The 288,358-nt window shown below is 34.6% G+C and overlaps 15 protein-coding genes, 1 long non-coding RNA gene and 1 pseudogene across 23 annotated transcripts; 8 read left to right on the top strand and 9 right to left on the bottom strand.

The window, feature by feature from the left end:
- Positions 1–3,175: 3,175 nt before the first annotated feature.
- LOC121239749 (RING-H2 finger protein ATL57-like) lies at positions 3,176–3,967 on the bottom strand. Its single transcript, XM_041137054.1, has one exon. It carries the CDS (start codon positions 3,965–3,967, stop codon positions 3,422–3,424), a length of 546 nt encoding a protein of 181 aa, XP_040992988.1. The 3' UTR covers positions 3,176–3,421.
- Positions 3,968–28,891: 24,924 nt separating this feature from the next.
- Positions 28,892–29,943, bottom strand: LOC121239579 (RING-H2 finger protein ATL57-like). The gene has a single exon (XM_041136847.1). The coding sequence runs from the start codon at positions 29,683–29,685 to the stop codon at positions 29,065–29,067; it is 621 nt and encodes a 206-aa protein (XP_040992781.1). The 5' UTR covers positions 29,686–29,943; the 3' UTR covers positions 28,892–29,064.
- A 2,876-nt stretch (positions 29,944–32,819) lies between these two features.
- LOC121238059 (histone H2B.2-like) lies at positions 32,820–34,213 on the bottom strand. Its single transcript, XM_041134917.1, has 2 exons — positions 33,156–34,213; positions 32,820–32,930 (listed from the first exon to the last, which is right to left on the bottom strand). Exon 1 carries the CDS (start codon positions 34,112–34,114, stop codon positions 33,215–33,217), a length of 900 nt encoding a protein of 299 aa, XP_040990851.1. The 5' UTR covers positions 34,115–34,213; the 3' UTR covers positions 32,820–32,930; positions 33,156–33,214.
- A 44,778-nt stretch (positions 34,214–78,991) lies between these two features.
- Positions 78,992–80,689, bottom strand: LOC121238069 (protein RGF1 INDUCIBLE TRANSCRIPTION FACTOR 1-like). Of its 2 annotated transcripts, none has more exons than XM_041134926.1 (4): positions 80,326–80,689; positions 80,019–80,201; positions 79,682–79,900; positions 78,992–79,488 (listed from the first exon to the last, which is right to left on the bottom strand). In XM_041134926.1, exons 2-4 carry the CDS (start codon positions 80,196–80,198, stop codon positions 79,174–79,176), a joined length of 714 nt encoding a protein of 237 aa, XP_040990860.1. In that variant the 5' UTR covers positions 80,199–80,201; positions 80,326–80,689; the 3' UTR covers positions 78,992–79,173. The 2 variants fall into 2 exon arrangements, with proteins under 2 accessions (XP_040990860.1, XP_040990861.1); XM_041134927.1 differs by having other exon boundaries at positions 79,682–79,895.
- Positions 80,690–90,483: 9,794 nt separating this feature from the next.
- LOC121238195 lies at positions 90,484–91,286 on the top strand. Its single transcript, XM_041135034.1, has 3 exons — positions 90,484–90,488; positions 90,594–90,687; positions 90,771–91,286. The coding sequence occupies exons 1-3, from the start codon at positions 90,484–90,486 to the stop codon at positions 91,284–91,286; spliced, it is 615 nt and encodes a 204-aa protein (XP_040990968.1).
- Positions 91,287–103,740: 12,454 nt separating this feature from the next.
- LOC121239724 (serine carboxypeptidase-like 51) lies at positions 103,741–108,812 on the top strand. The gene is given in 14 exon segments (XM_041137029.1): positions 103,741–104,208; positions 104,329–104,423; positions 104,579–104,686; positions 104,788–105,028; positions 105,127–105,170; positions 105,264–105,331; positions 105,430–105,535; positions 105,712–105,724; positions 105,727–105,913; positions 106,022–106,091; positions 106,486–106,536; positions 106,799–106,851; positions 106,994–107,126; positions 108,241–108,812. Coding segments are annotated over 14 exon segments (1,377 nt in total). The 5' UTR covers positions 103,741–104,075; the 3' UTR covers positions 108,316–108,812.
- A 20,130-nt stretch (positions 108,813–128,942) lies between these two features.
- Positions 128,943–144,550, top strand: LOC121239196 (vacuolar protein sorting-associated protein 41 homolog). Its single transcript, XM_041136355.1, has 19 exons — positions 128,943–129,353; positions 133,908–134,177; positions 134,269–134,448; positions 134,663–134,923; positions 135,431–135,563; positions 135,649–135,739; positions 139,496–139,598; positions 140,107–140,210; positions 140,281–140,374; positions 140,481–140,636; positions 140,748–140,810; positions 140,986–141,051; positions 141,468–141,668; positions 142,511–142,588; positions 142,668–142,787; positions 142,879–142,959; positions 143,069–143,154; positions 143,847–143,928; positions 144,015–144,550. Exons 1-19 carry the CDS (start codon positions 129,087–129,089, stop codon positions 144,456–144,458), a joined length of 2,880 nt encoding a protein of 959 aa, XP_040992289.1. The 5' UTR covers positions 128,943–129,086; the 3' UTR covers positions 144,459–144,550.
- Positions 144,551–154,845: 10,295 nt separating this feature from the next.
- Positions 154,846–157,451, top strand: LOC121238194 (lysosomal Pro-X carboxypeptidase-like). The gene is made up of 9 exons (XM_041135032.1): positions 154,846–155,265; positions 155,527–155,713; positions 155,818–155,951; positions 156,053–156,165; positions 156,279–156,522; positions 156,663–156,818; positions 156,930–157,009; positions 157,164–157,213; positions 157,312–157,451. The coding sequence occupies exons 1-9, from the start codon at positions 154,846–154,848 to the stop codon at positions 157,449–157,451; spliced, it is 1,524 nt and encodes a 507-aa protein (XP_040990966.1).
- Positions 157,452–160,950: 3,499 nt separating this feature from the next.
- On the bottom strand, positions 160,951–162,559 carry LOC121238193 (annotated as a pseudogene).
- A 15,312-nt stretch (positions 162,560–177,871) lies between these two features.
- LOC121239625 lies at positions 177,872–178,422 on the bottom strand. The gene is made up of 2 exons (XR_005935327.1): positions 178,307–178,422; positions 177,872–178,218 (listed from the first exon to the last, which is right to left on the bottom strand). It is a non-coding gene; the product is annotated as an uncharacterized LOC121239625 (long non-coding RNA).
- A 2,343-nt stretch (positions 178,423–180,765) lies between these two features.
- Positions 180,766–183,906, top strand: LOC121239623 (lysosomal Pro-X carboxypeptidase-like). Of its 2 annotated transcripts, XM_041136903.1 has the most exons (9): positions 180,768–181,273; positions 181,409–181,598; positions 181,703–181,836; positions 181,917–182,029; positions 182,347–182,593; positions 182,742–182,894; positions 183,115–183,194; positions 183,349–183,398; positions 183,647–183,906. In XM_041136903.1, the coding sequence occupies exons 1-9, from the start codon at positions 180,860–180,862 to the stop codon at positions 183,784–183,786; spliced, it is 1,521 nt and encodes a 506-aa protein (XP_040992837.1). In that variant the 5' UTR covers positions 180,768–180,859; the 3' UTR covers positions 183,787–183,906. The 2 variants fall into 2 exon arrangements, with proteins under 2 accessions (XP_040992838.1, XP_040992837.1); XM_041136904.1 differs by lacking the exons at positions 183,349–183,398; positions 183,647–183,906 and having other exon boundaries at positions 180,766–181,273; positions 182,742–182,900; positions 183,024–183,157.
- A 12,651-nt stretch (positions 183,907–196,557) lies between these two features.
- On the top strand, positions 196,558–202,245 carry LOC121239622 (lysosomal Pro-X carboxypeptidase-like). Its single transcript, XM_041136902.1, has 9 exons — positions 196,558–197,039; positions 197,641–197,815; positions 197,917–198,050; positions 198,155–198,267; positions 198,979–199,228; positions 199,967–200,119; positions 200,253–200,332; positions 200,727–200,776; positions 202,016–202,245. The coding sequence occupies exons 1-9, from the start codon at positions 196,578–196,580 to the stop codon at positions 202,159–202,161; spliced, it is 1,563 nt and encodes a 520-aa protein (XP_040992836.1). The 5' UTR covers positions 196,558–196,577; the 3' UTR covers positions 202,162–202,245.
- A 24,733-nt stretch (positions 202,246–226,978) lies between these two features.
- LOC121240064 lies at positions 226,979–230,867 on the top strand. 2 transcript variants are annotated; one of them, XM_041137517.1, is made up of 7 exons: positions 226,979–227,248; positions 227,374–227,414; positions 227,503–227,566; positions 227,989–228,177; positions 228,941–229,012; positions 230,112–230,287; positions 230,384–230,867. In XM_041137517.1, exons 1-7 carry the CDS (start codon positions 227,096–227,098, stop codon positions 230,499–230,501), a joined length of 813 nt encoding a protein of 270 aa, XP_040993451.1. In that variant the 5' UTR covers positions 226,979–227,095; the 3' UTR covers positions 230,502–230,867. The 2 variants fall into 2 exon arrangements, 1 of the variants encoding a protein (XP_040993451.1); XR_005935434.1 differs by lacking the exon at positions 227,989–228,177 and having other exon boundaries at positions 227,148–227,248; positions 227,498–227,566; positions 228,975–229,012.
- An 11,905-nt stretch (positions 230,868–242,772) lies between these two features.
- Positions 242,773–250,282, top strand: LOC121240091 (protein argonaute 5-like). 5 transcript variants are annotated; one of them, XR_005935442.1, is made up of 23 exons: positions 242,773–243,433; positions 244,038–244,255; positions 244,373–244,522; positions 244,654–244,787; positions 244,900–245,006; positions 245,393–245,496; positions 246,483–246,621; positions 246,704–246,820; positions 246,915–247,025; positions 247,107–247,178; positions 247,526–247,648; positions 247,735–247,879; positions 247,958–248,079; positions 248,158–248,295; positions 248,364–248,506; positions 248,592–248,654; positions 248,739–248,802; positions 249,100–249,235; positions 249,311–249,384; positions 249,512–249,606; positions 249,707–249,715; positions 249,824–249,991; positions 250,070–250,282. XR_005935442.1 is itself a non-coding variant. In XM_041137564.1 (23 exons), the coding sequence occupies exons 1-22, from the start codon at positions 242,906–242,908 to the stop codon at positions 249,985–249,987; spliced, it is 2,979 nt and encodes a 992-aa protein (XP_040993498.1). In that variant the 5' UTR covers positions 242,774–242,905; the 3' UTR covers positions 249,988–249,991; positions 250,070–250,282. The 5 variants fall into 5 exon arrangements, 4 of the variants coding, with proteins under 4 accessions (XP_040993500.1, XP_040993498.1, XP_040993499.1 ...); XM_041137564.1 differs by having other exon boundaries at positions 242,774–243,433; positions 249,707–249,738; XM_041137565.1 differs by having other exon boundaries at positions 242,774–243,433; positions 249,707–249,738; positions 250,044–250,282.
- Positions 250,283–251,752: 1,470 nt separating this feature from the next.
- LOC121239832 (aspartic proteinase 36-like) lies at positions 251,753–257,895 on the bottom strand. The gene is made up of 10 exons (XM_041137163.1): positions 257,438–257,895; positions 256,808–256,937; positions 256,451–256,701; positions 256,127–256,354; positions 254,178–254,340; positions 253,902–253,975; positions 253,708–253,804; positions 252,993–253,059; positions 252,401–252,472; positions 251,753–252,179 (listed from the first exon to the last, which is right to left on the bottom strand). Exons 1-10 carry the CDS (start codon positions 257,674–257,676, stop codon positions 252,004–252,006), a joined length of 1,497 nt encoding a protein of 498 aa, XP_040993097.1. The 5' UTR covers positions 257,677–257,895; the 3' UTR covers positions 251,753–252,003.
- Positions 257,896–269,438: 11,543 nt separating this feature from the next.
- Positions 269,439–272,090, bottom strand: LOC121238313 (GDSL esterase/lipase At5g22810-like). Its single transcript, XM_041135150.1, has 5 exons — positions 271,538–272,090; positions 271,293–271,420; positions 270,950–271,183; positions 270,096–270,351; positions 269,439–269,924 (listed from the first exon to the last, which is right to left on the bottom strand). Exons 1-5 carry the CDS (start codon positions 271,785–271,787, stop codon positions 269,719–269,721), a joined length of 1,074 nt encoding a protein of 357 aa, XP_040991084.1. The 5' UTR covers positions 271,788–272,090; the 3' UTR covers positions 269,439–269,718.
- A 5,110-nt stretch (positions 272,091–277,200) lies between these two features.
- Positions 277,201–279,011, bottom strand: LOC121238349 (GDSL esterase/lipase At5g22810-like). Its single transcript, XM_041135188.1, has 5 exons — positions 278,647–279,011; positions 278,408–278,538; positions 278,048–278,281; positions 277,722–277,977; positions 277,201–277,593 (listed from the first exon to the last, which is right to left on the bottom strand). Exons 1-5 carry the CDS (start codon positions 278,888–278,890, stop codon positions 277,400–277,402), a joined length of 1,059 nt encoding a protein of 352 aa, XP_040991122.1. The 5' UTR covers positions 278,891–279,011; the 3' UTR covers positions 277,201–277,399.
- Positions 279,012–288,358: the final 9,347 nt, after the last annotated feature.

Genomic DNA, 288,358 nt, shown 5'->3' with positions numbered 1-288,358 from the left:
AAATCAGTTTTCCAATCACCAGATCTAAAATGGAACCCCTAAATCCAAACTGAAGCAACAATACCCATATATTAGAGCACATAAAGGATTTTAAGATTTAAAGATAAATAGAAAATAAAATGCAAATTATGAGATCAAATCTAAGAGTAGATCTAGAACAATAAAACAAAAACAGCTCAAAGCCACATCTTTCGGTGGCCATGGTGGTTCTTGAAGGCAGCCCATAGAGGATCTCACGAAGAGATGGACAGCCAAGGATTCTAGATCTACAAATAAATATAAAATAAAATACGAATTATGGGATCAGATCTAAGAGTAGATCTAGAACAAAAAAGCAAAAACAACTCAAAGCCACGTCTTGCTACGACCATGGTGGTTCTTGAAGGCCACCCATCGAGGATCTCATAAAGGGACGAACGACCAAACCATGGCAGTGGAACACAGGAACCCAGTGATAGGCTTGCGAGAAGAAAGCTAGAAAGATGTGAGAAGGAGGAAGAAGAGAACAAGAAGAAGAAGAGAAGGAGGAGGGTTTCGACTGGAGCAAAGGGCAGTGTTTAGATGAGAGAGAACGAGAGAGGTCTTCCATCTTTGTGAATCCTTGAGTTGCAATTTTTTTTTTAAATGGAAACTGTACTCGTAATCGGAACCCGGATAACTGGGTTCCAGACCGGGCCGGATAAAAATTCGGCCTGGATGAATAGTCTTACTTTTGAGAGCACATTAGTGGGTGCCTGAGAATTTTCCCTGTTATAAGTATTAACTTGTTTGAAGATTGACTATAACATGTGTAGGTTCATGTAACACTAAGATGTAATAAAAAAATACTAAGAATGTTTTGGAATCGCTCTATCAATAATTCGATAGCATATTTGGAAAAGATGATAAAATGTTTACAAATTGTATTTGTCTTCTAATAGGATATTTTACTCGTAACATGAAGATTTGTACTTGTAACACTTCAAACTTTGATAGACATTAAAGATAAATGCTTTAGTAATAAAGAGATATTATAAAAGGAAATTTACAAACAGACGAAACTTGATATAATATATTAGATTATAAAACTACTTTTATTATAAAGTAGATTTAACGTATCATATGAACTTATGTCAATTTGTAAATTTACTTTTATGTAATTTCTTTGTGAAAGTAACACTTCTCAACATTAATTAGTTTTTCTAGCAATGATATCCAAGTATTCAATGAATCATTTCAACTTAATTATTTTAAAGAAAAAGTCTAAACACAAGCATAACGGTGTAGGCCTCGCGCATGACATCCCCTTGTTTAATGAAACACAACGTTGTGTGCGTCTTTGAAATTGTGCATTTAACAGAAAAGAAAATCCTACTAAGAGAGAAAACTGCCACTTTTCCATCCCTAACCTTAAGCCCCTTCCTTCTTCGACGCCGAACCCTAACCCACAACAGTCGCACAAATCCTTCTTGGTTGTTTGCTTCTACAACGTTATACCTGTGTTTAGACTTTTTCTTCACCCAAATTCTAGCCAACAATGAGAAGAAAACATAGAGGAAAACATCGGATATAGGCTGAAATCAAATGTCTCAAGCATAAAGTTAGATTCTTAGCTTGAGTTTGGATAGTAAGATGAGATGAGATGGTTTTAGATGAAAGTTGAATAAAATATTGTTAAAATATTTTTTTTAATATTATTATTGTTTTGGGATTTGAAAAAGTTGAATTGTTTATTATATTTTATGTGAAAATTTGTAAAATTTATAATGATGAGATGAGATGAGATTGGTTGAGATGGTTTTAGTTGTAGTATCCAAGCTTTGTTTTTCTTTATAAGTTTTAAGTATACTATGTCCTGAACGAAAGTCTCTATCAACTAAGGCTTGATTTAGTTTCACAAATCTTTGAAACCCATTTTATCTTATCTCAACATTCAAACACTAATTTTAAATTTTCAAATTTTCAAATTTTTCATCTATTCTTTACCTAAGTAGTACAACTTTTTCAAACTTTCAGATAAAATACAAAAAAATTCAACTTTTTTAAATTTTAAAATAAAAATTATATTAAAAAATTATATTCTAATCCTCTTTTAAATTTACAATTTTTTTATTTAAATTTTTCTCTCTCATTTCTTAAAGAATTCTTCTAGGTACAAGCAGAACTACGTACCAATTGCGTACCGAAAGGTGACATGGCAGGCTTTGGGGGCATTTGTGTAATTATCGAAAGTAAGAAGACAAAAGCAATTAAAAAAAAAGAAATCCTGTGTCTCCCTCCCTAGCTTCCTTTCCTCCCCAAATTGAGCAGCTGCTTCCCTCCGTCTCTCCAAATTTATTCATCTGCGCGTGACAGCGAGGTTGATGTGAAGTAAGAGTACAAAAACATATTTATTTATTTATTCTGTTTTTGCAACTAATACTTCTAAGAGCGAAAAATGTGAACCATCTGAATGTACAAAAAGAAGCATACTTTAGTGTTAAAACTCTCGTAAGAAGGGGTTAAATATCAGCCATGAGGAGTGAAAAAGAGAGGAGCTTTTGCTCTAAAAGAGTCACCCACTTTCTAGGATTAATTAGGATTTATGCGTTTATTTTTTCTCTTTTTCTGATGAAGGCAGTGGGCACTACTTTACTCTCTGTTCTTGCTTTTGAGGGAAAATTAGTTTTAAGTTCAGCTTTGGTCCTCTTCATAATCTGTGTCAAATCTGTGTTTTATGTCGAGCACTTATTTTTTGTTTTATAAGTATTTATGCCCAACACTTATGAAGACAACATGTGCGTCTATATTTTAACAATCTTAAAGAAAAAAAAAATGAAATTTGATGGAGGAGAGACCGAGAATTGACATTGCTTTTTAAAAAAGAAATAGAGAATGAAAAGAGAGAAAAGAGAGAGCCTTATTATTTTGGCGAGAATGGAGGAGAAAGTGTGAAACAGTGCATTGCGTTTTGTATTTTTTTCCTTCATTTTGCAATTCGATCCAAATTTATTTCTCGCCCCAAACGACTAAAATGAAACACACCGTTTCATTAAATTCATTCCATGTCAGCACTTCAGTGCGCATAATCGCTTGTTTTTAGACTTTTCCTTTCTTAAAATCTCATAAAAATTTTAATTCAAATTATTTTATTACTATTCATAAATTTCTTATCTCTTTTTACGTAGGTAATCAAATGAGTCCTAAATGAATGCGTTGAACTAAACATGTATCGTAACTAGTTGGGAACTATATATGTAGAAGAAGTACCAAAAAAACAAACTTATGTGCAAGGCTACAAACTGGCCGGATGTTCTTTGTAACACCGCTCGATCGATCTCCTAAACTGGAGCAGCTACTGTTCCACCTAATACCCAATACCATCTCCCTCGTCACTTCTATACATGTCTCGTTACTCCCCACTCGACATATTTTCTCCGATTCCCTCACACCCAACTTCGGATCACTGGATGGACCGGCAAACTGGGCACGTCACGTGCGAAGATAGCCACGTGTCAATGCAGCCTGGAGGAAACACGTGCTTGCAAAACGGTATCGTCTTCACGGCCTCTTTCTGCTGGAACTCGCTCAGACAAATCGCGCAGTCCGTGATCTCGTAGCATTTGTCGTCTGAATTCCCACCGTAAGAGTACACCGGCAGAGCCCCAATCTTCTTCAGGTCGATTCCTTTACGCAGGTTGGTGTCCGACCCAGGAGACAAACTCGATGTCGCTGCTTCCTGGCCAGGTTCTCGTCGGCGGGGATGTGACTCGTTGTCTGGGAGTTGGTGCATGCAGTACTTGGAGATGCAGCCGAAGAGGAAAAGAGCGAGGAGGATGACGGGCAGGACTACGAGCACCACGGGGGACTGCATGAAGGTATAAGTTCTGCTAGGTGACTGCAATGTGCCGGAAGCTGGTGACCTGGGCGGTGGCGTTGGAGTATTGGTGATGGGTTGGAGTGAAAAGAGTGATTGGGTAAGTAGTAGTTTACGGCCATGGAGCTTCATTCTTATAACAGACAGAAGAGATTATTGAATTAATGGTTGTTTGTATGCAGAGCTGGGAAACAGGAGTTACAGGACAGTAGTATATTCAATATTATTGGAGTAAGGATTTATAACATATCAATATCCCTAGCCAAAGGTACTGCTCTTGCTCTTTTCTTCCAACTTTTTCCTTTATTAACAATTTCCTCAATCTCAGATGAGCTGGAAGCCCCATTCCTCAAAAGTATGCTAGATTCCTCCTGTAGACCACCCTTGATGTTTAACTCAGAATGCAACTGGTTTGCTGATATTGACTTGTCTTCTTCAATGTTACCAATATTCTTCTGTACAATATCCTCCCATGGTTTGTCAGCCAGATTAACTAAGCCTCCCCTTGTTTCATTACCTTCATCAAATAAAGGAAAGTGATCAAGCTGAGTTTTGCTTCTAGCCCCAAATCTTTTTTCTCCAGATCCAATAGAAATTGCTAGTGAAGCCCTCAACTATTGGCCATATTGAGCCTTGCCTATTCCTATTGTGTTCCTTCTAGCCTTTTCCAAGCCACAGACCCTGTCTATATGCTTGATGGTACCACACAGAAAACAGAACAGAGGTAACCTTTCATATTTAAATTCAATCAATCTTTGATTCCCTCCAATATTGATCATCCGTCCTCTAGCAAGGGTTTAGTAATATCCATTTTAACTCTTGAGATCTATACAAAACGTCATGAGTAAAATTCATATAACTAGGAGAAGTATTACTGTCAAACTTTTGTATACAGATTAAAAATTTGTCAAAAGACCAAGGTCTTCCATTAAGAACTCTATCCATATCCATACCTTTCTGAAATTCAATATAAAATCTATTATGTCCCACCTCGTTAAAAATAAGCCAACCTTCTGGGTTCCAGAGTTTAGTCATAGTAGCTTTGAAGGCTTCTTTGTTGATGTTTTTTTCCAGCAGAACTAGTATTAGTAACCAGTTTTGACCACGCATATTAGATCTTCTTGTCTCTTCTTCTGTAAATTTTACTACTTCTTGCTCTTCCTCTGTTAGTGAAAATCCTTCCCACAATTGTTCCAGTTCTTCAGCCATACTTACAGTTTACACACTATCTCACCCAAGATGAAGTACAGAAAACCTAACCACCGCCTTACCTTTCTTCAAGAAAGAAAGGACATCCACCTTACCCTTAAAGGAAGGAAAGGACCTCAGTGAAAAATTCAACATTTTCATTCTATTGAAAGTGAAGAGATAAGACAATTAGGAGATAAAATCAATCGAGGTTGAATAGTATATAAAAAGGTCAAAGTGATATAAGGTAAAGCATGACTAAACTACTTTAAAGAATGAAATAGATCTCTATAAAAGAAATGAATCTCTACAAATCAAGGTAGATTTATTAGCTCTCTCCTCTAGATTTCTATGGCAAAATCATATTTTTCAACCACTCAAAAACCTTATTTCATTCATTATATCGGTAGTTACGAGAGGTTATATGAGATTGTAAAATCATCCAACATATTAGATTTCACCTCCAAACAATCTGTAGAAATAGACTTTTATGTCAAATCACATAAATCTTGTTCTCTCTTTACTTACATCTTATAAGCTTTATTTATTATTTATTTTATGGATGAGCATCTGAGCATCGTATCAATACCTAAGCCATCATCGTAAGCCATTCAATCATATATATTGTTGGGGTCCGGTCATGCCAAAAAAATGCATCAAAATAACGTATCTAAGTTTAGGGATTATTTAGACACATATACTCAAAACTTCACATAATTTCGTTCTCAAACATCACAAAAAAAAAAAAAAAAAAAAAAAAAATTCAATTTCAAATCTTCGACTTTTTTATTTAATCTTTACCTAATCATTATCCAAACAAAAAATCCAATGAAAATTCCCAACCTACCAAACAAAACACAAAAAATAATACAACTTTTTAAATTTTAAAACAATAATTATATTAAAAAATTATATTCAAATAACTTTTTAACTTTATAACATTTTTACTCAATATTTTTTCTTAAATTTTTCAAAATCCAATAAAACATTTTAACTCAAACTATTTCACTATTATTCACAAACTATTTTATTACTATTCATAAAATTTTGAGATATTATAATTATTCATACGAGCCCTTAGTAAGGGTGCTACCCGCATGGTGTGGGGCAGGGTGCGCCCGCCTCCGCACCCAGCCCTACACCATGCGGGGGAGGGTTTCCAACCCGCCCTGGTACCGGAGAGTGGGGTTGAAACCAATGTTTTGAACACCGTATCGGTGACCGTTTCGGTCCTAATATTGAAACGAGATATTTCGATACTGGTACCGTTCGGAATAGTTTATATATGAATAAATTATATATATATATATATATATATATATACAACTCTAATGAGTTTATATATAAATAATTTGGTCTGAATTGAGGGTCTAAGAATGAGGAAGAAATGAAAAAAGAAGAAGCAAAGGCCGAAATCTGAAATATCGGCCTGTACGATCGAAATTCTGACCGGTACGAAACTCGGCCCTTCTCTGTACCGGCTACGCCCCTCGCCCTGCCCCCCGCTCTGGTTGAAACCATACCTCGCCCTGCCCCCCGCTCAACCCAATGACTCAATGGGTCTATAAATTTTTTTTGAGTCTAAAGTTCTTTTTAGACCCAAATTATAATATAATTTAAATTATAAATTAAAATTTATACATTCAAAAAAAAAAATATAAACTCATTAGAGTTGTATTTTAGATTCCCTTGACGTCCTAGGTCAACCTTTATATAGGAAACTAAGGCAATTCACTAACTTCAATTCAACTTCAAATTTTTAACAAATTGTATATATATATATATACAATATATTTATATAAATTATTTATATAAATATTAAAAATTTAATTTTTTTTATATTAAATAGGGGAGGGGTGTAGAGTGGGGGGTAGGGCGGGACTCCGCTGGGGTTAGCTCGGCTTCCGCCCCCACTAGGAGCCTTTCATGCTAGGCGGGGCAGACGGGGGCAGGGTAATGGGGCACGGCCCCTGCTGCCCACCCCTAGCCCTTAGTCATATTAATATGTAAAGTTTACTTTTGTGAGCGTAGCACTTTTCAATGGTTTAAGTTAATTGAAGATAGGCCTACTATTTTTAACCTATTTCAAATTAGTAATACGAAATCCCATGATAACGATACCTACCGGCAGCATTTAAAATCTTGGGAAAGTTGTTTTTATAAAAAAACAATGCGTAGAAAATCTTGATTCAATAAGATGAGTCCTATGCCTATGGGTGAAAAAAAAAAAATAAGTGAACCAATAAATCAGACTGAACCTGACCAAACCAGTGAGTTTGGTTCGGTCTAGTATCGGTTTTATTTTTCTTAAAATCAGACAAAATCGGTTTGGCTCTAATTTTTCTTTTTCTAACACCAGACCGGACCGGTTTATATATGTATATTTTAATTTTTTATATTCTATAAAATATTTTTTATATGATTTTTTATCGGCCGAACCAGTGAGTTTGGTTCGGTCTAGTACCGGTTTTATTTTTCTCAAAACCAATCAAAATCGGCTTGGTTCTGATTTTCTTTTTTCTAACACCGGACCGGATTAGTTCATATATGTATATTTTAATTTTAATTTTTATATTATATAAAATTTTATATATAATACATAATTAGATATAAAATATTTTTTTATTATATGATAATTTACTAATTAATATAATATCAAATTTTCAAATCCTATATCACTATAGTCTATAATACAATTAAAATATATATATATATATTATAATATACTACAATATATTCTATAATATTATATACTATAATATACTATAATATACTATATAAATTATATATATAATATACTGGAAAAATTGGATTGAATCGGACCGGAACCAGTAAAACTGGAAGTATCGGTTTAGGAGTGTAATTGGTACGGTATCGATTCTTCAAATCTCAAAATCGGTATATATCAATTCGATTTTAAAATATATCGAAAGTCAGACTGAACTAGATTGATTACAGTACCCCTACCTACACCTCCATATTTTTAAAACTATTTAACAATTACTATATGTCATGTGGCGAGTTTGAGTTATCGATATTAATTTATAATTAACATCCCTATAATTTGAAACCTTTCCTACTTTTTTAGGCTTAAATTAATTATATCTCTCGTTTGGGTTATTCTCAACAGCTTGTTTTAGTGGGAAAAATATGATCGACGTTGTTTTCAACCTTATAAAACTTCGGATATAAAGTGTCAGAATTGGTAATTATAAAGAAAACAGAAAAAGAGTAGCCTTCTTCGAGAGAAGAAAAGAAAACCCAACTCACGAGACTCACGAAGAATAATTATATATGTAAGGCGGCGACGCAATTTAATTAGAGCAATATATATATATATATATATATATATATATATATATATATACACATGAAAATTCTAAAGTTATGTCACATACAATTATTTTTGTGTACTTTTTATGTACTTTAATGATGTGATTGGCTAAAATAATTATTTTATATTAAAAAAAAGGACGTAACCAATCACATTAATAGAGTACACAAAAAAATATACAAAAGTGACTGTACATAGAATTTTTGAAAATTCTATTCACCACACTAACTACCATCTCACTGCATATAAGACGTGATATATTCTTATCATCTAATAGTAATAAATATACCATATTTTTTATAATGAGATAAAAGTGAGATGAAAGTATAGTATATAAGATTACTTTTATATTATATATATATATATATATATAGTTACCTGACCCACGATTTTGCAATGAAAATGATGGTGATTGTGGTGCTCCTCCATATAAAAAAATGGAGAAATAAATCCAAAATTAAATAAGAGAAAACACGCGAATTTACGTGGTTTGAGATTAAGACTTATGTTTACTAATCTTGTAGAGATGAAATTCAATATGTATGAAGTTTGTACAACTAAAAGCTGCTTTCATGTCCATTGTCCATCCTCTACTTGCTTGCACCTTGTTACCGTCATGAGCATTTGAGAAAATTAAGGGGGAAAGTAGGAAGGAGATCAAGAAGAATGTATCGGTGCTCGGGTCCCAAAGAAGTCTCTTCTCTTTTCTGTGTTGGAAGATACAAGTCAAGTTACAAGTCGTTATACAGAGGCTTCATTAGTTTCTCATATTACAGCTACAAGTCATTGTAGATAGTGGTTGTTGTTTGGTTATGATATTCTTTCATTTATTGCATTCTTTTATATTCTCCAGCTAGCAATAGGATAGAGGGGAATTCTGTTAGTTAGTTAGTCTCATTTTCTGTATATATCAGCTTTTGGTATCTTGTCGAGAGGAATACGAAGATTTCCTTCTCCATCGACTCTGCTCTCTCTATTCCTGCAACACTGTTTTTCTTTTTTCTTGTTTTCTTACATGGTATTACAGCTTTTGAGAGCCATTTTTCATGGAGAACCCAAACACGGATACCCCACCGAATTTTCCCAATTCCCATTCACATTAACACAAACATCTTGTCCAGTTACTTGATTCTCAGTGACCCAGCAAATTCTTTTTGCTTAGATCATGGCGATAGCCCTCCATTACTCTTGTTTCTGATCTTCTCACTATAGAAAACTACGCAACTTGGTCTCGTGCTATGCGTTGTGCCCTTCATGCGAGAAATAAGCTGGGTTTCATCACTGGTTCACTTTTGAAGCTGACTGATCCAATGGATCCCTTACTTGAACTCTGGGAGTGTTGTAATGAAATGATTGTCTCCTAGATTCATAACTCCATTGTCTCTTCTATTAAATCGAGCGTCGTTTTTGTGGATGATGCCAGGGAGATAAGGATGGACCTTCACGACCGCTTCTCTAAATAGAATGGTCCAAGGATTTTTCGACTCAAGAAGGCATTGGTTGGATTTCTATAGGAACATGATTCAATGTGTGGCGCCCCCGACCCCCACGTATGGAAACTCAGGAATCGAGATGCCCAGATGATGACAACACGTATCACGCATCCCAACAATAAGTGCTCAAGTATGTGCAACATGCAAAACGTGTACAAAAAAAGTCGCAGTGGTTAATTAAAAGTTAGTTAACTAAGTACTAGAATTTTTAAATACAGATATCCAAAATAAATTGACTTTAAAAAAGTTATACAATTATCCAATATAAATATAATACAAACCAAATACATAGCCAAAATGTGGGAGACAAATCTCGATACACAAGCAAGTGATCCCAAATCACTCATCTGGCGTTGTCCTCATCTGTATCAAAATCTGCAATACCATAAAATGATATCACATGTAAGTAATAATCCAAACAACCCATGTGATAAAAATGCATTAATGCATCCAACAAATATGTGTGCATATGACGAAATATGAATGTGACCCAAAACCCTCATTTTTTTCGAAAATGATTATTTTCCAACGCATGCCAAAAACCCCATTTGGCCCAAAACATGCGATGAATAATAGCCACCATTTTTCCAGAAAACGGCCCAAATATAAACCAACCATTTTCTAGGAAAATGGTGCTCGTAACCATCAAATCATAAACCGACAACATAATCATTTATCGGACACTGTAGGTGGGAGTCACAGGTGGTACTCTACCACCATCTCTGCTTACCCTCATCCCTACCACATGCACTGTAGGTGGGAATCACAGACGAGACTATACCACTATCCCTACTTACCACCATCCCTACTGCGTGCAATGTAAGCGAGAATCACAAGCGGGACTATACCACCATCCCTGCTTACCACCATCCCTACAGTTCCTGTTCACACAAGAGGTACCTATCAGAGCACTGTAGGCGGGAATTACAGGTGAGACTCTACCACCATCCCTGCTTACCACCTTCCCTATCGCATGCACCGTAGGCAAGAATCACATGCGGGACTATACCACCATCCATGCTTACCACCATCCTTACCATGTGCATCATAGTCGGGAATCACAGGCAGGACTATACGACCATCTCTGCTCATCACCATCCCTACAGTCTCTTTTCCTTTCTCTCAAACCGATCAATCCAATCATTTCAAACATACTCAAAATCATCTCTCACATGGAAACTCAATTTTTCAAATATACACATGAACATGTTGCAATTATGCAAAAACTCAGTTCTCAATTATAAACATGAACATGCGTGCAAATATGCAATGTACATAACACGACACAAATATCCAACAACCAACAAGTCCCCACATAAACCCAATCACACAACAATTCCATCCTCCAATCCAACTAATCCCCTTACTCCTCAGGCTCAGTCCGGCACAACCAACCATTTTATAATAAATATGAGTTAGTGCAAAAATATATTTAAATCTCAAAAGTTCTTTAGAAACATACTTACAGTGTTATCATATACTTTTCGAAGGATCATGGAGATGCTAGAAGTGGTAGCACAGTAACGAAACAGTGTATTTTGGACAATGGTCGTAGATCTCAAAATGCTAGATTTTGAACGGAGATAAATGAAGACTTGAGATTACTAGGGAAGGGCTTAGAAGTGTTGGTAAAACTAATGGTGGCGATAGTTGGCTGTGGGTGGCGGCGTGGGTGGCGGTTGGAAGCCAAAATACCCAAATCGGAAAATGAATTAGAGGGGCTTCAAGGGTGGCAGATCAGGGCTGAGGATGGGTGGGTTAAGTAGCTGGGAGGCCACCATTGTTGTGGTGAAAATATGGTGGCCAATGGTGGCATAACGGTGGTGCTAGAGACAAAGGGTGTCGCGGCTTGGAGCTGCGCGTAGGGGCTAACGACGTCGAGGGAGGAGCTAAAAACAGAGGGGGGTGGTCGCCGGCCGATGGGGAAGAGGTTGGGAGGGGCGGTGACCGCAATGGACCGTGCACAACGGTGTTGTGGGCTAAAGGGAAAACGAACAGAAAGAGAGGGGAGGGGTGTTGCGCGTGGGAGGAAAAAGCAGGGGAAAAAGAAAGAGAAAAAGAAAGAGATGAAGGAAAGAAAAGAGGGAAAAAGAAAAAATGAGGGAAAGAAATGAGATCCAATTCTCATAACTTAGGTCACAAAATTGATCCAACGAAAATAATTTTAAAACAACAAGTTAAATAAAATAATTTAAACGTAGTGACTAAATAAAACTAAAATAATTAAATCCAACAATAAATTAATTTAAAATAAAGAGCAATTTAAATAATGAACAATCATTAATAACAAGAAAACACATTGAATTAACAATAAAAAAATCTTAAAATAATACAATGTAAATCATCTAAAAATTTAAAACAAGAAAGCTCATAATCTTAATAATTACTTAGTCAAAATACACGTAAATACGAGGTATCACACAGTGAGTGTTTATTATGGTAAGTTGAAGACCCTTTGGGATGAACTTTTTATATACGATCCTATACCTATTTGCAATTGTGGCACTATGAAAATATTATTGGACCGATACCAGCGGGATTGTGTACTCTAGTTTTTGATGGGTCCGCATGATTCTTCCATTTTCGTGATCAAATTATGTTGCTGGATCCTTTACCCCCTGTTACAAAGGTTTTCTCCCTTGTCCAACAACAAGAACGACACCATCAAATGACCTCCATTGTTCCTTCTTCTGAATCCATGGCACTGGCCATTAAAAAGCCTTAACCCTGCTTTAAAATTTTCTCCTAAGCCTAACTGTCCCTTAAAAAAAGACAGCCCATATTGCAGTCATTGCAAGATTTAAGGCCATTTTTTGGAGAATTGTTTTAGACTCAGCAATGTTGAAGCCCCTGTTTTCTCCCATTGTCACTTCACTGGCCATAGAATAGAGAGGTGCTATAAGTTGCATGGTTACCCGGCAGACCACAAGTTTCACTCCAAGCCATAGAATTCTGGAGTTCTTGCTAATCAGGCTAGTCTCTCTATTGCTTTTGAATCAGAGGGTGTTAGCTATGATGAAAGGGTTGGTTTGACCAAGCTTTAGTACCAGCAACTTATGACTTTGCTTCAACCTAAGGATCCTTCCATCGCAACTACTGTTCTTCACTCGAGCATCCAACCTCAAGCTTCTATCCTTCCAACTTCTTGTTCTAATATGTCTGGTATATCTATTTGCTTATCCACACACACACACATAGCTCACTTGATAACTCACTTTCAAATTGGATACTAGACATGGGTGCCACAGACCATATGGTCTGCACTTCACTTTTTACTTCAATCACCTCTCCTGTTTCTAATTCAGTCAAACTTCCAAATGGAGGCTTAGCTTCTGTCACTCATATTGGTACCATTCATTTAACTAGTACTATTATTTTGAAATATGTTCTTTGCGTTCCTTCCTTCTCTTTTAAGTTGATTTCAACAAAGAAATTGGCTACATCTCTCATTTGTTGATTGCTTTTCTTCTCCAATTGTTGTTTTATTCAGGACCTACATTCTTGGATAACGATTGGGAAGAGTGAGCTAAGGAATGGTCTGTACCATCTGATATGCACATACGTCTCTCCTTCAGCGCTAGCCAATTCTCTCTCAGCTTACTCTCACAAAGACATTACAAATTTTACTATTTCTCCTTCTGTTACAAATAATGTTGTTGTTTCTGACCTTTGGCATGTCGCCTTGGTCATTTATCTTTTCCTAGGTTGAAATTGATTTTTGATCCTATTGGAAAGAACCATATTTCATCAATTAATGACTAGCCTTGCAGTATTTGTCTATTGGCAAAATTCCATCGCCTTCCTTTCCCTAATAGATGTCATGTTTCTTCTAGAATTTTTGAAATCATACAATGTGATCTTTTGGGCCCTTGTTCCACAGTTGCACATGATGGTTCCGAGTATTTTTTTTTTACTATAGTTAATGATTTTTCACGCACTACTTGGCTATATTTACTTGAGAACAAAGTTGAAACCAAAAAATGCATTGAGTCATTTTATAACCTAGTTGAAACACAATTTGGAGTCAAAGTTCAAATCTTAAGAAGTGACCTGTACTCAGCTGCGTTGAAACCCCTCAACAAATTGGTATTGTTGAGAGAAAACACCAGCATTTGCTTAATGTGGCTTGTGCCCTTAGATTTCAAGATGGTTTGTCTTTGGAATGCTGGAATGAAAGTGTTTTGACAGCAACCTACATTATTAACAGAATTCCAACTCCAATCTTAGACAATAAAACTCCATATGAGCTTCTTTTTAACACAAAACTTGCTTATGCTCATATGCTCGTTTTTGGTTTTTTGTGTTTTGCAACAACACTTTTAAATTGTAGGAAGAAATTTGATTCTAGACGTCACAGGTGTGTCTTTCTTGGTTATCCTTTTGGAACCAAGGGCTATAAACTTAAACTTTTAGATGTTCACAGCAACACCATTTTTGTTTGCAAGAGGTGTTGTGTTTTACGAGTCCATTTTCCTTTTCAAGCAACTACCAATGTTTTGAATACCGTACCGGATGTCGTACTGGTCAAGGCACTGGAATGAAATATTTCAGTACCGGTACCATTTCGTATACCGTTTCGAGATAGTCGATATATGAATAAATTATATATATAAATATATGTATATAAATTATATTTCAAAATAATAGTCTATATATGAATAAATTATATATAAATATATATATATAAATTATAAATAGCCTAGTCTGAATTGGGGATAAAAAATGAGCTTGTAGTGTGAAAAAAAAATTAAGACCGAAATATCGGCCGGTACAGGCCGAAATATTGGCCGGTACGGCCGAAATTTGGGCCAGTACGAAATATATATAGTACCTGTACTGACTGGTACGGTACGATATTAATAACAGTGGCAACTACTCTTCCTCCATCCTCCATTTCAATGGACTCATCCTCACCTATTTTCTCTCATTCTCTACTTGATAATTGTGATTTTCAACTGATTTCTACTACTCATTTGATTTCTCCTTCTCATTCCACCCCTGCCAGTTCAGTACCTTCACCTGACAGCACATCATCTTCTTCATTTTCACCTGAGACTTAACCTGATACTGCTGCTAACCAAACTCCCATCGCCCCTCTTTGAAGACCTACTACGATTAGAACAACCCTATAGTACTTACAAGACTTCCATTGTAAACAGGCCTTGCTTACAGCGCTTGACCAATCGATGTCCAAGGCTCCTCCTACTTCCACTGGTAAGGTTTTCTACTTGACTGATTGCTTATCTTATCAGAAATTTAATCCATCTTTTCAATTTTTTTCTTCTTCAATCTCTATTCAATCTGAGCCTAGCTTTTATCAGAAAGCAGGATTCTATTTGGTGCAAAGCTATGGAAGCTGAAATTACAGCATTGGAACAAAACCATACCTAGATAGTAACTAATTTACCTGAAGGGAAAGAAGCGATCGATTGTAAGTATGTTTATAAGGTGAAATTCAGATATGATCGTATTGTGGAAATGTTAAAAGCTTGGTTAGTGGCTAAGGGCTATACACAACAAGAGGGCATTGATTACATCGAGACTTTCTCTCCATTTGCAAAGGTTGTAACTGTGAGATGTTTACTTGTTGTTGCAGCAGTTAAAGTCTTTATATGAAGAAGCCACCCGGGTATAACAAGGGCAAAGCACATCAGGTCTGTAAGTTGCTTAAAAGTCTTTATGGGCTTAAACGAGCCTCCAGATAGTGGTACTCAAAATTTGCCTCCTCTCTCATTGAATTTGGCTTCATTCAATCCAAAGCTGACTATAGTTTATTTACTAAAGAAGAAGGGGAATCTTACATTGCCTTATTGGTCTATGTGGATGATATCTTAATTTCTAGCAATTCTCAAAAGTCCATTGATTCTCTTCGAACTTTTATGAATCACAAGTTCAAAATCAAAGATCTTGGATGCTTACATTATTTTCTGGACTTAGAAATTGCTAGATCTTCTAAAGGCATTCATATCTGTCAACAGAAGTATGACTTGGATATATTGGCAAATTCCAACATGCTTGGCTGCAAACCACTCAAGCTTCCTATGGATCAAAACTTCGAACTCAGCAAAGACGAAGGCACACTCCTTTCTGATCCAAGTGTATACCAAAGACTGATTGGTAGATTGTTGTATCTCACAATCACTCGATCAGACATTTGCTTTGCTGTTCAACAATTGAATCAATTCATGGATAACCCCACTTCCACTCACCTGGCAGCAGCATATAAAATTCTAAGGTACATCAAAACAGCCCTTGGTCAAGGAATTCTACGCTCATCTTCATCTTAATTGTAGCTTAAGGCGTATTGTGATTTAGATTGGGCATTTTGCCCAGATTCTCGTCGCTCCACTATAGGTTATTGTGTTTTTTTAGGCCATTCTCTGGTTTATTGGAAATCCAAGAAACAAACTGTTGTCTCACATTCCTCAACTGAAGTTGAGTACAGGTCCTTGACAGCCACCTGTTCAGAATTAACTTGTTATTCATCATCCACAAGCTACTCTTCTCTTTTGTGACAATCAGGCCACCCTTCACATTGCTGGTAACCCAATGTTTCATGAGAGAAAAAAATACATTGAACTCGATTGTCACTTAATTCGAGATAAAATCCAAGAAGGCAACACCACCATAACTCATGTTTCCTCTCAAACATAGTTGGCAGACACCTTTACTAAAGCTCTCCCTTCTTATCTTTTGTAGTCACACTTGTCCAATATGGGAATAGTCAACCTCTATTCTCCATCTTTCGGGGGGATGTTAGAAGCTACAGGCCAAGCTACAAGTCGTACTACAAAGGCTTCATCAGTTTCTCATATTACAAATACAAGTCGGTGTAGATAATGGTTGTTGTTTGGTTTTGATATTCTTTGATTTATTTCATTCTTTTATATTCTCCTACTGGTAATAGGATAGAGGGGAATTATGTTAGTTAGTTAGCCTCCTTTTCTGTATATATAAGCTTTTGGTATCTTGTAGAATTTCTTCATTCAAGAGGAATACGAAGATTTCCTTCTCCTTTGACTATGCTCTCTTTGTTCTTGCAACTAGGGATGTTAGCTGGTTGGTTCGGACCGGAGAAACCGATCGAACTAACCGGTTTGGTAAGGAATGGATCGGACCGAAATTGGTCTGGTTTGGTCTCGGTCCAAGAAATAGAGGACTGAAGTTGATCCGGTTCAGTGTCGGTTTAGGGGTTTCTCACTCGAGACCGGACCGAGTTAAAAAAAATATTATTTTATATATATCATTTATATAATAATCGTATAATTTATTACGTAATTTTTATCTAATTTATTATCATTGACTATATAAGATATTTTTTTATTAAGTTAGTTACATAATCTACATTAATAATTTACTTAATTTTAAGTTAGTATTTTAAATAATTTTTTTTATTATTTTATTTAAAAACAAAAGAATAAAAAAATAATTGGGCCGGACTGAACAAACTGACCGAACCGATAGCTGCCGGTCCGGTCCAGTCTAGTCCCTAGGGATGTTCGATCCGGTTTGGTCTGGAGAAAATGATGGACCAAAAATTTCGGTCATCACCCCCTGGATCGGACCGGACCGAATTGCACTCCTACTTGCAACACAGTTTTTCCTTTTTCTTGTTTTTAACATTTTGTTGTAGTCCCTCTCTTTCTTCTGTTGCCTTGAACTTAATTAGATTACAGATTGTCCAATTTATTTCCAGTGAAACCAAAATTATCGCAAAAGCAATTAATTTGTGACAAAAAATGCTCCATTGCAAAACGGTTCGATCGGCATAACATGGCCATGCAAGTTGCGACAAACTATTATTTATAAGTTCTTCCATTCAGCAGTCCTACACCACACACATGTTGAGGAAAAAAAAATAAAAAAAAATTAAAACAAGTATGTGGTGCAAGCTGATTGATGAATATAATTTTTCATTTTTATTCTTGATCATTTTGACTGTCGTATGTAATAACTTTTTTTTCTCTTCCAATGAGTTTAAATTGTTGTAAAATATATAAAAACTTTGTGTGTTACTTATCTACATTGGGTAAAACACGTAAATAAATAACGCACTTCAATGAAGAACTTGTGAGTTCTGCTAGCTAAATGAGAGATCTGTGTAAACGGATCTCAATATAGATATGAGTAATGCTACATATAAATCTCAAATAAATAAGTCTTGCATATGCTCTTTATTAAGAAGTAGATCCCATTAAAAAAGAATGATTTTTTTTTTTAAAAATGTGATTCACATTTTTACAAAGATTCGCACATAATTTATTTATTTTAAGATTTATACAAATCATTTTTATGTAAATATATATATGAGCCCATGATGGGCTTTATCCCCCGACAACGTGTATTCAATACGAGTTACGAGATATAAATCTGACATTTTGGACAAAAACTTTTAGAAATTACAAAAAAATAAAAACCTGAACGAACGAGAAACGTATATTAGAAAAAAGGCGACTATATATTGGACGGTGAATGTAAGGTTTTTTTTCCCTTTAGAGATTGCCTCAAGAAAGATGATAATTATACAGCTTTAAAAGATCTTTGTTGCATATTGTCAAGACAAAAAATGGCATTAGTGTGACAATCGATATACTTGTTTAGTTAACATTGCTCATCAACTTTTAGATTTTCCTTATAAAAAAAAAAAAAAGATAATCCAATGATGATAAAAATATCACATTTTAAATAGTGTAATGAAAGTGAGAGCAAAGTATGATATGTATTGCCTTTCTCAATTCATAAGCAATCACACATTTTTACTTACTTTCAATAAAGTTTATAGAAATAGAATGTGTAACAACCTAATCCTAAAATTAGGTCATAAAATAAGTTTTATGTATGTTCATATTATTATAAACATTCTATTATTGCTATTATTACACTATATTTATCATTTTATCAAATTTTATGTAATTAATATTTTGTTAATTTTAATTGGGATTATTAATATTACTGTTATTATTATTATTATTATTACTATTATTATTATTATTATTATTATTATTATTACTCCTACTTATTGGAAGTAGTGAAATACTTAACTTCCACGTTCTCGATTCCTCTCCTCTCATACTTACTTAATACTTATTATGTAATCGACAGAATTAAAATGAACATTTTTGTTTAAAACTCTCCCTCTTCTTTAGAAATCCTTCCAAAACTGCATCAGTTATTCTCATAGGCAAAATCTCCTCAAACCGCACCGAACTACAATCCCGTCACACCTAGACCACCATCAAGCCATAATACGCAGTAGCCATCACGGCAAACACAGTTCCTGCATCCATCTTTCCTCCACCTCAGGTTTCTCTTCCACTGCCATAGCACAACAACGACACAAAAAAATCGAGATCCTCACTATCACGTAGCACTTCCCCCATGCAAGTTGGTGTCTACACCAATCATGGAGGCCAACCCAAAACTGCTGCAACGTCCAATGGATGTAAAAGGAGCGCAGCAACAAAACTGTCACACATCTGCCATAGCCATTCTTAACAACACCTCTCTCAGCCACAAAAAGCACCAATCACCACCCTTACGACAACAACATAGTGCAAAACCAAGGCAGCACATCAATCGACAATCACGCAACCTACAGCCACAGTTACGTGAACTGCTCCCCACAGATGTGAAGCACGAAGCCGAGTTTAGCAAGCCCCACGTCGCACTTGGTCTAGCCTATGGACAGTTTAGGGCAAGAAGATGCCGTTCAACCACTATGAGCCTATAATTCTAAGGGGTGTGATCACCAAACAGTGTACCCTTTAGAATAACACCCTCCCCATGATGATGGGGGTGATGGTTGATAAAGTGTCAAGCGATACAACTTTTTGATTTAGTCAAAAGATTGTGTCACTTGTTAATAGTTGTGTCCTTTGTCAACCTTTGTATTACCAATGATTGTGCCATTTGCCAACCAGAATCTCATGGCCTAAAAATAGGGGTCATTGGTGCACAATGAAGGCACTTACTTTCTTTTTTCCATCACTAACTTGTGAAACAAATATCCTCATGAGAGTGTCACCATATTGTTGAGTTTCCATTCGATTTTTGTCCCTTTTTGTTCTTCATTTTTCTATAGTGGTATTAGAGTCTCGTCATGACAGAGGGGATATTTTCAAGCATTGAGAAGACGATCAATAGGCAAGTGTTTAGTTTGACAACCACACTTGAATATTATAATCATCCTCGGAGGCTTTCAAATCCAAGACAAAAAATCTCCCAAATTATAGTTGGTGGCCTGAAAATATTTAAAATCTTATAAGTTGTTATTATTTCGAAGAGACTTATTGGCACATTTTTAGACAAAGAAATAGTGCAATGTGCAACTTTTCTACACTCATTGTTACTGTTCTGGCTGGTCTCCTGAGCCCATCATCACTGCCGAAGTTCTTGGATGTCGGAAGCACGTTAGAATTTTCGACCCCAAGCATCATCTCACTTGACAAAAGTGAAGATAAAACTTTTACAGTGATTGGTTCCAGTCTGCTCAAGGAAGAAGAAAACTCTTCCTTTGGTCTAAAATTTTCAAACCAATCTTGGCTAAACGACCACCGTTTCGATCAACGGTCAAGAATTTTCAAACTAATCTTGGCTAAACGACATTGTCTTTCGACCAAGTGAGGAGGCAAACGAAATTGTCGTTTTGGACATTACTGAGAAAACAATTCCCATAGAGAATAATGCCGTTCGAGCAAGAAGCGAAATGACACCATTCCAAGAACGTTGGAAGTGGCCCGTAAGAAACAACACGATGTTGTTTCGGCCAAACTTAATGATATTGTTTCATCTGGAACGGGCTCACTCCAAATGGCTCGGATATGGGCCAGGCCTCCAATCCATTTTGCAAAAGCCCGTGGGCGCATAGAGAATTGGACTCAAGCCCAAGCTGTCAGCCCATAAGCCAACCTATTACTGCAAGCCGCGTGCCGAGCCAAACACACACCAAGCCGAAGACAGAATCGCTCATCAAGCCGTTGACCGAGGCACTGAAGACTGGTTTTCTTCTCCTAGAACCGATTTGACAATTTTTTCCGGTTCAGGCTAGATTTGGTGTTTTGGGCCGTTCTAGGTAATTTTAAGCCCGATTTGGTCCATACAAAAGCCGTCGTGATCCGAATTTCGTGTCAAGTCATTATAGAGCACCCAATGGTTGATATTACTCTAGAAATTCTTTGAAAAAGGAGAAACATCCATGAAAGTTTGTTGGAATATTCGATCAGGGTGTTACTTCCATTATTCTTCTTATTTAAAATATAATGGGAGAATTTTGAGGTTGTCACCTTGTATTTACTATTGAGCTTACAATAATTTTAATTTTTCACAGTTGAACTATTGTATTTAATTTATTTACAATAGAACACATTTATTATTTTGACATTCTTTTTGTTGTTAATTTTTAAGGTTTAATATTTATGGTATCGAAGAAAAGTATTGATCCCTTGGAGATAAAAAAACTGAATGGAAGAAATTTCTAGGCCTGTAAAAAGCATATAACGTTTTGTCTAACCCATGAAAAGACCTTATATATATTGACAACACCAAATTAGTCATCAGAAAGTGTAGAAAATAGGCTGAATGGAAGTAGCGTACGAAGCAAAGATAAATGGGAAGATCACAATGCCTGGGCAATAGTTTTAATTTTTCATTATATTAGTGATCATATCATTCCTCTCTTTGAAGACTATGAAACTGCTAAAAAGATAATGGATACAATTGAGACAAAGTATGGAAAGTCAGATATTTATATACAGTTATTATTGGATAAATATAACCGAACTTGTATGAAAGATAATGATGACATTGACGATCATGTACTTCAAATGGTGTTGATTGCAAAAGAATTATATGATTCTGGTTATCCTCTCACTAATAAAATGTAAGTTACAACTATACTAAATAGTTTTCCTTCATCTTAGGATCACATTGTTACTTTTTTAACACATAGTGGAAATGAAATAACAATGACATCACTTTCAGTACTTGAAGGAGAAATGTTGAAGATGAGGAATAGAGATAATGAATCATCAAATTTATTGATGGCCCAGGACAAGTGTTCTATACGGAACAAGATGAAGTCAAAACAATTTAAGAAAAAGAAATTGTTGAAAAAGAAATAAAGTAAACTATTTACTGAAAATTGTTTTAAGTGTGGGAAGAAGGGGCATTACAAATCGCAATGTTCTGATAAGGGAAAAACACAAGAAAACAAGACAATTGTGCTAACAATCTCAGAAGTAATGCTCGTGGAATCAGCATTAGATTCATGGTGGATTGATTCTGAAACAACAAGACATATATGCAGGAACATAGATTTGTTTCTCAAACTTGAAGAAAAACAAATAAGAGAGCACATATTATATATGGGCAGCAACACATATTGTGGGGCAAGGTACATGTAAATTTACAGTAAGTGGCTTCGTTATTTTACTTGGTGATGTACTATATGTATCTAGTATTCGTAAGAATTTAGTATCAGTGCCTGCACTAGATCAGAAAGGTTACACAGTTGAGTTTAAATCTGAAACTCTTGTAATAAGTAAGGGTAATGTATCAGTAAAAAGCATGAAAGATCCCGATATGTATGTACTGAATATTGATATTAATAAAGTATTTATGTTTTATTATTTGAATGTGTTCACTAATTTTGCATATTTATGGCATTTAAGATTAGGCATTTTAAATAAAAATAAAATTATTAAGATATATAAAAATGGATTAATACCACAAATAACTCAGATAATTTTAATATATGTGAACCATGTATCAAAGGAAAAATAAGTAGTAAATCTTTTTCCAACAGTTAGAATTCCATAGATTTGTTTGAAATTATACATTCTGATATTTGTAGACCTTTTAAAACTAAAACCCATATATGAATGGAGTACTCTATTACTTTCACTGACGACTATTCAAGATATGGGCATATCTACTTACTCAAACATAAATATGAGGCAATTGAAGAATTTTAAAAATATAAAGTAGAAATAGAAACCTAGTTGGGTAGGCCTATAAAAGGTTTAAATAGTGATAGATGATGTGAATTTGGAGTTTTGAATGATTTTTGTAAATTGAATAGTATAAGATACATTTATAATATGCCATATAAGCCTCAACAACATGACATTGCAGAAAGAAGAAATATAACTCTTTGGATATGACGAGATTGATGATGGCATATGCTGATCTACCAATACATTTTTGGGGTGAATCATTATCGAATGCGGCATATATACTAAATAGAGTTGAAACCAAAAGAAAACCTCTTACACCTTACGAGATATGGACGAGACATGAATCAGACGTAAGTAAACTCAAGGTGTGGGGTTGTAAGGTATAAATGCTTATCCTAAGGCCACTAAGGGATAAATTGAAAAGTAAAATCTGTGAATATAGGTTTATTGGTATGTAGAAAACAGAAGTGGTTAAAGATTTTAGAGAATACCTGCAGACGGGCCCATCTGCTCCTTTTTAATAAACAGCCCTCCTATAGTTGGTCGCCATGTATGCATTTTATTTTACTTAATCTGCATTTACCTACACTCGATGAGATCCCATATAGCCCTCCCATGCCTCACTTCTTCGTCTTCCACTCCATCCCATTCTCAAACGATCTCAAACCCCACACTCATCTTGGAGGTAACTCTAGCCCTCGACAGAACTCAAATCTTAACCCCACACTCATTCTGTCGACAACTTGACCCCCCAACGGAGCTCGACCCAGACGGTGGCATGGAGGGAGCTCGATTCCCAGAGAAAACTACAAGATCTCCACCCCTAAACCAAACTGATTTTCACTATTTTTCAAATTTACAAGTATTTTTTTGGTTTTTTTGATTTTGTAACACAACTTTCTTGTTTTCTCTGATCTTTCAAATTTATGCATACAACCTATAAATTGTTTGTTATGGAAAACTCCCCTTTCATAGTTTAAATAGAAAATTCTCAATACAAAATTCTTAATAAATGGTTGGGCGATGATGTGTTTGATAGCTTCTTTAGGTGTTAATATGCTGATTAGTTGTAAGTGTTAATGTAAACTGGTGAAAAAGAGAGAGGAGAAACTGCTTGGAAGCTTCAGAAAATGTGATGCACAAAAAGGGGTGGATGCTGGCAGCGGATGCTAGTGGTGGTGGTTTGCTTGGCTTTGGTTCTGGACGCATGCGGGCTTAAGATATAGTTCGAACATGAACTGAAGTGTTAAGGAGTGAAGTGTTTTGCAATTCTATCCCGTGCGCATGAGTCTTGCCTGATTATGGTGTGATTTCTGAGGTGGCACCCAACTATTGGAGGGTTGTTATTCCTTCTAAAACGGACGGACCACTTAGAAGCAGCTCTGAAGATTTTATCATTCCGATAAAGGATTGATAGGAAGTAGAGATGTTGTTTTCTTGAAAAATACAAACCTTATTACTCCAGTTAATAAGATAGATTTATTAAATGATCTAGAAAATCAACAGATCTCTACAAGGTCTGGCAATGAAAATTCTGATATTATTTAGATACAAAATAATAAAAATAAAAGAAAGCCAGATGAAAATCAATCTTCAGATATTGATGTTGGAGACAGTGGGAGTAAAAGAGCCAGATGACCATCGATATTATTTCAAGATTATTATGCTATAAATGCAAGTTTGGAAAATTTAGAAACTGATCGTGAAAATTTTTCTGAGGCAATCAATAGTATTATCATTTTGATAAAGGATTGATAGGAAGTAGATGTGTCGTTTTCTTGAAAAATACAAACCTTATTACTCCAGTTGATCAGATAGATTTATTAAATGATTTAGAGAATCAACAGATCTCCACAGGGTCTGGCAATGAAAATCCTGATATTTTTTAGATACAAAATAATAAAAATAAAAGAAAGTCAGATGAAAATCAATCTTCAGGTATTGATGTTGAAGATAATGGGAGTAAAAGAGCTAAATGATCATCGATATTATTTCAAGATCATTATACTCTAAATGCAAGTTTGGAAAATTTAGAAAATGATTGTGAAAATTTTTTTGAGGCAATTAATAGTATTAATTTAGATAAATGGCTTGAGGCCATGAAAAATGAAATATAATCGATAAATAAAAATAATTTTTGGGAGTTAACATATTTTTCAAAAGATAGAAAAGCTATTTGTTGTAGTCTGGAAATCTATACAACAAAGTTAGTGGCCAAAGTATATACCCAACAACCAGGTGTAGACTCTATAGATACATATTCGCCTGTAATGAAGTTCACATCTGTAAGATTATCATGTCTTTTGTTGGCAAGATGAATTTAGAATTACATCTGTTAGATGTAAAATCAAATTTTCTTAATGGTGAATTAAAAGATGATATTTTTATGATTCAATCAGAAAGATTACAAATTAAAGGACATGGAGAAAAAGTCTAGGAGTTGAAGAAGTCTTTGTATGGACTTAAACAATCTTCAAGACAGTGGCACTTGAAGTTTCACCAAGCAAATTTTAAAGATGGGATATGAAATGAGTCAATTAGATCATTGTGTATAAATACGGAAAAATGATAATAAATTAATATTAATATTATTATTATTATTATATGTTGATGATATATTACTAGCAAATAATTGTCTAGATATGATTAATGAAACAAAAGAATTCTTGAAATCTAAATTTGAAATTATAGACATGGGTGAAGCCGCCTATCTGAAATGACAAAAGCGTGTGCACGTAGAGGCTTGTCATGCTCTAACATCGATCTGCAAGAGTATGCAGATGAGAGTTGAGTAGTGAAAAGTTTATATTGGTACCAAGGTAAAATACTCAATTGGATCATCACCGTTTTATGTGATCAAGTGAGAGATGTAATTCTAAGGGGTGTGATCACCAAATAGTGTACCCCTTAGAATGACACCCTCTCCATAGTGATGGTTCCATAAAGGTGATAGTTGAGGAAGTGTTAAGAGGCACAACCTTTTGATTTAGTCAAAAGGTTGTGTCACTTGTTAAAAATTGTGTCCTTTGTCAACCATTGTATTACCAATAGTTGTACCCCTTGCCAACCAGTGTCTCATGAGCTATAAATAGGGGTCATTGGTGCACAATGAAGACACTTAACTCCCTTTGTCCATCACCAACTTTTGGGACAAATTCTCTCTTGGGAGTGTCACCATATTGTCAAGTTTCCATTCGATTTTCGTCCATTTTCGTTATTCATTTGTCTACAGAGCCAACCGACAACGACCTCTCTTCAGCGCCATGCCAACTCACACGCCGAGAACCAATGAAGGAGAGCCCATACATGTGAACCAGAGATACCCACCAACCACCTCGTAGGAAATCATTGGGACAGCTACAAAAACTGTCGCCGAAGGACTTTTGTCAACCCTGTGCTGCTCCGGTAAGCACATGACCGCCCTTCACTCCCTCTGTTCCTTTGCTTCTCGATAAATCACCACCGAACCAACCATCTCTTATTTAGTGCTCTTCTGTCGCACTCACTGTTGTAGATCATCTTGGTTCGGCCACCCAAATTTGTCATTACGAGTTGCTCTCATGGTGAGTCTAAGACTTTTATCGCACGACATTCCTTTGAATTGGAATTCTATTATTGTGGGTAAAGTTTGTTTTGCCTTCCAGAAGTGCACCCACATATTATACATTTTGAGATATGCTATACGTCAGCTACAATTCATCGCTCACCCCACACATGCTGTAGCTTTTTTTTTTTTTTTTTTTTTTTTTTTTTAATTTTTTAATGTCAAACACATCACTCTAATTTCAGTCTCTCTCTCCTCAAGCTCTTTCACTCTTTTTGACCTCTCTCTCTCTCTCATTCATTAAGCTCTATCTCTTCGACCTTTCTCTCTCCTCAATGTCTCTCTCTCATCCTCTTTCTCTCTCTCTCTCTCTCTTCTCAAGTTCTTTCTCACCGAACCCCACCCCTCTCTCTCCTCAAGTTCTCTCTCTCATTGAGTTCTCTCTCACCAAGTTCTCTCTCTCCTAAAGGGAGGGGAGATGAAGCACGGGGAAATACTGAGAAGGGAAATACAAAGATGAAGTACGAGGAGATGAGCCAGAATGGAGATGAACCCAGTTCACAAGTAGGGTATGGGGTATGGGGTTTGGCACAGTGACTGATGAGAAGATGCCCTTAAAATCCTTTGTCGGGTAGCATTTGTAAAGCATCTTGAAGAAATTATTTTTAAGTATAATAACATTACTACCCCAAGTTTATATTTATAAGTCAATAAGCTTTTTCACGTTTATTTGAAATTGAGCTTGGTTTTATTTGAGTTGTTTTACGGGAGTCACGTTTAGTCAGGAACTTGTAATGATTTTATATAGAGAGTATTTAAAAGATCTAAAATTTTGTTATTAAGTATTAATTTTTACAACTAGATTTTAGTAGTAAATAATAAGAACTTAATTATATTTTTTAACATTTTAAATCGGATTAAGTCTATTTTCAAAAAGGGGTTTTTGCTATTGTTTAATAGATTTAAATAAAACACGATTTCCTACTAAATTATAATACGTTATTAGTATTAAATTTTTTTTAGATTATAACAATACTTTAACCAAGATTTCAATTTTAATATGAGTAAATTTAATTATCGAAATGAATTTATGCTGTTTATTTTGTCATATTTGATAAAATTATTCTATTATATTTATAATTAAAAAAATAAGAAATATCTTAAGAATATAAAAAATATATTAATATTTATTATATTTCTTGTAATATTGAATAAGTATATTAATCATAAGAAAATTTAAAACTATTTTATGAATTAAGATTTTCGCAAATTATTTTAACAGATTTTATAAAGCTTAATTACTTTTACTAAGTTATAATTTGAAAGTGAAGATATGTTAAGGAATAATTATATGATATTAGTATATAATAGAATAATTATTAAATCATTTTTCTTATTATTTACTTAATTATTAAATAGAAGGTCACGACAATTTTTTTGTTTTTCGAAAAGTTTTAATTTTTAGCAATTTGTATAGGTAACGAGTTATAGAGTAAGATTCAGGAAGTAATGCAACGAGGTAAGTAACTTGATTATAAATTAGGATTAGCACATGTTAGTTAGTATAGATAGCTTATTATTAAATCCGTTCATTGATAGCCACTTTTTATGTACAATGTATGTCATGATTTATGCAAACATGTCATTCATAATAATCCATGATCATATTATTTCCGCATCAAGTTTAATTCAACACTTATAATTATGTACGTATTATGTATGTCATGCATCTCACATTGCATAAAACATGTAATTAGCTTTTTTTTTATGTTCAAGTGTAAGACAAGATCAGATTAATTAATAAGATGATCATTCAGATGCATGGTACCAATGTGATTCATGGGTGGATGTGCAAGTTACGGACTCAAGCATAATCAACCTTAGTATGCTAGAATACTACTCAGTGACTTCCCTTCCGACTGCGGGATGTGGGATTGGTGCACAATCTTGCACACAAAATTAAGTGTGTTAGCTAATCAGATAAATCATATCAGTAAGATAATTTAGATAAGTCAAAACAAATCATGCATAACATCAGCATGAATATGAATATTCATGTTTTTAAGTTCTAAGCATGAGAAACTTTATGAAAAATTGTATGTATATTATGTTTACGTTATGACAAGTTTCTTACTGAGTTTTCGACTCATTTTAGTTTTATTTCATATTTGGTGAGAATGATTATGAGTACGAGCAGTCGGGTTAGACTTAGATGGAGCAATTGATTTAGTTCCAGGTTTCTTGGAATCAATTATCTTTTTTACAAACAATTTATTTAGTTTTTTATTTAATAGTATTGGAAACATGTTTTATTAAGTAATTTCTTTTTTGAAATAATTTTTTATTTTATTAAATTATGCAAGTCTCTTACCTGTTTATTTTTATGAAAATGCGTGATTTTCCCAGCCTGGAATAGATGTTATAGAATGATTTCTTGCTATATATTTGTCTTGTGTTCATATAATAATAGCATTGAAAAACCTAATATATGTCTATATAATATATTCTACTACAAGTTAATCTATCAGGCTATGAGCGTGTCAATTTGCTAATAAAAAAGCATGTAATTTCTTTTACAATCTACACGTACAAAAATGTTAAAAAGATAATTACAAATTTTACTATAAATATACACGTGTTAATTTGTAATTCCCTCTCCTGTACCATTCAAGCAGCGCCTCATGTATGTTATCCTCCTCAAACAATAACCTATGTGATTAAGCCACCGCCCCAACCTCTATACACGTGTCTTGATTCCCTACCGTATATCTTCCACCGTTCTCTTCATCAAATAGACGGGTGGCACGGCAGACCGGGCACGTCACGTGGGAATACAGCCACGTGTCAATGCAGTGGGGATGAAACACGTGCTTACAAAACGGTATCACCTTGACGGTCTCCTCCCCTTGGAATTCGCCGAGGCAAATCGCGCAGTCCATGGTCTCGTAGTACTTCTCAATAATCCCGCCGTGAGGGTACACCGGCAGAGCCTGAAGCTTCGCCGGGTCCAATCCCGAACGCCGGTATGACCAACTTCGAAGTTCCAACGTCGGAAAAGACGACGTTCTATACGGGCTCCGTCGGCCTCGGCGACGGGAAAACTCGGCGGCAGGATTGTCAGAGAAGCAGCGAATGCAGATTGACAAGAAGCCGAGGAAGAAAACTGAAATGGTAAGGACGGCGAGCACTGCGAGAACAATAGAGGACTTGTACGGTCCGCTGCTAGCAGCCTCCACCAACGGCCAGGGTGGCCTGGGCGGAGGTGATGGAGTCGTTGCAGTATCGGGTTCGACTGAAGTGAGCGACAAGCTGAGTAGTTTGCGGATGTGGGGTTTCATTTCTCTTCTAATTAATAAAGTAATATACTTCACGATCGAGAAAGTCGAGTACTACAGTACTACTGTTTTCGGAACGGTTTATTGTATGCAAGCTGGGAGAGATCATGAGACTGTACGTGAACAAGGTTTTAAAATGAAAGGTTGTGTATGGGGTTTTGGAATTATCTATATGCAGGGTTTTTGGAAAAGGTGAGAGGAAAAGAGGTGGGGGCTTATCCAGTTGAGTGAATATAGAGTTACGTTGTTTACGCGTCTTTTTTGTCTCGGAGAAGGATCAATGGTGGTTAGGATTTAGAAATGAAATGAGATATTCAGGAATATTTTGTTTTTAAAGATGAGATGAGATGAGATAAGATTAAAATTAAAAAATTAAATAAAATATTATTAAAATATATTTTTTAATATTATTTTTATTTTGAGATTTGAAAAAATTGAATTGTTTATTTTATTTTGTGTAGAGATTTGAAAAAATTTTAATAATGAAATAAGATGAGATGAAATGTTTCTTGAAAACAAACGAGGCCTTAGATAAAAGATAAAGATTTTTTTAATATTATTATTATTTAGCGATTTAAAAATGTTAAATTATTTATTATATTTTATATAAAAATTTTAAAAAAATTAAAATAATAAGATGATATGAGATGACATATTTTTTGAATTCAAGCGTACGAAAACTAAGCGTCAACAATCAACCTTGTTTGAATAAATTTTTAGCAAGTATTTTATAAAAAAAAAAAAGAGTTCCCATACTTTTTGTAATAGAGTCTATTTATTTTTTATAAAGAGTTTGCGGGAATTAATTCCAACAATTATAATATCATACTTGTAGATAATATAATTTCTCTTGAACTATATAGAATTAATTCCAACAATTATATATGTGGAAATTTCTTTGATGCAATTATTCCCTTATTTTTCAGAAAAATACATAATAATTACAACCCTTTTTTGGTGTTGTCATACTTTCTTTGCGAATTAATTGTGATCTTAATTAGATTCATTGTAATTTATTTAATTTTTCAACAAAGCCATTCAAGTATTGAAACATTTTAAGTAATTTTTTTTAGGAGCTTTATAAATATATACTTGTGTGGCTATATATTAATTTTTTTTTTTGTAAGTAATGAATTTTACTATTATTTTTTCTTATCAAATTTTATCTCATGCTTAATCAAAATCATTGTGTGCGTATGAGAAATATTGGTAAATTATTTGAGCACATATATAAGTTACTACCATTTAATTGTCAAATTAACTATCATTTAATTAAGTAATTAACATACAAAATCATCTAGAATGTACTTACCACATCGTTAAGAAATATGATTATAGGTGATAATAATTAGAACAAAAATAACATTATTTGTTAGCATAACATCCTAATCATGATTAGGGCTGAGCCCCGCCATTATGGTCATACGTACTCTGCTTAAGCCATAATTTGCTGTGTAGCCGAGCAACATTATTCCAGAAGGTGGTGCATGTAATTGTACGCATTGCATGGAATTTTATAAATTTCTAAAATATATATTATAAAATTTTAAAAACAATATTTACTGTTGCACCCTCTATTGAGTAGTGCTATTTCATACTCATTTTATCAGTTTTCTTTTGAAACTCAAAACTTGAATTTCAAATTTCATAATCTTCAACATATCTAATACGTGAATAATTAATTTTTTTTTATAATTTTTTCTTAAGTACAATTAGAATTTCTCTAATTAAAATCCCTTTTAAAAAATTTAATAATAAAAAATTATATCCTTAGATAGAGAATATTTAGGTGCAATTTAGATAGTGAGATGAAATGAGATGGTTTTAAATGAAAGTTGAAAGTTGAATAAAATATTATTAGAATATTTATTTTTAATATTATTATTGTTTTGAAATCGTTGTTTATTATATTTTATGTGAGAATTTGAAAAAAGTTGTAATATGAGGTAAGATGAGATGAGATAAAATACTTTTACTATCCAAACGATGCCTTAATTATTTAAATAATCACCCTTCAAAATTGTTTTTAACCCAATCGTTTTTTTCGATTTAGTTTTAAAATACCTTATATCCAACAGTCTTGTGCAATTTTGGAAGAGCAAAACATAGAGATATTTTAAAACATATAAATAATCTTTTTTTTTTGACAAAAAAATAATATAAATAATCTTAGTAAGTAATAAACCAAATGGTGAAATCATAATATATTTCTTAAGAATCTTATCAAACTTTTCGTTTGGAAAGTAAATTTAACCAAGTTCTCAAAAAAAAAAAAAAAAAATCAGATATATATTTTGAAGCATATTTTGGAAAATTAGGCTTTTGAAACGAAGGCCTCGATAATATATAAGTTCAATGTTCTATTGTTTTCAAACCACAAATTAATAAATCAATAAATTAATGAAAAATAGATAATTTATACAAGTCTAAAATAGACAAGTCTCATATAAATTTTATAAAAATATAAACTCTACCTAAACAAAATGTAAAAGAAATTATTTTTTATTAATAAAACCCACTTTTTTTTACAAATTTGTTTTTTTTTATAAAACTTGTATATTTAAAATTTTTACCTAACATAATTCAATTCAAATAGACCTTTTGCATTCCCACAAAAGGCATAAATTCTTGCCTATTTGTAATGGTTTTGTCATGATTAACACGAATCAAATCCCCTCCCACCGAAGTTTGCCTTAAAGCCCAGCTATCCTTCATTTGAATAAGAATTCTCTGCCAACTTTTCCTTTATCCAGGCAGGAATATATACCGAATTCTCTGCAATGCATCAGATTCACAATTGGGTCCAAAATACAAATTAAATTCATGGTAATAAAACCTTTTCTTTTTCACTTTCCTCTGTGCTAAATCGATTGGAATAATTGGAATAATATTAAAAAGAGAGGAAGATATTTACAATCTTAAATTATGTAAATAAAATATAAGATTCATCTGAAAAATTAATTTTTTAATAATAAATCTTATTTTTTTTTAAATAATTACGTAGAATTACTTGAAAGAGGGAAGAAAAACCACAAAACCCAAAAGATAGCAGTAATTTCTAAAAACCACAAAACCCAAAAGATAGCAGTAACTTCTCGGTCGGGGGTCCTTCCAGTACACCACCCTTTTCTCGAACACAATATTACAACATGAAAAAAGAAAGAGCCAACAAGATCACGTCCAACCTTGCCACAGGAAAATAGAAGAAAGCAAGCAATGCAAACAGAGAAAGCTTACGTACAAGCTAGTTCTAAAACAGTACCAAAATATATACTAGATAACTCAAAAAACCACAAAACCCAAAAGATAGCAGTAACTTCTCGGTCGGGGGTCCTTCCAGTACACCACCCTTTTCTCGAACACAATATTACAACATGAAAAAAGAAAGGGCCAACAAGATCACGTCCAACCTTGCCACAGGAAAATAGAAGAAAGCAAGCAATGCAAACAGAGAAAGCTTACGTACAAGCTAGTTCTAAAACAGTACCAAAATATATACTAGATAACTCAAAGCACGACGCATAAGAGAGGGCTACGATGATCTCTTGGTCTCTCGAGCAATGTAGGACATAAAGGAAGTCACAGCCTTAGACCCCTCAGCAATGGCATGCTTTCCAAGCTCTCCGGGTAATACCAGCCGCACTGCCCCTTGAATCTCCCTTGAAGATAGCGTCTTTCGGCTTGTGTACTTGGACAGCACCGCTGCCTCCTCCGTCAGCCTCTCGAACATGTCCTTCATCATATTATTCAAAACTGTCATTGCCTTTGACGATACCCTCAACTCTGGGTGCACCTGCTTCAACACCCTATACACATACCTCCTGTACTCATCTCCCCCGCCCTCTTTTCTCCTCCTCTTCCTCCTCCTCTTCCCTTCCCCTTCTTGGGTGCTCTTCGTTTTCTTTTTTCCCCCCTCTATTTTTGATGGCCCTTCTTGCTTTCCGGAAGTCATATTGGTGGGCTGTTTCTCTTTCTCTTCCTCTGGAACTTCAACTTCTGCTTGGTTCTCCTCTGGTGATTTGTCCTGGTTTTCTTCTTCTTGTTTTTCCTCCACCGGAGGTTGAACTGGCTGGTTTTCTTCTTCTGATTTTTTCTCTACCGGAGGTTGAACTGGCTGGTTTTCTTCTTTCGATTTTCCCTCAACTTGAACAGGCCGAAATGACTGGTTTTCTTGTTCCGATGATTTGTCCTCCACTAGTACTGGAATTTGAGCTGACTCATGGTTTCTTTGTTCTGACTTGTCTTCGACAGCAATGGTTCTGAATGGCTTTCTGCCTGAAGGAATAAACGTGTCTTCCTTTTCCTCATCTATTTCTCCAATCGTTGGCTTCTGAGCGCTTTCAACAACAGTGACTTGCACAATTTCTCGCACAAGTTTTGATCTGGTCGTCATCAAAGTGCCCATCACCTTAGGTGAACGCTTTGGAGCCATTATGCTTTCCCACAGTTATCCTTCTTCCTAAACTGATCTCCAGCTTCTCTCTCAGCAGAGGTGGGTAAGATCATTATGGCTAACAATATACTGTAATTGCATGTGCATTAATGGATATAAAAAGTGTTTTGGAGGGTTATAGTAGACGGACACGTGGAGGACAGGCGTCGATCACATTGTTTTACAACGCTGTGTGCATGGGGGTAGAAGTAAATGGAAATCGAGAGGTTTCTGGAGTCAGCATTCAAAAGATTCTGCAGCTCTCGAGACAATAAAAAACAAAAGAAAAGAATGAAAACATAATTGGATGTCGAGGAAGCACCATAAATCGGCCCACCCGATTCTTTTACATTACTGGGCTTCTGGGCTGGAGGTATTTAAAAGTTGAATTGCTCAAATTGTTCGGCCCAACAAAACTATGGGTGGGAGTAAATTATGGTTTTGAATTAGAATTATTCTGCACTCACTTTAACGTATTTTTTATACATTTTATCGAAATGATTGGTTAAAATAATTATTTTATATTAAAAAATTAAAATAGCCAATCATATTAATAAAATAAAAAAATCTAGTTTATTTAATTAATGCTGTATTCCACCGAAGCATGTTTATTTAATTAAAAAAAAAAAAAAACATGCTTCTAGTGCGTCTTAATTATGGTTTTTTTATTTTCTGCTTAATCTGGTTTATTGGGAAAAAAAATTATTCACTGGTAGAAAAAAGCAACCGCGCTAACAATATGAATTATGTAAAAGCGACCGCAGTTCTGTAATAAAAAATTGGGCAAAAATCCTTGTGTAAAGACATGAGTACCTGCCTCGATAAACAGTACCAAACCGGATACCATATATGCAGCTAGCTAGCATATAACAACAGTACTGCTCAGTACTACTCATGAGGAAGTAGTACTAATTGACGTACAGCATGCTAACATATATAGAAAAGGAAGTTGCTTAGAAATTAGCTAAGGCGAGGGCATTAAAAAAAAAAAAATTATTTGTGATGAGTTATTTTTATAAAAATAATAAATTTTTATTAAAATAAATATATCTTCTCTGTAAATAATCATTACTATCGCAAGTAATTAGTTACGTTTTTCTTATAAGGACAAGGGAAGCTTTTTGCCATGCCAACATTAATAATGTCGCATCTTACACGGAAAAGGTAGAGGATGATAGCTCTCATTTTCCCAATTCCCAACTACTCCAGCCACTTCTCTCTCATGACCGCTTCACTTGTATGTATGTTCTCCTCTACCCCCAATAAACCCCAAGGCTCCGCACTAATGTTTTGAATATTGTAGATGTCGTATTCATCAAAGTATTGAAATAAAATATTTTAATTCCAATATCGTTTTATCTATCGTTTCGTAATAGTCGATATATAAATAAATTATAAATAGTTTAGTCTGAATTGAAGGTCAAAACATGAACTTGTAATATGAAAAAAAAAAATTAAGACCGAAATATCGGCCGGTACACAGGCCGGTACAAGCCGAAATATTAGCCAGTACAGCCGGTACCGGCAAATATTTAGGCCGGTACAAAATATATATAGTACTTGTATCAGTCTAGTGGCCAGTATGATAAATACTGGCCGTATCGACCAGTATAGTACGGTATTAATAACAGTCCTCCGCACACCTTTGCACAGTCAGAGCTGGCAGTGGCACGTGACTCCAGGCATCACTGAAAATAAGTGAATGACTAGTCCACGTGCATTTTAGAATAACATATTTCCAAGGGAGGGATAGATAATTAACAACTACTGCTGCTCAAATGAAGAACTAAATCCCAATGCTTTTGGGGACATAATATGAGATATTTCCATTTTTTTTAATATATAAGAAATCCTAGCAAAATGCGCGCGGCATCAGATCGTTTTTGGGGGCAGCTCCCTTTTATTTTTCCTGTACTGGATGTACATTTAACTTGTGAATATCATTACATTAACAACATATACCAGTATAAGGTTTTTCTTCATAAAAGAAAAAGCTTCGTTTGGATTCAGAGATGAGATCTATGAGATGAGATAAGATGAATTGAGATATTTTATGAATAATAGTGAAATTTATAAGTTAAAATTTATGAATAGTAAGAAATAATAGTGAGATGAATTGAGATGATCTCTAATTCAAATCAGCTCTAGGGGCATCTCGTCTTAACGTGGTTCCGTCATTGCTTGATTGGAAATCTTATATATTTATATTTATATGTGTGTGTATATATATATATATATATATATATATATATATATATATATCGATCCTGCTAGCTGTGCAAATCAACCATGCATATATCGGCAAATTAAAGCTACTATATATGCATGGTTTTGATTCGATCCTATGGAACACATGATATCATGTTCCAGCTTCTATATATAACTTCCCGGCCAGGATTTTACCTCACAAAACTCTGTAGCACTACTAGATGCGGAAAGCAATGAATTAAAGTTGGCACGTGGTTGATTCATGAAAATGAAAGAAATTAATTAAATTCGTAGAAAAATGGAATATTGCAGCAAAGAACTACAAGATCGAGCATGCAGTAGTACCATACATGATCATGATCTGGCTGTTGATCATCGCAGTTATTGTAGCTAGCTAGTACTTATATAAGCTCTTAACCTCGATCAGATCGATTGAACATATATACACATGACGATCATATTATAGAAGATCAAGATCATCCAAATTAACATGATCAACTAATTAATAGTACAGAATATTATAATAAGCATAATATATAATTATTTCATACACTGGTACATCTCCTCTTAGCAGCAGCATGCAGGGACACAACCCTGGGAAATCCAAAACTTGATCGAAAGAAGGACTCCAACTCTTCACGCCTTGTGGTTTCAAAGAAGTGCAACGTCTCTGTCCATTTCCTCTTTTGCAGAAATGCTCGTGGCTGTTTTCGCGGTGTGGGTGGGCAGCTCTTTATGGTCGGAATTTGGTGATCCCGGGAAGTTGGTGTTCGACAACTGATTTCTTCATCGTCATCTTGTTGTTGTGGACCTTCAAGTTCTTGATCAAGTTTCGGTAGATGATCAATTTGCTCGGATACATGGTCCTTAGACATGATATTGGAAGTGCATTAAGCATGAACACGGAGCCAGGGATTGAGAGATCAGATAAGAGAGAGATAGATAGATAGATAGATAGATAGATAGCTAGAGAGAGAGAGAGAGAGAGAGAGAGATTAAATGATAATTGGTATATATCTCGAACTGATCTCCTAGCAGATATATATGAACATCTATATATATATGTATGCATTTATGTATTATATATTATATATTTGTGTGTGTGTGTGAAGATATGGTTGTATCTTCTAAAAATTCTTTACAATGTTGTTTGCAGTACTTTCTTCACTTGTATTATATTCCTTTTTTATAGGATCCGTTCCAAGAATATCAGCTTCTACTTTTCAGTCTTTCCTTCGTTTGGAAGATACCATCATGTCAAATGAATTAAACAGTCATTCTAACAAGTGATATGCAGTAGTACTGGTACCGAGTTCTGCTACGAACAATTATTTTTACATATTCTTTGTACACTTCATTGATGTGATTGACCAAAACAATTATTTTATATTAAAAAAAAGTGACACAACCAATTACATTAGTAAAGTACACAAAAAATATGTAAAAGTGACTGTAGAGAGAATTTTTAATATAAATATATATATATATATATTTATTTGAAGTGGGGGTTGTCTAATTTCTTGATTAAAATATAAGAAAAGTGGATTGTTTTGAACGATAAAGTCCAAGAAACCTAAAAATAAAAGAGTAGGTCTTGCTATGTTTGTGATCATAGGAAACATAAACGTAAGCTCATGTTGTTTGGCCTTATCGGATATTACTATAATTAGGTGACTTCAAAAATAGTGGCAGCTGTCGCCAGGTTCTTTATATATAGATATATAGATACATAAAACTCCAGAGCATCCCATGCATGGATAAATAAATACAATGGTCCCTCTTCTTCATCTGTCATTTCAGAACTCTCTGTTTCTTGCTTGTCTGTATGTATGAAACGGACGTAGCCGCATTGGATACCGTTTTGGACACTGCAAAAATAATTGAAGAAAACTTGACGGAGAGATCATCGACAGAGAGATAGACATGAGCTTTTTTATATATAGAATAGTGTCTTTTATTAATTCCTCACCTTCCTTGAGTTCCTTGGAAACCAAAAACACAGTTTAGGCAGCATGGACGGATATATATATATATATATATATATATATGGAGTTTTAGCGTGCGTAATTGTTGGTTGTTGTTTACGATCGAGTACTAAATGAAGCGTCGAAGAGTATCGTTGATGGGTGGTGCAAAGCTGCTTCTTCTGAAACGTAAAAAAGTAATTTGGACGATTACGATAAATCAAAAAGGAATTCACACATGCATGAAGCTGCTAGGTGAAACAAGACGAGGGAAATTATGTACGTACGCGCCATTAGTACAGCAGAGGCATATATAGGGGATACTCTTCGGCAGTTTCCTTTTTCATTTTCACTTCACGTGTTTTTTAACTTTGCCTTTACTTCCCGAATCTACAGCCTACAGGACGCAATTATATACAGAGACTCGGATTATATATATATATATATATATATATATATATATATCTAAAAGGAAAAGCCGAACCGACTGAAGAAGAACAGAAGAAAGGGAATGGAAGAATCAGAGTATGACCTTTTGATGCAACTGCTTTCGCATATGGATTAAAAGGTATAGAAACCGTAGACGCAAAGGTCGCCGGTTGCATAATTTTACCAAGATGTGTGAACCTATTGGCAATATCCAGTACTGTTGAGGAGACACTGGGCACAATGGAAGATCCAGACTCATTCTTGATGAGTTTTATACTGGGTATTGGATGTGGGGGGTTCGCTCGCTGTTTTTCTTTTCCTTTCTTCTTGCTTACGCTTATGGTTAGGTGTCTGCAAGAACTCTCTGGTAAGAAAATTAGGGATAGAATTATTAGTGCCTTTGATATATTCAATATCAAAATCGAAAACACTTAAAAAACATTGTCATCGTGCAAAAATATGTTTTGATGTAATGTTTTCAACATCTTGTTCTAAAACAAATTTGGCACTCATGCAATCAATACGAAGTAAAAACTTCTTATTTAACAAATCAGATTGAAATTTAGAAATACATAGTACTATAGATAAAATCTCTTATTTAATAGTACTATATTTTTCTTGTGCAGGATTCCAGGTTCCAGAATAAAAATGAACAACTTGTTCAGAAGAACCTGATGAAACAGATTGTTTCAGAATGCTACCATAACCAATGTTTGAGGCATTTGTTTCAACAATTTTAAATGAATTAGAAGTGGGGATACCAAGGCACGGAAGAGTTTTGACATGTGCTTTGATTTTTCTCACTATTTTAGTATGGATTTCTGTCCAAGGAGGAGGATTAGAAAGAAGTCGTTTGAACAAAAGAGGACATTGTTTCCTCATATCCTTGTAGAAATCAGCAACATAATTAAGAGATCTTAAGAACCTCTGTAATTGTTTTTTGTCAAGAATAACATCAGGGAATTTGTCGGCAAAATCAATGACTCTTTGGATGGGCCTGATTTTCCCTTCATATATATCATAACCAAGGAATCTGATCTTGGTTTGAAACAATTTGATCTTCTTCGCAAAAATGACAAGACCATTGAGTCTAATGATGTCTAGAAACGAGTTTAAATGTTTCCAATGTTCATCAATAGATTTGGAAAAACAAGGACATCATCTATATAGACGATGGTAAAAGCAGAGAACGAGTTGAAAACATCGTTCATAATATATTGAAACTCGCTAGGGGCATTTTTGAGACCGAATGACATCACATTCCATTCGAAATGACCAAAGGGGGTTACAAAGGCTGTCTTATACCGATTTGACTCAGCTATCTGGATTTGCTAAAATCCAGATTTGAGGTCAAATTTGAAAAAGACTACAGCATCACTTAACCTATGAATTAAGTCATTTTTGTTGGGAATAGGGTACCTAATCCACTGCAAGACTTTGTTCAGGAGTTTGTAATTAATGACTAGACGAGGGGTACCTCTTTCTAGTTCAGCATTTTTTCTGACATAAAAAGCTGGATAAGACCAAGGGGACTTGCTATCTCTAATTATGCATTTTTTCATAAGATCTGCAATTTCCTTTTTGCAGAATTTTAAAGTCTGACTATTCATCTGAATTGGTCTGGCTTTAGTGGGGATAGTGTTTTCATCAAAATTTTTGATATAGGGAAGAGAGACGATGTGTTTTTTCCTATGCCAAAAAGCATTTGGTAAATCAGAACAAATATAAAAAACCAAACGCTTGTTAAAATCATCAATTTTTGAAATTAAAATTGACGAAGATAGTTGTTCAGAAATCTTTTTGTACCTGATTTCCTGTTGGAGGAAATTCAGATGTTTTTTTTTGCAAAAAACAAAAATTTCAAACCTTTATCTTGATCGATCTCTTGACGAGATGCAAATTTAAATTTGACATTTTGACCAAAAGGGTCGGTAGTAATACCATCTTTTTCAATCAGAAAAAGATATAAAGCGGAAATAAATGGGATGCCTAAAATCACTTTGTTAGACATGTTTCTGACTAAAACAGAAGAGATTTTAAAGCAAACATTGTTTTGACAAACATGAGCGTTGTTAAGCTCATAAGTAATTTTCATCCGAGATTCATTTGCAGAAAATAATCTCTCAGAAGATTTTTCAAAATATTTACTAGGAATGAGTCCTTCCTGAATATAATTCAGGTCTGATCCGGAATCAATCATAGCAACAACAGAAAATTGAAAATCATGGGCGACCGATGGTAACCCTTGAAAACCATTTTGGAGGAACGGTATGATGGATCAGGCAAATCTGGTTATCAACAACTAACTCATGTTGGCTTGAACCAGAATCGTTTGTTTGCTCATTGTCAGAAGGAATATCCTGATCAAGTTGTTTATCGATTTTAAACACTAAAAATTCTTGTTTTAAAATCTCATTTTCAGACTTAAGGTTGTTAACCTCAGATCTGAGTTCAATGATTTCTTTTTTAACAAGATTTATTTCGTGTTGTAAGTCATTTGTAGAAATTTCCTTGGATTTTTTCTCTTGGAATCTCTCCAAGGTTTCTTGAAAACTAATCCTTTGTTTAGAGGACTCTGGTTCTTGGCGAACCATAGTCTTTCTTAACTTAAGAATATATTCTTCCTTAAGCTCAGGATTCGTTATTTGAGAAATCAAGGTTAGCAATAGGTTTTCTTGTTCTTCAGATTTAGACAAGACATGGATTGTCTTACCTTTTGTCTGGCAACAAGTATTATTACAATTGCAATCTAGCTTAGGACCAGTAGAATCTGGAGATTCAGTTTCTGAGTGATATTCTGAATCACTATAACTGAACTCAAGGATATCAGATGATGAAGACGAAGCTATTTCTAGGGTTTGAAATAGTTCTTCTTTATCATTGTTATCAATATTTAACTGATTAAGCTTCTTTTCTAATTTTTTATCCTTTTTGGTTTTCTGAGGGTATTTGTTAGCAAAATGTCTTGGATTGCCACAAATAAAACATTTTCCTTGAGAAGAATCTTTAGATTTCTTTTTCTTGGAAAATGGCTTAGAAAATAGTTTTTTATAAGTTTTCTTATAAAATTCATCACGGGGTTTTCTCCTAATACCACCATTGTGCTTCCTTTTAGAGGGAGCTATAGCAGGAAGTCCAAATTGTTCACAAAATGTTTCCATTTCGTATTTGACTTTCTTGCTATTTCTCATCTGCTCTCGAAGCATTCTTTGATCATTACACATACTAATACCAAATTTCTTGATTACTGCGCAAATATCACCATAGGTGTATGTGTCGTAATTAAGAGACCCAGCAATAGTAAGTTCATCCTTCACCTTGTAAGCGAACAAGCGAGGTAATCCATCAATAAATTTTTCCTTCTAGTAAGGCTTCTGGCTATCATCACGAAGCATTACTTTAGAAATAAAAACATCTTGGTACCATCTATAATCAAACATCTGATGACATCTAAGATTGTTCAACTGGTCGCTGATGCGGCTAGTTATGTCAGATGGTGTGCCCATAAAATGCTTTAAAATTGTATAAATCAAAGTATTAATTCCATCAGATTAGGCAGATATAATGGATTCATCAAAAATAGGTAACCCTTCATCATTACACTTGACAGCATTCTGAATGGTTTCCTTAGCATCTCTGGTTAGGTGTTTATCCCACCAGTTTTTCAAAATACCGGAAAAACCTTGTGTTAAAATCTTAACAATATCAGGTTGTCTAATATTCTTATTTACATAAGCATTTGCTACAAGAGACATTTTATTCATGGTATTCATGATTTCTTGTACAAAGAAACCATCAATATTCTACTTGTAGACCTTGTCGGCAGAGTAAGAAGATTGACTTTGAAAAACTTTTTCTTCAAATTGTAAATTAGGAGGAGTAGGCCTGGAATACCAGTTTTTCGTTAGACTCATTGGTTTGGGTTCTTTTGAAGAAAATCTGGCTATTTCAGGTTTTAAAACAATATCTTGAAAATTATTTTCAAGTAAATCAAGATCATTTTCTTCAGAAGAGTGATCGTTAGAAGACTCTTCTGTAGTTTCAACAAGAACTTCTTCTTCTATTTCTTTGTTAGACAAAGCACTAGTAGAAGAATGTTCTCTTTTCAGATCATTAAGCATTTGATCAATCTTATCTAAAGTCTTTGCCTGTGAGTTTTTAAAATCAATTTTGGCTCGACTTTCAGGTAAGATAATCAAAGGTTTTTCAATTGTTTTCTTTGGTTGATCTGTAGTCAGAACCAAAGAAATAGAATCAGGTTTTTCAACCTTTTCTTCAATCCGATCTAACTATTGTTCGATCGTATGAAGAGCAAGATTCACAAAGTTATTTTGAGAAATAACCTTTTTTGTTTTTTTTAGAATCTTATCCTTCTCCGGATCTCTGAAAACAGTTTCCGAGATTTTGAAAGGTGAAGCAGATATCTCAACCCCTTTATGGGTGATGAGAACAGTCTTCAAAGGTGGATGGCTATACTGAACTACCATTTTACCTTCTTCCTTGACAAAATCAGTTTTAACAACATTTAAAGTATTATTAGAAACATAAATATTTTCAACAAAATCAAAGAAAAGAATATGCTTTTGCTGCTTATTCATTTCTTCTTTCTATTTCCGTTTAACACGTTGTTTTTCTTTTTCAGAATACTTTGCATGGTAGGCTTTTCGCCTAACACTATTTTTTGAAAGTTTGTATTCTTCAAAAAGATAAACAAGATCAAACGCAAATGGTTTATTCAACACAGTTAAACTGTGATGAACTTGTGGTGCAACAGGAGCTACCATGTCTGAAGTAGTAGGTGATAAAGATGAGTCATCTTCTTTATCAGCTTCATTATGAATAGGCTGGTCTTTAGAGAACCCAGCATCCTGTGCAAAATAAAAAACAGAAGTAACTTGAGAGGACGTAGAAAGTCCTTCCAATTTTAAAACAGGATTAATAGGTTGGGCTATTTTAACAGAATCTTCCAGAAATTGTTTGAGATTTTGGTATCTTCTTACTGGAATTTCTGACCCTACAAAAGAAGAACTAGATCCAGCATAAGAGTTTCTTCTTAGCCCTGGAGATCTAGTTTGATCAAAACTAATTTTAATGGTTCCATCCAAATACTGTTGAATGTTACTTGGGTAACTGTCAACAGGGTTTCGAAGAATAGGAGGAGCCTCTTCTTCCAAAATCCATTCTTTGGGAAGAATTATATCTTTCCAAAAAATCATTTTTGGAATTGAAACATCCGCATCTGGGGTTAAATTCTGGATCAGAAGAGTTTTTCTCTGAATGAGTTTTGCAATAGTTTTTGGATTTAAACTCTTTTTTAAAAGAAGGTAATAAATCCTGTAGATCAAAGTAAGGGGTTTGCTACCCTTGAGCATATCATATCCAGAAGTTAAAATGTTTAGAGTCAAACATTTTGAAATATGTTCATCATCAAGAGCAAGTGTTAAATCTGGATAATAATTAAAATGGACTGGTCCATCAGTAAGGGAGGATTGGATCATTCCAAGAATACTTGTTTCAAAATTATTGAATCTGACATCCCTTAAACAAAATAATACGGATGCATTGATACCTCTCCTTGTTAAAGATTTGGTAGCAATTTGGACAGATCCAATATGGATATATCTAAATCTTGCTGCAAGAATTTTATCATCTGTTCTTTTGGGAAGAGATAACATTTTTCTTGAGTTTTGGAAATAGTATAAGTTTGTTCAACAGTACGCACGCAAAATTGTATGTGTAAAGATCTTTCAAACCAGTTGTTCGATAGATTGTGCTAACATCAAGTTTTGGAATCTTCCAAGATCTCAGCACAGGCGACTCAGTTGCTTCAAAAGTACAGTCTTCCTCATTAACTATGTTAGGCGGCATAGCCGACCTGGAACTAATTGTTGAATTGGATCTATTTATCCAACTCATTTCGTACTAGGACAACACCGACCGTCGCATCTCAGGAGTCTACGAACTTACCACTCTCGGCCCTCGGGTTTGAACCTATAGTGTGTATATATATATATATATATATATTCTACTCACCATCTTCATACCACATTTAATTTTTTTTTTCTCTTACCAATTGTGTGATGTATGAATGATAAGTAGAATAAATCAATTAGTTTAGGAAGAATAAAATCAAAAGAAATTAAAAAATAAAAATAAAAATAAATAAAAATAAGTGTGGTGTGTGATGTATAAGGCTAATGAGTAACAAAGTTCATACATACATATATATATATATATATATATATGAAGAGTGCTACATCCACAAAAAAAATTATACAAAAGTAATTCCACAAACTGACTTGGATTTATTTGATCAATTAGATCTATTTTACAATAAGAATAACTTTATAATTTGACGAAATACATCAAGTGCATCAGTTTGTGATATGATTTTGTATAATCTCCTTCTAGCTAGAATATTTTCCTATATATATATATATGAGTTATTTTCTTATCAAGTCAGTGTGTAGGACACATTATCTACATCATTTAAATGATAAGATTTAATTTATAAGTATTTTAAAACTTATTTTTCAAATCAAATTATGTCATATAAATATTTTAATAAATGTACTGCTCTACACATTGGCTTGAGAACATAACTTTTCTATATATATATATATATATATATAAATAAAAATAAAAGGTTGATGTTTCGAAAGCTTGGTGAAGAAAATTAATTTATGACACCACAAACTTAATAAGAACTTATGATATCAAATTCATATATAGAAAGGTTTAAAATTTTAATGATTGATTTATGATTAACTCATGTTGAGTTATTGTTACAAAAGTATTTGACAAAAACGTACATACTTTGTATATATGATATTATTTGTGTCAAAAAATTATCATAAAACGAAAAGCTAGCATATATGGAAAATGATTAATTAATTTTAAGTCTCAAGTTCAAATGATTAATTAATGAATACAAGTTATCAGTCTCATCAAATATAGCTCAATGAGTGATCGATGTCCAAAACTAATATAACTAGCAAGTGCACAAAAAAAAAAAAAAAAAGAAACACACGTTTAGAATTAAAATAAATAAATCTTAAGAAAAACAAATGAGACATTTTATAAAATTTACGGTCTACAAGTCGCAACATATATATGGTTCTCAATTTGAATCCGAGAAAATAAAAATCGATTTTTTTTTTTTATTTTTTTTATAGTACTTTGTCATGATTATTTTATCAAGTCACTGTTTACGAATGTGAAGCCTAGGCCCATAAACGAAAAATTCAGCCCACCTTGGAGAATCAAACGATGTCATTTAGCAGGTATTTCATCTACCTTCAATTCTTCTCCCACCCCCTGATGTTTACCCCCTTTTCTCTCCTCTGTTTTGCCGAAAATTTCTCCCCAATACCACTATCCCTTCTCAACAGTTCCTTGGCCTTTGTGGTTGGTTTTTCTTCTCAAATCTAAATTTCTCTCAACAGACTCATCTTCTCTTACTCTCTCGTACGGTGCTCATCTTCTTACAGGTCTCTCTCTCTCTCTCTCTCTCTCTCTCTCTCTCTCTTGTTCTACCATCTGACTGTGAACCCCACGGCCTTCACAGTAGACCCTCTCTCTCTCTTTCCACTGCAGATTTCTTGTGGGTTTGGTGTTGCTCACATATGTGTTTGTTCTTGGAGTTCTGAGTTGCTGAACGGTGGTAAAGCTTTTCTCCTTCTATGCTTCTCACGAACACACCCACATTCACTCCCATGAATTTCAATTGTGCACTCTGTGGGTTTTGGGGATTTTTCCTATATTTTGTGGGATTGTGGGTTGCTATTGAGAATCTCTCACAGCGGCAAGCCCCCTCCCATTTCTTCTCTGCTCACACAACACTCACTTCAGATTTTTACTCACAAATTCACTCATCACAGTTCATAATTGCTCTCTATTTTGCTCATCACGTTGTGCACTTCTAGATTCAAGAAATTGTAGACTCAGTTCACACTGGTAACACCCTCACTCAGTTCACATTCTTTTTCTCATTAATTAGCCATTGTGTTTTTTATGGTTTTACTTATTTAAAAATATTACAGACTCTATTGAGTATTGAGAGTGGTGGGATTGTAATTTCTTGGTTGGATGGAAACATGGATAGCCGGTGGTTTGGATAAATCGATACACGGGGTTTGAGTAGTGGTTGTTTTTGTACTGTTTGGATTGTATACTGACCGTTGGGGTGGAGGGTGGAGGGTGGAGGGTGGAGGTTAAATTATTTAGAGGTATATTATTGTTGTTTTGGTTGAGTTGTTGGTGGTTACTTTAAGCTATGGGCTACTGAAGTGGGGTGGATATATTGATTATTTGAGTTTGATGTTGGTTTTGGTGGATGTATAGGTCAATATTGAAATTGGTATATGGTATTCTGAGTTGGAGTGTGGGCCGTCTAGGTTTTTATGTGGCTGTTTGAGTTGCGTTAATTTGTTGAAATATGGTTTGAAATTATGGGTTTTAATTATTTAGAACGAAGTTGTGTTGTTGGTCATTAACACTTAGTGTATATTTCTTTTTTATAAATAGGTGACAAGTCTAATAAAGGTTGAATTCAAGGCATAGATAATACGTTGCAGAAGTTAGGTAAGCGATGTTCGTATGCTAGACTTTACACGAATTGTTTAGACTGAGGTTGACTTTCTGAAAATTTTGCATATTTTGTTATGAAAAGAGAACTTGAAAAAAAAACATCGGTCGTTTATTTGCATTACTCATGAAATCTATATGAAAAAAAAAATGTTTTCTAACATGCATTGTCTATAAATGAACTTTATTTTGTCATGATGTCTCTAAAATGTGAAAAAAAGAGCAATATTGAAAATATGAAAATTTGTGCATTGATTAGAAAGATGTTCTGACTTTTGTTTTCAGTATGTGAGAATGATCTGAATATATTTCAATACTTTGTTTTGTTTTGATATGGCATCTGAAAACTTTTGGCATGCTGTACTGATTTTGTATCTAGCTCTGTATCTATTCTACTCTGTTTGGGTTGGTACCAACTTCTCTATCTCTGAGTGCACCCACTTTGGAAACAAAGTGGTTTTATGTGGTCTTTTATGTGTGCACACTCGGGGCTCCGAGAATAATAAGGGAAGATTCACCTCTGTCCCTGCCTAGTTTGGCCACCGGGGATAGCACAACCCTACTACGGGGTTTATACATGGTCTCTACTTTATGAGATGTTCTGTTTTGATATGATGACAATACTCAGTTTCGTTATGCCAAAGTACTCTGGATTTTATGTGTATTAAAACCATCACTCTGTTACGTTTGAAAATATATTTTGTTCTGCATGATAACTCTAGAAAATATTTTGTTCGACACACTGTACTCTGTAAATGCTCATGTTTGCACGCTAGTATATGTCATCTACTTACTAAGTTGTTTATAACTCACCTCTTATCATCATAATATTTTTCAGATGATTTAGACGATACCTTGGTGATCAGAAATAGAAGTTTGGGCAAGATTGGCTGGTTGTGGTAAGTTGAGAACCTAAGAGTACTTTCATTATTAGAGTCATCTTATGAATAGTTAAATTTTAGTGTGTAATTTGATATATGGAGACTTACGAATTTCTGGTTTTTATGTTATGATTAATTAAGGAAGACCTTGTAGAGGAATTTATGTGGTTGAGCTCAATGAATAAGTTTATGTTTTGTGTGGGAAATGGTAGAGATGTGATTTGCATTATAAGAGATGGATTGAATTTCATGTTTATGGAGTATTTAGATATATCATTTGTATTGTGAAAATATGATTTTAAGTGATAAGAAGTAACTTTCCGACCCATCCAGGACCGGAGCGTTACAGTGGGTATCAAAGCCAAGTTTGAGGTTCTGCAGACTATAAAATATGAGGCAGAGAAGATGGCTTGAGTTGATCAAGGATTATAATTGCACCATCAATTATCACCTAGGTAAAGCTAATGTTGTAACTGACGCCTTAAGTTGGAAGTCAATGGGACCGACAGTTGTAGCTATTACCACTCAACACTAGTTGTTAATGGACTTAGAAAGAGCAGGTATTGAGGTTATCACTAGCGACCAATAGGTTTTCATGGCCAGTATAATGGTTCAACCATAGACCGAGTTAAGGCCGCCCAGAAAGTGGATTCGAGGTTAATGAGTTTGGTAGAAGAAGTCAGGAAAGTGACTAAATTTGAGTTCAACGTTTCTGATGATGGTGTGTTAAGGTTCAAAGGCAGATTGTGTGTGCCGGCTAATGATGAACTAAATAGGGTAATTCTAAAAGAAGCACATTGATCTTTCTACATAGTCTACTCAGGGAGTACCGAAATGTATCAGAACTTGAGAGAATCTTTTTGGTAGAATGGTATGAAAAGAGAAATTACCAAATTTGTAGTATAATGTCTAACTTGCCAACAGGTGAAGATGGAACATCAGAGACCAATAGGACTGTTAGAACCACTTCAGATTCTAGATTGAAAGTGAGTGCATATCTCCATGAACTTTGTGACAGGCCTACCAAGGACATTGAGCGGACAAGATGCTATATGGGTGATTGTGGACTGCTTAACAAAGACTGCTCGCTTTGTGCCCATTAAAGTTTCTTATAAGCTGGAGAAATTAGTTGAGCTGTATGTGCAGAAGATAGTGAGGTTGCATGGGATACTGGTATCCATTGTGTCGGATAGAGATCCTCATTTCACTTCAAAGTTTTGGCGAAGCCTATAGGGGGCCATAGGTACTAAGTTAAATTTCAGTATTGATTTTCACCCTCAAACTGACGGACAGTCAGAAAGGACTTTCAGATATTAGACGACATGCTAAGGGAATGTGTGATAAACTTTAATAGGTCTTGGATATGATTTCTACCTATAGTCAAGTCTGCTTATAATAATAGTTATTAGGCTAGTATTGGAATGGCACACCCTATGAAGCTTTGTATGGCAGAAGGTGTAGATCTCCATTGTATTGGGATGAAGTGGGTGAAAGGAAACTTTTGGGGCTGGAGATTATTCACAAGACACGAAGAATATATATCATTCTAGCTAGAATGAAAGCTACTCAGAGCCGACAAAAGAGTTATGCAGACAATCGTCGCCACCAGTTAGAGTTTGAGGTTGAAAATAACGTATTTTTTAAGATAGCACCGATGAAAGGAGTTATGAGATTTGGAAAGAAGGGCAAGCTGAGCCTTAGATTTATCGGGCCCTTTGAGATTATTGATTGTATTGGACTATTGGCTTATAGGGTAGCACATCTACTGGCACTTGCGAGGGTGCACAATGTATTTCATGCTTCTACGTTGAGGAAGTATGTCCCTGAACCCACCCACATTATTGACTATGAGCCACTTCAAATTCAGGAAGATATGAATTATGCAGAAGAACTAGTACATATATTAGAAAAGAAAGAATAGGTGTTACGGACTCGAACTATCCATTTGGTTAAAGTGTTGTGGAACAATCATGCTACTAACGAAGCTTCATGGGAATTGAATGAAGATATGCGAGATAAACACCCACGACTTTTCGATGGAGGTTTTCATAACTTGTAGCAAATTTCAAGGACGGAGTTTTTATACGGGGGAGGATGTGAAGCCGAGGCCCATCAACGAGAAATTCAGCCCAACTTGGACACTCAAACGACGTCGTTTAGCAGGTATGTCATCTCCCTTCAATTTTTCCCCCACCCCCCGTTGGTTACCCCCCATTTTCTCTCCTCTGTTTTGCCCAAAATTTCTCCCCATTCCCACTATCCCTTCTCGGCAGTTCCGTCCCCCTTGTGGTTGGTTTTTCTTCTCAAATCTAAATTTCTCTCAACAGACTCATCTTCCTCTAAGTCTCTCTCTCTCTCTCTCGCTCTACCATCTAACTGGGAACCCCATGACCTTCACAATAGACCCTCTCCCTCTCTCTCCACTACAGATTTCTTATGGATTTGGTGCTGCGCGTGTATGTGTTCATTCTTGGAGTTTTGAGTTGTCGAACGGTGGTAAGGCTCTTCTCCTTCTCTGTTTCTCACGAACACACCCACATTCACTCCAAGTTAATTTCTACACCCATAAAATTTATGTGAAATGAATTTCAATTGTGCAGTTTGTGGGTTTTGGGGATTTTTCCTACGATTTGTGTGATTTTGGGTTGCTGCTATGAATCTCTCATAGCAGTAAGCCACCTCCCATTTCTCCTCTGCTCACACAACACTCACTTCAGATTTTTCATTCACAAATTCACTCATCACAGATCATAACAACTCTTTATTTTGCTCATCACGTTATGCACTTCCAGATTCAAGAAATCGTAGACTCAGTTCGCACTGTTAAGACTCATACTCAGTTCACATTATTTTTCTTATTAATTAGTCATTGTGTTTTGTATGGTTTTACTTAATTGAAAATATCGCAAACTCTGTTGGGTATTGAGAGTGGTGGGATTGTAATTTCTTGGTAGGATGGAAACGTGGATAGTGGGTGGTTGATGTGGTGGTTGCATGGAATTTTTATAAGCAAATACCTTGTGTTGGACTGGTCTTGAGTTTAGATTTTTGGTTTGGATAATCGGGGTTTGACTAGTGGCTGTTTTTGTACTGTTTGGGTTTTATACCGACCGTTGGAGTGGAGGTTAAATTATTTGAAGGTATATTATTGTTGTTTTGGTTGAGTTGTTGGTGGTTGCTTTTAGTTATAGGTTGCTGAAGTGGGGTTGATATATTGATTATTTGAGTTTGACGTTGGTTTCGGTGGATGTATAGGTCAATATTAAAATTGGTATATGGTATTCTGGGTTGAAGTGTGGGTCGTTCGGGTTATTATGTGGCTATTTGAGTTGCATTAATTTGCTGAAATATGGTTGGAAATCATGGATTATAATTATTTAGATTGAAGTTGTGTTGTTGGTCATTAACACTTAGTGTATTTTTTTTTTTATTATGAATAGGTGATGAGATTAATAGAGGTCGCATTCAAGGCATAGATAATACGTTGCAGGAGTCAAGTAGGCGGGATTCGTATGTTAGGTTTTACACAAATTGTTTAGACTGAGGTTGACTTTCTGAAAATTTTGCATGTTTTGTTATGAAATGAGAATTTGGGAAAAACAACTTCGGTCGTTTATTTGTATTACTCATGAAATCTATATGAAAAAAGGGAAATATTTTCTGACATGCATTGTGTGGACATGAGTTTTATTTTGTCATGCTCTCTCTGAAATGTGAAAAAGAGAGCGATATTGAAAATCTGAAAATTTTTGCATTGATTAGAAAGATGCTCTTGCTTTTGTTTTCAATATGTGAGAATGATCTGAATATGCTTCGATACTCTGTTTTGTTTTGCTATGGCATCTGAAAACTTTTGGCATGGTGTATTGATTTTGTATCTGATTTTGTCTCTGCTCTGTTTGGGTTGGTACCAAATTCTCTATCTCTGAGTACACCCACTTTGAAAACAAAGTAGTTTTATGTGGTTTTTCCTGTGTGCACACTCGAGGCTCCAAGAATAATAAGGAGAATATTCACCTCTGTCTTTGCCCGGTTTGGCCACCAGGGATAGTACAACCTTGCCACAGGGGTTAAACATAGTCTTTGCTTTGTGTGATGCTCTGTTTTGATGTGATGATGATGCTCAGTTTTGTTATACCAAAGTATTCTGGATTTTATGTGTATTAAAACCATCGCTCTGTTACGTTTGAAAACATGTTTTGTTCTGCATGATAACTCTAGAAAATATTTTGTTCTGCATACTGTATTCTGTAAATGTTCATGTTTGCACGCTAGTATATGTCCTCTGCTTATTGAGTTGTTAATAACTTATCCTTTATCTTCATAATATTTTTCAGATGATTTAGATGATACGCTTGGTGATAAGAAATAGAAGTTTGGGCAAGATTGGCTGGTTGTGGGAAGTTGAGTACCTAAGGGTATTTTCATTATTAGAGAGTCATCTTATGAATAGTTGGATTTTAGTGTATGTAATTTAATGTATAGAGACTTACAAATTTCTGGTCTTTATGTTATGATTAATTAAGGAAGACCTTGTAGAGAAATTTATGTGGTTGAACTCAATGGATAAGTTTATGTTTTGTGTGGGAATCGGTAGAGATGTGATTTGCATTATAAGAGATTGATTGAATTTTATGTTTATGGAGTATTTAGATATATCATCTGTATTGTGAAGATATAATTAGTGATAAGAAGTAACTCTTCGACCCATTCGGGACCGGGCGTTGCAATGAATCATTAATCTAAACGTTGTTTTCCTTACTTTAACAGCTCGTTTGGTTCGTGAAATATAATTTTCCTCATGATGCAAAGGCCATGAATTTAGTTGCAACGCTCTCAAATTAATATTGTTCAGGGGTCGCACGGCATGGCCACCCAGCTTGTAGCCACAAGGATGGCGTGGGCCATATTCAGAATGGGATTGCAGTGTGGTCCAACCACTTTTGGCCCGTTACTTTGTGTGGTCAGTGGGCCGGCGCGCATGCAACCACTATTCTTTAATTTATTTTTTAGAACTAGTTTGGATATTGGTTTTTCTAGAGAAAAAAATAATTAATAGGAGCACTGGGTATTTTAGAAGCTTTAATTTAATCCCAATCAAGATATATATATATATATATATATATATATAGAGAGAGAGAGAGAGAGAGAGAGAGAGCAGGTCCCCTTAGTCTTGCCCAGCTTTTTATGTCCGAAAAAAGGCCGAACTAGAGAGAGGTACCCCTCGTCTAGTCATTAATTACAAACCTTTGAACAAAGTCTTACAGTGGATTAGGTACCCTATTCCCAACAAAAATGACTTAATTCATAGGTTGAGTGATGCTGTAGTCTTTTTCAAATTTAACCTCAAATTTGGGTTTTGGCAAATCCAGATAGCCGAGTCAGACCGGTATAAGACAGCTTTTGTAACCCCCTTTGGTCATTTCGAATGGAATGTGATGTCATTCGGTCTCAAAAATGCCCCTAGACAGCGGAAAGAAGGAAAGCCGAAGCCGACTGAAGAAGAGGAGAAGGAGGGACAGAGATATATTGCACAATAATTAAATTATGCAAGCACAAAATAAACAGGCGGTTGAACCGACCATATGCATGTATGCGTATGCAAAATCAATTGTAATAAACATATAAGCTTTATTAAAATTAACAAGCTTAAAGTAATTACAAGCATAAGGTAGTGCAGATTTGCACTTACAGAAATCAGGGACAGAATTATCAGTCCCTTTGATGTATTCAATATCAAAATAAAAAACACTTAATATACCTTGCCATCGTGCAAAAATATGTTTTGATGCAATGTTTTGAACATCTTGTTCTAAAACAAATTTAGCACTCATGCAGTCAATACGAAGTAAAAACTTCTTGTTTAACAAGTCAGATTGAAATTTAGAAATACATAGTACTATAGATAAAATCTCTTGTTTAATAGTACTATATTTTTCTTGTGCAGGGTTCCAGGTTCCAGAGTGGAAACGAACAATTTGTTCAGAAGAACCTGGTGAAACAGATTGTTTCAGAATGCCACCATAACCAATGTTTGAGGCATCTGTTTCAACTATTTTAAATGAATCAGAAGTGGGGATACCAAGGCACGGCAAAGTTTTGACATGTGCTTTGATTTTCCTCACTATTTTAGTATGGATTTCTGTCCGAGGAGGAGGATTGGAAAGAAGTCTTTTGAACAAAGGACGACATTGTTTCCTCATATCCTTATAGAAATCAGCAACATAGTTAAGAGATCCTAAAAATCTCTGTAACTGGTTTTTGTCAAGAATGACATCAGGAAATTTGTCGGCAAAATCAATGGCTCTTTGAATGGGCCTGATTTTCCTTTCAGAAATATCATAACCAAGGAATCTGATCTTGGTTTGGAATAATTTGATCTTTTTCACAGAAACGACAAGACCATTGAGTCTAATGATGTCTAGAAACGAATTTAAATGTTTCCAGTGTTCATTAATAGATTTGGAAAAAACAAGTACATCATCTATGTAGACGATGGTAAAAGCAGTGAACGAGTTGAAAATATCGTTCATCATATGTTGGAACTCACTAGGGGCATTTTTGAGATCGAATGGCATCACATTCCATTCGAAATGAACAAAGGGGGTTACAAAAGCTGTCTTATACCGGTCTGACTCGGCTATCTGGATTTGCCAAAACCCAGATTTGAGGTCAAATTTGGAAAAGACTACAGCATCACTCAACCTATGAATTAAGTCATTTTTGTTGAGAATAGGGTACCTAATCCACTGTAAGACTTTATTCAAAGGTTGTAATTAATGACTAGATGAATGGTACCTCTCTCTAGTTCGACCTTTTTTCGGACATAAAAAGCTGGGCAAGACCAAGGGGACCTGCTCTCTCTAATTATGCCTTTTTTCAACAAATCTGCAATTCCCTTTTTGCAGAATTCTAAAGTTTGACCGTTTGAATAGGTCTGGCTTTAGTGGTGATTGTTTTTTCATCAAAATTTTTGATATAGGGTAAAGAAACGATGTGTTTCTTCCTATACCAAAAAGCATTTGGTAAATCAGAACAAACATAAAAAAGAAGACGCTTGTTAAAATCATCAATTTTTGAAATCAAAATGGGCGAAGATAAATGTTCAGAAATCTTTTTGTATCTTATTTCCTGTTTGAGGAAATTCAGATGTTTTTGTTTTGCAAAAAGTAAAGATTTCAAACCTTTATCTTGATCAATCTCTTGACGAGATGCAAATTTGAATTTGACCTTTTGACCAAAAGGATCGGTAGTAATACCATCTTTTTCAGTCAAAAAAGGATATAAAGCAAAAATAAATGGAATGCCTAAAATCACTTTGTCAGACATGTTTTTGACTAAAACAGAAGGGATTTTAAAGCAGACATTATTTTGACAAACATGAGCTTTATTAAGCTCATAAGTAATTTTCATCTGAGATCCATTTGCGGAAAACAATCTCTCAGAAGATTTTTCAAAATACTTGCTAGGAATGAGTCCTTATTGAATACAATTCAGGTCTGATCCGGAATCAATCATAGCAACAACAGAAAATTGAAAATCATGGGCAACCACAATGGTAACCCTTGAAAACCATTTCGGAGGAATGGTATGATGGATTAAACAAATCTGGTTATCAGCAGCTAACTCATGTTGGCTAGAATCAGAGTCGTTCGTTTGCTCATTATCAGAAGGGATGTCCTGATCAAGTTGTTTATCAATTTTGAACACTAAAAATTCTTGTTTTAAAATCTCATTTTCAGACTTAAGGTTGTTAACCTCAGATCTGAGTTCAACGATTTCTTTTTTAACAAGATTTATTTCATGTTGTAAATCATTTGTAGAAATTTCCTTGGGTTTTTTCTTTTGAAATCTCTCCAAGGTTTCTTGAAAACTAATCCTGTGTTTAGAGGGTTCTGGTTCTTGGCGAACCATAACCTTTCTTAACTTAAGAAGATATTCTTCTTTAAGTTCAGGATTTGTTATTTGAGAAATCAAGGTTAGCAATAAATTCTCTTGTTCTTCAGACTTGGTCAGAGTATGAATTGTCTTTCCTTTAGTCTGGCAACAAGTATCATTACAATTGCAACCTAGCTTAGGACCAGTGGAATCTGAAAATTCAGTTTCTGAGTGATATTCTGAATCACTAGAACTAAACTCGAGGATATCAGATGATGAAGAAGAAGCTATTTCTAGGAGTCGAAATAGTTCTTCTTTATCATTGCTATCGATATTCAACTGATTAAGCTTCTTTTTAAATTTTTTATCTTTTTTGGCTTTCTGGGGACATTTACTAGCAAAATGCCCTGGATTGCCACAGATATAACATTTTCCTTGAGAAGAATCTTTAGATTTCTTTTTCTTAGAAAATGGCTTAGAAAATAGTTTTTTGTAAGTTTTCTTATAAAATTCATCATGGGGTTTTCTCCTGATGCCACCATGAGGTTTAGAAAACTTGTATCTCCTTTTAGAGGGAGCTATAGCAGGAAGTCCAAATTGTTCACAAAATGTTCCCATTTCGTATTTGGCTTTCTTGCTATTTCTCATCTGCTCTTGGAGCATTCTTTGATCATTACACATACTAATACCAAGTTTCTTTATTACTGCACAGATATCACCATAGGTGTATGCATCGTAATTAAGAGGCCCAGCAACAGTAAGTTCATCTTTCACTTTATAGGCAAACAAGCGAGGTAAACCATCAATATATTTCTCCTTCTAGTAAGGCTTCTGACTATCATCACGAAGCATTACTTTGGAAATAAAAACATCTTGGTACCATCTATAATTAGACATCTGATGACATCTAAGATTATTTAACTGGTCGCTGATACGACTGGTTATATCAGATGGTGTACCAATAAAATGTTTTAAAATCGTATAAATCAAAGTATTAACTCCATCAGATTGGGCAGTACCAATGGATTCATCAAAAATAGGGAACCCTTCATCATTACACTTGACAGCGTTCTGAATGGTTTCCTTAGCATCTCTGGTTAGGTGTTTATCCCACCAGTTTCTTAAAACACCGGAAAATCCTTGTGTTAAAATCTTAACAATATCAGGCTGTCTGATATTATTATTCACATAAGCATTTGCTACAAGGGACATTTTACTCATGGTATTCATGATCTCTTGTTCAGAGAAACCATCAATATTCCACTCGTAAACCTTGTCAGCAGAGTAAGAAGATTGACTTTGAAAAACTTTTTCTTCAAACTGTAAATCAGGAGGTGTAGGCCTGGAATACCAGTTCTTCGTCAGACTCATTGGTTTGGGTCCTTTTGAAGAAAATCTGGCGATTTCAGGTTTTAAAACAATATCTTGAAAATTGTTTTCAAGTAAATCAAGATCATTTCTTCAGATGAGTGATCGTTAGAAGACTCGTCTGTAGTTTCAACAAGAACTTCTTCTTCTATTTCTTTGTTAGACAAAGCACTAGTAGAAGGCTGTTCTTTTTTCAGATCATTAAGCATTTGATCAATCTTATCTAAAGTCTGTGCCTGAGGATTTTTAAAATCAATTTTGGCTCGACTTTCCGGTAAGATAATCAAAGGTTTTTCAATTATTTTCTTTGGTTGATCTGTATTTAAAACCAAAGGAATAGGATCAGGTTTTTCAACCTTTTCTTCAATCCGATCTAACTGTTGTCCGATCGTATGAAAAGCAAGATTCACAAAGTTATTTTGAGAAATAACCTTTTTTGTTTCTTTGAGAATCTTGTCCTTCTCAGGATCTCTGGAAACAGTTTCCGAGATTTTGAAAGGTGAAGCAGATATCTCAACTCCCTTATGGGTGATGAGAACAGTCTCCAAAGGTGGATGGCTTGACTGAACTACCATCTTACATTCTTCCTGGACAAAATTAGTTTTAACAACGTTCAAAGTGTTGTTAGAAACATAAATATTTTCAACAAAATCAAAGAAAAGAATATGTTTTTGCTGCTTATTCATTTCTTCTTTCCATTTCCGTTTAACACGTTGTTTTTCTTTTTCAGAATACTTTGCATGGTAGGCTTTTCGCCTAGCACTATTTTTTGAAAGTTTGTATTCTTCAAAAAGATAAACAAGATCAAACGCAAATGGTTTATTCAACACAGTTAAACTGTGATGAATTTGTGGAGCAACATGAGCTACCATATCTGAAGCTGTCGGTGATATAGGAGATTCATCTTCTTTATCGGCTTCATTATGAATAGGCTGGTCTTTAGAGGATCCAGCATCCTGTGCTGAGTAAAAAGTAGAAGTAACTTGAGAGGACGTAGAAAGTCCTTTCAGTTTTAAAACAGGATTAACAGGTTGGGTAGTTTTAACAGAATCTTCCAGAAATTGTTTGTGATTTTGGTCTCTTCTTACTGGAATTTCTGACCCTTCAAAAGAAGAACTAGATCCAGCATAAGAATTTCTTCTCAGCCCTGGAGATCTAGTCTGCTCAAAACTAATTTTAATGGTACCATCCAAATACTGTTGAATGTTACTTGGATAACTATCAACAGGGTTTCGAGGGATAGAAGGAACCTCTTCTTCCAAAATCCATTCTTTGGGAAGAGTTATATCTTTCCAAAAAACCATTTTTGGAGTTGAAACTTCCGCATCTGGGGTTGAACTCTGGATCAGAAGAGTTTTTCCCTGGATGGGTTTTGCAATTGCTTTTGGATTTAAATTCGTTTTTAAAAGACGATAATAAATCCTGTAAATCAAGGTGAGGGGTTTGCTCCCTTCAAGCATGTCATAACCAGAGGTTAAAATGTTTAAAGTTAAACATTTTGAAATATGATTATCATCAATAGCAAGAGTTAAATCAGGATAACAATTAAAATGGACTGGTCCATCCGTTAAAGAGGATTGGATCATTCCGAGAATACTTGTTTCAAAATGATTGAATCTGGCATTCCTTAGACAGAAAAGAACGGATGCATTGATGCCTCTCCTTGTTAAAGGTTTGGCAGCAATTTGGACAGATCCAATATGTATATATCTAAATCCTTCCTGCAAGAATTTTAGCATCTAATCTTTTGGGAACAGATAGCATTTTTCTTGAGATTTAGATATAGCATAAGTTTGTTCAACAGTACGCACGCAAAATTGTGTGTGCAAAGTTCTTTCGAACCAGTTAGTTTGATAGATCTTATTAACATCAAGTTTTGGAATCTTCCATGATCCCAGCACAGAAGACTCAACTGTTTCAAAAGCACAGTCTTCCTCATTAACTATGTCAGGCGGCATAGCCGACCTGGAACTAATTGTTGAATTGGATCTATTTATCCAACTCATTTTGTCCTAGGACAACACCGACCGTCGCATCTCAGGGGTCTGCGAACTTACCACTCTCAGCCCTCGGGTTTGAACCTATATCTGCCCTAAACGCCAACCTTGGCTTCACACGGGACTTACCAGGTTCCTCACCTACTTGTCGAAAGATGATCCCGAACCAACCAAAGTAGAAACTCCGGGTGGGGGTTGTCAGAAAACAAAATAAGTTCAACAAATAAGAAGCAATTCATAACAATTAGATACCAGAATGGCTCTGATACCAAGACAACGGTATCATCTTTTGAAGGGTTCAAACCTATTGGCATAACTCTTCCCAAAGAATGGATTTTGGAAGAAGAAGTTCCTTCTATCCCTCGAAACCCTGTTGATAGTTATCCAAGTAACATTCAACAGTATTTGGATGGAACCATTAAAATTAGTTTTGAGCAGACTAGATCTCCAGAGCTGAGAAGAAATTCTTATGCTGGATCTAGTTCTTCTTTTGAAGGGTCAGAAATTCCAGTAAAAAGAGACCAAAATCTCAAACAATTTCTGGAAGATTCTGTTAAAACTACCCAACCTGTTAATCCTGTTTTAAAACTAAAAGGACTTAAGATGGTAGTTCAGTCAAGCCATCCACCTTTGGAGACTGTTCTCATCACCCATAAGGGAGTTGAGATATCTGGTTCACCTTTCAAAAGAAGAACTAGATCCAGCATAAGAATTTCTTCTCAGCCCTGGAGATCTAGTCTGCTCAAAACTAATTTTAATGGTTCCATCCAAATACTGTTGAATGTTACTTGGATAACTATCAACAGGGTTTCGAGGGATAGAATTATCAGTGCCTTTGATGTATTCAATATCAAAATAAAAAACACTTAATATACCTTGCCATCGTGCAAAAATATGTTTTGATGCAATGTTTTGAACATCTTGTTCTAAAACAAATTTAGCACTCATGCAGTCAATACGAAGTAAAAACTTCTTGTTTAACAAGTCAGATTGAAATTTAGAAATACATAGTACTATAGATAAAATCTCTTGTTTAATAGTACTATATTTTTCTTGTGCAGGGTTCCAGGTTCCAGAGTGGAAACGAACAATTTGTTCAGAAGAACCTGGTGAAACAGATTGTTTCAGAATGCCACCATAACCAATGTTTGAGGCATCTGTTTCAACTATTTTAAATGAATCAGAAGTGGGGATACCAAGGCACGGCAAAGTTTTGACATGTGCTTTGATTTTCCTCACTATTTTAGTATGGATTTCTGTCCAAGGAGGAGGATTGGAAAGAAGTCTTTTGAACAAAGGACGACATTGTTTCCTCATATCCTTGTAGAAATCAGCAACATAGTTAAGAGATCCTAAAAATCTCTGTAACTGGTTTTTGTCAAGAATGACATCAGGGAATTTGTCGGCAAAGGTTTGACTTCTTTGCCGATTTTCTTACCAGAGAGTTCTTGCAGACACCCAACCATGAGCGTAAGCAAGAAGAAAGGAAAAGAGAAACAGAGAGTGAACCCCCCACCTCCAATACCCAGTATAAAACTCATCAAGAATGAGTCTGGATCCTCCATTGTGCCCAGTGCCGCCACAACAGCACTGGATATTGCCAATAGGTTCACACCTCTTGGTAAAATTGCGCAACCGTCGACCTTTGCATCTACGGTTTCTACCCCTTTTGATCCATATGCGAAAGGAATTGCATCAAAAGGACCTACTTTGATTACCCCTCAGTTTTTCCTCCCAAAAGGAAAATCTGAATACATGAAGAAGCCATTTATCACCCATCTGTTCCATATAGAACCCAACCGTTCTAATTCAACAGATCCGTTTAAAATAGCCTCTTCCTATTTTCCCCCCAATTTCCACTGGATACCTGAAGATTCCTCAAAAAATCTCCAGTATTATTCCAGTATCTTAATTCTCACCAACTCTCTTGTCATAAAACCCATTTATGATAAGAATGATTCCACCAAACTGATCTATCACAGTGCTTATATTCTTCGAGTTACAACAGAAGAGGAATGGGGTACCAACCCATCGACTCTTAAAAGACTCCCAGACTCTGGACTGAGTTATAATTATTTTGATTATATAACTGCCTGGAGACGTTTTATGTTCTTTTAGGTACCTGATATGAGCCATTCATGGTTCATCAATTTTGATACAAGATTCAAAGGAACTTTCCCTTACTAGTTTCTCCAATAGTGGGACCAATTTGGATTAATTCCCCAGAATCTCCCTGAGCAGCTCGCCAGAGCTTTTACATTCTACCAACAAGTTGCTGGTACAAAATTGAACCGGCATTCACAGATGTTTCCTTATGAGCTCCATTTTTGCAAGAACTACAAACTACCGTGGATCTTCAAATGGACTTATGAGAAAAATGCTAATATAATGGACTGAGCTTATTTCACAAAATGGTGGGATAGGTTTGGATATGCTGAAAAAGTAATTAACCATATGATTAAAGATTTCCCTCAAGTCGCCCCTGATTTACAAGACAAGAAGGAATTCCCTGTAATCAAATCTGGTGCAGTAATACCTGAATATCCTTTGATAATTCAGGCCCCTGATTCACCAACAGTTTCATCAAGAGAAAAAGCCACCAGCTCATCCTCGAAGAAATCTTCCAAGTCTGCCAAAGATAATATCCTCAACAGACTCGGTAAAAAGGATTTGATAAAATTGTTGGAACAACAACTGTCTAAGTCTACGAGTGATAATTCTGAAAAAAATTCGGAAGCATCCTCTGAGGCTTCATACAATAATATTTTCGGTCATGATTCAGAAGGCATTCCAAAGCTGGAAGATGATTGACTACTATTTGAGTTCAAAGAAGACCGACATAGTCCTCTTTGAGATAATTGTCACTCTGCGCCCAAAGCAGTCACCCATGAGACAGCTGGAAGACACAGAGTCGACCGAATCATAATTTGTCATCTTGCGCCTAAAAGCAGCCGCCCACAGAGACAGCTGGAAGACACAATGATGACACCATGAGCCTCGTGCCTAAACAGTACCCACTGTTCACTCACGGGTTGATACACTGTTTTACTTTTACTATTGTAAACAGGAACTCCTTATTTCTATAAAAGGAGAACCTCGTTCTGAGCTAAGGCAGAGCTCATACCAGAACTCACTTGAGAGAAAACCTGACCCTCTTTACCCTGTTCTTGACTCTCCTTATTTATCCTGATTTCTGTAAGTGCAAATCTGCACTACCTTATGCTTGTAATTACTTTAAGCTTGTTAATTTTAATAAAGCTTATATGTTTATTACAATTGATTTTGCATACGCATACATGCATATGGTCGGTTCAACCGCCTGTTTATTTTGTGCTTGCATATTTTAATTATTTTAGCATGCATGCTAACTTCAGCATCTTTTACTGTTATTTACTTGAATAACGGTAATAACAAACAACATGCTAGATCCTTTGAAAGAAATGTTTTTGTTTGTCTTGTCAATTCCAGCCGTAGATGATCATGATCATAATTAGGAAAGCAGAAATTTTTTTTTCTCTACCCAAGTCCAAAAGACCTACATATATATATCCTCTTAGAGTGAGACATATATATATATATATATATATATATATATATATAATGTACCCTGGCCCTGAATAAGATGTATCATAAAATGATGATGATCGGGACGAGTATATAGTAATGATCAGTAATTCGACATGCATGAAAGGGTCTTAGATTAATCAAGCGTGCATGATGATAAAGAGCATGATCATGCTTTTATTAACAAAACAGTGACGCATGCATGCAAGTATAAATAAAGGTTGCTAGCTGTCGTAGTACTCAATTTGGCTAATCCTCATGTTAGTTAGATATATCGATCGAACCTAGAGATCAGATCGATGATCAGAGCAAAACAGATAAAAGATAGAGATGATCAGGCCGCTTGGGGCCAACATCACCCCATCAATATGCAGTATGTTATCATCATCAATACTGATATCTACGACTTGTCGCAACCTCCAACTTTTGATCCACATTATCTCATGCAACTTAATAATTAATGGAATGAAAATGCTAGGGATCCCACTGTAGGATCTCTTTTTCTCGTCCCGTTAGACGTGTCCTCCAGTTACCTTCTTTAATTTTTTTTTTTGGAAATCTCAAAGACATAAGTGGGTCCTACTTTTCTCTCTTCTCTTTCATTTTCCTTTTCCCTTTCCTTTTTCTCTTCCAGTGCAAGATCAAATGACTATCTTCCTTCGCCAACGATGAGAAAACTGAAAGAAAAAAGTAGGAGAAAATAGGATCCATCGCGTTCTTCTCCCACTTTTAGTCTCTCCTCCTTCAACAGTACCATTACTTTGCTACTGCTACTGCTAGTACTACTGATACTCTAAAAATTCTTTTACAGTTTTTTTTTTCCAGCCCATGTTGTTTCTATGTTCCACCATCCAATCCCACCACCGACCTCTTGGCCCATCATCGTCGTCAACATCTAGGTTTTTTCTAGGAATTGAAAAGCAAACTTTTCTTTGAGGAAAAATAAACCTCTTACGAAGAACTGACATCGGCAAGTGGTTTTGTTTTGTCGTTTTGGTGTGTGAAGACGAACCAGGCAAAAGAGAGAAGATGGAGGATGAAATGGGTCTCAGTCGGAACTGGAACCGTGGAAGACCAATAAACGCGTGGGGGTGATGACCAGTAAAGGCATTGGGAAGGAAAAAAATGGAAAACAAAATTGAAGGAAAAAAAAAATGCAAAGAGACAAAATGGAATGAGGATTCCGGAAGACGAAATGGAATGGGGAAAACGACTTGGGAAGAAAAAAAATGGAAGCAAAAATGAATGAAAGAAAGAAAAAATTAGAGACGAAATGGAATGAGGATTGGAAGACGACATAGGAGAAAAAAAAAGAAGCAAAAATGAAAAGAAAAAAAAAATAGCAAGCCATGTCAAGCGGAAAGTAAAATCGGGAAAAGAGAACAGTGACCGTAGTATCGTCCTTTCATGAAAATGCTAATTAAATCTATAAAAGTGATTGATTGATTTTTTTTTTAATTTTTTTTTATTTAATGGTTAAGAAATTGAATATTAATTAATTAGTACATTTTCTATTTTTAAAAATATAGAAAAAAAATGATTATAGAAAAAGAAGAAAAAAATAAAAAAGTGCATTTGCACTTATCGGTTGAAATCTTCGGTTGATCAATTATCAATTCCGGTAGCACTATCCATAATTAATTATTGCCACAACATCCTAACTTGAGAGAAACTGTACTGACCATGATAACCACCAATATCATGGTCAGTACAATTTCTAAGAAATAATGTAGATAAGTTAGTATATAAAACTTGAATACAAGAGTCCTAAGAAATAACATAGATAAGTTAGTACCAAATAGATGGAAGACGTGCACAATCCATAGAGAAAAGAGCAATCATATGTTTAGAGAGTTAAAAAAGAGACTAAAAACTTACTCTATGTCCCATTGCACCATAGTTGACTACACTATCAGCTAACACATTACGTTCTCTGTAAACCTGATTGATAATAAAAGGATAACAATTCTTAAATTGTAAAATAACACTACAAAATGTCTGAGTAAGACGAAAGGAAGAGAATCATTATTAAACCAATTAACAACAAGGAGAGAATCAATTTTAACAATATGACCAGAGATGCTAAATTGATATCACAAACTTAAAACCAACTCTCAAAACTGGCAATTATGCAATTATGCAAATATGTTGATATCCATACCCAAGAAGCAAGAGAAAGTAGCAATGATAGAACAATCATTGGAAGATAGAACACTACCACAACCAGCTAACCCATGATTACCTTTTGAAGCACCGTTAATATTAAACTTGAAAGTACCCATGGGAGGCATAATCCATTTGATAAGAATAGACTTTTAGTCCGAAAATTGAGTCTAGAGATATGTAAAGAGTTGAGCACATCATTGTTGATATTAGACATAGGAACTTTAGGCTTCAAAAGGGGATTAAGATCGCACATCCATTTCTTAATCTTACTAATAATAGTAATGGTAGTTGTATTAGAACCCTCAAATCTTGTTTTATTACAAGCTAGCCATAACTCCGAAAAAAGGAGTGATGGTAGTAATTAAGCGGGCGAGCAAGGTAAATTGATTAGAACCATTGAAAGAAGACCACCAATGAATACCTTACTTTTCCAACAGCTAGAATTCAAAAGAGTGTGACCAAATATAGAAGATAAGTAATGCCAAATGTTATTTTCCAGAGAGTGATCCTAGAAAATATGATTTGCATTGTCAATAGAACCCTCAGAACAAGAAGTGCATTTAGAAGCCCTAAGAATCCCACATTATTGGACTTTATCATCAAGAGGGGTTTCATTATTATGCCAAAGGTTCCAAACAAAACTGAAATCTTCGTAGGGTGGATATAATTGCAAGCAAAACTCATGGCCGGGTTGATTGGGAGGTGATCACGTAAGAGTTTTCAAATATATTTAAAAAAGAACTTACCATTATTAGAGTGTTTCCAAACTCTAATATCACAACCATGCTTAAGAGAAACAAGGTATATGGTTACCTTCTTGAATCAGAGAGAGGTTGCCCAAAGTAGAGAGCGTAGGAGAATTTCAACTAGAGGAAAAAACATCTCTAAGAAAAAGATGGGGTTTATTGACATTGGAGCATTCTTAAAGCACATTCCTTGCTTTTCCATTTACTTTACTGATGAATGATAGAGAGATAGCAACATATAACTTTCCAAGAGCTAGAATGGTAATGCATAGCTTTGATAGTGTCAAGTAAAGGGCGGGGCATTTCTCATGTGTTTATAGTGAAGAAAGGTAGCTCAAGGAAAAGTAGAAGCGAGAAAACGTCAAGCTAACTTACAATGAAGGGTTTGGAGGACATCATGTAAGTTTTGAATACCAAGGCCTCATTCAAGAATAGGACAGGTAATATAGTGCCAGGAGATACAACTTCTTTTGGTATGACCATCAGCCTTCCCCTAGAAGAAAGTAGAAAACGCTTTACGAATGGAATCAATGACTTTTTTTTGGGTGGATTGAGAACATAGAGGATATGGATAGGAATGGAGGTAAGGATAGATTTTATCAGAGTGAGCTTTCCTCCCGTGAATAATAATTGGCCTTTCTATCCAATCGTTTTCTTCCTAATTTTGTTTAAAATTAAGTCAAAAGCTGAGATGGGGAGCTTACCAAAGGAGAGGGTTGCACCAAGATAAATAATGGGAAACTTACCCTCATTGCAACCCGTGGTGATTTTAAGATATTCTTTTTGGTGCTAGTAGCGTTTTGAATTCCATTCTGATTAAAGTACTAGAACGAAATATTTCGATACCAAAACATTTTGATGTATCTTTTCAAGATAATTTTTATATGAATAAATTATATATATATATATATATATATATATATATTAGAGCAATGGATAAGTTATATGAGAACTCGAGAAAAGCTCATGAAATAAGAGTATGGAACAGACTATCTAGAGCATAGTCGAACATAATAGCTTGCAAGGATGAGCATTTTCTTCTTGAATTTTTACAACCTAAAATGAGAAATAGTGTATTTATAGATATTTAGTGAATATAAAAGGGAGAGTGAGAATAATGCGGTTGAGAAGAGTAGTGTGGCAAAGAGAGGAGCTTTATGTAGGAATGAGAGTATTTGCTTTTAGAGCTAGCAAAGTACTGCCAGAGAGAAGGCTACGAATTCATAGGCCAGAACATAAAAAAGGAAAAGATAGTGCTGATAGACTGAAATGCCTATTCTAGATTTGATTTCGCAGGGAATGGGGAAGAATGGGAGAACTCAAATCGGAGTAAATTACCATTTTACCCTAAGTTTTCAAGTTATTTACAAAAATGCCATTAAAGTATATTTCAGACCAGAATGACAGAATTTGACTCGGGACAGAACAATAACCTACACCGTGCAGGTTATTGTTTCGACAAGGTAAATTCTAGCCAGAACGGAATGGAAATTAAAATCTTTGCTAGGAAAATTCTTATGCAGAATAAACACACTTTTAGAGATTGCTTTTTTTGCCCTGAGACATTTTCACAATGAGTGATGATGGTCATACGGGCTTGAAGACTTTTCTTAGAATCATTGGTGTAGACCAAGAGATCATCAACAAGAAGGATGTGAGTTATAGAGTCGTACCCACGAGGTACAACGTAAGGAGTGATATGACCATCAACTAAAAGCTTATGGATGCCTCTACTTAAAGGCTCTTCACTAAGAACAAAAAGATACGGGGATAAAGACTCCCCTTATCTAAGATATGTGCTAGCGGTGAAATAGTCGGCACATGTGCCATTAAGGCATATGGAAAATGTAGACTTTGAGAAATGGGCCTGAAAATAGAGACCACACTCGCACTAAAGCCAAAAGTGGATTAGAACACAAGAATAATAAGCCCAATTGACTCTATCAAAAGTTTTAGCCAAATCAACTTTAAGCAGCTCTATCAAAAGTTTTAGCCAAATAAATTTTAAGCATAACATTATTACCACGAATTCTCTTAGCCAAGTTATGAGTCATATCTTAAGCTAGAGTAATATTTTCAAAGATAATCTCACCTTCAATAAAAGCGCCTTGACGCCTAGAGATAAGCTTAGGCATAATAGTAGTGAGACGTGAAGCTAGGATTTTTGAGACAACTTTACAAGAGATTTACCATAAGCTGATGGGGTCTGAACTTAGAGAGAGTGGAAGGTCTATCAATTTTGGGAATTAATGTGAGGAGAGTAGGGGTGAGCACCGACTTAGTCATAGTCAGATTCCCCTAAATCCGACTCCAACTCCGACTTTGTCGGAGTTCAAATCTAAACTTCGACTCCAACCTCGATTTGTGTAGGCTCCGATCCAACTCCAACTACGACTTGTCGGAGTGGATGCGAATTTGAGCTTTTAGGTTTGGGCTTCTTCTTTTTTAGCTCCATATTTAGCCCATTTAAAAAAGAGTTTTTTGTGGGCTTTCAGTTTCAAATATCAATTTTTCAAAAAAGTAAAAGCTAAAACTAAATCATTCACTTCTAATATATTTTTACACTAATATCTAACTTATTTTTATAATAGACATATACTATAATATCTAATTACATGTGATCATACTATAGTATTACATATTATTTTTAGTGTCAAATTACATGTTATTATACTATAGTATTAAATGCAATTATATTGTACTAGTGTCTAACTTATTTATAATTTATTTCTATACTAGACTTATTTCTAGTATCTAATTACATGTTATTATACTTTAGTAAATTGGTATTATGTGTTATTAACTTATTATACTAGACTTATTAGTTATTTCTATACTAGTGTCTAATTTATTTCTATACAAGACTTATACTAGAGTGTCTAATTATATGTTATTATACTAATTTCTAACTATTTCTAACTTAATTATATACTAGACTTTCTAGTGTCTAATTATATGTTATTATATTTTATAAAATTAGCATGATGTATTATTAACTTATTATACTAGGCTTATTTAAATACTAGTGTCTAGCTTATTTCTATACTTGATTATATATGGTAGTAATACTATAATGTTTACATATACTAAACTATCATTAGTCTATTTATATTATAGTATAAGTATATTATTTTATAATAATTAGTTCATACTAGCATATTATTGAATTTAACTATATAAGTTCTAATTATATAACTATATAATTATGCTAGTATACATGATAAATATATAGATAAGTACATATTTGAATAATATATATACAATATCAGAGTTGGATTCAGAATTAGAGTCGGAGGGAAAAGTCGGAATATAAATTCGGATTCGGATTGGAGTCAGAGTCAGTCTAGAGATACTGCCGACTCTGATTGAAAATTAAAAAAGAAATCTAACTCCGACTCCATTTTGTCAGAGTCAGAGAGGAGCCAGAACGGAATTAGAGCGAAGTTGGATTCGGAGTCGGATTTTCAAATTTTTGCTCAGCCCTAGATGAGAGTGTGCTTATAAGATGGGGAAAAGACCCCCTTGAAAAAATGCACTACAGCCTCCGGAAGATCATTACAAATAAGGCCAACAAGAAATATAGAAAAAAGAGGTAACCATTAAGGTCAAAAGCTGAGTCCACAGGGATGCTCCAAACCGCATGTTTAACTTCTTCAAGAGTTTGAGGATTATGAAATAAAATGTTATCCTCATCAATAACCAACTTAGGAACATGTCTAAGTAATAGGGTAGCCGCATAAACAGGTTCAGTTGTCAATTGACTATGAAAAAAATTGACAACAACAATATGTATGATATGGTGATTAGAAGTAGATGTTTCATCAGGAAGTGTGAGAGAAGTAATGTTAGCTTTCCTTCTTTTATGGCAGTCATCTAATGGAAGAATTTAATATTTTTGTCATCCTCCAACAACTAGTGAATTCTAGATTTTTGTTTTAAAAAAATTTCCTTTTGGACAAGTTTGTTATCATAACCTTTTTCTAGTTTCTGAAAAGCAAGAAGATTAGAATTAAGATGAAATTGTTGTAAATTAATTTCAATAAGTTGAATATTGTCTCTCCAGAAAGCAAGCTTTTGAAAAAGATTTCTCAAAACTAAAAAAGTTCAATCTTTCAAAGCTCTTGTATTTTGAAAACTATTTTATGCATTCCAAAAATATGACAAGGTTGGTTTCAAATAGAGTAAACAAAATCTAAAAACTCTGGATGTTTGGTCCACATTCTTTGAAATTTAAAAGAAAAATCCAATTTAAGAAAATTTTTATCTTTAAACAAAAGAGGGCAGAGATTAAAATGATTTTTTTTCTAGTTGAGTGAGTGCAACATGAGGAAAATTAGAAAGCTAGGTTTGGCTAACAAGAGCACAGTCAAATAGGAGTGTTACCCACATTATACGGTGCAGGGGCACCCCCTCCTTGCTCCCCCACCCCGCATGGGACGGGGGTGGGATTCTTCCACCCAGCACCTGCCCCCGTGGTGCAAAGGCGGGGTACCCCGTCTAGGTACCGTGGTGCGGGGGCGGATACCCTATCCATCCTCCCCTCCCGCCCCGCAATGGGCCAAGAAGCTGTTTCTTAGCCATTTTGGGGCCAATAATAAAAAAAAAAATGTATAATTTTAAATTTTTTTAAATAGCAATAAATTGAATTTACAATAAAAAAAATACAAATTAAGAGAAAAGAAAAAAGATTAAAGAAGTACTACTAATAGTCCAATACTCCTAAGTCCTAACTCCTAAGCTATTACAATTTACAAGAATAGAATTTATAATAAACTATAATAACTAAACTATTACAATAATACAAATTAAGAAAAACACAATTACAAAATTACAAACATAAAAGAGACATTGTAATTGTATCAATATTACAAAAAATTGAATATGTAAAATCTAAATACGATTGTCAATTGAACATAAATGATAAAAGTGACGATGAGAAACTTTGAACTTTGACTTTCACATTTGGGACGGGTGGCCAAGGGTGGAAATAGAATTTAGTGATGCCTGCTATGAGTCATGAGATCATAAAATCTGAAACATTAACAATTGAATAGGAAAATAAATTAGAATTATAAATAAGAAACAAATTAAAATCTGACTAACCAAGATGAGATGAGGATCAAGATACGACATTGAGAATTTATCATTTGAATTTTGGCTTGGAATTAGGATTGAGGTTTGAGGTGTGCATATGACAATAAGATTATAAAAATATTTAGATATCAAAAATTACATAAATATGAAAAAAATTAAGGGACAATACAAATTGTACAAACCTATGGCAAATGACAATGGTGGGTCGAGGTCCAATATAATGAAGTCATACTGCAGCGGAGGTAGGCGTCGTATCATGTATGACTAAAACAATTAAATTTGAAATTAATATGGATGAAATGAATATAAATAAAATAATTCAAAATAATAAAATGAAACATTGAAATCAACGATTACCTAATCCAGCTATTTAAAGGCCTGGGTCAATAATTATGATTTTATGTATTGACAATTCCTCAATATCTTTTTTTATGAGTTGCAATGTTTCTCTTCACCCTCTGCCCATTTGTTTTCTAATATCTACCTTTGATTCTTATCTAATTCATTGTACTATGGTTACTAGTTGGAATCCCTTTTTAAATCATTTTTTAGGACCTATCTCCCATTACGAGTTTCCTGACCTCAACCCCGCTTTAGTTTCTTTCTAATCTCTCTTTGCCTCACATTTGTTTCTTTTTTTTTAAAAAAAAAAAATCAATATGATTTCTGCAAGGCCTGACTTCCTTAACTGATCAGTAAACAATGCCAATTTTGAACACACATGGAAGCAACTTATATCCCATTCCCAATTTCCCCAGCTTGACATATATGATGATGAAGTATTTTCAAAACACGTTATCTATGATGAGGAATGATACAAGCAGAGGGAAAAAAAAAACAGATCAAAATTCGGATTGGAACTCTAAATTAGTTTATGGTTCCAATCCAAAACTCGAAACCCTAAACTAATTTAGGGGTTTCAAAGATTGAATCCCCTAAATTAATTTATAGTTTCGAAATTCGGATTAGGGTTTCAAAGATTAGAATCCTAAATCTGGAACTTTAATTTAGGGTTTCGGATTGGAACCCTAAACTAATTTAGGGTTCCAATCCAAATATTGAAACCCAAAAATCACTATCACAGATTCACACACAAAAATTAACACACATCAATGATCAAAACACATGCACAATCGAGTCTCCATAACACACAATTCACAAACACACAATCTCATCCTCAAACTCTGATTAAATCTCATCATTCCTCCAATCTCCATTCCATAACTTAAAAAAAATAAAATATACATAATCGGAGAGCTATCAGGATTCATATTCGATTCTTACCTTCAGCGACGAAGATGTAGACGGACGGCGATGACGATAGCATAGTGCGTACGACGGTAACGTTGGACGGCTACACACACAGAGAGAGAGAGAGAGAGAGAGAGAGAGAGAGAGAGAGAGAGAGAGAGAGATTTTTCATAGAAAGGGTCAAGGGGAGTCGCGGGGGAGGGGGGCTCTTAACATATAACTAGAAAAAACGGCGTCGTTTGGTCATATGTTATTAAGTTTAAAAAAAATACCCTAGACATGAAACGACGTCATTTTATGCCTGGGTTTTTTTTAAATATAAATACATATATAATTATTTATATATTATATATAAATAAGCGGGGCTGGGCCCCCTCTGACCCCTCCTCAGCCCCGCCCCTGGGCGGGGCGAATGATGGCGAGGCAGCGTGGCCCACCCCTACAGTTAAGTCTTTCCCAAATGTATATGCCCTCTGGATAACAAGACCAAGTGAATTTAGAACCTGAAAAATAGAGATCATAGAGATAGTTACTATCAATGACATTGACAAAATCAACTTTACTAAAGGAAGAAGGGGGTGGATGGTGGACCTCATATTTTTTCCTCATCCGATTTAATAATTTTGAAATCACCAATAACAACCAAGGCACATTCGTAGGTCTCAAATATGAAAGAGAACCCCATAAAGACTTCCTAAAGATGAGATTGCATTTAGCGTAAACAATAGAAACAATAGTAGTGATACCATTCCAATCAACAGGGAAAGCAAAATGTTGTTATGAAGATAAAATAAAATATATGGTTAAATCATTCTTTGTAGAAATCTAAACTTTACCACAATTATCCTCATTGGAAATAATTTGGGGTAAACCCAAGGTTCTTCCAATGTTGCCAACTTTGCAAACAGGAATCATAGGTTCTAAGAGAGCAATTAAGAGCAGATTACAGTACTTAATCAAATGTTTCAAGTGGCGTATGGTACCTTTGTTTGCAATACCACAAAAATTCTAAACCATAAAATAGTTCATCAATATATGATCTATGTTTTGATGTTAAGAATTACACCAGTTACACGTGTAACTCTTTCACCTTTGTTCTTGGTAGTACTTGTCACAATTTCATAATCTCAATGGGTTGCTTTCGATAAATGCTTTTATTCCTCAAGTAAAGCGATGGAGGAGTCTAAATTTAAATCATTAGCAATAATAGAGAAATAATTTAAAGGCAATATCTCATCCAACATAGGATCACTAGGATCGAATCCATAAACCTAATGCTTATTAGTCGCAACAAGATTGTGAACTTTTAGGAGAGGCACATAGCTTCAGACTGATCTGGTATAGGGTGAGTACTAACAGGTGGTTGCTCAACCTCAGAAGTTGGGTTTGCTCCTTACCATTTAAGGGAACAAGGGGATGCACAACCCCCAACTTTGGGTCAGCCTCCTTACTGGTATTGCTAGGACCCGAGACATGGATAGTAGCAAGTAAGGAAGTATTTTCCTGAGAAACCATAACATTTTCTTCTAGTTTCTTAGGAACCCATTTTCTCTTGGTGGCAACGGAAACTTGTTTAGTGCCACCTAAGTCAAATTTATGGTTTTTGATAGCCATCTTTCTACAATCTAGCAGAATATGCCTGTTACGAACTCTCTAATTTAAGTAAAGAAATCTAGTACTTCAAGGGACCAATGCCTCCAAATATACGATAAAAGCCAAATGAAATTCTTTTTGTTCATTCATTAGATAACAGGACTTTAAATACAATTCAAATAATAACTAACCAACAAACAAAGCTGGACCCACTACAATCATGTTTACCCACTACGTACAACTGGACACCACTAAACCCATAACATAAAATAACAACTTGATCTACTAAACTAAGGACTCGGTCAAAAGAAGACTAAGCAACTGGACTTCTGAAAGTAACACGTGATGGCAATTCATAGTGGTTGGATTAAATGGACGGCTCAGATAAAACTATGCGGGAGGTAACATGACAGACTCCCCCTCTTCGAGGACCTTGTCCCCAAGGGCCCCAAATTTGTTGCAGAAATCCCTAATGTTCTCCCAGGTTGCTTTTTCGTCGCCCATACCAGACCATTTCACCAAAATTTCTGTGGTAGCTCGACATCCTTGCCTCTTAAGTCTATGATTGAGTATCTTTTCTGGTTCTGGGAAGAGAGAACCATCCACGTTGACTGGTGGGAGCTTCGGCTACAGGGTAGAGGAGGATCCCAGTCTTTTCTTCAGGAAAGAAACATGGAAAACAGGGTGGATCTTGGATTCTGGTGGTAGTCGCAAGAGATAGGCAACCTTTCCAACTTTTTCTTCAATCTCAAAGGGTCCATAGAAGCGGGGTGCAAGTTTCTAGTTCCGCCGGGCAGCAGTTAAGAATTGACAGTATGGTTTTAGCCATAGATACACCCAATCACAATTTGTAAATTCCCTCTCCGTCTGATTTAAATCTGTTGATTTTTTCATCCTTTCTTGTGCTTCCCGTAGGTTGTCTTTCAAGATTTTGAGAGTGGCTTCCATGTCCTTCAACACATCTTCAACGACTTGAACCTTAGTTGTTCCTGGGGTATATTGAAGTATACGAGGAGGCTGGTAGCCGTAGACAGCTTCAATTGGTGTTGTTTTGGTTGAGGCATGCTCATTGGTATTATACCAATATTCAGCAAGAGAAAGCCATTTGCTCCATGCTTTGGGTTTGTCTTAAGTTTGTAAAATCTGCTACTGGATCATCAAAATGTGTGGGTGCAAATCGGACTTGTAATGCCTCCACAAACTCGGGCCAAGTGGTGATTGGATGGGAAGTCAATACCCACTGGTACCAAGTAAGGGCTTTACCTTCCATATGGAAGGAAACTAGCTGAATTTTCTGTGTATCAGGTGTCTTGTGGTAGGAAAAAAATTGTTTGGCTCTAAAGATCCACCCGTTGGGGTCAGACCCATCAAACTTGGGGAAATCAAGTCTCATGGTTCTGCTGTGGATCCCACTTTGGTGTTAAAAAACTGGGTTAAAATGGGTATTGGGCATTTCAGGATTTTGGCTACTACTTGAGTTGGAATGGTGAGGGTGGAACTGTTTGTGGGGTGTGGTGGCCATGGTATGGGAAAAGGGTTGTGTAGTTGTTGGCAAGATTGCCTACTTGCTTGACAAGCTCTTCTAGTAAAGTCTGTTGCCGAGTCTAGGACTCCTTCATTTCTGTATTTTCATTTTTCAGCTGTATAACAACTTCAAAAAGTTGTGAAAGTCGGGTCCCTTCTGCCATGGAACCGACCTGTCTCTAGATACCACTATTACGAACTCTCTAATTTAAGTAAAGAAATCTGGTACTTCAAGGGACCAGTGCCTCCAAATATACGATAAAAGCCAAATGGAATTCTTTTTGTTCATTCATCAGATAACAGGACTTTAAATACAATTCAAATAATAACTAACCAACAAACAAAGCCGGACCCACTACAATCATGTTTACCGACTACGTACAACTTGACACCACTAAACCCATAACATAAAATAACAACCTGATGTACTAAACTAAGGACTCGGTCAAAAGAAGACTAAGCAACTGGACTTCCAAAAGTAACACGTGATGGCAATTCACAGTGGTTGGATTAAATTGACGGCTCAGATAAAACTATGCGGGAGGTAACATGACAATGCCCTTGTAGTTTACAGTGACTACAATGGCTAGGATACCTTTTATAGTCGATTTTTTGCCAAAATTGTCATCCCAACCCCTATCCATATGGCATCTTCCTTAGTAATAGAGAGGTCCATTTCAATATAGACCCGAGCAACTGAGGGGCGTGTGTGCGTGAGAGTGATCCATGGCTAAAACTCACCAAGAGGATTAACAATGGCATTCAGATAAGATTTCACACAAAATTCAAAGAAAGTAAAGGTAATCTTACCCATACAGGAGCAATACGTGATTCTTACGTGGGGTTGAAATCCCTTGACCATTTAAATAATCTAAGCATGCCTCCCTCCGTTGAGTGCATATCTCTGTTCAGGCCTTTGCTCGATCATATGCAAATTGGAGGTTTATCAATACGTGTTGAGAATCGCTTAGGCAAAAAATAGGTAGATGCGAGAAGCTCCATTTGCTCCTAATATGTTTGTGGCTTGAATTCATTTGGGGCCTCCCTTCCGGAAATTTTGCAACCAACGCATATTGTAAAAGAGCCTCAAATCGTTGGACTTCTAGTGGTGTGAAGTATACCGTTTGGTTGCCATGTTTGATTTGTGCTTGTTTCAGAGGTAGTTCGATATCAGATATTGGGATTGAAGAGAGCTCTACCCTGTTCAAAGATCCCACAATTGCAGCGTACAATCTCAGGGTTGCAATCGATTCCTTGAGTTTTTTAGGCTCAGCCAAATTAGGTTTAGAGGAAGTAGAGATATCCATTAGCAGAAGAAATGATTGAAATAATAGCAAAGAGAGGGGGAAAAGAAGAAGAAGAAGAAGAAGAGAATAGGTCAATATATGAATCAGCAAAGGAGAAGATGGATCTTCTTGTCGTGGCGATTAGGGTTTTGAGAGGAGAAAGGGAGAGGGAAACTAGAATGGCTAACCACCTATAGAAAAAGGGCAAAACAGGAATATATTTTTCTTCAACAACAATAGTACTCTGTTATTAAATACATAAAAACAAATTAAGTCTGCAATTCACTTATAACTCCTCTTTCAATTACACAGTGATGGGAATTAAATTAACACTTGATAAAAGATGAAATGGGGGATCGAGGATATAGACATAAGAAAAATGGTATGCACTTAATTGATAAAAGAAAGCTAGAGAAAGAGTGTAAGGTTTTGTACTAGTGTTGGCCCAATTCAGTACTTTATAAATAATGGTAAAGTTTATCATTCTAGATTGAATAAGTAATCACAAGGATCTTTCTACAAAAAGGTTACTTGTTAAGATGAATTGGAGTATTGGACTAGGAAATTAACATTATTTAGAGGAAAAGTGATAGGTTAAAAAGAGATTTTACACAAGTAAAGTTCACAAACTGAGATAGTTTCTTATAGTACATTAGATTAATTATATATATATATTATTATAAAATAGATTTAATGTGTCACAATAAGTCATATCAATTTGAGAGTTTACTTTTATATAATTTTTTGTAAATCAAATATATATTCTTGATAAGGTGTCCAGGAGGGGAGTTTATTATTATAATTTTTAAATATTCTATAAATTGTGTCATACACCAGCACCATGCCAAAGAACTCACTGAAGATCCGATCGAGCGAGAGCAGAATAATCAAAAGATCGATGGCTTGATAGTCCATAAAGAGATCGATCGAGAAAATTGTTTGGATTGAAGGCTGAATATCTCAAAAAAAAATTAATAATAAAGATTTCTAAAATAATGCCAAAATTAATATCTGTAATAGTCAGTCATGGATCATGATAAGGCTGCTTAAATATTAGGTAGGTTTAGTTCAGATTGTTAGTTTAAACGTCATGTTCACTCAATTGAGATGTCTCATACATGTCTGGCTAGCGAAATTTGCGCGATTGAGAGGTCTCATGTGAGGATCAGCTCTGACGTATTTTTATATATAATGTTATAATATATTATATTAAACAGCGTAACGCGTATATACAATTAATTGACAATTCAATCTATATATAAGCACAATCACGACTAGCTGTTTGGAACTGATTTAACATTGCTAATTTGCAGAAAAGCTATCCCTGATAAAATTATTAGAATCATGATGACATGATCAGTAGTACAACTGGCAAAGAATGTTTTCTTCCAGATCATATCCTTTTTTTCTTGGATGCATTGCTAGCACGCTCTTTCTTCTTTTAATTCTTAATTAATATTAGTTATCATGATTTTTTATTTTCCTGATAATAAAGGGACTGCACATGCAATTCCTAAATGAGGACTGCAAATAAAATTTCTCAATTTTTTATATTAGAAAAACTTTAACTTACAAAAGAAATTATATATTAGAGATATTGGCGCATTTAATTAGTTCATGATCATCATGAGGAGCTACAAAAATCCATCGTTTGAGGAACAATAATGCAGTTCAATATATAGTGCATATATAATGCAGTTTAATTCACGATTACAAATATAGTACATATATAATGCAGTTCAGTTTACAGTTACAAATATCTTTTTTCTTTTACAAATATTATGTCCAAACATGTGGACTCATTAATATATATATGTATGTATATGTGTGTATATATACATATATACATTTTGATTATTCCATGGCCATTAAAGAAATGAGTGTATTATCAAAGAAATGAAGGTCCACAACTTTTGCCAATATATATAAGGTTGTATAGACTTTACTTTTATATGCCCTTTAATTCACCAGAAAAAGAGGAAAATATATATATATATATATATATATATATATATATATATATATATATATATATATATATATATATACACACACACACATAAATAGAGCTACCTAGCTAACTGATCATGATCATGAGCTGTTGTCTCCAGTTTATATATGTATAAAAAGAAAAAAGAAACCGTTCATGCATGTGGGTGTACAGTACTGTAGATAACATGATTTACATGGCCTCTTGCATATATGTCTCAAATATATATTAATTAATTAGTGGGGGCCGAGAAAGAAATATATTGCTTATATATAATTCCAAATGCCAGCCCATCCATCCCATCCCATCCCCCTGAAAGTAACCTTTTTTTTTTTTTTTTGATGGGCCCCTGAAAGTAACCTAAACCTAACCTTTTTGAGTTTTTAAAACCTCCATTAGGACAGCTTACCCTTTTGATTTAGGACGGTAAACCCATGAGATGATCGGGGCTTGTGAATTAAGATCTTGAGCCAGCTGCTAGCTGGATCGTCATGTACATGTGCAACTTGTACAGAAAGGATCATGGTTAGCTAGCTAGGGCCCTAGAGGTGCCCTTCTAGGGATGCCCTTTCTTCTTCTTCTTGAGACGACGACGTTGGATATTGTTGGAAGATTATCGTGTTGATGATGATGATGATGATCAGCAGGATGAGACATGCTGCTTCGGTACCTAATCATGTCTTGTAATTGGATCATACGGCCTTCACGCAATTCATCATGTTCTTCATCATCATCTTCCTTTACTGGGAAGAATCTTCTCGGCATTCTTTCTCCATTTCCCTTGATTTCATGATCATTTTTCATGCTTAAGTTAAAGCTCGAATCCCCCTTCTTTTTTATTCCTACAAGCTATTATTTTAAGCAACAACCAAAAAACAATTAATTAAGATTGGAAAATTGCATGGAAGATCGAAACCGGCCATAATGGACATGATTGATATGATCATCAATGATAAATAAATTGATAAAAATAGGCTATGGAATGTGAGGGAGCTAGCTGATGATCATCTAGTTCATGTTTAATTAACTTATGGAAACGAACCTTACATCCCAATGAACAAAAGCGAAAGGGATCCAACAGACTTCTTTTACATACTTCGCACAAATGAGAGCTTCCTTTACCGGTAATCTTAGGCTGAGGTCTCTCATTGAGGAAGAGAACTCTGGCACTGTTTATCACATATGTCTGAACTCCAGTTATATCCAAAACCTTCTCAATCTCCGCCACCCGAACAACATCATGATACGATGATCTCCTAATCTTAGAAAATCAAATAACATAACAAATACATGAAATCAATCATTATATATATTGTAAGGATTGGATGAGTACTGCTGAATTAATTATCATAAATCGCCAAAGAAATTACAGAACCCACTTGGATAACAAGGTGATCTTTGTGGCGTGTTGATCGGCAGTAGAAGCAGAAAGCATCGTGATTATGGCAATCAAGGCAGAACATGTTGCACTCGCTGCGAGAGGCATTTTTGTGGTTGGAGCAAACGGAGAAGAAATCCGTAGATAATAACGATTCAAGCCAGCTTGGTACCAATGTCATTGCCTGATATTATTGTTTTTGAACCAAAAAAGATTTGAGCACCATGTATATATATATATATATATATGTTAAACATTATCATAGATTAATAAAGCAATTGATATATGTTTGCATTGCTATTCATTACCTCTGTCAGCCCGGTTGAATATTACTAGGCAAATCCGCACACACAGCTACACAAACAGAGAGAGAGAGAGAGAGAGAGAGAGAGAGAGAGAGAGCAACATAAGATTCATCAACAAAACAATGGAGCGACTAAAGGACAAGCAGAGCCAAGAATGAAAAAGAAAAGAGCAAAAACTTGGAACTGTGACGGTTCAGATCAGGAAATGTTAGGTTAGGTGGATTTTGGATCGTAGGATATGTAGTGCGAGGAGGAAGGGCGTGGACTGTTTGGGGGTTACGTTTCAGTATTTTTGGTTCTTGTAGCTTAGCTAGCTCCCCTTGCGTCTCTTCGAAACGAATAAAGTTGCGTTCGGGCGGGGAAGCCTTCTATGAAAAGTGAAAACGACGTCCATGCCTAGCTACAGCTACCTGCGTACGTATGTGGGTGATCATACGTACGTTCACAGTTGCTCCACGTGGCAATAGCTCATTGGTTGCGTTCCACACATAGCCTCTGATCTTATATATATTACGAGTTATTCTACTCAATAATACTACACCACATCATACCCACGTCATACTTGATAAAAGAAAAAAAATAAAAATAGATACAAGATTGAATAGAATTTTTCATATAATATACCTTAATTCAGAATAAAAGGTCATTCATGGGTACTACGTACGTACGTAGAAGATCAGCTAAATATAAATATGACCTTAATTCTCAGATTTGCAATCCTTAGAACTAATACAAAGATCATGATCATGAAAGGTTTCACATGCATGCGACCTGGATTTCCTAATTATATATATATATATATATATGACGTATACATAATTTTATAATCGAAGCGCGCGCGCGGCTGTTTAGTTAGACCTATAAATTAGGTAGAAATAGCTAGAAAACAGTACTATGTGAACACTGATTAGCTTTCTGGACTATTCTAACTATTCGCATTGGTAGAAAACAGGATCTCCTACTCCGAACATAAGTATTTTAGGTGAAAAACAGATATTAGATATATTTATTGAGTATTTAATGTTATTTAAAATATCTATAGATGTAGCAACAAATGAGAAAAATGTTAAGTTTACAAAAGGAATTATAGATGAGTAACTTTAAAAATTGATGTGGTTTAATTTGATAAGATCTATTTTATAATAATAATAATAATAACTACTCTATAATTTGACAAATCGCATGAAATCATATCAATTTAAACGTAATTTTTGTAATTCTTTTTTGAATTAAATATTTTTGTTAAAATAATTGGCCTGACAACATTTATTACTATCTATTTAGACTTTTTATATAACATTAAATGTACAATAATATTGTAGAGCTCACTTTATATATGTTTATTTCTGTCTCATCTCAAAAATCTTAATGGTTTCATAAGCATAAATGGAAAGAGCCAGTGTTATCATTCATTAATATGACCAATCATCGCCATTAATGAATAACATATATCAATTACCACTATATGCAGCACTCTAACTTCTAGTTTTGCCCTCCTAGCTGAAATCTTCTCACATTTTAGATCGTGATCAGATCGGTCGTTCAACTTAACCACTTTTGTTTAACAAGATATGTATGAAATATATAATTTATATATATATATATATATATATATATTGTACGTACAGCTCAATATTCCACCACCAAACAAGATCCATTTAATAAAGCTAAAATAAATGTGAAAAGTAATATATATATTAATGCATGCATGCATGCTTGTATACATGGAAAAGTATAATTAATATCTTGTTGTCATTCATTACACATTATTAACGCAAAAAGATCATCTCATGGCGTCGTCTCATCATCGTATATTAGTTTAGTCATGATAAAGGATTAGCTCTACAAATGAGATGTGTCAGGCCTCATGTAGTAACATGATGAATCATCGCCAAGTTGTATATATGGCAACTGAAATGGAAACTGAAAATTACACCAGCAGACAGTTTTTCTGTGGAGAGCTTGCCCTTAAAGTCCTTCCCACCAATTTGAATCTATTCAAGAAGAAAGTGTTGGAGAATCCCAGGTGTCTAATTTGTGTAGAGGAAGAGACAGTGGCTCATGCAATTTGGAATTGTATTATTGCAACAAAAGACATTTGGGGCAATGTTCAAAAACAATTCAAAAGAGTCATATATATCTGCAAAAGGAACTTTTTGGATATTGTAGAAGAAATGCTCTGTACTTTAGGAAAAGAAGAGTCGGAGGAAGTGGTTATGGTTGCAAGGAAAATATAGCAAAGAATAGGGCTGTAAATGAACCTGTTTGTTTGATAGCCGCTTGATACTCCCTTGGTTAAACTCGAATCGACCCGACTTGTGGAAAAAAAAAAAACTCATTCGTGAAAGCAGATACCTACTTGACTCGACTAACGCTCATTAAGGTCCGCTCATTTATGCTCGAGTTGACTCGTTAGCTCGATTCGATTAAAACTTATTCATATATTAATAAATATATACATACACTTATGTATATATATACATATATGTATTAGCTAATAATATAAGCATACCACTTTTATAATTAAATATATAATATGTAATCTAATTACTTATGTCTATATAGTAAATATATTTCGTAGGTATATTTCATAATTTGTATAATAATTAGTCGATAAATTTTAATAATTTCATATATTAGTATATATGTAGGAACCATATATGAAATAGATATATGCTATTATATTAAGTGTATGGATTAATAATATATGTAGGCATATAATATACTGTTATTTTGGATAAATATCAACTAGTTAGATATTAATTATTTATAAATTTTTTAAAATTTTATAATTCAATAAAGATTCTACTTGTTAGTTGTATAAATTCAATATTAGATCTTTTATTTTTTTATTTAATTTATTAATTATTAAATCTTATTCAAAAAATAAACAATTCGAGCTCGAGCTTGAGCTCGACTTGACACGAACTCGTTTGTGGAACGAGTTCGAGCTCAAGCTCGAGTTGAGAGTTTAGCTTATCGAGTCGAGCTCGAACAAAAAATAAAAAAAAAAATCTCGAGTTCGAGTATTTTGAGTCGAGCCGAGCTCGGCAAGCCAAAGACCAACTCGGCTCGGCTTGATTACAACCCTAGCTTTCAAAATACACACTGCAAAGCTTGAAAGAAGTGCAACACCAACATGCAAGCAGACCAGAGTCAGATAGCAACATATTGCATCGATGGGAACCTCCTCCATTGAATTTTTATAAATTAAATTGGGATGTTGTTGTTGACAAGACCCAATTCAAAATTGGCATAGATATAATAGCTCGAGATTGTGAGGGAAATGTACTAGCTACAATGAGGATGAACAAAACAATTTATCCAAACCCTTTTTTGGCAGAAACTTTTGGGGCACTTCAAGCTATATTGTTTTTATTTTTTTAAATAGTCAAACCAACATTATCATTAAAAAAAGGATTACATACATTTATCAAGCCAAAGGGCATGAGAAAGAAATTCTGGAATACAATCACACTACCTCTCAATGTTTGTAACATTCCAAGCGTAACGGGCTAAGCAATGAGCCACCTTGTTACCTTCCCTATAGACATGAATAAAGAAGCAATAACCAAAACATTTTGAAATCTTGGAGATTTCTCCAAATAGCACACCAAGAATGGAATATACCATAGTGTTTTGCTTTAAAGCATCAACAATCATCAAGCAATCACTTTCCACTATTAACTGTGAGATCCCCATGCTAACACATAGCTGGAGTCCTCGAAAAATGGCTAAAAGCTCAATAGCCTCTAGTTCCTCGACTGCCTGCTCCACCATGCTAGCTGACATAATCATTTCCCCCTTTGCATCTCTTAGAATCACTCCTATACCTATTTTTTGAAAACCACAGAAGGTAGCTCCATCTATATTAAGTTTTAGGAACCCCTCAGGAGGTGGTTTACAGTGTAAGAACTGTTTAAGAGATGGTCTTGGAATTGTTTTCACTTCCTTATGGCTATTCATCAGAGCCAGCGCCGTCCCTGCTACTTGTCGAGGACTCAACCTCATCTTTTCAAATTCCATTTTATTCCTTCTATACCAAAAACCCCAAACGAGAGAGAAGAAGAGAGCCAATTTTTCTTTGTCCTGCCCCTCAACAATGTGCAGGGCAAAATCAAAAAGTTTAAAGCTTCCATTTCTATCCAGAGAAGGAAAATAGTGTTGACATACCTTCCCAAGGTGACTACAGCTAATAAGAGCATGATTAAGATCCTCAATTGGATAAGAACAAAAGCTGCAATTCCCTTTTATAGTTACCTGCTTCTTCATCAAGTTCTCCTTCGTGAGGAGACCTTCTTTATAAGCTTTCCATGCAAAAACTTTAACTTTATTAGGAACGTGTATCTTCCACAATAATTTCCACAAGGTTTGTTGTCTTGTAGCATTTGAGGATTCTGCCATGGGGCGCTTCTTCTAATCTGAGATGAATCTATAGCAACTCTTGATAGTAAATTTCCCACTTTTATCATACATCCAAGTCCACTTGTCTGCGCTAGCACCAAGGTGTATCACCACTTTTAAAATGTATGCTACCACATTTAGATTGAAGAAGGTTCTTAGTTTGTTCATGTTCCACCATCGAGTATTTTCACCAATGATGGATGCTACTAGGTCTTCTCTAGTGTCCATCCTAATAGAAACTCCTTCCTCCTCTAAAGGCTTATGACCTAGGATCCATTGATTAGTCCATAAAAGGGCAGATTGCCTATTCCCAATCCGCCATCTACATCATTCTTTCAACAATTTCTTTGCCTTCCAAAGCCCCATCCATGTGTAAGAAGGATTATGGCCCAAACCAACTTCAAAGAAAGAAGTATGTGGGAAATATCTTGCCTTGAAAAGGCTATGGAGCAAGGAGTTTATCCTGTAAGAATCTCCACCCTTACTTTGCTAGAAGAGCAAGGTTGAAGCTTCGCGACTCTTTGAAGCCCATCCCTCCCTTGATTTCCTCTCACATATTTTATTCCAACTTATCCAATGAATTCTTCTCTCATCATTTTTTTGGCCCCACCAAAAATTGGACATCAAACCTTCTAACTCAGTACAAAAGTCAATAGGAAAAAGAAAGCAATGCATAGAATAAGTTGGTATGGAGAGGAAATCAAGCTATATTGTTTGGTATTGAATTGGGGCTGAGAAATGTGGTTTTAAAGGGTGATTCTCTTCAAGTTATCAATGCAATTGCAAAACCAGAGGAACCTACATGGACTAATGCTGGAATGTTTATGAATGAAATTAAGGAGAAGATTAGGAATCTCAACAAGTGCTCTGTGCATCATGTTAGAAGAGAGTCTAATGTTGTTGCACATGTTTTGGCAAAAAATTCTTTAAGCTATATATATTCGAAGTTTTAGGTTAGTCTGATATTCGTAATGATACGCTTACAATGTTTTCTTATAACTATTTTATTATAACCTATTTTATAATCAACCATTGCAATCATGCTACTTCATTAAAAATAAATTTAATTTTACAAAACTATTATAAATATAAAAATATTATAAAATAGTTGGAAAATAATTATAAATTTAAATTCTCCTACATAAAAATCCTAGTAAAAAAGTGTCAAAGATAGTACCAATCGATAAGGGTTAGGCCTCGTTTGGTTACACATATCATGAGATGAAATGAGATGAGAAATATGTTAATAATAGTGAAATAGTTTGTGAATAGTAGTAAAATGGTTTGAGTTAAAATATTTTATGGGATTTTAAGAAATGAGAGAGAAAAAGTTAAATAAAAATATCATAAAGTTAAAATATTGTTAGAATATAATTTTTGTTTTAAGATTTGAAAATATTAGATTGTTATTTGTGTTTTGTTTGGAAGTTTGGAAAAGTTGTAATGATTAAGTAATGGCTAGATGAAAAATTTGAAATTTGAAAAGTGTTTGTATTTGAATGGTATTTAGATATTGAGATGAGATTAGATGAGATAAAATAAGTTAAGATCATCTAACGGGGCCTTATTCATAATATCGACAAATTCAAGTAAAGCTGGCAACATGGACCAGTGTAAATTAATTTTGAGATTAAAGATTCCTATTAGGGTTGAGCAAAAATTCAAAAATTCAATTTTGAATCTAGTTCCGCTCCAACTCTGACAAAACGAAGTTGGATTTTTTTTTGAAGTTTTCAGTCGAAGGTAGAGTTGGAGTCGGAGGTGTCGCTGGACTAACTCCGACTTTGCTCTCTAACTCCGACTTCGACTTTGAATCCGACTTCGACTCTGAATCCAATTTCGATATTGTACATATGTTATAAAAATATGTATTTATCTATATATTTATCATATATACTAATATAGTTATACAGTTATATAACCAAAACTTATATAGTTAAATTCAATAATATACTAGTATGAGCTAGTTATTATAAAATAATATATTTATACTATAATATAAATAGACTGATAATAATTTAGTATATGTAAACATCATAGTATTACCATCAAGCATAATCAAGTATAGAAATAAATTAAACACTAGTATTGAAATAAGTCTAGTATAATAAATTAATAACACATATACTAATATACTAAAGTATAATAACATGTAACTAGAGACTAGAGATTCTAGTATATAATTAAGTTAGAAATAAGTTAGATATTAGTATAGAAGTAAATTAGCCATAAATGATTTAGTTCTAGTTTTAAATTTTTTGAAAAAATTAAAATTTGTAAGGTCACAAAAAATTCTTTTTTAAAATTGACTAAATATGAAACTAAAAAAAAAAATCAAAATTTAAAACACAAATCAACAAGTCAGAGTCAAAATCGGAATTAGAGTTTGGATTTGAACTCCAACAAAATCGGAGTTAGACTCGGATTAGAATATAAAGTAATTCCAAAACGCCATCTATTAAGGCAGGCCCTTCATGCCCACAATAGAATCCAAAAGGAAATAAGAACGCCCACTGAAAGGCCCAAAAGCTTGGGTTTCCATACGAATAATCAACACTTCGGAGACTCTCATAATGTGAAAAAGAATTTTGGAGCTTTATGGGCCATATTTTTCGTTCGATTTTTGGGATGGGAAATGCTTATTGAACCGATGATTAACCGATAGTTTGACCGATGCTTTTTTTTTATCTTAGTGATTAAAAATATTATTAAATTTATATATTTTTTATAAAACAAAAATATTTAAAAATGTTAAAAAATATTTGAAAGAAAAAGAAAAACTGAAAATGCACTGCATCGGTTTACTATCGGTTGGGACCATTAGTCCCAATAGCATTATCCTTTTGAGATAGGCTTCAAAGGCTAAAAAACACACCAAAGGTGACCCCAATTAGCACTTAAGCATCCCCACTCTATTATTATTTTACATACTATAAAAAATTATTTGAAAGAAAAAAAAAAAAAGAAAAAGAAAAACTGAAAATGCATTGCATCGGTTCACTATCGGTTGGGACCATCAATCCCAATAGCATTATCCTTTTGAGATAGGCTTCAAAGGCTAAAAAACATACCAAGGGTGACCCCAATTAGCACTTCAGCATCCCCACTCTATTATTATTTTACATACTATAAAAAAAATATTTTAAAATGTTAAAAAAATATTTGAAAGAAAAAAAAGAAAAAAAAAATTGAAAATGCACTGCATCGGTTCACTATCGGTTGAAACCATCGGTCCTAATAGCATTATCCTTTTGAGATAGGCTTCAAAGGCTAAAAAACACACCAAAGGTGACCCCAATTAGCACTTCAGCATCCCCACTCTATTATTATTTTACATACAATTATAGATTATATAAAGTGATGCACGCTTCTTTAAAAAAAGAATAAGATTTGTTATTAAAAAATTAACTTTTTCATGTGAATTTCATATTTACTTATTTTTTTTAAAAGAAGTGCGCAGAACTTGCGCACTCTTTAACTACAAATACCATTTCTTTATTATTTATTACTTATTACATCAACTTTCTTTTTTTTTTTAAATAACAAGTTTTAAGATAGATGGATAATACCATACGACATAATAAGAGTAGAGTTGGATGGGGACATAGTATATAACATTTAGAATAATTCTATTTATAGATTGAAAAAGGCTTTGTATACTCAAAAATCTTTTAGAAGAAAATTTATAGATTGACATCACTTGATATAATACGTCAGATCAAAACAATCTTTATTATAAAGCAAGGAGATACTAAGAGCACTCCTAATGGATGTTTTATAATATATTTTTCTTTAAAATATAAAGAAACTCTCTTAAAAGTGTCCTCCAATAGATCATGTATTCCATCCTTCATTTTACATTCGCCTATAGTAAGAGCACTCCCAATGGCTCTTGTAAAATAGAGTTTTCTTCAAAATATATAGAAATGTTGTTAAAAGAGGACTCCATAAGATCTTGTATTTTACAAATATTTTACATTTTGATATAGTGATCCCGCTACATCTACTTAATCATGTTCATGCTTGTAAAATTTTTTAATTAATTTCTCTTTCCTCCTCGTCCTCGTTTCCGCATTCCTTCATATTTCTTTTATTCTCATTTCAGACCCTCTCTCTCTTTCCCACGCTTTCTTCGTTGCTTGGCTCCAAAGACAGAAGCAGAGCCTTCTTCCTTGACTACGCTCGCTACTTCCATCACCGATCATCCAGCTTCAAGCTCTGCTCTCATTGTTGATGTAAACATTGGAATCTCTCTCTCTGTCTCTCACTCTCTCCAAAATGCATGAAAGCTTGAATTTTTTCTTCTTAGAATATGGGTGTAGGAGTTTGCGTGGGTACTATACCAATTCACAGAATATATGGGTGAAATATGTTTGCTTTCTTGGAATCTCTCTCTCTCCCTCTCTCTCTCTCTCTCTCTCTCTCATCTCCAAAATGCAGGAAAGCACGAATTTTTTCTTCTCAGTCTGTTCTCTCAACGATTTGGTTTCATTGCCTTTTCTCAAGGTATGACTCTTGCTATACGAGTACGAGTAACACGAAAAAACTTCTTCAGATGCAAAAAAAATTGTTTCTTTCCCTTGCTATTAATATCATTGATTGTATCCTCAACATTTGATTGATTTTCTGCCATCTCACAGCCCACTACCACCTTAAGAAATGAAAAAGAACAACAAGCTCTGACTCCCCTGCAAGAAAAACCATAAAAGTCATGTATAAAAAAAGATTTCATCTTGATCCCTAATGTTCTAAACAACTACTAACTTACACGATTGGAATAGACAAAATCAAATGATCTAAAAAGATACAAAATATTAAATCAAAACTAAATATGTCAGTTGATGTGGTTTTGAAAATGTTGTTTTACATGGAGAAAAGCACAATTGTATATAATCAGTAGATCAATACTTCAACTCTTCCCCTCCTATCTTTGGGAAGGAAATCATGTACATTTTGCAATTACTACTAGCAACCTCTTTTTGCTTTTGCCTTTGGGACGTTTGCTTGCTTGCTTTTATAGCTTATATCTGCTTGCTTCTTACTTAGTTTTGGTTACAACTCGTGGTTCCTGCCCTCCCAACTTCATTAACCCTACACAAACCAGCAGGGTTACAATTCCCACATTGCATTACCTCCCCCAATGTATATGTATCATGTATATATATACATACATACATAGATTGCAGCCCCCTTTTGGGTTGCAAGTTGAATATTTCATTTGGGTTTGCTGAGGACCATAAATTACAGCCCCATTTTGGGTTTGTTGAGGACCATAAATTGATGCTATTTATGGATTATTTTCTAAAAATTTTTTTCTGATGTTTAGCATGTTCATCTACTATATTATTTGTTAGTTTAGCCTGCTATATATTTTAGTTTAGCATGTTCATCTATTCTGAAATTTGTCTGAGTTTTTATCAAAACAAGTGGTACTTATCAAAATTTAGAATTTCACAAACATGAATATTGAGTTTGATTGAGTTCCATGATCCCATTTTTTTTTCTTTTTCTTTTTTCCTTTGAAGGATGGATTCACAATTCCATGGAGTTCATTCATTCACTACCCTCTTACAGGAGGGGAAGAAAGCTACAATGACTACCTCCTCACATCTTTGAATGACTTAGAATCCCAAGTTACTCCACCCAACCCAAAACAATAGACTGCTATAAAAACTAAATCTAGACAAAGAAACTTTAGTCCATAAGAGGACAATTTACTAGTGTCAGCTTGGCTTAATATTAGTTTGGACACAATCAATGAGGTTGATCAATCTAAACATTCATTTTGGGCTATAGTTCATGAATATTATGAGAAAAACAAAAAAACCCACATCTTGTGAACGTAGTTCCAGCTCTTTCACAAATAGATGGTCTACCATTCAACATGCTACAAATAAGTTTTGTGGGGCCTTAGCTCAAATTGAAGGAAGGTCTCCAAGTGGGATTATTGAGCAAGATAAGGTACACAAATAATATCATTTTATTTCATTGTTTATAGGACATTGTATTAGATATATTTCACATCTCATTTACTGATTTTTCAGATTGAGAAAGCAAAGGAGCTCTATCGAAGTAACCAGTCCGCAATATTCAACTTCCTTCATTGTTGGACTATTCTAAGGCACCATCCAAAATGGAAACAAACTGTGGCTAAGGGTAGCAGTGTGAAAACTAAGAGAAGATCAGTAACCCCAGATGGTCATGTGCCAGATTTTACATTCCTAAATGAAGACACCATATCTCCATCTATAGATGTGAATCTAGAGAGACCCATTGGAAAGAAGGCTGAGAAGAAGCGAAAGAGGCAAGATAATACCTCTTCCAATCTTGCTGATTTGGTGACTGAAATGAGAGAGGAGAAGAAGAGAGCAAATGCTGAGAAGGGAAAAGAGAGGAAAGAGCTTATCCACCTTACAAAAGAGAGGCTTGATTTGGATCAACGGAGAGAAGAGAATGAACTTATGAGGATGGATACCTCAAGTTTACCTCCAATGCAGCAAGAGTATTTCCATAACCTCCAATTGAAAATACTTGAGAAGCAAAGGTCTAGAAAGCCATGACTGGATGGTGTATAGACTATTGTTTTGGGTTTTTTGAAAGATAACAATGCAGTCACTTTTGGGAATGCTCATTTGTTAGTTTTTTGTATAGAACATTGTACAAACCTCAAGCCACAAATTCAGCCATATTTGGAAATTCTAATTTGATAGCTTTTTGTATAGAACTATGCACAAACTTGAAGCCACAATGAAGCCAGTGGATAGTCCATATTTTATTTTGTATAGAACACAATAAAATTTGCACACTAAACTGTCTTATTAGTCTAATGTGTTATTTGTTGGGGGAATTATGATGGCGGCACACTAAAGTGTTTGTTGTGAATGGTTTGAGAGTATTATGTAAATGAATGAGCATGAATGAGTATTATGTGAATGAATATATTTGCTATAGAGTTTATTATATGAATGAGCATGAATGAGTATTGATGGTGGCACACTTTATTATAGAGTTTGCTTTAATCACTATGATTTCTTTTAGAATGGTCATTGTTTATTAGATAGTACCAGATATTTGAAATAGACGAGGTGATTTCCTTTATAGGCTATCTTAAAATATTTTACTTTTCATTCTATTTCTCTTCAGATTTAGGAAGATTAATCGGATGTTCTAATTGTAGAGTATTATGTTGCCAATTCAGGTTGCACTGCAAACTTGTTGTCTTAGTTGCACATAATTTTTACTTGTTCCCGTAACAATGTGTTGGGTATAACTAGTGTCAATATTGCAACAAGAAATGCAGAAAATAAATACTCCGTTTCATGGTGGCCTGGAGGCACTTTAGTGTTTATGTACATGTTGCTTTCAATTCCCAAAAAGCATGCATTGTTCTAAAATTAGAAGCATTTTCTATATAGACTACTCATGGAGATACCTACCATTAAAAAATTGGGAAATTTTGGATAAAACCAATGGCAGCAAGACATGATTAGTTTAATTTCAAATGTACTTTAGCTAGATCGGTCTGGCTTAGATGCATTCTAACCTACAAGTTTCATAGCAATTACCCAGTCATATGAAGAAGAGGATAGACCGAGTTTCTTTCAAACAAAAATTGCAAAACAAGACATTTATATTAGGCTTAACATAATGAAATTAAAGAAATTAAGGTTACATCTTGTACAAAACAAGAATATAACATTAGGCTAAACATAGTGAAATATAAAATACAAGTACTTAAGATTGGCTATATATTTCCCATAAATGTTCGATAAGATCCAATTGGAGTTGAGAATGAAGTCCTCGACCTCGAATGTGATGATGACATTGAATGAAGTTTACAAATTCATTTATATGCTCATGGGACACTGGCTCTTTTGATATTTCATCGCTTTGTTCGTAAACAAAGTCTTCTACTCGAAGAAAAGTATGCCACTCATCTTCTACGATCATATTATGCAAGATTATGCATGCCATCATAATCTCCTTTAGCGTTTGTCAATCATAAAATCTTGCAGGTCCACGTACAATTGCAAATCGAGCTTGAAGCACTCCAAAAGCCCGTTCTACATCTTTTCTTACCGATTCTTGAGCTGCAGCAAAATGTTTTGTTTTTATAGCCATGTGGAGCATGAATTGTTTTGACAAACGTCGACCACAAAGGATATATACCATCATCAAGATAATATCTCATTGAGTAGTCATTTTCATTTATTGAGTAGTTGACCTTCGGAGAACATCCTTCAGCAAGCTCTCTAAAAACAGAAGAGTGTTCTAGGATATTAATATCATTATGAGAGCCTAGTAATCCAAAAAATGCATGCCATATCCAGAGGTCGTATGATGCTATGGCTTCTAAAATTATCGTTGGTTCATGAATGTGACCACAATACATTCCTTTCCATGCACTTGGACAATTTTTCCATTTCTAATGCATGCAATCAATACTTCCTAACATCCCAGGAAACCCACAACTTTCTCCAACTGCGAGCAATCTAGCAATATCGTTGTTGTTTGGTGATCTTAAGTATTCGTTGGAGAATATGCTAATGACAGCCTTAACAAATTTCTTCAAACACTTGGTTGCTGTATTTTCTGCAATTCTTAAGTATTCGTCCACAAAATCACCAGATACTCCATAAGCTAATATTCTCATCGTAGCAGTTATTTTTTGAAGGAAGGAATGCCCAAGTCTTCTAGCAGCATCTCTTCTTTGGATGAAATATGGATCGTATGCTTCGACTTCAACTTGAATACGTAAGAAAATATGACGTTGCATTCAGAACCTCCTACGGAATAGATTTGGAGGATATATGGGTAATTCAGCAAAATAATCTTGGAAAAGACGTTGGTGGCCTTCAAGCGAATTTCTTCGAATGAATATACAGCGCGGAATAGAATTACGACGAGATGTCGAGCCTCTTTCATTACCCAAACGTTCTGCTTCTATAGCAAGAGCTAAATTTAATTCGAACTCCTCGTCAGATGAGAAAGAGTCAAATACCTCAAAGACGGGATCCATAAGAACTATATACAAAGAAGAACAAAAAGAATTTTGTAAAGAAATAGAAATGAAGATGTTGGTGAAACTTTATGAAAAAATGGTATTATTTATAGTTGAAGTTTTGAGAAAATCGAAGGAATATTCTTAGTATATACTAGAGAATATACTAAGAATATTCATTCACAATTATTGAAAATGAATATTCACTAAATATACCGAAGAATATCTTAGGAATATTATTTCACAATTATCGAAAATGAATATTCGCAGAATATACCGAGAAATATCTTAAGAATATTTTTTTATAATTATCGAGAATGGATATTCTCATAATATACTTTGAGAATTATATAATCTCCTATTTTTATTTTTTGAATTAATTTATATTTTGGTTTAGCTTATAAATTTGGATTAATTTAAAATAGAACATAATTATATTACATTGTATATGGGGAGATATTGCAAATATCAAAAGACATGAGGACATTATTGATAGTTAGAGAAAATATTTGAAATGAATAAAAAATATTAAAAAATATAATATTTAAATGACATGAAGAAAAAATAGATAACCTGATGCATGGTATATTGTAAAAGTCAGTATGTAAAATAGAAAAAGTGAATTTTGGTGATGCATTTTAAAGGATAGGGTGAAAAAGCCATTGTGAGTGCTCTAACATGCTAGATGTGGAGGGAACTATTCATCAATGTAAACATTTTAAATTAGTTTCTCTCTCTTACTGTTTGATTTTCTCAATTTCTTCAAAAATTATTTATTTTCATTTCAGATCCTCTCTCTCATTCTCACACTTCTTTGATGGGAGCCAAAGACAAAACCTAAAACTGAATTAATCTCTCATTGAGAATAACTTCAGATCGAAGACTCCTTATAAAGTGAGAATATCGGAGACCAGCTCGCTGACACGTAAGCGAGCACATAACCAAATTATACCCCACATAAATAGGAGATCAAACTTTTTTCCCTCACTCTCTCTGCCTCTCGATTCTCCCCTCCCCTCCCCCTCTCTCTTTGATCTCTCACTCTCTCTGTCGAAAGAGAAAAACTATGCTCCCTCTCTCTCTTTTCTCTCACTCGATCCGAAAGACAAAACTACATCCGAAAGCCACCATGCCCAAAACTCTACTCCCTCTCTCTCTACTCTCTCACTCGATCCAAAAGACAATACCTCCATCTCCGTCTCTCACTTCCCTCCGTCTCCATCTCCAAAAGAAAAAACTACATCTGAAAGCCACCAAGCCCTCATTGCCTCTCATCGAAGCCACCCAGATTCTCAAGAAATTGAAACCCAAACTTTGGGTCACGCTGGTTCTCTCAATCCGAAAACAAAACTCCATCTCTGTCTCTCACCTTCTCTCTCGTGACCGAACCTTTGGATTTCGTGACCTAACTCAGATTCGAGGTAATTATATTTTGGATTTCGTTGTTCATGTTTTCTTCTCCTGACAGTATATTAGGAGTGTATTTCTCATAATTTTATTTTTCAGAAATCCCTAATTTTCGAAAGTTTAATTTTGTAGGGTTTTTTCATTGCTTGCTTGAAAAAACTTCAAAACCCTAACCCTCTCTCGACTCCACCGATGAATGAAGATACGTATTTGGATAGAAATCTAAGTTGTATAGAACCCCTACTATCCAGTGAAAATGCAGCTAAGCAAATCTTGTGAAACCTATTGCAAGATAGAATCGTGGAGTACAGAGCGTATTATCTCGTCCTTCTTGCTAATTGATACAAGCTAACGCTAACTGACATGTTCATTGAGCTATATATATATATATATACATATATATATATATATATAATTAAGCTATTCTTGGAAGTACTACTCATCAAGTGAGAAAGTTAAAACCTTGGTTCTTTTAGGATTAGGTGAATTTTAGTTTAATTCAAACCCTTACAAGATTGTTATACTAACTAACAAGGATTGTCAATCTTATTCCTTCTGTAAAGTGTAATTTTTTTTATTAGCGCAAATATATATATATATATATATATATATATATATATATATAGTGTGTGTGTTAAATTCTTGTTTCTTATGTTTTATTTTTCTTCTCCGTTGTAAAATATTACCTGTGTGTGTATGCTAGGAATTCTAACATCTAGCTATAAATAGTCTGAATCATTGTAATCTAGGAAAATTGGATTGCATTGTGATAATCTTGTATTGCTTCTTGTTTTTTCCTTTTGTATTTTTTTAGGTATTAGAGTTTTGTGGGATGCAATACGAGCTTGAGATTTTGTATGTAATATAAGCACTACATTTGCCCAAATCTCAAACATGATTTGTTATTATGCATGAGATACTCTTTATTATCTTTGAAACAAAAGACACAAGTGGATTTGAGATTAACAACTTTCTTCATGCGCCACTATATTCGCCACTATATTCTAGATGAGATACTACATTTGCCACATTTACTTTATTAATACAAAATAGTATTAATGTTTGGACTAAAAACAACTTATCAAAAGTTGTAAAAATGGCTAGTTTCCACATGACGCTTTCTTGCTCTTGTTTAATTTTCAACTAACTGTTTTTTGAGCTCACTGTTCTTGCCTCTCAAGTTTAACAGCGGTGCTAGTTCAAGTTCTTGGACTTCAGGAAGAATGGATGAAGCTTGTTTGGAGAGACCACTTTGTCACTATGAGATTCTATCAAAGCTAAGGATTTTTGCAAAAGATACTAGTTTTGGCAGAAGGTTTTTCAATTGTCCAAAGTATAAGATGGACAAACAATGGGGACTTTTTCAATGGCTTGATTTTGAAATGGAACAAAACAGTTGTTGCAAAATGACATTGGAGTTAGCTCAAAGAATGAACGACAAGATATATCAAGAATGTAGGTTCGCTGAAGAAGCAAAATTCAAAGTTATAGAAAAGAAGTACAAGGAAATATTACAAGTTTTATTATTGTCATGGTTTTATATTGTTTTGCTTTGTGCTGTAATTGCTTTAACTTTTGAACGATAATCATGTACTAAGGACAGTTGGTTTAGTGTACTTCTTATTAGAGATGTATTAAAATATGATAATCAATTAAAATCTTCAATATCATGGATTCATATTGAGCCAGGCCATATCTTAATTAATATTTCTGCATTTCTTAGAGAGTACAACTCTACCTCATGCAGCCTTACGATATTAGGATGCCTAACAATACTCATTATCGATATCTCTCTTTTAGTCTGAAACCCAGTTCAAGAAAAGGTTAGCAATATGCTGAATGGCTGAAGAAGATTGACATATGGGATCCAGATAGTTGGAAGAAAGGTTTTGTTTAGTTCAATAAAGGTCTTGAATCAAATCTTACAACAATTTTAACCATTGTTTAGCATTCTCGTGCCCATCACCAATGACAATGTGTAAAAGCACCAAAGGGCACTCAGTTCAACTCAAGAAAGTCTATAAATGCCAACAAAAAATCAAGAATTAAATCATCAGGAATAATTTTCTTACTTGATTTCTTGGTCCCAAACATCCTAGAAACATTAAAAACTATCAAATAAGTTTTGGCATGACTTCAACTCAAGAAAGTCTATAAATGCCAAACATCCTAGAAACATTAAAAAAACTGAAACATTGAAAAATATCAAATAAGGCTTTGGCATTTCTTGATATAGTTGCTAAGCAAAAAACTTAAACAAATTCAGACAAAACAAGATATTATTGGCGAATTGATGTGTAAGTCCAATAACAATAGCACTGGCCAAAGACGCCACCACCAGTGGTTGAATTTCCAGAGGAATGAGGCTGGTGAATCAATGAATTTCCATAGGCTGTAACATTAAAAAAAAATCAATTTTGCCAATAAGAGTACCATACAAAGAAGTTGCACGCCCAAGTTAAACACCAACCTCATGTTTCTTGTTCAAGATCCACCCTTTGTAATATGTTGTCATTTATACTTTCAACATCCCTACATGAAAGACAAAAAAAGTATAAAAATGAAGTTATTAAATTAAAACACAAGGAAAAAATGATCTTTGTACTATACCCCAATGAAAGACAGTTGTTCTTGGTATGACCCTCAATCTTACAAATGCTACAACGTCTTTTCTTCACTGATGCAGTCTCTCTCGAGTTCTTTGCTCTCAAAGATTTTGGTTTTCCTTTCGTTGGCACCAGTTGAGGATCTTGTAAAGTTTGTGAGAAATTTGATATTACTTGTGATCTTAACACAAGGTATTCATTACGTGACATGTCTCCACCTTCTAAATTTTGTTCTTCAATAGTATCCATCAAAAGCAACTCCTTGTATACCTTGTCCAATGCAAGAGAAAGGTGGTCTATTTTAAACCTTGATTGTGAGCCAAGTCCTGCAATGTCATAAAACTGCATCATCAAATGGTTTTTTTGCATTATCAGATTTTCTTGTGTCGAAAGGTGGCCCTCAAAATTTGGTATTTCACAAATAGCTTAACTCTTAGCGTTGATAGTCCATCTTTCAAGAATATAGTGATGTGGCAAACAATTTAAGTTTGATTTCTTCATGAAGACACATAGGATATGCCTACAAAGAATATCCAGAAACTCAAACATATGACATGTAGATATTGATGTTGCTTCTCTACAGTCCACAGTCACATAATAAATACGCTTGTCCTTGCTCTTAGGTGCCATCTCATACATCTTACTTTCACTCTCAGTTTGAACTTTTGTTACTTTTTACTATTGGCAATTGAATAGCTCATCTTGAAAGATACTGAAGGACTTCCTTATATACACTTTGGCCACTTCTTCTTCAATTTCCCAACATGCTTTCAAAATCGACCTAGTCGATTTCGTTCTCACATCCTTCTCTTTCTCCTTAAAATAGCATGCATCTAAAGTTTTCTCGTACTGATGCACAAAGTCACTCACCATCGTACTCGATCACACATAATCATTGAAAAATTTATTCATGTTCTCGCTCCTTTGCGTGGTTTACATATTGGCACAAAATGTGGTTCGCAAGTAAGCCGGAACCTACTTCTCTCATTGGTTGTAAAGATTTTGCAGTCAATCATTATCTACTAGACCATACTTCACTAGTATGGTAACTCATTCCACCTCGAACTCATCAGATATTATTGTATCATAGATACAATGATGAAACTCTTTTTGAAAGTCTGGAAACTTATTATAGACATGTGCCAAATGTTCTAAAATTTTTTGTAAAATATGCTACAAGCACAACCGGTGAGTTGTATTTAGGAGTACCTCTGCAATGGCCTTAGCCATAGCTTTATCATCATCAGTAATAATGGTTAAAAGAGCACGCCTAAGCATTATTTCCTACCATGTTCTTAGTAACCATATATAGGATTCAATTGTTTCATTGACTAACAACGCACAACCAAACATTATGGTTTGATGATGATGATTAACTCCTGAGAACAGCACAAATGACATCTTATAAAAATTTGTTTAAGTACGTCGCATCAAACATGACAACATCTCCAAAATATTGATATGCAGACCTTGATTTTACATCTGCCCAAAAACAGCTTCCCATACACCCATTCTCATCGACCTACATGGAGTACACAAACTCAAGTTCTTTATATTGTCAATCAAGAAAGTATGCATACAACCTTTGTGCATCTCTCTCTTCAAACAATTTTCTTCTTTTATTTCCCAAAAAATTTTCTACGTCCTTTCCAATACAACCAATTTTAAAATTACCACCTGCTTCTTTGCTTAATACCGACATTATCTTCCTTGTTGGTACACCAAACTCATTCAAAGTGAGAATGAAATTTTTTTGCACGCGTGTCACTCCTCTATGTCCACGAAATATACTGGTACTTCTTTGTGTGAGTAGCTCATGATTGTGTTCAGGCACGAACTTGCATACTTTCCACCTTTCGCCATCCTTTTTTATACACATGGTAGCTTTACACCCAATCTTTGTTTTAGCGGTTTCGAGAATTTGTCTTTCTTTTTGTTTGAGACTTTCATGCCTAAATCCCTCCCTTGTACAAACATAATTTACTCCAATTAATTTTTTTCCCCTCTTGATAATTGCGTATAGTTGGTCCTCATTGCAAAATCTTTTTCGTCTTGCATACACCTTGTAAAATGTTTGGGCGTCCTCAACTTTATCCAATTCTTTCCCAATGAATGGTTCAAAAACTCCACTACTAAAAGTAGAAATGAAATTGACTCCATCTCCATCTCCATCTTCCACATTCATTCTATTATCATCAAAGTCTCCCAAATTCGTGCCATCTCCCACATTCACATCACATTGATCTTTCACGGTTTCATCTTCAATAGTTTCATTTACACTTTGTGGACAATTTCTAGTCGTTAGTATCTCAACATCATCACTATCCGAACTCCACCCAAAATCCTTCATACCAACATAAAACAATATAATCCATATAGGATTCAGTCCCTAAAAAAATCTCAATATTATCAAATTACTATTCAACTATGAAATTCACACCATTGTCTTAGAAAAAAAAAAGCACAAGTTGAACCAAAAAAGCATTACTAGCACACTAACTCTGCACAAACCCATCACTACATCAGATTACCTCAAGTTCTCTACTATTAGTTCGGAAAATGAAATACAATTGTAAAAAAACACTGACCATGTGAAATGCTTGGTTTGTGCAGACAGTGGGAAATCAAAGCCAAAAATCTAAAAAATCCTACAACAAAACACACACCATTAGAAATTAGGGACTACAAAAAATAAAATTAGGGATTACAAAAATTAAAATTAGAGATTACAAAAACACAGTACCTGAGGTGCCCGACTGTTGGTAGTGTTTTCGTGAGGGAGATCGAAGGAGACTGACTCGAAGAAGCGAGAGGGAAGGGGAGAGAGAGAGAGAGAGAGCCGAACAATTGATTTCGGGAAGAATTTCCCATGAGAGATCAAAGGAGAGAGAGGGAGAGTTGAGAGAGAGAGAGAGAGAGAGGGAAGGAGAGGGAGAGAGAGCCGCGCAAACTACAATCAATTTCTGCAAGAGGGAGAGTCGATCGAAGGAGAGAGAGGGAGAGTCGTTCGGGAGGAATTACCGAAGGAGAGAGGAAATTGATTTCGGGGGGGGGGGGGAGAGAGACGATCGGTCAGCATTTCTGTTCTAAGATACCTTGTATGCGTCCCCACATTAACAATTGAGGAAGACCTACGTGTCACCTCTCTATTGGTCTCCAATAATACCACATTATAGATGCCTCCGTCTAGCAGCATTTCTGCTTTTCATTATATAATCTCTTCTTTTTATTTTTTAAATTAATTTATATTTTTGTTTAGTTTATAAATTTAGATTAATTTAAAATAGAACATAATTATATGACATTATATATGAAGAGGTATTGCAAATATCAAAAGATTTGAAAATATCATTGATAATTAGAGAAAATATTTGAAATGAATAAAAAAATATTAAAAAAAATATAATATTTAAATAATATAAAAAAATAGATAAGTAAATATATAGTATATTATAAAAATTAATATATAAAATAAAAATAATAAATTTTAATGATATATTTTAAATACTCTAAGCATCAACAATGAATAATAAAGCAAGCTTAGGAGACTACAAATTCTTGTGAGCAAGGCAAGCAGGCCCCGCCCAACCACCATCACATCTTTTAATTGGAAATAAAGGTGACAGCTAATTGCGGGCAAAAGTGGTTTCCTAGGGCATAACAGCCCGACCATAAGAATCATTTTCACAGCTGTGTTTGTGTCCCAATACTTCCACTACTTGTATGTTTACACGTGATCTTAATTTTCTTGATTTCTTCCTTGGGATAGGACCAAATTAAACAATCATTACACTTTGTTACGGCTCCAATGACTTAATTTTGTCCGTCCATATTTTTTACAACTAAATACAGTTACAGAATACTTAAACGTCACGTAATCTTCTTAAAAAATAATAGAGTTTATTATTAAAAATTATTATTTTTCATGTAAATTTTATATCTATTTATTTTTTTAAAAAAAATTTCGTAACGTTTATACACTCTATAATTATAAAAATTATTTATCTATTTTGTCACTTCATTGGTGGTGATTAGTTCAATGACTTTTAAGTCTCTTTTCTAATTGTTATTTTATTCTACAAAGCCGACTCCTTCGGGAGTATTATAACCCATGATTTCATTCTCATTATTACAAAGAGAGGAAATATCATTTGAACTATAAGTTGACCGATTGGAAAATTATAACATTAAATATTCACACAGAATTCATCCTAATTAAAATCTTCTTGTATTTGTCGAGCATTCCATATAAAATGCAAAAATAAGATATATAATTATACAAGTTGGAACGTCCATTTTTCTAAAGTTTTAGAGGATGTTACTTTTAATATAATTTTATTACCGAATTGAAAAGTATTAAACAACTCGATATGCCTACAAATCCAGCCGGCTTGTGTCATTACTAAAAGCATCCCAATTATGAGTTATAATATAATAAAAAATATTCTATTCACAAATTGTTACGTATTGTTGATGTAATAAAAATTTATAAATTTAAATATTATAAATCACGTAATATTATATTAATGATGCAGATAGTGATGTTATTTATACTGACTTAAAAATAGAATAATTTATATATAAATTATTTTTCTATTTTTTTTTTCTCCAAGTCTTTTTTGGATCAACTCTTATTTGCACAACAAGGCTTTTTTTTAACCATAATCTTGTAATTAATGGTGCTTATATATTTCTTTTAAAGAAAAAAAAAAAAAAAAACAGTTCTACTTCACTGTTAATTAACCTTTTACTTCTTTGGCAATTGATATTTTAGCCAAAACGTCAAGTAAAGGCATAAGAGTCTTTTTATAAATAGCAACCAACCCAAAAGCTTCTGAGTCATCCTTCCTCGGGGGAAAAGGAGAAAAGTCATATTCAAGATATCATCACTATTTTTAGGAGCAAAAAAATAGCACGTTTGTTAAAAGAGAAATGATATATTTAAGTCCTAAATATACAAGTCTCGTTTAAGACTTTTATAAAACATAAAAAAAAAAAAAATTAGATTCTATTATATAAAAACTTTGAAAAACTCACTTTTATTTATTTATTTATGGATCCTCTTTTTTAACAAAATGTTTGTTGTACATTTGAACATATATCTTGCATTACTATTGTTAAAATTATATGCTATAAGAGCGAAAATTTACATGCAAAGCTTTTGAAAATATGCATGCAATTAAGATTTGATTGGTCGTTGAATTAGAGTTTTGTTACATAATTCAGTGTGCTAATACACTATTTATGATATAATTCATTCAATAATCAAAATATCAATCATATTTTAAAATCACTAATGTGAAATGCTTTTTTCCACGTCATCTATGTGTTTAGTGCGTAAAATATAAGGCGATAAATATATTTTTTTTCTTTAAATAGTATTCAAGTATTACTATTTAAAAGTCTATACATTGCACGTCATCTACTTGACATAATTTAACTTGTAAAATTCAAATTATAACACGTGAATGACATATACACGTGCAAGGCTTTGTCATTCCCAAGCTTCAATTTGAAGGTAATTCATAAAATTATTATTCATTCTCTATTCATATACTAAATAATTATTTATGTATGCTATTTCTTTTTAAGGAAAAAACAAAAAACAGACAAATTCTAAATAATTTATGCTATATACATACATATTCCCTTTTTTCCTTCCAATTTTGCGTTTCTCCTTTTGAAAAGGTAATAAAGTATTAAAACGTCCCTTTTTCTGAGGGATCTTCTTCTTTTTTGATTGGTGAGACTTGAGAGGATAAAAAAAAATGGGGGAAAAAAATGGAAGACTCTCAGAAAGTTCGAACGTCCCTTTCTTCACTGCAATACAGAGATGTATATACTATATATTCCTGCACGCAATCTCTCTAAGTCCCCCGTCATCAGAAGCCCCATCCCTTCTTCTGTTACTTCTTTCTATCACCCAATTAGCTGTACATCTTTTTTCCCCCTTTTTTTCTTTTCTAATTCTAAACCAAAGTAAACAGCTGCAGACACAGCTGCAGACAAAGTTACTATCACCTCGTTCTGAATTCTTTTATCTCGCATTTTACTTGATTTCGTTTTGCTTGCCTTGCGAGATACTGTATTTTTGTGTTTTGGAAGAGTAATTTTGTGTTAAAATCCCCATCATTGTCGTTGCTTGTTTTGCAATAGCCCAAATTGGTGGCCGGTGGGGTGTATTTAAGCTAGCGTATAAGTTGTTGTTTTACGAAGGAAAAAAAGAAACATACTGTTTTTAGATCCTGCTATTTATGTCAAAGATATAAGACAAATAATATAAGCTTCATTCCAGCCTTGCGGAGAAGTGGGTTTCTGAAATTGTTACTTTCTGAATGGGAAAGTGGGGTGTTATTGTTTTCCCTCTTCTTCTGTTCTTGTGTCCTCTGTTTCATGGAGGAATAAGTACTGTAGTTTCCAGAGGCCAGGAAGGATCAGAGGAATGGGGATATGTTGAAGTCAGACCCAGTAAGCCAATGACTTATGATTGTGAAACGATTCATTCATCATCATCATCATCTTCTTCTTCTTCTTCTTAGTTTTTCACAAACCAGGTGTTGTTATTTGATTTTGGATTGAGTTATGCAGAAGCCCACATGTTCTGGTGGCTTTACAGAAGTCCCTATAGAGTTGAGGATCCCTCCAAACCATGGCCAATCATTCTTTGGTTGCAGGGTGGACCTGTGAGTATTGGGAACACTGATTTTAGAAATGAATGAATGAATGCCCGTTTCTTCATCCTCATATGTCAATACCCACATAAGTGATTAATAATTCACTGTTAATATCAGTATTAACTTGTTCGTTCGTTTGCTTGTTGATTTCTTCAAAACATTAGGGTGCTTCAGGAGTTGGGATTGGCAATTTTGAAGAGGTTGGACCATTAGATGCAGATTTGAAGCCGCGGAATTCAACATGGTTGCGAAAAGCTGATCTTTTGTTTGTGGTAAGTCTGCCATGATGGTGAACTCGGTCACCAAGTAAAATGGTTTTAGTTTTTATTAATTTAGTTATTATTTCAAACAATTTTGTTTGCTTGGAACGTAGGATAACCCAGTTGGAACCGGATACAGTTTTGTGGAGGATGAAAAGCTGTATGTCAAAACCGATGAAGAGGCAGCAACTGATTTAACCACTTTGTTGGAGAAAATATTCAATAGAAATGAGAGCCTCCAAAAGAGTCCTCTGCACATTGTGGCAGAGTCTTATGGTGGAAAATATGCTGTCACTCTTGCGCTGTCAGCACTAAAAGCCATAGAAGCTGGGAAATTGAAGCTTAAACTGGGAGGTAATATCTCTTTTCAAGCAATCTTTCTCCAATGAGAGAGGAGTAACTTTCATTTACAGCAAAGCCTTATTTTTTTTTTTCGTTTCTTCCTTATGTAGGAGTGGTATTAGGGGATAGCTGGATCTCCCCAGAAGATTATGTGGTACAAATTAGTTTATTTGTCTATTTCACTTGATGACTAATTTTGGGAATCAAACTATGCAAAATGGAACTATATTTCAATTTGATAATGCAGTTTGCATGGGGTCCTCTTCTGAAAGATCTATCGCGGCTTGACAATAATGGGTTGCTGCAATCAAACAGGTCTATCTTATACACTTCATAACTAAAATGTAAAAAAATAAAGCTATCTTGAGGATTGGAAACTTTCAGTTAACTAACAAACCCATTTGAGAAAACAGTCTGGCTCAGAAGATCAAGCAGCAAATTGAGCAAGGCCAATCTGCTGGTGCAACCACTTCATGGATGGAACTTGAGTCAGTGATTGGCTCCAACAGTGATCATGTGGTATAGTATACTTTTACCTCATATTGGCCGATACCTTGAATCTTAAATTCAATTATAGCATAATATTTATGATGTTTGTTACTCTCTCTCTCTCTCTCTCTCTCTCTCTCTCTCTTTTTTTTTTGGGGGGGGGGGGGGGGGGGGGGGGGGGGGGGGGGGGGGGGGGGGATTTGCAGGACTTCTACAATTTCTATTGGATTCGGGATCATCAGACGCTGCGTCAATGACAGCCATAGAATTGAAAAAAGGGATTGCAGTAAAAAGATATTCGAGATATTTGAGTTCCTTAAGGTCTTCTGCTGGTGGTGGTGGCGGCGATTTGGATAGTTTGCTGAATGGTGCATTAAAGAGAAGCTTAAGATTCCGGACAATGTTAACGTGAGTTTTCTTCCCTCTAGAAGGAGATATATATTATATATAATATATATATATATATTATATATATATATATAACCCATGAAAGAAGTATGAGTCTTTCCTTTACAGGTGGGGAGGGCAGTCAGATTCTGTTTTCGATAGTCTGGCAGGGGATTTCATGAAACCCAGGATTAGTGAGGTAATTAATAAAGTTGGCTCTGAATTACCTTTTTTTTTTGCTCTGAAGCACTTAAATATTTCATATATGCCTTAAAATGGAAAATTCCAAGATATTACAGCTTATGAATTTATCTTTATCTTCATTTACTTAATGTATCAGTTATCTCAGGTAGCATAGCTGGTAGTTAGTTAGTTACATAGCTCAATTGTATATATATATATAGCCAACTTGTACAGATGATTCATTCATTCAGTTGTACTTCAATCCAGAATTCTCATTTCTGTTTCTCTCTGTTTTTCTTGCTTCCCAAACAATCTTGATTTCTTCACAAGAACTTCCTTTCATTAAGATGGTTAAAGTTTTCTGTCTTAGAAGATCTGATATAAGTGACCCAATTCTTTTTCTTTTACAGGTTGATGAGCTCCTTGCTAAAGGAGTGAATGTGACTGTGTACAATGGGCAAGTAAGATTTCCTGCCTTCTTTTTCAACGATGCCTTCTGTCCCCCACACAAAAAGATAATATTAATAATGACAATGAATTCATAGCACTAGAGAAGGGATTGGATTCGATCAGGACCACCCACTCACAAGATTTTTCTCCCTTGCTATTAAAATCTATGTTGACTATGTGAATCATTTAGTAGTTACTAAACTCAAAACTAGTTGGTTGATTTTTCTGGTTTCTTTTAGATATATAATTAAATTTTCGGATTTTTAATTGCAGCTTGATCTTATTTGTGCCACCAAGGGGACAGAAGCCTGGATTGAGAAGCTCAAGTAACTCTTATCCCTTTCTTAATTTGTTATCCTTTTTTTTTTCTTTTCCTGCTATATATCTTGAAGGGGGGGGGGGGGGGGGGGGGGGGGGGGGGGGGGGGGGGTGGTTTATGTTGTCTTTACTGCTGTATATGTGTATCAGGTGGGAAGGGCTACAAAAATTCTTGAGCATAGACAGAACCCCTCTCTATTGTGGGGATATTGAAAGAACAAAGGGTTTCACCAAGTCATACAAAAACCTACACTTCTATTGGATTCTTGGAGCAGGCCACTTTGTAAGTCAAAGTCTTCCAGACTCCCTCACAAGTCTTTTCCAACCTCATCATACCGTTGATCTACCCCACTAAGAAAATAATCATATAAAATTCATATTATCTTCCATTTTTTGGTTGGCACTATCCCATAATTATGATGGAAACATCATATTATTGTAGTCCTTCGTCACTTAATTAACTCAGGATTATTAGATTAGGACCAATTTTTTGGAGCAGCACCACCTATCCAGCACACATGACATGCGTTCAGTGCCAAACTGTGCTTGTGATAAAATTGAATGTGTTAAGCTAGTTTGGTGCTACAACTTTAAATTGAAGTAAATTGAAAGTCCTAAGTTGTTGCACTGGTCTCTTTCACATGTCTGATTTTAATGGTATATGAGTGTCAGGTAGATGTAGTGGAGGAAAGCAACCCTGAATAGCTGTAAAGGATCAAAATTAGTTGAATTAGGCAATTTTTCTCCAAAGTCCACGTACAGTCGAAAAAGCCCCTCTCCATTTTGGTTAAAAATAAAAAATAAAAAGAGGCAAAACACCGAAAAACAAAGAAACACGTTTGAGCATTCTCAGTTACCTTACACTGGTAATTGCATGCATGATTGCTGACATGACGTGTAACAGCATGACCTGTGTAACCACACATGGGTGCAGAAGATGATGGACCAAAAGGGCCACAAATGACAAAATCATTTTGGTCCATCCCACAAACCGCTTTGTGCGTGGCTGCCATTACCCTTAACAAAAAGTTAATGAAGGGAAAGGACCAAAAAAAAAAGGGGAGTAATTTTATATTTCTAAAGGGAAAATGGGTAGATTATATTTTCTTGTTTCAGTTGTTCCATGCTGTATACAGACAATTATGTGAGGGATGATAAGGTACTGAGTGTACCGTGTCTGCAAGTTCAGGCAGTAATGGCGCAAGTACTATATTTAGAAGTGTCAGCCTTCAGGGGGGACTAGAAATTGAAAATCAGAGATTCAGAAAGGCTCATGACTTTCTGAAAACAACGAGACTGAAGAGTTGTCAGATCTCATATGCTTGCGTTTGATATTCTGATCACTTTTCTAAGGAAGGAACTGTTTACTGATTTTTTTTTTTAAAACTTATTTGCAGGTACCAAATGATCAGCCCTGCGTTGCATTAAATATGGTGGGTGCCATCACCCAGTCCCCAGCGCCCTCTACGTAGAAATCGAAGGGAAAAATGCTCTTTAAACAGTTCTTCAATACGCCAACGAGAAAGAGGGTTGACGGGAGATGGTACAGATATGCAGTGTCAACAAGCATGCCAATAAGAGAGAGAGAGAGAGGTGCAGTAATATAATGCAACGATATTCATATATAGTTTCTTCTCTTTTTCTTTTTATCTTTCTCTTTTCTTTTTTTTTTTTTTTTTGAGCAAATGACAGGGTATATTGGGAATAAATTAAATTAGAGGGATAAATTATTGGGGGCCGGAGAAGTCCTGTGTAGGACAAGTTGACGGGAATGCTTTTCCACTTCTCGTGGGAAAGAGGAACCCGTTCCGTCAACTCATGCACTGCATGATGGGCACTTCTTGAAATGTCTCTATGTGTTCTATTATTGTTTCACAGCTCCATTCGTTATCACTGTCTGTCTTTGGCTTTAAGCAACTATTTTACACAGCACAAAAGCATTTGATTAATCAAATTACATAATTTCTCTTATATATATATATATATATATATATATATATATTTCTAGTTGTTTCTTCTTCTCGTCAATTTTATGTGTCTATGACAATGTGAGTCTGTTATGTATTCATATATGGTCTAAGAATTGACATCCTAGAAATCCAACTTTCTATGTGGAGGTGCCCCCAAATTTTTATGCACACATACCATTTGACTCCTAACCAATGTAGAACCGTAACATGTCTCCACTCTTCAAGACCAATGTCCACGTTGATCGAGCACTATGGGGGGGTTTCACCAGGCTAGGGCAACATGGCCTGTCCCATTGGATCCATAGCCGACCATTCCGCAAGCCTAGCCTGTTAGGCGAGGCAGCATGAGAGCTCACAACCGGCTCTAATGCCATTTGTTATGTGTCCATATATGGCCAAATGATTCACATCCTAGAAAACCAGCTTGCTAGGTGGAGGTGCCTCCAAACTTATATGCACGCATACCATTTGACTTTTAACCAATGTGGGACCATAATAGAGTTGTGGGGAGGATGAAGATGTTTGTGCTTGAGATTATGGGTTGTAATCCTTATATAGATGGGGGAGATAAAATTTCTCATCTCCAACTTGGCTCCTACCTCTTTTACTTGGGTAATAAAGAGGAACTAGCTCATTGGCACACCCTTCCCGGCATCCCCACGTTGTTCGTTCTATGGCTTTTAGACCTTTTTATTTATGTTGCTTTGTTACAAATATTTTATTCAAAATCTCTATCCGCCATCCCCAAGTGGGATGGCTAAGAGTAGAGATGAATCAAGCAAAACAGAAACTCGTGATGACTAATGAGTCCCCTTAGTCGTAAGCAACCTGTGAGCCTTGAGGTGCACAGAGTTAAGGCACGAAGCCGCCTCAACTCCAACAAGCAATGTCTGGCAACAAAAGTTCGACGAAATGAGCTTTTTTCTCCAGCACCCAGATAGGGAAGAGAGAAATCCCGTTTTTACCAACCTTGTCGTGAGGGTCCTTCAACGTTGACTGCACCCCGAAACCTAAAGCCTTACTTGTTTTCACAATTTTGAATAAGAATAGAGGAGAGCACATATTTGATTAAGGTAAGCTTGCCTCCAGTAGAAATGAGGTGACCCTTCCAGCCATCTTTATCTTTTTTCGAATCTTGGGAAGGATTGAAAGGAAGGAATTTTTCCAATAGAAAAGGGGACTGCCAAGGTAAGTGGTAGGAAAGTTGCATTCATTAAAATCGGTAGTAGAAGCAATAATATGTCTTCTAGACGTTGTGACTTTGTTATAAACTAAGAATATACTTTTGGAATGATTGATCTTTTGACCAGAGAAGTCTTCGTAAATAGTAGGAATTTCATGAGTGGAAAGAGTGTTTTTAGAACTATTGGTGAAAATCAAAAGGTCATCAGCAAAAAGACATGAGAAAATGGGAGTGCAACCCTTAGGGGCTACATAAGGAGTGACATAACTTTTAGTCATAAGATGGTGAAGACCTCTACTTAGGGGTTATTCACAAAAAATAAAAAGGAGATGGGATAATAGGTCCCTTTATCTAATGCCTCTACTATAAGTGAAATAACGCGAGTGAGTACAATTTAAGCAAACAGAGAAGGTAGGGTAAGAAAAACATTTCTGAATAAAGAGACAGTTGGTTCATTAAAACCAAATGAACGAAGAACACGGGAGAGGTAAATCCAGTTGACTCTATCAAAGGCTTTAGCCATGTCAACTTTAAGCATAACATTATTGCCTCTTATGTTTCTAGCAAGACTATGAGTAAGTTCTTGAGCCAAAAAAATACTATCAGTAACGACTCTCCCTTCAACAAAAGCACATTGGTGGGCCAAAATAAGCTTTGGGCAAGATGGTGGCAAGATGAGAAGCCATAATTTTAGAAAACATCTTATAAGACACTTGGAAAAGACTGATGGGTCTAAAATCGAATAAAGTGGAGAGATCGTCTTGCTTTGAGATTAAATAATTGAAAGCGTGTTTCAAGGAAGGAGGCAAAGGCTCACCTTTGAAAAGATCAGTAATCGCCTCAAAGAGGTCTAGATGGATAATAGCCTAACAAGAGGTGTAAAAAGAAGAAGAGAAGCCATCCTAACCAAGAGCTGAGTCTAAAGAGATGCTATAGACAAATTGCTTGACTTCTTCCGACGAATGATGTTTGAGCATCAAAGTATTATAATTATCAGAAACCAAGTTAGGAATTAAATCAAACAAGGAGCTCAAAGAGTGAGTCGGAGAAACACTTAAATGATTGTTAAAGAAATCCACAGTAGCTGAGTGAATAATCTTATACTTAGAGGAGGATAGAGAACGATCGGGGAGAGTAAGGGAAGTAATAGAAGCCTTTGATCTCCTCTTGTGAGCGACCATTTGATGGAAGAAATTGGTATTTTTTCACCCTCACAAAACCACTTAATTCTGGATTTTTGTGTATAAAAGATTTCTTTTTGGAGCAGTTTGTCATTATACTCTTTTTCTAGATTTTACAAAATGACCAGATCAGAGTTAGAGCAAAGTTTTGCAAACAGAGTTTAGCAACTTGTATTTTATCATGTAAATCAGCAAGGTTTTGCAAAACATAACCAAAAATCGACTGATTCCAATCTTTTAAAGCAAATTTCAAACGTTTAGTTTTAAAAACAAGTTTATTTAAGCCATAGAGATGACAATGTTTCATGAAATAAAATAAATCCATTATTATATTTGTAATAAGATATTTAGAATATATTTCTTCATAAAAACCATAAGTGATATTCTAGAAACTCATCTTTCATTCTAGTTTATCAAATTTTATGTAAAATCTATATATTTTAATGTCACATTAAGCATATAATGTTTAAATTGAAACCTTAAATGCTATGCATCAATCACTATTCACTCTCACACTGCACACATATAGCTTTTTTATAGAGTGTAGGGTGATAAATATTGGTTGATGAGAATAATTTTTCAAATAAATTTTTCCTACTGAATGAAGTCTAGAGGATAAAATTTCTAAACTATTTTTCACATAAATTATCATCATTAAATGATTCTTCTTTTATTTATTTCACTTTGTATTGCATATTAAGAAATATAATATTGTATAATAAAAAACCTTTGTGATTCATATTAATAAGATTATTATTTCTTATGAACATAGTTATAATATAATCTTGGAGGAAGCACATCATAGAAATTAAATAATATTTAGGAATTATACAAAATTTTGGAGCTATAAGAAAAAACTTGGAGAGAAATTTCTATTTATATAAAATTATAGAGAGCATATGAGCAATATGATTTTTTTTTTTTGTCTGGGGGAGGATGGCCCCCCTAAGGTTAAATGTAGTTCCGCCGTTGCTTCTTCCATTCCGATGTCCAAACATCTACACACATTGTTCTACTGGATAATGGATTCATCGGCCGCGATCCTTCATATGCCCAAAGAATTGCAACCAAACTTCAATGTTTGAGGTTCGCATGCTACGAATGGCTCAATTCTTCCAAATATGGTCCTCCAAGCATCCGTAATGGTCCCTACACATTGGCACAACCTCCCACAAGCACTCTTGGACACCGTCAACTCAACCGTCCATAACATCCAATCCATTCCTATTTCTGCTTCTCCTAACTAATGATGTCAAATGAAAGAAATAGAATCCTCCATCAACCAGCTCAACATAGTAAGATACAACACATCTTGACGATTCTAGTCGTGGCAAAGTAGCCCACAAGTTGGACTGTTAAAAAATACACATGGCGGTAGGATTGTTCATTAGACCCAAAAAACACTTTTCTGACCCGACTGGAACCAACAAAATTCCATTTGGACGTTTGGCTGATTAATTGATCAGCTGACATGAAATTTTGTCGGAAGAAGTGGCTATTCCGACCTGACCCCTTTTTTTTGGGTGTGGTAATAATCTAAAAAAATTTGATTATCCTTCTATATAAAAAATTTGAAATGGTTTATTCCAATACTCTTTTGTGATTTTATGCAAGAGGTTGTGATCGTGCATTAATTCGTAAAATTTGTTTGTTTTTGAATTTCAATGTAATTAGAGTTTACATTGTAACGAATGTCCTACGATTCATTATATTTTCAACGGATGACTCTGTATTTCTTGTCGTTGTTAGACTCTGATTTTCTTGTTAATTACACAACTTTTAAGAATAGTTAATGAGTGGTGGAAGTGATGAGCAGCACCACTTCAAGACTGCATGCTTATTGGTATCTTTATTGGTATCCTTTTGTGAACTATGCCCATTCGACTCTTTGATGGGAATCAAAGTGGGCGTAGTTTTAAAAGATCCTTTATAAGTTCCAGATGAGCCAATTACAAGATCAAGAGTTAAGAACATCAATGAAGCAATGCAAAGATTGATGCAATCCACTTGGGACGTGTCTAGCAAGAGCCGAATATGAAGATGGGCTTTAGAGAAGGAAATCTAGTGATCATCCACGTGATACAAGTTATGGAAGAGTGCAACATAAATTAAGGCCTATAATGATGATTATGTGATTAAAGACCTTGGACTTGTTTATTTCATTAAAGGGGCTTATTTTATAAGTTATAGGAATTAGTTTTGAATAATTGGGTTTGAGGATGCTTAGCCCACATATGTCTTATTTCTTATCAACTAGGGTTTTTGGGAAGACCTTGTATTTTGGCCAATGGTTTATTTGGAAAATTACTTTTAGCAAAGAAGTATTGTAGCAGCGGTACTATTCATCCAAGGGTGTTTTTAGAAGAAATGGTTTTATTTTGGGTAGGATTTTAATTAAGTTTAGGTTTAAATACTCTTTGTGGCCACATTTTAAGAAATTTATGAAATTTGATGAATTTATTAATTGTGAGTTGAGTTTATCTCCTCTTGTTCTTGAATGAACTTTTAAACTTATTAAAGATAAATTACAACATTTGTGGCATTCCTCCTTGTAATTTGGGTTCTTGAGACAGGTTCTTTAATGAGTCTAGATTTTAATATAATCTAGATTCTTGAAACGAGTTCTCATCAGGTCTGGATTCTCCATCTATTGACTTAATTTTGATTTTCTTGGGTGAATTTTCAAATTAATTGTGGGTTTAAGGGATTCCATTCCCACAGGTTCATATCATTTGGTATTCAGAGTAAGGTTTCCAATCAGGTCTGATTCTATCTTTTAATTCTTGCATCTTTAAATTTAATTCTAGGCATCATTGTTCTGGGGTTGCAAAAAAAAAAAAAAAAAAGTAGGGTGCCAAAATTCTTGGGGCTTCTGGTTTGGCTGAAATTTGCATCATCTAGAGTTTCAAAATTCTAGGGTTTATTGCATCTCTAAATTTGTCAATTACTTAGAGTGCCGTTTCATTGATTCTCTTCTACTTTATTGTCAATTCTTGTGTGTTTGAATTCAATTACTTGATCTTCACAATTGGATATTGTTGTTTGTGATTGAATTAGAAAGAAAATAAGAGAAAAGAAAAAAAAGGAAAATAAAATAAAAGAAAAAAAAGGAAAATAAAATAAAAGAAAAAAAAAGAAAATTTTGAAAAAAAAAAAAAAGAAGAAAAGAAAAGGTAACATAATCAAAGGTTGCTACATAGTTATAACAAAGAGAAAGAAATACATTTGTTTATTGAGCTTTATCATCACAGGGACTGATTACATCTTTCTAGTTGGTATCTTGTTTTATAATTACTTTTTCTCTCATATAAATTCCTTGAGTCTCGTGTCATTTTATTCATTCCTTGATTTTTGGATTTATATTACTGTTTGGAATAAAATAAGATTGTATTGTCTTGATTTAGTTCAACTAATTCTTAAAGAACTTGAGCGGGAAAACTATTGAGGTAAAAGGCAAGAGAGTGTGAAATTATTATCAAGAAAAAGACAATTAAGAGTGAAATATAAGTGGAGTGCCATTATTCGAGTGTAAACACGTAAGGAAGTGTGTGAGATTTTTCACTAACATTCTTTTTGTACAGCACATTACGATGTCTCATAGGAGTTACTCATCACCAAAGGGGATGGCATATAACTCATCATTTGTGTTGGAAACCATGCAACAACAGTTTGAGCGGTTGAACTTGATGTTGGGTGAAGTGAGGGATATGATGGATCATCAAGAAGCAGTAATTAGAAATCTACAGGGCAAGAAAGATAGGAGGTGACGTGAGTCTAATGTTGAAAAGGGGTATGAGAATGACGAGTATGGTGATTCTCTTGTTGTCAGGTGTGCACTCAATGCACAAATTAAGATAGATGATATAGAGCAGCTAAGTGAGAACATTTTTCATACTAGATGCCACATCAACAATAAGGTATGTAGTATGATCATTAATGGGAGGAGTTGTCTTAATTTGCCTAGCACTACTTTAGTTGAGAAATTGAATTTACCTACCTTGAAATATCTTAAATCATACAAGTTGCAGTGGTTGAGTGATTATGAGGAGGCTAGAGTAAATAAGCAAGTGCTAATTTCTTTTTCAATTGGAAAATACTAGGATATGGTGCTTTGTGATGTAGTACCTATGCATGCTGGCCATATTTTGTTGGGTAAGCCGTGACAGTGTGATAGGAAAGTGATCTATGATTAGTTAAGGAACATGTACTATTTTGAAAATGATGAAAAATAATCAAACTTGCTCCTTTAACTCAAACACAGGTCTATGAGGACCAACCAAAGCTGAAAAGTGAGATTGATAAAAAAAAAAAAAAAAAAGAGAGAGAGAGAGAGTAAAAGTGAGGATGAGACTGAGAAAAAAAGAAATACCGAGACCGAAAAGGAGAGAGCAAAAAAATGAAAGAGAAAAAAGATGAGGGTGAGACTAAAACCTCAAGAAAAAGAGAGAATGAGTTGAAAAATAATTGGGAGGGTGAGAGTTCAAAAAAAGAGGAGAGTGAAAGACAAAAAGAGAGGGAAAAAGAAAAAGAGAGTGAGAGGAAAAAATAGAATGAGGCTTAAAATAGAGAGGTGGCTGAAAGTCAAGAAAAAAGAGTGGAGCCACGATGGGAAAATGAAGGAGAGATTGCAGGGAGAAACAGAAAACAAAAATGAGTTTTTATGTTAAGGCAAACTTTTATACTAACGAACTTAACGACTCTTTGCTTAGTGTTGTTATTTTTTGTGGCATGGATATGAGGTCAAGAACATTATATTGATTTTGTGCTAGGTGTGACAATCCCTACCCAAGCTCTATTTGAATAATATTAGTCCTTAACGCACTTGATGAGACAGGGTAAATTAAATAGAATGCATGTCAAGTGGGTGCAATTCATTGAGATATTTCCTCATGTAATCAAGTACACACAAGGTAAGAAAAATTTTGTAGTTGATGCTTTAGGAATAAGGTATGTCCTTGTCATCATTTTAGATGTAAAGTTATTGAGACTTGAATATAATAAGAAATTGTATGTTAATGATGATGTCTTGGCTAGTGTGTATGGAGTACGTGAGAAAGTCTCATTTGGTAAGTTCTATAAACTAGATCGGTACTTGTTTAGAGAGAATAGATTTTGTGTACCTACTAGTTTTATGCGTAAGTTGCTTGTATGTGATAGACATGGTGGTTTGTTGGGTAACTTTGGTGTAAGGAAGATTTTTGATGTATTGCATGAATGTTTGTGGCAATATCATTTGTCATTCATTAACGTGTTGCACGAACGTTTGTGGAAGTATCTTTTGTCATTCATTAACGTGTTGCACAAACGTTTGTGAGAGTATTGCTTGCCATTCATTGAGTTTGCATATAATTGAAGTGGTCATTTTGGTGCAAGGAAAGCTTTAAGTGTGTTTCATAAACGTTTGTGGGAATATCATTTACTATTTATTGAATTGTTACATAGACGTTTGCAAGAGTATTATTTGCCCTTATTAGATAGTGCATATAATAAAATCTTGCATACTACTATTTCTTATTCTTCGTTTGAAATTGTTTATGGTTTTAATCCACTTATTCATTTAGCTTTGATACTTTTGCTTGTTGATGACAGGAGTAGTTTGGATGGACCTTTTCAAATTCTTGAAAAAATTAATGAAAATGCATATAAAGTGGATCTTCTAGGTAAATATCATGTTTATACTATTTTCAATGTTACTAACATTTTCCTCTTTGATGCATGTAGAGATTCGAGGTCGAATCCTTTTAAGGAGAGGGGGAATGATGGGAACCAAGGTGGGCCCAATCGTAAATATTCTTTGCAAGTTCCAAATAGGCCAATTACAAGATCAAGAGCTAAGAAGATCAAAGAAGTAATGCAAGGATTGATGCAATCTATTTGGGATGAGTCTAGCAAGAGCCGAATATTCAAGATGGGTTTGAGAGAAGGAAATTCAATAATCATCCACGTGATACAAGCTATGGAAAAATACAACATAAATTAGGGCATATTATGATGATTATGTGATTGAAGGCCTTGGACTTGTATATTTCATTAAATAGGCTTATTTTGTTAGTTATAGGAATTAGTCTAGAATAATTGGGCTTGGGGATGTTTGGCCCACATATGTCTTTTTGCTTATCAACTAGGGTTTTTAGGAGGGCCTTGTATTTTATCCAAGGGTTTATTTGGAAAGTTACTTTTTAGCAATTAGGGTTTAAAGAAGTACTGTAGCTGAGAAGTACTGTAGCCGCGATACTATTCACCCATAGGTGTTTTTGGAAGAAATGGCTTTATTTTGACTAGGGTTTTAATTAGGTTTTAGTTTAAATACTCTTTATAGCCATATTTTAAGAAGTTTATAAAATTTGATAAATTTATTCATTGTGAGTTGAGTTTATTTCCTCTTGTTCTTGAATGAACTTTTGAACTTATCGAAGGTAAATCACAACGTTTGTGGCGTTCCTCCTTGTAATCTAGGTTCTTGAGATAGGTTCTTCAACGGGTCTAAATTTTAATATAATCTAGGTTATTGAAACGAGTTCTCATCTGGTCTAGATTCTCCATCTATTGACTTGATTTTGGCTTTCTTGGATGAGTTTTCAAATTAATTGTAGATTCAAAAGATTCCATTCCCACAGGTTCATATCACTCTCCAAGAGTGCATGTTGTGTCTCTACATATTTAATCATTCACAATAAAATATAGTCAAATATTAATAACAAAACTTGGTAAGAAAAACAAAGACCATTGCATTTGACACTGCTTAGCAATTAATAACTGTTTACATAAAAAAGAACAATCCAATTAAAGGCAACTTCCTGATAATACCAAAAAGAACAATATCATGCTTACATCATAAAGAGTAATATCCTGGTTACATCAATCATTTTAATGAGAAATGATACGGTGAGATCAGCATAGACACATAATAATTCTTTAACACGTTAAGTTGCCATTGCTCACACAGATACAAGAATATGGAAGCTTTATTTTCCCATCATTGGTAAGGAGAATGTTAGTTGCAAAGATTCATTGGAAGATATGAACAGTGAACATAGTTTTCTCCCTTTGCAATATGAATGGCCCATTCAGAATGGGTATAAAGCAAAACCCCATTTTGGCGACATTACTATTGACAATAAGGGAAAATAGATGAACCTCCAATAATACCACTGCTATTATGATCCTTAAAACAATACCCAGTTCCAACTTCCAACTAATTAGTGAATACAAGTAATGGAAACTATAGTTTTATCAAGTTGGAAAACTACCAAAATCACTGACATCTTCTGAACTCCTACTAGAGTTAAGCATCTTTATGCAAACAGTAAAGAAGATTATGCATCAATTATTTTGGAAGCATACAAAAAAAAAGATTAAATGCATAATATTATAATACCATATAATCCAATTAATGACTTAACCAATCAGCAAGCAAATATGGTCTTACCCTTGGATTAGCTAGTTTTGGTCCAAAAGTACTTCAAGTAATCTTCAATCGACCTCATCAGAATATTTTTCAAAGTTATCTCTACATGAAAAAAAAATTATGTTAAACATATAATTAATTGAAAAGACAATATGAAAATAATTTTCAAATATGAATTTTATCATTTTCTAACTTGTAGCTTTCAGCATCTTCTATTATATCTGAGGAGTTATAATTAATAGAGGGCGCCATCAAATCAGTTTTGTGTGCAGATAAGAGATTCAACTGTTGTCGGGGCCAATAAGCTACGAAATGAATGTAAAACACGACCTCCAACGCTAAATGCCAATTTAGAAGTAACAATAGATAAGGAAATAACTAACACATCTTGAGCTATATTGACAAGGATCAGATATCTGCTTAAGTTCACCTTCCACCATATTAAAATATCAAAGTCGAGTGTCAATTCTTCAACACTTTCCATAAATACTTATCCAATTCTGATCTAGACTCTACCACACCTTTTGATGCTTAATATTGGTGATACATACTGAATAGATCATACGAGAACTTCAGGTCGGTTTGGGTGAATGATTTAAATGTACAGTCCTACATGGCGGCTTTCAGTGGGAATGGGATTGTTTGAACGAACTTATACCCTATTATTTGATTTTATCTTCTTCTTTTTTGTGCTACATTTTATGGCTGAGCAAAAATTCAAAAATCTAACTTCAAATTCGGCAACGCTCTGACTCCGTTCCTGCTTTGCACTAACTCCGACAAAATGGAGTCGGAGAGTCAGATTTATTTTTAATTTTTCAGTCGGAGTTGGAGGTGTTGTTGGATAGACTCTGACTCTGACTCTGCCCTCTAACTTCGACTCTAAATCCGACTTCGATATTGTACATATGTCATAAAAATATGTATTTATCTATATATTTATCATATATACTAGTATAGTTATATAACTAGAACTTATATAGTTAGATTCAATAATATACTAGTATGAGCTAATTATTATAAAATAATATACTTATACTATAATAAAAATAAACTAATAATATTTTAGTATATATAAACATCATAGTAATACTACCATACATAATCAAGTATAGAAATAAGTTAGACTAATAAAAATAGACTTAATCAAGTATATAAATAGACTTAATCAAGTTACTACCATGCATAATCAAGTATATATACTTATACTATAATATAAATAGACTAATTATAGTTTAGTATATGTAAACATCATAATATTACTACCATACATAATCAAGTATAGAAATAAGTTAGACATTAGTATTTAAATAAGTCTAGTATAATAAGTTAATAACACATATACTAATTTACTAAAGTATAATAACATATAATTAGACACCAAAGTATAAGTCTTGTATAAAAATAAATTAGACATTAGTATAGAAATAACTAATAACTCCAGTATAATAAGTTAATAATACATAATACTAATTTACTAAAATACTATCTTACTAAAATAGAATAACATGTAATTAGATGTTAGAAATAAGTCTAGTGTAGAAATAAGTTATAAATAAGTTAGACACTAGTATTATAATATAATAACATGTAATACTATAACATAATAACATGTAATGAGACATCAAAAATAATATGTAATGCTATAATATGATTATAAAATCTAATTAGACACTATATCATAAATCTAGTATAAAAATAAGTTAGATATTAGTATAGAAGTAAATTAGCAGTGAATGATTTAGTTTTAGTTTTTAATTTTTTGTAAAAATTGAAATTTGAAAGCTTATAATTTTTTTTAAATGGGCTAAATATAAAGGGAAAAAAAAGTTCAAAGCTGAAAGTTCAAATCCGTAGTTGGAATTCGAATTTAAACTTCGACAAAGTCGATTGGAGTTGGAGTCAGATTCGAATTGAATCAGACTTCGACTAAGTCAGTGCTCACCCAACTGCAATAGTTATGATGGGATGTTTGTTGGAGAATCCAGTACTTAGAATAAGTTATGTGTCCTGAAACTTATGTTTAATATACCTACCAAACCTTGCTTAGAAACAAAAACCGAAACAAGGATTAGGAAAGGCACGCAAGGGTGGGAAGAGTGGAAATGGGGTTTCAGTTGCATGCTGCATACAGAGACAATATACGTGAGAGATCGTGATCATGAGGTACTGACTGTATTGTCTGCAAGTCCAGGCAGCAATGGTGCAAGTACTATAGACAGCAGTGTCAGCCTTCAGGGTGGGGAGACTATAATCGACAATCCAAAGGCTCCCCGACTTTCTGAAAACAACGTGATTAATTAATGTGGTGTGGACTGGTCGGATGTCATATGCCTGCGTATCAGATTCTCTCACTTTTCAGATTCTTACAAAAGATTCTTACTTTTCTTCTCTAAGCTGGAAGGAATTGTTTACTGTGATTTTTGCAGGGACCGGACCAAGTGTTCAGCTAGCCTTGTTTATTAAACATGGTGGGTGCCATTACGCAGTCACCAGCGGCTTCTACGTAGAAATCAAGTGGGAAATGTTGTTCAGACAGTACAATAAACCAACAAGAAAGAGGGTTGGAAAGATGCTCTAGATGCAGAGTCAATAAGCAAGATGCCATTTGATTTTCTCCGGTACATCCAACCTGTTTTTGGAGAAAGGAGAAAGGAGATGCCATTTTATCTAAAGATGAAGTATTATTTATTTTCTGGCAAAATAAACAAGGAAACTCGAGGGTGGAACAGCACAAGGGAAAAGATGCCATAGGGAAAACAGAACAACAGAAACAGGATAGACAATACACACACATATAATTCCTTTCGACCAGTCGGTCATTTCTTCAAAATTGAAGGTGAGCCAAATGAGCCAAACAAAACTCATTGCCAATCATTACTTCTTTGTGGATTCCCTGTGAACAAGTATGTTTTATAGGGTTTAAATTCTCTCAAAACTAAATAAACATAGAAATGCTACATACAGTCGTAACGTGCGCAAGTACCGTACAGTCGTTTTGAAAAAAAGTAGAGTTTACTATTAAAAAAATATATTTTTTTTATGTAGGTCCCATATTTATTTACTTTTTTCAAAGTGATTGCACAGTAGTTGTGTACTCACGACTGTAACTATTATTTTTCATCGACTTAAGTTACCCAGAAAATGGAGTTCATCATCCAGGTTCTTAACAACATCCACACCATTATATATTTCGCACATTTCTTCAGCAAAATTTCTCTTTGGAATTTGTAGGCCTTTTACCTGGAATGCACGTAGGAACTAACGGTGTTGGTAGTCCTTGCAGGAGCAGTGTATGGGTGAACACCCAGCCATCACATAAGAACAAGGCAGCTCTTCCCATGGTGGAGTCACCATTCGCCCTTAATATTATGATTAGCTAGAGTTATGCTATAACCTATATAACAAATGGATGTGGCTTCATGGATACGTTAGATCACTTTACATGAATAAGAATAACTTTCCAATCTGATAATGTATCATATAAAGCCATGCACATAAATTTGTAAGTTTACTTTTATAAAATTCCTTTTATAGTTAAAACATTTCTCTTATAATAAATCAATCTCTCCGACAAGCATCCCATGATCATTAGCTAATATATTACATGGATTGCAATCCTAAGTTTGTGCACGAAGAGCAGATCTTTATCAAATGTCTTATTAATTTCTTGTGGAGTACTAAACACAGAAGTAACAAATATATAGCCTAATGTTATTAATAAATGAGAATCACGAGTTCGCGAACATGAAGAAAAATAAATTTATATATAATAAATTTGACAAGACAAGTTAATAAACCCATTATGCTCTAGAACAAGCTCTGTACTTCCCATTTGGCATTTACCCATAAATACCAGCTACAATAGCCTTCAAAAACAAGACAATACAAGACCTTAAAAAATGAGCATTTTTACTTATCATTCCTACACAACACACTACATTGATTTTTTTTTAAATTAAAGTAATTTTTCTACTCATAATCCATACACCACATATTTGGTAAGGGAAAAAAATCAATTGTGGTGTGTAGTATAAGGATGATGAGTAGAATTTTTCTTAAAATATAGCTCAGATGCTGTGTAACACTCCAATGGAAGGCCCAAATCACATGGCCTATACTCCAAAATGACTAGTCAACAATACAATTGGAGCCCCATTGGAACCTTATAAAGAGCAAAACTTCTCATTTCCAAGCAATGTGGGATTCTATACACCACTTACCCTTATTCTTATCATATGGGGATATCATAATCTACTTCCCTTAAATTCCAATCGTCCTCGTTGGGCTTGTCCGTTGTAGGTGGCACGACTCAAGTTCCACAATCTATGCCCCAATGGAATGCCCAAACCACACGACCTATACTCCAAAAGGACTAGTCAATGATACAATTGGAGCCCTATTGGAATCTTATAGAGAACAAGAACTTCTCAAGCAATATGGGATCCCATACACTACCTACCCTTATCTTTATCATATGAGGTATCGCTGGCTAGAAAAGATGGCAATACCTTATATCTTACAGGCTGTATCAACTTCATCTCAGAAATCACAGCCACTTTTAATCACAAGGGGACAAAGGAAAGGCCAAGTTGAGAGAAATAAGATTTTCATCAAGCTTACTGGTATTATGCAACATTGACTTCATCTAGCTTCTGACTGGAACTGACTGGAAGATCCATTTTTCATCTTCACAGAGGACTTTCCCATGAAGTAAGTCAGGTCAAAGCTTTATAGAAATCTATAGTGGCCAGAAACCAGAATTTTGGTGCATCTTAGAGCTCTAATTAGTTGAAGACCCCAACCTTCTGTCATCACCAAATTCAGCAGTAGCATGCCCTGTGGATATGTTTACGCTGATGATTCTCAATCAAGTTAATTTCCACCCACTTTGTAAATGAACCATCCTTGTGCATGCTGCAACTTCCCTGTTACTTGGGGACTATTTTTATTCTAATTTATCATCTAGAGTTGGTTTGAATTTCCTCCAAGGTCCCTTGTTTTTTCTTGCTCTAAATCAATTTCAAAGGTTTTGTTTTTTCTTCTAGAAGTAACAAATTATATCCAAGAAAAATGGCTTTAAGCAATTTCCATTGAGCTCCACACCATTAGGTGCACGGTTATTCCTATCATGCCTGAGTATACACATGACAATAAGCAGAACCACACCCCCTAGTTGTGACTTTCCAAGCAACAGATCTTTCCAAATCCCCTGAAATTAAAATTAGTACATATCCCTATTCTTAAAAACCACCTTGCTAAACCTTCTACCATAACCAAATCTTAGCACCTCCAGTTTTAGAACACTTCTTCAGTTTTAGAATCCATTGCAACCATCATTTGAATTGAGGCTTTGTTGAGTGGAAGTCAGAAAGCTGCCTCCAGGTGGACAATGAACAGCTTAAAATGTTGGAAAATAGTAGCTAGCGCTCCCACTATGTTTGAAAATATCCACAAACACGAATTCAGAGAAAACAATATGAAACCAGTAATCAGTCAACAATTTTAGGTGAAAAATGCTGATTGATAGATGTAGATGGCAATTCTATTGGGCCGGGAATATAACTGTTCAAATAAATAGACAATATGGAGCAGCAATATGTCTTCCACTAACCCATCAATGTGGAGAAGTAATTTTGCAGTCGCCCTATGAATGTGCTCTACAAGAAATGGCACTGCATCCACACGATAAAACCCAAATGTATTTTTTAAGATCATTTTCAGCCATAGTACAGATATTTTTACTCAAAAAGAAGTAAGGAAATGTCAAAATATTCAACTCAACCAAATGAAAAGGAAACAATGTAAATAACAATTCCAAAACAAACCATAAGTTTATGCTGGGTACTCACCATTTTTAGTCACTACTGGGAAATGTGAGTAGAATCAGCAAAAGAAAAAAAAATTATCACTGAATAAATGAGAAAATGACGAAAGAGGAAAAGAAAGGTAGAGGTTTTAAAAAGAGGCATATGCCAAGAACTATTCAGGCTAAACAAGGATTGGTAAAACAGTTGTCGTCATTCTCAAACTCAAAGAACTAAAGCACAGGTATTAGTTGATAGACTTAGTTTTGAACAAAGCCTATACAACGTAAATATTTTTTTTTCGATAGCTGATCACAATCTTCAATACAAACTAAATGTTAAGAACCACAAGACGAAAGACGTGTAAACAGATAAGATGTAAATTTTAGTGAATGTATTGCATGTGTACAAGCAATGTACACGTATGCAGTGACTCTCCGATCAGATAGAAATTAATCTAACAGACACCATTACACGTAAGGGAGGAATATACCAGGTGGACAGAAAAAGTTTCAGCTATAGTTCCATTATTTTGCAGAAGCATCAATTGGAGATGAGCTTTAGATCTATGCAATATTTGAGCAACAAGAGATTTAAGTATATCAGCGCCTGCACATCTTTCCTGTTACATAATGATCTTATTATTTGTAGGCACACATACACTACCAATGGCTTCAGTAATAATGACCAGTTAGCATGGGGATGAGAAAGCATTATAAGCAGTTTAACCACTGAAAAAAAATTGAAATCCCTCCTGAATTGTTTCTAGAAACTGGTTCTTTTGTATTTCCTTCACAAACACAAGGTTAAAACTTGAAAATCGGAGGCATTTTTCCATCATGACCATTTCTGTGACCATCTGTTGAGTTGCAAGTTTGACTAAGACATGTAACTGTGATACTCTTAGAATTGGCATGCACATGAAGCAGAGATGGATGAGGAACCTCCTGAAACATAGAGACAGAAGCATACCCATCCTCCATCTACATAAGAATTCTAGGATTCGAATTTGTGAACTCACTGAATGGCTTTTAATAACTGTATGCATCTGTGGACTGTCAACAACGTTGGAAATGATCAAATCTCTACCAGGATCTCTTTGCAGAAGATATATATATACATATCTCAAGATGTTCCCTTGAAGTAGAGACTAGAGAGGGGAGCAAAGACCCAAGAAACAACATTCCAAATTGCTAGTAACAGGAAGGTAGTTATGTGAATGGAAAATTTGTGTCAATTACAATCATTCTATTCAAACAATTACCTTTAATTAACGAATAGTAGAATGAATACCTTGAGACCAAAAGATGTTCTTCGAAAGTGACCAAAATTTGTACTGGAAGAATTCATAGATGTAACATCTGCATGTGTATATCATGTGTTCAGGAAGGTGGGGGAAGAGGACTGGGATCTGAATCACTGGTGTCATGTGTTATTCTGGACATGAGGGCTGTCTTTAGCCGATCTGAGAATCACAAGATGACTTACCGTCTTTAAGTATGCTTTAGTTCCAACTCGAAATAGATCAACCACAATCATATTGATATATGAACCAAACTCGAAAAGAAGGTAAAGAGATAAAGCATGAAATGAATGAAGAAAACGGGTAAAATGATGGTAGAAATTGATTTAAAGAATCACATACAATTAGAGAGTCGGTTAAGCCTTTTCCACCTGAGCTGGGGATTTGCTGACCAAATGTTTCAAATACAAAGAGGAAGAAGAAAAAAACCCCAAACAATTGTCATATCCCCTGAAACAATATACTAAATCAGGAAAAACCAATTTAGACAGAAATTCCAAGCATTATCAAGCTTTTAAATAATAAAATAAGTGGCAATGAAGCAGAAAATATAAATATCAGAGAGAAGACCATATATACCATGAAAAATTCAATATTGACTATCTCTAATTTCTGCATAAGCCTTGCATATTTATCTACAAACCTAAAAAGTAAAGATACAAACAGCTAAATGCAAACCCTACATGAAAACATAATGATGATGCATGTGAGTATTCAATTTTTTTTTTCAGTACTTATTGAGTATTTCAATTTAGAAGACAAACAGTTGCTTCTCGGAATTCACTACAAGGAAAACGAATATTTGTGACGGATTATTTGCGATGAGAATGACTATTTACAATAAAAACAAACTCATTTTAACAGAAAATAAGAATTTTTGCAGTAAATAATTGACCAAAATTAAGCAGTTTTGTTGTAGTGGAAGATTGGTTTTGAAAGTTCAACTTGGATGGTTTAATATAAAACTAGAAAGATTATAGAGTATTAAATAATTATATTAAATTCACAATATCTTGAAAATCTTATACGGGCAGTATTAAATGCTATAGGGTATGTCTATCTCTTCTTAGAATTAGAATTTTTATTTATATCGATTTCTATTTACCATTAATTATCAGGCAAACTACGATATATTTTGAATCCATCTGGACAATGTCCAACACAATTACACTTTTCCATTGCATTGACAGTCTTGCATCAATTAAATAGAATGCCCTTTTCTCTTTTAAGTGGGTGGGGAGCAACAACATGCAACGTGCATTTCTTTGTAGTCACAACTCACGATCAGTTTTTTTGTAATGCTCATATGACCACGTTAACTCTATTTGAAGCAACTTAATTGGCTATGCCATGACTGGCAAATTTTTGTGACACGTCTAACTGTCTTGCCGTTGATAGTTCATACTTCATTTTCTGCCAATAAATAAATAAATAAATATATATATATATATATATATATATATATATGTATTAGTGCACGTTATTCTAAATCAGCAGCGCTATGACTGTAAGACAGAGTCTAAACTCTTACATATTCATTTTGAAAAATAATAGAATTAATTATTAAAAAAATTAAAATTTTCATATATAATCCAAATTTATCTATTTTCTTAACAGGAATGCGTGAGATTGAGATTAGTCCATGTTTTAGAGGACTTAAAAGTTTCAATCCGGTCCACGGTCTAGGATTTTTCCATCTTGGACCGGACCGGACCGGACCGAATGAAAAATAAAAATAAAAAAATATTTTATATATATTATTTATATAATAATTATACAATTAACAATATAAAATTTTAAATATGATATTACTACTTATCAATATTCTATAAATTAACAATATTTTATATATATCTTCATCTAACCTATCACTATTAACAATATAAAATCTTAAATATATTATTAACACTTGTTAATATTCTATCAATTAACTAATATATAATATCAATTAGTTAATTATATAAATTAATAATGTAATTTATTATCTAATTTATTATCATTGACCATATAAAATATTTTTTTTTATTGAGTTTGTTACATAATCACATTACTAAGTCACTTAGTTTAATTTAATATTTTAAATAATTTTTTTTATTAATTGATTTAGAAAAAGAAAAAAAATAAAAGAAAAAAGTAATTAAGCCGGACCGAATGAACCGATAGCTACTAGTCTGAAAAAATGATGGATCGAAAATGTTCGGTCCATCACCAGACCGAACCGGACCCCGACCGATTTGCACCGTTAGACTAACTTCTATCCCTCCAATTACGTACCTAATCCATGCATTGGCCTTACTTTCCATTTCCTCATCAGTATCTACATTTGGAGGTGACACTTCCTTAGGCATCATCATGCTCACAACTTGTGGAGTCAATGCCTACACGGGCTTTGAGCTCTACAACCAAATATTGAGTTTTTGGGTGAACTATATCACATATTGAGGTTTAGCTAAGCCTTTCTATGGAATGAAGATGGTTGTGATAATTAGTATAACTTCATGTAAATTATATTGCCTTCATAATGTATGATAAATGGTACAATACTTAAAAAAGAAATAATTTATACAGTTTTAAAGAGTGCAAATTTTACACACTTCATTTAAAAAAAAAAGAAATATCTTGAATCCATATAAAAAAATCAATTTTCATGATAAACCCTACTTCTTTTAATTTTAAAAGAAGTGCATGAGGCTAAGACCTCGTTTGAATAGTGAGATGAAATGAGATAATTTTATATGAAAGTTGAATAAAATATTATTAGAATTTTTTTAATATTATTATTGTTTTAGAATTTAAAAAAGTTAAATTATTTATTATATTTTATGTAAAAATTTAAAAAAAATTATAATGATGAGATGAGATGAGATACGATAAAATAAAACTATTTATGTATCCAAAAAAGACTAAATTAAGAATATAGAGTAACTTGAGAAGCAAGTAGAGGGTTTTGATATTTTAACGTGCATATTTTAAAAAATAAAAACTTAAAAATATACTTTTATATTGTTGGACCATTATAAATGCAGAACGACAGTGATTTTTCATAATTAAAGTGGTAGCTGGCAAATTGTAGAGCAATGACATCATTTGGCAGTGACCTGACCTAAAAATATAAAAGATGAAAAAAAAAAAAAAAAAAAAAAAAAAAAAAAAAAAAGGAGAAAGAGAGAGTTGGAGGAGAGGAGAGGAGAGGGAGGGCATCCTTCGTCATCACTCGTTTTGTTGTTTTGCAAATAAATAATAGAGACTGGCCATAAGCTTCGTAGGAGGAAATAACCGATTGATTTTAACGAAAAAGGCCCAAAACCTCTCTCTCTCTCTCTCTCTCTCTCTCAATTATTTTCTCTTTCCTTTCCTCACGAAGACGAGGACACCCGGAACTACTCTCCAAATGGCTCCGATTCCCTCGGAGAACGGCGTCGAGGGAGACGATGAGAGAGAAGAAGTGGACGAAGAAGAAGACGACGACGAAGAAGAAGAAGAAGAAGAAGAAGAGGAGGAAGAAGATGAGCCGAGGCTTAAGTACCAGAGAATGGGGGGCAGTATACCGGCCCTGCTGGCGAGCGATGCGGCGTCGTGTATCGCGGTTGCTGAGCGCATGATCGCTCTCGGTACCCACGGCGGTACCGTCCACATCCTTGATTTTCTTGGGAACCAGGTCAGCGACGATATTGCAAATCGCGTTTATTTTTACCCATTTAGTTTTTCTGTTTTCCGAGATTAGCTTTTCTTTTTGGATTGCAGGAAATTCTGAATTTTTGCGGGTTAAATTTGGAGCTTGTTTCATCTCTATTTTTCTTGAACTCTGTTGGGTGTTAGAATTCAGCATAGGAGTCATAAATGAGCTGTTTTTTGGGATTTTAGATTCAGTAAATTTTGTCCATGAACTTTTTGACACGAGTTAATAATACTGTTGTGCTTTGATCTGAGGGAAAAAAAAAAAAAAACTGTGGCCGTTTGCTAAAGCGTCAAATTCGGACTGGCGCATTGAACATTGTAGCTGCTACTCTTTGATTTAACACTGTTAACCTGTTAAAAGTCCATGCGATCATTGATCTAATGAGTCTTAGGGAATGTATGGACACCTAGAGTATCTCAAGATTTTGTGAATAGTAGTAAAAATGGTTTGAGTGAAGATGTTTTATTGGGTTTTGGGAAAGGAAAGAGAAAAAATTGAATAAAAATATTATATAGTTAAAGAATTATTTGAATATAAATTTTTAATATTATTTTTGTTTTGAAATTTGTAAAAGTTGTATTGATTTTTATGTTTTATTTTGAAGATTGTAAAAGTTGTATTGGTTTTTGTGTTTGGATAATGAGTAGGTAATAATTAGATGAAAAAGTTGAAATGTTGAAAATTTGAAATTGAAAAGTGTTTTGTATTAGAGTGATGCTTAGGAATGAAATTTTGAGAAGTGTTGATGATCATTTGCCTATCCAAACATGCCCTTATTTGATTGCTAATTGAGTCATTTCTCACCGTATAGACTTAGGCCCCGTTTGGATAGTGAAATCATATGAGATAATTTTATATGAAAGTTGAATAAAATATTGTTAGAATATTATTTTTTAACATTATTATTGTTTTGAGATTTGAAAAAGTTGAATTCTTTATTATATTTTGTATGAGAATTTGTAATGATGAGATGGGATAAAACCATTTCTGTATCCAAAAGGGGCCTTAATATTATTTGCTATTTACTATCCTATGTAGATGCCAATGGCTTTAATGGGAACTGCAGTGCTTGTTTCATTAGAGTTTCTTATTGGAGTCTAATGAGTCATCCACTTGGCTTTTAGTGGCAGTTTACCTATCACAGAAAGACAAAAGCCTCTGAACATATTTTTTAAACTGAGATGGACCTGGCTTAGTGTTAGTTATCACTTACTCTACATTGTTAGAGTCTTAATACATTTGTGAACTTATAGTCTTAATATCTTCAGCTAAAATATTTATAAAAAAAAATATCTTCAGCTAAAATATGGAGGGGTTCCAATTTTTTTCAGCATATAGTCTTGCACAAACATTGCCGATGGAGGTGCTAGTGCCGAGTTCTATTCTTGGAAGCACCTCCAAACGAGTTTTCAGTAGAGGGTGTTTCCTCTGTCCTAGGCAAGGATCATTAGGGCTACATTGGGAAGCTTGATTAAGGAACTGTTTGGATAGTGAGATGAAATGAGATGGTTTTAGATGAAAGTTGAAAGTTGAATAAAATATTGTTAGAATATTATTTTTTAATATTATTATTGTTTTGGAATTTGAAAAAGTTGAATTGTTTATTATATTTTGTATGAGAATTTGGGAAAGTTGTAATGATGAGATGAAATGAGTTGAGAGTGTTTCTCAATCCAAATGACTCCTAAGTGGGACATTATCTCTGGCCTTAGAGAAGGCTCCTGAAGTAGTGAAGAGTAAGGGAAAAGGCCGCAGTGAGGATCAAGCTGGAATTGTTGAGGCAAAGCATGTTACATAGATAAGAAGGGGCTTACTTCATCAAATTTAATTGCGTATTCTTGGCAGGGTTCAAGTTTCTTTGAATCAATGAATTGTTGTACTCTAGTTGTAGTAGAGGAGTTTGTATCTCGTTCACTAAAATGTTTGAAGTGGATTTTATAGAAGGTGCAAGGATTTTATAATTTCATGAGTATGTTCTGTGAGTGTTTTGTTGCAAATTACTATGGTGCTTTTTATTTCCCTTGAGGCTTGCTGCACCTACAAAGTTCTATCAAATCCCTCATTCTTCTTCTAGAACCGTAGTTAGAAGGAAATAAGAGTTAAAAGAGGGCTCTGTTAGTTATCTTTACAAGGGAGGTAATCCTTGTAGTGGCAGCAGTAGAGGGGTTGGGTCATCTTTTTGAGAATGAAGCCTAAGGTTTTATCTTGTAATGTGAGAGGCAACAAAAAGAGGGATAAACATCAACGTCAAGAAGTTATTGTGGTCTTGGAAGGTGGATATTTTTTGTTTACAAGAGACTAAGGGCTCGTTTGTTTTCGGAGATGAGATGAGATGAGATTAAAGTTAAAAAGTTGAATAAAATATTGTTAGAATATATTTTTTAATATTATTTTTGTTTTGAGATTTGAAAAAATTGAATTGTTTATTTTATTTTGTATTGGAAGTTGGGAAAGTTGTAATGATTAGATGAGATGAGATGAGATGAGATGTTTTCTAAAAGCAAACGAGGCCTAAGTTGACTTTTTTTTTTCTAGGGTAGTTGTATCGTTTGAAAGATTTCTACTGTTCTGATTGGGAAGCCCAATTCTCAAAATTTTCATAGAGGCGGCTTCCTAGACTACTCCCAGACCATTTCATTTGGTGCTTGTCTGTGGTGATAAGGTTGGAGAAAATGGTATTTTGAGTTTGAGAATATGTGTCCATGTTGAAATAGTGGTGGAGATGCTATAATTTGAAGTTCCCCCCAATTATGTCTTGGCTAGCAATGAAAGCCCTGAAATTATATTGGAAAATGGAATGGAGATGTTTGGCCATGTTGGGGAAATGATGCAGCACTTTATGGAGAACTGGGTATTCTTGCAAAAGAACGCACTTGATCTGGGTCTGAGTTGATGAGAAGGTCTGAGGTTTCTAGTGAGTTGAAATGATTGTTCTCCTAGAGAAAACATGTGTAAAAGACTGAAAATCAGGTGCTCTTTGGCACAAGGAGCAAGGCCAGAATACAAAAGTTTTCCATCTGCTGGCCAATTTGAACTGCAAAAACAACACGTTTGATTCTCTAGTTATTAGTGGAGCACTTTTACTTGTAAAAAAGAGAGTTACTAGTTGATAATTTTCTTCGTACAACACTAGGTAGGGAGCATATCTTGAAATTCTACAACTGTCTTACTCTGCACAGTTCTCCCAGAAGCTCAAGTTGGGTGGTCCTAGCATTGATTCTATTGGTGAAGAGGGTTTGGAGGGTTTGATGTGTTTGGAAAAAGCCTCTGAGGAGAGTGAGGTTTTTGAGGTGGCGAAGGCTCTAAATGGTGATATGGTCCCAAGCTGTGATGATTCCTCGTTAGCATTTTCTCTTTTTGGGAGGTTTTCGAAGTAGACTTGATAAATGTACTGCATGATTTCTATGTTTGATGCAAGTTTGAGGAGAGCCTCAATGCTACCTTTGTCACCCTTATTCCCAAGATATTTGCGGTGGTTAAAATTAAGGGCTTTCGTTCTATTAGATTAGTAGGTACTGTTTACAAAATCATCTCCAAAGTTCTTGCTAAGGGGTTGAAGATGGTGCTGGTGACAATTATCTCTAGATCTCATAATCTTTCATCAAAGAGCAACAATTTTAGACTCAGTTCTCACAACTAACGAATGCCTTGATATTATAACTTGATTAGAGACTCTAGGCGTGGTCCGCAAATTGGATATGGAGAAGGCATACGATCATGTGAATTGAGGCTTCGTGTTGTATATACCGAGGAGATAACAGATTTTGGAAGAGATGGTGTGAGTGGATGGCACATTGTATTTCTATGGGCATTGATAAATGACACCCCCTTAGGCTTCTTTAACAGCTCACAAGGATTGAGAGGGGTTCTTTTATCCCCTTTACTCTTTGTCGATGTGGTGTAGGCACCGAGTAAAATATTGTCAGCTATTGTGAAAAGGGGCTCTCCTCAGGTTTCTCAGTGGAGATTATGCCTCATCTTCTACTACATTGTGCGTTGGCTATGGAATTGTGGGCAGTGATTTTCAACACTTATGATATTGAGTGGGTTATGCCCTAGCTGGAAATAAAGTCGTTGGTATGTTGTTGGAGTCCTTTTGGAAATCATAGATATTTAGAAGTTTGGAGCATGTTGCCTTTGTGCTTAATGTGGTGTGTTTGGTAGAAGTGCAATGCCCAAACTTTTGAACACTGCAAGAGCATGGTGAAAGAGTTAAAACCCATAATATTCAACTTCCTCTCTGTTTGGATGGTTGCTCACAACATCTCCCAATTCTATAGCTTTCTGCATTTCAAGGCTTTTGCTCTTTTTTCTTTTTTTGCTAGTTGGGCGTATCCTATTGTGTGTTTCTTGTGTCCTTGGGTTGTGCCCCTGTCTGCTTTTAATAGATTGCATCACTTATACAAAAATTGAGCTTTTGAGGCTCACTTATTATTCTGATTTCAGCTGATAGATGATTGCAAAATATTACTTTTTGTAAGCAAAATTGTATGCTTTAGGTTTGAAATATTTAGTATATTTTCTTCTTCACAGGTTAAGGAATTCCATGCTCATAAAGCAGCCGTCAATGACCTTAGCTTCGATATAGAAGGAGAATATGTAGGAAGCTGTTCTGATGATGGATCTGTTGTAATAAACAGTCTTTTCACTGATGAGAAAATGAAGTTTGAGTATCATCGCCCGATGAAAGCTATTGCTCTGGACCCAGATTATGCAAGAAAAACGTCAAGAAGATTTGTAGCTGGTGGTTTAGCAGGTCATTTATATTATAATACCAAGAAATGGCTAGGCTATCGTGATCAGGTCTGTACTAGTGTGCTGGCTAATAGCATGGGAAAAATGCTTTGTATCGTTTGGTTTCTTGAAACTAAAATAAAATTTATCTGTTTTCTAGGTTTTGCATTCTGGTGAAGGTCCAATTCATGCGGTGAAATGGAGAACAAGTCTCATTGCTTGGGCTAATGATGCAGGTGTGAAAGTTTATGACACTGCAGATGATCAGCGTATAACATTTATTGAAAGACCAAGAGGAAGCCCACATCCTGAACTTTTGGTTCCTCACTTAGTTTGGCAGGTGTGTCCAAGATTAACTGGGCTTTGTATTAGGAAATGCTTAATGCAAGCCAGTGCAGTTGTTTCAGGCTTGCAGCAATAGTCTGAACAGCTACAACAACATGCACACTTACACATCTATCTTTGCGTATATTTGTGTATGTGAATACATGCATTATGCATAAGTGTTTTGTTGTTTCCAAAAAGGGATTTGGCTTACTTCTCATCTCATTCAGGATGACACTCTCTTGGTCATTGGCTGGGGAACATCCATAAAAATTGCATCCATTCGAACGAATCAGCATAGAGCAACTAATGGGACATATAGACATGTTCCAATGCCAAGTATGAACCAGGTGGATATTGTGGCATCTTTCCAAACCAGCTATTTCATTTCTGGAGTTGCTCCCTTTGGTGACACTTTGGTTGTTCTAGCATATATTCCTGGGGAAGAAGATGGGGAGAAGCAATTTAGTAGCAACCTTCCATCACGGCAGGTACTTTCTCCCTTGCCTTGTATGAAATACTTTGGTGTTCCCCTATATGACCTCATGCCTTGTACTCGAAGTTCACGGTGCAAATATTTTATTTATATAATTCTTGAAACTAAAGCATCTATTTTAATAGAAGAAAGTTTCTGCTGAATCTGAGCCACCTTGATAGTGGTTTTTGTAACTCCTACAGTTTCTTTACGAGTTCTTAAACTGTCCTTTTGATGGCAAAGTATATGATGAGTTTTCTCCCCCTTTATTTGTTTAAATTATTTGTTCTTTGTCTATTTTATTGTAACAATATTTTGGTACTATTTGTACCTCGTTAATTATAAAATTCCTGGTAATTTCTGTGTTGGAAAATATATTTGTTGAAAGTTTGTTGCTCTTATTGAAACTACTTCTTGGTGTATATCTCTCCTGATGCATATGAATTTCTGGGGAAGGTGTGATTATGTCATGGGAAACTTACCAAAGAAAGTTTCTGACACGGGAAAATCTAATTATAACCAGGGACATGCACAGAGACCAGAAGTACGCATAGTAACATGGAGTAATGATGAACATTCAACAGATGCCCTGCCTGTTCATGGCTTTGAGCATTACAAGGCAAAGGATTATTCCCTAGCCTATGCTCCTTTCTCAGGTTAATGTCTTTGTCAGTGACATTCATGTTTATGCACATAAGACTATTAATATTTAAATTGGCGTAATACTTTTTGTCAATGTAGGTAGCAGCTATGCTGGCGGTCAGTGGGCTGCAGGTGATGAGCCATTGTATTATATTGTATCCCCAAAGGATGTAGTTATTGCAAAACCAAGGTCAGTATGGTTGTATCTTATTTTGTAGCTTCCTTATAGATTAGAAACTACAAGGATGGTGTATTTTAACATTATAAATTTGGTGCTAAGGATTGATTTGGTCATCACGACGAACTCACGGAAAAAGAAATCGATATTAAGGTTGATTATTATGTAATCATCTTCATACATCTAAATGCATCATCTCTGTTTTTTTTATGAGTTAAATGCATCATCTCTGTTCATACTGGTATATGAGTATCTTGAATGAAGAAAAGAGGATATTGAAATTAGTTGTAAATCCAGAGTCAAATTAATGTCATGAATTTCAAAATTTCATGGATTTCAAAATTTAGGTATGTGATATTAGTTAGTAACAAATAATTACTTTGGTAAAATTTTCAAGGGATTTGATGGGTTTTGTTGAATTTTTAATGAAGTTATAAGTTATAATGCTACAATTTAACCTTAGTTTTCTATGGTTGTTTGGTTGTGTTGATAGAAAGTCTTGAATTATGGTCTCCTCTTCCTGGGAAGCCCACTTTTCTGGTTTGATGCAGAAAGTTTTGCCAAGACTGTGTTCCGATCACTATCCCATTTTATTGGATTGTGGAGGAATTGTGAGTAGAAGAAGTTATTTTAAATTCGAGAACATGTGGCTTAAGGTTGAAGTTTTTGGGGATAAGGTTAGAGATTGGTGGAATTCTTATAATTTCTCTAGCTCTCTGAGTTTTGTTTTGGCTAGAAAGTTGAAATCTCTTAAGAAAGATTTGATGCGATGGAATAAAGAGGAGTTTGGGCTGTTGGATACCAAGAGGAAGCGGCTTATGGAGGACTTGCAATCTTTGGAAGAGAAGGAGGTTCAAGGGTTGTTATTGGAAGAGGATAGAACCAGAAAATTAGGGGTGGTTTCTGATTTGGAAAATTTAGCCTTAATGGAAGAAATTTCTTGGGAGGCAAAAGTCGAGGGTGTTGTGGCTGAAGGAGTGGGATCGGTGTACTAAATTTTTTCATCAAATGGCTAACTCTCATAGAAGATATAATGCGATTGAGGTTCTTCGTGACGGGGACAGGTTGATTACGGATCAAGAGATGTCAAGGCCCACATTGTGAATTTTTTTGAGCAATTGCTTTCAGAAAACTATTCTTGGAGACTAAAACTGGACAGCCTTGTTTTTAATTCTATAGAGCAGGTGGATGCTGTGTGGTTGGAAAGGGAGTTTGAAGAAGAAGAAATTCTAGATGTGGTAAAGGGTATGGATAAGGACAAGGCTCCGGATCCGGATGGGTTCACATTGGCATTTTTTTCAATTTTGCTGGGATGTGGTTAGAGATGATATTTTGAGGTGTTTGCCGAGTTCCACTCGTATATGAGGTTTGAGAAGAGTTTGAATGCTACTTTCATTGCTCTGATTCCGAAGAAGGCAGGGGCTGTGGAGTTAAGAGACTTTAGGCCTATTAGTTTGGTGAATGGTATTTATAAAATTATCTCTAAGGTGCTGGCAAATCGTTTGACTAGGGTGATGGAGAGGATAATTTCACCATCTCAAAATGCTTTTGTGAGAGTTAGGCAGATTTTAGATTCTGTTTTAATTGCTAATGAATGTTTGGAGAGTAGATTGAAGGTGGAGCAAGCTGGTATTCTTATTAAATTGGACATGGAAAAGGCTTACGACCATGTAAGCTGGGATTTTCTTATTATTTATTGAGGAGATTTGGTTTTGGTGTTAAATGGTGCTCGTGGATTAAGCATTTTGTTTCAACTTCAAAATTTTCTATTTTGGTGAATGGAGAACCGGCTGGTTTCTTTTGTAGCTCCCGCGGATTGATGCAAGGTGATCCATCTCCCCATTTCTTTTTGTTATGATTATGGAGGCTTTGAGTAGAATGATTGAGAAGGCTGTGGAGGGTAATCTTCTGTCCAATTTTGTGGTGGGTAATGAGACTAGGAATAGTCTAAAGATCTCTCATTTGTTGTTTGCCGATGACACTTTGATTTTTAGTGAGCTTGATTTGGATAATATACGTGCTTTAAGAGCACTTTTGCTGTGTTTTGAAGCTGTTTCGGGATTAAGAGTTAATTTATTGAAGTCTGAAATTGTTCCTGTGGGTGATGTTCAGAATTTATCAGACTTGGCTAATTTATTGGAATGCAGAATCTCTTCTTTGCCGTTGAGGTATCTTGGGCTTCCTTTGGGAGCCTCTTTTAAAGCTGTTAGTATTTGGGATGGGGTGATTGAAAAAATTGAAAGGAGGTTAGCTGGTTGGAAGAGGATCTACTTGTCTAAAGGGGGAAGACTAACTCTTTTAAAGAGTACGTTGTCCAACCTGCCCAACTATTTCCTTTCTCTTTTTCCTCTTCCGGCAAGGGTTGAAAAGAGAATTGGGAGTTTATTTCGAAATTTCTTATGGGGAGGCAAAGGTGAGGAAAAGAAGTTTCATTTGGTTAGTTGGAAGAAGGTTTGTCAACCATTGGATTGTGGTGGTTTGGGGATTAAAGATTTAAGGATTTTTAATAGAGCTTTACTTGGGAAATGGCTTTGGAGATTTCAAATGGAGAGTAAAGCCCTTTGGAAAAATGTGATAGAAGTGAAATATGGAAGTTTAGGGGAGGTTGGTGTACTAAAGCAGCTAGTGGAGCTTATGGGGTTAGTTTGTGGAAATTTATTAGAAAATGATGGGATTCCTTCTCCAATAATTTCAGATTAAAGGTTGGAGATGGAAAGAGGATTCTCTTTTGGCATGATCTGTGGTGTGGGGATATTGCTCTTAAGCTGGAATTTCCTATACTGGGATCATAATGCAACTATTTATGCTTCCTATTGTAGTAGTAATAACAAGGTTGATTGGAATATCATTTTTTAAAAGGGACGTTAATGATTGGGAAGTGGATGAAGTTAAGGCTTTGCTGGTTAAACTCTACAGTTCAAAGTTGGTGCTCGATAGAGAGGATAGCATGGTGTGGATTCCTGCTGGAAATGCTAAGTTTTCAGTTTCTACTTATTACAGAATTTTGTCAAGCCAAAGTTGTTGTGTTTTTCCTTGGAAAAGTATATGGAAAGTGAAAGTTCCCTCTAAGGTTGTTTTTCTGTTGGGTGGCTTCTTTGGGCAAAGTTTTGACTACTGATAATCTTAGAAGGAGAGGTATGTTTATTGCTGATTGGTGTGTCATGTGTAAAAGGGATGGAGAATCTGTAAATCACCTTTTTCTTCACTGTGAAGTGACAAGATTCTTGTGGAATGAGGTTTTGAGTTGGACAGGATTACATTGGGTAATGCCTCGAGAAGTGGTGGATTTTTTGGTAGCGTGGAAGGGTTTGAAGGGCTGCAAGAAGGTGGTGAGGGTTTGGAAGATGATTCCTCTTTGTCTTATGTGGTGCATTTGGCTTGAGAGAAATGGAAGATGCTTCAAAGATCAAGAATGCTCTTTGGGAGATCTTAGGAACTTTTTCTCGAGTACATTGAGTTCTTGGGCTAAAGCTTTTGTAATGGTGGATAATTTCCGGCTTCTGTTTTAGTTTTTCTTGTGTCAGTTTCTTTTTGTTTTTGGAAGTAGTAGGTGTTTCCTTTGTATACATCCTGTGTACTTGGGCTTATGCCTATTACTTTGAATAAAATTGTTACTTTATAAAAAAAAAAGTCTTGAATTATGAAATGTTAACTTGCTTCTTTTAAATAGTGTATAAAATGTTTCGTGTAAAAATTCTTCTATTGCTCTACCACTCCATGTAGTGTTGCAAATATGCATGTAACTTTAAATGCACTAATTATTGTTAGGGACACTGAAGATCATATTGCTTGGCTTCTTCAACATGGGTGGCATGAAAAAGCATTGGCAGCTGTTGAAGCTGGTCAGGGCCGGAGTGAGCTACTCGACGAGGTATTTTCAATATTTTCTGGTTGTGGTTATATTCACTTTCATCTCATTTACATGAAACATACATAAGCCTGTGGATGTAGCATGTGTTTACGCTTGTGTTTTCACTCCTAGGGATGCTAGTGCATCTTTTGTATATTCATATTTTTTTTTTCCCTATTCAGGGCTATAACTTTCTGTAGACACCACAGAAGTGATTTTTTTGTTTGGTTGTGGCATAGCATAAGATACCACATCCTGATACTTCATGTATTACCTTTCCTCTCTGAATTGAGAGTGTTGGAGTACCATATTGAGTCACAGGATACTAATTTTGGTCAATTCAAAATCACTTTATTTCATCAGTATAGTAATTAATTTTTAGAGATAAATTTATATTGCAGATGACTATTTTGCATTTTTTGCACTATGATATAATAGTATTTTTTAGTTATTGCCTCCACATTTCCAATATTTGCCTTCTGTATATGCTTCATGCATAGTTTGACCAATATGGCTGCTATATGTGTAGGTGGGATCTAGGTATCTCGATCATTTGATTGTGGAAAGGAAGTACGCTGAAGCTGCATCTTTGTGTCCCAAATTGTTGCGAGGATCTGCTTCTGCATGGGAAAGGTACTGCCTGCCTTATTGTTATTTGTACCATTCATCTAACTAACTGGTGGTGGGCTGCTTCTTTTCTCAGATGGGTCTTCCACTTTGCTCATCTACGTCAGCTTCCTGTGTTGGTTCCATACATGCCAACAGAAAACCCAAGACTGCGTGATACTGCTTATGAGGTCCGTTAGGAAAAAATATTGTGCCGAAAGATCTTTGATATCTTTTCTTTTCTTTCTAATGTGCCAACTTGGAATTAAAGACTTCTTGTTGCTTTTTGTGCTATAGGTTGCTCTTGTAGCTTTGGCTACAAATCCTTCTTTCCATGAGGATCTCTTGTCAACTGTCAAATCTTGGCCACATGTGATTTATTCTGCATTGCCTGTTATTTCGGCCATTGAACCTCAGCTTAATACTTCATCCATGACTGATCCGCTCAAAGAGGTCCGTCAGACAAACATGCACATTCTCATTTTTTTCTCTATTAATACCACGTGCTTCCTATATATGTTGATCACTTAATCTTATTATTTATGCATTCCTTTTCTCTGTCAGGCACTAGCACAGTTGTATATAATTGATGGGCAATATGAGAAAGCCTTTTCAATCTATGCTGATGTAAGTGTTATTGGTGCATGTGGAAGATTAATTCACAAACGTCCAACACCAGAATTTAACATACTAGATAAAATGTTTATGTTAAATTCTTTGGAAAATTACGGTGCTGCGCCCCTATTTTATGTTTTGACAAATCGGCTACATTGTTCTTAATTATTTTGGGTATCATTTTCAGCTTATGAAGCCAGAAGTCTTTGACTTCATTGAAAAATATAACTTGCATCATGCAATTCGCGAAAAGGTATGTCGATGAAAAATCAGCTGAAATTCTTATGGTGTTACTAGTCTATCTATAGGTTTCTATGTTTGCTGTTATCATTGTTTTCCAAGTAGAAATTTTTGTCAGTTCAATATTTGTTGCATATTAATAGGCCATTTTATAGATTTTGAGGAACAACATAGCATAGCAGGCTCTGCTATATATCATTAATCAGGTGGTTGCTCTCACGGAGATACTTTACAACACTGTTGAACTCAATGGAGCCTAATTCCTGAATAGCTGGGTTTGGAAACATATATATTGCAAAATACGAAAACGTAAATGGATGATTTATTTCCCTTTTTCCTGTTAGGCATGGTAGTTTCTGTTACATCCTTCCCATTCTGATGCCATTATAAGATTTCTAACTACTTTTTGTGTTACCTATTGCAATGTAGGTTGTGCAACTTATGATGATAGATTGCAAGCATGCAGTTCCGTTATTTATACAAAATAAGGACTTGATTAGTCCATCTGAAGTTGTTTCACAACTTTTGAACGCCAGCAATAAGCATGATCATAGATATTTCCTGCACCTATACCTCCATTCATTATTTGAAGTAAATCCACATGCTGGAAAGGCTTTTCATGATATGCAGGTAGTGAGAAAAGCTGAACCGCATTTTGCTTTGAACTCTGTTTCCCAGTGAAGATACAAATATCTAATTTAGTTTTAAATATCGTGTTCATGTTTAAAACATAACTGCAGACATATCAATTAGGCAAAATGTATTGACCGTCATCTTGATTTATCCTCACGAGCCATGATGCATCCATACTGAACTCTAGACCATGTATTTTCTTGCACAGCTCTTTCTTTATGACCTCTTTGAGCCTCTTGCAGCCTGTTAGAAATTTTAAATCATAGATGCCATTTTTTTAAACTTTCAGATGCATATTTTGGCATGTTGGTTTATGAGTGTTATTGCTTTCTTTTCTTTTTTTTTTTTTTTTTTTTTTTTTTTTTGTAAATTAAAATACAGATATCTGAAAATTAGTTTATACTGCCTGGAGTTTTGGTTTCATTAAAGTGATTAAGAAATACTTGAATCCCAGAAAAAAAGGGCAAGAGGGAGGGAGGGGGGAAGGGATGGATGCCTGAGATTGGTACTCTATTTGGGCATAACCATAGTAGTACCCTTAATCGTGGAGGCAAATGGATGAAAATTATAGGCGCTCCCTTGAGACGGGTGGAGCCATAGTCTGACCTTAGTGGTAGTCAGAGAATGAAGTAGGGGTTCTTCTCTTATGATGCTTGTCCCTGATATTGTCGGCTATGATCATTGCAGATTGGTAATTATAGTATTGGATTGGATCTTTTTCTTTCCATACTTTCTCAAGATTTTGGATCTGGTCATTGCAGCACTTTGTGCAGTTAAACGGATTTGAGCGCACACACTGCTTATCTGAAGATTTCTTGTCCTTTATTTTACCATGATAGGTGGAGCTTTATGCAGACTATGATCCAAAGATGTTACTTCCTTTTCTTCGTAGTAGTCAACATTATACACTTGAAAAGGTTTGAACCTTCAACACGTGGTCAGTTTCAATAATTTATGTATAGTTTTATAAATTAATTCTCTGAAATCAAATCTCAGGCATATGAAATTTGCATCAGAAGAGATCTTCTAAGGGAGCAAGTCTTCATCCTGGGAAGAATGGGGAATTCTAAACAAGCCCTTGCTGTCATTATAAATAACTTAGGGGATATAGAGGAGGTACTTTGCATGTTGTTTGGAAATTTTATTTATAGTCCGGTTAATTTTGAAGTTTGGTGTCGTGATGAGGCAAGCATTATCATTGGCACAGGCTGTAGAGTTTGTGACCATGCAGCATGATGATGACCTTTGGGAAGAATTAATAAAGCAATGTCTTCACAAACCTGAAATGGTATGTATCAAACATATTCACCTGACTCAATGTATGTATGGACGTGCAGATGAATATTTCTTATTTTGTCTTTGACAATTTTTTCTAAAATTGCTCTTGCTAATACCAGGTTGGCGTTTTGTTGGAGCACACAGTTGGAAATCTTGATCCTCTCTATATTGTAAATATGGTTCCCAATGGCTTGGAGATACCTCGGTTAGTAAGAGCAGAATGATGCTGAATTTCTTCCTGTAGCTGCTTTCTCTCCTCTTCCCTCGTAAAACTGTAATTTTTCTTGAATATTTAATGATAAATACACATCTCAGTGCTAGGAGAAGCTCAATATTTTGAAGATGCAATAGATTCTGTGTGAATTCTTGTGGTTTCATACATGCCCAGACCTTGTTTCATGTTTTTCAGGAGCTTTGTTTGTTTTTGTCTATCAACTCTGTCAAGTAGTGATCTTAAATGCATACTATTCTTTCCACTTTTTTACAAAGGGCTTGTATGGGGCTTGTATCTAGCATTACTCTGGAACTTTTGTTTTGTGAGTAAAATGCTGTAAACATGCATGTTATGTTGTCATCAATTATTCAAAAATGTTCCTGTTGATGGCTATAGTGTTTAATTATTTTTACACTTTATATGCCCCCAAGTTGACTAGAATATGGTGTTTTTCACCTGTAACATCAATAAACATCACCCGTCAGGGTGCGGCCTAGTAGTCAAAGGACGGTCTTGGAATTCTCCAAGATTACTTGGTATATTCTGGCGGATAGAGTCATGTCAATCTGGGGTTTCTCTTTAGGGGTTGGTCTGGAGGGCTTTTCCTTGGTGAGATTCCACGTCACCAAAAGATAAGAACTTCAGCATGACGTAATTTCTCCTTTTTTCTTTGCTTCATTCAGGCTTAGGGATCGACTTGTCAAGATCATTACTGATTACAGGACCGAAACATCTCTAAGACATGGCTGCAATGATATCCTCAAGGTACTCCCTTGTTTCACATATCATCGTTGCATTTTATTCAAACAGAACCGTATGAAATGCCTGGAATTTTACTGTGATTGTGATAGGCTGATTGTGTCAACCTCTTGGTTAAATACTACAAAGAGGCAAGACATGGGATTTACTTGAGCAACGAAGAAGATGAAGCACGGGCAAAGAGGAACGGCAGTATGTCTTCTCAGGTGACAGAAAAATCATCGAGTGTAAGAACCACAGAGGTTAAGTCTAAAACTAAGGGGGGTGCAAGGTGTTGCATGTGTTTTGATCCCTTCTCTATTCAAAATGTATCGGTCATCGTTTTCTTTTGCTGTCATGCTTATCACACGAACTGTCTTATGGACTCTACCTATAATGTTGGCGGCAAGAAAGAGTATGGAGCCACTTCTCGGGAGCCTATAGTAGACTACGAGTATGATAATGGTGATGTAGATGATGATCATGATCATGATGAAGGTTCGCAGTCGGGTGCGCGTCGTATGCGTTGTATCTTATGTACTACAGCTGCTAGTTGAGTGTACTGGTGTGCATGTGAGCTTGTTGCTTGTGCAGGCGGCCGGGTATTATTTTTGTGTGCATATAGTGTGTTATCATTTTCTCTTGTGCGGCAATTATTGTTTTTTTTTTTGGTCTTAGTTATATATATAGAGAGAGAGAGAGTAGAAAGAGTCGATTTTTTTATTTTTCTCTCCGGCCAGTTTTCCTAGGGTTGTCTTAAAAAATCGGGTTTTTCTTTCATGGCTTTGATTACAATTTACAGAGTTATCTTAATGCATACTTTGACTTGCATTAGTAGAAGTGTAGAGGGCTGTGGTTCTGAAAGAAACTCAGAATTTAATTTCGTCCTTTACCAATACCAATCGATTCTGATTTCAGTTCTGTAAAGACTTGGAATTGTCTGGCAGTAGTTAATTAAATGTTTAAATAACACTTTAATCTAAACACATTTTATTCCAAATATATACTTCATTAGAAATAGAATAGAATCTTCTTTCAAGGATTGAAGACAGAAGGGAGGTTCATATTTGTCACATCTACTGGATGGTGTGATATATTTTAAGGAGTTTTATTTATTAACCACTTAAAAATCTGCTATATTAGTATGTGATTGAGAATTACAATTTAACATTATGAAAAGTAATTTGTCTTTGCACCTTGCGTTGGCATGTTCACCCGACCTGAACTTGAGATTGACAATTTGTCTTTCCTATATTAGTATGTGTTGCATGTAGGACTGTTCACCCGACCTGAATTTGAGCCTTTCGACCTGACCTGAAAATGAAGAACTTCCATTGGTGATTTCCGACCAGAAATTCCAAATTCGAGTTTCGAATGGAAACGGATTCTGAACAGAATTAGCATCTGATCATGAGATACAAGCGGCACCATTTAAGTCATCAAAAACTCCATTTTTCTCAGTCTCACAAACCTTGAAAGTAAAAAAAAATGGCCCAATATTATCAATACAGAGAGAATGAAATTGCCCAAACCACCATTAGAAGGCCAAAAACTACAGAGGAAAAACAAAAAGGGTCAAATCACCATCAGAAGACAGCAATGGACTTGTACTTAAAACTAGATTTGTGGATAACATATACAAAGGAAGTGGAAAGTCGCCAGAATTTCAATATATGTCATGAATACAAATCCCGATTGATCAAGAAATTACAATACCTCGTATTTTTCTACGGTCTATATTCAAAACATTATTCAAAGTTATCTCTACATGAAGAAAAATAAATTGTTAAAAATGTAATTATTAAAAAAACCACATGAAAATATATGATATTTCAAAATAAGTCTTATCATATTCCAACTTATAGCTTTTAGTATCTTCCATCAAGTCTTGGGAGTCATAATTAATGGATAGAGCTTTCAACCAATTTAAATACAAATAAGAGTTTCAACTAATTTTGGGGTCAAGGAGCTTCGAAATAAATCTAACACATGACCCCTAATGTTGAATTCCGACTTAGAAGCAACAGTAGATATGAGCATAGCTAGTGCTATATTGACAAGGACCAAATATTTGCTTTATTATCTTCCACCACATTAGAATATCATTGTTAGGTGTCAATCCTTCAAGGCTTCCTTGAAATACTCATCCAATTTTGATTTGGACTCTACAACACCTTTTGATGCTTGATATTGGCGATACCTACTATAGTGATCATCCACATCATCATAAGAAATGTTGCTTTAGGTCTCACCAGCACTTGATTGGCCACTACTTGAATATTACTTATACAACCGCTCAATGATTCCTCTTAGTCGTGCAACAAGCTCAAATGCTTGCTCGGGACCAAGAAAATCAATAAATCAAAACTTCCAAACTTCCAACTTGGAGCACAGGTCAAGCATAGATGCAATAAACAAGATTTTGTTTACCTTCTCAAAATCTCAACAATATTTTTTATATTTCAATAGCATCCTCTCTAACATGGTTGCCAACTTCTTATCAACACTTCTAGAAAATTTCTTTAGATGGCTATAAAAGGTAGCAATTTCTTTAATGAACAAATTTGAAGTTACATAAGTTGAGCCCGAAATCCAAAAAGTGACATGATATAAAATCTTCAAAAACCGCACAAAGGCCTCAATGGTTTCTCAATCATCAGATTTTGGTTCCCCCCACCAACCTCCAAGAGATGTGGTACATTGACCGTCTTCATCTTGCATCAAGTCAAATGCTGCACTATACTTTAGAGTCATACTCAACATCATATATGTGGAGTTCTACTTGGTTAGAACATAAAGAGAAAGTAGCCCACCGCCCAATATATTTTGGTTGTCATCACATAGCTTGAATTTATCAAGTCTTGTAAGAGAAGACTTCATCACAAACTTCACTGCATTTCAGACCTTCACAACTGATTCATCAACTTCTTTCAACCCTTCATTGACAATGAGATTTAAAATATATGTGCACAATATTTTATATGCAGCTCATTATCTAATACTATACAATTTCTAACTTTGGTCCTTTTCCTCAAATAATTAATGGCCGTTTGATTGGAAAATGCATTGATGACAGTGCTAGTAAATATCTTCTTTATACTCCATTAAAGTATGAATGACTCGATTTCTTATCCTATTGTTGCCCCTTTATAATCAGAAACTTTCATAAAATTTATTATTCTCTTATGCAAGTTCCAATCATTATCAATAAAATGAGCTGTTATGCATATACAGTTAAGATTTTGAATCGATTTCCATAAACCAGTGGTGATGCAAATCTTATAACTAGATGTTATAAACATGTTCCTTAACTTGTCCTTCTCTGACATATATAACTTCAAACAGTCTCGCATAATAGTAATGCGAGAAGGGATTGAAAATCTAGGCTCAATTGTGGCCATAAACTCTTTAAACCTTTGACCTTCAACAACTCTAAATGGTATCTCATCCATAATTATCATTTTAACTATAACCAACCTTATATTCTGTTCATTGTACTTAGCAAGTCCAACACTAGGACTACTAGTTGTACCATCACCCCCTTTCTAGTTCCGGTTGTTTTGGATTGGGGGTTATCCCTTCCAATCTCACTAACAAGAAAGATTTCACATGTCCCATTATGGTACTTCAAGGATGAAGTACCTTATTTTTTAGAATGACATAATAAAACATTACCACAATAATTGCATGTCGCTTTGTGCTCATTGAGATCCACATCCTCAATCCCAGTAAAATGTTGTTATACTTCTGATCTATCCCGAGATCTTTTATGTATGACAGGAGGGCAACCACCAGGATTAGTTGTAGGTAGAGAGCTATCCAAACTTGGAGGTAGAGATCAGCTATCCAAATGAATTACATTGGGGATTGATTGAAACCCCGACAAAGGCATAGTAGCACTACGTTCCATAAGTCTCACTGCAATTTGAGATAAAAGCAAGCATCATTAACAATTTAAAGAACAAACACTCATGCAACAGAACTACAACACAAAGACAAAGACAAAGCACCAAGAGCATAAGATATATATATATATATATATATATATATATTTCTGGGCTATTAAATTATGACAACAACTATGATTCTGTTTCGAGAAATATCTTGTAACATTAGAATCTGGCTATTTTACAAAGTAGCTTTCCCTGTAGATGCATGTATAGACACATTCTTCTCTTGACATGGTACACAATCTCACTCCTGAAAAATCACCAGATAAAGGGAAAAAAAAGAAAGATATATAGCACTCATGGCTCGTGAGTTTGGAGCACATATTAGTTTGGGGTATTTGAGTAGTTCTGATTATAGTGGAAGTTTCTCTAGAACAGTACTAAAAGGCCCCATTCTTGTTCATTCGTGTGCTAATGCAAGGTTGGTGATCATTAACCACTTCCTGCGCAATTAATCTTTTATTAATTGCTAATATTATGATTCCAAACGTAAATACCCCACCATTATTTCATAAATTTCTTCAAGGAGTAATTTCGGATACCAACCAGTTTTGCATTTTTTTTTTCAAGGGACAGGAAGAGAAACACCCAACAACCAAAGCCAAAAGAAACACAAAAAGGTCATAGTAGGCTCTCGAGTAGAAAAGGAATTTAGAATATCATGGGGACTATCTTGATCAACACATGAGATGACATGCAACAAGAAAAACAAATTGAAAATGTTAAGCAGAAATGAAAATTAGTTGCATACAGTTAATTAGTTAAAAAAACAAGAGTGATACAAAGTTCTTATCATAAGGATAATAATGGTTCAGTTTGTTTTGTTAAGGGGGCAGATATAACTACATAAAAAAAAATTAAATCCAACAATATAAAAAATTAAAACCAAGATGCGACTCTACGAATAAGATGAAACTATTAGCACAATACCTTCCATTTCAAATTAGTTTTTTAGAATATTCTAGAATATAGGTTTTACCTTTCTGTTATTATTTGGATTCTCTTGTAACAGAATGATTCCTCTTTTTAAGTGTATAAATACACACTGCCACAGTACCATTAATACAACTTGAAAATTCAGAAAACCAATGTCTCTAACATGGTATCAGAGCAGCTTGACTAGCTGTCTCGTGATCCATGGCTACGCCCACGTCTTCCTCTTTTCCACAGCCTCACTCTTCCATACTTTCTTCATTTTCTCATGTTGTCACCACAAAACTCACCATCGAAAATTATTTGCTCTGGCTGGTCCAACTCTCTGCATATTTTCGAGGTTAAGACCTCTATGGATACATTGATGGAACCTCTCCTTGTCCTGAGATATTTTACCTACCGATGGCGGTAGTGAGCCTAAAACCAACCCAAACTACCTTACTTGGAAGCAGACAGATCAACTGGTGCTCAGTGTTCTATTCTCCTCCCTCTCAAATTCTATTCTTGGTCAAATGCTTTCATCAAGCACAGCACGAGAGCTTTGGCTCTCTTTAAAATCAATGTTTGCTTCCCACTCACAAGCTAAAGAATTCCAAGTTAGATTTCAACTCACAAACCTTTCCCATGGTGACCTATCCATCTTCGAGTATTTTGGGAAGGTCAAAAACCTTGTTGATACATTGGCAGCAACGGGGAATACTCTCCTAGACAAAGAATTTGTCACTTACCTCCTCACTAGTCTTGGACCAACCTATGAATCTTTTGTGACTTTAGTCACTACAAGATCAAACCCTCTCTCATCACATGAACTTTATCAATTACTTTTTAATTCATGAGAGCTGACTTTCTCATGCTGCTAATACTGCTAAGCCTTCCATTGAGCCTTTTGTTAATTACAGTAGTCAAGATCAAAGAGGAAGAGGTCACTTTCATGGTGGAAGACAAGGCAGAGGAGGTGGTGGTGGCAGATTTCAAAATAACTGTGGTGGTCGTTCTTCATATAGCTCCTCAGGAAACTTTTCACAAGCACATGGAGGCCAAAGACCCACTTGCCAAGTTTGCAACAAGCAGGGGCATGTTGCTCTTCAGTGTAGATACAAATTTGACCACTCTTACCAAATAGATCCACCTCCTTCCTTCTCTATCAACCATGCTGCCAACCATGCCTCTTCCACATCATTTTCAGACTCAACCTGGTACTCAGATTCAAGAGCCACTCACCATATCAACCATGACCTCACTAACCTCAACCTTCACAGTGAACCATACTCTGGTGCAGATACAATTTGCGTCGGTGATGGATCGTGTCTTCCCACCAACACACTAGTGAAATCTCTCTTACTTCCAACTCTTTTTCATTTACTCTGAAAAATTTGCTTCATGTTCCAACTATTTCAAAAAATCTAATATTTGTTTTACAAAATTGCATCCATAATTCCTGTTTCTTTGAGTTTCATGCAACTCATTTCTCTGTGAAGGATTCTTGGACGGGAACAACCCTCCTCACAGGTCCAACTCATAATGGCTTGTATGCCTTTCCTTCAATAAAATCCATTGCCGCCTCCACTAATCTTGGTGAATGGACTACTCTTCCAACTTGGCATGAAAGACTCGAGCACCCTTCTCTTCAACTCATCTCCAAGATCGTGCACGCCAACTGCTTGTCTGTTTCTCCAAGCAGTTCTTCCCGCAAGTGTTCTGCTTGCCTTTTTGCAAAAAGCCATCGGCTCCCTTATGGGCTGAGCCAGTCCATTTACACTAGGCCCTTGCAACTACTCAGTGCCAATCTCTAGGGCCCATCTCTAGTTATTTCCAATCATAGTTTTCATTATTATGTTTCCTTTGTAGACCAATTCACTCGTTATACATGACTTTTTCCATAAAAATGAAATCTGATGTTCAGACTATATTCTCTCGTTTTTTACCCTTTATTGAAAGACTTTTTAATTGTAAATTAATCACTCTTCAAACTAATGGTGGAGCTAAATTTAAGCCCATCGCCTCTCTATGCTCTCAACTTGGCATTACTCACAGACTCTCTTACCCATATGCTCCAACAAAATGGGCCAGTAGAGCGTAAGCATCGACATATTGTCAAAACTGGGCTTGCTCTACTAGCCCATTCCTCTTTACCCACAACTTATTGGGCTGAAGCCTTTGAAACTTCAGTTCATTTAATAAATATGCTTCCATCCAAAATTATCAAAAATAAATCACCCCATTTCATGGTATATAATAAGGATCCTGATTACTCCCTTTAAAGTTTTCGGGTGTGAGTGTTGGCCTAATTTAAGGGCTTATAATAAATACAAGCTTAATTTTCATTCTGTTTCATGTATATTTTTGGGCTACAGTACTTCCCATAAAGGCAACAAATGTCTTTAGCCCAACACAAATTAGCTTTACATCTCCAGAGATGTAATTTTTAATGAGGGCTCATTTCCACTCTCAAAACCAAAGCCCAGTTACCCTCCATCAAATCTGGCCCAAACTCACATCTCTCTTCCCTTTTTTCAAAACTCTATTCTCGGTCCAGGCCTAGCCCATCAACCCAGCCCAACCCCTTTCAATATCCCAAACCCTAATTCTCCAAGCAACCCTAATTCTCCATTCACATCTTCCTCAGCCTCTGGTGTCCTCTCCTTGAACCCATCCTCTCCTCACTCTGATCCTTCGACTACCATTCCTCCTTTACAAAATAGAGATTCTTCTTCTACTCTTGTTCCTCCCAGGTCTCATATAATCACATGGAGTCACACCAACTCCTCTCGCCCACGGACTCTCACAGATGGCACGATCTAGTACCCACGATGGACTTGTCTCAACACCATGGTGGCTGTTCCAGATGAACCATCTAGCTTTTCCACTGCCTTCGAATTTCCTGAATGGTATGATGCTATGTCCCTTGAATATAATGCTCTGATTCAAAGTAATATTTGGACGTTGGTACCCCCTCTCCCTACCTTTAATATTCTTGAATGCCGATGGGTTATAGAACTAAATTAAACTCTGATGGCTCCTTTGTTAGAAGAAAGGCTCGGTTGGTAGCCAAGGGCTACCACAAACAGTCGGGTTTAGACTATAACGAATAGTTTAGTCCCGTTGTTAAAGCAACCACCATCCCTTGATTTTATCTCTAGCTGTCAATCAAGCATGGCCTTTGAGCCAAATTGATATTCAGAATGTATTTTTTACATAATACTTTGACTGACATGGTTTATATGCAGTAGCCTCAAGGGTTTATCAACTCTACTTACCCTAATTATGTCTGTAAATTAAATAAGGCTATCTATGGTCTTAAGCAGGCTCCATGTGCCTGGTTTGCCCAGCTCAGTACCTGGTTATTAGACTATGGTTTTTCTACTTTGAAAGCAAATCCTTATTTATTTTAACTCGTGGTGATATGACCATTGACTTGTTGATATATGTTAATGACATGGTTATCACCTCCTCACAGCCGTGTGCTATTGATTCTCTCATTTTTGCCTTCTTTTCCTGTTAAGGACCTTGGTACGCTTTCTTACTTTCTTGGTCTTGAGGTTGATTACTTTGATAATGGCTTGTTTTTGTCACAACGTAAATACATAAAAGATCTGTTGGCTCGAAGCATTATGCGTTCTGCCAAATCCATAACATCACCTATGGCAGCTTCTTTTAAGCTGTCTCAATATGATTCACATCAATTTGATGATTGCACTTTGTTCAGAAGCATTGTGGGAGGGTTACAATATTTAGCCTTGACACCCCTTGACATAGCCTTTGTTATAAACAAAGTATGTCAGTTTATGCATTGTCCCAAACTCTCTCACTAGATAGCTATTAAAAGGATTCTACGATACCTAAAGGGTACTCTGAATCTTGGTTTGTTCTTTAAGAAGTCTTCCAAGCTCAATCTTCAAGCCTACACTGATGCTGACTGGGCAGGATGTTCAAAAGATAGACTTTCAACTGGTGGTTTTTGCATCTTTCTTGGACAGCACTTGATCTCCTAGAGCTCTAAGAAGCATAAGACAGTTGCTAGATCTAGTACTAAAGTTGAGCACAAATATTTGGCATATACTACTGCTGAATTGATTTGGCTACAAACATTACTTCGAGAACTTGGTTTTTTTTTTTTTTTTTGTCACAACCACCTACTATTTGGTGTGACACTATTGGAGCAACTTTTTCCACAATAAATCCAGTCTATCACTCGCGGACAAAGCACATGGATGTCGACTATCACTTTGTCCGAGATCAAGTCGCTGCAAACACTCTCAAAGTTTCCCATTGCAGCTCAAAGGACCAACTAGCTAATGTTTTTACCAAACCTTTAGTTTTAGAAAAATTTATTCTTTTTCGTACAAGTCTCAATGTAGTTGACACCCCACTGGACTCGAGGGAGTGTATTAGCACAATACCTTCTATTTCAAATTAGATTTTTAGAATATTCTAGAATATAGGTTTTACCTTTCTGTTATTATTTGGATTCTCTTGTAACAAAATGATTCCTCTTGTAAAGTGTATAAATATACACTGCCACAATACTATTAATACAACTTGGAAATTCAGAAAATCAGTGTCTCTAACATAAACAATTTAACAATCAGAATACAAAAATTCTCTAACCAAGACTGACCCAGAAATTTCCAAACCCAACAACCACCATATAAACCTTAACCCAAACAATTCAAACCATTCTTACCTTCGGTTAGAGAGAAAGATATATACGGAGTGAGCGAGCAAGAGAGACACAGTGTTAAAGACCCAACGATTGATCCAAAAGCCGTAGGACTGTTGTATACTAAAAGGGTTAAACCTTTAACCCTTAGAATCGTAACATTCCACCATACTTCCGAATCTGACTTCCACGGCGGCCCAATCTATCGATACTGACCCGGTGGTTTCATTCATCTACCAGTATTCAATGACTTAATACTATACTCATACATAGCACCAAAGCATTTTAATCCAGCATATAAGTTGCCCCCTCCATGACTTGAACCTCTAACATGGTCCCTGCTCTGATACCAATTGTTAAAAACTCAACTATTGATCCAAAAATTTTGAAACTGTTGGATACTAATTTGGTTAAATTTTTAATCCTCAGGATCATAATAGAGAGAGAGAGTGAGAGAAAGAGAGAGAAAGAGCGTGAGCAAGAGATATGTAGCAGAGATATGTAGCACAGAGGCGTAGGATTGAGAGAGAGATGGTCTGAGGGAGCTAAGAGAGCAACTGAGAGAGCGAGGAAGGCTGAAGCCCGAGAGTCCAAACTGAGAGAGCGACCAAGACTAGGAGAGTCCGCGGGGCCTGAGAGGGAAGATGGGATACATGACGGTTTAAATGTTTAGCCCTAGTTGCATGCCTCTCAATGCCCCTAATTAAGGAGTCCATGGCTCATCACCATGCAGTACTCTCTTCCACGAACTAATAATAATTAAAGAAGAGTAGTAGGTAGGTACTAGTTAGTAGTAACTTAGGAGATATAAATAAATAAATAAAAGAGTAGCAAGTCCTCTTCATGAATCGGGCGAATTAACCTGGTGCATGTTCTACTACGTAGTACTGTTCTAGCGAAATTTTCACAAAGTCCTTAGTAGATTATCATGAGCTTAAACCACAAAAAATCCCTATAAATTATAATGAGCAGCTTTATCCTCAATATGGATCACCACTGCGAATTACTTGTATGGTCCTTGAAATTAAATTTGCCTGTTTTTAATTTATCTTATTTTATTCTATATATATTATATTTTTTATATCAATCTCCTTCTCGTAGTTCAAGCTGTGTGGACGCCTGATTATATAGTAGCTGTAGTCTTGTTTCTTAGTCAAAACGTGTCGCATCGTAATCATCTGTAATGCTGTAGTATATCCACGGTATATCCAATATTAGATCGATCATTAATTTAGCCTAAATTAACACTAATTGTAAGCGACGGAGAAACTAAAGTTTCATACGTTACTATAACTGATCAGCAAATTAATTAAACACGATGTAATAAAACCAGCTTCAATTCCTAAGCAACAACCTTGTGATAAATGAAATCTCTCTTTTTTAATTTCTCTGTATACTGCGATGAAGTCTCCAATATCTTCATTGCAATCATGGCTCCCTTTGAATATCTTTCTTATCATTTCAACCTCTGTACTTATCAGTAGTACTAGTGCGACAACGATATTCGATATTCCTAGACTGAGTCCACTTGGAGGAATTCTACAAGATCCTGAAACAGTATTCTCTGCAAATGTTTCGGATGACTTCGAAACATTTTACTATAATCAAACACTTGATCACTTCAACTATATGCCCGAAAGCTACTCCACTTTTCAGCAAAGATATGTGATCAATTCTAAGTACTGGGGTGGTGCAAATCGTAGCGCTCCAATTTTAGCTTATCTTGTCGCAGAAGCACCGTTGGATAGTACTTATCTAAAGGCCATCGGATTTCTCACTGATAATGCCGCAGAGTTTAAGGCTCTCTTGCTATACATAGAGGTACGTATGATCATTAAATTCCAAATTAAGAGGCACACGAAAAAATTAATAAGCATATATATATGCACTTACATATATACACATGATCGAATACGCAACATTCTATCTCATTCCTTGGCTTTTCTGGGTGTAAAGATGAATCATATTCGCTAAAATTCTGAAACTTCAATGTTATAACTAAGCATTTGATATTTAGTTTTCTTCCCCGGCCTCTTTAGATTCAAAATTTAGTTACTCATAAATCATTATTTTCTTCATTAGCATCGATATTATGGGGAGTCTATACCATTCGGATCAAGGACAGAAGCATTTAGAAATGCAAGCACTCTCGGGTACTTCAACTCCGCCCAAGCTTTAGCAGATTATGCAGAAATCATCTTAAACTTAAAGGAACAATTACAAGCACAATATTCCCCAGTAATTGTCATTGGAGGATCATATGGAGGAAGTAGGTGACAAATTGCTTAATTTCCTTCTAATCATGACTATATATGAACTGAATTTTGATATGTTTTTTTAAAAGCTATAGCTTTATGATCATATTTTCTTCAGTGCTAGCTTCGTGGTTTCGGCTAAAATATCCTCACATTGCCATTGGCGCCTTGGCCTCATCAGCTCCAATCCTTTACTTCGATGACATCACTCCACAAGACGGATTTTTCTCTGTTGTTACCAAGGATTTTAGGGTAACGATCTGAATACATATATATATATTTTTTTTTTCTTTTACCCTTTCCATTTTTTTGCAGTAATTAAAAAGTTGTGCCCTGGATGGTACTGCATGCAGGAAGCTAGCGAGACCTGCTACCAAACTATAAAAGATTCATGGTCTATAATAGATGAAGTTGCAACTAAGCCTGATGGTCTTTCTGTCCTTAGCAAGACATTCAAGACTTGCGAGTACATAAATTTCCATATGACCTTCTTTCAAGCAATATATATATATATATATATATATATATATATATAGCAATAATTTTGTCATGACTCCTTTATATTATTACTTTCTTCAGTCCCCTAAGCTCATCTTCTGGGCTCAAGAGCAATTTGGTGTCGATGTATGCCCATGCAGCTCAATATAATCATCCCCCAAACTATCCGGTTACCACAATCTGCGGTGGCATAGATGGAGCTCCTCCTGAAATAGATATTCTTGACAAAGTATTTGCAGGTGTTGTTGCCTATTCTGGAAATAGAACATGCTATGTCAATGCACCCCAAAATATATCTGAAACAACTCTAGGTTGGAGATGGCAGGTAAATGGTACTATTAATTTACTGTAAAATTAATGAAAAACTTCCACCTGGACTCCTACATGAAAGCTGTGATAATATTAATGTAATTGATTTTAGTCTCTATATTTTATGAAAATGACTTTAATTGTCTTTGCATTTAGACGTGCACTGAGATGGTGATACCCATTGGAATTACCAATATTAATACAATGTTCCAACCTAGACCTTTTATCCTAAGCAACTTCACTGAGGGGTGCAGAAGCATATATGGTTTACCGCCTCGGCCTCATTGGGTCACTACTTACTATGGAGGCCATGTAAGTATTTTAATTAATTTACTTATTTTCTTTTTTACAAACAATTAATATGGAGGCCATGCATGTACGTACGTACGTATCTTAATTAATTTAATGGCAAATTGCATGCAGGATATAAAAGTGATCCTCCAAAGGTTTGGAAGCAACATCATCTTCTCCAATGGGCTCAAAGATCCTTATAGCAGCGGCGGGTACGTGTACTAGATCTGATTATTATATATAAACAAACATTATCAAGAAATTAATAAATAAAATTAAACTTCTCGATCAATTTTATTAATCCTCGACCAATTAGTTTACCAGATGATCATATAATTCTGTTTTTATATAATTCCATGCATGCAGGGTGCTTGTAAACATATCAAACAGTATCGTTGCCATCCATACAGTTAACGGTATGTGCTAGAGCTAGCTAGCTGCTCAACTCATTATTTTAAGGAGATCATCATCAGCATTATAATACTCAAATATCGGTCGTTTTTTCAATTTGCAGGATCTCATTGCCTGGATATGCATCCAGCAAACCAAACCGATCCAGAGTGGTTGATCACACAAAGAAAAGCTGAGGTTAATATCATCAAAGGATGGATCACCAACTACTACTTTGATCTCCTCACAGCTTTCAGGCAATAATCTAACATCACGTACAGTACATGAAGTAGTACTGATCATGCCTGAGGATCAAATTATAATTAATTAAGCAATATTCAACAAATTATTAATGCCTTCACGTTTGTAAATTGTACATATTACATGATGTACACTTTTTTTTTTTTTAAAGGAAAACAGTTTTATTCCTCAATAATTTCAGATCAACGAAACAATACAAGGACTTTCTTCCATGTCTACGTGAATTACATCAGAAATGAGTAATGCAGATCTTGCTAAGGCATGAGCAACACTATTTGCATTTCTTGGAACATGATGTGGAGACCAGTTTGAGAACATCTGTAACTTATGCTTGATGTTGTTGATCACCATTCCATAACTAGAGTCTCTTGATAGGTCGTTGACCACCTGTAACGTGTACCCCTCAAGGATGATGTTCTGCAATCCTAGATCCAGACCAAACATAGTGGCATGTAGTGCACCAATAGCTTCAACCAGCAAAGGATCAAACAGTAATGGTCTATTGAATCTCAAGCAGCTAAGAACTAACCCTTCCCAGTCTCTGACCACAACTCCAATATCTTATTTGTTGCAATGTCCCAATTAATCTTAGTCTGGTTCAAAGGAGAGGGCTCCCAACTTGAGACTATGTTACTAGTCATAGCAGTAGAGTTTGTCTTCTGCCCTTGATCCGCCTTGAGTTCCTTAAGGACTTATTGAGAATGCTAACCACCACATTAGGATTTTGAAATTCTACTTGAAAAACATACAGGGACCTTCTTCGCCATATTCCCCTAGTCAACCTCTTCAATTACTTCTACCTCATAGTTAGAGCAAAAATCCTCCCTCAGATCCAAGAATGACATTTTCCAGTAGGCCTTTTTCTAAAGTGGTTTGGAGCATTGGCTCCAAACATCTTGAGCTACTGGGCACGACCATAAAGTATGGAAAACTGACTCTTCTTCAAAGCAGAAAGGATAGCAAGGGCTATCCACTTCCACTACATCCATTGCCTTTTCATCTGCTCCTCTCTCCAAATTGAAGCAAATATACTTAAAAGAAATTGAGGATCTAGAAACACTTCTAGAGGATGGGTTGCAAAACCTCATCTCTCTCCAGCTTTTGAAGATAAAGCTTTGTCCTAAATTAAAGTCTCTCTCCCAAGGTGCACAATATCTCACTGCACTTCACGAACTTAAGCTTATTGATTGTCCCATGCTTGATCTAGGCAACGATAGCACGGGATGCAATGGAAAGGACTTAAAAGCCTCATCTCTTTGGAGTTTACGGATATTCCAAAATTGGCGTCTCACCCGTTTGGGCTTCAACATGTTACCGCTACATCACTACCAGAAGCAATCCGTAGGCTAACCTATTTGAAAATGTTGAAAATTAGCGATTGCCCCATCTTATTACGAAGATGTGAACAGGAGAGAGGTGAGGATTGGTCCAAGATTGCTCACATCCCAGAGCAGGACTTTTTTTATCTTGATTCTCAACTAGAATACATTCATCCTTGACTGATCTAGGTATTGTTTTACCAGTTTTATCTTTATTGCCGCATCCACTTCTTCACCTTCAACTTATAAAATTCTTTTTTGTGACGGACCCTTCTGCTGCACTACAGATTGACTGCTTCCAGGTAGTCACCCTCCAAGAATACGATCAAGAACTAGAGAGAGAGGAATAGAGAGAGAGAGAGAGTGAAAGAGAGTAATGCACTAAATTTCAGAGTTGGCCTCCATTCCAACTCGTGGATACTTTTATACAGTGTAATCAAGATGTAAATTAAAATGATTGCATATCAGAATTCATATTACAATTTCAACTATTAAGCCAAAACGACAACACTCTATCTATTAACCAAACGATGTCGTTCTACTTATACACAACTCACCCACATAAAGCAGCACTAATAAAACGTCACGTATCACATTTCACTAACTAACTAAACCGCCATCCATGAACTCAACTTCATAACCTCTGCAACTCTTCTTCATACAGGCTCCACTTCTATCATCAGCCTCCACTCACAGTCTAGATACACTTCTTTCAGCTCATAACATACATTTCAATAGGGCCTGTACGTTTCTTAGCGTGGAAAGTGATGGCAATTTGATTTTTGCTGAACTTGGGTGCTTTTTTAGTCTTGATTACTGCTTCTGCAACACATACAACTTTTCTCAAGACTATCTCAAATGTCTAAACTTACAGGGATGATTTCGTTTGCATCTTGGAGCGCATGTATATGAAGTTGATCATAGCTTCATGATGGATGATGCGACCAATTGCTTTGAACTCCTTTATTTGTGCATGCTCTCCAAGAACATTTTCTGCCATCAATGATCTTGCAGCTAGTTATTGCACAGAAAATGAGGATTTTCGACTAATATTGGGCAATAAAATATTCTGGTTTTCTGCAGATGGGAGACACCTCTCGGCAGTTACCTACCCAGGTTTTGGCCACTTCAAAGTCATCAGTACCTGAATTTTGCAAATTTTATCCAAAGACTTTTCGGGCCATCAGCTAACTTGGTTTTCTTTTCTGAAAACATGGAAGAAACAAAATTCTAAAACTCATCAAGAAAAAGAATGTCCTCCCAGATATCAGCAAATTTCCTTGGAATTGTGGTTGAAAGGCGTCATTTGAAGAAGGATTATCGCTTTTAGGCATTGTGGTCCAAGATATAATCATGAGGTTAATGCAGAAGCTATTTAAACTTGACGGAGATATTTTATAATTTCGATCCCAGATTGAGCAAATTTATTGAAAGACATTCCTTGACATATGCAAATTTTGTTGATCTTCCCAATTCATAGTTTTATGTTGTTTTGTGTGCAAATCTTTAGATATAAACATCCACTTGCTAAGCCACTACCATTTGTTGCATATGGAATTCTTCTTATGATTACAATTTGTATCTAATTAGAACTTGTAATTTTCTACCTCTCTGTCTGTTCAAGGACAGTAGCATTATGATTAGAATAAGAAATACTAATCTTTGATATCTTTCTTCTCTCTTCTGGTTCTACCCTCAATGTTAATTTTGAACTTTTAAGAGAACTGAAAAACATGCATGTTGCCATTTAAAATTTGAAAATAAAATGCACATTACAAAACCACATACATCCTTATATATTATTAATAAAACAATCAGTTGTTAAGGAGCTCAAAAGAGAAAGAAAATGAAAGAATGAAAAACACTAAAATAAAAATAAAAATACAAGAAGCTGAGTAATTTGATGTTGAAGTTAGGCAATTACTTCATCCTTCTCGCAAGGCCTATATTTCACTTCTGTAACATTTTTAGTAGTTGGATATAGAATGTCACAGCAGTCTCTTCCTCCAGCCTGTGAAAGAAAAAGGAATTGCAATTATCATTGAACCAGATCAATATTTTTTTAACAATCATTATGTAATTCATAAAAATTACTTATCAAAATCCATGAGACCTTAAGTGATCAAAGTACAAGGTAAGATTTCCCAAATTTTGAAGTGAACTATAAAAAATGAATGTTCTTGTTAAAAATCATGAGAATATAAAGAACTCACTTCCATGGGTGTTGTTGCATGAGAAAACACCTGAATTTTGGTGATGGCATCTGCAAAATGATTACCAGTGAATGAACAAGCCGGCATACCACACATCGATGTTCTTATATAGGTTGTAATAATCTGGTTCTGTTGAGTATAATATTCAATAGAATCACGAAAAAAAAAATGGTTTGTTGAAGAAGACATGATTGGTCCACTTTTGCAGCCTTCATGAGGTGGTTTATTGATTCTGAAAGGTTCATGGTAGGGAAGATTGGATTTATGGTGTCAATATGGTGGAGGGAAAGGAGAGGAAACTGTGAGTGAGTTGATAGAAGACCCGATATGTCATTGTGTAGATCAATCTGAATTCACAAATATCCACAAGGCTTAGTTTGTGATGGAAAACAATATATAAGAGTATTTGTTTCATTGGCATATTTGGAATGACTTTTATATGTCATTTAACTGTATAGAATGGTCCATTCTACCATGGTATTGAAAAGATAAATGCCTTTTTTTTTTATCTTAAATATATCATCTTCAATTATAATGACTTTTGGACATAACGTAAGTGGTTGTCATTTAAGTGATTAATACACAAAACCAATCAAAATGTGCCACATCAACAAGTGTGACTGTGATAACAAGATTTAAATGCATGTAACTTTTGGTTCCGAAAGAATGGCAAGTACTGATGCAAAATCACATATAGTAGCAACTTGAAGTGGAGAAGCTTTATGCAATTACCTGATGAAACCCTTTCTCTTGAGTTAAAGAAACTCCTAAATCAGCCAAACAAGAGTGTAACATAAAGTCACTGACATACATGTGAGGATATAGCTCAACACAATCGTCTAACTTGGTTGCCAATGCTTGCACTAAAGGGTAACTCAAAGCATACCCGGCACCACCAAATGCCATATCAAACGAGAAATCAAAGTTAGACTTGACACACTAAATTGACCCAATATAGTAGTATTTAGAATGGTTGTACTGGGCTAGAACCCCAACTAAGTTATCCACAAACAGGACAGTTTCATCGTCCGCCATTACATACCATCTCACATCTTCATCTCCCTGTCTAAATGTCTCCATTATTGTGCGTACTATTCGAACTTGAATTGGCCTCATGATTTTTGGGTATACTTCCAGTTTATTGAGGTTTTCATTGACAGAAAGGGAGGAGAAGTTGAAGGCCAAGGTTGGAACTTCGGCGTGGGTGCTCTGTCTAGGAAAAGATATCCTCGGGTGATGTTTCGTCACCACCAAGCTTCAATGTATGTTTTCTTGTACTTCCATGTGTTCATGGATCCAACTATACCAAACACAATGTGGCTGATGTTGGTAGGAGAATTGGTGATAATGGGAGTTGAGGATGGACATTTCTGCTTTATGGTTGATAAGAGATCGGAAGGTTGGTAATTGGGAGGGTTAAACAAGAAAGTGTAGAACAAAAACAAGACTAGACCAAAAATAGCCATAGACTTGCATAGGGTTCCAAGAGATAAAGGGCTGAGAGTTTGTTGAATGGTGCTCAAGTTAAGAGAAGTTTGAGAAGACATTGTAAATGGTGGAAAGATATTGATGCAAAGAATCAAATTAATAAAAGACAGATTTCAATGGAAGTTTTAATTTAGAAACAGTTTTGAAAGCTCTAAGTACTTTTAAAGTCAATGATTCTGCTTCAAGATTGAAAATAAATGTGATTTTGCTCTCGTTTGAACCTTAATTTCAGGTTATGTTATGGATTTCATGAGAAGTGAAGTATCAAGTGCTTCTTCCGGCCATGCATTCAGCTTTTTAAATGGAGTTATGCTGAGGAGGCAGCAGGATCTTAAGGAGAACTGGACAAGTCCTTGAAATTTTCATACCATACATGCATGTTGGCTTAGCTTGGACGGAAGTTACATTGACACAAAAGATTTGTAAAACGTACAAAATCACGCATCCAAAACCTGCAGCTTGGAAAAGTTTATTTCAATTGGAGAAAAACAAAACAAAAGGTTCAGTAGTACTTGTGTTCGACTGCATGCTGAACCTTTAGCTAAAATTTGCAAGCTTTATAATTGATGGAAATAAAGTGAAGTTGATCACATTATTTGAAGAATTATTACAATAGTCCAAAAGTTGAGCACATGTCACATGATTTATGCTTTTTACTTCACACAAACCAGGCCAAGATGACGTTGGGCACTTTGCGTTGCATGAGATTGGTATAGAAAGCATTAATTATCAATGTTGTTTTCTATCCAAACTTGTAACTGATGAGTATTGTCTTTAATTTCCTCAAGTATCTCATTAATTCCCTTAATTTTATCCTATTTATCATTTAGGTCCTGAAAAGGTTGCTTAAGTAGATAAATTTCTGCCTTATTAAGTATGAACAGCCATTGAATGGGAGTTGATCACCATATATTTAACTAGTCATGCACGCATCTGAGGAAAAAAAAAATTATTCTATTTTTTATTCTGTTTAATCTGATTGTGGGTTGTTTGAACATAATATTGTTTTAATTAATACTTATAACAAATTAAATATTGAGGAAAGAAAATGAAGTGTTGTAGAAGAAGAAGAAGAGAAACTCTATACTACTTAATATTTATTGCTATTACATTTCAATATATATATATATATATATGGTTAAGGCAAAACTATCAGTGTGTAAGGCTTATTATGATGTGTTCAAAGTCATTGACTCAATGGAAACAAGATTCAACGAACTTGATAAAGATGCAGTTCCTTTCCTATTTGAACTACCCAAAGAAATAAATTTCCTTGTAACATTAGTTGCCTAAATTATATAACACTGTTCTTATTGTAAGATATGGAGACAAAAACATACTTGTGCCTGAATTATATAACACTTTTCTAATAACATGACACTGCAAACAGTGTCGTAATGTGATACTAATTGGACCCTTAAAAACAGAGTCAAGGCATTCTTTGTAATTTTCAGAGTCTGAAGAATATTAAAGACCAAGTGATAGGAGAAAGCCAACAATTATGTGAAAGATGTCATAAAAAGGTGTGGGTGGCTGAGGCCATTGTATTCTAAAGTGGTGTCATTAAATTATCAAATTGTTAGAGAAAGAAATGCGTTTAAACAGGGAGGATGATACGGAAATGGGTCATCAAGCCAAGAGACTCTAAAGAAAATGGGACGATGGGAGGAACTGGTCCTTCGAACACAGATGTTGCCTGAAAATCAGTTGATAATAATTGCTAAGTACAGTCTAAAAGCGAAAGAATCTGAAATAGTTATCGTCTAACATAAATTCAGTTGATGCAAATCCCAGGGCTTGTACAGTCTGAAAGCAAAAGAATCTGAAATAGATATCATTGTCTAGCATGAAATTGATTAGTTGATGTAGATTCCAGGGTTTTAGACTTCATTTCCAAGAATAAACCCACTCTTACACTGAATTAGACAAGCATTATGCATATTACTTTAGAGATAATTAATGAAAAAATGATGATATTTATGAAAGCTTACTTGCAATGATTGTAAAATCTGGAAAACTAAAAAGTAAAGAAAATCAGGAAAACTAAAACATGCATGAGTATTCTCCTCAAAGTTGACAAGTATACTTCTATGAATATCAAGCACCAGTACAAGAGATTTTAAATACAATCCTATCGAACAAAAAAAAAAAAAATACAAGATTATAGAAAAATCCCATGGTTCCTTAGTTTTCTATACATGTTAACCATGATCCATTGATCTAGGCCATTCATTTTTTTTGGGTAAGTTACCTGGCCTGTGTTAATACCACACATACATAGAGTACCACCGAACGGAACAATCTAATTTCAAAGTGCATTGCAAATATATTTGGCTAACATATTGGAAAACTAATGCTTCACATTTACCATATGCATACAATTATCTTCTACCTTAGACCCTAAGAGGACTATGTTATTAAATTAAATCTAGCATGGACAACTTTCACTAACAAGTACCACACTGAAGAGTCACTATAAGGTAATTACCCTAATTTAATGGTTGTGCAAAGGGGATGCAAAACAAAAAATAATGAGAGAAAAGTTTGCTTCAAGACGCGTTACAAATGTCGCTTTCCTTAAGACAATATTCGCCCCCATCTATAATGGTATGCACATGAGTTACAAGCGAATTTGTCTCCAAGATACAATGAAACCCAGGATAAGTTTGTTTGTTTAATTCGTTATGCACACACGAAATTAGACCTCGAATGTCCTCAGATTTTACTATTCAACCAAGAGATTAAAAATCTGTTCTCTGTAGAATGAACAGATCCTAATAATAAGTTTTGAAGAAATGAAAACTTTTGGGTGAGAGAGAATCAAACAGATTTTTTGAAGAGATTAAAAGTTTTGAAGAAATCAAAATTGCCAATGAATTTATTTATAGAGGACTAAAAGATGTGAATGACATAAATGAAGCAACCAAATTCAGTTTGCCCAAGTTCGAGTCCCAACCAGTGCGGCTTTTGCATTTTTATTTGCAAGCACTTGTGTGCCAAACACCGCACGCACTAATGCATGGGCTCACTGAACCCATTTTTCACAATACTACCTTAAAAAATGTACCTTATTGTGTTTCAAACCTATATCCACTTGATCAATTCAAGTGTTTTACACCACCGAGCCAAGTATATAATTTGACTTGTAATTCAGACCCAAAATATTATAACCATAAGCAATAGCTCTATAAATTGCTTATAAACTTTTCTTAATTTCTCCATTTCCAAAATAATTCAAAACTTTCAAAATCAAATCCCCAAAATATTATTAATAATAAATATAATATATATTATTTTGAAAATATTTCCAACAATCCTCCACCATTTTCAATATATATCCTGGTTAAAATAGGAAAACTTATACATAAATGAGGGTGTCTTTTGGACTTGAACCTTCACGTAGTGAAAATACATCAAAACTAATCAGCATGACATAGTAAACATGCTTTGAACTAGTGATTTTATACTATTAGCCGGATATATCTCACATATAAATTCTCTTCTCTTTGGGTAGTTCATAAAAGCTGACACGTGGATTGGCCTTGTGTCTATATCCTAGTTTCATGAGCGCTCTAGAGACAAATTCTAATTCGCATAGAAGGTAGCACCACTCCCTACACTCATATAGGTAGACTTATCGAAAGTGTCCTATAACTTTAACATAACCATGTTATAAGTTTATTAAAAGCTTATTGCTCAATCTCTCATTTTCATTACAGTACTAAGCACTTAAAACATTGAGATGGTAAATTAGTTTGAAAATTTTAATATCATAATGCTTGCAAACCACGAACATATAATGTACTTTGCTTATTGACGTCAAGTCATGTTACGTTCCAGAATTGAGTTGAATTTCCATTATTGGTGATTTTATTGTTTTGGCTTTAAACTCATCCTTTTGATGTCCCACATCAAATCTCTTGTAAGTTCTTTAGTTAATGGATATGCCAGTTCTGGAAATATCTCGTAAAATCAATTGTAATTACTCCATCTGTGAGTAATTGCCTTAATATGCCTAGATTTGCCATTATTTATATATGGCTGAGGCCCGTGATAATATAGTCTAATTGTCACAATGCAAAGACATTGGTGGCATTGGTTTTAGCCAAATCCAATATCTCTATAAATAATTTATTAGCCACTCTACCTCTTTGCTACAAGAAGTCGATGCTAGAAAGGTAGATCTAAAATTAGACACCAAAATGATACAACAAAGTCTTTTAACTTAGAGAGAGAGAGAGAGAGAGAGAGAGAGAGAGCAATAGCATGCAAGACCGATGACATAACCCACCGGCCAGCATATCAGTTATATATTAAATTATTTTCAGTGTGCGCTTGATGTTAATCACATCAGAGCTCGTTTGACTAAGATGTCTTTAGTTACAATCGTGAAACTCCCATTTGGTGATTTCTTTGGCAAGCTTTATGCTTGGGTGTATGTTTGATACATAGCTTGCTGATAGCTCAAGCTTTTGGAATTTAAGGCTCCTAACACAAATTTATGCTAGTTAGATGCATTCAAATGGTCAACAAAGGATTAACCAAAGAAATTACATAACTAAAAGTTTATATGGATGGAAGCCAATCAGATTGAAAATTTGTTCCAAAAACACATTTAGCTTGGTAACATGGAGCGCTCCATGTTACCAAGCTAAATTCTACAACATCACTAAGAAATGATTGCTGCCAAAGAATATATGGAGTTTTTAAATAACCATGTCTAAAATTGTTTCTGGAGAGAGAGAGTGGGCGACAATGTCCTCGTCGCTCTCTAATTTTCAATCAATCCCTTTCAGAGCTTATGTAATGCGTAGAATCTTACCCACTTCTTTCCTCTTCTTTTTCTTAATACATGAATAGTACAGCAAGTCCCCTCGAAGTTCATTAAATTACCTTTTTAGTTGCAATTTTAGTGATTAAAGAGCAGAACCCATACGGTAGCAGTTACAAAAGAGAACTTGTAGCAGTTGTGAGATGAGGGTATCTGGTCTTTTTCCTTTTTAATGGCACCAGGTGTTTGAGAACAAAGTCCCGACTAATCCTAGAGGTGCACAGACTCTCGGTAAGGAGTTTTCCACAAGTGCACCTCAAGTAATTCAAAAGTATCTGGTTTAATATAAACTCAATCCTAAACTAGTATAATGACTGTAGGCATTTTACAAAGCTCAAATTTGATTGCTCTACTACTACATTTACCTCTTAAAAAAAATATTGCATAAAGAAATTGCAGAAAATAGCCCTTAGAAAATATATATATATATATATATATATATATGAGATCATAGTTTTGTATTCACACCTGACCATTTCTGTGCATAGAACTTGGACAGAAATTGAATTCGGTTTGGTCAAAATAAGCACAGTTTATGGGTGTGATTCCCACCTCAAAGAGATCTAAAAGACAAATGAGTTTTCAATTAGAAAAAAGATGAATGACCCCAAAATTATGTTCATTTATGCCAATTAAGCTGAAAGACAACACACACCATGAGGCTTTGATTAGACAATAGATGACAGACTAAAAATTGTGTTACCAACCCCCCCCCAACAAAAAAAAAAATCAGTCCCACATATCACGCTAAGTATCCTCCATATTTTTAAGGTAAGAAAATTCAATCTATAAAATATTTGTTAACATGAGTGTACAATTTTTATAAATTTACTAATTGCTTGATACGAAAATAGGTATATAATGAAACTTATATGTTATCATAAGAATGGGTGGGGTCAAGGCTTTACTTTCCTAATGGTGAGGACAAGAACCCCTTGTTATTCCCAAGCAAAAATAAGGCAGTTGCAGGCATGGTTCAACTTCTCAGGGAAGGGATCTTTAAACCTGGCCCTAACACGAGCTATTCCCACTTCTATGAAGACACCTATGAACTATTCTAACAGTCACTCAAAGAGTGCTATCAGAGTTGAGAAAAGAGTGTAAAGGTGAGCAAATAGATAGATCAGTGGCAAAAGCCGGTGAGCAAATAGATATCAATGGTAAAAGCCGCTTCTTTGACACGTTAAATTAATGGCAAAACCACAGACTCTTACAAAGAGAATAGTCGTGTACCTGCTTACTGTTTCGTTCTGCAGTTGTTGTATTCCCTCTTTCAAAAGGGACAATGTCATGTTTGCGCTGATCACTTTGTTCACCTTTGCAGCACCATGAAAGTTTAAATGAAGCCTGTCTTAAAAGCATAATTATATTACAGTTCAATCCTGAGATTGTAGGCATTAGTTGTGCTGCAATATTGTTGATTACTATCAAATGACTTTTACATCTATATGACCATGGAATAAGGGAGAGAAAATGAATAGCTAAATTAACTCTAATAAATAAGAACAAAAACATAAATATTATTACCACCATGAAAAAGTAGATTAGGTTAAACATTCTCCAGAGTCTGCAGAGCTTAAGGCGCATTGAGAAATAGTAATAAATAATACCTGGACTAACAGATACCAGAATAAAATTATGCATTCCAAAACAAATGGTATATTATAAAAAGCCAGCTCGTTAGCTGTGGGAGTACTGAGAAACTACCTTTCTGGCCATCTTGGAATCAAAATCGGTTTCCCCATCTCGAAGAACTTCATGCGAGCAAAGTCCATTCCTCCCGCAGCACATTTCAAATTGCTCATTTGCTTCACTGCACCACATTGGTTGGTTGACCAAGTTCCCCATTCTTGCATCATCAACATCACTACCATGCTCTGTTGCACAAGCCAGAAAATTCCTTGAATAAAGAGAGATTATAAATTTAACCCAAATGTGAAGGAAAAATCAGTGCATCAAAAAGTATCCAATGAACTAGACACAGAGAGAGAGGGAAAATCTTAGTTACGACAAAGTACATGGTAAACAAAAACCAAAAGGAATAACCGAAATATCAATTTGGGTTTTTTTTTTTTTTTTTTCTTTTAGGTAAACTAAGATTTTATGATCAAGTAAATAGACAAAACCTAAGTACACAAGAAGTATACATGGATAACACCTAGTTACAAGTCAAAAACTAGATATGGGTACAAGAAAATCATGGAAACTAGTCCAATTGAGGACAATCATAGAAGCCCACAAAAATAAAGCAAGAAAGAATAAATATCTAAGATCATCCAACATGCGTTCTCAATCTTTAAAACTCCAACCATTCCTTTCTAGCCAAATATACCGTATGAGACAAAAGGGAATCATATTCCACACTAGCAATTTGATGATTACTTTGATGGCCTCTCCAACTAGCAAGGAGATCCACCACCCTCCCAGGCATTGCCCGCGCAAGTCCAGTCCTACTTATAATTTCATCCTGTAAGACCCTGGCCACCTCGTAGTAAAGTAAAAATTATCCACTATTTTACTGTTTCTTTTACACATATAGCACCAATCCATAACAACAAGCTCTCGCTTCCTCAGATTGTCCATGGCTAGGTTTCCCAAGAGATGTAGTCCAAACAAAGAAGGCAACCTTGGGAGCCACCTTGGTGCTCCATATACGCTTTCAAGGAAAATAATTAAGGCTATAATGTGTCAAAACCTAGCACAAAGATCAAACACTGAACTTTGTACTCCCTGAATGAATCCAAACCATCATGTCCACCTTGTCCCTACAAATACTGAAAGCAACAACAATTGTGAAGGCTAAAAAATAGGCCTAATTTCCTAATCCCAATCTGTTCTAGGAAAAAAAACATTCAACTGTAAAGAGTCGCCAGAGCTATCCAAAACCATTAAGGCCAAGAAATCTGAAAGAGGCCAAGAAATGCAATCTTGAGAGCTCTATCACCACACCAAACGGCATGCCAAAATTTGAATTTGGATCCCTTGCGAACCACAAATCCGAAGTTAGTTGCAAAATCCCCCCATCAAGTCCTATTATTTCTCCACATCCCCACACCATGTGAACCTCTAAACACTGTCATGCTTAGAATCAACAACAGCCCTCCACAATGGCTCTCCTTCCTGGTGATACTGCCATAACCCCATGCCAGAGATCGGGGGAAAACCTTATCCCAACTAAGAAGGTGAAACTTGGCATCATCCCTAATTCCACCCAACAAGAAAGCACAAGAAATCTTTCTCAATACAAGAAATCTTTCACAACCACTCAAATTTACAGGAAGAATACGTACAGCCAATAGACCTTAAAAGTAAATTTATATATAAGTTACTAATTGAAACTTGAAATCTTGATTGTATTAGTTTATTATCTATTTAGATTTTAACTCAGTTTTTTAATATATTTTTTTAGATGATTATTCAACTTCATTTTCAACCAAGCATTGAGTATCCAACCCAATTACACAAAAACACTTCTTCACTGATGGTCAAGCTCTAATTCACAAGTTTGTATATTTTCCTTCTAATTCACCATTTGGAGGCGCAATCATATTTCGTTTGTTGTTGTAATTGTGAAGTCATTTATTTCTGTTAAGATTTCTCATAACTATCAATTTCAAGTCTTTCATACGACACAGATCATGAGCAAAGTCTTAAGGGATCTTTTGCGGAATATGGTGAAGTTGTGTAAGGTCCGTACTTACATTTATCACATTTTAAGTTAAGTTTTATGGCATTTTGTCCTTGATCTCTAGAAATAGGGATGACCCTATTATGTTGTCGTGATACTTCCAGGAATCAAAGTGTTACTGTTTGCTGCTCTGATGCTTCTTGTTGTTCTTTTGTTTGCTGCCTTTTTGCTGTTGTAGCTAGCAAGTTGTCGTGCTGTTTCTTCAAGCTGGATGCTTGCTTCTTGCTGCCTATTTACTCTTGCATGTTGTGACAGCTTGGATGGTTTGTGTTCATATTTCTGCCATGTCCTCATTGTCCTGTTTTAGCTTCTTGGTATTATTTCTTATTTAGTTTTCCCATGTCCTATATGTTTAATTACTACCATCTTATATGTGTTGTTTTTTATACTTGTAGCAATTTTTGTCTTAACACGTAGTTAATGATGCCTTTGCATTCATTGCCCTGCTTATCAATTACAAGCTATATTGAAAGCAGTAACGAGTTTGATTAATAGAAAAGGTTGGTAACATTGATACGCTGTAGCATTTTCTTTTTGGTTGGTGTGAGATTAACTCATTTCTTATAGGAAATATGTTGAATATGGCAACCTCTTGTGGTTATAACTTTTTATTTTTATTTTTTTGTATTCGGATCTGAACCCTGACAAAGAGCCACTGAGTTGAAATACTAGAATAAAAGTTGCTGATGGAAGACCATGCTACTGATTTTATAATTCATATATTGTAATTTTGTGTTTTGTAATATATAAATACCAAATAATGTAATATGTAGTGAATTATATTGTGTGTTGCATGCATTTTACATGATGAATATTGTAGTTCTTTTTTGACATGCATTTAGTTAAAAAGGTAAGTAGTTATTTCTAACTTTAGTTATTTTTTACATAAAATTTAGTTTTCCTATATATAAAAACAATTATGCTTTTCAACAACATTTTTCTTGAAAAAAAAAATTGTAATACAATATAAGCTTTTAGATTAAAAAAAAAATATGATTTTCAACATTATTATTTTCTTGAAAAAAAATTTATTAACCATATAGGCTTTTATAAATTTTTTTTAAAAAAAAAAAGGAACCTAGATTTCTAGTTTTCAAAAACCCAGTTCCATCCGGGTTCCAGCCTGGGTCATAACCTAGCTAACCCAGGCCGAGTTCTGGGTCGGGTACACCTGAGTACCCGAACCAGATCCCAAATGAACATATTTAGCTTTGATATCGTCTTTTCTTGGTAACAGACAACTATAAGTATTTTTAGGAAAAATCTAATTGTAAGCGATTATGTGCACTAATACGTGCACTCATTCAATATGATTAGTCAGAAAATAAATTTTATTAAAAACAGTATTAATTTGAATTTAGAATATAAAAGTAACAATATTAATACGCAGATTGATACGCAAACTTACTTGTACATAGCAAAACTCGCATTTTTATGTTTCTTGGCCTGTTTTAGTTTATTGGATCACCATGACGGCATGATCTTCTCCTATATATAATACATATACACGCAGCTCTTGATTGGAGATTTGCTTTATCCATGCCCAACCTCACCATAACATTAAAACCAAGTGCTAGATATTAATCGAAACTCACTGTACATATATATATATATATATATATATATGCATATAATATGGAAATGAGAACAAAAGAAATATATGGCTCCGGAAGTCTCATGCTTTCTTGACAAGAAGACTGCTATTTTTGCAAAGAAATGGACTATGCCTTAGAGTTCTTAGAGTCAAAGAGAGATAGACACGTGAAGTAGGCTCTACAATATTAATAATTGTCTGAATGACTTACTCAAGCAACATTAAACGTTTAATAAATGTTATGAGACCCACTTCGTATATTTATCTCTTTCCTATCATAAACTCTAGAGTTCGGATATGAATGCTAGGGATCATCTCTATCCATGTAAAAAGACGAAACATTTGAATTCAAGAGCAAAAGCAAAAATCTTTTGTATTTGAAAGGAAAACTCTCATCCTTTTGAGATGTTTTTTGAATCTACCAGTCTTATTATATATATATACATGAAGCTATGCTAATTTGGAGACTTATTTAGTCTTCAATTTTTTGTTTTTTTCATTCTTCATATAATATCCATTTACGCGCATAGAGAGAATATTAGACAGATGCCATGTATGTTTTTGTGTACTTATATAGCGTAACCCTCCAACAAAAATCATAATTTCACGACCCTGAGACAAAAAATAAATAAATAAGGAAAAGAAAAAAAAAAATCTATCTGATGGCTATATTGTATAGGGCAGAAAGCAAAACGCGTAAGAAATTAATAATAAATAAGAAAATTAAAAATTTATTTCCAAGCTATATACACCCAACATATTACTAATTAAATCTAAAGCACACTATCTATATTATTTAAATAATAAAATTTAAAATTTATATTACAAATCATGTCACAAAAATAAAATGTGAGGTAAAGATTTTAGAATTTACTGAATTGGATTTATAATAATAATGAAAAGTATTATTATCATCATGCGTCACACGTACAAGTGATGTACGTGTTGACTAACTACATGATGTTGAACTCAAATGTTTCGTCCTTTTTTTGAAAAAAAACAAAAAATAAAAATTGCCACGATAGCGTCTCCACTCTTATGAGCTTTATCCTCTAATATGGATCACCGACCGCTAATTGCACGGTTATTTGGTTCTATTTTTTTATCAAAAAAAAAATCCTCTATTTTATTTTTATTAACCTCAATTTTACATCTCGTTTATTTTTAAATTTTAAAATAAAAATAATATTAAAAAATATATTTTAATAATATTTTATTTAATTTTTAATTTTTATATTAATTTATCTTATTTTATTTTATCTATAAAAATAAACGAGACATTAATTTCTAGAAGGAGTGACAGAATTTTCTTGTCCGTTCTAATCGGTGAGGAAAATATGTGCCAATCTTAACATCATTCAACACCAAATAGTCCAAACAAATTAACGTGTTTATAACAGCCAATTAATACGCCAAGACTTTTAAGATTGGGACATATTTTCCTGACTAGAACGTACAGGACAAGTCTGGCACTCTGCCGGACACTCTGCCAGAAATTATTGTATCTTTTTATAATAAAATAAAGAGAAGATGAAATAAAATAAAAATTATAAATTAAATAAAATATTATTTAAAAAATAATATTATATACAATCTTTATTTAGAAATTGTGTCTGTGTATAAGTTTAATTAATTTTATCTTTAAAATTATGATAATATCATTTTCAAAATGATATTTCTTTTATTTATAAAGGGTTTACACATGTAATTTTTATTTGAAAAGTGTAAATAGAATTTTTTTTATTTAAATATTTTTTTAATATTTAATTCTCTTTTAGTTTTATTAACCTCGATCTTAATTTCTTCTCGGAGTGCCAGAATTGTCTTGTTCTAATTACTCAGGAAAATATGTCCCAATCTTAATAGTCTTGGCGTATTTTAAAAACACGTTAATTTGTTTGGACTATTTGGTGGTGTTGAATGATGTTAACTGCAAGCATGCATGCATGCATACAATATGCCATCATGACCACAACATGATCATGATCTGTTTACTTTACACCATTTAATTAAATGTTAATTCATATATATGTCGAGCCTACTTATTAAAGACAAGTTTAATTAACCTGGCAAGGTATTATATATATATATATATATATATATATAATTTCAATAATTAAGTTTCTTTGAAATTCAGGATCGAGGCTTAGATTCCGGCCTTTTCATATACGGTTATATTTGACTAGTTTCCAAAATAGACATGTTCTATATATTGATTTTAATTATTATTGACTTTGACTTAAAAAATTAACTTGATTTTCATGTGTATATCCGCCGGCCTGCAATCCATCCATATGAAGATCAATTCCAGGGAAGAAGGGTTTAAAGTATATTCCTATATATTTTGAACTGAATCCATCAACATGATCCATTTTTATAATATGAAAAAGAAGAGTAAACTAGATACAGTTATGAATTATGCAAGGGTCGTACTCTTTTTAAAAAAAGTGAGTAAATATAGAATCCACATGAAAAATTTAATTTTTTAATAATAAACCTCACTTTTTTTTCTAAAAGAGTGCACAGTGTATACATAATTCATGATTATATCTAACATTACTAATATTTTCTATGAGAGATCTTTTCCTAGTGCGAACCTGGCAGTTAATGCCCATAAGATATATGGTTTAGAGCATTCTCATTGAGTTACTCATAAAATTTCCTATAATTTAACTAAAAATCACATTTCCGAAAAGTTTTTCCTAAATTTTATTCATCTTTTAAAAACCTCATACATCTCATTCCTCATATCTATCTCGATCATATTAAATAATATTTCATATTCTTTCTTTATTACTTTTTTTCCTCACTTTCATTTACAATCTTAACTACTAACTCTTTTGCCTTATTATCTTTTTTTCAAATATCACATTCTACTAAATACTTATACAATTTTGACTACCAGATACAATATTATTTTTCAAACTGAAATTTCTATTATAAAAATAGTAATTTTTTTTTAGTATGTACATTTTTTAACGTGATGGTATTTTTTAATATCTACTCTTTATCAGTTTGTTTAATGGTAATACCTAGCCACGTATTGGTGATAAAAAAATTTTGTCATTTCTGTAACGGTAACATTTTTTCTCCTTTCTCTAACGGTAAGATTTTGAAGACTTTTTCCAACGGGAACATTTTGAACTCATACCTCTAACGGTAACATTCTTTGTCTTTTCTCTAACGATAACTTTTTTTGTCTAGTCTCAAACGATAACATTTTTTATCTTATATGTAACGGTAACTTTTTTCTCTATAAATACGCATTCTACTTTCATTCACATTCTCACTATCTCAAGTCTCATTTGATCTAAAGAACCGAAATTCAATAGTCTCCCCTGATCTCCCACTCCCATCATCAAACGGCTCGTACTTTCTTTCGCAAATTGCTCACATACTTATCCTCTAAAGATGAGTTGGATGTTGTTCTTAATGAAGAGGCCGATAGACAGTCATCGAGGCATCGTGGCAATCGTCAACGCCGTAAGTTTATTCGGCGTGATCATATTCAAGGGCACGAGCACCTATTTCGCGATTATTTCGCAAAAAATCCAACATATCCCTCGAATCTATCTCGAATGAGATTTTGGATGAGTCGTCTCCTATTTCTCCATATTCTAAATGAGGTAGAGTCTTAAGAACCGTACTTCGTCCAGAGAAGAGATAATGTCAGAAGACTTAGTTTATCTTCTATGCAAAAGATAATTGCAGCACTTAGAATGCTGGCATATGGGGTTACTGGACATTTTATGGATGAATACATACGTATTGGTGAAAGCACCGCAGTGGAGAGCCTTAAAAATTTCTCTGAGATAATATTAAGTGTTTTTCAGATGAATATTTGCAATCTCCAAATGCCAATTATATTGCTCGATTGCTTGCAATTGGTGAACAATCGGGATTCCCAGGAATGCTGGGAAGCATTGACTGTGGGCATTGGAAGTGAAAAAATTGTCCCGCATCCTGGAAAGGTATGTACTTTGGTCACATTCGTGAACCAACTATTATTTTAGAAGCAGTTGTTTCATATGATTTTTGGATATGGTATGTATTTTTTGGTATGTCCGGTTCACATAACGACATTAATGTGTTAGAGAGATCTTCTATTTTCATGGAACTTGCCCAAGGGCGTGCTCCTCCAGTCAATTACACAATCAATGACAACCACTACCAGATGAGGTATTACCTTGCTGATGGTATTTATCCCCAGTGGCAAACTTTTGTGAAGACGATTCCATCACCACAAGTGAATAAGAAGAAATTTTTTATAAAAGTACAAGAATCCACAACAAAAGATGTTAAGCGTGCATTCAGAGTACTTCAACAACAATTTGCAATCATTCGTGAACCTTCCCGAATGTTCAAAGTCAATGAATTAACAAATATAATGAAGACATGTGTTATTCTACATAATATGATCATTGAAGATGAGCATGATGATAATGAGGGTCCGAACATTGAGTATGATCAACTTGATGATGAAGTCTTGGAACTGTCGCGCAATCATACAACTGAGCTTACAGACTTCATCCAGTATCATCATTATATTAGAGACAGCTCAGCATATCATCAACTCTAAGAAAAACTAATTGAACATCAATGGCTATTATATTCCCACCAGTAGGCACGTCTATAATTGATTGGCATTTCCTTCATGTTATAGTGATAATATTTGAGTTAATCAAATTTCAATTCGTATTTCCTTCATGTTAGTACAAACTATATTTGAGTTAATTAAATTTCCATTTGTATTTCCTTCATGTTAGTAGTGATTATATTGAAGGTAATCTGTAATAGTTTTTGAAATTGTAATGACCAATTTCCTTATTTCAAAATATCAATTTACACAATCCAAATAAAAATTAAACGGTCTTAGTATTAATAATATTGTCATCCATCATTGTCTGAAACAGAAAATAAAGAAATAAACTTTTTATAGAAAAAGTTAATCAATCCAAATGTGCTGCAGTATTGCGTCTCGTCATGATTTCACTCTGCAGTTCCTAGAAATATAACCGCTGCAGTCTTGGCATGGCACTCACGTCTATCATCATAATGCGTTGATCCGCTTCCTTCTTGGCGAGCTCTAGTTTCTCCGCCTCCAACCTCAGTCTTCCGTCCTCTTGACTGATTTTATTTAGCTCTTTTTCCTTGTCATTTTTCATTTTCTCAGTATCCAACCTCAGTCTTTCATCCTCGAGATGGATGAAATTTAACTTTTTTTCCTTATCATACTCCATCTTTTCGACCTTGAGGTGAAAATACTCTTTCTCCTGAGCACGCGACTCCAACCAAAAGCGTATACTTCAAGTTGTTGAGCACAACAATCTCCTGTGCTGACGTGCCTTGGGCCTTTCGTTTTCCTTTCTCAACTTTCCTTCACATTGGTCGGTCCAATTCGATAACGTCATTATCTATCACATTATCCACCTCGAGATCAAAAACTAAATCCACTGTAGAGCTCAAACATCGAGTCGGGGTCGGGGTCGGGGATAGGGACATCGTCTTCCTTCGCTTTGGATCCTCCTTTGTGGAATGCCAAATCCATTTAGGGTGGTCCTTCAATAGGTGCCAACAATGCTCAAACTAAAATGAGCATTTCTCTAGCGATTGGTACATAACCTTGGCCTTGTCAAACTTGCATGTAAAAAAAAAAACTTTATGTTAAACCAATGTATAAAAAAATTAATTATTCGTAAAACAAGTAAGAGTATGGATAGTCTACATTGTCTTGCTCGGTTATGCCACTTTGATTCAACCCTTCAACCTAGACTAGTTTTGAACAAAATTTGTTTGTCGCCTTTTGAATAACCGACCATCGATGTATTAAAGACTTTATGGTCTGGTCATGGTTTCTTTAAATTGCTGGAAGTATTTAAAAAAAATTTCCCAAAGTTGAGAGTGTTTTTTGTCTGTTTCCTGAACGGCATCAAGGCTACAATTAAGTCATGCGGAGACAAGTAACTTGTCTTTTTTGGGGGTAAAGTTTGCACCCCTGACTGATTTCCTAACGCCGATAGGATCGTTATGGGGTAGGGATGGAGAGTCATCAACAGTCATATGAGAGTTTCCAATTTGTCCACCGTAAGTAGGGTCTAGTTGAGGATCTTCACTTAGGAGGTTGATGAAGTACATATGTCTAGGGTCTTGTGAATTCATCTCTAAAAATGCATTGAAATGTTAGACACGTAACTATGAAGTTTGGGATTTTTTCATTTCCAGTTCAAGAACCGAATGGTGACATCTAAGAAATTTGGCCACCCTCTCATGGCTGCAACAACCAGTTGCTACTACTTGTTGGCCGTCCCGGTTACCTAGCCATTGAGGAAATGACCATAAATTTCTTGTATCTCCACCAGGCTTTGTCATCATCACAGCCAAGGGGGTTTAATTTACACTTTACTTCTCTATCACAACATAACACAAAGCAACGACATAGTAAAAAACAATGTAACAGAACTGAAAAATTCACATATTCACACAAACCAATAACCAAACAGCATGCAAATCACAATAATGCTAAATAAGAGCATTCTCATCCAATGCATTTATATCGAATGTATAAATAAATGGGCTTCAGAATGGTGGAAATATTGACAGCATGCGTAAGTAAGGAGCCATTCACATCGAATGGCTGCAAAATCTCACCCGAATCCCGACTGCCTTTAGTGGAAAGTACCATAACAAGTAATATGGTCATCCGGGTGGGGATTACCCTATCATATTGATGGGACCCCATTAACACTTGTGAATTAAACCGCACTATAACACCATCATCATAGCCTAATAACAGCCCCCTCCCCCGAGAGATACGAAACGCTACAAAGGACCCAATAAGACAGAACATATTACCCATGGAAAGAGCAATGAAAGTGAATTGGTTTAAGGAATTGACTATGCATTTTTTGGATATCAAAAAAGCAATTCGAATATGTAATAAATTCACCCAACACAGCTAAAAACATACAGACAAACTTAAAGAATGAATAACCACAAATAATGATTCTCTCATTCCATAACCACAAATTCTACCAAATTCTCCTCAAAACTAGATTCCCAACGCACCAAATCCTCAAAAAGCCGCAATTGCAAGCCTCAATAAATGGATCGATCAAGAAAAACGATTGGACAGCAATGAAAGAAACAAACTAAAAAAAAATATGTGTGAAAGCATCATCACTTTCTCGGCAACCAAACAGTCAACACAACAAAAAACCCAACGCACGACATCATCATAAGCCACAATCACAAACCTCAATGAATTACTCGATCAAGAAAAACAGTTAGACAGCAATGGGTGAAACAAACTTAAAAAGAAAAAAATCCGTGTGAAAGCATCATTTTCTCGGCAACCAAACAGCCAACACAACCAAAACCAGATTCTCATCATCACTTTCTCGGCAGCCAAACAGTCAACACAGCCATAACATGCACAGACAAAGCTCGGCACGCAAAAAACATGCGAAGCAGTTTCCTCAAAACAAAGCCCAAAATAAAAGTTATAAACGAGAGTGACAAACTAAAAAAAAAAAAAATACCCAACACAGCATCTAAACTTTCTCGGCAGCCAAACAGCAAAGAGATCACTGACGCAGATGCTCGAGTTGTAGCAAACATTATTATACCTTGATCATGGTGTCGGGAGGAAGAAAAATGAGAAGAGAGAAATAGAGAGCGAGAGAGATAGGAAAAGAAAAATCTGGAAGAGAGAAACCCACGATTTTTAAGAAACCAAATTTCACTTACAAAAATTGCCGATGGATTGAAGACGATCGTTGGTGCTACATTGTGAGGGAGGGGCCAATAGAGAGAGAAGAAGACGCGGGACGAAGGGGAAACCAAATGGGGTTTGGGACGATAGGATGTACAGTCGTTCCTCAAATATGGAGAATTTCTGTACAAATCGTAAACCATAATCGTAAAATGGGGATTGGGATAGGGAAGGATTTTTGTTCAGAACCCTAAAATTTTTCCTAAATTATAAGGATAGAGGAGATATGCAAATCTGAATAGAAATGCTCTTACGCGTGACAACAAATAAGGACCAAAGCCCTTGCTTGTGGGCCATGTCCATCTATATATTCAGAAAAGCAATTATAATAAGCACCATCAAGTTGTTGGTGGTGATGTTTTATTGCAGAATACCGAGTCAAAAAGCCATTCTGCAGGGACTTTAATTTCTTGAGTGTATATGGGGAATTAAAGTTCCGGATTGTCAATTATATATATTCTCTTAGGCGTGCGGTCGTTGAGACAGACACTTGTATCAAAAGACATCATGAAATCTCCAATATCCTCATTGCAATGGCTTCCTTTGAACTTCTTTCTTATCATCACAACCTCTGTAATCAGTACTACTACAACTGCAACAACGCTATTCGATATTCCTAGACTGAGTCCACTTGGAGGAATTCTGCAAGATCCTGAAACAGTATTCTCTGCAAATGTTTCGGATGACTTCGAAACATTTTACTATAATCAAACACTTGATCACTTCAACTATATGCCTGAAAGCTACTCCACCTTTCAGCAAAGATATGTGATTAATTCCAAGTATTGGGATGGTGCAAATCGTAGCGCACCAATTTTAGCTTATCTTGGCGCAGAAGCACCGTTGGATGGCGATCTGAGAGTCATCGGATTTCTCACTGATAACGCCGCGGAGTTTAAGGCTCTCTTAGTATACATAGAGGTACGTATAATTCTATTTCAAGGCCGTGGCACATGAACATACATATATATATATATATATATATATATATATATATGCATACACACATTTAAATAATTAGTTACTCAGAAATCATTATTATTTTTCATTAATTAGCACCGATATTATGGGGAGTCGATACCGTTGGGGTCAAGCAGGAAAGTAGCACTTGGAAATGCAAGCACTCTCGGGTACTTCAACTCAGCCCAAGCTATAGCAGATTATGCAGAAATCATCATCTATTTAAAGGAAAAACTACAAGCACAAAATTCTCCAGTAATTGTAATTGGAGGATCATATGGAGGAAGTAGGCCGTGACGAATTGTTTAATTAATTTCCTTTTGATAAAGAGTATATGATAGATTGGAATTCTTTTAACGTACCTTTTTGATCATTTTGCTGATCGATCAGTGCTAGCTTCCTGGTTTCGGCTAAAGTATCCTCACGTTGCCATTGGCGCCTTGGCCTCATCAGCTCCAATCCTTTACTTCGATGACATAACCCCACAAGATGGATATTACTCTATTGTCACCAAGGATTTTAGGGTAACCATCTGAATTATATTTGTATTATTTCTTTTTGATCTCTTATTTTACCTAACTCGATCGAGACATTGCATGTGCAGGAAGCTAGTGAGACTTGCTACCAAACTATAAAAAATTCGTGGTCTATAATCGATGAAGTTGCATCTAAGCCTGATGGTCTTTCTGTCCTTAGCAAGACATTCAAGACTTGCAAGTACGTAAAGACATTAGACATGATTAAAGTACTTCCATCAATAATTAAAGTGAAAAAAAAATCTATTCATCTCTTTTTTCGTTATCCTCTCATCATCTCATAATGTGGCATTAAATAATAAGTTTACATACAAATAAAATATAATAAATAGTCTCCAATCATTTAATACTAAATTATAAAATGATGAGGATAATTAGAATCTGGATGATAAGTAGCAATACTCGTGAAAAAAAAAAATCTAAAGTGAAAAGGATAATAATATCAGTACTAATATTAATTGTGATATTGACTCCTTTTTTTTGTTTTCCTTTTTCCAGACCCCTAAAATCAGTTAATGTGCTCAAGAACTATTTGGTATCGACGGTGTATGGCGGTGCGGCTCAATATAACAGTCCACCGAAATATCCGGTTACCATTGTCTGCGGTGGCATAGATGGAGCTCCTCCTGAAACAGATATTCTTGACAAAGTATTTGCAGGTGTTGTTGCCTATACTGGGAATAGAACATGCTATGTCAATCCACCCCAAAATATATCTGAAACAACTGTAGGTTGGAGATGGCAGGTAAATGGTATTAATTTACTGTAAAATTGAAAACTTCCATGCACCCGGACCCCTACATGAAATTAGCTGATAATATTGTAATTGATATTAGTTGATTTTAGTCTCTATATTTTACGAAAATGACAGCTTGAATTGTCTTTGCATTTAGACGTGCACTGAGATGGTGATACCCATTGGAATTACCAATAATACAATGTTCCAGCCGGACCCTTTTAACCTAAGCAGCTTCACTGAGGAGTGCAGAAGCTTATATGGTGTACCTCCTCGGCCACATTGGGTCACTACTTACTATGGAGGCCATGTATGTATATAATATATATATATATATATATATATATATATATCTTTACTTAATTAATTTTTACAGCTTCTGTCTGCAAATATTTTTTTGGTTGCCATATATATATATATATATATATATATATATATATATATATCTTTACTTAATTTTTACAGTTTCATTTGGAGTATTAATTAGATAAAATATTCTGTATTTTTGAATGGAAAATTAATTATTGCAGGATATAAAATTGGTTCTCCACAAGTTTGGAAGCAACATCATATTCTCCAATGGTCTCAGAGATCCTTATAGTAGCGGAGGGTAATTAATCATATTAATCGATGATCATCATCATGAACATCATGAATTACAAAGAAATTTGAAAAAAAAAAAATCTTTAATTTTACTCTACCTGGCCTGCAAGCAGTACTCTAACAGCCTTATATAATATATTTGATCTGATTCCTGCGCGCAGGGTGCTTGTAAACATATCAGAGAGTATCGTTGCCGTCCATACAGTTAACGGTACGTATGTAGTCGGCCTGCTGGTCAAGTACTCATTATAAATTTCAAGCTGAGAGCATTATAAAACTGATCAAATAGACATTGATATCGGACTAATTCTCAGTACTAGCCGGCCGATGCCATTAATTAATTTAATATATATATATATGTGTGTGTTTATATATATATATATATATATATATATATATATATAATATAGTGATCATGATTTGGTTGACAAATTTTGATCATTTAAGTATAATTTGCAGGATCTCATTGCTTGGATATTCTTCATGCAAACCAAAGTACTGATCCGGAGTGGTTGGTTAGGCAGCGAGAGGTGGAGGTGAAAATCATCAAAGGATGGATCACCCAGTACTACTTTGATCTTCTCGCTTTCAGTCAATAATTAATTATAAATTAGTTAATGCATGCCTTCATGTCTGCATGCGTATTTTATTAATGTCTACGTACGTACTATTGGATCATGATATAATTAGGGAATTAAATAAAGAATATATATACTAAACTCCCATTTATAATCAAGACGTGAGATCAATATTATTACATATATCTTTCTCAAAAAACTTCTCTGCAGCTTATAATTTTATTAACAAACCATTATTTATAAATACTAATTAAAATCAACGACGTTATATAAAAATAAAACTACTCGATCCTGCATGCAAATTCAAAATTAATCTAGTAATTGGTTTCAATTGATAAGCTTATTAAGTAATATTGGGCCTTGCACTTTTTTTTTTTTTTTTTTCTTATTTTCAGAAGCCATTCTATTCATAAATTATTCTCGAGAAAAGTCTCAAAGCCAGAAGATTTTTTATCCATTATATCCTCAATGTTAGGTGAAATATTCCCTTAAAAGAAACGGGCCGGACCCCACGTCTCAAAGGCCCAAGAACCCAAAACCAAGAGCCTGCTCAGCAATCTAGGGACCCAACAGCCGAAACACACTAATATGGAATTCGGATCGTACATCATTAATTGCGATTCATTAGCATAACGGGCAAGTAGCGTGATACCTGCCCGTGATAGTCACTGCGCATATTACTCCCAGTGGGGTGCCGGACTTGAAGCCCTAGTAATCCGCGATCCAGCATTAATTGGAAAATGTGAAGCCTTAAAACAAGTCATTTCAATTAGGCACCTGGCCTGTATAAATAAAGGTCAAGATACACGATAAGGGAACTTTTGAACAATTTGAAAATAGAAGCACTCTACACCCTTTATTCTAACTTAGACATATGAGATGTCCCTCAATACATTGATCCCCTCCTATTTTCTTGACACAAGTTGTTGAATTTATCGACAGGAGTACGAAATACATCCATAACAGTTGGTATCATCTATAGATTTCATTTCAACGTGTCTTTCATATGCCTAAAACAACGTGTTAAATCAATTCACAATCAAGCAAGTAGTAATATGGAGGGCAAGAGATGAGGAGGCTAGGGTTTGAGGAGGATTTTGGAGAGGGAGGGTGAAGGGAGCAATGAGAGGAGATGACACTGTGTTTGAGGAGGCGAGGGTTTGAGGAGGGAAGATTTGCAAAGATGGAGGAAAGGCTAAGGATGATGACTCTGGAAATGGAGAACCTCCAGCACAACAATGAATCTCTTAGGCAAAATGCGGGCAAGTTGAACTTTGATAATGAGGAGAAGAGGAAAATGCATCAAAATCTAAGCAACCTCATGGACAAGTATGAGGAGATGGCCAAAAAGATAGGCGCATCTTCATCTGTCGACCACCTACTGAACAGTACCGACATGCCCTATAGTATCAAGATAATGATGGTGCCACTTCTGCCCCAAGTTCAAAGTGCCACAGATCAAACTATACTATGGATCTAAGGATCCTATTGAACACTTGGAGACATTCAAGGCACACATGACTCTCCATGGTTTTCTCGAAGAAATCACGTGTCGGACCTTCCTCTTGATTCTAAAAGGAGTAGCTAGAAGATGGTTTGGAGCTTTGTAGCCAGACTCCATGGAGAGTTTCGAGGAGTTTTGTAGGCAATGAGAAGGAAGCAACCAGCAGCATACCTCCTGATTGTCAAATAGCAGGATGACGAAAGTTTGAAAGCGTATCTTGCCAGATTGAACAAGGAGTACATGACAAAAGATGATCAAGATTAGAAGATTGCGAGGGGGTCCAATACCCCCATGACAACACACTGGTAGTAAGTTGTAACATTACTGGTGGTCAACTACGCTACCCAAAGAATTCTAGTTGACAATGGAAGTTCGACTGATATCCTTTCTTTGGATACCTTTATAAAAATGGGAATTGACCCAAGCCAGTTGCGCCCTTCGCCCACGCCACTAAAAGGATTCCTCAGTCCAACATGTGGGCGCAATAACACTACCTATGTCTGCAGGGAAAGGGCCCTGCACAACCACCACCATGATCAGCTTTCTTGGACGCCTAACCCTGAATAACTTGAAGGTCGTAGCCTCCACCTACCACCTGAAGATAAGATTCCTGACAGAGATAGGGGTAGGACAAGTGCGCGGCGAGCAAGTATTGACGCGAGAATGATATGTGCAGGAGTTTAAAAACAGGGGAAGAGATGTACAAGTGAGGGAAGTTCGGGACCTGGTGAAGCACCACTGCAACCACCACCCGAACTCATGGACCACGAGGTCGAAACAAGGGATGAGCATAACCCAAGACAAATAGAGGCTAACGAACCTTTGAAGCTTATAACCCTGGACCCAGACTATCCTGAAGCAATGATGAGAATTGGAACCAGAATGGGATTAGAAGTAAGGTAACGGTTAAAACAAATCTTTATCAAACACAAAAACGTGTTCACTTGGAGCCATGAAGACATGTCCGGAATTGAAAATGAGGTAATCGAGTATCTCCTCTATGTAAGCCCCAAGGCCAAAAAGACTCGGTAGAAGTAAGGAGTTTTAGTACAGAGAAATATGCAGCAATGGTTGAAGAAGTAGAATGACTCTTAGCTGCGGGGTTCATTAGGGAGGCTCACTACCCAAAGTGGCTCTCCAACATGGTTTTGGTGAAAAAGTCAAATGGAAAATGGAGAATCTGCGTTGACTTCACCGACTTAAACATGTAGTGTCCAAATTATAGTTTTCCCTTTCTACGTATTGATTTAATAGTAGACTCCACTGAGAGACATCGAATGTTGAGTTTCATGGATGCCTTTTTGAGGTATAACCAAATTTAGATGAACCTAGATGATCAGGAGAAGACTTCTTTTACAACGGACTATGCCGCTACCAAGTGATGCCCTTTGGGCTGAAGAACGGGAGCCATGAGGACCGAAACGAGAAGTAGTACAGGGTGCCATTGGTGACAACAAATATCAAAAGAAAGGCAAAAAGTTAAGGTTTTGAGGAGAAGTACCACAACAATAACAAAAAATAGGGTTTTGAAATAGGATGTAAGGGCAGGAAAAAGAAAAATATGAAGAAAGGAGTTTAAATAATAATAGTAATGGTTGGACATCCCCCAACAATATCGCAACAATTATCACTGACACAAAGGCAAAACGAGATATTCAAACATATTCATAGATATGGAAAACTTGGCCACGGAGCAAATAAGCATATCTTCATAAGATATTCAAAGAGCTCAAAGGGATTATGTAATGTATGATGAACATCCTAACGGACGAATGATGAAAATGGAGTTACGTGATGTCATATTTTATTAAGAATGATTTTCTCAATATTGGAGAAGTAAAGAAAGATTTTGAACATTTTGAGTTGCAAGAACATGAGGGAGTTACACCAACTTTTGCCATGGGTGGAGAATTATCATTTATCAAATTCTAGAATCCCAAAAGATAATGGAAGTGACTTGCCTCCTAGTGGGAGTGTACCACTAGAAATTGACTCACAAGAGTCTCAGTTACGTAAAAATAAACGTGGAACCATTCCTCGTCTTCATTTTGAGATTGAAGGAAAATCTTTCATGTATTCTCGTGTGTGACCTTGATGAACCTGCTTCCAAGGAAGCACTAAGTTCACCTAATTCAAATAAATGGTTGGCTGCTATGAGAGATGAGATGAGTACTATGGCAAAGAACCAAATTTGGGAGTTAGTTGATCTTCCACCTGGGCGTAAATCTATTCGAAACAAATGAGTTTTAAAAATTAAGCGCAAGGCAAATAGATCAATTGACAAGTATAAGGCCAAACTCTTGGCCAAGGGGTACACCAAAAGAAAGGTTATAGATTATGAAGAAACATTCTCTCTTGTGGTAATCTTTGCTTTCATTCGCCTCATTCTAGCCATAAGTTGCACATTTAGTTTTCAAATTTTTCAAATTAATGTGAAAATTGTATTTCTCAATGGAGAGCTGGACAAGGAGATCTATATGGATTAACCTATATGCCAAGCTAAACAATTGTCTAAACAATGATACTTTAGATTTCATGAGGCTATTACTTCAATTGGTTTTAAGATTCTAGAATAAGACCATTGTGTGTATGTCAAATATACAGAAAGAGTTTTCTATTTTTATGATTTTTGTACATGGATGCCATCTTATTAGCTGGAAATGATATGGAGATAATTATCGCCACAAAAGAGTGATTGTCCTCTACTTTTGAGATGAAGCGTCGGTGAAGCAAATTATGTCCTGAGAGTTAAAATTTTAAGGGATCGATCTAGCAAGTTTATTGGTTTGTCTTAAGAGAATTACATTAGAAAATTCTAAAACGATTCCATATGCACAACTCCATACCTATAGACACTCCAATTGAGAATGGTTATACATTAAGTCTAGAAAATTGCCCTAAGAATTATGAGGACAAGAAAGAGATGACCAAAGTTTCTTATGCAAGTGCAACTGGAAGCCTGATGTATGCTTTGTATACACGACCTAACATTTGCTTTTCAGTTAAATTGATTAGTCCTTATCAGAGTGACCCTAGGCCTATTCTTTGGCAACCAGTTAAGAGGATTTTTTGTTACCTTCATGGGACAGCAGACCTCATTCTTTGCTATCAAGTGGAGACATGAGATTGAAGCGTTATAGAAATGTTTATTTGGCTAGTGATAAAGATGAGGGTAAATCCACGATGAGTTACACGCTTAGTAGAGGAGGTTTTTTTTTTTTTTTTTTTTTTTTTTTAGCAAGAAACAATCATGCATTGATTTATCCACGATGAAGTCAAAATACATTGCTTGTTCAGCAGCTAAACAAAAAGTTGTTTGGTTGAGGAGATTTTTTCAGCACCTAGAGGTTATGACTCTTGCAGATAAAGTCGTTAAGATATATATGGATTGTATGGCAGATTTGGCATATGTCAAGGATCCCAAATACTTTAGCAAAACCAAGCACATAGATATTCATTTTCGCTACATTGAGATATTGGCTGTGCGAGATTAGGTGAGGTGAGGTGAAGTGATCCTACTATATATCTCTACTAACAAGATGGTAGTCGATCATCTTACTAAGGCTACTAGTAGAAGATGTTTTCCAAACTCATGTTAGGAGTTTGAGACTTCATCAGATTTGATAATGTTGTATTAAGGATCCTTTAGACTTTATTGTACATTTGACACTATTAGTATCTATTGCATCGAGGAGATTGTGTTTATCTTATATTATAAGTTAATTGATACTAAGTGAAAAGCACACATTATAAAGATGTCACCAAACAAAAATCATTCCACTCACATGGCTTATCATCTTGGCACTTGAATAGCAAGAAAGATGAGACAAACTAATTACTTTGACACTTGAAAATTAAGCAAGTAAATATTTTAATACTTTGGGAGCATTCAAGATAAATTTAAAAAACGTTGTCTTAACTTGGCTAAGAAAATACTTTCAAGAGTCGTATATGAAGTATTTGCACAACTTCATGAAGACTGATTAAAACGGAATGTGAGAGCTTAGGTAGGCGCGATGAGCAACTGTGTTAAGAAACTCAAGTTAAATTGTCTTTGTGGCGACTAGACTAAGATTCCTATGGTGTTTGAATGTAACAAACCCAATTGAGTGGTAGTTCTGCCGTAACATACATTCATATTATATGTGCTATAAACGACCATACAAAGGAGTGATTGGTTTGGATTCTTACTTGTTATTTTATGTTTCATAGCCCGGGTGATTATATCATTTTGACTCGGTATAATCATAAGCATATTATATAATGTGAGGTTAAGAATTGCTTTGAGTTATAAACTCGTGAATGATTAAAGACCCTGGACCTAGTGAAATCAAATAGTTTGAAGCATAGACGAGATGTCATGAGTGATGTACTATGTTAGTAAGATGGTGACTTAATATAGTACTTCTACCCTTTGTCTTCTCGTTAGGTCGCACGCTTCATTTTCTAATGGACATGGCACCCATTGTGGACAAGTGGGAGATGTTAGTAGTGGGTACCCCATGACCCATGTTGTGTCCACATGGGTGGAGAAGTTACAAGTAATTAATTAACTCCCCACCACTAAAAGTTAATTAACTCCCCACCACTAGTACTTAACTTTAGGGAATTTAGTTAACCGCCTCATTAGAAAACTTTATAAATGAGAGTTTTACGTATATTAAATATAAAAGTATGGAAAAAGTGTAACATACAAAATAAAGGCTCTCCTCTCCCTCTAAATTTTCTAGAGCAACCATTTTAAACTCTTGATCTTGAAGTGTTGAAATATTTTAGGTGACTCTTGTAGCCTCCTAAGTAATTTAGAGATGCAATCACAACAAAATGATGTGAGATATAAAACGAGTAAAGACCAGAACTTGTGAAAATTTCGCTTCTCTTGAAGTAGTTCGAATTAACCTTACTAGAGACAAGCCTCTCAGCAAAATAAGAAAAATTTGCATTTAACTAACCATAAGTTGTCACTTAACTAGTAAGAGTACTTCTAATATATAATGTGTTTCACGCCTCTTCGAGCCCCCTAAAAATAGACAAACTCCTTTTCTTTTCTTAGAAATAAAATATTTGACATGACTTTGATCTTCCTAAACCTATATATAAAACTCATTATGCCCTAAAACGGTACATTGTAAGAATCTAACTTTGGCTCTTACAATATCATGGATAGTCGTCTTCTAGAGCTTGGTGATTCATTCACCCGGGAGAAAGAAAAACACGTAAGAAACAATAAATATGCAAAACAACCAGCCGTCTCCCAGGAAAATTTCCACAACTACTTGAGACTTATGAGCTTTTTTTTTTTCAAAAGGGGGGATGGGGGCAACCAGCATAGCTACTCTCCCTGGGCGTGACCATAGTAATCCCTCCCCGCTATGGAATGTCCGGTTTGAGCCATAGCTACTGCCCAATAGGCGAGCCTATCACCATAACACCACCAAGTTGTCAGCCGGTCCAAAGCCCATCCCATAGACCCTTAGTTAGGCACTACTCCTGCAAGCGGTTTCAACTTATGCCTAAGTCAAACTCATGACCTCAAGCCTATGGAATATCAGCTCGTACCAATTGAGCTACCACCTTGGTGGTACTTGAGACTTATGAGCTTAATTAACTACAAGAAACCCTATGAATTATGAGCTTCATCCTCAAGATATATCAATATCATGTGTTAAAAATAATTGAATTTGTTCCTTCCCACCAACTTAAGTTTTTAATACAAGTCTTATGCATGGTGTGTGTGTGTGTATCAAAGTCCTTATATAGTTCAAATCGTGATTATATATTCTAGTCCATTTGATTAAATGTTTGACGTGTTGAATATAATACAAATAATTAAATCCCCTAATTAAATTAAGCTTTTGAAACAAGTGGCGGTTTCACAATATGCACGGCCACCACTACTACGAACATGGTCCTAGTTAATTAACATTTGTGATCAATATACACTCCTTGTCGTAGGAGTGTGTCAGAATTGTGATCTCGTTGGTTATCAAAATGTGTTTCATTGTGATAATCAATCTGTATATATATAGATTGATAATCAATCTGTATATATATATATATATAAGTCTTAGACCGGCCTAATTTAACACGTTTGTATGGATAATGGACTAGTCTTTGGTACTACTGTTGTTTACATGATGGAATCTCTCTGTTCTTTGAAACTCGTGATGAGGATCAAGATCGAGGAGGTTCCTTATTGTAAAATGCTGCTTCAGAAAACTGCCAATGGGTTCTCACCTTATACATGTTGTATTGTTTTTAAATACAATATGCACAGTATTTACAGGCAAAAGTAAGGTATTCGGTTATTGAATAAAAATCAATGTACTTCTAATAATAATGTCGAATATGTGCTTAGAAAAAAAAATGTCGAATATGAACTATTCCATGATCTGTTTAATTGAACCCACCATTGCCCCCCATCAACATTAATTAATATCCTCCATTATATATATATATATATATATATATATATATATAGTCTGAAACACGAAGACAATGTGTTAATTATCTCCATTATTTAATTTGCTCGATCCTAATAAGCTGCTAGCATGCATGAGGTTGTTGGTGGATATATATAGACACACACTTAGCACGTGAGTACTGAGTGAAAGATAGATCATGATCTCCTCCATTGGACTCTATGCGAGTGTAAGAGAAATAGATATATATATATATATATATATATATATATGAAGTGAATCTAATATATATATGGCATTTATATCCTTCACTCTATATATGTATAAAAATAGGATGAGAGTGTGGTGTATAGCATTACTTTATATATATATATATATATATATATAGCATTTATTTGGCATTTAATGTTGTCAAATAAATTTCCAATTAAAAACAGCTATAAATGTTAATTCTGGGTTAATCCACTTCTATCTGATCTCTATGTACGAGACTACGTCCATTCTAGATCTTAATTAACAGTACTCTAGGAAATCCAAATCTAAGATGATAATTATCCATGCAATTCTCTTCTAGATTTCATTTTTAACCTTCCAATTAATTCAGAATAACATAATATATAGGCTAGGCCTATGCACCGTCCAACCTGTACTGCATGGTTTTGGACCCGACCCGTCCGCATACCATGTCCCAAACAACCCGACTCGTAATATTCGGGTCGGGTCAAAAAGAATACACCGACTAAAATGTTGACCCGTAATACGTTGATATTTTATTATTCAATTATAATGGAGTCACTTTTGGGTTTCTGGCCTGGGAACGTCTATAATTTTTTGCCTTGGGAAAGAGAAAATAGAAAGAGAGAGAAATGGTGGGCATTATGGGTCGGATGAGGAGCGAAGAGGAGGAGGCGAAACTGAGGAAGAGGAATGAGGAGCTAGAGAGGGAGCTAAGGAAGAGCCAAGAGAGGGAGTAGCAGATGAGGAAGGAGTTACAAAAGGCTTGGGAAAGGCTCAGAGTCGCCGAGGAGGCAGAGGAGAGGTTCTGCTCGTAGCTCGGTGAGCTCGAGGCGGAGTCCATCCACCAGGCCTGTGAGTACAATACTTGTCTACTCTCCCTCGTCGATTAGCTCTCTTGTGCCACCCACCAATCTGCCTCCACTTGTTCGCATCGGCCATTTGGAGAGAGAGGAAAAAAAAAAAAAAGGAAAAAAGTGCAATCAACAAGGAAAGAAAAGCAAAAAAGGAAAGAGAAAGACAGAAGTACCATTTGGAGGAGTTGAAGCCCTGGCAGAAGAAAGAGAGGCTGAGCTTCTTGAGATTCTTGGGTTTTTGAGCTTCTGCACAATCATCTTTAGAGCAAAAAGAGCAGTTGGCTACCCTAGGGTTTTTAGTCTAAAACACTTTAAGAATGTTAAGAGTCGGTTTGCCCCGTCATTTATCGGGTTCAACCCGACACTAAGCAAAACCGTATTTTGTCAGACGGATCAGATCGGGTCAAATGGATTGGTTGGTTTAACGGGTTTTTTGCACAGGCCTAATATAGGCTAGCTAGCCCCATCTAATTAAATTTTCAGTTCGCTTAATTACGGCATAAAATTATTTTTCTTTACCAAGAATATATATGTACTTATAAGTCAATGATAATTAAAGGGTGCTCTTTTCTAATTGACAATACGGCCGTATCTACATCCCATTATTTATGTATATAACTTATTTCAATATTCTAATAAATACTTTTATTATATATGTAAGTCCCTTTTTTTTTTTTTTTTTTTTTGTTCCGTAACGTTGTTTTCTTATGCAACATGTATATATATATGTGCCACCCATCACGCGCGTTACTTGTGGCACTTAGATCTACGACTTCCTTTTCCCTCGTGGCACTCGAGTTTGGTTGGATATTTGTGTGGGGCAACTTATGATCATGATCATAGCAAGCCTGCGGTTCCTTATAAATTGATACAAAATAAGGACTTCATTGGTCAGTACTATATTATATATATTGAATAGATCGATAGAGTAATACATTGAAATAGAGCTGATCTTGTTGTATGCAAGTCATATAACGGATCATAACATTCCTAGTGTTACTAAACTAGAATTTGGTCCAATCTTTTTCAAAAGAACAATATACAATGGGGGTGAACTACTTGGGATACCCTATTAATTTCTTCTCTGGCTTTAGAGGGAAAGATCTTCATAATGTTATAAGCAAGTTGATGATAGCCAATACCATCTATACCATTTGGAGAGAAGGAATAATAGAATTTATGGGGGCACAAGTAGGAACTTGGAGAACCTACTGTATGACATCAACCTTTGCATCAAAACTATGTTGATCTCCTTACCAAGGATTCGTCCATCTTCTCAACTAGAAGCCTTGCCAGGGACCAGGGTTGTCCTAAGACTCTTTTGGATAACTATCTAGTTATGTGGCTTTATTTCCTTTCTTGGTTTGTACATTTTGTTGGATGTTTCTGTTTCCTTTGTAGGTGTTGTGGGTGCTGTGGCCTTGAATATAATTATGATTATGAAGATCTCTATGTATTGGAGTTTATGAAAATCATACACATCGGAAGAGTATGTATCTGATCAAGGTGAGTTTTTGTAGTTGTTCGATCAGTGAATCCAGTTTACAAGTCTCCAATCATTAATCCAAGTTCGTCTTCACCTGATAGTTGAGTGTGATACGTAAATAAACTAGAGACAAACTCAAACCACCCACAACCCAGATGCCTTTTTCAAGAGAGAATGTTGTTTGGGTGAGATGATCATTTTTACCCTAGTCCAAAGCATTAGAAGAAAGTCATTATATAATCCCTTGAACAAATTAGGGATTATACTTGACAATATACGTTTGACAATAACCATTAGGGCCTTAATCTCAGGCATAAAGCCTAGCCATAATGCCAAGCATTATACATTGCCTGGTAGCCAAATGGGAAGGGGCAAGCTCATATGGGTGCCCCTTCCTTTTCTTACACCATGCTTATTATTGAATTGTTGAAGTGCTGCTAATCTTCATGACTACTTTTTTGCATGAAATCATTTTATGCCACTACAAGAAAAATCAGTTTTTGCAGCCAAAAACTGAAGGGGCGAGTAATTTTTGGCCGCAACGTCCATAAATTACTATAGCCGCATTTTTGTAGTGGCTGAAATTCGCCATCAAACATACTTTTTGCGGCTACAACATATCTTTTGTGGCGACTTTGTCTTGTCACAAATAATAATACCGTGTAAGGGCCTACAATAGCAAGTTATTTCTTAATACGGCGACATGTTTATCGCCACATAAGGGAATTGTAAGAAAATGGTGAATAAAATTTTTCTCGAGAGTTTGTGTATTTAATAATATTTTAAGATGACTTGGCAAAAGTCTCATATGGGAAAGAGATAAGAAAAGTAGATATTTATTAATTATTATTCCACAGCACATGCTATTGCTTTAAGTTATTGCTTTAAGGGCCTGCTTGGGATTGCGGTAAGAGTCTTAAAAAGTATTCAAATAGTCTTAAAAGCTCTTTAATGAAAAACTTAGGTTGTTTGGATATTACATATTAAAGCATTTTTAATCTCAAATAAGCTAAAAATTATTTTTCCCTCAAACGTATTTAATTTTCTAGATAATGTGAAACGTAATTCGAATTTTAAAAAGACTGTCAATAGACAAAAATACTAATACAACTTTTAGATAATTACATCTTTACAACTTTCAGATAATTACATTTTTTAAACTTTCAATGATATGGTCATACTCTTTAAAAACTCAAATAATAGTCATTTCTTCTTCAAAAAGCATTTTTTTAATTTGTATCTAAACAAATGTAACATGTTTGAAAGTGATTTAAACATATAATTACTAAACAGGAAAAAAAAATAATAATAGAACTTATTACATAAGTTATAAATTATAAGCCCTAAAGGTATAAGTTATATTTCTCTCCGCAATCCCAAACATTCTCTAAAACTCATATAAGCTATAAGCCTTAAAATTATAAGCTATGAGCCCTAAAGGTATAGCAAAGATTGCTGAAAATTTCTACTAGAGAGGAGAAGAGATATTGCAACTTGGCATCTTCACATAATCAACTTATGTTTTGATGTCAAGATTATCTCAACCTATCTCAAACCAATCATTATGGGACTCAAAACTTTTTCAACTTTCTAAAAAAAAAAATTAAATTCATCTCAACTTATTTCATACATTCAAAACATATCTTAACTTGTTTATATTCAAACACATCTCAATGAGATTCATAAAATATTATTATTTACAGATCAACTCAGATCCATGCATCTGAGATCAACTCAACATCCAAATGCACAATTAATGTATCAAGATCTCTTATATTTCGAAAAAAAAAATCTTAAAATAGGATATGATGTACACCCTCCAATTAAAGGTTGACATGTCAACTTTAGCTAGATGAATAAAATGTACTCACCCACACATGACATGAAGACATTTTTCTGAATATTTCAGCGGTACTACTCATCTTAATTTGTTAATTAATTCAGTTCATCTTAATTTAGTGTTTACTATACTCATATATATATATATATATATATATATATATATGTGTATATATGCTTAAAGCTCAGATCAACATTATCCAATCGATCCATGATCTCTAGCTTCTAGCGTATTAATTTGCAGTTTACCTTAGCGTGAACACTTACTAGAAGTGGCGGACAAACTAATTAAAGTTCCAAAAAGACCCACTAATATTTTTCGTTTCTGATCAACTAATTATTAATTAAGCAAAGCATAATCTAAAATTACCAAAGCCTTTTAAGCAACAGCTAGCTCGTATATATGATATATCTATTTAAACAGAAGTAGTACTACTGGATAATACTCAAATTAATGAAGCTTTGCATGCATGAAATCTCAGAAGTTTTTAATATTTGTCGATCATCTGTTCTTTGCCATCATGAACTCTCCAACATTTTCATTGCAATGGCTAATTAATTCTTTCGTTCTTCTTATGATCTTCTCAACCACTGTGATCTGTTCTGCAACGACGTCGATGCTTTTTGATATTCCCAGACTGAATCCACTTGGAGGAATTCTACAAGATTCTAATATTGCAGAAACAGTTTCGGATGATTTCCAAACATTTTACTATGATCAAACGCTTGATCACTTCAACTATTGGTCTGAAAGCTACACCACTTTTAGACAAAGATATGTGATCAACTCTAAGTACTGGGGTGGTGCAAATCGTAGTGCACCAATTTTAGTTTATCTTGGCGCAGAAGCACCTTTGGATGCTGCTCTCACTCGCATTGGATTTCTCAACGAAAATGCTGTGCACTTTAAGGCTCTCTTACTATACATAGAGGTACATTTATATATTAATTCATTTACACAGTCAGCAATAGATCATTGCATACATAATCACTGATCTTTGGCTCTTCGGTGGCATATGTTGCCAAAATATACTCTTACGAGAAATTCTATATATCAGCCACTATTTATTTTCACATCTCACACCTATAGCTTTTCCTTTCATAGGGTGTAGAGATGTTTTTCATAAAATATAAGAATATTTTTCGTAGGGTGTGAGGTAGTGAATAGTGGTTGATGAGAAAAAATTTTCATATTTTTATAAAGTCATCGGTGTAGTAATTAATGGCAAACCCTGATCTGCGGACATGACATAATTCAATTTAAAATCAAATCTTGTCAATGCAAGTACTATGAAAGTATTGTATCTTCCAGACTTCCATATTAACTTGTAAGTAGAATCATGATTCTTTCTTACGAGAGGAATTGGACATAAAGACAAACTATTTAGATTAAATTTTGAAACCTCATATTATATATAAAGAAAAATTAAGTACTACTTGTTTTACTTAAAAGCATAGATTGAGAATTTGTAATTTTTAAGGTTAATTTGAAAATTAGTCACTGATCTGGACTCGTTATTATTTTCTCACTAGCACCGATATTATGGGAATTCGATACCAATTGGATCAATATATGGAAGAACCGATCTGGGATACTTCAACTCAGCCCAAGCTATATCAGATTATGCAGAAATCATCATCTATTTGAAGAAACAACTACAAGCACAATATTCTCCAGTAATTGTCATTGGAGGATCATATGGAGGAAGTAGGTGACAATTTGCTTAATTTCCTTCTAATCATGACTATATATGAACTGAATTTTGATATGTTTTTTTAAAAGCTATAGCTTTATGATATTTTCTTCAGTGCTAGCTTCGTGGTTTCGGCTAAAATATCCTCACGTTGCCATTGGTGCCTTGGCCTCATCAGCTCCAATCCTCTACTTCGAGGACATCACTCCACAAGATGGATATTACTCTATTGTCACCAAGGATTTTAGGGTAATTAACCATCTGAATGTGTACTTTTTCTCTTCTTTTACCTTTTCATTTTTTGTTTTTTTGGCAGTAATTAAAAAGTTCATATCACTCGGATGGTACTGCAGGAAGCTAGTGAGACTTGCTACCAAACTATAAAAAATTCATGGTCTGTAATCGATGAAGTTGCATCTCAGCCCGATGGTCTTTCTATCCTTAGCAAGACATTCAAGACTTGCAAGTACGTAAATTTCCATGACTTTCTTTTAGGTTAGGATTGGATAGTGAGTTAAGATTAAAGTTGAAAGTTGAATAAAATATTGTTAGAATATTATTTCTTAATATTATTATTGTTTTAAGATTTGAAAAAGTTGAATTGTTTATTGTATTTTGTGTAAAAATTATAATGATGAGATGAAATGAGTTGAGAACCCCTCTCAATCCAAACCAAGCCTTAATCAATCGACAGCTTGAATTTGACGACTTCAAATAGGAAAAATATAGACACATGATTAAATGAGTTCTACAGTAGTATCTATTGCTTATTTAATGTTGTTCAAAAAGCTTATACGGACAACAATAAGTATTGTAAGATGCAGTACTTCTTGTGTCTCTCTCCCACTTGAAGGCATTTTATATATATATATATATATATATATATATATTTATATATATATATATAGTAATAATTTTAGAGTAATGCTATATGTAGACCACGCTTTCATCACACTTTCATCTCATTATGTAAGATGTGACATATTTATCACCATTATATGATAAAGAATCATCCAATAAATGATCATATATATATTTAATTATGATAAATCATGTGTCAGATGCATCTTACATTATTGAATGAAAGTGAGATGGTAATATGATAAATAGAATTTTCCATAATTTTGTGATCATGACTCTGTTTTTCTTCTTTTTTTTTTTTTTTTTATTTGCTCAGGGCCCTAAGCCAATCTTCTGAGCTCAAGAGCTATTTGAAGTTGATGTATGCCACTGCAGCTCAATATAATAGTCCCCCACGTTATCCGGTTACCATTGTCTGCGGTGGCATAGATGGAGTTCCTCCTAAAACAGATATTCTTGACAAAGTATTTGCAGGTGTTGTTGCTTATTTTGGAAATAGAGGATGCTATGTTAATGCACCCCAACAAATATCTGAAAGTGAAACAACCGTGGGTTGGAGATGGCAGGTAAATTTATAACTAGATATCTAAATATCTCCTCTAAAACATTAATCTTTCTTGTATAATTTGATAAATAGTTTTTGGGGAAAAAAAGGAAAATGACAATATATAAGATCAAGGCGACAGTCGTACATATAGAGCAATTTACATCTTGTGCCTAAAATAATAATATATTTTTATTTTTATTACTAATAAATTAGCAGCTCATAGACCATTTAAGTTTGAGAAGTATTAGGTCTACACATAAATCTTGTACAAGAAAATTTACACGTTATTATTATACGTGGGTTAATATAATACGTCAGATCTATTTTATAATATAAAAAATATTTATAATATGATGACATGAATCGCATTAAACCACTTGTCAATGCATGTGTAAGCTTTGTTGTGTACGATCTATTTTGACAAAATTCATTGTAAGAAAAATTCTAGACATAAGCTTCACACCCTGAACACTCATTTAAAAACATTTTAATCACATAATGAAAATTATTCCAGATATATTTGTAAGTAAAATAGGATAAAAATATAAAATGACATGTTTTTAAGTGAATGTACAGGGTGTGAAACTTATGGGTAGCACTGCTCTAATTCTAAAGAGTTTGGCTTAATTTTATCAATGTTGGACGTGTCCCATGGATCGATTGAGTTGCAAATTAAGGTTTTTTTTTTCTCTATCTGTAATATTATAATAATTATTTGAATTTTAGTGACTACTTAATTGTCTGTGCATTAATTTAGAGATGCAGTGAGATGGTGATCCCCATAGGAATTACAAAGAATACAATGTTCCAGCCCTCGCCTTTTAGCCTTAGCGACTTCAATGATTGGTGCAAAAGCATATATGGCGTACCTCCTCGGCCTCATTGGGTCACTACTTATTATGGAGGCCATGTACGTATCTTATAAATTAATTAATTAATTTACTTCTTTTTCTTTTTTTTTTACAACAAAAATAGTATTGAATCAAATTATATTCTGATTTTCTTTTATTTCATTTCAATGGCAAAATATTGCATGCATGCAGGATATAAAACTCACCCTCCACAGGTTTGGAAGCAACATCATTTTCTCCAACGGGCTCAGAGATCCTTATAGTAGTGGCGGGTACGTAATTAATTAATTTGTTGATAAACAATATTTAAGTATTACCAAGAAATCAAAAATAATAATATGTTTACTGAACTAAGCTGTAATTTAGAGAAATTGTGTTCTAATTTATGATCTTAGATTAATTTTGTATCCTCAATTATACGAATTAATGCACCACATTTTAAGGAGCTGTACAGTAGTCTACTCAGACCTGCATGGTTTATTAATTAATGTCGTTTCTTGTTTTAAAAGTTTTATAGTATCTCCTTAATATCTGTTCATCATGTGGTACATTTTAAGTGATTTTTCATTTATGTGCATGTAGATATATAGAGCTACTAATTAAATTATATCACATCAATAAATATATGTGACTAAAGATGACAAAATCTATTCTCTATTCATGCAGGGTGCTTAACAACATATCGCCAGGTATCATTGCTCTCAATACACTGAACGGTATGCGCGCATGTACTGGGCCAACTCAATTTTTTTCACATTTAATCATGGATATGTTAATGTTTAGAGTAAACTTATGGGTGTAATCGGTCTAATTTGATCTAGTTTTGGACATATTTTAGAACAAACCGGTATACACCGGTTTTGATATTTGAAGAACCGATACCGGACCGATTATACCTCTAAACCAGTATTTTCGATTTTATCAGTTATGGTCCAGTTTTAATATAGTATTAGTAGATTATATAGTTAGTATAACTATACTATAGTGATATAGTGATATATAGTGGATTACTAATTATAGTATCAGTATTACTTTTAGTATTATTGTGTATATATAATAGTATAATATAGTGATATAGTATTTGATTATGTATTTTAGTGATAATATGTTAGTGTCTAACTTATTTATATATATGATTATATATGTTAGTGATAATATGCTTGGTTACATATATGTTAGTGATAATATGATGGTTACATACACTTTTTGTTTGAGTATATATATTGATCAAATGTATAGAACTATATTTATCAAAATGAATATATATTATAATTTATTATGCTATAAAATGTATTTATCCTTAATATATATAGTTTATATTAATAACATATGATCAAATGTTCATGTTTAAGATTAAAATTTTATGTTATAAAATTAAAATTTTTAATGATACTCTTGCATCAAATGTTATATTAAGATTTATAAGATTAATTTTATGTTGTTAGATTATTATTATACATGAATAATAGGATTTTAAAATTTAATGTTATATTAATTAGCATTTAGCGTATAACTTAAAATTATTTTATATATAGTTATATATACTATATATATATAAATTATAAAAAAATTATATAATATAAAAAATTAAAATATATATATGAACCGGTCTAGTCCAGTTTAGTCCAGTGTTAGATAAAGAAAAATCGAAACCAGACCTGTTTCAATCAATTTTGAGAAAAATAAAATCGGTACCAAGTCGAACCGAACCGGTTTTGAACTGAATTGAACCCACCGCTTTGGTCCGGTTCACCAGTGCACTAGTTTTTTTTCACCCCTAATTAGCAAAATCATAATATTAGATGCCTAAAAGCATATGAGAAATGTTGGGCAAATTTAAACAATTGGGGTAGTTGTACGTAGCATCTAGTCAAAAGTCGTGTATATGTACATATATAAACATATACAAAAAATTTAAAAGATAATCAAAAGTGTTGTTAATTTTCAAATTGCAGGATCTCATTGCTTGGATATACTTCCCTCAAAGCAAAGCGATCCAGAGTGGTTGATCATGCAGCGAAAGGTTGAGATTAAGATCATCAAAAGATGGATCACCCAGTACTACTTTTATCTTGATTCTCTCTTTCAGGCAATAAATTAATATCACACGACAATTTTAATGTGTATTATATGTCTGTCTGTGTATTATATGTCTACGAATAATAATAAGTATATATGTACGTGATGTACACTTCATATATATGACATTGAAGATATCCAAATTCACCCCCTAAGATCTACCCTTTGGTGAAATATAAAGAAAAACAGAAAAATAATAACAACACAAGAATTTACGTGGAAACTTCCAAAAACAGAAGAAAAACTACCAGACCTAGAGAATAAAATACACTATATGAAAAATTATTACAATCACACAATTTTTCTCCTCATCCCAAATGACACCCACAAAGCTTTCCCACTAGTAAAACTTTAATTCTCACCTCTTTCCTTTTTACAAGAAAATGCTATTAGAAGACTTTTCTTAGAGTCACAAGTTACTAATTAAGCTTATGATTTGATGTAATTAACTAAGAGGTCAAGCACCCTATTTATAGGCCATGTGCCTTGGCTCCTCCATCACTCCCCACCGATGTGGAACTCCAAAGGAGCATAAACCCAACAAAAAACTCCGGTCTTAATGAGAAGATTGAGATTTTATTATTTATATTCTTTTTCCCGTATTGGTTGTACTCCTCGTTGATCGAATGGTAGAATATTTAACTAATGAGGTGAAGTATAGAGTCAAGATTTAAACTCAAGATATATACTCTGATACTATATAAAATTATCACTTATTTAAAAAACTTCAGTTGATGAAAAGAAAGATATTTTATTATTTATATTATATTTTAACAAAAACAAAACAAATGGTAGTAAGTCATTGATCTAATCAGGGCAAAAACTGCAGGATTACTCGTGAATTTCCCTACATAAATTATGCATTTATCTTACATTATGAGACTGCTTGCCAACAACGAACTGACATGTGGATTATTTGATTTTTAACTTATCACATGCCCAAATGAATGAACTCACTCCTCAATGCTTCTTCAAATTTGACTCTACAAAATGGCAACATTCACATTGAAGAGACAACAAAGAGACTATTGTCGAAATACCATGTTAAGGTGTGTTTTGTAACCACCAGGTCGGAAATAGAGACAGTCATTCTCGACCCACGTTGACAGCGCTGGCCTTGGTTGGTGTCGTTTGAAGCCCACAAGAGTGATCCGAAGAGACAATACGGAATCCTTACGTACATTCATTACAGTAAATAATAAATAAATATAGCAAATATAAATTGAGAATGAGACAAATTTACGTAGTTCGGAATAGGATCTACGTCGACGGCTCGTTTGGAGGGCAAAGCCACTATAAATGAGTGTATTTTACAATATCTCATGGTCTCTCATATCAAACTATACAAACCCTAATGCTTGGAGAAAATAATAAAACTAAGCTTCCATCTGGAAGTTGAAGAAGCTCTCGTATCCATTAACCCAAAAGTCCCAATCTCTCAACTGATTCGATCCCTTTTATTGACATCCCTCAGTGGTCTGTAAAAAATTTAACTTTATCTCACTTCATTTTCTATTTTTGCGTGCCAACCCCTTACCTTTATTTTTTTATCTTTTCCATCACTTCCTTTTGAAAAGATGCCCTCATTTCCTCAACTTTTGTACCTCATCTCCTTTTTCACTATTTTTCCTGATGAATGTCACCCAATGGACTGAGCCATGGATGCCATATTGGGCCTGGCTATTTTATCTATTCCAGTTGACCTCTAATGTCTGGATAAGATAATAAAATTGAAGCATCCGTTTAGAGGTTGAAGAAGCTCGCACATTCAGTCATCCAGAAGTCCCCTCATCTCAGCCAATCTGATCCCTTTTATTGGCCTCTGTCAATGGTTGGTAAAGAAATTATCTTTATATCATTTCACCATCCACTTTTGCATATCAGGCCCCATTTCTCGCTATTTTTTCCTCATTTCTGTCACTTCCTTCTGACGTATTTTCCTTCATTTCTCAGTCTTTATCTCATCATCTTATTTTCTCTCTTTTTTCCTTATGAGGGCCACCCAATGCACTGGGTCATGGATGTCATATTGGGTTTGGGCTATTTTATTTCTTCCAATTGACCCTTAATGCCTGTAGAAAATAATAAAAATGAAGCTTTCATTTGGAAGTGAAGAAGTTCGCTCATCCAGTTGCCTAGAACTCTCATTCTCTCAGCCAATCTGATTCCTTTTATTGGCATGTGTCAGTGGTTGGTGAAGAATTCAGTTTTAAGTCACTTCATTGCCCACTTTTGTGTGCCAAACCACCTTTCTCTCTATTTTCCTCTCATTTCTGCCACTTCCTTCTAACACCTTAACATCCTTTCCACAGTCTTTGTCCTCTCCTCTCCTTTTTTAATCTTTTTCTCGATGAAGGTCATTCAATGGACTGATGCAAGGACGCCATATTGGGTCTGGGCTCTTTTATCCCTTCCAATTGACCCCTAATGCCTAGAGAAAATGATAAAATTGAAGCATTTGTCTGGAAGTTGAAGAACCTCGCACATCTAGTCGCCCAGAAGTCACATTCTCTCAGCCGATCTAATTCTTTTTATTGGCCTCTGTCAGTGGTTGGGGAAAAAATTGACTTTATGTCACTTCACTATCTACTTTTGTATGCATGACCCACCTTCTCTCTATTTTCTCCTCATTTATGTCACTTCCTTTTAACACATTTCCCTCATTTCTTCAGTTTTTATCCTCTTATTTCATTTTCTCTCTATTACCTAATGAAGGATTAATGGGCTTGGGCTATTTTATCCCTTCCAGCTGACCTATAATACCAAGAGGGAAAAAAAAATGAAACTTCCATTTGGAGGTGAAGAATCTCACATATCCAGTCGCCCAGAACTTTCCATCTTTCAGCCCATCCGATCCCTTTTATTGGCCTCTCTCCATGGTTGGTGAAGAATTCGGTTTTATGTCACTTCATTGTCCACTTTTGCATGCCCGGTCCTTATTCACTCTATTTTTTCATGATTTACGTCACTTACTGATAAGTGTGATTTTTGTGTGATTTTTATTACTCTTTTATTTATGAAAAGTGTCAGTTTTCCTCCAATACTATTGATTTTATTTTATTTCTACATTTGTTTTTTTATTTTCTTGGATTAGAAGAAATGGGAAGATTTAGTGTGAAATGAGGGCATTTTGGTACAAAAGAAAAGACTACAGACCCAGACCGACGAGAGACAACAAGATCTGAAGAGAGCCGAGGAGATTTAGGTGAGGAGACTCAATGGCCACTAGAATTGGTGACAAGAGTCAGGCGATGAAAGAGATATTTTACCTCCTCGGCAAAAAGACTTGGCGACAAGGCTCTGGATGATTAGATTGGGCGACTAGTCTAATCGACCAACATAAAAGACCAACCTAAACGACATCATAGGCAACAACTAGTAAAGGGTTTGAAAGTAATTTTGATCAAGAGAAAATAGAAAGAAAGCACAGAAGAAATTCACAAGTCCAAATTCGGAATACACTAGAAGACCGCCTATACATGCTTGAGTGGTTCGATCAAAACTTTCTACTCACATATCCGATGGATGCGGTTCTAGATGGGTTGGAAAGCTGATTTGAAGGGCTATAACTTTGTCTCTAATAAGAATTTTCTAAATTCTAACTCCTAGAGTGCGTACGAGGCAGTCAAAATTAGTCCTAAAATTTAGGCCATTTTTAGGCGGAAATCATTAAAACATTAGGGTTTCTTTTCTACTCTTTATAAGCATATCATTAACACAAAATTAAGAGGAGGGTCTAATTTTTGGAGTCCAATATTCCAGAGTCTATTTTTTAAGTTTCTTTCAATGAGGCAAATCTAGAGAGCAAATGCAAGAGCCGCATACTTCATCAACTGACTCCAACGAAGAACACTAGTTTTATTCTTTTTCTTTTCAAATTCATTAAGAATTAATTTTATTTTCTAGATTTTTGATATAGTCTAGCATTGAACATACAATTTAAATTCTAAGTTATCGTATTTTCAATATTTTCATGATTGAGTGTTTATTCTTTATTCTTAATGTTTGCAATTTTCTAGCTAATTATTGTTCAATGTATTGAATCACAATGAGACCGAAATGTGATTTGTGATTAAAGCTCTATGATTAAGCACCATTAGTTAAGTGAAAGTAGAGATACTTTATCGCGATTAGTGTGATTTTCAATAAAAATCCAAAAAACTTAATGAGTCTTCAATTAGTTAAATTCATATAGAGATATGGAGTTATTAATTGGAGATATTTTTAGTATTATTAGAGAGAAAACATTGAATAGTTAAGAAATTTTTATCATCAACTTGAGATACTTGTAATTCTATAACAAGTAAGAATAAATTATGTGGGATTCGCTAGGTGAAATCAAACGCTCTAGATCTATTCTTATCATTTTTAAAAATCTAAATTTTAATATTCTTTTCTTTAGTTTAATCTAGATTATCTATTCCTTAAATTTTGATTTTTCAAATAGTAATTAATTTAATAAATTTTAGTACTCAATAGCATAATTAATGTTTGTGGGTTCGACATCTGTTTTCTTTAAAAACAATTTACTACTTGTTACGATTTTATGCACTTGCAGATATTTACACCACAACACTTACCTCTGACACATTGCCCTCATTTACTCAGTCTTTGTCTCCTTGTACCTTTTTTCTCTCTTTTTCTTAATGAATGACACTCAATGGATTGGATCATGGATGCTATATTGGGTCTAGACTATTTTATCAATTCCAATTGATGCCTATTGCCTAGAGAAAATACTAAAATTGAAGTTTATGTCCAGAAGTTGAAGAAGCTCGTGCATCCATCGCCCAAAAGTCCCCTTCCCTCACCAATCTAATCACTTTTATTGGTTTCTCTCAATGGCTGGTGAAGAATTCAGTTTTATGTCACTTCACTGTCTACTTTTGTGTGTCTAACCCTCTTCACTCTATTTTCCATCATTTTCTTCACTTCCTTGTGACGCGTTGTCCTCCTTTCCTTAGCCTTTGTCCCATTGACTCACTAAAAAATGAGCAGTACAAAGGCCATCCTAAGTGCAAAAGGATGTCGCGTAATAATTAGGAATAAATTCCTAGATCGTCTCCTTACGGAAAGTTACTTAAAATCAAACTCGTTTAAAATTGTGAAAATATTCACAAAGAGAAAATAAAAATAGTGGTATGTGCAATGAATGGAATAGTGCAACGAAAATGAAAATGACACTAGTCATGGACTAGATTAATATTTTTAGATTTTTTTGAGTGTTGAAATGAAATGTTATAGACTAACAAATTGAAATTAACAATCAATGAATCAACTAAGTTAAACAATCTCAATTAACTAGAAAATTAATTAATAAAATTGAAATTAATTAAGTTCTAATTAACCTAATATGCAATGGAACTAAGAGATTAATAAAACTAAGCTAAGAATTAAATTAGATTAGAAAATAATTGACAAAATACGAACTGAAAATTGACAAGCCTCAAAATCAAGATTCTAGGGTTCATCCTTGTATTCAAATCACAAATTCTCAAAATCAATACATAGCAATTGTAATTACTGTTAAATGAAAGCTTAAAAGAGCAAGAAAAATAACTACATTAAATAAAATAAATAACAAATAAATTGCCCAAACTTCTAAGCCAAAAATCTCAAAAATACTCCATAAACTTTAAACTGAAATTAAATAAAAAGTATGGAATGAAAAGAGCAAGCCAAATGAATGGAGATGGAGGTGGCAAGCAGTGGAGGAGAAGACTGGAGCGGTAGTTGGACCCCAAATGAGTTCTGCAATGCGCGGCGCTAGAGCGTTCTTTCCTTTCCTTTCTATCATGTGTGGCGTGAATTCTTTTGTCTCCTTTGAATGAAAACTCCATGAGAAATTAATGTGAATTCCCTGTGCGCATTAGACCCTAGTGTCCAGAATGCCCTTTTATCAAAACTCCGAAAAGGCCCCCAAGCCTCTCACTGTCATGTGTTTATGGTCTTTAGTGCATGTTTTCCCCTTAAGGATCCATGCATGTGAGTTGAGAGAAACCAACTTCTGTCCAAGAATCAAAAGTAATGGGTCCCACGTGCAAATGTGACTTTTCTCTTTTTTTATACTTTTCATTTCTTGACCTATAAAAATAATATAAATCAGAAATAAAATAAGATAAAAAAGAAGAATAGAATATCAAAAATATGTTGTGCATGTGAATGAACATTGTCTAATTAAATCACAAGTTATAAAATTAAGCATAAATCATGTTATTAACCAATTTAAATCACAACTCAAATTTTTTCATCTTAACCATTTTTCCATCTAAAACCAATAATAATGTAATGAAATAAATAAAATATCTTGGTTCTAAATGTATAAAATATGCAATAACTCAACTTAATCACCCATCATCACATTTTTCTCTCTTTTTCCTAAAGAGAGCCACCCAATGGACTGGGCCATGAAAGCCATATTGGGCCTGCGCTATTTTATCTCTTCTAGTTGACCCTTAATGCCTGCAAAAAATAATAAAAATGAAGTTTTTGTCTGGAAGTTAAGAAGCTCCTGTATCAAGTCGCCTAGAAGTCCCATTCTCTCAACTGATCTGTTGGTCACTTCAGTGCTTGGTGAAGAGTTTGGCTTTATGTCATTTTATTATCTGCTTTTACATGCCTAACCCCTCTTCTATCTCTTCTCCCCTCATTTCCATCACTTTCTTCTGACACATTGCCCTCCTTTTCTAGGCCTTTGTCCCGTAATCTCTCTTTTCTATCTTTTTCTTGATGAATGCCACCAGATGGACTGGACAATTAATGTTATATTGGGCTTGTGCTCTTTTATCCCTTCCAGTTGACCCTTAATGCTTGGAAAAAATTATAAAATTGAAGCATCCATTTAGAGGTTGAAAAAGCTCGCACATCCAGTCGTCAAGAAGTCCCCTCATCTCAGCCGATATGTTCCCTTTTATTGGCCTTTGTTAGTGGTTGGTGAATAAATCGTCTTTATGTCATTTCACTATCCGCTTTTGCATGTCTAGCCTCATTTCTTTGTATATTTCCCTCATTTCTGTCACTTCCCTCTAATACATTTTCCTCCATTCCTCAGTCTTTATCTCATCATCTTTTTTTCTCTATTTTTCCTCATGAAGGCCACCCAATGGACTGGGTCATGGATGTCATATTGGGTCTGGGCTATTTTATCTCTTCCAATTAACCCTAATGCCTACAGGAAATAATAAAAATGAAGCTTCCGTTTAGAAGTGAAGAAGCTCACGTATCCAGTCGGCTAGAATTCCCTTCTCTCAGTCAATTTGATCCCTTTTATTGTCTTGTGTCAGTGGTTGGTGAAGAATTCGACTTTATGTCACTTCCTTGTCTGCTTTTGCGTGCCTAACCCGCTTCCTCTCTCTATTTTCCTCTATTTTCGTCACTTCCTTCTGATACTTTGTCATCCTTTCCACAGTCTTTGTCCCCTCCTCTCCTTTTTTAATCTTTTTTTCGATAAAGGTCACCCAATGGACTGATACATGGATGCTATATTTGGTCTGGACTCTTTTATCCCTTTCAATTGACCCCTAATGCCTAGAGAAAATGATAAAATTGAAGCATCTATCTGAAAGTTGAAGAAGCTCGCACATTTAGTCGCCCAAAAGTCGCCTTCTCTCAGCCGATCTAATCCCTTTTATTGGCCTCTTTCAGTAGTTGATGAAAAAATTGACTTTATGTCACTTCTCTATCAACTTTTGTATGCATGACCCATCTTCTCTTTATTTTCTCCTCATTTATGTCACTTCATTCTAACACATTTCCCTCATTTCCTCAGTCTTTATCTCATTTTCTCTCTATTACCTGATGAAAGCCACCCAATGGACTGCGTCATGGATGTCATATTGGGTATGGGTTATTTTATCCATTCCAATTGACCCGTATTACCGGGAAAAAATTTAAAAAAATGAAACTTTCATTAAGAGGTGAAGAATCTTGCATATCCAATCGCCCAAAACTCCCATTTTTTCAACCAATCTAATCCCTTTTATTGGCCCCTCTCAGTGGTTGGTGAAGAACTCAATTTTATGTCACTTCATTGTCCACTTTTGCGTGCATGACCCACCTTCACTCTATTTTTTGTTGCTTTCTGTCACATACCTCTGACACATTGTCCTCATTTCCTCAGTCTTTATTCCCTTATATCTTTTTTCTCTATTTTTCTTAATGAATGACACCTAATGAGCTGGGTCATGGATGTCATATTGGACCTAGGCTATTTTATCCCTTATAATTGACGTCTAATGCCTGGAGAAGATACTAAAATTGAGATTTCTGTCCAGAAGTTGAAGAAACTCGTGCATCCAGTCTCCCAAAAGTCTCCTTCTCTCACCGATATGATCCCTTTTATTAGTCTCTCTCAATGGCTGGTGAAGAATTCAAGTTTATGTCACTTCACTATCTACTTTTGTGTGCATGACCCCCTTCACTCTATTTTCTCTTCCTTTTCGTCACTTACTTCTGACACCTTGTCGTCCTTTCCACCACTTCCTTCTGACACTTTGTCCTCCTTTCTTCAACCTTTGTCTCATTTTCTCATTTTTTCCCTTTTTCGTGAAGAAAGACACCCAATGGATTAGGCCATTGATGTCTTATTGGCTTTGGGTATTTTATCCCTTCCAGTTGATCCCAATGGTTGGAAAAAATAATTAATCTAAAGTTTATGTGTATAGGTTGAAGAAGCGCGTGCATTTAGTTGGCCAAAAGTCACCTTCTCTCAGCTGATCTGATCCTTTTATTGGCCACTTCAATGCTTGGTGAAGAGTTCGGCTTTAAAATCATTTAATTATCTACTTTTGCGTGCCTGACCCCTTTCTCTCTGTTATCATCTCCCTTCCACCACTTCATTCTAACACATTGCCCTATTTTCCTCAGTTTTTCTCCCCTAATCTCATTTTTCTATCTTTTTCTTGATGAAGGCCACCCAATAGACTGGACCACTAATGTCATATTGGGTTTGTGCTCTTTTATCCCTTCTAGTTAACTCTTAATACTTGGAGAAAATGATAAAATTAAAGCTCGCACATCCAGTCTTCTAGACATCCCCTCATCTCAGTTGATCTGATCCCTTTTATTGGCCTGTGTCAGTGGTTAGTGAAGAATCGTCTTTATGTCATTTAACTATTTACTTTTGCATGTCTCATCCCCTTCCTCTCTATTTTACTCTCATTTATATCACTTCCTTCTCACACATTTTCCACCATTCATTAGTCTTTATCTTTTTATCTTATTTTCTCTCTTTTTCCTCATAAGGGACACCCAATAGACTGGGTCATGGATGCTATATTGGGTCTGGGCTATTTTATTTGTTCCAGTTGACCCCAAATGCAGACACAAAATAATAAAGATGAAGCTTCCATTTGGAAGCAAAGAAGGTTGCCCATTCAGTTGCCTAGAAGTCCCTTCTCTTAGCCGATCTGATCCTTTTATTGACCATTTTAGTACTTGGTGAAGAGTTCATCTTTATGTCAATTTATTGTCTACTTTTGCGTGTCTGACCCCCCTTTTCTTTTTTTTTCACTCATTTCCGTCATTTCCTTCTGATACCTTGCCCTCTTTTTCTCAACTTTTCTCCTTTAATCTCATTTTTCTATCTTTTTCCTTTTGAAAGCCATCCAATGGACAGGATCATTAATGTCAGATTTGGTCTTTATTTTTTTTTTATCATTTCCAGTTGACAATTAATGCTTGGAGAAATTGATAAAATGGAAGCATCCGTTTGGAGGTTGAAGAAGCTCGCACATCCAGTCGTCCAAAAGTCCCCACATCTCGGCTGATATGATCCATTTTATTGGCTTCTATTAGCGGTTGGTGAAAAAATCGTCTTTATGTCATTTAACTATCCCATTTTGCATGTATGGCCTCCCTTCTCTCTATTTTTCCTTCATTGTTATCACTTCCTTCTGACACATTTTCCACCATTCCTTAGCCCTTATCCCATCATCTCATTTTCTCTCTTTTTCCTCATGAGGGACACCCAATAGACTAGGTCCTGGATGCCATATTGGGCCTAGGTTATTTTAACTCTACCAGTTGACCCCTAATGCCTACAGAAAAAAATAAAAAATTAAGCTTTCGCCTGGAAGGGAAGAAGCTCACGCATCCAGTCGTCTAGCGCTCCCCTTCTCTCAACCGATTTGATCCATTTTATTGGCATGTGTTAGTGGTTGGTGAAGAATTCGGCTTTATGTCACTTCATTGTCCACTTTTGTATGCCTAACCCCCTTTTCTCTATTTTCCTCTCCTTTCTGACACTTCCTTCTCACAACTTATAATCTTTTTTGTCCCCTTATCTCATTTTTCTATCTTTTTCCTTATGAAGGTCACCCAATGGACTAGACCATGGATGCCATTTTAAGCTTTGGCTCTTTTATCCATTCGAATTAACCCATAATACTTGGAGAAAATGATAAATTGAAGCATCCGTATGTAAGTTGAAGAAGCTCGCACATCCAATCGCCCAGAAGTCACATTCTATTAGTCGATATGATCCCTTTTATTTGCCTCTGTCAATGGTTGGTGAACCTTTTTGACTTTATGTCACTTCACTATCCACTTTTGCATGTCTGGCCCCCTTTCTCTCTATTTTTTCCTCATTTCTGTCACTTCCTTCTAACACATTTTCCTTCATTCCTCAGTCTTTATCTCATCATCTCATTTTTTCTTTTTTTTCCTCATGAGGACCACCCAATGAACTCTGTCATCGATGTCATATTGGGCCTAGACAATTTTGTCTCTTCCAATTGACCCCTAATGCCTGCAGAAAATAATAAAAATGAAACTTTCATCTGGAAGTGAAGAAGCTCGTGCATCCAGTCTCCTAGAACTCTCATTCTCTCAGCCAATCTGATCCCTTTTATTGGCCTGTGTCAATGGTTCGTGAGGAATTCGACTTCATGTCACTTCATTGTCCACTTTTGCATGTCTAACCCCCATTCTCTCTATTTTTCTCTCATTTTCGTCACTTTTCTTCAGACACCTTATCCTCATTTCCTTAACTTTTGTCTCATAATGTCATTTTTCTCTCTTTTTTTCTTATGAAGGTCACCCAATAGACTGGGCCCTGGATGTCATATTAGGCCTAGGTTAGTTTATCTTGTCCAATTGACACAAAATTCCTAGAGAAAATAATAAAACTGAAGTTTATGCCTAGACGTTAAAAAAGATCTTGCATCCAATCACTCACAAGCTTTTTCTCTCAACTGATCTTATTCATTTTATTGGCCTCTATCAGTGGTTGGTGAATGTAACACCCCGTATTTTAGTGTATTTTTACTGAATGATTTTTTTTATTGTTCAAAAATTTATTCTCTTATTTTAAAATTGGTTGGATTTTTAGTAAGTTTATTTCTATGATTTTAATTTGGTGAAAACTATTGTTATGTGCTTTCCACATATTTATTTTTTGTTATGCATTTAAATTGCTTTTAATATTTAAATTAATTACCGTGGGATTTAATTATTTCAATTTGACTTTACCATTACGTTTAAATTATTTTATTTAACTTGTGGTTTTAAAATCGTTTCCGTTGGATCATTTTTGTGACCCAAGTTATGAGGATTGAACCTCATTTCTTTTCCCTCCATTTTTCTTTCCTTCCTTTTCTTTTCTTTCTTTTCTTTTTTCTTCTTTATTTTTCCCCCTCCCCCGTGCGCGCGAACCAGCTCTCTCCCTCTCTCTTCCGTCCGTCACCTTCACCTAGCCCGCCGCCGTCGCGCCGCCGTGCACGACACCGCCCGGTCGACCAGCTCCCCCTCCCTCCGGCGACCTCACCCCCCAAATCTCAGCCCCTACCTCGCCGCCGGTAGCCCACACGCACCCCACGAAGCCGCGGGCCACTTTTGTTCCAGCGCCGCCGTGAGCCAGCGGTGGCCTTCACCGCCCACCCCATTGTGTTCCCCTGCCGCCGGCGACCTCACCCCACCAACCTCACCTCCATTCGCGCCGCCGTTAACTACCAGTAACCCTTCAAAGCCGCGGCCACCTTTCGTTCCAGCGCCGCCGTCGCGCCACCTCCGGCCACCATCTTCCTACCACTTCATCCCCGACCTCTTGGAAACCCATTGGACCCAACCCCACCTCCGATCCGTCACCGGTGAAACTCCACCATCTACATTTCCGATTTGGGCATTTTGGTCTTCTACCGCCCATTTCGCCGCCACCCACGGCAAACCACCACCACCACTGGCTTCACCGACCTCCCTAGGCCCTACCCTATCAATCTTGGGTCTTCGTTTGCCTCCGTTTGAAAGTTGGTATTTGTGACCCACGGCCACAGTGTATTTTACACTGTGGTGTTGCTCAAACGTCGCCTTTTTCAACTTCAAGATCCTTCGGAAATTGTTATATTGCACTGTAAGTATTTTCCTTAAAGAACTTTCGTGATTTAAATATATTTTTGCACTAACACATATTATCTGTGAATTGGTTTGTTTTGCCGGACTGAGTCCGAGGAGTTTCGGGGGTCGGATGGATTGTGGACGGAGTTGTGGGTTTGTTCGCATTGTGAATTGTGGTTGTTGGTTGTTGGTTATGGCTTGTTCATGTACATCGCATATTGCATGCATGATCATGTTTGTAAAGAAAACTGGGTTTTCGCATGATTGCATACATGTTCATGTGTTTATTGGAATTGGATTCTCATGTGAGTAAAAGGAAAAGAGACTGTAGGGATGGTGGTAAGCAGGGATGGTGGTTGTGTCCCGCCTGTGATTCCCGCCTACAGTGCTCTGTTAAGTATTCATTGTGTGTAAAGGAACTGTAGGGATGGTGGTAAGCAGGGATAGTGGTAGAGTCCCGCCTGCGATTCCCGCCTACGGTGCACGCGATAGGGATGGTGGTTGTGTCCCGCCTGTGATTCCCGCCTACGGTGCACGCGGTAGGGATGGTGGTAAGCAGGGACGATGGTAGAGTCCCGCCTGCGATTCCCGCCTACAGTGTCCGATAAATGGGTTGTTTGTGTGAATCATTTTATGGGAGAATGTTTTACGGATATTTTGGGCCAAAATGGAATTTTTGGCGTGTGTTGGAAATAATCATTTTTTTGGGAAAAATTGGTATTTTATGGCTAAATGTATTTTGTATATTGTTGGTTGCATTAATGTATTTTTATCCCGAGAGTTGTTTGGTTTATACTTACCTGTGGTACCATTTTATGGTATCGCAGATTTTGATGCAGATGATGATGACGAGCCTTAGCTTGGCTCCGTTGGAGGAGTGATCTGGGATTGCTCCTGTTTAGTGAGTTATGTTTTTATCAATTTATGTATTTACCTTTTGTATTATATTTGGGACGACTGTATAATTTTTAAAGATAAATTGTGTTAAATATTTGTATTTAAATTTCTGGTACTTAGTTGACTTATGTAGACTATCCGCTGCGTTATTTTATTTGTACACTGTTGCATGTACACACACTGGCACTTCGTTGGGATGTGTGACCGTATTGTCACCATCCTGGTGTCTCAATCCCTGTGTATTTATATAAGGGGGATTGGGGGCGCCACAGTGAAGAATTCAACTTGATGTCACTTCATAATCCACTTTTGCATACCTGGCTCCATTCTCTCTATTTCCCCTCTTTTCCGTCACTTCCTTCTGATACATTGTCTTCCTTTCCTCAGCCTTTGTCCCCTCTTATCATTTTTCTCTCTTTTCCTTGATGAAATCCACCCAATCAACTGGGACATCGATGCCATATTGGCTTCACCTATAAATCTAAAGTTTTGTCTTGAGGTTTAAGAAGCTTGTACATTTAGTTGAGCAGAAATCTCATTCTCTCAGCCGATCTAATCCTTTTATTGTCAACTTTTGCATGCATGACCCCCTTCTCTCTTTTTTCCTCTCTTTTCTGTCATTTCCTTCTCACAACTTGTCTTCTTTTTCACAGTCTTTGTCGTTTCATCTCCTTTTTCAATCTTTTTCCATATGAAGATCACCCAATGGACTGGGAAATAGATGTCATATTGGGTCTGGGCTCTTTTATCCATTTCAGCTGACATTTAATGCTTGCAAAAAATAATAAAATTGAAGCATCCATTTAGAAGTCGAAGAAGCTTAAACATCCAATCGTCTCAGCCAATTTGATCCCTTTTATTAGCCTGTGTGAGTGGTTGGTGAAGAAATCGTCTTTATGTCATTTTACTATCCACTTTTGCATGTGTGGCACCCTTTGTCTCTATTTTTCTCTCATTTCTCTCACTTTCTTCTAACACATTTTCCTTGATTCCTCGGTATTTATCTCATCATCTTCATTTTCTCTCTTTTTCCTCATGAGGGCTACCCAAAGCACTGGGTCATGGATGTCATATTGGGCCTGAGCTATTTTATCTATTCTAGTTGACCCCTAATTTCTACAAAAAAATAATAAAAATGAAGCTTCTATCTGGAAGTGAAGAAGCTCGCACATCCTGTCGTCTAAAGCTCTCATTCTCTTAGCCAATATGCTCCCTTTTATTGGCATGTGTCAGTTGTTAGTAAAAAATTCGGCTTTATGTAACTTCATTGTCCATTTTTGCATGCCTAACCTTCATTCTCTCTATTTTCCTTTACATTTTGTCACTTCCTTCTGATACATTGTCCTCATTTCATCGACTTTTGTCCTCTAATGTAATTTTTCTCTCTTTTTCGTGATGAATGCCACCAAATGGACTCGGCCTTGGATGTCATATTAGGCCTAGGTTATTTTTTCCCTTCCAATTAACACCTAATGCCTAGAGAAAATAATAAAATTGAAGTTTCTGTCAGAAGGTTGAAAAAGCTCTTACATCCAGACACTCAGAAGCCTCTTCTCTCAACCGATCTGATCTTTTTTATTGGTCACTATCAGTGGTTAGTGAAGAATCTAGCTTTATGTCACTTCATTATCCATTTTTGCATGACTAGCCTCATTCTCTTTATTTCCCCTCATTTCTGTCACTTCCTTCTGACACATTGTCCTCCTTTTCTCAACCTTTGTCTCCTCATCTCATTTTTCTCTCTTTTTTCTTGATGAAATCCACTCAATCGACTGTGCCATTGATGTAATATTGCCTTCAATTATTTTATCCCTTCCAGATGATCCCCAATGCCAGAAAAAATAATAAATCTACAATTTATGTCTAGAGGTTCATGAAGCTCGTGCATTTCGTCGCCCAGAAGTCCCCTTCTCTCAGTCGATCTGATCATTTTATTGGCCACTTCAGTGCTTGGTGAAGAGTTCAGCTTTATGTAATTTTATTGTTTACTATTGCATGTCTGGCCCCCCTTCTCTCTGTTTTTCCCTTCTTTTTGTCACTTCCTTCTGACACATTGCCCTCATTTCCTCAGTCTTTGTCCTTTAATCTCCTTTTTTCTATCTTTTTCATGATGAAAGCCACCCAATGGCTTGGACCATTAATGTCATATTTGGTCTTTGATATTTTATCTCTTCCAGTTGACCCTTAATGCTTAGAGAAAATGATAAAATTGAAGCAACTGTTTGGAGTTAGAAGAAGCTTGAACATCCAGTCGTCCAGAAGTCCCCTCATCTCAGCTGATCTGATCCCTTATATTGGCATATGTCAGTAGTTAGTGAAGAAATCGTATTTATGTCATTTCATTATCCACTTTTGCATGTCTAGCACCCTTTCTTTCTATTTTACTCTCTTTTCTCTCACTTCCTTCTAATACATTTTTCTTCATTCCTCAATCTTTATCCCATCATCTCTTTTTCATTCTTTTTCCTCATGACAGCCACCTAATGCATTGGGCCATAAATGTCATATTGGGCCTTGGTTATTTTATATCTTCCAATTGACTCCTAATTTCTGTAAAAAATAATAAAAATGAAGCTTCCGTCTGTAAGTGAATAAACTCGAGCATCCAGTTATCTAGAACTCCCCTTCTCTTAGACGATCTCCTCCCTTTTATTGGCTTGTGTCAATTGTTAGAGAAAAATTTGGCTTTATGTAACTTCATTGTCCACTTTTGCGTGCCTAACTCTCATTCTCTCTATTTTCCTCTCTTTTTCGTCACTTCCTTCTAACAATTTGTCCTTATTTCCTCAACCATTGTTCTCTAATGTCATTTTTCACTCTTTTTCCTGATGAATGCCACTTAATGGACTGGGCCTTGGATGCCATATTGGGCCTAAGCAATTTTATCCCATCAAATTGACACCTAATGCCTAGAGAAAATAATAAAACTGAAGTTTATGTCTGGAGGATGAAGAAGCTCTTGCATCCAGTCACCCAGAAGCCTCTTCTCTCAACCGATTTGATCCCTTTTATTGGCCTCTATCAGTGGTTGGTGAAGAATTCAGTTTTATGTCACTTCATTATCCACTTTTGCATGTCTCTTGCCTCATTCTCTCTATCTCCCCTAATTTTTGTCACTTCTATCTGACACATTGTCTTCATTTCCTCAGTTTTTGTCCCCTCATCTCATTTTTCTCTCTTTTTCTTGATAAAATCCACCCAATCGACTGGGCCAATGATGTCATATTAGTTCGGCTATGTTATCTCTTCCAGTTGATCCTCAATGCCTAGAAAAAATAATAAATCTGAAGTTTCTGCCTATAGGTTGAAAAAGATCGTACATTTAGTCGCCCAGAAGTCCCCTTCTATCAGCCGATCTAATAATTTTAATGGCCACTTTAGTGCTTGGTGAAGAGTTTGGCTTTATGTCATTTTATTGTCAACTTTTGCATACCTGATCCTCATTCTCTCTTTTTTCTCCTCTTTTTCGTCACTTCCTTCTAACACATTGCCCTTATTTCCTCTGCCTTTTTCCTTAATCTCCTTTTTTCTATCTTTTTCATGGTAAAAGCCACCCAATGGATGGATCATTAATGTCATATTGGGCTTATGATCTTTTATTCCTTCCAATTGACCATTAATGCTTGGAGAAAATGATAAAATCGAAGCATCCGTTTGGAGGTTGAAGAAGCTTGAACATCCAGTCTTCTAGAAGTCCCCTCATCTCAGCCGATCTAATCCCTTTTATTGGCCTCTGTCAGTGGCTGGTGAAGAAATCGTCTTTATGTCATTTCACTATCAACTTTTGCATGCCTGGGCCCCTTTCTCTCAATTTTTCTCTATTACTCAGTCTTTATTCCATCATCTCATTTTCTCTCTTTTTCCTCATGAGAGCCAGCCAATAGACTGGGTCATGGAGGCCATATCGGGCCTGCGCTATTTTATCTCTTCCAGTTGACCCTTAATGCCTGCAAAAAGTAATAAAAATGAAGCTTTCGTTTGGAAATGAAGAAGCTCGCGCATCAAGTCGCCTAAAACTCTCATTCTCTCATCGATCCAATCCCTTTTATTGGCATGTGCCAGTGGTTGGTGAAGAATTCGGTTCTATGTCATTACATTGTCCACTTTTGCGTGCATAACCCCTTTCTCTTCATTTTCCTTTCATTTATGTCACTTTCATCTGACACATTGTCCTCATTTCCCCAACTTTTGTCCCCTAATGTCATTTTTCTCTTTTTTTCCTGATAAAGGCCACCCAATGAACTGGGCCATGTATGCCATATTGGGCCTAAGTTATTTTATCCCTTTTAATTGACACTTAATGCCTTGAGAAAATAATAAAACTGAAGTTTTTGTCTAAAGGTTGAAAAAGCTCTTGCATCCAATCACCCAGAAGCCTCTTCTCTAAACCTATCTGATCCCTTTTATTGGCCTGTATTAGTGTTTGGTGAATAATTTAACTTTATGTCACTTCATTATTCACTTTTACGTGCCTAGTCTCATTCTCTCTATTTCTCCTCATTTCCGTCACTTCCTTCTGACACATTGTCCTCATTTCCTCAGCCTTTGTCTCTTCATCTCATTTTTCTCTCTTTTTCTTGATAAAATCCACCCAATCGACTGGGTCATTGATGTCATATTGGTTTCGGCTATTTTATCCATTCCAGACGATCCCCAATGCCTGAAAAAATAATAAATCTACAGTTTCTTTCTAGAGGTTGAAGAAGCTCGTGCATTTAGTTGCCAAGAAGTCTCATTCTCTCAACCGATCTGATCCTTTTATTGGCCACTTCAGTGGATGGTGAAGATTTCGGTTGTATGTAATTTTATTGTCTATTATTGAGGGTCTGACCCCCATTCGCTCTATTTTTTCCTCATTTCCGTCATTTCCTTCTTACACTTTGCCCTCTTTTCCTCAATTTTTGTCCCCTAATCTCATTTTTCTATATTTTCCCTGATGAAAGTCACCCAATGAGCTGGATCATTAATGTCATTCTAGGTCTGTGCTCTTTTATCCCTTCTGGTTGACCATTAATGCTTGGGAAAAATGATAAAATTGAAGCATTAGTTTGGTTGAAGACGCTCAAACATACAGTCATCCAGAAATCCCCTCATCTTAGCCGATCTGATCCCTTCTATTAGCCTCTGTCAGTGGTTGATGAAGAAATTGTCTTTGTCATTTCACTATTCACTTTTGCATGTTTGGCCCCATTTCTCTCAATTTTTCCTCCGTTCTATCACTTCCTTTTGACACATTTCCCTCCATTCCTCAATCTTTATCCCATCATTTCTTTTTTTCTCTTTTTTCTCATGAGGGTCATCCAATACACTGGGTCATGGATGTCATATTGGGCTTGAGCTATTTTATCTATTCTGGTTGACCACTAATGCCTTCAGAAAATAATAAAAATGAAGCTTCCATCTAGAAGTGAAGAAACTCGCACATCCAGTCGCCTAGAACTCCCTTTCTCTCAGCCAATCTGATCCATTTTATTAGTCTGTGTATGTTGTTCGTGAAGAATTCAGCTTTATGTCACTTCATTGTCCACTTTTGCGTGCCTAACCCTCTTCTATCTATTTTCTTCTCATTTCCATCACTGTTTTCTGACACATTGTCCTCCTTTCCTAACCCTTGGTCCCCTAATGTCATTTTTTTCTCTTTTTCCTTTTGAAGACCACCCAATGGACTGGGCCAAGGATGCCATATTGGGCCTAGACTCTTTTATCCCTTCTTATTGACACTAAATGCCTAGAGAAAATAATCAAACTGAAGTTTTTGTCTAGAGATTGAAGAAGCTCTTGCATCCAGTCACCCAAAAGCATCTTCTCTAAATCGATCTGATCCCTTTTATTGGCATGTATCTGTGGCTGGTGAAGAATTTAACTTTATGTCACTTCATTATCCACCTTTGCGTGCCTAGTCTCATTCTCTCTATTTCCCCTCATTTCCGTTACTTCCTTCTTATACTTTTTCCTCATTTCCTTAGTCTTTGTCCCTTTATCTCTTTTTTCTCTCTTTTTCTTGATGAAATCCACCAAATAGACTCAGCCATTGATGCCATATTGTCAGCTATTTTATCCATTCCAAATGATCCCCAATGCATGGAAAAATTATAAATCTGCAGTTTCTTTCTAGAGGTTGAAGAAGCTCGTGCATTTAATCTCTCAGAAGTCCACTTCTCTCAGTTGATCTGATCCTTTTATTGGCCACTTCAGTGCTTGGTGAAGAGTTCGGCTTTATGTCATTTTATTGTCTACTTTTGTATATCTGGCCCTCTTTCTCTCTCTTTTTCCCTCCTTTCTATCACTTCCTTCTGACACATTGTCCTCCTTTCATCAGCATTTCTCTCATAATCTCATTTTTCTAACTTTATTTTTTATGAAAGCCACCCAATGGACTGGACCATTAATGTCATATTGGGTCTGTACTCTTTTATCCCTTTTAGGTGACCCTTTATACTTGGAAAAAATGATTAAATTGAAGCATTTGTTTGGAGGTTGAAGAAACTCGCAAATCCACTCATCCAAAAGTCCCCTCATATCAGCCCATCGGATCCCTTATATTGGCCTCTATCAGTGGTTGGTGAAGAAATCGTCTTTATATCATTTCATTATCTACTCTTGCATGTCTGACTCATTTCTCTCTATTTCTTCCTCTTTTCTATCACTTCCTTCTGACACATTTTCCTTCATTCTCCCGTCTTTATCCCATCATCTCCTTTTTTAATCTTTTTCCTCATGAGGGCCACCAAATGGACTAGGCCATGGATGCCATTTTGGGTCTGGGCTATTTTATCTCTTTTAGTTGACACCTAATGCCTGCAAAATATAATAAAAATAAAACTTTCGTCGTGAAGTGAAGAAGCTTGCTCATCCAGTCGCCTAGAACACTCATTCTCTCAGCCGATCTGATCCCTTTTATTAGCATGTGTCAGTGGTTGGTGAAGAATTCGATTTTATGTCACTTTATTGTCCACTTTTGCATACCTAACCCCCATTCTCTCTATTTTTCTCTCATTTTCGTCTCTTCCTTCTGACACATTGTCCTCATTTCATCAATCTTTGTCCCCTAATGTCATTTTTCTCTATTTTTTATGCTGAAAGTCACCCAATGAACTGGACCATAGATGTCATATTGGGCTTATGTTATTTTATCCCTTACAATTGACACCTAATATCTAGAGAAAATTAAAATAAATAAAATAAATAAAATAAAATAAAAACTGAAGTTTTTGTCTGGAGGTTGAAGAAGCTCTTACATCCAATCACCGAGAAGCATCTTCTCTCAACCGATCTAATCCCTTTTATTTGCATCTATCAGTGGTTGGTGACGAATTGAGTTTTATGTCACTTATTATCCACTTGTGCATGCTTGGCCTCATTTTCTCTATTTTCTCTCATTTTCGTCACTTCCTTCTAACACATTGCCATCATTTCCTCAATCTTTATCCTCTCATCTCATTTTTCTCTCTTTTTCTTGATGAAATCCACCCAATCGACTGGGTTATTGATGCAATATTGGGCCTGGGCTATTTTATCTCTTCCAAGATCCACTAATGCTTGGACAAAATAATAAAACTGAGTTTTCTGTCTAGAGGTTGAAGAGACTCATGCATCCAGGTTCTCAGAAGTCTCTTTCTCTTAGCCTATCTGATTCTTTTATTGGCCACTTTCAGTGTTTGGTGAAGAATTCAACTTTATATCTCTTTACTGTCCACTTTTGCATACCTGACCATTCTTCTCTCTTTTTTCCTCTCCTTCATGTCACTTACTTCTGGCACATTGCCCTTCTGTCCTCAACTTTTTTTCTCGTCTTCTCATTTTTCTATCTTTTTCATAATGAAAGCGACTTAATGGACTAGGCTATACATGTCATATTAGGTCTGGGGTATTTTATCCCTTACAGTTGACCTCTAATGTCTAGAGAAAATAACAAAATGAAGCTTCTGCCTCGAGGTGAAGAAGCTCATGCATCCAGTCGCTCAAAACTCCCCTTCTCTCAGTTGATATGATCCCTTTTATTGGCCCTTGTCACTGATTGGTGAAGAATCCAGCTTTATGTCATTTCATTGTCCACTTTTGTATGCCTGGCCTCTTCTTTCCATTTTACCCTTCTTTCCATCACTTCCTTCAAATACATTACCCTCATTTCTGCATCCTTTGCATTTCATCTTCTTCTTTTATCTTTTTTTCCAATGAAGGCCACCCTATGGACTGGGAAATGGATGTCATATTGGGTCTAGATTATTTTATCCCAACCAGTTGACCCCTAAGGCTTGAAAAAAATAATAAAATAGAAGTTTCTGTCTAGGGATTGAAGAAACTCGTGCATCCAATTGCGTAGAAGTCCCTTTCTCTGAGCCAATCCAATCCCTTTTATTGGCTTCAGTTAGTGGTTGGTGAATAATTCAGTTTTATATCACTTCAATGTCCACTTTTGTGTACCCGCTTCTCTTTTATTTTTTCCTATTATGTGTCACTTCTTTCTGACACATTGCCCTCTTTTCCTCAGCCTTTGTCACCTCATCTCATGTTCTCATTTTTTCCTTATGAAAGCCACCCAATGACTTGGGTCATGGATGTCATATTGGGCTTATGTTATTTTATATACCTTCCGCTTAACCCTAATACCTAGAGAAAATAATAAAAATAAAGCTTCCATCTAAAGGTTGAAAGAGCTCATGCATCCATTCACCCTGAAGTCCCCTTCTATCAGCCGATCTAATTCATTTTATTGGCCTTTGTTAGTGGTTAGTGAAAATTTCAGCTTTATGTTACTTTATTATCTACTTTTGTGTGTCTAGCACACTTTCTCTCTATTTTTTCCTCATTATCATCACTTCCTTTAGACATATTTACCTTTTTTCTTTAGCCTATGTCCCCTTATCTATTTTTTCTCTCTTTTTCTTGATGAATGTCACCTAATGGACTGGATCATGAATGCTATATTGAGATTGGACTATTTTATCCCTTCCAATTGACCCCTAATACCTAGAGAAAATAATAAAACTAAAGCTTTTGTATAGAGGTTTAAGAAACTCTAGCATCTAGTCGCCCAGAAGTCATTTTCTCTTAACCAATCTAATCCCTTTTATTGGCCTATGTTAGTGGTTGTTGAAGAATTTAGCTTTATGTCACTTCATTGTCCACTTTTTCATGTCTGGCCCCCTTTATTTCTATTTTTCCCTCATTTCCATCACTTTCTTCTAACATCTTACTCTCTTTTCTGCTTCACTTGCCCTTAATCTTCTTTTTATATCTTTTTCCTGATAAAGTCCACCTAATGGACTGAGCCATAAATGTCATATTGGACTTGGGCTACTTTATTCCTTCCAGTTGCTCTTAATGTCTACAGAAAATAATAAAACTGAAGTTTCTATCATGAGGTTGAAGAAGCTCGTGCATCCAGTCACCCAGAATCCATCTTCTCTCAATCGATCTAATCCCTTTTATTAGCCTCTATGAGTGGTTGGTGATGGCTTTATGTCACTTCAATATCTACTTTTGCGTGCCTGACTCCATTCTCTCTATTTTCCTTCATTTTCGTTACTTCCTTCTAACAACTTGCCCTTCTTTCCTCAACCTCTGCCCCCTCATCTTATTTTTCTCTCTTTTTCTTAATGAAATCCACCCAATCGACTGGGTCATTGATGCCATATTGGGCCTAGACTATTTTATTCCTTCCTGTTGGCCCATGTTGCTTTGAGAAAATAAGAGAACTGAAGCTTCCGTCTGGAGGTTGAAGAAGCTCGCGCATCCAATCACTCAAAAGTCTCATTCTCTCAGCTAATCTAATCCCTTTTATTGATCTCTATCAGTGTTTGGTGAAGAATTAGTTTTATGTCACTTCATTGTCCACTTTTTGGTACGTGACCCCCCTTCTCTCTATTTTTCCTCCCTTGCCATCAGTTACTTTTGACATCTTGCCTTCATTTTCTCAGCCTTTGTCCCCTCATCTCATTTTTCTCTCTTTTTCCTGTTGAAAGTCGCCCAATGGACTAGGTCATAGATGTCATATTGGACTTGGACTATTTTATCCCCTCCAGCTGACCCTAATGTCTGGAGAAAATAATTAAATTGAAGCTTCCGTTTGGAGGTTGAGGAAACTCTCACATCTAGTCGCCCAGAATTTGAATTCTCTCTGGTGATCTTATCTCTTTCCTTTTATTGGCTCCTGTCAGTAGTTGGTGAATAATTCTGTTTTATTTTATTTCACTATCTATTTTTGCTTCCATGTGCCCCTTCTCTCTCTTTTCCCCTCTTTTTTGTCATTTCATTCTGACACTTTGCTCTTTTTTCCTCAACTTTTGTCTCATCATCTCCTTTTATTCTCATATGTCTGATGAAGACCACATAATAGACTGGGTCATGGATGTCATATTTAACCTGGACTATTCTATCCCTTCCACACCCATTTAAGGATGTCACTATGTGCTTATGACGTGTTTTGAAAGGAGAGCCCCTACTATTAATTTAATATACCACAACAAGCAATATTAGTTGACAAGTTTTATTTTAAGAGATTCTTTGTGAACTAAACATTTCTCGTTGGGATATAAATATAGATATATATATATATATATATATAACTCAGTTTTATACCCTTTAATCATAATTTGACACATAAAAATTTTACATTTTTTTTTAAAGAAAAGCTACACTATACCAAATTGCAATACGAGAATTTAGAACCATCTAAAAGGGTGACTGAACCACCATGAAGTGGTGGCAAACTACCTCAATCAAGGTGAATCTTGCCACCCTAACACATCGGGATGGGGTGGCCACAAACCATCCCATGCATGGTGGTTCTAGCCAACTTGACAATAGGATGGATGCAAACTGAGGTTGCAGATCCATCTTATGTGAAGTAATGTTGCCCACACCAAGCAAGGTTGCCATAACTATCATGGGGTGGCCAGACTACCCTATGGAGGAATGGAGAGCCACCCCAATTTTTTTTTCTTTTTTCAATTTTTTTTATAGTGAAATAATTAATTTGGTGTGGGTGTGCTTATTTTATTTTCAAATAAAAATTTTATGCCATGATTTTATCAAAAGATATAAAGAAGTGTTTTACATTGTATCTTTATTGAAGTTAATTTCTTTTGAAAGATTAAATGAAATGAAACTAGAGAATAATAATATGCTTATTGCGAGGAAAAGTTAAACTCCCAAACTCCATATATCAAGCAGGAATAAATATTGTGAAATCTATGTCATATATTTATTGCTCTCTCATTCTTATTCTTATAATTCAAAAAAAAAAATACTTAAAGTCTGAGTCCAAAATCAGGTAGATTATTGACAAAATCTAGCATACAAAATGAGTACTGCTGCAGCCACAAAAAAATTACATAAAGTAATTTCACAAATTACGTGATTCAATGTGATTCGTTAGATCTACTTTACAGTAAAAATAATTTTATAAATTGATAAATCATATCAAATCACATGAGATTGTGAAATTACTTATATGTAATCGCTCATATTGTTTCCCATACAAAAAAATTAAAAAAAAAAATCTACATAAAAAAACACAAATAATCAGAAAATATTATCCCAACACTTCATGATACGCAACAAGCCCATTTCGGTTTCAAATAGGAATGTTTAGTCCAACTATAGGAGTAGGCCCAAACAGTCTTATAGAGATCGTACAGTTCTTCGTCCCCAGGTTACTCAGAGAGAGAGAGAGAGAGAGAGAGAGAGCGAGCGAGCGAGCGAGCGAAGCATAAATCAGATTGAAAATGCAGAGTTTGAAGCGATTGATACCCCAGGCTTCATCAAGCCGGGCTGCGATTCTTTGTGATCAGATTTTGGGGCACCATGAGAATATCTTTCATCTTCCTTCACTGCATTTAGCTCAAAGGTCCTCCATTCGCCTTCTCGACATTTACCAGGTATTCTATACATTGTTTCAAATAGAATCTCTTTATTATTATTTTCTTCCATCAACTATGACAACTAAGGCTTCTATTCTGATTTTTGTTTTCTTTTCCTTTTTTTAAACCTCTATTGTTTGTAGCTGGGAAACAAGGCGGCTATCGAGAAAGAGCGTGCTCGGCTGTGAGTCTGAAGTTTCTATTTTTTTTTTTCCTCTTAGATACCTTATGTATTGAATGCTATAAGTAATTTTTCATGTGATTTAGGGCAGTGCAGATGAGATGAACAGGGGATACTTTGCCGATATTTCGGAGCTCAAGAAACATGGTGGGAAGGTATTGTAGCGAAAAAATCATTTTTTTTTTAATCTTCTACTGGGGTAAGCAAAGGCCTCTGCCCTTCGATTTCGTTGAGAATTTGACTTTCCTTTCCGCTGAGGGAATGATTTGCATAGCGTATTACGTGTAGTGATATTGAATTGGAATGATGTGATTGTGAACTAGTTTCTAAACAATTTTAAACACCACATTCTATATCATGCATTGGATTCGATTAAAAAACTGTGTTGAGATGGCCAGATAGAGTCTATATTTAGTGTGACCAATCTACATAATTGGACCTCTGAGTGGTGATTCTTTTACTTAAACGATGATGATGTGTGATCAAACCTAATAATCTGTGGAGTATAGTATGTAAGTCATGTTCTTTAGTTTATTCTTGACTGTACAGAATGACTTTATTAGCAGTATTTGTGCAGATTTCTATGGCAAATAAAATTATAATTCCTGCAATGGCAGCCGTGAAGTTTCCTGACATAGAAGTGAACTACTCTGGTAATAAAACATGGAAGCTGCCTATCACTTTCAATAGAGATATGGTTGATGCTGAAAAAGCAGCTATTCCAAAGGCAACATTGCTATGTCTTTCATTCCGTGCAAACTCCCAGGTATAGAACGTTAGTTATGATTGTGCACCAAAATTTCAGGTGCTTCACCAGTTCACCAAATGCCAGTGGTTTTTTTGTTCCAAGTTGGATGCGTATATTACATTTGGATATCTTTACTACACCTTTTAATGTGCAAGAAAGCATGTAATCCATTGTGATTAATGAGTATACGGTTTCATGGACTAAATATAATTTACAGAACTTAGGTCTAGGAGCTGTTTGCCAGCTGGAATAAAGTGAGTAGAACTACAAGGAAAATAGGAGAAGGGAGTTGGAGGGTTTTACTTTTTTGTTCCTTTTAGCGAGGGTGGCGGGGTGCAAAATGAAAACGTCAAATATGGATGATAGGCATGATATATGGTGCCCAGATAATATTATATTAGGTTTTAAGGCATTTTCAAAAAGGAAGATACAGTAAAAAATAACTCAAGATTTTGTGCACTAAGTAGAAACAGAAATAGAATCATCATACCAGTTCAATTATTTCTCACACTTGGTCGCTTATATATTACTCCGCCAATTAGGCTGCCTGAAAATTGGCATGCCTCACTATTTTCTCTATATTTTATAAATTCGAATCCCAGAATTTCCTGGATCATATATTTTTTTTAAAATAACTTAGTTGATAGGTTTGACTCTTACTATTTTATCCTCTAATAAAATGTTCTTTAATCAAAGAAATAAATTTGGTTAGTTTCGCTTTTAATTATTTGTATTGTTCTGTTGCTGCAACAATCTGGTGTTATTTCCTGTCACTTGACAGGCAATGATTGATTCTTGGAGTGGGCCTTTTCTAGGTGCTTACAGTGATTCAAAAGATCTTCAGCTATACGAGGTACAATCACTTTTCCGGTTTTTTTTCACCCCTACACTTTGTATATGTTAGTAGTTAAATAAATTGTCCCAGTACTTGGAGGCAATCCCCAGCATTACAGGTTTATGAGATCAATGCATCTAGTTTTCACAACTCGATCATCTACTCATCATTGTATTTAATTACTCGCAAATTTTCTTCTCTGATCCTTTTGTGGGTTCAGATGTAGGTCAGTGCAAGTGTCTGATGAATGCAATCATTTAAAGGTTATATGATTTTTTCATGAAGTTGCATATAAATGTGCTGAGAGAGTTTCCATGAAAAAGTGGGACTTCTTCTTTCTCTAATTTACTCCGATTATCCTCCTTCACTTACCAGTCAAGCATTGAAAACTTGAGCCGCAGTCTCATGGCAACTATATTTTGAGTGGCAATATCATTTTCCAGATTATGCCTCAGTCAGAAGAATTATAATTTGTGCAAGAGATGTTATATGACATGCCAACATTTTTTTCTCCCTTTCTCTAAACGGAGTTGTGGTTTTGTGACATTTTTGCATACTCAATCAAATTGCCACTTGCGCACATAAAACTGTTGATGAATTCACTATTTTTGGTTTCTTTCTGCATAAAATCGTTTCTCCTTTGAAAATATACTAATGCTCAGAACATTAAAGCAGCAATATGATTTTTAAACGACCAAAACAACACACCAGCAGAGTGTGTTGAGTTTGCTGTTATGCAAACATTTAGGATTGAGTTTGCTGTTATGCAAACATTTAGGAAGGCTATTTAAGTGTTTTTTTTTTTTTTTTTTTTTTACATTACCATTGTACTGTAACTGTTTTATCTTTTTCTCGGGAAAACACTAGTTGAATATAGGGAAAAATCAAATGTCCGACACAGTGTTTCATAGTTGGTTCATTCCAGATTAGATGCAAAGGTACATCTTAAAGATTGTAAATGTGTTTTACAAACATTTTCAATGGTTAATTAACAAAGTTCAGAATAAATTGCATATGCCTTATTTTAATCTTTCACGATGCTCTAATAATTTATCATGGATAATTATCTTTAAATTTTTACATTTAAATTATCGATGAAATACTTCATTTTTCCCAGGTGTCCTTCATAGACTCGTGGTTCTTATGCCGGAACCCTATTAAGCAGCTGCTTCTTCGGATAATGAAAAAATCTAATTATGAAGGGAAGGATACACTTCAGAAGCAGATTGTATATTCATTTGGTGACCATTATTACTTCCGAAAAGAATTAAAAATTCTGAACCTTCTCACTGGGTACAAAATATTTCCATTTCCAAACTTATTTAGTGGGAAGGAAGTAATTAGTTTTAGAGCTACTATTTGCTGACATTTTGTCATTTCCATCTGTAGGTATATTTTTCTGCTGGACAAATTTGGTAGAATAAGATGGCAAGGCTTTGGTGTGGCAACAGAAGAGGAGCTGTCATCCCTTCTTTCTTGCACATCACTTCTTTTGGAAGAAAAATGAGGTGGCCAGAGCATTTTCTTAAGGTACTTTTAGAATAAGCAGGAAGAGAGTCACTGATATTGTGAGGCCTCAACTTCAATGGATCAGAAATACCCTAATATGATGGAGATGTTGATATCTTTAGGCATGTTTCGTTTTTTAATTTCCTTTTGCCCAAAAAGGTAAGCTAGCCTTTCATTTCTCCCTGTTTCTGTTGTATTATACCTGCTCTTATTTCTAGATTTTCGTTTATCTTTGGGAGTTTATTAAGGTACCCTATATTCTGCAGAATGAAAAATGTAAAAATTAAAATTAAAATAACTTTTTGAAATAGAAATTGTTTTAGAATAACTTTAGCTCTGGAAATTCAACCAAAAATTAAGAGAATTTGCGTATGAACCTGCATGTAGCTTGATGTTTTTTTTTAAATTTACGAATGATATCAAAATCAATATCGATTTGATATATGGGATTTAAAATTGCGATACCCTATATTATATAGTTGTGAATAAAAAGGTGACGAATGAAATCTCTCAAATTGTTTGGGAGATAAGATCAATGATTTTACTGAATTTAATTATAGTCTTGAATAGTCTATAGATTCAGTTGTGAAAAGGCCTTATTTATAAATTTTACCTTGACAAGTCTATAAATATGATCATATTCTGAAATCTCACGTTTTAAGTTCGGCCAAGACAAATTATTTTGGATATCTTGTATCAATGAAAACGGGGTAATTGAAAAAGGGGTAGTTGCAATTGAATGCTGTTAAATTCTCTATTTTTTTAAGAATATATATATATATAGGTAAATTAACATGTCATATCCAAGCGTGCACAGAAACTAAACCCAATCGGATCTGAATGCGAGAGTCTGTCAATCTGATTAGCCCTTACTTCTCATGGGTAATTAATTACCTGACAAATGAGAGTAGAAAAGAAGGTTCTCGTATAGGACAATGCTACAGCCCCGCTGGGGCTCCCGCTGGGTGTGTAGGATTGCTTTACATGTATTTTTTATATAGATTTTTTAATATTTTAAAAAAATAAAATAAATTTAGAATATTATTAAAAATACACTTTCTGATTCAGAAAGTAAAAAAAAAAATTATTAAAAAATATTTCTTTAACCATGAAGTAAAATAAAAAATTATTAAAATATTTTTTTATTTTCCTTCGTGGTTAAGAAAATATTTTTTAATAATATTATGATTTTTTTATTTTTTTAAAATATTTAAAATTATTAAAAAAATTTATATAAAAAAATACATAAAAATACACTACTAGATCTCCAGTGGGAGCCTCCAGCGGGAGATAAAGCATTTTCATTTCGCATATTTTCTCACGAATCTTTCTACAGTCGCCGCTCGGCCCTCCCACTTGACATGTCATGCCACGTGTTATTATATTTATAAGAAAATAAAAACAAAAATGTAAATGTGACTTTTCATATCTCATTTCTAGATAAGTTCTCTAGCGAACAATCTCAACAAAAACATGGACCTCCAGTATCCCTTGTAAATGAAGGTTCCCAATTCAAGAACAAAATTTCACAAAAAACTCAATCAAATAAAATGTCTTTGAAGAAAGGAAACTTCTACTCTTAAATTATAGGTTTGAATAGTGAGAATATCTCAAATATTTTATGAATAATAATAAAAAATAATAATAGAATATTAAATAGTAATAAAAAGTAATTGAAAAGTAATAATAAAAAATAATGAAAAAGTAATAATAGATATTTATATTATTAGTACCTAAACAAGATAGGTTTAGGAAGTGAGATGAAAATTTTTTGTTTTAAATAAAAGTTTAAAATATTATTTTTAAATATTATTATTATTTTGGGATTTGAAAAAATTAAATTGAGATTTAAAAAAGTTAAATTATTTATTATATTTTGTGTGGGAGTTTGAAAAAATTATATTGATGATAATTTTGTATCTCATCACATGCCCCAAAACATATCCTGAATCCTGGGTTTTTTTGTCTTTGTGGTTTTGCCCATTACCTACAGCGTGAATATTCGATCTATTAGGTAGCTAAGGGTGAAGGATGACCCACAATATTTGGATTATACCACATTTCATTACCTAATCCAGCCAACCCATATTACCTGTTAGCAAAAGCATGAGCTACTTAGCAATTGGATAACACTTTTAATCACACAAAGACTTTTTATGGGCAAACCATCTTATGGTCTGTTGAGATGTTGCTTTCACTCTGACTTCACTGAAAATCAAGAGACCATTTTGCATCCCATTGTCCTATCGATGGGGGAGATAAGGGATAATGACGTGGAAAATTTTGAACATTTGTATTGATCTTTCACATTTTGATACCGGTAGAAAATTGCAAAAGAATCACTGAGCAAGAGTGGAAGAAGTTTAAGAGTGTTTGGAAATACAATTATTCTCAGATACTCTTAAACTACTTAATTATTATTTACAAATTATTCATTACTATTTACAGATTATTTTATTCTTATTCACAAATCATCTGAGAAACTTTTAACATTCAAACAAAACCTTAAGAGTACTGAAAATAAATGGTAATTGATTTTTTTAAGTTTATTCCCTTAATTAATAAGTTGATCGTTGTAATTAATTACATATCCATTGCTTCATAAACTTCAGCACTACTATGTTTGATGGTAAATTTCAAGGACTAATTTCTGTAATAAAAACCTAGGCGATTCAGATGTGCCTTATAACATATATTAATACATGTATAAATATTTCAGGCGACATCATTCTACTAAGAGTATTTCAGATTATGTGTGAAATATAGTGTGAATAGTAGTAAATTAATAGTCTGAAAATATCTAAAAACAGTTGTATTCTCAAACAAACTCTAAATGAGTAATAAATATTGTAAATCATGCTAATTTATGTATCTAACTCTCACGTACTTGAGGTTTTTAAATTCATGCAAAAACTGAAGGGATCTCAATTTATTTAATATATGCAATTTATATATTTTTTTATTTGTGTGTGAAAGTGAATAAAAGTTAAAAGTAAGAAGAAGGTACAAGAATATTAATATAAATAAATTTTAAATGGAAAATAATGACCAAAAGATATAAAGTAATACATGTCCATTGTTTAAGATTAAATATACAATGTTAGTTAGTTTGATCCATACGAGAGTTTTATATTGTACAAACCAAAAAAATGATAGTCTGGGACTCCTTTTCCAAATCATACATACATACAACAAACACGTAAAAGCATCTCTCATGAGAACTGATCTGGAAAGCGACTTTGGTATCTTTTCTTTCTTCTTTCTTTCTTTTCTTTAGAAGGAAAGTAGCCAATCGGTTGACTTCTCCATGAATGATAAGTAAATCGCAATTTAGTTCGTACGGAGATCTGCCCGTCCATGTATATATATTTTATAAATTACTTTTAATATTTCAAAAAATATTTATAAACTTATTTAAAAATATATTTTTAATAATAAAAAAATTATTTCTATCAATTACTATTTACTATCTCACATTTTATATTTTATAAAAAATAAATATAAATATAAATATAAAATATAAAAATAAATAATAATTGATGTTTAAAATTTCTCATAAAAAATTACATAAAATAAAAATCAATAACTTTTGTCTAGATGTATCCCGGTAGAAAATAATGTTACATGTAATCGTAGAGTGCGTAAGTATTGCATAATCATTTTAAAAAGTAATAGAGTTTATTATTAAAAAATAATAATTTATTTTAAATAAAACTCATATTTACTCAATTTTTTAAAAAAATTACGTAATACTTACATATTCTAATGTTAATATCATTTCTCCACCATAACTCTTAAAAGTAATGGTATATACATAATATATGGTACAATAAATTATATAAAAATGTTATAAAATGAAAATATTTTTATAAAATTATATTATTTTTATAAGATATTTTATAAAAATATTCTTTATTTAAAATATAATTATGTGAAATATTATAAAAAATAATGTGAATAAATAATTTTCACGCTCTTAATTTCATTTCTCCGATGCAGCATTTTTCAATGATTATACATGGACGTATACAGTGAAAATATCAAGTTGTCAACTCAAAGTTAGTTGGGTGCCGTATACAGATAATGAATGAATAATCCTTCCGTCAGATTCATCCAGTACTAGAGATTCAATTTGACGTGACTGATCATAGATATTGTATTTAATTAATTATTGTATGATTTATTATGATTATAAATATTAATTATTGTATGATTATATATGTCACGATCATAGATATATTAATTATGAGAAATGTTTTAGGATTCGTATTTGAGTTTCGAATGGATTTTTTTTAGTGATTAAAAAATTTTTTTAATAATATTATAAATTTTTTATTTTTTTAAAAAATATTTATAATGATTAAAGAAAATACATAAAAGAAATTAAAAAATTAAAAATTAAAATATACTATTCGGTATCTTTATTCCGGTTATTTTTTTCGATCCCTCTAGCAGAATTTATTAATTATTGTATGATTAAAAAAGTAAAAATAAAATATTAAATAATAGTGAATAATAATAAAAGTTAACTGAAAAGTAATAATAAAATAATAAATAATAGTGAAATATTTGTATACTAGGTTTGGGGAATGAGATTATAATTTTTTATTTTAAATAAAAGTTTAAAATATTATTATTATTTTGAGATTTGAAAAATTTAAATTTTTTATTATATTTTGCGTGAGAATTTAAAAAAGTTGTAATGATAAGATGAGATGGGAATTTTGCATATCATCCCATGCCCCAAACATTATCGTAAACAAATAAGGGTAGGTTTAGGGAGTGAGATGAGAATTTTTTGTTTTAAATTAAATTTTAAAATATTATTATTGTTTTGAAATTTTAAAAAGTTAAATTGTAATTTAAAAAAGTTGAATTATTTATTATATTTTGTGTGAGAGTTTGGAAAAATTATAATGATGAGATAAGATGAAAATTTTGTGTCTCATCCCATGTCCCAAACATATCCAGAAAAGAGAATGTGAAAGTTGTAATCCTGGATTTTCTGAGAAAATAATACAAACATTCTCTTATTTTTCTTTTGCTACACTCATCTCAATTTTCTCGCAACCAAACAGCAAACATGAATTTTAGCAGATAAGAGAATGTGAAAGAATTACTAGCGAAAATGTCAAAATGTGCATGCTTCCAAAGGCAAATGTAGATCCGACATCAACACAAAACAACAACAGCTGAACGAAGAAGTAAATTAAAGGATTTTATATATTTACAAGAAAGTTAACATCGAGTCGCAGCACGTGTTGACTAGAATGTATGAGCATAAGACCCACCCAATCCCAAACACTTCAATTAATAAAGAAAAAAGAAATCTCTTTGGAGGTAAAGAGATAGAATAAAAAAAGTATTGTGTTTTTTAAGTCAGCTTCATGTTAACAAACAAATGGTTCCTATAATAGTTTTTCAAGAAAATAACAAGTTTACGATAAATACATGCGGTTTGGCTTGCGGATGATGGGATTCGAAGAAAAATCGATGGGTTTGGCTTGCGGACAATGAGTTTGGGAGAGAAGAAGAAAAATTAGTGAGAGGATGGAAGAATACTATGCATTCAAATTTTATTTTTTTATTATTTAAAAATCAGGCCACGTGGGCATTTCACATCAAGCGGGAGGGATTACGCCTTGTTTATTTTTACAAATCATTTCAATTTATCTCATCTCATTTAATTATTATAATTTTCTTAAATTTTTACACAAAATAAAATAAATAATTCAATTTTCTCAAATTTTAAAATAAGAATAATATTAAAAAATATATTTTAATAATATTTTATTCAACTTTTAATTTTAATATTAATTCATCTCATTTTATGTTTATCCATAAAAATAAATAGAGCTAATAAAAATACAAAAGATAGTTAACACATGTTGTGATAATACCCGTCAGAAATTTGACAACTGAATAGAACCCTCTTGTCGTGTATGTCACTTCTCTGAGTTTTACAAAGTTGTTTCCAAGTCTGTGATTGAATATTGAATTTAGTTGAGTTGAGATGAGTTGAGATGATAAAATATTTTTATAATATTATTTTTTAATATTATTATTATTTTAAAATTTGAAAAAATTAAATCGTTTATTATATTTTGTGTTGGAATTTGAAAAAATTGTAATGATGAATTGAGATGAGTTTATCATCCAAACGTACCAAAATCAACTCCACTTTAATTAATGCTATTATTTTATTTTACATTTTGATTAATTTTGATTAATTTTATATATTAATCACATTAATAAAAAAACTCATTTAAAATATAATATATCAACTAATCTAATTAAAAAATAAAATAAAAATAAATAAATAAATAAGATTCTGTTTTTAGGAAAAAAAATAATCTAGATACAAAAGAATTACATAAAAGTAATTCTACAGATTGATGTAGTTTGATATGATTCGTCATGTTATAAAATTAATTTTATTATAAAGTAAATATGATAGATCATATGAAATCGCATCAATTTGTAAAATTATTTTTATATAATCTCTCACGTTGTTTATTGATCGAAACAGCGTGAGGTAATTTAGGAAAACAAATGAATTCAAAAGGTTATTAGTACTATTTATTACGAGGAGTTTGTATCAATGGTGCAATGACCCGTGAAATATTGTGAGCAGTCTGTTTTTATCTTTGTGGTTTTGCCCATTACCCACAGCGTGAGTATTCTATCTATTAGGTAGCTAAGAGCACTCTCATTGGATTAACTAAAAGTTAAATCCAATGAAAATTTAGCTATTGAACCATAAAATTTATCAGATTGGAATAACTAAATTATAAATATTTAGAATATAACTACAGTAACTTCTAAAGTAATTTTCAAATTTGAAAGACACTGTTTATTCATCAAATCCATTTTATATAATTTGTTTCTCTTTCCCGAGGTCTCCATCAACGTCTTTATAGTTTCTATTTTTCCCTTTCCTCTCAAAAGCCAGACACCCTTCCCACCAAAACTCGAGTATTTCGTCTTCGACCAGAGAGACCCACCACCGCATCACCACCGCACCACCGCCCCACGTCTCGTTGGCAACAACGACACCGCACCACCGTGCCACAGCACTCATACTCTCGTCGAAAACGACCAAAACCCCTATTTCTCTTGCCAATCTGCTTCTTCGAAGCTCTGGTAATCTCTTTTTTTGTATAATATTCGATTCTCTTGATGATCCATAAGCTTATTCCGCACCTTGCTAGCCCTCGCATTCCTCTTCTCCAAACCCTAATCTTTGATTGTGGATGGGTTTAGTTGTTTGTGGATCTATTTTCTGTCTATGTTTATGATTGAGGGGTTGCATGTGAATGTTTCCGTGAGGATTACACATCCGTTTGTGTGTACAAAGAAAAGCAAGAATTTATACAAATCTATATATTTCTCTACTCTGTTTCCGTGAGGATTACACATAATTTATACAAGACTTGTTGTAATAGATAGCAATAATTTAAATTTCAAGTTTACAATTGAATAAATTATAACTATGGTAACTTTGAAATTTGAAGTTTGTGATATTTCTTTACGGTAAACTTGCTTGTTTGGTTGCTATTGCATTGCATAGCATGCTACCTCTAGGTTAGGAAAAAAAAAAGATTCTTCCAACCATTGTTGTTTGATAAAAGAAAGTTTGGCAAACAAATATTGTTGAATGGAAAATAGAGTAAATGTGGTTGTTTGATAGAAGAAAGTTTGGTAAAAGAAGATAGTTGGATGAAAAATTTAGTAGATATGATTATTAGATAGAATAAAGTTTGGTAAAAAAACTATATGGAAGAAGAAAATTTGGTAAAAAAGAAAAAATATAGTTGGATGGGAAATATTGGATTGGTTTGTAAATTAAGACATTTATATAGAATTTTAGATAAGTTTAATTAGACATTTGTGGTTATAGCATTAAATGACAATTGAAAAAATATAATTTTTTAACCCATAATTTAATTAGAATATGATTACTAATTAATATATAATATTATGAATAGTAAAATATGATAAAATAAAATAATTTCATAATTAAAAAAATTAAAATATTTTTGAAATTATTAATTACTCATGAATAAATGAATAATCCAATGTATAGATTTAATGTGAATAGCTAAAGTCAAATTCATCTTTTATTATTTTATTATCATATAATAAAAAAATGGCTATTCCAATATGGAGACTTATGTGAATGGAATAACTAAAAGTTAAATTCATCTTATATTCATAAAAAATATACTTTAATTTTAACTAATCTAATGAGAGTACTCTAAGGGTGAAGAATGACCCACAGTATTTGGATTATACCACATTTCATTACCTAATCCAGCCAACCCATATTACCTGTTAGCAAGAGCATGAGCTGCTTAGCAATTGGATAACACTCTTAATCAACAAAGACATTTTATGGGCAAACCATCTTATGGTCTGTTGAGATGTTGCTTTCACTCTGACTTCACTGAAAATCGAGAGACCAATTTGCATCCCATTATCCTTTTGATGGGGGAAATAAGGGATAATGACGAGGAAAATTTTGAACATTTGTATTAATCTTTCACTTTTTGATACCTATAGAAAATTGTGAGAGAATCACATAATAAGAGTGGAAGAAGCTTATGGATCTGTTTGGAAATACAACTATTCTCATACACTCTCAAACTACTTAATTATTATTTACAAATTATTCATTACTATTCACAGACTATTTTATTCTTATTCATAAATTATCTGAGATACTCTTAACATCTAAAGAAAACTTTAAGAGTATTGAAGATGAATGGTAGTTGATTTTTGTAAGTTTATTCCCTTAATTAATAAGTTGATCGTTGTAATTAATTACACTTGCTATCCATTGCTTCATAAACTTCAGCACTACTATGTTTGATAGTAAATTTCAAGGAATAATTTATGTAATAAAAACCACAAGTAAGATTTTAATACTTACCTTATTTCTTTAATATATAATTGATAGGATTTTTTTATACCTAGGCGATTCAGATGTGCCTTATAACATATATTAATACATGTATAAATATTTCAGGCGACGTCATTCTATTAAGAGTATTTCAGATTATGTGTGAAACATAGTGTGAATAGTAGTAAATTAATAGTCTGAAAATATTTGAGAACATAAGTATTCTCAAACAAACTCTAAATGAGTAATAAATATTGTAAATCATGCTAATTTATGTATCTAACTCTCACGTACTTGAGGTTTTTAAATTCATGCAAAAACTGAAGGGATCTCAATTTATTTAATATATGCAATTTATATATTTTTTTATTTGTGTGTGAAAGCGAATAAAAGTTAAAAGTAAGAAGAAGGTACAAGAATATTAATATAAATAAATTTTAAATGGAAAATAATGACCAAAAGATATAAAGTAATACATGTTCATTGTTTAAGATTAAATATACAATGTTAGTTAGTTTGATCCATACGAGAGTTTTATATTGTACAAACCAAAAAAATGATAGTCTGGGACTCCTTTTCCAAATCATACATACATACAACAAACACGTAAAAGCATCTCTCATGAGAACTGATCTGGAAAGCGACTTTGGTATCTTTTCTTTCTTCTTTCTTTCTTTTCTTTAGAAGGAAAGTAGCCAATCGGTTGACTTCTCCATCAATGATAAGTAAATCGCAATTTAGTTCGTACGGAGATCTGCTCGAATATTTTATAAATTAAAAAATTGATTTATACATAATATTTTATATAATTATGATTTAAATGATGAATATATTTATATATTATAAAAATAATCTCATTTTATAATATTTTTATATAATATATTATATAATGTATTGTATATATATTATTACTCTCTTTTTTATTAACTATTATTCATTAATTTACATTTTATATCTTATAAAAAATAAAAATAAATAATAACTAAGGCATAAAATTTATCGTAAAAAATTACATAAAATAAAAATTAATAACTTTTGTCGAGATGTATCTCGGCAGATGCAGCATTTTTCAATGATTATATAGGGACGTATACAGTGATAATATCAAGTTGTCAACTCAAAGTTGGATGGGTGCAGTATAAAGATAATGAATAATCTTTCGGTCAGATTGATCCAGTACCAGAGATTCAACTTGACGTGACTGATCATAGATATGGTATTTAATTAATTATTGTATGATTTATTTTGATTATAAATATTAATTATTGTATGATTATATATGTCTCGATCAGGCCTCTGAATCTATTAATCCAAATAATAAAATGAGTAATAATATATCTATAATATTTTATACAATATACAATAATATATTAAATAAAAAATATTTTTATAAAATTATGTTATTTTTATAAGATATTTTATAAAAATATCTCTCATTTAATATATTATTATATAATATATGGTATAAAATGTTATAAATAAATTATTTTTTTAATAAAATATACTAAGATGTTCTACATTTCTAATAATAATAAAAAGTGATATTAAGTATAAAACTTTTTATGACTAATACCCATAAATAAAAAATACGGCAAAAATATACAAATTCCTTATATATAAATAATAAAGTATTATTACTGTTTCAGATAGATACAGCTGCACTAGCTCCTATAAAGATACTATAGCAATCTTTCCTCACGAAATTGGTAGGCGGCGCCGGTTGCCCTTCTTTCCACAAAACCACTCATGACTCAGCCCATGCTTTCCCGCTCAAAAAAGAAAAAAAAAACCCAGTTGAACGGTCGCTGAGTTACACCGCTATGTTTCACCGCTTCATTTTGACCTTTTTTTTTTTTTAATATATTTAAATAATTTTAAAAAATAAAAAAATATATCAATATATTAAAAATCATTTTCTTAATTATTAAATAAAAAAAATTAAATACACCAAAATGAGTAAACAAAATGAGAGTACAAACAAACATTTTCCTTCCCAATTCCCTGTATACTCACTATAAGTATATACCATTCCCTCGTTGTTTGATAAATAAATAAATATAAGAAAAAATTAATTCATCATTTCAATTTTTATCATCTTTTCATTGTCTCATAATGTATCATTAGATGATAGATTTATAAATAAAATGTAATAAATAATTTATAATCACTTAATGCTACATTATAGAACGATAGAAGGATGATGCAAATTGGGATGACGAGTAGCATTACTCTAAATATAAACACATTACTTTTAAAAATATATTGGGTACGATTAACGGCCAATGGATAAATATTCTCAACTATCTTGTATTATCTCATTTTATTATTATAATTTTTTTATTTTTTATATAAAATATAATAAATAATTCAACTTTTTCAAATTTTAAAAGAATAATAATAATAAATAATATTATAATAATATTTTATTTAACTAATATAAAACCATCTGATCTCGTCTCACTATTCAAACCAACTCTAAATAGTAGTAAAATAATAGTAAATAATTTATAAATAATAGTTAATTATTTATAAATAGTAATAAAGTATTTGTGAGTGATAATGAAATAATTTAAAATAGTCCAAACACAATTTTTGTCATAAAAATAACTTTACAATTTAATATCATATAAAATTATATCAATTCATAAATTTATTTTCATAAAATTTATTCGTGATTCTCTTAAAAGACCACCATATTAAGTAAAGCTCTAATAATAGGAGAATTTTAAAAAATAAGATAGCAACATTAATTATCACTTTGAAAAATTATACTCATAATCTCTACACCATATATTATATGTAATTTTTATTTTATTTTTACTTTATCACATCTGTAATATATGGATGATGAGTAGAAAAATTCATTTAGTTTAGTAAGAATAAAAAAAATAAAAAATAAGTATATTGTGTAGTATAGAGATAAGGAATATAATGTAGATAGAACAATTTACTCTTATCACTTTTGTAGATGTTTGTGGTCTAAGTTCATCTATTAAATTATCAATTGTTATATATTAATATATACATTTAAATAAAAAGATAAAATGAGAAATTATATATATATATATTTCTTTAAGTCGGGTAGATCTCTATTTCAAAAGTTAGGATGTTATGCTTTCAAGTCATATGTCTTAGATAAAAATAATAAATTATATATTAATACGTTGCAAGGATGATAAATTGAATTTTGCGTGCATCAGCCTCGCTTTTTGCATGTACTCTTCGTGTGAAAAATTGCTACGAGAAAATTGTTACAAGAGTACGCTGACGGTTGTGTGTAGGGACATGTTGGGAATTATGTGTAAAATGTGGCAGAGAGAGTCTTTCATTCGCCACGTCTTTCCCACTTGACTCTTCTCTCTCGTTCACTGCTCTTCACTTCCACTCTCTTCACCCTCTTCTTCTCCTCTCTCTCTCTGACCCTTTTTTTTTTTTTTTTGGCAATATTTCCCTTTGCTTTTCGTCTCGGACTCTGACCACGTTCGAACCGGTGAGTTACAATGTCACGGCGAGGAGCTGGCAAGCAACCTGACGCTAGCCGCAACCAGCCCTCTCCAGCGTCTCCATCGTCTCATCAAGGCAGTGGGAGAGGCAGAGGAGGTGGCGGCGGCGGCGGCGGTGCTAGTGGAAGAGGTAGTGTTGGTGGCAGAGGACGTAGAGGCCGTGGTGCTCCTTCGGGACTCTCTACCGTTCCTTCGCCGGCTGCTGCTTTTCCTGCTTCGTCTCCAACTGAGGCCGACTTTCCCGCTGCACCTGCACGGGCGGCTCTAACTCCGTCTTCTTCTTTTGCGTCGTCAAGCTCGGCACCGCCTTCGACTTCGATGTCGGCGACTGCTCTGAGCAGTGAAATCGAGGGGCGGCTCAAACTGCAGACTCCTGCACACACGGATAGGGCGGCGCCTCCGATGTCGTCGAAGGCTTTGTGCCCTCCGAAGAGGCCGGGCTACGGTACCATCGGCAAAAAAGTATTTGTCAGAGCAAATCATTTTCTGGTGGAACTTGCAGATAGAGATCTGCATCATTACGATGTCAGTAACCATGCTCAAAGTTATTATTTTTTTTTTTTTACAGAAATAACTGTTCATATACCTTTAGCCTCTTGTGCCAACTTGGACGACCTGCATTTATTACAGAAGAAATTATTTGTTTGTTACTCTTTTTTAGTTAAATTTGACTGTTTTTGTCGTGGTTTTTTATTTATTTTTCCCAGTCTATATGTTTGAGACTTGAGTGAGATACCATGCTTCACCTTTCCCACCATCTAACATCATCGGCAGTCTTGTTAATTGAGGTCTTTTGAGTTTTACCCATATACTACGATTAGTTCGACGTGTAGTTATCCTGTGTATGAAGGCGTTTCTCTTTTATCTTTTGAAAAAAACATGAAATGTGATGCATTTGTGGCCTGTGGGAATGTCAAGAAGTGGTTCGTGTCTGGAGATGACATGTACTTCTTATTTTATATCGTTTGTCTTGAAGACTAGCTATAGTTTCTGCTAAGAGCAAAACAAGTGTGAGTTCTTTTGCTTCGCAATTTCTTCGTTCTTGGGCATTTTGTGAGATCTTTTTTTTTTTCCTGCGTTATCAAGCATTAATTCGTGTACTCATAATATGGCTGTTCGATTGCTTTAGGTTTCGATAAATCCAGAGGTTCCCTCCAAGAAAGTCAACAGGGATATTATGATTCAACTAATTGAATCATACAGTGATTCTCATTTGGGAAGGCGAAAGCCTGCTTATGATGGCAGGAAGAGCCTCTACACGGCAGGGCCATTGCCGTTTAAATCCAAGGAATTTGCTGTCAAGTTAATTGATAATGATGGTCGTGGTGCCTCATCTAAATCAGCGAGGTATTTTCTTTTGGTTTATCCGGCTGTGTATGTTGTTTTAAGTTTATCTTAAGTTTGCGACTTTTATCATTTCAACTTTCATTTTATCTGAACAGTTCTTTTCTGCTTGACGTGCAGGAAAGAACGTCAATTTAAAGTGGAAATTAAGTTGGCTTCTAAAGCGGACCTGCATAATCTTCGGGAGTTTTTATGCGGTAAACAGCTGGATGCTCCGCAAGAAACATTACAAGTTCTTGATGTTGTCCTTAGAGCGGCACCATCTCAGAAGTAAGATGCTCTTATCTTCTTAGAAACTTGTGCCTTTTTGTTGTCCTCCGTTTATGGTTCTTCTCAGGCATACAGCAGCAGAAAATACGGAACTTCTCACATGCATTGACCTGGTGAATTTTTTACGACAGCTATACATCCGTGGGGAGGTCATTTTTTGATCCAAAGTTGGGTCCAGGAGGTGAGCTGGGAGACGGCATTGAATATTGGAGAGGTTACTATCAGAGTCTTAGGCCAACTCAGATGGGACTTTCCCTCAATATTGGTATTAGTCACTCTTTCTATGCTCTTATGGGATCCATTATGAGTAACTTGTTGATTCAATTGCAATTACATTGACATTTCCTTGCTTTTAACGTATGATTGCCATGTTGCAGATGTGTCAGCCAGGGCTTTCTATGAACCAATTCTTGTGACACAGTTCGTTGCAAAACATTTCAATTTCAGTTTTTCAAGGCAACTGTCTGATCAGGATCGCAATAAGGTTATTTCACTACTATATGATGTTATGGGCGATTTAATTAGGACTTTGGATGGAAGATTTGAGTATTTAACAAAAGAGATTCCATGGAATCAATTCACAATTTTTGGGAGAATTAATTGGGGAAGTACTGAGATATCTCTTCTGGTATCTGTGGATTCCAGATATTAGGGTGAATAGACTTATGTCTCTAGCTTCCTTTTAAAGGATGCCTCCTATCCACTATGTAGATTACTAAGCTTGCTTAAATTTGTTTGTTGGATGTGTGTGTGTGAGTCTGTGCACGCTTGAATGCTTCATTTCTTACTTTTATGAACTTGATGTCTGTTTGTGTTTGTGCATGCTTTGTTTCTTTTAATTTTATGAATTCATGTCTGTGTGCTGCCCAGATTAAAAAGGCACTGAGAGGTGTCAAGATAGAGCTTACTCATAGGGAGCATTCCAGATGTTACAAAGTTGTCGGGGTATCCACTCAACCAACTAGCCAGATAACGTGAGTTACCGTACTTGTGTCTTCTCTTTTCTGCGATATTAGTATATGAAATTATGGAATTAGCATCAGGAAGTAGATAGTAAACATTAGTGCCCATTCATCAAGCTGATAGGCGTCTTTGGTTTTATTTTGTTTGTTTTCAAGAGTTAGATTAAAAAATTGCAAAATAAAAGCATTATAGATGCTTCAAGTGAGTGGGGCATGGTTTATGAAAGATCTATAAGAAACTTCAGCATGTTTGGTAAGGGAAACTTTCTTTAATATTTGAGTACGTTTAAACTAAGATTTGTGATTTTTTATGGAAGAGAGTAAGTAGAATGAAAATAGCGTGGATAGAATTTTTTGAGATGTATTGTGTTGGAATTTGTGAAAGTTGGCAGGTAGAATTGAAAGGTGGTTTGGGTAAAATTTTGAAATTTTTATTGGGTTTAATTATAATTGTTTTGGTTTGTGTCACTTAAAAAATAATAGTTGTTTTGGTTTGTGCTTTTTTTTTTTTTTTAATGTGAACTTAGGCAAAGGATTAGATGAAAATTTCTTTTTGAGAAAATATAAAATTCTTTTGTAGTTTAATGAAAAGATGTTTGGATTGAAGTTGAAATTTTTTTAGAAATTAAATGCTCCCTTTTTTGTCTTTTATTTATCTGGAATCTGTCAGATTTTTTTGCAAATCAAACGTACCTTTTTGTTCTTATTTATCTGGAATCTGTTAGAAACTACACTTTTTAATTGGATTCAGTTTGCTTAGCATGATGAGGCCTAAATCTAACAATGAGAGTGATTTAGCAGTGACTTATTTATTTGGTATCTGGTGGCTATGCTTAAGGGCTGTATTCTTTAACTGCATTTGTATTTTCGTTGGCCACAATGACTGGAACCACTTACCAACATTGTTTGTTATTGTTTATCTCACTTCTCTTGCACTTCTTTTTGTTGCGATTTATTTTTTTCTGCTACATATTTTGTAATCTTTGTTTCCTTTTCAGGTTTACTCTTGATGACAAGAAAACAAGGATGTCGGTTGTTCAATATTTTCGTGACAAATATAATATTGTGCTTCAGCACTCGTCTTTGCCTGCCCTTCAGGCTGGGAATGATGCCAATCCTGTTTATTTGCCTATGGAGGTTGTCTTCTTACCATAGGAAGATTTTTCCATTGTTAAGAATTAGGCATTTCTGTTTATAGACGTTTTTCTTTGTATTACAGCTTTGTAAGATTGTTGCTGGACAGAGATACTCAAAGAGATTAAATGAAAGACAAGTAACTAACCTTTTAAGGGCAACTTGTCAGCGGCCTAAAGAAAGGGAAAGTAGTATCGAGAAGGTACTTTCAATGTGTGACTTTGGTGATAGATTGTAGTCTTTAGCTTCAAATGATGGCATATTGATTCGATATGATGGGTTATCTTTTGTGCTAGATGGTTACACTAAATAATTTCAATCGGATTGAGCTTGTAAAGGAGGAATTTGGGATTGAAGTAAGGGACAAACTTGCAGTGGTTGATGCTCGGGTTTTACCATCTCCAATGGTAATTTTGCATCTATGTTTCTTTCAGCTATTTTAGAAATCTTATATTGTCAAATCTAATTTGTCATTTAATTTTTTGTAGCTTAAATATCATGATACTGGAAGAGAATCAAGGGAAGTTCCCAAAATGGGGCAGTGGAATATGATAAACAAGGTGACAGTTATTTGATTAGCTCTGGAAAATTGTGCTTGTTTAATCCATAGTAAATGATGCTGTTATTGGAAGATGTCTTTTTTTTATTTGGTGTTGGGTGGGGGGCGGAGGGCGGGGCATTAGCTCTCGCACTGTGTTGCACTTTGTATTTTGATAATAGAGCTCTAGCACTATTTAGTATGGAAGTTCTATAATTTCATCTTTTACGTGAGCCTTTAAGCTTTTAATTTTCAAAGGTGACGTATTCTTGTATATTGTGAATGGACGTATTATTATTAATAATTTAGTTGAATTTCAATTGTAAAATGACATCACTTAGATTATCATTTGTAATGCTTCCATTGTAGAAAATGATCAACGGCGGTAGAGTAGACTTTTGGACGTGTGTGAATTTGTCTACACGTGTGAACAGGGATTTGCCATTTGAATTCTGTGACCAATTGATTAACATGTGCAACAGCAAAGGCATGGTATGGTTTCATGAATTACTTTCGAATGCATGATGCGTATGTAGAATGTATGCTATTAATTTGCGGACGCTTATTCCATCTGCAAGGTTTTCAACCCAGATCCTTTGATTCCCATACGTTCAGCTCATTCTGGTCAAATCGAGAAGGCTCTATATGGAATTCATAAAGAATTGGGAGGAAAACAACTTCAGCTGTTGATAATTATTTTGCCTGATACCAGTGGGTCATACGGTGAGTAAGTTAATTGGTATTCCTATTTTATGACTAGAATTTGTTTCCTCCAATTAAATGATTCCTTGTTGCTTGCAGGGAAAATTAAACGAATCTGTGAAACTGAACTGGGAATTGTTTCTCAGTGCTGTCAGCCGAGACAAGCATCAAAGCTTAATAAGCAGTATTTTGAAAATGTGGCCCTCAAGATTAATGTGAAGGTTTGTTCTATCTGATGTCTGATTGTCAATTCTTATCAAATTCTTTGATGGTTTTACACTCGATTTTAAAATTTCTAGGTTGGGGGACGGAACACTGTGCTACAAGATGCTATTCAAAGAAAAATTCATCTTTTGACTGATCGCCCTACAATTGTATTTGGTGCGGATGTGACGCATCCACAACCTGGCGAGGACTCAAGTCCTTCAATTGCGGCGGTATGTTTTGTAGATTTCATTACACTTTTTTACTGAATTGTAATGGTTGGTTTACCTATTTGACACAGGTTGTGGCTTCAACAGATTGGCCGGAGGTAACCAGGTACAGAGGATTATTTGCTGCACAAGCTCACAGGGAGGAAATTATTCAAGATCTTTATAAATTAGATCAGGATCGTCAAAGGGGTCCAGTTCATGGAGGAATGATCCGGTAAGGAGCTGACATGTATAGTGCTTTAATACCTTTGTGGAAGTGTTTATTTCTTTGTTCTCATTGTCCATTGGTCACATTGCAGGGAATTACTTAAAGCCTTCAGGATTTCCACTGGGGTTAGACCCGAAAGGATTATATTCTACAGGTAGAATTGATGTTCGATCATGCAAAAAATTAGATCGTTTTTGCACTTTCTTATCTGATATTGTTATATATTACTTTGGTGCAGGGATGGTGTCAGTGAAGGCCAATTCAGTCAAGTTCTGCTTTATGAGATGGACGCGATAAGAAAGGTATGATGATCTTGCTGAGATGTCAGCTTCAGAATGCCTTGCCAGTTGGTAATCAGAATGAATACTGCAAGGGCATAGAAAGCTCTCAAATGCATATTATGAACTCTAGATTTCATTTTAATATAATAGTCTGGATTTTTTTTAATTGTATATTGTGTTTGATACAATGATTTTATATTTTTGAACGAGTTGCAAGATCAATTCAGTTTCATTGGAATGTGATCTCACAAGTACTGTGTTGTTTCTTGAGATGATCAGTCAATGCAACTCTTTAATTTGAAAGCATTCTTTTTCCAGGCCTGTCTCTCACTAGAGAATGGATACCTACCACCAGTTACCTTTGTTGTGGTGCAGAAAAGACATCATACACGCCTTTTCCCTGCAGATCATAGTAGACGTGATCAGATGGACAGGAGTGGCAATATTCTTCCAGGTTCGTAAGTTGTCTCCATATGTTCAATTATTGCACCTTTTTCTTAACTTCAGTTCTTTGAATCTGTGTGTCCAGGTACTGTTGTTGATACCAAGATTTGCCATCCAACTGAATTTGACTTTTACCTCAACAGCCATGCTGGAATTCAGGTAAACCTGGGTCATTTTGTTGCTTAAATTTGAAACTCTTGGCTAAAATTAAGGCTGGATGCATACTCAGGAACATACATATATTCTAAAGAAATAAGTTGGTTTTTCATTCTTATCTTATTTGCAGGGAACTAGTCGTCCAACACACTACCATGTGTTGTATGATGAGAACGGATTCAGCGCAGATGCATTGCAAATGCTTACAAACAATTTATGTTACACGTAATGTCCTTTTAATCCTCATTCATTAAACTCTTCCTATTATGCATTATAAACATTTCTGCGTTGTTTATTTTGCAACTTCGCTCAACATCCTTTTCAGGTATGCTAGGTGCACACGATCAGTTTCTATAGGTTTGATTTCCTTCCTCTTGCTTTCCCTTTTTATTTAAGTTGTGCATGCTAATTTCATCCCTCGAAATGATGACTACTTGTACAGTCCCTCCCGCATATTATGCCCACTTGGCTGCATTTCGTGCACGATATTACATTGAAGGGGATTCATCAGAAAGTGGTTCAACCGGCGGGAATGAGAGCATAAGGGAGTTTCGAGCCCTACCCCTCGTCAAGGATAACGTGAAGAATGTTATGTTTTATTGCTGAACTGGTAACCCTTTCTTTTCCGTGGCTTATTTTGGATGATACAGCTCTTGGTAAAGCCCTTTTGTTTCGTACTTTTTGACAGTATGATGCCCTTACGGCCTGCTTTGGAACTGGGGTACTCCATTTTCACCAACCCATGCTTGATCAGTACGGCTGCTTTTGGTGCTTTTCAGAGTAAATAGATACATACCTGAATAAGGGTGTCCATAGTTTTGTATGTAAAGGATTATTGACTTAAATTCTCTTTTGGGCCATAACATTCGTGTTTTTGTAATACTGCTGGCTTTGCCATGCACTTTTGAACTCCCTTTAATTATCTTGTGAGGATGTGAAGATCATTGCTTGTTTAGGTTCTTAACTTTATTTTTTTACCAGAAATTATTGGGTTTTCTTTTTCAATCATTGATGATTTTGTGGAGAGGATGAAGTAAAAACTGAGGAAAAAAAAATCATAATTAATGGGTAATGGAACATAGGTTTGAAATTATGTTCTTGGTTTGCCAAGTAGGCAATGGCAGGGGAAAGGTAGATAACTATGTAAAGCATGATTTGTTTCAGCTCATTCTCACTTTAATCCATTCCGAGGAAAATTTTGAATGCTAACCATCATAATCCGAATTGCAAATGTTCTTCAAAGAAATTTCTTGTTACAGCAGAATCTTCTTCAACATTCGACCTCAATTATCATGTGCTTGTTAACTGATATATATACATATATATATATATATGTGTGTGTGTGTGTGTGTGTGTGTAACAGATTCTTCATTCAACTCCACAAATTGCATCAATTTGTAACGTTACATTTCAATGACATGGCTCCCCCCACGTCATCAAGCAATATTTATTACCGAGCTAAATCTATTATTCATCCTCATAGTCTCATGCTTTTTGTCATCTTCAGTCGTATCTATTCACGTGGCCCATTTTAATTGGTTTTACATGTCAAACGTCTTGAATGAAAAATGACACTGTTTAAGAAAAAGTGAGACTGTTCGAGTAAATCCGATTATAATACCTTGTTTGTTTTCACAGCTCCTCTCAATTTATATCATCTTATTTCATCTAATCTACAACAAGCGAGGCCTAAAAGTCTTTGGGTGAATTTATTTAGGTATCGAAACCTCTCTGCATGATTTGATATTTAGCAAGAATTCCTACTGAATAATTTCGTAGCTATAAAGTCAAGCTAGCTCTCTCCCCTCTCTCGTTATCTTTCCTTTTCTTTTTCTTTTCTCTCTCTTTGTGCTCGAATATGTCATTGATAAAGACAAATTATACGCAACATTCACCGCCATGGATCTTAAAAATGAAAAAAAACACCGCAAATGGGAGAAGAAAGAAGATGGGAGAGGGAAGAAGAAGAAAAAGAAGAGAAATAAGAAGAAGAAAGCTGAGGAGATGAAAGCGAGGGAAAAATTAATGAAATGGGTAGTGTTTTTCAATGTATATATTAAGTTATTAAGTGATATGCAACCTGGCCACACAAATATATATAAAGAGATGAATCCCGCTTGCACCCGTCCCCTGTGCGGGTGGGTTGCCGACATCTGGGATCCATGGAAGAGGCAGTGATAATCTTTGGTGGTAGAGGAGGCTCAGAAGAATTTGGCTCGGCGTTTTTCTCTAACAAGGGTTGAATATTGCACCAAGTAAATTACATAGACTATGATGTCATATGGGGGAAAAAAACAAAGAGATCAAGATAAGAAGAATATGCTGCAGAAGTAAGAACTCGTCACAGAAGTAATAAACATTAAACACAAGGTTGTATAAATGAAACCTACTATTAAACCAATAATCTGTGAGGATGTAATTTACAAGGTTGCATTTCTATGAGGCTCATGAAGAAATATTCAGAGCCACAGGCCACAGGCCTATTGCAAGCAGTGCAATGAGAAGCAGTAATCTAAGTTCTAACAAGGAAACATGGTCTTGCCGATTGAAATAATATAAACCAGCAAGAGAATATAAAATGAAAAAAAGAATGCCAGAGTCTCAGACCTTTTTCACTGTATGCTACAAAGACAAGAAGCTGCCAAGCAGTGATATGTGCATTAGGAAAGCAATCACGCTTATTACAATCTCCTTGTTAGGTTCATTCTGCACTGAATCGCTTCCACTTATCTGTCCAGCATTGACATATTCACTTTTCCCAGCACTTGTAGTTGCAGAGACATTTACTGACATTGAACCTAATTTGATCAATTCAAAAGTGAGGACTTAGAGCTTGTTACAAAGTTGGGGGATCTTCTTGATTAATTTATAGATATGTTTCCCAATACGAGAATTTATTAAAATCAGCTCATGCCTTTCTTTAATGATTATGTTTTCAGTTCATAGATTAAGGAAATTAAACATTTTACATCCGTATGGTGTCCGAAAGGCCCTTTACAGATGAGATCATGAAACTTACAGTCATAGTTAGCCCATCCTATTCGTTGACCAGCCAAATCATAAACAAATATTTTGTCTCTGAGGACAAGGTCTGCAAAATATTGTGATATTGTTATCTTAAAAGCACAAAAGTAATCCAAAAAATAATAAATAAACTAGTTCAAGCACCAGGTAGTAAAAAAGAAGATTTGCAATAACTACAGTGAATCTAACTAATCAAATGTGAAAATTAGCCTCAGTTGTATCTCATGCATACTATGATCTAAAACCAAAATAATATGCTTCAAAAGAAACATGATTTGACTTTAAGGTTATTAGGAAACGTTTAAGGTTTCAATATTTGACAGAATGTAAACATTTTAATTAAGTGGCATCAGCCAAGGTCATCAATTAAAGAGAAATGCTTCGTCCACAAATAGATATTACAAAAGTAAATTCATAAACTGATGCGGCTTAATGTGATAAGTCAGATTGTAAAGTTCATTTTAGCATAAAGTAAACTTGACGAATCACATCAAGCCACATCAGTACATGAGTTTACTTTTGTGAGATTCTTTTGTGAATGTAGCACTTCTCTCAATTAAATCAAAGTTTCTTGTCAGTCTTCATACCTCCTAAAATTGTTATCCCTTGACCTTGTATTTTCTGTAATCCAATGCACCACACTGCAGAGCTACCCTGTAAAATGGATTCATCAAAATTAAAGATTAAAACTAGCAAGCCATCATTCAGCATGCTGTGATAAGATAGAAACCGAACTACATATTGGGAGTGCTACAAAGCTTCATAGCTTGTTTGGGTTATTTATACTTCGCAAAAGATACCACAGCCATTGATTGGGTGGCAATAGTTGCGGCAGGATTCACACTAGGAAATATACAAGCAAGACATTATTTAAGTAGCCAGTATTAGGAATCATTTCAGCGTATAAAAGGAACAACTGGAATGCAAATAGCACTGCCAAGATGGGGTTACTACAGGACGTCAAATCTGGTCATACAATATTCCTGATGCCATTAATGGATTTAAAGTGGACGTCAAAGCTTCATATATGCATGCTAATTTTCCCGCAAGCTTGGAGAAGGGAAAGAGTGGTTAAATAGTCATACTTAGAAGTTAACATTCTGAACATGTTTTCAAAAGCCTGAAATAGAACACGGAGCCAAATAATCAAAGCACATGGAACCAATGGAAGGGAATGTTCAAAGGAATAGGGTAAATTGCTTCCCGCTCCAACTCACCTCTGATTTATATGCAAAAGCAAATATTCAGACCAATCCTCAACAATTAAAAAAAGAGTAGGAAGATCAAAATTTCAAAACTCACAACGGAATTTTGCTGTAGGAGATAATCCTGAGGTCTTAGAATCATGGATGCGCCACCAGCAAAGTTTAAACTAACTTGAGGAAATACATCGGTGACACTGAATACAAAGTATGTGATAGTTCAGAGTTAAGATCATCTGAAAAGACTAACACGCTAGCAAGAAGGAACTGGGATGATATAAGCAGAAAGCAAACCTGGAGGTAATTAAATAACATTGATTTCCTTTGGAAAGAACTGGTTGTGCTGATTGTGAAACAACACTTGTTATCTGCATTATAAGAAGATCACATGCTTCAATTTTTTTTTTCCCAAATACATATAGAATCACTCATGACCAAAAGCTATTATTTTCTTATCCATCCGAAAGACACGTTAACAAGTAAAAGCTTTGCAGTCCTAAAATATTTCCCTCAAAAATAGCATACAAAGTAGTTTATTAAGCAACGAGAGTTTGCTCAATAGAAACATACAGCACTGACAAAAGGATTGTACGCTTCTTCGGCAAGGTATGCCAAAGTTGTCCCAGAATCAACTATGGTTCCTCGGTTGCTTGATGTTGCAAATACTTCTGGATCAATGGATAATGTTTGGCCATTGACAGAAATGCTCTGAAGATTCAAATTATAATGAGGCCTGAAATTTTGAACAGACAAGTGATCAGTCAAACCAACTGCAGTCAAGTTTTATAGGATCCAATCTTTTGAAGCACTTATTAGAAAACAAAAATGGACAAGATAACAAAAACTTTGACATATTATATTTGAGTTGAAACCTACAAATGTTCAGGAGACCTACAGGCACTAGATGCTCCAAAGAAAACCTCTCCAAATTAAGAGTTCTGATGTGGCTTTCTTACTCAGCTGCACTAGTTTTTTTTCCTTTTAATTTAAACTAAATTGTAAATAGATCAAGGATTGTGCCCCTGCATCTCAAAGACAGCTATTTAATCTTCAAGCCAAGTAGTGCAGCTCAAGTGACTTTTTCAGAGCACTCCTTTTGGGGTGGGGTTTGGAGCTTTTGCTTAATGGGCTTCATATACTCCTTTTCTTTCAGCGAATAAACTTGTAGAAGAAAATTAAGAATCTGAGGTAAAATGGTTCACGTGATCCAAGTTGGTTTGTCAGTTCAAAGTAATTCGTGATAGGTATCTGCCCTTTCTGTGTTTATCAACTCAAAATAAAGTTGGAAAGTCAGAGCTTGACTCTCACACTGATTTTGACACATCAATTAGCATCCCCAAGACAGATTTGGTTCACAGTTATTAACACTAAGACATCGTAAACATATTTTCGAAGCCATACACAAGGTTTTTCTAACCATCTTGCAAAGTTCAAGAATATTGTGGGTTGATATCCTTTGTCATAGTGAACTCGTGAGATCAAGCCAACACATGAACTTGCTCAGGGTACCATCCAAGAGCATAGCAAAGACTATCTACCAAATGTTGGTACTGAACATAATGAACCAAATAAAAGTTTTTAACCAAAAATACTCGAACCTACAAAGAAAGTCAAAACCACACCATCCCTATCTCTTTCAACTATTTGAGCCACATCTTCTTACCCTGCGGCATTTGCGATGCCCATGAGACCGTTTCCCTTTTTCAAAACAAACTTATTTAAGCAACATGGCAGCCAAATTCGTGAATATGCTAATCCTTTATAGCTTAAAATGGGGTCCCACCACAACGTGAAAAATCTAGGAATCTAATATTTTCAGATTTGTGAAATGAAAACATTACCAACAACTTACATAACAAAGATCCCTCAAAGCATAACAAACACAGAGGAATGGAGAATCTTAATAATTACTAGTTACAATATACAATTAAAGGTAAACTATTACTTGGGCTGCACCTTTTCTTTCTATTATATATTTTCACCCAACCTTTCAGACAAGTCCCTGTGTTGATTTAAGTAAAGAAGAAACTTTTGAACCCCAAAATAGGCAACAATTTGCATATGTTAAACTGATGTGAGCCATATGACCTCCAAGATACCATTACAAAGTTCGTGATGTTTCAACAGTAATCTTCTTTGGCAATGATTAAAATAAAAAAGAGAGAGAGTGAGACACTCTTGCAGCAGTCCCTTTAAAAACTGTTAGAATCACAAGGATGATAAAGCACCATTGATCATAAATACAGAAAACTACCTGTCTCAATATCTTTCAATCATGGAAGCTGTGAAAAGTCATATACGTACAATATGTTTTGTATTGAAACCTATAAAGCTACTTAGCAAAAAGAACCTAGAAAACAAAATTTCTGAAAACGCATGAAGAAGTCAAGCTAAAATCCATGACTGTTTCTTCATACAATTTACATTTGCTGAAGATAACTTGGAGCAAAATAAAGTATTTAATGACATATTGCAGAATATTAGCTGTAGCAAATTATTTCTGAGGAAAAAGAACATACTGTGATGGGACAAGTGGACTGTAAACTATACTAGGCTCCACGATTTCGCCAAACACCAATAAACCACCACCAGCATCGTCCCCTCTCAAGCAGTGGGAGAACACTTTTGGTGCCACTCCCCGTGAAGAAAGTTGCGAGATGACAGACATCTCCTGTTGTCCAAACCCGAAGATCCCATCAACTGCTCTATCTGATTTTGTCAAGTCTCCTGTCTGCGAAGTGCTACACCTGTTTCATGATCCACTACCTGAGGCAATGACTTCCAAGCTCGTACCAGATACCAAAAAAGAATACTACTTAGTCTCGAAAAACATGATGGCTCACCCAAAAACAACAGGAGCTGAAGAATTTGTGGTCACTGAACCCCCAAGAATTGCGTCGAAATGCATCAAGTCAGATACATAATAGCCCAATGTTCCACTGCCATCTCCATACTGGAATGCGTATGCGCACTGATTGTTCTGACTAGAGCAAGTGGCATCTGATGATTGAACTCCAACACTGCATCTCTGGTCTGTACAAGAGATCAATGAAGATGTTGATGAGCTCCCAGGATCGAAGAATTGGAGCTGAATCTGTAAGAAAAACAAGCAACTGTATTGAAAATTCATAGCAGTATATTGCTCCTATTGTGGGACGTAACCATATAAAATAAAGAATATGAGCGAGGAAAAGTGATACTTGGAGTCCACTCGTTTCGGGGCAACCATTGCAGCCGCTACAACTAACCCACAAAACATCACTTCCCGTATCAATCTGCACATAGAATTCTCTTGGAGGGGAACCCAATTGCACTTTGGTGAAATAAAGCCTATTATAAATGCACAAATCAGTCAAATTTTGATTAAAAATCTCCTGCAAATTACAGAGAAATACAGAGAAACACAGAGAACCGAAGGCAAACCAAAAATAAGCGAAAGAAATGGAGAAATAGTACTAGAAGAGAATGAGTTTTGGTACTAAGAACTAACGCACAGAAGAAAGGGGGAAAGAAAAAAAAGGAACCAATAGAGAGAAGAATTTACAAATTTAGAAACTGAAAAACTTGCACTATATGAGAAGCAGATAAAGAAATATATAAACAAACGTAGACCATCATAATCCCATCAATAAGAAAACCGACAAAAGCAAACTACTCAAAATGATAGCCCATGCTCCAAAATCAATCAAACCCACAGAAAATCCAAACTCGCTCCAACTCTATCGCATCAGAAACAAAAGACACTACGACACGAAACACAACCCATAACACAACATCCAAAATCATATTAAGAAAAAGCACGCGCGCACACACGTCTATCAAATAATTACCCGACGATGTACGGATCGTAGGTACCCTGGACGGGAAAATCGATGACACCATCAGAAGACGACTGCAACATTCTTCCATGCCTGGCCATGTCCCGTGCCCTGAGTTCGCTCAATTCGACTCGTTGGCCAACCGGAAACGCTCTCTCCAGCTTCAGAGTCGCCGGGAAGCCGCACATAACCAAAGCAGCAGGCAACAGCGCCACCGCGATCAGAATACCGGCGGTAATACTCACCGCCATTTCTAGCAGCTCTCTCTCTCTCTTAGTTTTTCTCCCAATGGCAGTCACACATATATTATATATATATATATATATAATACGTAAAAGAATGTTTCAACGGCGAAATTTAAATAAGAAATTCAGCATAGAAATAGCCGGCAAGGATTGAAGTCAGAGTTCTTCATCATCTTTTCGTGAGAATAGTTCCGGAAAGAGAGAGAAGAGAGAGGAAAGGTACGAGACAACAGCCGATAACAGAAGTTTAAAAAACAAACCTTACTTCGTATTACTGTTTATAATATTTAGATTTGGTAATTACCATCCCAATACATCACGCATTATATTTATTTTTTATAATTTTTTATAAATTAATTTATTTATTTTACTTTCCATCTATACACTACATATTTGATAAAAAAAAAAAAAAAATTCTTATAATATATACACACAAACATATATATGGAATTCTTTATGGTTTATATGGTTGAGTTTCTTTCCTTCTGTCCTCATGTTTGGTGAACTGCACCATCAAGCTCCTTTTTTTTTTTCCTCGGAAAATACAGTCATGCGCGTACTTGCTACGCCTTTCTTCCTTTTATTTTTATTTCTTTAATGATATTCTTCTTTATCAAAGTTGTTAACGTATTAACATATGTAGTGTATGACATGATATCTTATAAAAATGGTATTTCTCAATTTCTCTTGCCCATTTTAGTTATAAGAGTTTCTATTTTATAATAGGATTTAGAGAATTTGATATTCTCAACTAAGAAAGTCGTACATATCAAATAGATAAAGAGATTCTATAAAGATAAATTGACGTAATTTAATGTAGTACGTTATATTATAAAATAAATCTACTGTATTATACGAAGTCATATAAAAAAAAAATAAAACTTGATTTTGTCGGAAGGATGGTTCCTAAACAGTTAAAGCCCTAAAAAGGAAAAAAAAAAAAATTGATGTGGATATACTTAAAAGCTTTTTATGATAAAAATATATATATATATATATATATATATATAATATGTTGGCCTCATATTCCACGTAGACATTCGATCCTAAACCAGTACTGTCTATATCCTATATTTGAAATGCAAGACAAAAATATTCATAACTTTGGATTTTAGTAATTAGTGCCTATTTTCTTTTCTTTTTAGCTGTTAGTGCATCCATCCTAAGTACACCACAACTAAGCTATAATAATTTTGACATGAAAATAGATTGTTGGTGCCGTACGTGTCATAATAATAAAAGTAAACGGATTAAAACGGCACGTAGTTTCATTGATTCATTCAGTTTAACCTTCATCTTAAGTGAGCTGCTCCCATTGTTAGTGTGATAACTAATATATATATATATATATATATGTATATGTATATATGTATATATGTATGTATTTATGTATGTATATGTATGTGTGGTTAAAGGCCTATGACTTGATTGGCATAATTTCTATCTTCTAAAATGAAAATCTGGAATTCAAAATCTCGTTCCCGTATAAAAAAAAAAAAAAAAAAAAAAAGAGTCATTTGGAAGCATTAATTGCTTTTTTCATTTATTAAAGCTTCATTCTTCATAAATTCTAACATGAAAAGTGATGCTTAGAAATAAAAAATTGTGTATTTTCTTCTTTTTATTTCTTTTTACAAAAATTCATGTATATTTTAAATGTGTGAGACATGCCATCCTAAGTTGAATAAAGGTTCTCTACAACTAATAAGATGCTCTAATGTATAAAATTATGAAGTTTGTAATCGTTATTTTTAATTATTATTTATTATTATCAATTATACATGTCGATTGTTCATTTAAGTAGTTGATGCATGAAGTCACACTCAAAGTGTATTACATTACTAAGTATGATAGAGGTGATAAGATTTAAAATAAAGAACAAAATCTCAACCCAAATGCATGCTTTGGATTAAAAAAAAATTCAAAAAAGTGTCAAAATAATTTTTAAATGAGTAAAGAATGATGAACCAATCACATTACTTTGTGATTAAGCTGATGGGTTTTTGAATGGGAAGAGCAAAAGTACAATTTCGTACGTGGAATGATAGAGCAATAAAAAGGTTTCGAGATTGCGAGCTCTTCGAGCAGTGAATCCATCTTCCAAAAATATAGATAAAATGATTTATATTGATTTTTTTAAAAAGTAAAAGTTTGAATTATAAGTTATAGTAATTTTAAGTATATTTTTAAATTTGAAGATGTACTATTTATTTTTAAAAGTAATATTTTATTATAAAAATTATTCAAATTGTTTTACTTTTCAGTTTTTTTTTCTACGATTTTTACTTTTCTTGAACACCCTTTTACTTTTATTTTTGTGTTCAGTTTTTAAATATGTAAAGGAAGAAATATTATTATTAATTAAAATATAGTTAGTGTAATTGTAAAATATTAAAAAAATAAAAATATTATTATTAAAAAATAATATTATATTATTATTTTAATTAATCTAATGTAAAAGTATAGTTAGAGAGGTTTTAAATTTATGAAAAATATATATTTTTTATCAAATTTTAAAGATAATTTTGATGAAAGAAATAAATATTTATCGACAAGTTTAGGCTACGTTTGGATGATAAATTCATCTTAATTTATTATTACAATTTTTTTAAATTTCAACACAAAATATAATAAATAATTTAATTTTTTTAAATCTTAAAATAATAATAATAATATTAAAAAATAATATTTATCATTTTAATTCAATTCAATTCAATTAAATTCAACATCTAAACGTAACTTTAAGTGTCGGCAAAAAGTGAAGTTTAGCTTTGCTTTGACCCGACCAACATCACTTTCCATATCCCATACCCCAAAATCTTCCAAACCCTCCTCTCCACTTTATCAGAACCCAATGCACAATTTATTTTCACATTTTACTTTCCATGCCTTCTTCATTAAAAGCAAAATGCAGTCCACCTTCTTTCTCTTTTACTTTCTATAAATAATTTTCAAAAGATGACCCAAAATCAAAACAAATATATATTTTTAAAGCCAAAGCTGGTCTTGCCTTTTTCTTTAAATGGTGAGTCTATCCTTAATGCTCTCTGATTTTTTTACAGTGTACTCGTATTTTAGTGGCATGATTAGTATGGATAAATATTTATACAAATTAGTAAAGAGTAAATACACCCAAATTAATTATTAGTTGTTTAATACATGAGAGAAAAATACTTTTTTTAAATAGGATTAACATAATTAAAATAATAACGAATGATTCATAGATGTTAAAGAAAAATCATTAATTTATTTTAAAATGTCATTGTTATAATTTAATTCATAGATTAAAATAAAGTCTACAAATCAGGCTTGGATAGATACTTTATAGTGGTGGCATTATTGTAATTTAGACCGCTGGCAGCAAAAAAGAGCAGAAGTGGGCAAAATAGTAGCCGAAGAAGCCTTAAGGCCTAAGGATTGGGGTTTCATCATGTGTTTAACCTTTTAAATGTTATTTTATTTGAAAATATTCATTAAAAGTTGTTGGATGTTAAAAATAACGAGAAGTTCTTCTCATTAATCATTATTTACTCTCACGTTTCATAATTATAATTTTTTCATAAAGTATAAAATATTGAGTGTGAAATAATTATTAATAATTGATAAGAAGAATTTTTAAAAAATAATAATTAAGTGTAACCATGACAGATGGCTTAATATATATTAGTAATGATAAAGTGAGATATATTTCTTGTTTTATTTTTTTATTTTTTTTATGTTTTTTGGGGGTTTCTTTTTCCCCCTCCATTATCATCAAAATATCTTTGACCACCAAAACAATAATTGCATCCTATACGAGAAATTTGTGCCCCCACAAAACATTGTCATTTATGTATACTTCAAATAAAAGAGGACTGTTACATCTATAAAAGAATTATATAAAAATAATCTTACAAACTAATGTGGCTTCATTTAATTCGTTAGATTTACTTTATAATAAAAATAACTTTACATATATAAAATGAAAAATATTAGTAGAGCCCCTTAAACTTATCACTCAATCTTACTACTCATGTATTTTACTTTTATTTATTTATTTTTATTTAATAGTTAAAGAAGTGACTACTAGTAAAATTATGTTTTTTTTTTATTTTTTCTTAATAATTAAAAATATTAAAAAACACTTAAAAAATAAAAAGAAAAAAGAACAAAAAAAATTTTATAACTAACAATATACCAAGCAGTAAACGTTGACTTGCACGGTCCGCTAGCATCATCCATATTAAATATAGTAGCGTGTACTAATCAAGTTATGACGAACATCTCACTGGAAAATGAGTTTGACAGAATTTATAGATGACACCGGTTTAGTTCAGTTGACATTAGATTCTCTCCGGTTTGTTTTCAGCAAACTTACTAATCTCATTTTATTTTATCTTATTTAATTATTATAATTTTTTTAAATTTTCATATAAAATAAAATAAATAATTTAATTTTTTTAAATCTTAAAACAAAAATAATATTAAAAAAATATATTTTAATAATATTTTATTTAACTTTCAACTTTTATCTAAACTCATTCTATCTCATCTGTAAAGATGCAACAGAAATAACATCGGAAAAACCTTGATTGAGACACATCTCATGGGTCCATTGTAAAACTAACTAATTGGAGGGATCATTATGTACATAGGCCATCACATTGTAATGGTGAAAGGTCGATTCTAGACTGGAATATAAATTGGACCATGCTAGGGAACCGAGAATGGTATTTCTGTATTGTACCGATAAGCGTAAATATTTTTATTTTTATTTTTATTGTTTTTCTTTTAACTATTTTTAAATATCATTAAATATTTTTAAGAAGTAAAAAAAAAAATATCAATTTACTAATAATTACTTTCTTAATCATTAAATAAAAAAATAAAAAATAAAAATGATAATCGATCAATTTTATCAATCTAAATAACAATTTCTATATTACAGTATTGAAACCTTGACTACTCATGTCATCATCTAAGAAATTATTCAAAAGTGATGTACGACTTTCTCGAACGAAATATGAGTTTGGTTTTTATTTATTTATTTATTTACATTTGAGGATGGGATTTCGTCCCAAAAAAATAAAAAAAAAACCGAATCAAACAAAGATACGAAACTGTGATATGAGCGAAACTGGAGATAAACATAGTATCAAAGATATTTTAATTTTATTTTTAAGATTATTTTATATGAGACCCAACAGCAAAGCTACATCCGATTCCATAGTCGACACGATGGCTGACTTTGATACCAACTGGTACAAACACTTTTTTTTATATATAGAACTTACCCTTAAATTTTAATTAGCTCGCAAGGGAAGGATATTGTCTATTAACTTTATAAGCCATATATGTGTGACATTTGTTTGCGTATTAACATAGCGATATATATTATTTATAATGATGTTCACTTTATTATAGGTGAGAAATTAAATTAACTCGTAAAATTAGCTTTCTTGTTTACCCAACAACCACCTTAAATAACAGACAAGCAGGTAATTAAATAAAGGACAATATCATGCGTGCATCACATCGATGGGACAAACGTGTTGTTAACGTACCCAGTAAATTAATTAAGCTTGAAATGTTTGACAAACTATATATAGCTTGCGTTGGTCTGGTTTGAAATTTCTACCCATGCCAGATGTCTCTCATGTATCTTAATTTCCATGTTTGGTTAATGCCTTTCCCCACAAAAGTTCATGATTGCGACCTAATATATATGTAACGGTCCTTTTAATCTAGATTTCACAATACAAACATTATAATCATCCAGATATATAGATCTAGTTCTTTTCTTGACCCTTTTTTTATTCGTTATTTTTCGGTTGACGAAATTGGAAAAAAAAAAAAAAAAAACAATGCCACTATTTGTTCTAATTGACATTCCGATCAATCACTCTTGATGATGTGATATATTTTAAATAATTTCTTTTTAATTTTTTCAATCACTTAGAGCACAAGTAATGGCTTATTATTTTTATCTTTATTTTCATGTTTACATAATATATTTTTAAATTCATCTATATCAACTTATACATCTCTAAATTTTTACATTGTTATGAATAGTGCTTCTTCAAGTTATGAAGAAGTATTATTCACTCTTCAAACATTATTTTTAATATTTTTTCTCTCATACACATTAAAATCAACTTTATGAAATTTGCATTAAGATGATTTTGATATATGAAATTTGTATTAACCTGATGATACAAAGTGTTTTTTAGTACATATTAATATTTATTGATAAAATTAGTCATTTTGATATATGAAATTTGTATTTTTGAGCACATGGTCCTAATTGTAAAATATATAAAAAAATAATAATTTTAAGAAAAAAAATTAAAAATAATAATATTTTATTATTATTTAGTTCAAAGATGCATAATACAATGTGTGGGTTTTTTTTTATATGCAAAATCAATCTTTAAAATATGTGTTTTTGAAGATGCATATAGAGAAACTAATGCTAGTACTCTTAAACGATAATCGAATAAGACCTCCTCGTCTGTTTTCATGATTTATCTTATTTTATCTAATCATTCTATTTTTTTTAAATTTTTACACAAAATAAAATAAACAATTTAACTTTTTTAAATTTCAAAACAAAAATAATATTAAAAAAAATAATATTTTTTTTCAAATCTAAAAAAAATATAAACAATTCTAATAAATTAATAATATTTTATTCAACTTTTAATTTTAATCTTAATTCATCTCATCTCATATTACCTGTAAAAACCAACGAAGCTGTAATGTAACTGTAATTGAGGATGACGTACAACATGTTAGAATGAATAACATCCTTACTCTTTTAAAAAAATCAAAATTTAAAATTAATGTGATTAGTATTACTATATGGGAAATGATAAATGCAATCTTAAGTGTGTAAGCGCATGTAATTAATTTAAAAAATAATAATAAATATGAGACTCATATAAAATAAAAATTAATTTTTTAATAATAAATTATACTTTTTTTTAAAGCAACTATACAGTATTTACTTACTCAACCGCTATACGTAACATTACACTTGATTCCTCTCTAGTTGATTGAGTAAAGGGTAAGTGGCATGTGCACAAGAAATACCAGAACAAGGACTGACTCACCTACTAATTATGCTCAACTTTTCTTGCAAGAGATATGCGTCCAGATCCTCACGACGAGTTAACGGAAACACACGCATAAATGACAACAGTGATTCAATCATTTTAAAAAAACTAAATAAATATAAGATTTATAGAAAAAAATAATTTTTTAATAATAGATTTTATTTTTTTTTAAATAACTGTATGGTACTTGTACACTCCACGATTGCATATAATATTACTCTTAAAAAAATATTTTTTAATAATATTATGATTTTTTTTTAAATATTTAAGAGTATAAAAGATTTATAAAAAAATGATGAAAAAAATGCATTTTACCTTATCGGTAACAACTCTCGTGCTACACCCAAGCACGACTCTATAATTACAGGACTAATATTAGATAGAATAATGAATTTTACAAAGCGTTGCATTTTTTTTTTTTTAAAAAGTGTGATTTATTATTAAATTTTTTTTTTTATGTGAATCTTATATTTATTATATATATTTTTTAAAATGAATTTAAGGCCATGCATCGCTGGCCTGCAATATTTGTCACTTCTCACATACACAAAAAGACAATACCCATGCGCTCTAACAGATCCAAATTGTCGCAACATATATATATTTTTTTAAGAAATCCTAATTACTAATTTGATTTTAAAAATATTCTCAAGAACATGATGATATTTGAGATTCTCATGAATACTGTTTATAAGTTAGTATGATTAATCATGCGTGGCAGTGCTGCTATATATATATATATATGGGATTTGATCCAAAATTATAAGTTAGGTTAATGGGATTTGGTCCGAAAAGAATATACAAAAACAGATCAAAAGGCAACAAAAACAAAAGTATTCATATCAAGTTGGCCGGGGTCGTGACAGCCACATGATATATAGCTCAAGCAGTCGCCGCTAGCTAGAAAGGTAAGTTGCATGTCGTCATGCCTGATCCTTAATCTTATTCGATTGAGCTCCATGCGCGTACGTACGATCGAAGTCATGACATATATATAGAATGAATGAATGCCTATATATCTGAAGAAACTTCCTGCATCGATCCATGTTCTTTCGGCTTTCAGAGTACCTCTCTGAGTCTCTTGCATCGATCATGTGGTCCTGATTCCTGATCTTATATATATATATATATATATATATATATATATATATATATATATATATATATCTGTGCATGCTTGCATTCATTTGTTTGTTTGTGAAAATAAGAACTACTATTTGAAATGGTAATTCCCTCCATCAGACGGCCTTTTCTTTCTTTCATTAGCTTGTTTTTATTTTGAAAAATATTACTGTTATTCATTCTTGATGTTATTGATCGATTCTGCTCTTGTTGATATAGCATTATTAATTGTTACTAATATTTGGTTGAAAAAGCTAACTTTTATAGCATTTAATGAATGATGTCTGTAATGGGCACAAGTGTTTGTTGTGGTCATTATTCGATGCATATCTCATCTCATCTGCGCCTTCTTCGATCCTTCGCCTCTGCTCTGCCCTGCTCTCTACTTGTTTCAGGGTTTTAAGTTTTTAACTTCTTGTGTGTGTGTGTGTGTAGTTGAGCTTGGTAACGCAATCCAAGGCTTTGTGCATGGGACATATGTGGAAATCTATAGTTGGGCCCATTTAAGGCAATCCAAGTCCTTCATGGGCTATTTCCCATGCAGTTAGGTTGTGTTTAAATGTTGAAGTGAGTTGAGTTGAGTTGAGTTGAGATGATAAAATATTATTAGAATATTATTTTTTAATATTATTATTATTTTAGAATTTGAAAAAGTTAAATTGTTTATTATATTTTGTATTGGAATTTGAAAAAGTTGTAATGATGAGTTGAGATGAGTTGAGAGGAGTTAGGTAACCAAACGAATATATATTGGAATGTTAAATCATCTCAATTTATCATTATAATTTTTTTAAATTTCAATATAAAATATAATAAAAAATTTAATTTTTTTAAATTCTAAAATAATAATAATATAAAAAAATAATATTCTAACAATATTTTATCATCTCAACTCAACTCAGTTCAATATCCAAACGCAGGCATAGTGTAAGAGTATTGGGAGTGGTTTAGCTATTCTTTAACTAAAATTTAATTAGAAAATTCATTTTTTTTAAAAATTTAACTAGCTACTTTTCAACAATACCAAATAGTAAATTCTCTAAATCTATCACTATTCTATTAAAATATTGATTTTGACATTTTCATTAATTTTAATTTTAGTGGTAATTAGAATATTCATTTGTTATCATAAAAGTGCACATGATTAATTTTTTGATAATAACAACTAAAATTAACTGATAATAATCGACATTTTTCACATTTCTTTGTTATGAAATTTACACAAGAAACTCTAAAATTAACCAGTGGTGGGTACAGCTTCCAATCCAACCACCAGTGACTGAAAACGCTACCAAAAAACAGATTGTGTTTCCCATATTCTTTCCAGAAACCAAACATGGATGTATGAGAAAACCATACCATTTCCAATCCAACCACCAGTGGCAGACGATTGTATGAGATGTTCGTTTTTGGCATATCTATGTCAAGTTTCTGTGTTGTGAGAGGAGCTGTTTTATGGAGAGAAACTGCAGCGCGCGAAGATTGGCCTCGTTTGTTTTCAGAAAATATCTCATCTCATCTCATCTTATCCCATATCATCATTACAATTTTTTCAAATTTCTATACAAAATAAAATAAACAATTCAACTTTTTCAAATTCCAAAATAAAAATAATACTAAAAAATATATTATAACAATATTTTATTCAACTTTTTAACTTTAATCTCATCTCATCTCATCTCATCTCTGAAAACAAATGAGTCTGTAGAACTATAGATTTATATTTTATTGTGCAAGTCTCAAGTGGGAAGAGAATAAAATGTTGTACAAAATGATTTGGCCAGCAATTTTGGCTAATATTTTGAAAAGGAAAAATATTGTTCTTCTTTTTATTTGTATCGTTTTCAGTTAATTTTAAGTACCAGACCAAACCATCTTATAGTCTTAACAGGGCCTAGAATTACTGTTTATGAATGAAAACGTTCAGTTTTTAAAGTCAGATTGCCATATGTAGGGCTGAGAAAAAAATAAAAAGGAAAAACTGGTGAACAGGACTGAACCAGTGTGTTCATCGTTCGGCTCAGTCCAACACCAGTTCCAATTTTGCAAAACCGGTTTAAAACTGATCTAGTTCTGACTTTGCTTTTTATAACACAACCGGACCGATTCATATATATATAATTTTTTTTAATTATATACAAAATATATAATTTTTATATTATATATAATTTTTTATATTATATTTATATATATATTATATGCTAAATTGCTAATTAATATAACATAAAATTTTAATTTTAAACATGGACATTAATATTAAGTTATTAATATAAATCTACTTTTGATATAAATATATATATATATATAAATATATATCAAGGATAAATACATTTTATGACATAATGAATTACAATATATATTCTTTTTTATAAATACATTTCTATAGATTTAATCATATGTATTAAATATGGATTTTTAGTTTCGTAACTAATTGGGCACAATTCTTGCTATCTTTCTCTGCTCTATAAAATTTTGTGAGGTTTTCATGATTAAAATTACAGCAGAAAAACATGTAAAACCAGATTGGAATTGGAAGTTTTGGTTTCGGCGGTTAATCAGTATCGTACCAATTCTTCAATTCTCAAAATCAGTATATATCAATTTTGTTTTAAAATATATCTAAAATCGAACCGATTACACTTTTAGTAATATGTGATCAAACCACATGTACTATTTTATAGGCTTGGCCCCTTGGGGCCAGTACATGTATTCAACCCGCCTGGCCCCTGCTCGTGGCAGACGGACAAGCGAATGCCCACCCATGCACAAAGGCAAGTTGGGGTGGGTGCTAGGTTGGGCTTTGGACCCACTTGGGTTTAAGCAGTCCGCAAGGCCCATATATATATATATATATCATACATATATTAAAAAAATTAGAAATAAACGATATTGTTTCGTTTTAGAAAAAAGCTCCCCTCCCCCACGTTTCCGTCTCTCTAACAAAGGTATATAAGGCGAAAAAAAATCCTACATAGACTCCTTCTCTCTTTCCCTCTCAACCCCATCCGCCATCCAGACTCCCCTTCTTCTTTTTTATCTCCTTCACATTGTCGGCCCCAACCTCTCAGCACGTCCTCTCTTCTTCTTCTTCTTCTTCTTCTTCTTCTGCTTCTTCTTCTCTTCTCTTCATCGAGTTTTTCTTTTCAAGGTAGTTCTCCGTGAGATACCCTTTGGCTACGTCATGGCTGTGGTTCTCTAAGCAAACCCATGGCCACACCGTAGCCCGTGGGTATCTCGTAGAGGTTTGATCTGCGTATTATTATTATTTTTTTTTGTTGAATCTGTTTGTTTGATGTTTGATGTGTGGATTTAGTGAAAGGATTTGTACATTTGGTGAGCATGAGACATTTAGATTTGGAGCGTTTGGCAGATTTCAAAATGGACGACAAGGACATCGGTCCACCCGACGGTTTGGTGGGATCACCCAGCCATGCGGACGGGGCCGGATGGCTGCTATTTTAGTATTTTTCACACATAGATCCCATTTTTTTTTTTTTCTGGGTAATATAATCCAGTTAAGTAATTATATTTAAAGTAATTGGTAAGATCATAAAATTTTAAAGCTGAAAATACCCCATCATCTTTCATCTATAACATTTCATTTTCTTTACACTATATGTAATTCATTAAAACTAGTAATAAAAAAATAAACGCATTCAAATAACTTCACAATAAGATTAAAAACAAGATTAAAGATTAAAGATTTTTCTTGCGCATGGCTCGCAACTAGTATAATTAATAATCGGTCCAAATGATCTCTATTCATATAAATCTACCATCTTTTGCCATCCACGTTGCAGTTAAAACCACAATAATCATGGTAACCCAGCTCTCAACGATGTGACTGGGTGATCAGGGAGATGCCACTCGGCGCCAACCTGTTAGCCAAAACAAAGTTTGCTGCGTCCGAGGGATGGAAACCATCCCAGAATACGTACTCTGATGCATTTGCACAGGTGCCTACGGATAGTGGATTGCATAGTATTGACGTTTCTAGTAAGCCTGTTCCACAGCAAGCCCTCCTTGCCTCAAAGAACCCTGTAACCAAACAAGTTATGATAATTATTCTATCAATATCCAACAACTTTACATGATTAATGAGATAGATGTTATTGTCAACTATTAACAGGTTTTGAGCAAAATGGTGGTAAATTTTGGGGCCTTTGCTAGCTAGGCATGCACGAGACAAATCAGAAGTAGTTGATGTACCATATTTTGAAGGGTTTGTGACAATTTCGTAGAGAGGTTGGTAGGTATCAAAGACCACCAGTTTGAGGTCATGGAGGTTGTTTTGCAGCCAGCGAGATGTGGCATTGAGCTTGTAATTGAAGGAAACTGCATCGTTGTTTAACCTTTCCACACACACATTGCTACCCGTCCCAAATATTGTTATAGCTGCTGGCAGGCATCCTATTGGCGGCAGTGTTGTCACTCCAATTCTCCTTGCTCCCAATGCATAGAGTCTCTGTCACCAAATGTTTTGTTCACCAGATAATAAACCCAAGAAATTTGAGAATCTCATATTGCTCGCAAACATAATTAAACCAGAAAAGTAAGTTTCCGACCTTCAAAATATCAGAGGTTTCACACTCCAAACTATAAAAAATGACGCATGACACCTTTCAGCTTGTCAAAAACCTATACTCTACACCATTATTCAAATGTGATTGTAGGTCGGATCACAGTGAAAGGGTGCAAAGTGCTGGTTTTTAATAGTTTGAGGATACAATGTGACAGTTTCAATAAATTGGAGAGTAAAGTATGTCGAGGAATAATCTCACATTGCCTGTGAACAAGGCCTTCTTGGACATGTTTATAAAAAATGAGCAATCCTCTTTTTACATAACCGATTTTATAAGATGTGTTAGGCTCATAATTTTCTTTAATACAACTCCTGATAATTTGAGGGTGATGCTATATACCATTGGCACTCGCATTGGTCTAATAATTATAGTGTGCTGAATGATCTAGCTAACTAGAATGAATTCTGTCTACATGCGTGCGTTTAAAAGTAAAGAATTTCACCAGTAATCTCTGTTAGGAAATTGATATGAGTGAGGGACCTGAATGAAACGCATGTAGGATTGTATGAGAAGGTCTGAGAACCGATCAGGAGTAAGGGCCAGGTAGAGAAGAGGATTAACGTAATAGTTTTGAAGAAAGTCGCTGCTCCCAGCACTAACAAGGAAGATTGCACGAGATATTATTGATGCAACATTTGATCTCCCTACAACAGCAGCCAACCTGTTCTGATATTCTCTGTAGTACAACAGCTGCCTACTCAATGGGATCGCATGCTATGCCACGAAAAACACAAATCATATCACCAAAAACAGGAAACAAAAGAAAAGGAGCTTGAGTGAGTCAGAGAGAGAAAAAGTTGCGTTCTTAGTGTAGTATATTTACATATAGGTTCGCTGTAGCATCATAGTAACCAGAAGAAGCTGAGGCAAAGTTGGCACCAATCAAGAGGTTTGTTCCTCTGGCTCTTCCGCTAAGATAAGGTGGTGGATAAGTCAGGCCTATCATGTCAGCTGCGATCAAAGAAAACACAGAAATTCAAAAGTTCATAAGAGAAAACAAGTGAAAAAAGTATCATAATTTGGTTGTTAAGGAGACTGAAAAAATTGAGGGTCGTGAGAATCATTTACCAATGAAGTCTGTGGCTAGCTTTCCATTGCAGAATCTCCCAGTTGGTTCGTGAGTAACAAAGTCTCTTCCATAAGGAGGGAAGTTTGCTTTTATAAAGGTATAGATGTGGTTGTTGTTCCCCACATCAACAACAGAGTCCCCAAATATGAAAAATGGACGAACCGAAGACTGCCCATTAGCCACAACGAAGACCAGAAACAGAGTGAGAAAGGGAGCCAAGGTAGAACTTGGAAAACCCATAAATATCATCTGCTATAACTATAAGCAGTGTGGTTCTTGCCAAGAGAGAGAGACAGGAGGCTATGAAGATGAGTTGTTAGGGAAATGGGAATTTAAAGTAGGACAACACGTTGTAGAGATTATAGTTCTTCATCTTATTATTCTGCCACCAACCTTCGAACCTCTGATCTTTGGAATTTTCACACATATACTAATCAGTAATCCCCAAGCCAACAAAGATGGTGGGTTGGACAGTTCATAGTTGCAAGAAACATGATCAATTTTTATATTTGGTGGGCAGAGTGAGAACAATCTAGGAAATTCTTCCGTGACAACATTCAGCCCTGTTTGGTTGCAAGACTCAGTTGAGATCAACTTAGTTTAGTCTAATTTTAAGTTGAGGCTGCGTTTGGTTGCAAGACTTAACAAAATCTTCTTACACGTGAGACCCACAAATTTTTTCAATTCAACACATCTTTATATGTGGGACCCACAATCTTTTTCAATTTCCCATAAATAGTACTAAACTCATATTAACATCCAACACATCTAAACTCATTTTAGATAGACCTCACATAATTCACTTCACCTACTCAACTCACTATTATTAATAAAGAGATTAGCTCAGCTCAACATCTAAATGCAGCATAAAAGCAATTGATGGATAAGAGAAAAAAATGGATTGTTAAATGATCGTGTAAACAAAACATGTCACTAACATTAAATTCATCAAAACTAAAGGTTATTAGGTTAACAACACAACCATGCCATCAATGTGTTTGCTGATGCTATTGGACTGCCAGAGCCCATGACCAAGGACCACCCTCACCCACAACATCGTGATGGAGATGCAAGAAGAGCCATTCGTAATGCTACTAGGAGGGCTAGGCGTGCCGAGGCTAGGAGGGTGACATTGAGGTGCATGTATGACTCGGGGTGATGGGTCCTTGAGCGCCCAATACAAGGTCAACTAGAGAATGATCAAGTTGTTAGCCAATTTCTTGATTTTAGGGGTTGGTTGGAAAATCTCTTGAACTTAGGGGAGGAGGCAAACCACTTGATTTTAGAGGATTGGACGGTTGCTAGAGGGTTGGCTGAATATCTCCTTCAAATTAGGAAGATGATCTATTTGTTAATGTATTTGAGTTTGTTTCCTTTATTTTAGGCATTTGATAAGATCGTTTCCATAAAGTTAGGAGTTTGATTTGTTTTGGGATTATATAATTTCAAAAGAAGTCGTTGGAGGGAATAATTGGGGGAGGGCTAGCTGAACCCTAGTACTATTTATTTCGGTTTTGCATTGTAATTGATTATTATGCTATTTTTAATAAAGGTGAACCTTATGCTTTGTCACCCTAATTTTTGAGAATTGAGTGCTAGCCCGAGTTAGTCTTGATTTTCATCTTCCAACCATTCAGATCTTGGTGTTGCCTTAAGGTAACCCTAGATTCAATCACCTAACACGCCACAAACACTTGAGTGAGAGTGAGGCTTCCATCATTGGTACTTTCATTGAGAGAGTCCAACCCAAGGAGAGGAAGCCATGGCCGATCAACAACCAACTCATAGGGAGCGGATTGAGAACTTTAAAGCCACTTTGGAGGCACAACACACTGCCACCAATGAACGGCTTGGAAGGTTAGAGGAGGCGCTCTACCAATTGCTGGATCAAAGGAGGAATGGAGATGGGAGGTGCCATAGGAGAAGAGTTGAGAGACATCATAGTCTTGAGGGCTTCGTGGGGTCTAGGAGAAGCCAACACCGGGAGAGGGTAGAGGACTTAGATTCATCCACTCAAGATTCCTCAAGCACTAATGAGGAATCAACTGAGGAAAGTGAAAGGGAAGAAGGGAACCGATGTGAAATGAAAGGTGCATGTAGGGGGAAGTTCTCAAACCAAAAATGGACTTTTCCAAGTTCAACGGTAATGACCTAAGCACTTGGGTTAGTAGAGCCGAGCAATACTTCGAGCACAATCACATGGAGAGCCATGCTAAAGTGTCATATGCCGCCTACTTCCTTGAGAGGGAGGCCAACCAATTGTGGCAATGGATGAGGAAGAGCTATGGGGCTCGAATGAGGGACTTGAAATGGAGGAAGTTTGTCAAGGAGCTTTTGAGGGGGGTCGGGCCAATCGAGTATATAGACTACCATGAGACTTTCTCAAAGATAAAACAAACTGGATCTTTAAGAGATTATCAAAATGAGTTCGAATACTTGTCCACTAGAGCACATGGGTGGTCAGAGAAGGCCCTCATTGGGACCTTTGTGGGCGGCTTGAAAAGTAAGTTGGTGGCGGAGGTAAAACTTAAGAAGCCGAAGACCTTGATGCAAGCCTGGGAGGTTGCATGGATTAAGGAAGATCAACTCCAAGACTTAAAGAAGAATAGCAGCTTGGAGTTGAGGAAACCACCCCGTATAGTTTCCAAGTTTGATGCAAACCAAACTTTTAGCAAGGACTTCTCATCAGGAGGTCCTAATGGAGGTGCATCAAGTGGAACCAAACCATTACTTGCGGCAGTGAAGAGGCTACCTTGGGAAGAGATGCAATGACGAAAAGAGAATGAGCTTTGTTTCAATTGCAATGAGAGGTTCACAATGGGCCACAGATGCAAAGCCAAGCAAATTTTTTTCATAGAGATGGAGTCAGAGGAAGATGAAGACATAGGGGAGGAAAAGTAAGGGCGATAAGAGCAAGAACAAGCTGAAGTCGTGAAGGGAGATCCTCAAATTTTTATCCATGCATTGATGGGTGTTGTGGGGCCTAGAACGATGAAAACACAAGCTCATATTGGCAAGATAGAGGTAACGGTTCTTGTTGATAATGGTTTATCCCTAAACTTCATCAACTCTAAAGTGGCCGAGAGCTTGGGGTTGCCTATGAATTCTATCACTCCATTCAAGGTCAAGGTAGCTAGTGGGAAGAATATAAGGTGTAGAGAAGTATTTAAAAAAGTATGTTTGAAAACACAAGGCCTTGAAATTGTAGTGGATTTATATTCTTTGCCTATTGTGGGGTTGGACGTTGTGTTGAGTGTGCAATGGCTAGAGGAGCTAGGGAAGATAGTCTCGGACTATAGAAAGATGACTATGGAGTTTATGATGGGGCGAATGGGTGACCATCAAGATGAATGGAAGAGAGGGATGTAAGGCTAATGAGATGGAGAAGCTACTGAGACAAGAGGGACAATGTTTTGCTATCACATTGGTCTCTCAATCTAGGGGCTTGAGTGAGGGACATGAAGTGGAAGATGGGGCATGGCGAGGGAGTTAGGGGCCAAGGTTCCTAATGACTTGAGGGAGTATGTGAGAAAGGGTGGCCAAGTGGCAACCGAAGCCTTGGTTCAATGGAAGGGGCTTCCAACTGAAGATGCTACATGAGAGAGTGTTCGGGTTCTCAAGGATCAATTCCCAGATTTGGACCTTGAGGACAAGGTCAGACTTGAAGGGGGGAGGATTGATGGAGATGCAATAAAGGTCATTCGTAATGCCACTAGGAGGCTTAGGCATGCTGAGGCTAGGAGGGTGGCATTGGGGTGCATGCATGGCTCGGGTGATGGGTCCTTGGGCGTCCAAGACAAAGTCAACTAGAGGAGGATCAAGTTGTTAGCCAATTCCTTGATTTTAGGGGTTGGTTAGCAAATCCCTTGAACTCAGGGGAGGAGGCAAACCCCTTGACTTTAGGGGATTGGGCGGTTGTTAAAGGGTTGGCCGAATATCTCATTCAAATTAGGGAAATTATCTATTTGTTAATTTGTTTGAGTTTGTTTCCTTTATTTTAGGCATTTGATAAGATTGTTTCCTTAAATTTAAGAATTTGATTTGTTTTGGGATTATGATTTCAAAAGAAGCCGTTGGAGGGAATAATTGGGGGAGGGCCAGCCGAACCCTAGTACTATTTATCTCGATTTTGCATTGTAATTGATTATGATGCTATTTTCAATAAAAGTGAAACTTATGCTTTGTCATCCTAATTTTCAAGAATTGAGTGTTAGCTCCAGTTAGTCTTGATTTTCATCTTCCAACCATTCGGATCTTGGTATTGCCTTGAAGTAACCCTAGATTCAATCACTCAATACGCCACATACACTTGAGTGAGAGTCAGGCTTCCATCACATCGCCAACAACCAGCAATTCAAACGGCCAACAAAGTTCACCTCGCTCTCACCTTTCCCGCCCCACTCTCTGGATTTTTGTGAGAAGTGATTAAAGAAAATAGTGCGACTATACATCAGCCGCACTCTCCACACACCTCACATGATTTTTTTTTTTTTAACTCCGCACACATGAGGTGTGTTACGGCTATAGCCTAATGTAAATAATTATCCTAAAGGCAAATGACAGAAAAGCTTCTTCAATCGCAAAGCACTGAGACAGAAAGGATACCACAGTCGCTAAATCTCTAAACAAAAAAATGTCCAAATTCTCTTGCTAAATACTAACTCTCTATCTGCCAATTGAACAAAAGTTCAAAACTTTTGATGCGAATGGCCTTTTTTTCTGCTACTAGTCTTCAGTTTAAATGTAGTGTCGACGCCTCCATCCGCATCAAGTCCTTGTCAAAACCCATGCGGGTCCACCGTACTTTCGACTCTCTGATTCCGAATCTATTCGTCCGAGTCGAAGCTCTTGGAAGCAATAGTAGCGTGGTAGAAAGTGTAAGGCTCCAATCTCTTCGACATGTTAGAAAAAACGACGTCGAGAGCAACCGGACGGCTATTGTCGTCCACTACCATGGCCTGAAGGGAGGCGACTGACAAAAGAGCTTTTAAGTTTCCGAGAACCACGGCCATGGACGAAGGGATCAGCGATTCCTCTCTGCAAGTGATGGCGATGGGAGCCGCCAACACCTCAGATGGTTCATCCTCCATTGAGGGGTGTGCGAGTTTTTGCATTTCCTTCCTTCTTTTTTTTTTTTTTTTTAAATTGAGTTAATGTAATTCTGGAATTAAATCCAATTATTTCCGTAGAGAGGCATCAACCCATGTTTTTGTTTTTCGAACAATATCATTTGTTAAAAAACAATATGATGTCGTATATTTAAATAATTATTTAGAAAGTTATTTTTTCGATCAATATTATTATCTTCAAGTCCTCACTTTTTTTCTATCACATTGATGTTCGAATCCCATTTCAATTTATTTTTCTCCCATTTCATTTTTCTGTTTTCATTTTTTTTTCCACAGATTCTATGTTTTGATTTTTTATTTGCGAAGTGTTAAATTTGTTTGGTCTCCAAGAAAATCAGAGAAAATTTTCTGGTTATGTCATTTTGTTTAGTTGAAAAAATGGGCGAATATTTTGTAGCCCTGTGTTTAATTATTTATACCATCGATGAAGATACATTGAACTCACTAGTCAGATATTAAAAATTTGATAACTTAAAGCGTAAATTGCCAATTACCAATTTTGACAACTCGGGACATAAATTGAAAAATGGTGGTAATTCTGAATTGTAAAATGTAAATTCCCTGATTTCTTCTTATAATTCCAAAAGGATTATTCATAATCACATAAAATATAGCACATTTTTTCTATCCATATCGCAAATAAAACCACAAGAAACATAACAACAATAAACCAAACTCTCCCAAGATCAGGTGAAGAAGATCAAAGTAGATGTAGTTGCAAATATTGGATTATTAGAAGATCAGAGAAAGGCCACTTGAAATCAAGCTATCAGATAAAAAGCTGTTTGCAGCCTCCGAGGGATGGAAACCGTCCCAGAATACGTACTCTGATGCATTTGCACACGTCCCTACCGATTCCCGATTGCACAGTATTGAGGTTTCTAGCAACCCTGTTCCACAGCATGCCTTCCTTGCCTCAAAAAACCCTGTTAACACAACAAGAAACTAGTTGACATGGTGGCATGTTCCGACATGTGTCTAGTGCGTCGATAAACAGACTCGTAAATAGATTTTTTTTTTTTTTTTTCATTTTTTTCTGTAGATGTTGGCATACCATGTTTTGTGGTGTTTATGACAAGTTCATAGAGAGGTTGGTAGATGTCAAAGAGCACCAATTTGAGGCCAGGGAGGTTATTTTGCAGCCCCTGAGATGTGGCATTGAGCTTGTAATTGAAGGAAACTGCACCTTTGTTCAACCTTTCTACACACTCGTTGCTACCCAAGCCAAATATTGTCATAGCTGCAGGCAAGCATCCCAATGGTGGCAATGTCGTTACTCCAATTCTCCTTGCTCCCAATGCATATAGTTTCTGTCACAAGGACTTTGTTAAGTTCTTAGTGCTTGGGATAAAAAACAATGATAAACATATGGGGAGGAACCTGAATGAAATTTTTGAAGGATTGCAGGAGAATCTCTGAGAACTGATCAAGGGTAAAGTGCTCGTAGAGAAGAGGATTAATGTAATAGTTCTGAAGAAAGTCGCTGCTCCCAGCACTAACAAGGTAGATTGCACCAGATATTATTGATGAAGCATTTGATCTCCCTGCAACTTTGACCACCTTATTCTGGTACTCCCTGTAGTACTCCAGCTGCCGACTCAATGGGATCGCATCCTATGCCACCATAATCCACAACTCATACCATTTCATAGCTAAAAAAAAGTCACTGGATGTATCTTGCCATGCAAATGAACGGATGAGATCTATTAAGATAAATAAATGAATAAATACTATATTTACATATAGATTGGCTGTATCATCATAGTAACCGGAAGAAGCTGAGGCGAAGTTGGCACCAATCAAGAGGTTGGTTCCTCTGGCTCTTCCACTAAGATAAGCTAGTGGATAAGAAGTGAAGCCTATGACTTCGGCTGCCATTAAAGTAAACACAAATAAAAAAAAGTGAACTTCATGAGAGAACCAGAACTTGAAGACATTGAAGTTTAAGGAGAAGAATCATGTCATGTCATGTCATGTACCAGTGAAGTCTGTGGCAAGCTTTCCATTGCAGAACCTCCCGGTTGGTTCATGTTTTGCAAAGTCTCTTCCATAAGGAGGGAAGTTTGCCTTTATAATGGTGTGAATGTGGTTGTTGTTACCCACATCAACAATGGAGTCCCCAAATAGGAACAATGCAGGAACCAGGGGCTGCCCATTTGCCACAAAGAGCACCAAAACCAGAAGAAGGAAGAAAACCAAGACAGAAGTACTTGAAAAGCCCATGATTATAGTCTGTTTTAAGCAGTGAGTTTCTTGCTAACAGATATGCATAGAGGAGGATTTGAAGATGGATTGTTAGGCAAATCCAAATTTATATAGTGCTTGAAGGTCGATGCTTAAAGTACTCATTAATCGTTCTCTTCTTAAAAGAAAAAAAAAAAAAAAAGTAATAATAATAATAATCAGAAGGTTTTCCTTTTTATTCCTATACGACCCTTTGATCATTTAGACTTAATGATCTTTAAATCAAACAGACACTTATCTCCAAGCCAACAAATACGGTCGGCTGGCGATCACAGTTTTTTTATAACAGGGTGAAGAAAATCCTTCCGTGTCAAAGTTACAAATTGATTACAATCCTCTTGTTCAGAAATTTCATGGTAGAATTGAATAAAAAAGACATGATGGTTAAATGATAGGTTAGGTACCAAGTTAGCCATCACCCTCTCAAACCCCTTCTTTTTGCCTGATTCTACTCGACTTCCTTCCCTTTTAATTTCCTAATTATATCTGTGGCAATTTTTCTAAGAAGCTTAGTGTTTTTTACATAAAAACCCAAGATTTAGTGGAGAAAAATTCTTCTCATCAGTCACTATTCACCATCCCACACTCTATGAAAAATACTCTCACACCCTATGAAAAACACCTCTACATCCTATGAAAAAGCTATAGGTGGAGGATGTGGAAGTGAATAGTAATTGATGCATAGCATTTCTCATTAGTGGATTTGGAATTCTATGTTTTTAATTTTTTTTCTTCATTTGATATATAATGCAATTAGTTTTCCAAAATTTTCCAATATGTATGTATTTATTTATTATGTTAAACACAGAAATAAATAAATCCACATGGGAACCTTTAATACTAAATTGAATTGGAGTAATTCTGTTGTTTCCAATGAGATGATGTAAGACTTCTTTGAGCAATAAAATTGAATTGGAGTATCGCGTGATGAAGTAGTATGTTTGAGCTGTCCAAGCTTCAATGACACCCTCCCAATAATTTTTAACTCAAAATAACAATTCAATTGAGTGACAGTAGGACTTAGAATTTATAGACCCTTGTATTTTGTATTGCGTGCCCTTGTGTGCTTCTGCAGCAGCTCTCCAATCACTATCCAAACCAGAGAATAAAATGCAGAGTCTGATGTTTAAGCACCTCAATCTATTTAAATGGCAAAAAAAGAGGACCCTAATTAATTGAGATCCATTTTACATGCACTGCAATATCATAGACTTTGATTTGGGCAATGAAGTTCTTTGCAAAAAGGGGCACCTGAAATTGTGGACTTTGATTACCTTTTCTTATGGGTTATGCTTTACTGTGATTTCGTGTTCGTTTATACTATTCTTACCATGTGAGGTTTGGTGGGTATCAAACTCTCTAAAGCTTCCTCTGCTAATTAATTGAATGACATGAATACAACAGGCTGTTCATAAACTTGAAGTTGTACATTTCATTGATGAATAACAAATATTGAAGATCACTGAACAAAGCTATTTTTCAATTATTGATGAATAATGAGGGTGGGTTATGATCAAAATGTGTAGATATAGTGTCTTCAATAATACGACTAAGTCAAAGTCGTTTATGGTAATCAAGAGAAATAATTATATGGAAAAGTCTACTATGCCGTCCAAATCTTACCGCTCGGTTTTTTTTTTTTTACTGAATGATGAAGAAAGTAATTTTAAATGTATTGATGTATTTTTTTATTTTTTAAAAATATTTAAATACATTAAAAAATATGAAAAAAAAACTAGTTTTACAACTTGCAGTAACACCGAACGGTGCTACTCGGGCGACAATGTAGCACCGCTCTAATTATATTTACAAGCCGGTATAACTCTTTGAAATGCTGACATGACAAGATTTGATTTATTAAAAAAGTTTAAAAATGCGCACCCTCGTACTCTCACATGATAGGGTCTGTGTTCAACATTGGCTTACAAATAGAAATTAAGATTGTAATTAAGCACCTACGTATGGAAGGTCCAACCTCACTACACACAACTGTGGTCTATTTTGCAGAGAGAGCGAGCGCGAGAGAAAGAGTCTATTGGTGAAATACATAATAATATAATAAAAATTATAATGAAATTAATATTCAAACAAAATCAGTTTGAATTGAGGTACGAAAATCTCACTTTCTTTAAGGAAATTTAAGTCTTCTGTAGTGTACAAAGTTTCAAATTAACAGGTGCAGCAGAATCCCTCTTGACTTGACTCCTCTAAAATACAACAGCTTAACTGATCGTCGTATGACTCAAATCTACTCTACATAAGTGGTCGAGTCTAAACCTCCATTCAAAAGAGCATATCTCTTTTATCTAGAAATATTCTAAAAAATATATACTCACTAAACTTATTCTTTTTCTCTCACTTTCTTTAAAATATATATAGCCTATTGGACAAAAAACCAACCGACCTGACGTAAAACGGGAAAACAATTAAAGCAACCAACTTAAATAACCCTCTTTAATAACCCTTCAAAATCTATGTTCTTCTGGAAGAAATAAACGGCAACTTAGTAATCAATGAAAAAATAAATTGACAAAAAGTTGACGTCTTACAAAGGAAACGGCAAAATAGGTCATCAAGAGTAATAACAGCAGCCAATCGACGGTCATTTTAATAAGCACTAAAAGCTAAACGGCTTACGTACATGCATCCAAAATCAAGAAAAAATAAAACTGAAACAAGCAACAGTAATGATCTCTTAAATAAAACGTTATCAATAAAAAAATTATTATTAAAAAATACCAACATCCCTCTACTATTTTTTAATAATAAAAAATAATATAAATAAAAAAGATAATTCTCGATAAAGAATGATTATTATACATCATGAAGGTATGCTCTGCATTGAACCCTCTCTTAGTGAAATAACAACATTTACTCTAGAATCAGTAATAATCTCAGACTTGAACTATGAATGCTTAAGGGAAATAAAAAATTATTACTCACACATAATAACACAGGTGTTGACATGAATTTTATTAGCCAGCACATTACGACCTTATGCTCATTCCGATTTCATGAGTGCATTCGAAAATAAATCCAAATCTCATAGAGAGCGGCCTCACTCCCATACTTACATAAGTGAAATTTGTCGAGGGTGCTCCTGTAATTCTTACACCCTACTCATAAGAGCTACAAAATTTCATTAAAAGTTTCTCCAAAAACTCGTCCTCTACAATATTACAGGATAAATACATTCACATCATAAGAATGAGAAATAAAAAGTAGTGCATTTCTTACGACCATCATATGATTCGTTTTTTCCATTGAACCCGATTCTTAGGATCTCTAGTCCCCAAGTTAGGTATCCTTATACATTGCTCTTGAATTATGGGTTTTAATCTTATTCCTCTCGATGTATTCCAGACTATTTCTCTTGTCAAAGCTTTGTTTAGTGGATCCACATAAATAACATCATCAATAAAAAAAATCTCACAATACTATATTTTTCTTCTAAATGATCTGGATTTACTGTTATAATAACGATTTTTGTATTCTACTAATTGTAGCAGTACTATCACAATTACACTGATTTTTTTTCCAAAAATAAATCTCTACACTAATTTGCTTCTTTATTGAAGCCAAAGCAATTCACCTCCATAGTTGACTTGGGAAAAAATACGGCAGCCAAACATGCAATAAAGCACTTCAAATCATAAAACCGCTTGAAAAGCCTTCTATATATATCTCTACTATTATATAAGTGGCTATGAAACGGCCACTAAACGGAAATTCTTGTTTTTCGTTACTCTCCGTTAAATCAACGTTATATGACTATCGCAGCTTTGAAAACAGTAATGTCGTTGTCTTTTCAATCAGGTTTTGCTTTTTTGACATTTTTATCTGTTGAGTTTTAGACTGTTTTGGTTTATTATTTTTCTCTTTTATATTTTGCCGGTTGTATCAGTACACATTTTTATGCTTTTTCTCTCTGTATGCTTTTTCGCTTCTGGTTGAATGTTTTGTCCTTTATTGAGCCGCTACACGTTCTTTCTTCTCACCGAAGTGACCCACTTCTCTTTTCTTCTTCTTCTTCTTCTTCTTCTTCACTCTCTTCTCTGCATCTTCCCTTTTTAAGTTTGTATTCTCTTTTCAGATTTGTTTTCTACATCATTGAGTTTTTTTTTTTTCTTCATACCATTGAACTGGTTTGAAGATTGTAGATGGATTTTTGTGATCTTATCCTTCCTCATTTTTTTCCTCTTCACCTCTCTCTGTCCGGAGTTGTGGCTTTTTTTTAGTTGTATGATTTACATATTTATGAAAAAATATTTCTTTTTTCTCATGTTGTTGAAGATGATCCAAGATCTGATTTTGGATTTTTTGTTTTTTATTTGGATGTTGAGGGAGGAGATCGGGGAGAGAGGGACTAGGCGAGGGGTTGCCAGATGACTTCGGTGCATCTCTTAGTGGCATATCACACCGGCTGATCTGGGCGGGGGAGCACGATGCTGCATCGCTTTCAGGTGGCTGGGCTGGACTACCCTGGGCGTCTTCCCTCTTCCCCTTTCTCTATCCGGAGTTGTAACTCTTTTTTTTTTTATGAAAAAATTGATCTTTTTTCATGTTGTTGAAGATGATCCAAGATGTGATTTTTTGGATTTGTTGTTTTTTATTTGCATGTTGAGGGAGGACATCGATTAAGGCTATATATAGTGCCTTAATCCAGCGAGCATCCTCATCTTCAACCTTATCGTCCTGGTGACTTTGCTCATTGTCTAGGCCATTCTCCAGCCAAGCAAGCCCGATTTGTACTCCCGGACGCTACCGTCTACGCCTTCAACATCTCCTCCTCGCCGAACTTCCAGGACCAAGCCAATGGGGCCGTGTTGCTCAACATCAAGATCGACGAATGGGTCAGATGGAAAGTTGGGACCTTCATTTCGGCCCGCTACCATTTCTACGTGAGGTGTCCAGATTATTCTATTCCTGTAAAATTTCAAATCCAAAGAGTAGAAGAGGAAGCCAACCAGACAGAACGAGGGTTTGGGAATTCTCGCCGTGGAGATCTACTTCCCTCCCACCTGTATTCAACAGGTGACCTCTCTATCTCTATCTCTGTGCCTCATTATGTTTAAGTTTCTATTTGGACGTTGAGAAACGTGGGAAATGTAAAGAAAGTCTAATTTGTAGTGTTTTTTTTTCCTCCTTTTTTTTTTTTTTTTGGCAATCTTTTTTTAAAAAATTGGTGATTTACGCTGGTTGTTTTGGATTAAAGAAAAAAAGAGGGTTGGGTTCAGCTATTTGGATAGTTCAATTTGAGTTCGGTGAAGTGGAGGTGGAGATATGTTTTTGCCAAATCTTGGACTTAATAATTGGAGATTCTTGTATTGACGTTTTAATATGTGCATCTTTATATTTTCGCTCTCTCTGTTTCGGTTATTGAAACGAACGAAAAAAAGGAGGAAACTCATGTAGTTTACATGCTCGAGGTTTTTTTTATCATTGATCTATTTTTCAAGGTGTTATTCCTTTACTTTCCCGAGAATCAAACAGACATTTTTTCCCCCTTAACTTCCCTACACGTAAATGAATGAGTTGTAAAAATATGTTTACGTTTTATGTATAGTGGTTTTAGGCGTCTCAGATGGGGGGTATTTTTACCTATAATATGATCCAAATTTGGTGGAATTGATTTTAATATCTCTCATATGTATATCCATAAAGTTGTTATATATGAAAGTTTGGTAATTTAATCAAAACTCTGATTCGAAGGGGGTGGTCAACCACCACCAATAGACTCCAAAGGCAGTGTTAAATTACACTTAATCGCTGAATGATGATGTTTTAAATTATGATCGTTTTGTTTTATAATGGATGAACAAATTGATGGGTACGATTATTCAAGATAAGAATTGAGACTGGTAGATTTGTGATGTGAACAGCTTCTTAAAAGAAAACATTTGTGAAATTTAATTCTTCTTTATATGTGTTTCTTAAAAGATAAATGGAATAGGAATAATCAACAGTAATTAAATGTACCCAGCCCCAGGGACGAACCAAGCTGTTTTCTTCCTTTTCTTCGTGTGGGTCCGCGTGCGTTTCTTTCTCTTTCGCCGAGCATGAGTTTTTTTTTTTTTTTTGGTTCCCCTTAGGCCGCAGGTCCATCCAAATGAAAATCTCGATGTTTGGCCAAGTTCTGCAATATTAGATATTGTCATGATTTGAGATCTTCAGTGATACAGACATTAAAAATGATAAAATTTAAACAAGTTTCAAGAAGATACATAAAATCTGACAAAAAAAAAATGATATATTATTGGGAGGTGTTGGCTGTGGTGGGGTTGTGCAAGAGAGAACCCATTAATAATAATAATAATAAAGAAAGGATATATTATTGGGAGGGAAAGGAAAATAGAGAACGTGAATATTACAGACTTTTATGTAATAATATTTTTCACCTTTTAAATCATTTTGAATAATGAAAAGAATGACGGTACAAAGCATGGGGCTGGGGCGCCAGGGCCACAAATATTGATATATGATGCCATTGTCTTATAGTACGGAATTAAATTTATTTTATTAGTGGATGAAATTTACATGGTAGTATTACGTTTGGATGTTAGGTGATATAAAATGATATTTTATATGTGAACAATAGTGTTCTATAAATTTTATTGAGATATATTTAAATGTAAATAAGTTGATATATATGTAGATAAATTTAAAAAACTAATGAATTCTTGAAATCACTTTTAACAATCATACCGAGTAAGTTAGGAACTTATTCATTAAGAAGGAATACATGCATCATTTTGTAGTGGATAGGAATAATGTTTAATAAAAAAAATTCCTTAATGCATTCCGTAAATTACGGTGGAATCAAAATCTTGCTTTTCATTATCTCGATCGAGATTTTTAATACTTATTCATATAATAAATAGTTTACGGTGGAATCAAAATCTTGTTTTTCATTATTATTTACTTATATTAAATGATAGATTTATAAGTAAAATATAATAAATAGTTTACCTACAATCATCAAATATCATATTATAAAATGATGAGAAGATTATGACATTTGAGGATTATAATATTTGTTGATCATTATCCAATTTTAAGAAATATCTAATACGATTTAATTAAGAGACTCACCCAAATAATCTACAATAAACAATATCGCACATATGTATGTATATATATATATATATATATATTATATATGACCTAATAATTCCATGAACTGTGATAAGATATTATGTGATAAGGGGTAAAAGTGATTTTTCTTTTCTTATGTCTCCGTCAACTCTGAAAATGGCAGCACTGATCAGTATTGATCTACTGACCCCTTATCTTTACTTATTATACTTTTTATTCTAATATTTACTCAAATTTATTTATTTTTATTCATAAATTATTCATTAATCATTTTTTTTAAATCATATTATTTTTGTAAAAAAAAAAAAAATTGTTTCACTCAACTAGGCAACGTGCTTTGCACGTTGCTCCCGACCTAGTAATATATATACAAGGCGGAAGCAACGTGCAAACGTGTAATTTTATAAAATGGTTATTTGTAAAAAATAATATATATTTTATAAAAATAATTGATTTCACTTAATAATTTAAGGCATACTGGAGAAAATAAAAACATTAGTTCAAAATATCATACAATCCAATATATGTTTATAACATCTATAATTTTAGTAAAGCTTCCTGCGATAAATTTAATAAAAGTCTAACAAAAATAGTAGTTCAAAATATGTCATTTGATGTTTGTACCATGATTCATCATTTTGTGTCAAAGATACATACCGTGGTTGGGAAATGTTTTGATTTTTACAATGGTAACAAAGGAAGCTATCATTGTAATCATGACCAGTTCTTTTTTTACAGTCAATACATGACATGTAAAAATATAACTGGCGCAAGTCAACCACCATTATCTTTGTCTTTATCCAAAATTTTGTTTTCTACATTATATTAGAAACACATTTTTAGATGAAGTGATTGTATAAATATTTTAATTTGTTAGTAACAATAAGATTTTACCTCCATTAATTTCAAACTTTTTATTAACTCAACGACATCAGAATTCTTACTGGCAAATTCTTCCTATATCATCACTGATACAAGTGATTCATTATTAATCTAATGAAATGGTGCTAGGTAGCAGAGAAACATGACATTTTAATTTGTATTTTAAGTTGAGAAATGCTTTTTTTACTTAAAGAAAACGTACAAAAAACTTACCCTTAAGCTCCTCACATGATATAGCAAATGGAAAGTGAAAACTTGAAGTGTCTAACCTGTCTTTAGGTTGCGTTTGAATGTTGACCTGACTTAAGTTGAGTTGAGATGAAAGTTAAAATTTGAATAAAATATTATTAAAATATTATTTTTTAATATTATTATTATTTTAGAATTTGAAAAAATTGAATTGTTTATTATATTTTGTGTTGAAATTTAAAAAAATTATAATAATTAAATAAAATAAATTGAGATGAGTTTAGATCCAAACTGGCCAATCCTCAAGTGTCTAACTTTATATTTTCAAATGCATCTTTCGCTTTCGAAGCCTGAAGTCCGAAATACAACAACTGGAAAAACCAAAGATCTAAATAGCATCCAACATTTTGATCCAAAAATATCAGTGTCCAGTCTGCAATTTCTATACCTTCTATTTGTCAAACTAGTTCCTACTGGATTTTTATAACAAAAACAGTTTATGTACACAACCACTTTCTAAAGAACCAAATTTACAGAAACTAAGAATTCTTTTTACAGAAGATGAAGTAGTAGTTGGCATCTTTAGTTTAATTCGACCTGTAGCTTAATATGCATGTACAGAAGAGTGAGAAGAGCACCATGTGGAAGTGGTGTAGACCTAATTCCTTCTTCAGACATTTCATCTGAATCATCATAGGAGGGATTCTCCTCGGTGATGTTATAGCTATGGCACTCCCAATATCTCTCATGTCCCATTTTTAACCTTACTTCAGCCCACCATTGCAACTCAGCAACTATGCATCTGCCCGTAAAAGCTCGGCCATATGCAGCACCACCACTCCATGCATGCACCACCGTCCACACACAGCAGCATCGCCGCAAACAATGTACGCAACCTGCACCACCACGGCCAACTCTTCCTCTGTTTTTCTATAACAAAACAGAGCACCAAAAGTTTTTCCATACTCTGAGCCACTGCCCAGCCACTACGATACAGCCCTCTGAACATTCATCGTGCAACAACAGCGCCACCTCTTGCGCATCACCACTGGCCGCCAGCCTCGAGCAAATAGAGAGGAAGAAAACTTTCGCATGTCCTCTCCTCCATCGTCCAACTACACATGCAGGCTACCCATGATGAGCCCAGAGAGTTGGAGCAAGAGAGGTATATTTCTATTTCATTTTGAAACCTTTTTCTTTTATTATTATTTTTTTTACTCTTTTGCTTCCTTCCTTCAACAGTACTAATTCCAGAGGATAAAATTTATACTGAATTAAGAA

This window comes from Juglans microcarpa x Juglans regia, chromosome 7D (genome assembly GCF_004785595.1).
Source record: "Juglans microcarpa x Juglans regia isolate MS1-56 chromosome 7D, Jm3101_v1.0, whole genome shotgun sequence".
Taxonomy (NCBI): Eukaryota; Viridiplantae; Streptophyta; class Magnoliopsida; order Fagales; family Juglandaceae; genus Juglans; species Juglans microcarpa x Juglans regia.
The sequence above is the reverse complement of the archived record's forward strand: the minus strand, read 5'-3'. Positions and strand labels throughout refer to the sequence as shown.

Coding starts and splice junctions, on each gene's coding strand:
- LOC121240091 (XM_041137564.1), top strand. CDS start 242,906: ATGTCACGGCGAGGAGCTGGCAAGCAACCTGACGCTAGCCGCAACCAG. Junction 247,026..247,106: donor GGGTTTTACCATCTCCAATG/GTAATTTTGCAT, acceptor AATTTTTTGTAG/CTTAAATATCATGATACTGG. Junction 248,507..248,591: donor GTTCATGGAGGAATGATCCG/GTAAGGAGCTGA, acceptor GTCACATTGCAG/GGAATTACTTAAAGCCTTCA.
- LOC121238069 (XM_041134926.1), bottom strand. CDS start 80,198: ATGACATTGGTACCAAGCTGGCTTGAATCGTTATTATCTACGGATTTC. Junction 79,901..80,018: donor AAGATCACCTTGTTATCCAA/GTGGGTTCTGTA, acceptor TGATTTTCTAAG/ATTAGGAGATCATCGTATCA. Junction 79,489..79,681: donor TTTGTTCATTGGGATGTAAG/GTTCGTTTCCAT, acceptor TTAAAATAATAG/CTTGTAGGAATAAAAAAGAA.
- LOC121238194 (XM_041135032.1), top strand. CDS start 154,846: ATGAAGTCTCCAATATCTTCATTGCAATCATGGCTCCCTTTGAATATC. Junction 155,266..155,526: donor CTCTCTTGCTATACATAGAG/GTACGTATGATC, acceptor TTTCTTCATTAG/CATCGATATTATGGGGAGTC. Junction 157,214..157,311: donor TGCCATCCATACAGTTAACG/GTATGTGCTAGA, acceptor TTCAATTTGCAG/GATCTCATTGCCTGGATATG.
- LOC121239622 (XM_041136902.1), top strand. CDS start 196,578: ATGAAATCTCAGAAGTTTTTAATATTTGTCGATCATCTGTTCTTTGCC. Junction 199,229..199,966: donor CCGTGGGTTGGAGATGGCAG/GTAAATTTATAA, acceptor GCATTAATTTAG/AGATGCAGTGAGATGGTGAT. Junction 200,333..200,726: donor GATCCTTATAGTAGTGGCGG/GTACGTAATTAA, acceptor CTATTCATGCAG/GGTGCTTAACAACATATCGC.
- LOC121238059 (XM_041134917.1), bottom strand. CDS start 34,114: ATGGCTCCAAAGCGTTCACCTAAGGTGATGGGCACTTTGATGACGACC.
- LOC121239196 (XM_041136355.1), top strand. CDS start 129,087: ATGGCTCCGATTCCCTCGGAGAACGGCGTCGAGGGAGACGATGAGAGA. Junction 134,449..134,662: donor TTCCTCACTTAGTTTGGCAG/GTGTGTCCAAGA, acceptor CATCTCATTCAG/GATGACACTCTCTTGGTCAT. Junction 134,924..135,430: donor GCAACCTTCCATCACGGCAG/GTACTTTCTCCC, acceptor AATTATAACCAG/GGACATGCACAGAGACCAGA.
- LOC121240064 (XM_041137517.1), top strand. CDS start 227,096: ATGCAGAGTTTGAAGCGATTGATACCCCAGGCTTCATCAAGCCGGGCT. Junction 227,415..227,502: donor GAGAAAGAGCGTGCTCGGCT/GTGAGTCTGAAG, acceptor GATTTAGGGCAG/TGCAGATGAGATGAACAGGG. Junction 229,013..230,111: donor AAGATCTTCAGCTATACGAG/GTACAATCACTT, acceptor CATTTTTCCCAG/GTGTCCTTCATAGACTCGTG.
- LOC121238349 (XM_041135188.1), bottom strand. CDS start 278,890: ATGGGCTTTTCAAGTACTTCTGTCTTGGTTTTCTTCCTTCTTCTGGTT. Junction 278,539..278,646: donor GCTTGCCACAGACTTCACTG/GTACATGACATG, acceptor CTTTAATGGCAG/CCGAAGTCATAGGCTTCACT. Junction 277,978..278,047: donor CCTTCAAAAATTTCATTCAG/GTTCCTCCCCAT, acceptor TCCTTGTGACAG/AAACTATATGCATTGGGAGC.
- LOC121239749 (XM_041137054.1), bottom strand. CDS start 3,967: ATGAAGCTCCATGGCCGTAAACTACTACTTACCCAATCACTCTTTTCA.
- LOC121239623 (XM_041136903.1), top strand. CDS start 180,860: ATGAAATCTCCAATATCCTCATTGCAATGGCTTCCTTTGAACTTCTTT. Junction 181,837..181,916: donor TTGTCACCAAGGATTTTAGG/GTAACCATCTGA, acceptor TTGCATGTGCAG/GAAGCTAGTGAGACTTGCTA. Junction 182,895..183,114: donor CTACTTACTATGGAGGCCAT/GTATGTATATAA, acceptor TAATTATTGCAG/GATATAAAATTGGTTCTCCA.
- LOC121239579 (XM_041136847.1), bottom strand. CDS start 29,685: ATGAAACCCCACATCCGCAAACTACTCAGCTTGTCGCTCACTTCAGTC.
- LOC121238195 (XM_041135034.1), top strand. Junction 90,688..90,770: donor GGATTATTGAGCAAGATAAG/GTACACAAATAA, acceptor CTGATTTTTCAG/ATTGAGAAAGCAAAGGAGCT.
- LOC121238313 (XM_041135150.1), bottom strand. CDS start 271,787: ATGATATTTATGGGTTTTCCAAGTTCTACCTTGGCTCCCTTTCTCACT. Junction 271,421..271,537: donor GCTAGCCACAGACTTCATTG/GTAAATGATTCT, acceptor CTTTGATCGCAG/CTGACATGATAGGCCTGACT. Junction 269,925..270,095: donor CACAAACCCTTCAAAATATG/GTACATCAACTA, acceptor GTTTGGTTACAG/GGTTCTTTGAGGCAAGGAGG.
- LOC121239832 (XM_041137163.1), bottom strand. CDS start 257,676: ATGGCGGTGAGTATTACCGCCGGTATTCTGATCGCGGTGGCGCTGTTG. Junction 256,355..256,450: donor TCAGCTCCTGTTGTTTTTGG/GTGAGCCATCAT, acceptor ATCATGAAACAG/GTGTAGCACTTCGCAGACAG. Junction 253,976..254,177: donor ACAATCCTTTTGTCAGTGCT/GTATGTTTCTAT, acceptor CTTATAATGCAG/ATAACAAGTGTTGTTTCACA.